The sequence below is a fragment of the Polypterus senegalus genome, chromosome 1, assembly GCF_016835505.1.
Source record: "Polypterus senegalus isolate Bchr_013 chromosome 1, ASM1683550v1, whole genome shotgun sequence".
Classification (NCBI taxonomy): Eukaryota; Metazoa; Chordata; class Cladistia; order Polypteriformes; family Polypteridae; genus Polypterus; species Polypterus senegalus.
In genome coordinates, this window is record NC_053154.1 from 268,241,119 (window position 1) to 268,529,476 (window position 288,358).

The following is a 288,358-nucleotide window of genomic DNA, read 5'->3' on the forward strand; positions in this document are numbered from 1 at the left end:
GAGCCTCCATTGACTCCGCGAAGATCACAGCATCATCAGCAAAGTCAAGATCCGTGAATCTTTCTTCACCAACAGATACCCCACAGCCACTGGACCCCATGACCTTGCCCAGCACCCAGTCCATACAAGCATTGAACAGAGAAGGAGCAAGAACATACCCCTGACGAACCCCAGAATCAAATGGGAAAAACACAGAGGTCCGGCCTCCACTCTGCACTGCACTCACAGTACCAGTGTACAGGCCAGACATGATATCCAGCAACCTCGAGGGCATCCTGCGAACCCTCAGGATGTCCCACAGGGAAGCTCGATCAACTGAGTCGAATGCTTTGAGAAAATCGACAAAGGCTGCAAAGAAACTCTGCCGATATTTACGTTTCCGCTCTATGAGAACCCTCAGTGCCAGGATTCAGTCGATGGTAGACTTCTTAGGTTTAAAACCAGACTGTTCCGGTCACTGGTAGGTGAGCAAGTGATAACGGATCTTATTGAGGACGACCCTAGCAAGGACCTTACCTGGCACCGAGAGCAGTGTTATCCCCCTGTAGTTGCTGCAATCCAGGCGATCACCCTTTCCTTTCTAGATAGGGACCACAAGTCCCGTTTTCCACTCAGTTGGGATGATGCCAGTTCTGATGGGTATAAAATAAAATGGTGTGCCTTTACCAACAGTGTAAATGAAATGCTCTCTTTTCTTAAAAACCTGAGACTTTTGTCTTTTTTCCCTCTAAATGTTTATTTTAAACCCATTTATGTCAACTTTCCTTTGGACAAAAAATTTACCTCTATTGCAAGATTGGCACATATAGGTTATCTGTGCTAAACTGTTAGGTAAATAAGTCTTTGTATAACTCACAGCAAACTGTGAAAAAAATTCATAAAACAGACAAATAAAACAATCAAAATGTCACAACACTTTCCAAAAAAATGTTCTCATATGTGAATGAACCAATCATTAGAGACCCGGATGATGACACACATATGTCTATAATAGCCCTCCCTTTCTATTCTCAGATGACTTCCATTATGATAATAAATGCCGGCTTTCAGTCTAACAAATCCTTTGGTATTCATCTCAGGAGTCATCTTCTGATGTGAGAATGGAAAAAAGAAGGAGAAGCTTTTGTGCCTTGTAACACCTGGATTTAAATACCATGCCCTGTCATGGCCTGTGTGGAGGCTGCACCTTTCACCATGTATATGCATAGGTTTTTTATCCACTCTGGTTTTTCTGCCACATCCATAAAGAACTGACTCTGTGAATGTGTGCAGTAGTACTGTAGATGCTTCTATTAGAGCCAAGGTGGAAAACAGCAGGTCAAAAGACCTGAAAAAGTAGCAAATGGAGATGAAGGGGGAAACCAAGAGTAGTTGAAAATTCAGGCTGATGTCTGTCACCTAAAATAAAAACAATACACTAGATATAAATCATAGTCAAAAAATGTCTGAGTAAAGTGGTCTAAATTCTAAACTATCCGCCAGGGCCTCGTGTATAAAACCTTGTTTAGAATCCACACAAAAAAATGCTGCCTATGTAAGAAAGGCAAAAATGGCATATGCACAAAAAATGCATTCATAAAACCAAACATATGCCAGGTTCCATGCCAAGTTCATTTATAAATCTCAAATCAACTTAAAAATATGCGCTTTTGCATGAGCTTTTAGCCACTCTACGTCATCTTCCGCCAGTACTGTGTTCTTGAATATTTATGACCTAATCACAATATAATTTTGGCCATGTTCCTGAGTAATGTCTTAAACCAATGAAGAATATGAAAATTTAAACTTCAGTGAATATGAGTCTGCTCCTGCTAAATGGAATGCACTAGGTTTCTAAAATTAGTATCAAATAAAGAATATTTTTTTCTCAATTTATAATGCCACAATTAATTCTTATACTGTATATACTGCTCAAAAAAATTAAAGGAACACTTTTTAATGAGAGTATAGCATCAAGTCAATGAAATTTCTGGGATACTGATCTGGGCAGTTAAGTAGCAGAGGGGGTTGTTAATCAGTTTCAGCTGCTTTGGTGTTAATGAAATTAACAACAGATGCACTAGAGGGTCAACAATGAGATGGACCCCCAAAACAGGAATGGTTTAACAGGTGGAGGCCACTGACATTTTTCCCTCCTCATCTTTTCTGACTGTTTCTTCACTAGTTTCACATTTGGCTACAGTCAGTGTCACTACTGGTACCATGAGGTGATACCTGGACCCTACAGAAGTTGCACAGGTAGTCCAACTTCTCCAGAATGGCACATCACCATTGCCAGAAGGTTTGCTGTGTCTTCTAGGACAGTCTCAATGGCATGGAGGAGATTCCAGGAGACAAGCAGTTACTCTAGGAGAGCTAGACAGGGCCATAGAAGGTTCTTAACCCATTAGCAGGACCGGTATCTGCTCCTTTGGGAAAAGCAGAACAAGATGAGCACTGTCAGAGCCCTACAAAATGACCTCCAACAAGCCACTGGTGTGAATGTCTCTGACCAAACAACCAGAAAGACTTCATGAGGGTGACCCAAGGGCCCCATGTCCTCTAATGTGCCCTGAGCTCACTGCCCAGCAGCATGCAGCTCGATTGGCATTCGCCATAGAATACCAGAATTGGCAGATGCACCACTGGTGCCCTGTGCTTTTCACAGATGAGAGAAGGTTCACCCTGAGCATGTGACAGAAGTGAAAGGGTCTGGAGAAGCCATGGAGAACATTATGCTGCCTGTAACATCATTCAGCATGAGCACTTTGGTGGTAGGTTAATGATTGTCTGGGGAGGCATATCCATAGAGGGTCACAGAGACCGCTACAGGCTTGACAAAGGCACCTTGGCTGCCATTAGGTATCAGGATGAAATCCTTGGACCCATTGTCAGACCCTAGGCTGGTACAGTGGCTCCTGGTGCACGACAATTCCTGGCCTCATGTGGTGAGAGTATGCAGGCAGTTCCTGGAGGATGAAGGAATTGATACCATTGACTGGCCACCACACTTTCCTGACCTAAATCCAATAGAACACCTCTGGGACATTATGTTTTGGTCCATCCAATGCCACCAGGTTGCACCTCAGACTGTCCAGGAGCTCAGTGATGCCCTGGTCCAGATCTGGGAGGGCCATACAAAGTGCTGCGTACAATTTTGAGTTGCTGCAATTTAATTTTGGCAAAATGGACTAGCCTGCCACATAATTTTTCACTTTGATTTTTGGGGCGTCTTTGAATTCAGGGCTCTGTAGGTTGATCATTTTCATTTCCATCAAACGATGTGGCATCCTTTCGTTCCTAACACATTACCCAGTCTATATCAGTATAGATATCCAGGAGGATTTCTTTTTCCCATTGAGATCTGATGTGTTTTCAAAGTGTTCCTTTAATTTTTTTGAGCAGTTTATATATATATATATATATATATATATATATATATATATATATATATATATATATATATATGTGGACGCTGGCCCGGACACAGACAGACGGACAACATAGTTCACCCAACACACTGTTTATTTACACTATATGCAAATTTACCGTGCACTCCAATCCCCAGTGTCTCCAGCACCGATCCCCCAAAGTCCAGGCCTTACAGTCAAACAATGCCTTTCTGGTCGCCTCCAGTCCTCTCTCCAGCTCCGTCCTTCTTCCACCCGACTTCCACCTTGACTGGAGGGAGGCGGCCCCTTTTATGGGAACCCGGATGGGCTCCAGCTGCTTCCTGGCAATCAGTCCTAGCCACACCCCAGTGTGGCGGAAGTGCCGGCTGCGCACCCGTCCCCTGTCGTCTTCCCCCCAGCACTTCCTGGTGTGGCGGAAGTGCTGGGCTCCAGGGTTCCTCAGGCACCTGGCCGCCGTCTGGCGGTGGCCACGGGCCCCTACAGGGCCCCCAGCATAACCAGGACGGACGCCCCCTCGCGGTCTGGAGGAGGCACAAGCCCTCCTCTGGTCCTCCCTGGGCCTGCCGGCCGGGAACCACGGGATATTCCGGCATTGGGGTGCTGCCTGGCGGTGGCCACGGGTCCCTGCAGGGCTGGGCTTCCAAGCCCTGTCCCCGAGGCCCCCAATATAACCAGGACGGACGCCTCCTCGCGGTCTGGAGGAGGCACAATATATATATATATATATATATACAGTATATATACTGTATATTAGTCAGCTCATGAGACACACAGTCACAAAGCAGTTGCCCTGCTGCCATATAGTAAAGAGTCTGGGGGTCACACCCCTGGGGTTCCTTGCAAGGAGTTTGCACGTAATTGCCCGAGGGTTTCATGCAATTTCTTCTCTCAGTCCAAAGATGTGCAGGTTATGTGAACTGGCGGTGCGAAGGCATCCCCGGATGTACTTAATGTGTACATGTATGCGTTAATGTATTTATTCAGAAGTTGTTCTTGCCTGCACCTGTTTATTGCTAGAATATGCTCCAGCTACCCTCGAACCTGACCTGGGTAAGCAGGCTTAGACAATGGATGGATCAACAAATACTTTAATCTGTTTTGCCCAAAGCAACTCTCACTTGTACATTGCCAATCCTTAAAACAGATAGATAAATACTCTGTACAATTTCAATTACAAATTACTTCACTATTTCGGATTTAGTCTGAGAGAGGTTATTTCAAATTGAACATGTATTTAAAAGACACTCCAGTTGGCCAACAGATCCTCAGTAGTCAGCACAAGAGATTAAATAGTAGAACAAGTGGCTGTAGCTTATGCCTGCCTGTAGAAACAGCGGTGTGGCAGTTAGAACAATAGTTGTGTTGCACCCGAATGTTATGCGATGCGTACATTTTCTACGTACTTAAAATAAGAAAGTGTTTATTTTGTCACAATTAAAATATGAAGATAAATAAACTTAGAAACACAATGTTTCGTGCCACTTAAATATCGTATCTCTGTCCGTTTTTGTGATGATGACTGACATATAAGTAGGTTTAGATGTCTTAGAGCCATCTTCTTGGACTTGCATACTAAACAAGAACCTACATTACAGAGATCATCATGCAGGTATCATGTGATCCCTGCTTCATTACAGGTTTAGAAGAACCGGGTTTAAAAAATGGATGTATAGATGGATGGCTGAACCGATATCAGAATGTGACTTACATGTTATTGAAATGTGCAATGAAATGAGATTTTCTGTTAACTTCATTGTCCTGTCTGGATTTTCAAAGTGTCAACACCAAATAATGTTTCTGTAAGACTTACGAATGGTTGAAACTTTCCATTACCTTATGTCAATTTTCACAGCAAGTTTGTTTTATATAAATCCTGGATTTTGTGTGAGAAATTTCTTTTGCACATTTCTGAATGCATATAAGTTTTATGCATAAGGCCCCAGGTTCCTTGTAAAGAAAACTACAAATGTTAGTTCTCTTTGCATGTATCCAAAACATTGGATGCCTGCAGTAGCACACACCACCATTTTATACAGCATAGGTAATATGCTAAGATGTCATGAGTGTGATTGCAATCGATCATGTACATTGCAATGAAAGCTATAACTAAAAATAACATAGCGGCACTGGCAAAAAAACATCGTAAAATTTCAATAACAAAAATATGTCACAACAGGAAATAAGACATTCATAAATCGGTTCACCGTTCCTCTGTTCATAGCTAGCTTCCTGCCTTGTGCCCACACTGCCAGGTTTGGCTCTGATCCCTGTTGACCCTGAAATGGATTCAGCAGACATCAGAATGATATATCATTTACAAACTCATTTCATGTAGTACTTATTATTATTAAAATAAGAATTTTTTTATTATTGTTCAAAATAACAATATTCTTAGCTCAAAGAGACTGTGGACTTTATTACTATAACTCAATGGTTCGGTTTAATCAGAAATGGAGGAATGAATATCTAATTTTCTGGTCTCCTACTGGATCCCTCAGTCTCACCTCTTATATTTTATATCCAACGGGTATCTTAAATTTACAGTGACTTTCATCATACTATACTTTTTATTCTTATTCCTAATAAAAGTACAAATGTTGCCTGATTTAATGCACATAGCACCAAATTATCACTCTATCAAATTATGAAATGATTTATTAAATAAATGAATTAATCAATCAATCATTTAGTTATTGTATTTTACATAGCATTTTAACAGCACTTACAGTATAATAACAGCGTCAAATAGAGTATAGGGTTAGAGTGCATTTAAAAGGCTCCAGCGTTAGCTTACTTATTGAGGAGTATGACGATCTTTTAATAATGACATGGGCCTAAATAATCAACAAAAGTGGGCCTGATAGCCATAATTATTGATGGAATTTTATATTTAGAACTTTAATGACCCATCAAAATGAATCATCATGCTCCTCTATGTTACATGGTCTGTAAAGTTTTGTACATTAAAAACAGCATTTCAAAGCATCCGGATCAAAGCGACTTATCATGGTTTCCAGCTGCTTGGTCCTTTCACCTTATTTCTCAGCAGTCACAGCCAATAGATAAAAGATTAAAGCTTCTTCTTTATCTCATTTTTTTTTCTGTTTTCTTTTCATATTGTGCAGCCATATGAACGCCAGATATGTAAATATTTAAAAGCATTCAGAGATCCAGAAATTATGTCATCAATTACAGCTTTTGAGTTCAAAGACAAAATAAAAATGACACAATAGATTTGAAATTTGTAGTTAAAAGCACACATGCTGTAGACACACTTTACCTGCAACACATACTGTACCATTATGCTGTACATTTTGTTTACCTTACAGAAAACAAGGATTTACCCAAATAAATATTGTGTTAAGTTCAGTGCCAGATTTAGACTTGGTGAGGCCCTAATCTATATAAAGTTTGCAGGCCCCCTTAATAACATGTTACACCAGAACGTCTCACAAAGGTGCCTACAGCAAACCAAAAAACAATTTAGATGTTGTATATCCTAAAATCATACAAGGAATGCCTCAATGAGCTTTAACAGGCCCTGCGTTTTGACAACCCTCCAGCCTTGACTACCTAAGAAGACAAGAAAAAACTACAAAAAAAGTTTTAGGGGAAAAAGAAATGAAAGGAATCTTGGAAAAGGCAATTCAGAGGTAGGTTGGACGTGCAATGGGTATCAAAAAATGGGGTATCTACATCACAGAACTATCACATGTAAGGATACAGATTTGTTCAAATACATCAGAATCAAAGTAGAAACTAATTAACACAACTCCATCAGCTAACTGCAGAATTACAGAACCACTGCCTACGAAAACAAGTTATTCAAAGTGAAAAATACACATTATTTACAAATGAATGCATTTATTACATATTTAAAACAACAGTACACATAAAAAGCCACATAAAATTTTAAAGTTAAAAAAAAGAATTCTACGCAGACCCTGTGGATTGTGAGGCCCTAAGATGAAGTTTGTTTAGCTTATGCTTCGGTCTAGCCCTGGTTGATGCTATTAATGAGTAGATAGTCAATAATCATAAATATAGTATACTTTTATATAATATAATATTCTAAACTATTATATTTTTCTTTATCTTTTAAAATTTTGGGTGGCACATGTTAATAATCAGCAATGCAAAATTCTGGGCGAAGACAATATGTTTGTGGAGTCTACAAGTTCCTTTTGTATTTGTGTATGCTTGTCTCCAGATATTCCAGTTTTTTCTCCAATCTTCAAGCTATGTGCAAATAATAATAATAATAATAATAATAATAAATTAAATTACATTTGCATAGAACTTTTCTTTTAAAATGTTGGGTGGCACATGTTAATAATCAGCAATCCCCAAATCCTGGGTGAAGACACTATGTTTGTGGAGTCTACATGTTCCTTTTGTATTTGTGTGTGTTTGTCTCCAGATATTCCAGTTTTTTTTCTCCAATATTCAAGCTATGTGCAAATAATAATAATAATAATAAATTTATTACATTTATATAGCACTTTTCTTGCTACTCAAAGCACTTTGACAAAGGGGAATCACTTCAAACCAAACACACCACCAGTGTGTAGCACCCACCTGGATGATGCGACGGCAGCCATTATTGTGCCAGTACGCTCCACACATTAGCTATTAGGTGGTGAAGGGGTGACAGAGATAGACAATTAGAGCCAGGGGATGATTAGGGGGCCAGAATGGACAAGTTAGCCAAGGCATCGGGATAAGCCCCACTCTTTTCGCAAGATACTGAGGCATCCTTAATGACCACAGCGAGTCAGGACCTTGGTTTTACGTCTCACCTGAAGGATGGCGCCATATTTACAACACAGTGTCTCCATCAATGCACTGGGTCATTGAGATCCACACATGGACCACATGATAAGTGTTCCCTGCTAGTGTCACCATCAATTTTCTAAGCAGCAACCCAAACTTTTAACCTAGATGGTCTCCCATCCAAGTAATAGCTGGGCCCAAACAAGCTTAGCTTCAGGTGGATGCCCATGTGGTATGGCTGTTGGCTATGTATATATAAAGTTACTTGGAAACTCAAAACTGGCAGTGTATGAGTGGATGTTGGGGTATACCATACTCTGAAGCTGTCAAATAAAATTTAAAAGGTTACACATTGCTGTGCTGATGACCTTTGCATTCTCAAAAACTGTGCCAAAAATGACAATGCACATTGGCTTCATATTTTTATTGCTACATAGTGATTTTCACTCAAAACAGACTTACAGCACTTACATACTGTAGATTTACAAGTAAAAAGCAGTAAAAGAAATCACCAAGAAGTCGGTGAATGCATTGGCATATGCCGTAAACATCTCATCAACTAGCAGTGAGTGTGCAAACCCAGATAGTAAGCACAGAGAGCAAACTGGATTAACTCATAGTGAGTGTACCAAAAGGATGGCAAAATCACTGGTAAAGGTGGTAAAGGTCAGGTAACAAGAAATATTGTGACCCTGCTGTGATAATATGAGAAAAACTATTTTAGCAATTTGGTTTACTTTATTGATCAGTTATGTTTTATGTTATTAGAAATAATGTCACTTCAGTTATTCATGGCTGCTAGATAAGGTCCGTTTAGGGTGCATTTTGTTTCTAAATGTTCCCTCACTAATTATTTTCTTCACATCCAGGTATTTCTTTCTTTCTTCTCTCCACTCTAATCCCTATTAAGAAGTCTATCTACACTGCCTCCTGTGGAGTCAAACTGCCACATACATCTTTTTGATGTTCTTTTGAGAGGTGCTATGGAGGCCAGGCTTCCAGGTGACCTGCAAGGCAACGTCTAGCAAAACTGGACAGTCTAAGATTGATAGAGAAGCCAAAATGTTTGTCTTTATCAACAGGAAAGGTTTCCATACTCCCAGTATATCACCTAAATTGGAAACTATAAATTATATTAGGCTGCATTTGAGATTATCTACATTATCAAATTATAGATTGCAAAGGGAATTAAACAATACATGTTAAGGAAAAAAAGTGTAACAAAAATAATGAATTTACTGTTTTTTTGTTAAAACGATTCTGACCTGCAATGTCATTCATTAAATTGTAAAAATGCTAACATGCAAATGATAGAAATTCAAGCAAAACAAAGGTTTAAAACAGAAAAGAGTGCAGACATTTCAGCCACTGAGACATTCAGCTTTGAATTAGAGTTTCAGTAATATTGTCTCTCAACAGATTTTCAGTAGGGATCATTTTTATATTTAACACACAATAACAAAAAAAGGAACAGACCCCATGCTGGCCTTTCTTATTCTTTATAGCTCTGTGTGTAAAACTGAGCAGGTTTCAGGATCAATAATTTGTTGTTTTATGCACCTGTACTTTGTCTTTCTATTTACTGTATGAAATAATTTAAATAGACAGCATTCATTCAGTTGTAGCTGCAAGAAGTTAGCACATTTAATACAAACTCCTCCTTTAAACAAGACTGAGCAGTGCAGGACTGAGCTCATTGCACTTCTGAGACTTCTCAGTTTATAACACCTTATATACAGTCCACTTCATTTTCCTCCTAGTGTTGTCCTAATGAGATATGAGACTGTTGCCACCTCTTTGTGTCATCAAAGGTGGTAAACTGAATTAAATTCCAAGCCACTGACATTATTAATGCAATAAAGGAAAGTAAATTATTAAATGTAATACAATACCTGCAGTGCATCATCTCTGCGACGAGGTGTTTGACAAACACTGGGGTGTCTAAAGCAGAATGAGATTAAGATTGCAGTATGTTGGTTAGCAGCTCGGAGCAGCCCAAGGATTAGTCGGCGCACATAACTGCAAAGGAATTAACACATTAAAAAGAGGAATTTCCTTTAGGAATAAGAATTCAAAGTGAACGGGAGACTGCTAGGAAGAAGGGAAGCTCAGTAATTCAAGGTGGGATCATCAAACCATTTCAAAAATGACCCTTGATGAATGCTGCTATATTTTAAATATTTTTACTAATAAAAAGAAGGCAGCTCCAAAGTGTCACGATGGGTGTTCGAAACCCTAGGAGGTTTTTGTTATTTACTGGTGGAATTGGCACTGAATGAACAGATGCTGGATGAGAAAGGCATGCTTACGCTTGTAACCAGTAATGCTATTAAAACTATAATAAATGATGCAAAGGTGAGACTTCTTTTAAATAATTTGCTAAAAGAATTTACAACAGCTAATTGCAACCATCTATTGGCATCAGAGTCTGGTCACATACTTTTATGATGAATGCCACAATGGTGAGGAAAACCATTAAAGCCTGAACAAATGATAAAGACTACACACATTTTTAATCATTAAATTTTTTGAATAATTGGAAAAAGGCAGGTTCAAAGCTTAGACACAGAAACATCCAAAATGCATAATCTAAAAAACTTAAAAAATTGAAAAATAAAATTAAAAAATACAACATACTAAATGTAAAATAGAACATTCAAATTCCAAAAGAAAACTACATCTAATTATTCCAAATTTAAAAGTTCAACTACATTTTTTTTCTTGTTGCCGCCATGTTTTTGGCAAACACATCATTCTGTCACCAGTGTTGCAATGCATGCCTTTATTATGCTTACCTTTAAAAAGTTGTTGACTTGTTTATTTTTCCTCCACATATTGTAGAATAGATAAACTGTTTTTTTTTTTTATCAAGTAATTTTTGTATTATGTATCACAGAAAGGCACAGACTAAGTACTGAATATTCTGATTGTGATATTATGGTCAAACTTTGTAATTTTGTGCTTAGTTTTTGTAAGCCTAGATTTAATTTTTCACTGTTCTTTGATTATATTCTTTGCCATTCCCATTCCCCTGTCCATCTAATTAAATTGTTTTTCGGCTGTACTTTTACCAATAGTCAAAACACCAAAAACCAAAATACTTTCCTAACACAGAAGAGACCGTATATAAAGAATGAAAATGACCAGGACATGCTAAAGTTAAAACTTAAACTGAAACAACAAAAAGCAGAGGTAGAATTCTTAAGCCAGGATGTCAAAAACAAAAAGATTTTACTTTGCATTCAACGTTAAGACTCATCCACAATCTCAAATAGCCCTGAAATGGAAGCACCAACCTTTATACAGTTGCTGGAATAATGTCACCGGTGTCGTGAATTCCTGGTAAGATTGTTATGGAAGTAGAAAATGCATTTGCTTTGAAATAAGAGCACAAACATGACATTGCATCATAAAACTGAAAATAGTTAACTTGGTAATTTCATCATTAAACCAAAAAATATTAAATTCTTAATACGTTGCAAATATTCAGTCAGAACAACTCACAAAATATTAGTAAAAAGTGCTGATCATAACAAACTAGGCCAAAATCCTAAACAGAAAAAAAGCCAAAACTGAATATGAGAAGATAGGAGTACAAAAGGAAGCATAGTGTGTGTTTTACAGTATGTTAACTAATATCACTGCATCAAAGCAGTGACCGCAGGTGTCATCCATCCATTATCCAACCCGCTATATCCTAACTACAGGGTCACAGGGGTCTGCTGGAGCCAATCCCAGCCAACACAGGGCGCAAGCCCACTGCAGGGCACACATACATAAACCAAGCACACACTAGGGACAATTTGTTGTCACCTAACCTGCATGTCTTTGGACTGTGGAAGGAAACTGGAGACACACCCACGCAGACAACATGCAAACTCCACGCAGGGAGGAACTGGGAAGTGAACCCAGGTCTCCTAACTGCGAGGCAGCAGCACTACCCACTAGGCCACCATGCTGTGCCTAGAGAACCTGAGAACCTTAATTGACAATTAGTTTTCATTTCCTCAGGCAAGGCATATCACTGAGTTTAGAGGACCGAGACAAAATTACAAATACAAGTAAAAAACAGAAACAAAGGAATGAAAATGGAGTGTGGAAAAACAAACACACAAAAAGAACTAAATGAAGGGTGAGACAAAGCACAGGCCTGAAAACATACAAGATGAAATGCGCAAAAAATAACTACTGGCCAGAAAAATATTTGAGATTGTTTTAAATATTATTGTGCGCATTAGTACAGAATATTACTAAACTTGCTAAATCTTGGTGTTGTAAACTGAGTTTCATTTTGTAACGTTTTCAATTTTTCTCGTGAGGTCCTTTTCTTAAGATTTACTTGTTACAGGCTTTTCATTTTTTCAGCTAGGATTCTGTTTTATTATAGTTATTTTTTCAGGGTGCTAATATTTTGAGGGGTGTTTGCTTCAGCATCACTAGGGAAATCTTCCGACATGTGCAGTGCTGATATCATAAACTCAATGGTATAATGGTCAGCATTTGGCACATTCTGATCATACACATTTGCAGATAAAAGCAGACAAAACTTCTTGCAGATGCAGCATTACAGTTTATCTTCTCAGTATTTAGACTAAGGACTTTTTTATGACTACAAGTGTGGGTTAGTGTTTTGCACCTGGTTAGGACTGTTACAATAAACTTTTGGTAACTGAATTTCTGGCTTCTTTATTTCTCCTCCAGGCCACTTCCATAGTGCCTTACTACCAGTCACTATGGTGGTCATAACACCATGGCTGAGGGAAATCAAGTCTCTCCTGGCAGCCTTGGGTATCAAGTATGAATTTGTCCTGAGCAAAAATTTAATTCAATTTAAAAAAAAATTAAAAAACAATAAAAATAGTAAATTATAACTTTAGCATCACTGATCACAAGACGCTTGTGCAGAATTCAGTGACAGAACAAGAATCACCATGTCTTGCACTTTATGAAGACAGCTTAACGTTAGTAATTCGGTGTCACTAAAAGCTAATTCATATTTGTTGTGCTAAGTAAAAGAACTAACACTAAACGGGAAGCAGTGACCATTTGACAACATAAAGTTATAAAATGAAACCCAGAAATTAAATCGTAATCAGAAATTGTAGTAAAAAGAAAAAACAAATTAACAGGAGTTTTTCAATTAACAATCACACACAAAGCGAAAGTTTTATCTGTAATCCCGAATGGGGACCTTTTCACTTGTCATCATGCGCCACTCTCTTCTGACTCGTTTCCCAGACATCAATGAGACAAATGCTTTGAAAGGGTGAAGCAAAATGGTTAAGACTAAAATACGTATTTCACTTTAAAGAAATTACAAGATTACAAAACTCAATACAGAATTTAAATTCTAGTTGCTGAAACCACAACAGGGCACACAAAATTGTGGCTCAACCAATTAAAAGTCACAAAAAAAATATATATTTATATATAACCTTTTACATGATAAAATTAGGCATCAGTTTCATTTTAGTTTCATTCTGTTGTTTTCTGCCATATAGCATATATTCCAAGCATACCTGTAGACTACATATTTCTGCCTTTGCAATGCTTCAAAACTCTTCTTATTTTGTGATGTTGCTGCAAGTGCAGCCATAAAATACATTTTTCTACAATTTTATTTTGTGGACAAAATTGGAACAAATATACAAGGTGTGACAATTTAATTCCCCACATGGCTATGTAGTGTCACCCATGCTACAAAGTGCTACTGACAAGTGGGAGCTATTGAGTGTGGCTTATGGTGAGGATGCTATTAAAAAGTCAAGTGTCTTTGAGTGGCACAAGAGGTTTAAGGACAGATGAGAAGGTGTGAGCAATGACACCAGAAGTGGATCATCCATCATGACAATGCCCCAAGCCATGAACCATTTATCCTGTTCTCCTGACTTTGCCCCTTGTGATTTCTAGCTCTTCCCAAAAATAAACATGTAAACAAAAATGGTACCCTAACTTGTTTTATACATTGAATATTTCTTTTTATTTCATATTGTAGTGGAGTGGCAAAATTTGCAAATTCTTTCCCTCACAAATTTGTATACAACATTAAACAGTTGACATTTCATTGCACATGCTTTGAGTATGTCATGTTTGTTACATAATCAGTGTTGATAATACCCAATTTTATTTCTACAAAACGTTCCTGCTCTTAATAACAACATGCAGTGGTGTCAGAAAATAACTTCATGGTGCCATCCCCTCCAAAAAAAAAATCTTTCCATGTCTCTGATTTAGAAAAACATATGGTATCAGGTTTAAGTATTCATTTAAAGCACGAGTTTACAAAGTTAGATCACTGTTTGCCTTTTAGTTTTCATGATATGACTCAATGCCATATGAAAAAGCTAATTAATAAATCTATAAATAATTTAAACAAAAAGACATCCAATACTTCATGCATATCAAAAGATTCTTGAGCACTTATTTAATAAAGCAAGGACACAATAAAGACAACATTTCATAGTTCAGAATGAGCTGGACGACATAGTTACACAACCAGATTATTATTATTATTATTTAATTGTAATTAAGTTATATCTTTATTAATTAATTTATACTGTTACTGGCACAAAACAGAATGAGACAACTGAATTAAGCAGGTTGGCAGGCTATGAAGAATCTAATAAATACTTTTTAACACTTCTTGAAATTCCATGCCCAAGGCCAATTCTTTGTAAAATCTGTCAGTCAGTGACTCCTGCCAAAACTCACCACTTACATCAATGCTGATTTAATTACCACGTGCTGTGAAACATGGAGGCTGGTTTTGAAATGGAGAAGCCTGATTCAGAGTATAAAGATGAATTTCATTTAGGTGCAAAACAAATATTCTATTGTAATTCCTTTACACCACGGGTTTGATGTTAGTGAAAGCGCCCCTTGAGACACTTGCTGTTTTTATTTATCTAAAGCTGTTGCTTTAAATTACCATACGGCTTGCACTAAAAACAACAAACTAGAGGCATGCATCGTTCTTATCTTTTCATTGAAAAAGCTAAATATCAGCATTAATTGGCTTCTTTCCTGCTGAAAAAAACATTGAAGTCCATGAATAGCACATACAGAGCAATCATAACATATCAGATATTGGATACATATCTATTACCTTAGAAAAAGCTGTTATTGGTCTTTTGTACCTTGGCCACAGTTCATTCTCAAAGGTACAATAATTTCTTAATAAAGAAAAAACATATGGAATGTATATAATTTTATTCAAAGCAGATGAGGCTTTTGGTTATGCATACTGCATTCTGCATAAATATTGCAATAAATATGAACGGTCTAAATATGTACCATACATATTGGAGTATCTGCCCATTTACTTCCACATTCATGTTTTCTATTCATACTAGGAGTCAGCTATGGAATGGACAAAGCTTTATTAAGAACATACACAATCAAAGCAATGTGCAGTACAAGGAAGCCACAGCCCCCAAACAAAACCGGTATAAGCATATGGTGAAAAAACAGAAGCCATTCTAGTTTATAAATTAATTATAACAATTGTATTGTTTCCCAGAAACTGTTTTTTTATTAATATGATGATTCTGAAAAATGGTATTTCTTTAATTTGTAGTTGATGCCTTTTGGGCAAATGTGTAAAATAAATTTATGAAATGGAAATAGAATACAAATGCGTAGGATGGGCACCAAGTAATTATTTTCTATTTTAGGGGAGATGGTGGTGACAATTATGTTGTTTTTTTTTTTTATCCTTATCGTTGTGTTTCTTTATTAATCTTAGATTGTTATTCTGTGTTTGATTCAACAAAAATTGTCACACTCATAAAAAAAAAATCTGCCATTCTGTTTGCTGGATAGCATGAAGGCCTGAAAGGTAGTGCTCCTGATTGGGTTTGAATCCTGGCCTGCTGACTGGCTGTTTGGAGTTTTCACATTCTCTACATATCTGCATTTACATTTCTTCTGCGTCTCTGGTTTTTCATGTACACTGCTAAGATTTGAAGGACAGATTAAGTGAAGACTTTAAATTGTCCCAATATGAGTTACTGTGTATGAGTGTATGACTGTGCTCTGGCCATGCCCCTGAATGGGATTAAGCAAGTTCAATCTATATCTAGATGTATATTCATATCTATATATACAGTATATATATATTGTGACAAGTGGCGGGGGGTGGTACCCAGCCGGGATGCCCAGAAGGACTGGAAGAAGGGCTAGCCTCCTCCAGACCATGACAGGGCAGCCGCCCTGGATGGTATGGGGACCACGGGAACACGGCTTGGAAGCTCAACCCTATATGGGCCCTTGGTCTCCGTCAGGGGACACCGGATGCCTGAAGAGCCCTGGCCCTCAGCACTTCCGCCACACCCAGAAGTGCTGGAGGGAAGAAGACCAGGGACACTCAGAATGCTTCCGGGTGCACAGCCGGCACTTCCGCCACACCAGGGAGTGCCAGCAGTCTTTTATTGGGAGGCACCTGGAGCACCTCCGGGTGATTATAAAAGTGGCCTCCTCCCTCCATTTGATGGCTGGAGTTGGGAGGAAGAGAGACAGAGCTCAGGAGGAGAGGAGAGGAGAGGAGAGGAGTGGAGGTGGACCTCAGAAAGAGAGGCATTGGAAGGACCTGGACTTTGGGGAAGTACTTGGGTTGTGTGTGCACTTTGTAAACAGTATATTGTAAATAAACGTGTGTTGGGTGATTTAAAACCATTTATATATATATATATAAAATCCAGCGTGTGTCTGTCTGTATGCATGTCAGCTTGTCATGAGAGAACTACTTAGCGGCTTTAGATCGTTTTTTTTTTCTATAAATAGATTGAACATTCTGGTTGATTTTGTGACTTCTCTCATCATGCTAAGTATCATAGTTTGCTTGTGGTGCCGATTTATCTATGCAAATTCCAGAGAGAGGCTGCGGGCTAAGGGGAGATACCTGTTTGTTCAACAGACATTATCATCTTCAGATTGTTAAGGGGTAAGGTTTGACATTTTTGAGAGACAGATCACAACTACTGTATGTGTGTTTCAGAGGGTAGCTGCTGATTGCCAGAGTTATCACAGCCATGTGCTTTTCTCTCAAAGCAGGGGACACTCTTCCATCAGAGTTGAACACAATAAGATTCATTGCCAATGTTTGACGTTGGAGCATACCTACCTTCTGCCTCGATAGAATTCCATTTTTTTAAATTTTTTTATTGATTTTTAAAGTTTTGTCCTGTTTCACTACTATGTGGGCAGAGGCGAGAGGGACAGCTAGTGCAGGATATATGAAAGAACGAATGCAACTGCCTACAAGCCAATCAGTGACATTTTTTGTAGCAGATGCTAGAAAACCCATACATTTTTATTATTTGGGGAATATAGGAAAATATAGCACCTAAATTTTTAGATTGCACTTAAGTGATCTTATTAGTAGATGATCAATCCATTTGGCTTTTACAATAAGCTGAAAAGGAGAAACAGTAAAAATATAATTTAATTATGTTAGTTTGAGAATGTTGACATGTTAAGAGGCTAGCATTCAACAGCAGAAAACATGCCTTTAATAAAAACAACTTGGCAACAATTTGATGACAAAGTTAAACATTCATTTATTTGTTTTATGAAAGCAGATGGTCACAACATTCATTTTGGCACTTAGTACTGTACACAGAAAGTGTTTGCTGCATCGGGAAAAGATTGCCATCTTTAATAAAATGAAAGTGAGTAAGTGCTGATCAACATAAACCAAGTGCATCACACTGTAACAGTGAAGAGCCGACTTAAGTATAGTGAAAAGTAGAGTGCCATTTTGGTTTAATACAAACAAACAATTTATCAAGTGATAGAGTGCATCTACTAAAGCACCTGAAACTGCAAAATTGGATATGCCATGAAAAAACTATACAAACACACCTAAACAATTGGAATAACAGAGCACAGGGAGAATGAAAAAATACAGTATACTAGAACTCTTAGTATCAAACCATGCTGAATGACTTTGCCCCAAAGCGACTGCCATTCCCTACTAGTTAATATTTTGATGTTTTATTTCCATCATAGATAGATAGACAGAAAGATGAGAGATGATATAGAATATATTCTATTATTGCAGAAAATCTGTTGAAATGTATGTTGCTACAGAATGATTCTTATCAACAATTCAGGCTTTTTTCTCTTTTCCGTTAGTTTTCATGTTCTCAAATTTGGTTTAAGGAAAATATATTTCATATCCTTGTTTTATTCCTTTTCAGCCCCTAACTGAAAGTTTCTGTTTTGGAGCCTTATGACATATTTAAGGTGCCATCTCGTTTAATAACAAACACCCTGCCAGGTATGAATTTTCCAAAATTAGCAAAATGTCTTTTCCTGAGTAAGTTCATTTGTGTATTATTGGAGCAAGCCAAAATTGATTAATGAGGTCATTTACTTCACTTAAAAACTATACCAATGTAAAAAAATGAACACATTACATATTATCATACTTTACCTGGCATTTCAAGAAGTACTGCATGCTATGCTTTAAATAAAAGCTGATCTTTGAGTAGTTTTAAAACCCTACATCAGCAGCAGAAAATCTATTAATTTATAATCTGCCTGTTACTGTCATCTGTTGCCAGGTTCTTCCATAATTTTGCTCCTTCTTTACACAGTCCTAGTTTCTTCTGATTTTGTGTTCCTGTCTGAAGTCTCTGGTAAGTACTATGCCTATACCATTTCATAATGCATTTTCTGCTATTTGATAATTCTGGTAGATTCCTAAAACTACACCAAAAAAATTACAATTAAAAGCAAACGTATTAGAAAGCTAAATGGTAAATGGGTAGGGCTGAAGAGATATGCCAAAAGTGACCAGCAAAAGCTGATGAAGTAATGGACATATCTAAAGATATGAATATCATAATGTACACCTATACTGTATTCATAAATTTAAATAAATTTACTTGAACTAGAAAACAATAAAGAACAAGTACAGAACATATTTTTTTTATATTTTTAAATAAATCTAACCAGCTTAACATGAAGTGGATATACACTGCTGCATGTTTAATGATTTCAGCTTTCAGATGAACATCAGCTTGACATCCATGAAAGTGAAATGAGTGAGAGTGGAATATTTGTGTTTTTGTCTTTGCTATGATATAAAGTAAGATTGTATGCCTAAAGCCAGAAAGAAAATACTCACTAATTAATATTATGGCACTGCTCAAAAGCAACACATTAACTAATATAATATAGGCTACACCGTTGTGATACTTCCAATAAATACAATAAAAAGAAGATACTGTGGCCCTGCAAGCACTAGCACTAAGTAGGTGGTGATAACATGGAACTTTGAATTAAACACTTCACAGATTAACAATGTGAAAGATAATAGCAAACATAGAAGGACAAATTATATAGAGTATCATTTACTTGGTAGGTTTGTCTAAAATATTTTCACTAACTTTATTAATAGAGTCAGGGGTAAAAGCCTATCATAGCAAATCAGAAGCAAATGCAACTTTTTCAATTTAAAACAAAATGAAATGTTGAAATGTGAATATATTTCCCCTGATTCAAGCATGTAACAAAGTATTTTAGTTTTAGAACAAACAAATAAGACCAACAAATAACATTTAACATAGCGCAAATGGAAAACTCTGCATTGTAGTATTAATATTTGAACATCTTTAGTATAACCAAACTTTCTACCACTTGCCAAGAGACCATATTTTTCGCTGATAATAAAAAAATCCTTTTAAACTTTCACATTCCTTTCAAACTTAATGCTTAATGTCTTGTGTTTAAATATTAAATTTTTAAAAATCAGAAGTATGATCCACCAAAGATCTCTGATTCATATTACGTAATTCAACTTCTTTTTTTGATATTCATCACTCAGATTAGTGTATTTTTGATTTATTATCGAAGTTCCTGTTGTCCTGAAATCAGGTCTAATTCTTGTTTCAATTTCATCATTATAGTCTATTATTTACCTTTAAAATTTTTTTTTTCCTTGTACTGCTCTTGACTTATTAACACCTTAGCATTTAATTGTAAGAGGTCATTGAAATCTGTTATATTTATTAATTCTTAAATGCATCCATATTTAATATGTATGTATGTATGAATGGATAGATGGATGGGTGTATGGATGAATGAATGTATTGATTGATTGCTATTAAACCAGCACAGCTTGACCAGCTGTATCTTGTACAATATTTATTTGTCTACATGCTAAAAAAGTAAATGTGTTAATTCACACTGAAAACATAAATTAATTTATCCTTTTAGTAATGTTATGTTTAAATGTGCTAACATTACCTGATTATATTAAGAATATGTATATACACATATTATTAATGCTTACCACAAAACGTCAAAGCACTTCTTCATTGCTGGTATCGTGTCCTCAAATATTACTTGCCATTAGTTGAACTCGTGCATTTGTTAATTCTGTTCTGAAAACGAAAAAACTTTTTGTCCATTTGACTCAGTATACTATGTACAGCTATCCACCCTTTTTTCACAATTATGAATAATTATCTTAAATTTGGATCCTCCTTACTAAACATGTTTACTCCATTGAAAGTGTCATAGTTGTAAATATATATATATATATATATATATATATATATATATAATGGAATTAATACAGCTGAATAGTCTTATCTTCTATACCTCTTTATACTGGTGCAAGTCAGAGTTTCATCTGATATTCCAGTATTACTAACTAAAATCTTAGCATTTCCAAGAAAAGTATGCCACTGGTATGTACAGTATACTTGACAGACATAAAGCTCTGCTCGCTAGTAGCAACATTGAACAACTGATTTATTTTCCTCTCTGTAGTCCTCACACCTCATGTTATCTTCCAATTCTTTACATGAGTACAGTTTATGATTTATGTTTACAACTCCTAGTCTCACTCAACAATAAAACAAATGATCAATTCAGTCCTTATTTTTTACATTCTACGCATTGGTTTAAGTAATTTTACTGGTATTGTAGGGTTACTGTACAATGACTAATATCATATGAAGCACCATTTGCATTGACAAAAACATCCTTTTTAGTTTGTCAACAAGACTGAAAACAATCCAGTGGTAAGTGGTTATTTCTGGAATATGAGGAAAAATATGTAATATTTCTACTTGTTTTCTTAACACAAGGCTAAGCAAAGTTAACACAATACTCGTACATTTTCCTAATAGAAAGCAAATAGACTGGCTAAGTTATATTATTCTTCAATTGATTTTTGTTTGTTGTTTTAAAGTAACATTTTTCGCATGAGCATGTATAAGGTTTCTGAAATTAGCACAGAAAATGAACGATAGGCCCCTTACAGTTGCGCTGAGAGACAGTATTTATTTACAAATCTTTTCCTGTTTTCATACTGTGTGGAACCCTGACTAAACAGACTTTTTTACCAGCATTAAGACAGATATTTATACTTTTAATTTATCACAGAATTTTGGTTCCTCTCATTTAATTTTGAATCAATAAACAGACAGTACAGAACTCTTAAAATTGGTGGCACCTTTTGACTAAAAAGCCAAGGGCTTAACATATTTCATTCAGACAAATGTGTCCTGGATCAGCTAAATTCCTTCAACAGTTTAATTTTATTTTCCTTTAAATGTTAATTAAAAGTACAATACATTTGTTGGATATAATACAGTAGCATCCATTGTTCCTTTTTACTGGACTCGGCTTGATTCTTCTTTTGCTTTTTCTGCCTCTTTCAAAGCATTGATTACAGGAAGCCATGGTGATGGCAGCTCTGGCAGAGTTTTCTTTGCCTGGTTCAAGTGACTGATGGCTGTATACAGGCTTCCACGTGGGCCTGTCTCCTGTTCAGAGTAATACATCTCCAAGGCAGCAGGAGTGCAGTGCTTGTGCTGTGGAAAAAGAAAGCACAACTTGTTAAGAATCACGCATTATTCAATGCATTGCATTCTCAGCAACAAAAAATATTATACTGTAAAATATATTATATTGTAAGGCACTGCGGTGGGCTGGTGCCCTGCCCGGGATTTATTCCTGCCTTGCACCTTGTGCTGGCTAGGATTGGCTCCAGCAGTTAGGATATATGTTGTTGGAAATGAAATTGTAAGGCAGCATTTCTTAACCCTTAGGTTAACAACTGCTACTGCCAATGGGTCACTAGTTGCTATTGTTTCTAATTGTAGTGGGTCGCAGTGGGTCATGAGTGGCTTGCGATCACACTCGAACTCATCTTTGATGATCATGCTTGATTCACCATGGTGCAGACTAACACACCTAGCCGATGATTCAAGCTCAACTCACTAAGAGACAATCCCATCCTGTTTGGGTAACAAAGGCACTTACATGGAAAAGGTGGGTCAAAACACCAAAAAGGTAGAGAAACACAGTTTGTAAGGTGCATAGTTATCATCCAAAGTATGATATTCATCATATTCTCCATCTATCCAGTCCTCCCATCCATCCATCGATTTTCTTAACCCTCTTATCTCACATGAGGATCACAAGGAGTCATCCCAACAGTATCAAAGCTGATGCTAAACTGCGACAGGCCTGCTTCAGTACTCAGCTGCCAAGATACTCCGACTCCACTTCCACTTGTCCGAGCCTCCGCTGACTGGGCTGTATCTCCAACCAGTATTCTTCCCCCACGGGTCCTGCCAGAGTATCCAAGGTGACAGTTCGAAAATAATAAACTCCATCTGATCCAGTTCTCAACATCCTCCACGTCATTTTTGCAGAGTCGCTGACCACAGTGTGCTAGCCAGCCTAGCCCAGTTGGCTAACACCATTGCTAAATGTGATAACGCCATTATCAACTTCGGTCTGCTGAACATCTGCTCACTCATGAGCAAGGGGCCTCTCATCCACGAACTCCTCACTGATCATAAGTTTGACTTTTTCTGTCTAACCGAAACATGGCAACAACCTCACGACTTTTCCCAACTTAACAAATCCACTCCCCCGGCGTTTATTTACATCTCTCAACCCTGTGGCTCTGGCCGCGGTGGAGGTCTCGCATTAATGTATCATCAGAAGTGGAAAGTCTTGCCGTTGTCTGTTCCTGCCTTCAGTTCTTTTGAATCTCTTGTGTGTCAATTAAATGGACTTATTCCTACTATTATTGCAACTGTTTACCGGCCCCCTATACCAAATAATGACTTTCTGAACGACTTTGCTGTTTTCCTTACACACTTATCTACTGTTTCATCAACAATACTTCTGGGGGATTTCAATATACATATGGATAATATCAATGTCCCTATTACTAGAGACTTTACCTCCTGCCTTGAGAGTTTGGGATTCCAGCAACATAATGATGTTCCCACTCATTCCAAAGGACATATTTTCTGCTCCCTGGTTCATGCCTCAACTTCGGCTTTTGAAAGCCAAAGGCCGGCAACTTGAGCAATTATATAAAAAAACTGGACTCTTTGTTCACAAAGAGATGTACAAAAACCATATAATTCAATACAAGGACTGTATTGCCCAAACTAAATCTAACTATACTCACATTATTTTTTCCAGTGAAGGCAACACCAAGTCATTGTTTTCACTACTTAATAATATAACACAACCCCCGAATTCTTTACCTTCTCACCTTTACTCAACTGAATTTTGCAATTCCCTCATGTCCTTTTTTAATGAAAAAATCCAGAAGATTCATCAGTTTCTCTGTACGGATTCCTCCAGTACTTCATTTGAATTTCACCCACCAACTCACTCATTTTCCTCTTTCCAGCTTCCTACTTTCTCAGAAATATCAGATCTTGTCTGTAAGTCTAAGCCATCCATCCACCTGTCAACTGGACCCCCTCCCTACAGTTCTGGTCAAAGCCTGCCTCCCCTCTCTTGTCCCTCTTATTTCTGCTATAATCCACTCTTCTCTCACTACTGGTATTGTTCCTTCATCTTATAAAACTGCTGCAATAACCCCAATATTGAAAAAAACGACTAATTTCAGTAATTTTCGTCCTATTTCAAATCTACCCTTCATTTCCAAAATTCTTAAATAAATAGTGGCTATTCAACTTCATTCTCATTTATCTCAAAATAATCTGTATGAACAGTTCCAGTCTGGTTTTTGTCCCCTCCACAGTACAGAAATGGCACTTATAAAAATGACTAATGACTTCCTTATGGCAGCTGATTCTGGTTTAATTACTATTCTCATCCTCCTTGATCTGAGTGCAGCCTTTGACACTATTTGTCACACTAGTCTTCTCAAAAGATTATCTTCGATTTGTATTACCCACACTCCACTAGATTGGTTCAAATCCTACCTCTCAGGCCGCACTCAGTTTATTCAGCTTAAAACTTTCACATCCCAACCAACCGCTGTTACATCAGGTATGCCCCAGGGCTCTGTTCTGGGGCTTCTCCTTTGCATTATTTACCTCCTTCCCCTTGGTAATATATTTCATAAACATAACATTAGCTTCCACTGTTATGCTGATGACACCCAGCTCTGTCTCACTAGCAAACCTACTGCTTCCTTCCCACCCTCCTCGCTTATTGATTGCATAGCAGAAATCAAATCCTGGTTTTCTTCAAATTTTCTTAAATTAAATAGTGACAAAGCTGAGGTTCTCCTCATTGGTACAAAATCAACATTATCCAAAACTGATCATTTTTCATTTGTTATTGATAATTCCTCTGTCTCCCCTTCCCCACAGGCTAAGAGTCTGGGTGTCTTCCTTGACAGTACTCTGTCCTTTCAGTCCAACATCAATAACATCTCCCAGTCTGCATATTTCCACTTGCATAACATTAATTGTATTCGCCCCTCCCTCACTCCCCACACCACTGCTATCTTTGTTCATGTTTATATTGCACTGTCAAACAAACATTTCATATCTAAACGTGACACAAGAAATTAAAAAAAAAAATCAATGCCACTGCCAGCTATGAGTGATAGCATTTACGTTAATCAATAAATCCACCTCTTTTGATTGCCTTCAATTATGAACTGGTTTCAAGACAAAATTCCCACAGGAATTTAGGAAAATATATGCTAGTAATCTAGAAAATTAGATTTTGTTTGGAGAGTAGACATGACAACAAGTCAACAGCAAATTAATTTTTTGATGTTGCAGGACATTGTTATGTTGTCATTGTAACCACACAATAATAAGAAATCATGTAACAGCATTCTGTTAATTCATTAATATGTTTTTGAGCCTGTCTAATTGAATTCAGGGTTACAGTGGTTTTTCCTTGCAGTACAGGGAGCAAGGTAGAAATCAATCCTATATTGGCCAAAGATATGTTATTTTAAACTTCTTTAATTTATGAACCTGGGCACAATGAAATTAAGAATATAATTTTATTCCCTTCATGCGTCCATATTTGTACTGTACAAAAAATATTTACTACAGTCAAAAAAGCAACCTGACAATTTTGAACTGCTAGCAAATGAGATAACTAAAAAACTACTTCTGCCTCCCACATTAATGCAAATAGAAAGTTATAAATTATACAATGTTTTAATACAAGCAATTTCAGGTTAATAAAAAATAACTATTTGCTGCATAACTATTCATGGTATCAAAACTTTTTTACAGTTTAGTTTCACACACTAGGAAAGAAAAATGCACCTAATTAAAAACCATTTTAATACAGGATTATTACAGATTAAAGTCTTCCAGTTTAAAATCAAATGAACATAAATTCCAAACATTCCCAAAAGTACAAAAGCTGTAGTAAATGTGTGCAAGCTAACTTAGCTCCACGTAAAAGATTGGCATCTCTCAGGAAAAAAGCAAATAAACTGAAGGTCATGCAGATAACAGAAAGTTAGTACTTAGCAATTCTGTTTGCAATAATACAGATAATGTCAATTGTTAATAATGAGAATGAGTTTTTTCCTTTTCATGTTTGAAACCCAAATGTCAGAATATGCTAATCACCATTGCTGCCACCAACATCAAAGGCCTAAGTAAACCTGCAGGGCTTTAATTACAGTTTAGTCACAGTGAGTCTAATTAAAGGCACCCATGGCCATATTTACATGCCGTAGATTTTTTTGTAAGAAAAATTTGACTCTCCTGAGAAAACTTGGAGCCAATCTTCTATTGCTGTAGGGATAAAGCTGTCTTTCTACTTGAATACACGAACAACATCTTTACTGAGATGTGACGAGATCAAAAGGCATACAATGAACAAGACTGAAATGCCAATAAATTGTTAATTTTATTCAAGAATTTTAAAAATGTATAGTTTTATGGGCCTTCACTGAAAATATATTGGGAATAAGAAGTCCTGCTTTTCAGAGAGATAATTTCAATCCATATCTTCAAAAGAAACAAGGGGAATTTCTTGTAGAGAAAAAGGTATTTCTTGGAGTAATATGAAGAAAGTGACCCAAAGCAAAAATAATTTCAATTCTATTTAGTAAACATGTACAACTACTAAATTTGATTTCTGTTTCTATTTATTTAACATTTACACCAGCCCTTTTGAATGAACGATTGCAATTCCAAAATTCTCATCAGGTAGCCTGGCAGCTATTGGCTAAAAAAGATATATATATATATATACACACACATATACAAATGGTTTTAACAACTGTCCACAACAGCTGTTTAAAGTGGAAAAAACTCTGCATATCACACAGTTTGGTGTAATGTACATTTTAAATAAAATGTCAGTTAAACCAGTCTATGAGCTCTGTTAATTCCTTCAGCATTTATTCAACTTTCAATATTACTTATCCTAGCATGACATCAAAAATAAACAACCGGCATATCTGAATTGCAGTGAAAGAGGTCTCTAGAGAAAACTGTTTAAATTACATTACATGTATGGAAAGTATTTTATTCACACAAGAATGTAATCAAAGCCTCTGTCACAAAATATAGAGCTGCAGAGATAATAAGGGCTTGGTTTAGTGATAATCGGTTAGACAGCTAGCCCCAGATACGTATTAAATTTATTAAATGTGATTTTTTCTTAAATGTCTAAAGGACAACACAAATTCACTGATATATCAATTAAGTCTTTAAAATATCTGAGAATAGTCATGGTAATACAAATTAGGAGAGAGCAAAATACCTGTAAGACCTGTAAGTTTTGACAAAAAAGTTTTGATTGAAACTATGCATAATAGTACAAACAGCAACAGAAACTGGAAATATTTTTATGAACGTGGCTTGGCCAGAAAAAAACAGATTATTTTAAATCAATAGTCATCTCAAACTCATATTTATGTTGAATATGATCCTGGAGGAGCGGCTGATTGTTTTTTTTTAAATAAACAATTAGCTATTGATGTATGCAGTAAAAAATGAAGCAAAGGTGTAATCTAGAGATAACCTCTCAATAATAGGGGACACGGGTATTGGGAGTAGTACTGAATGGTTCACTAAATTTAGGTGGCACTTTTCCGCTTATACTTTTGGTGGACAGCCAAACTTTTTAACAAATTATAAAAAAATAAGTTTTCCATTCACATATTTCCTGTAATTTCATTTGTCAGTATTGGACTAACCACAAACTGCAAATATCTTTCTTATGAGAAACTGAAGTTTACTAAAGTTTAAATTCATTTAAATTTTAAATAAAGGGATTTCGAAAGAGTGAATTATGAAAAATTCTACCAATGTCAAAATGTGCACCACAGTAATTTTTATTGGCGTCTTAAATCTTTCAGTTGGGCAGCTGAGGAAAATTCTACAATAGAGAGAAACAGAATTACTATCTTTAGAATAAATAATTTTCAAAGCTTTTAAAAAATTATTGACTTGTAACTCAGATAGCAAACTATGTAAAGAAAAACTTTTCAGCTAATCCTAAAAGGGAGGGTTGTTTTTCTCAGTGGCATAAACGCCATGCTTTAGAAAAGCATTTCACATGCATAAAATCATAGTATACGCATTAGAGAAAGACACATCTATAACAATTTATGGACATGCCAAATCACTGTGAAGAATAGTTAAAATAATAATTGATATACTTGTTCTAATGTGATCATAGTAAAGGAACGTTTATAATTCTTCATGTATTATTTGTGTGTGTAATCAAAGAAATTAGGTAAAGAACAATTCTTTGTTTAAAGTAAAAAGAGCCCTTACTGCCAAAGTTAAACACCTAATAAGATATTGTTTAGATTATGTCCTCAATGTATTTCTCATAGTTATATTCTCAGAAGCAAAAAATCAATACAAAACAAAGCAATATGATAATGTCAATATGAAAGTAAAGTACTCGGATAAACAGGGAATATTTCCAAAAGCAAATATATGGATTTAGGAAAACACTCTTTACCATAACATTAAATATTACCTGACTTCCAACTAATTACTAAATTATGTTTAAACCACAATGAACATCTAGGATGACTGGATTCCTACAGTAACTGATTTTGCAAGAACCTGTTACAATTTAGCTGCCTAAAAATGTCTGATCTGGCAGTTCAATCAGGAATAAAAGGGGATGTTTGCCTTTTCTCCAGTTCTGCTCAGTATAATCCTCACTGCACACAAAAATGAGTACTGTATTTCAAATTATTTTGGCAACTCTTGTTGTGCAGAAAGATAAATGTTGATAAGATTTTTTCACTATGAATTATCTTAAAAGTTACAAATAACACATATTTTCAATGTTATTTATATTGAAATGTTAATGTTCTAGTTCTGATATAAAACCTGCTGTGATGTCTTCTAATTATCTTCTCCTTATTTTCCATCTTGATGTACAATAGTAAAAGATGCTGCATCATGCTACCTCTTACAGTATAAAAGAAAAATAATTACAAAATATAACAGGCTTGCATAGCATAGGCAAGAAAAGGATTTTGTTTGACATTTAGAAAACCTTGTGTGCAAATATCAACATTGGATCCATTATTAATAGCCTGGTATATTATAAAGATTTTGGCACCTTTCAGATCACTTTAAATATGACCATTTTGTAGAGAAATATGCAAATTACTAACAATTCCAGCAAAGAAAACAAACAAGCCTTGGGGTAAGCAAACAAGAGCTGATAAATGTTAGTTACAAGGTGTCAAAAATTCTGAGTTTCCATGTCAAGCCCATGTTTAATTTTTTTATCTAGCTGCTATTAAATCAGGTTTCTTTGCATTTGGATAAAATGAAAGAAACTAAGGTTTACACCCAGATTTTACTAAGGAGACACAATATGGAACCACAGAATAGACTTGTCTCTTGCTTATCTTGTTTAAATTTTCCAAATTAAAATCATCTGTTCTAACACAGTAGGGACTTTTTGATGTAAATGCTTCAATGAAATGTTTCTTCTTTTACTAGATAAACAATTGAGACCAATTTTCATGGATTCTTCTGAAAAATATTTGACAAAGTGAGCTAAATACTTGAAACAGAATCTGAAGACTTATTTTCCTATGAATCAATACATTGCTCTCATCAACTTTCAAGTAGCAACAAGCTAATTTGTTTGTTAAAATCATTTTTCAAAAAGCTGCAATAATAAGTTCCACCACTTTTAACTCTGTTATCAAAAAACATTCAGCTCATTTAATTCTTTGTTTGAAACTGAGTACTTGTCTAATGTCACTACTGTCTTTTCTAATGTCCAAATATCCATCATTGTTATTCCATAAAGTAAATGTCTAATCAGAATCCAAACAGAAACTAATATACAATGTTTCAGATACTTTAGTGTAACTGAACACTGCAAGAAATAACAGTAGCTTTCCAGATCATCATTCTTGCATCAAAGGATTGGTTGAGTATTAAGACGTACCACATCAAGACAAAATTGACATGTCTATAGACAAAAAATATGAAATACTATGAACAACAGGGTAAAGAATTCCAGGTTTTTCACTTGCTTTTGATGAATATGATTAATTAAACTGGCCCCTGCACACAAATTCTGGATGTGCTCATCACTGCTATTGAAGGGAGAGATTAGAATCATAGATAAAAAAGTGGGCTTGCCAGGTCAGTCAAAGTTGGTAGCAACAAGTCTCACGATAATGAGGATTATGGAAATTCAAAATACGTACAAAATACTAGAATAAATAGTTAATAAACAATGAAATATGTGCAAAAAATCATCGAAGAAATGTAAATGAGCTCAGTTTGAAACAGCTGCCTTGTAAAATCCTCCACAGATTATGTTTACAAGACCAGGCGGAGATCAGATTAGATTATTGCATTAGTTTAAATGAAGATTTGGATTAAGTTATTGAAAATACAGCAAAAAAAAAATGAGTTAAATGTCTTGGCAATGAAGAAGGAAATTTATCCATTAAATACAACATTAAATATAAGAGCTCTTTATACTTTTTAATGGACAAACAACATATACTACTAGAGAGATGCATGATGAAATTTAAATTAAGTATCATGAAAGTCAAATGGGGAGACCTCACTTGGGGAGTAACATCAGATTCTACTAAAATGGAGCAAGCCTTAATGATAATGAACAGGTTCTTTGTGCAAAAGGTTAATTCAACATGGGAGGGAACCTACAACTGGACCGTCACAACTGAAATGGATCGAATTCTCATTTCTATCTTTAAAATTTCTAGAACACTAGAGATTCATTCATTAGAATGGTGTGTAATTTAGAGAGTAAAACACAGCTCACAAGGTTTTGGTGTCATACAAAGAGAAGAGTAGTAAGCAGCAAGGCAACCCAGAAAACTGAAAACATTTAACACTGTTTCGTCAACATCAGAAGAGGATTGATGTGGTTGAGTGTCCAAAGCCCTTAAAAGAAGTGAACATTGATTTATTAAAATGGTTGTTTTATCCAAGTACTGTATAATAATGTATTATCCAAAAATCCAAAAAGAGAAAATAAATTTGTTATAGTTCAAGTCAGTCCATTTACTGCATTTTCCACAGAAAGAAAATGATGGTGGTGGAACTATACAAGCCAACAGAAATATCAAGGCATGTTATCAAGGCAGGATTGAGCAACCAAAATGAGAATGCATTTAAGAGATTTAATTAATGGGCCTCAAAATGTCAATATTAGTTCTTGGAGTACAGAGCAGTCAAGACCTTGCCTGCTATTTCATCCACTTGCAATGATACTGGCACCATAATTATACATCCTATTCCTTTACAGACAATTTTTCTTTATGTTTTAATTACAATTATATGCATGTATGTATATATGTGTATTTTTTTTCATAGGGGACTGTTTAACATCATACCCTTGGTTTATTGTATTAGGGCTTACTATCAAACATTATCTGATTATCCAGGGCTACAGCTACTGTTTAACCTCATTCCCTGTTTTTACTCTCTCAGGACTGTTTAAGATTATATTTTATGTTTATAGTGTTTCGACTGTACTGTCAATAGATATCTCTGTTTTAATCCTTATACACTGCTGCTGGGGGGCTTGTTTTGTTTTGGACATGCTTTGTCTTTAGGTATGTCAGAAGAATGGGACTTTGTGAAGCGTGGTCTAGCCTCACATGGGGAGTCAAATAAGGTAGGGGAGGGATGGGAGGGAGAGAAACAGAGCAAGCGAATTCTAATATATCCTTTAAATCCTTATACTGTAATTGTAAGAGCCAATGTAACAATAGGCTTTATAGCAATAACTCCTAGAAAAACTGGAAATTAAGGTCAAAGCTATCTTATGTAAAAATGTACTATCTTAAATTAAGACTACAAAATGTCAACAAAAGTTCAGAAGCAATGTCTCCATGACCAAACAGTTAACTTTGTGAGCTGGAATGTTAAAGGTCTCAATCACAAGTTAAACCACAAATTAAAGAGAAAGAAAGTATTCTCTCATCTAACAGGTAAATGGTAAAATAGTGTTTTTACAGGAGACCCACTTATTAAGGATAAGGAGTAAAACACAGCTCACAAGGTTTTGGTGTCATACAAAGAGAAGAGTAGTAAGCAGCAAGGCAACCCAGAAAACTGAAAACATTTAACACTGTTTCGTCAACATCAGAAGAGGATTGATGTGGTTGAGTGTCCAAAGCCCTTAAAAGAAGTGAACATTGATTTATTAAAATGGTTGTTTTATCCAAGTACTGTATAATAATGTATTATCCAAAAATCCAAAAAGAGAAAATAAATTTGTTATAGTTCAAGTCAGTCCATTTACTGCATTTTCCACAGAAATAAAATGATGGTGGTGGAACTATACAAGCCAACAGAAATATCAAGGCATGTTATCAAGGCAGGATTGAGCAACCAAAATGAGAATGCATTTAAGAGATTTAATTAATGGGCCTCAAAATGTCAATATTAGTTCTTGGAGTACAGAGCAGTCAAGACAGATAGATTACATGATTGTAAGGATAGATAGATAGATAGATAGATAGATAGATAGATAGATAGATAGATAGATAGATAGATAGATAGATAGATAGGACGGGAGCAGTTCTGTCCCCCATATGACAGGAGGCAGTGGTTCTCCTGTGCTGTACCAGTTTGGACACCTACTGGGGTACTTGGGAATTAGAGTCCAGAAATACAACCCTGTTGGGGTTCCTGGATGTTGTTAGAGGACTCTGTCAGGGTAGAAACTCCCTGGTTCCCCTATGGATATTGATTAAAATTCTCACGCCTGTACTACAAAACTGAAAATATGTGGTATAATTTATGACACATTTGACTTTCAACAAAAAAAGTCAATATCTCTTCTATATCGGTTTTTAAAATAGGTGAAATCCTATGCCACTGGAACATGAACAGTATGGAACACCATTTTGTTTTACTGATCCCAATATAATTCATAAGGAGTTAATTTTTCATAATATATCATATGAAAAAAATAACATCAGAATGCAAATGTGCCATAGAAACTCAATTAGTAAAAAAAAGATACAGATCATAAAAACAAAATATATATATATATATATATATATATATATATATATATATATATATATATATATATAATTATACATTAATGCTATCAGTGTGGAATGTCTTCATTTAGTACTTTCAAGTATAGTCCAACACATGCCACACAGTAATTTATGACTTAAGTTTTGGTTGCTGGATAACACACATTTCCTAATTTGGAAAGCTGCACTACTCATGTGGAAGAAGTACTTAATGTCTGGCAGAAAACACTCCTGGATAAGAGGGAACATGCCAGCCAAAGAGCACCACTATCATCCCCTAAACCATGTCCAAGGCTTCTGCTTTAGAGATGATGATTGGACTGGAGAACTGAATGTAGGAAATACAAACATATGTGAAGTGTTTTTGCCAGGCTTAAATAGTTGAGGTTTAATTGGTCGTCTGATTGGTTGTTTTTCCTCTTCAATCTCTCTTAAGAAGACTCTAAAATTAAGCACTGTTTGTACCTAAAGTAAAACAACATTATACAATGGATAAACTAAACATTTTTATGCAATTATTAAGATTTTAATTATGGCAATTAAATGTCAATGTTAAGTGTATTTATATAGCACATTTAAAACAACAATTAAAATATTGTTTAATATTAGGAACTAATGGCATTGATATCAAATTCTTTCATTCTAAACAGCAGCACTTTTACAAGAGCTCATTTCTGCCAAAAAGCTTATAAACATTGCGTCAAATGCCCATAATTTTAAGATGCATAAGTCAAGATTCAACTCAATCTTGAAAAGTAATCAAAATTCTTAATTCTTCAACAGAAAGGGTTTAAATGGATCTTGTCTGGTACATTACAGGGAAGTAGTAAGAATGATACAGAGTCAGTAACTTTTTCCATTTCTACCTTTAAAGTGGAGGAGGAATCCCAGGAATCCACAACTTTTACCCTTCCTCCACAAGATCCAGCATATTCAGTATTTAAAGCATACCACTGTCGGACATCATCATTGATTTTGGGACACCTTTGAAAAACTCCAACAGGATACGAAACTCCACGTTTGGAGCACAGAAAAGATGGAAACAATCTGTCTGAGCTGAAGGTATTGATTACTTCACTCAGGGTAAAAATAAATGATGCATAGGAGGATATTAAAGAGGACATAAAGAAGGATATAGTATGAATACACAACAGAATAGACAAGCTGCTTCTGGATATCAAAGACTGAGAGTTACATTTATGCAATAACTGTGAATCAAATCTTAAAAAAATCTAGTATACAGGAAAATATGAGCAAAACCGAGAATAAAAATGCACCTGTGCTCAATTTGGAACTTCATGGCAAAGGCTTTGAATACTTATGTACATATGCTTTCTCAATTTTTTTATTTTTAATACATTTGCAAAAACCTCAAGTAAACTTTTTTCACGTTGTCATTATGGGGTGTTGTGTGTAGAATTCGGAGGAAAAAAATGAATTGAATCCATTTTGGAATAAGGCTGTAACATAACAAAATGTGGAAAAGTGATGCGCTGTGAATACTTTCCGGATGCACTGTAAATGATATATAGAAAAGAAATAAACGACATACACAAGACAAACTAATAGCTGCTTGAGGATATTAAAGACCAGGAAAAAGAAATTTAAGAAATTGCTTTGAGGCAACCTTTAAAGGTATGCTAGAAAAAATTGAGGAAAAAATACAGGAAAATGCATCTAAGTTTGAGAATAAACTTAGAGCACTTGGTGCTCAGTTTGAAGATGTTAAGCAAATGTTCATGACTTGTACTGAAATAGCTGAACAACTGGCATCTACCGCTGATGGAAAAGCAACAGCTGCAAATTCCAAATGCAAAGTGTTTGGAAAATCGTGAAGTTTCGAAACTAGTGAAATTCATAGCTAAACTATTCTCTAAAATATTTGGAGAGGACTTCAAATCAGACACTGTGTTGGCAGCAACTTACCACATACATGGCTTGAATACCTCAAAACCCAGGACTGTCATTGTGCGCTTTGAAAACTTACTATTTAAATTACATATAATGTTACTTCTCAGACAGAAAAAAGAAATTATATTTGAAAATAACCACATTCGTATTTTCCCTGATTTCTCACCTTCAACAGCTGCTAAACGAGACACATTTTACAGCATCAAACAATGCTTATGGAAAGCTGAGATCAGATACAGCCTCTTTAATCCTGCCAAACTGAAAGTGGTCATTCAAGGCAAGTTATACATTTTTACTTCTATGGAGGAAGCAGAAAAAGAGCTAAGAAAACTGATCCCGACACTTTTTGAAACACAAGCTTGAGTTGCATTGGGTCCTTGCATGGAAAAGAAGAGCTTACCTGCTATTTCATCCACTTGCAATGATACTGGCACCATAATTATACATCCTATTCCTTTACAGACAATTTTTCTTTATGTTTTAATTACAATTATATGCATGTATGTATATATGTGTATTTTTTTTCATAGGGGACTGTTTAACATCATACCCTTGGTTTATTGTATTAGGGCTTACTATCAAACATTATCTGATTATCCAGGGCTACAGCTACTGTTTAACAGCATTCCCTGTTTTTACTCTCTCAGGACTGTTTAAGATTATATTTTATGTTTATAGTGTTTCGACTGTACTGTCAATAGATATCTCTGTTTTAATCCTTATACACTGCTGCTGGGGGGCTTGTTTTGTTTTGGACATGCTTTGTCTTTAGGTATGTCAGAAGAATGGGACTTTGTGAAGCGTGGTCTAGCCTCACATGGGGAGTCAAAATAAGGTAGGGGAGGGATGGGAGGGAGAGAAACAGAGCAAGCGAATTCTAATATATCCTTTAAATCCTTATACTGTAATTGTAAGAGCCAATGTAACAATAGGCTTTATAGCAATAACTCCTAGAAAAACTGGAAATTAAGGTCAAAGCTATCTTATGTAAAAATGTACTATCTTAAATTAAGACTACAAAATGTCAACAAAAGTTCAGAAGCAATGTCTTCATGACCAAACAGTTAACTTTATGAGCTGGAATGTTAAAGGTCTCAATCACAAGTTAAACCACAAATTAAAGAGAAAGAAAGTATTCTCTCATCTAACAGGTAAATGGTAAAATAGTATTTTTACAGGAGACCCACTTATTAAGGATAAGTTTTGGCTGCACAGGGACTGGACTGACCAAATATTCCATTCTAGCTTTACAAAGAAAACTAGAGGTGTGGGAATTTTTATACATAGAACAATCTCATTTATAGTATCAAATGTAGTATCTGATTCTAAGGGGCAATATGTGATCGTCATGGGTAATTTATTTAACTGTGATTCTGATAAATATTTATGCACCCAATGTGGATAATAAGGACTTCATTCAAAACATATTTGCATCCATTCCCAATGTGAATGCTCATAAAATTGTAATAGCTGGTGACTTGTTTTTTAAATCTAGATCTAGACAGGTCTCCTGCTACGGGGCGATGACAATTAACACTGCTTAAAACAATTACACAATTTGTAACCGATCACAATTTATCAGACCCATGGAGATTTATAAGCCCAAACTCAAGAGCACATTCCGTCTACTCACCGCTGCATCACTGTTACTCAAGAATTGATTATTTCTTTATAGATAACAATTTTTTGCATACTATTAAATCTTGCAAGTACGACACTATTGTTATCTCCAACCATGCCCTTTTGATCAGCTCAAATCACTATGCCACACATACTCATCTCACACCTGGCGTCTTAACTTACTTTTATTAGTAGACAAGAAATGTGTTGCATTTTATAAAAGATTCTCAAATACGTTAGCTCCCCTTTCATTAGCAACATATACAGAAGTCAGAGACAATAAAATTCTACCTCATACTTTTCACCAAACATTAATTACCTTTTTTCCTTATCAAAATAAGGACTTATTACAATGTGCATCATATAGACCAATTTCACTTCTGAATAATGATGTTAAGATACTCTCCAAAGTCCTAGCTTGAAGAATTGACAAACTGTTTCCTTTGATAATATCACAAGACCAAACAGGATTTATTAAAGGCAGACACTTAGCTTCCAATCTTCAGTGCCTGTTTAATGTAATGTGTTCACCCACAAAATCTAACACCCCAGAGATATTATTACTGTTGGATGCAGAAAAAGCATGTGATATGGTTGAACGGAATTATATCTTCACTCCATTGGAGAAATTTGGGTTTGGCTCAAACATATGTGCATGGATCAAACTACTGTATACTAGTCTAGGAATCTACAGCTTGTATTAACATTATTTCACACTACTTTAAACTAGATTGTGGAATTAGACAAGGATGCCCCTTGTCACCACTGCTTTTTGCAATTGCCGTTGAGCCACTGGCAGTTCACTGTCAAAATGCTTATGGGATAAAGGGGATTATTAGAGAAGGACTTGAAAAGAAATTTTCACTATATGCAGATGATATACTATATATACAGTATATCAGATCCACAAAATACTGTGCCTGCAGTCCTAACAGCACTAACAGAATATCAAAAGATTTCTGGTCTCAGAATTAATTTGAATGAAATTGTGCTCATTCCAGTGAACTCTCTTGTACACAATATTAGACACATTCCCTTTAATCATCACAGATCACTTTAAATACTTAGGGGTAAACATCACAAGTAAACATAAAGCTCTTTATCAACAATATTTTGCTGTCTGTATATAAAAACTTAAGCAAGACTTGTATAAATGGTCTACCCTTCATCTCAATTTAGCTGGAAGAATTAACACTGTCAAGATGAATACCCTTCCTAAGCTTCTTTTCCTAAGCATTCCAATATACATCAATAAATACTTTTTTAAGAAGTTAGATTCAATCATAACCTAATTTATTTGGAATTCAAAACATCCACGTATCCAAAGGGCGACCCTACAAAGACCTAAGGCAGAAGGTGGCATGTTTCTACTTTCAATTTTATTACTGGGTGGCAAATGTACAAGCTGTAAAAACATGGACATTGACACAAATAGAACATGCACAGGCTTGGTCCGCAAGAAAAATAAAATCCTGCCGTACTTCTTTACATTCCTTCCTTTGTACCCCAGTAAATACAATTTATCGCGAATATATTAACAACTCAATTGTGCTTCATTCACTCACAATATGGAACCATATGTAGGAAGTACTTCAAGATAGAGAAGCTTTTTTCTGTGGCACCTCTGCATGATAACCACCTTTTTCCACCCTCTCAAACGTTAGCAGTTTTTAATGTTTGGAAAACATTAGGGATTAAATCACTTACAGATTTTATATAGACAAATTCTTCACATCCTATGAACAATTACACTTCAAATTTAACTTTCCAGCAACACATTTCTTTCACTACCTCAAAATTAGAAACTTTGCTAAACAAAACCTGCCCAATTTTCCTTACCTCCCACCTACTTCTATTCTGGAAAAATAGTCTTGAGGAGTCAGACAGCATTTCTGTAATATATAAAAATATTTTAAAGTTCCTCCCTTTCAAAGATCCCAGAGTACAGTGGAAAAAGGATCTCTCACTTCACATTTCAGAACAGGACAGAAAGGCAGCAATGCACAGAAGTTACTCTAGCTCCATATGCGCAAATCATACAATTATTCAACATAAAATCATCTATTGAGCACACCTGTCTCGTTTAAAATTTCCAGTGCAAGATCCAGCCTGCAAATATTGCAATCAAGTTCCAGCCTCATTGGGCCACATGTTTTGAGCGTGCAACAAATGAACATCTTTTTGGACAAAAATCTTTAAATGCCTTGGTGTAACAATCTCTTCCAAACCATTAACAGCTGTGTTTGGTGTACTTCCAGATGGCCTTAAGTTGGAGAAGGACAAACAAACTGTAATTGCCTTTACTTCACTACTGGCACTGAGACTGATCTTGCTCAACTGGAAGAATCCTAACTCGCCTCTTTTAAGTCAGTGGGTAACCAATGTTATATCTTCTTCTTTCGGCTGCTTCCATTAGGTGTTGCCACAGTGGATCATCTTGTTCCATATCTTCCTGTCCTTTACATTTTGCTCTGTCACACCCATCACCTGCATGTCTTCTCTCACCACATCTAAAAAACTTCTCTTTGGCCTTCCTCTTTTCCTCCTGCCTGGCAGCTCTATCTTTAATATCCTTTTCCCAATATACTGTACCCAGCATCTCTTCTCTGCACATGTCCAAACCAATGCAATCTCGCCTCTCTGACTTTGTCTCCCAACCGTCCAACCTGCGCTGACCCTCTAATGTACTCATTTCTAATCCTGTACTTTCTCGTCACACCCAATGCAAACCTAAGCATTTTAACTCTATCAACTCCTGCTCTGTATCGTGCTTTCTGGTCAGTGCCACTGTCTCCAACCTATATAACGAAGCTGGTCTCACTACCATCCTGTAGATCTTCCGTTTCACTCTTGCTGATAATCGTCTGTCACAAATTACTCCTGACACTCTTCTCTACCCATTCCACCCTGCTCTTCCACAATCCCCATTACTCTGTACTGTTGGTCTTATATATTATTTGAAATTGTGCAAAACTTTTTAAAAACCTGGCAGGATCTAATTAATAAAATTTTAGAATAAGCATTTAAATTGAGGAAGTAGATTCTCTTTTCTTTTATTTATTTATTTATTTATCCATCCTACTATTAAAGTTTTACTCTGTTGGCCTAGCTGTCTTTCTCACAGGTGGGGGTTTATTTAACTTGAAAGTAGTTCTGTAAAATTTGACATGCTTGTATGGAATGTTACTTGCTTTTAATAAATAGCAATACCAAGTGAGGCAAGGAAAGACTTACTATTTGTTGGTTTAAGCAGTGGTATAAACAACAAAAGGAAGTTGATCGAATGACATAGAGTGTCGGAGAAACTTGAAAGTTCAAGTTTACAAAGTCACACAGTGCCCGAAATAAAAAAGATGTTGTCAGATATCAAAGTCGCCGTGAAAAGGCAAGTTGTAGCCCACCATCTGAGAGTCATATGGAAGTTAATTAGGGTACAGAGAAAAGACAAAAAAAAGGCACACAGTGGCAAAAAAGCTAGAAATGTTCATTTTAATCTCGGAGAAAGTAGAGTAAAAGGACACCTTTTATTGGCTAACTAAATAGATTACAAATGGAAGCTTTCAAGGCAGCTAAGGCCCTCGAAAGGACACCTTGCCTGATGAAGGGGCCTTAGAAATGCCTCGAAAGCTTGCATTTGTAATCTATTTAGTTAGCCAATAAAAGGTGTCATTTCACTCTACTATCTGCTGTATTAATCTATGGCTAACATGTTACAACACTCTAACTTTAATCTCGAAATTTCCTCTTTAATCACATAGTTTATTTTGTCATCAAATTAGAACATCATAAACTTCAACTTAAAATCATTTAATTTACTACTTTCTCAAATACCATCGTAACTAAAGTAGTACGTTAAATGATTTTTATTGTATGTATTCTTCTATGTGCTCTATGTGTGTGAATCACTACGTGCCTTTTAAACGGGCTTTCTCTTCCTCCAACATAACACAGAATCCATTACATTCATGATATTACAGCTCTCTGAATAAATTAAATACTGAGATGTATACTTGATATCATTTTCATGATGATAGGAATTAAAGCATGTTATTAAACATGGGAACATGGTGGCACAGTGATAGTGATGAACTGGCGCCCCGTCCAGAGATTTTTCCTGCCTCACACAAGATGCTTGCTGCGCGACCTTCGATTAAATAATTTATTGCAGCAGTACTGTCTCTTTCAAACATACTAACCTCCTATTCCTGTCCTTCCTTTTGTTTCTCCAAGTACCCAATTGCCACACAATCAGATCTGTAGATGTCAAGCCATCTGTAAGCTTAGAACGTTGATTCTTCAAAACTTTTATGGAACATTGAAATATCATCGTAATACATATTTAGTTATTCTATCCATCTATCCATCCGGTGTTGTGCCAGCCCCAACAAAAATACAGCATGAGGCAGGACCGATCCCTGAACAGGGTGCAAGCTCGTCGCTAGCGCTGCGACACGGTGTCCTCACATGTTTAATTATTAACAAAATAGATTATTTAAATGATGTTAAAATTGTGTCTGTAGAATGTAAAAACATATTTTGCTGCATTTCATATTAAAAATGATATCATCATATGTAAATAGGTGCTTTATTAAGTGGCTCAGGTTGTGCAATATTATAACAGAATCGTAAGTTTACAGTGAGGTAATTGTACTTATAGGTACAAACAGTTCTACAAGGAGCACTTGATGGACTGATTGAGTGCGTTTAGAGCTCTTGGGATGAAACTGTTTCTAAACCACGAGGTCCCTACAGGAAAGGCTTTGAAGTGTTTGTCATATGGGAGCAGTTCAAATAGAGCATGGCTGAAGAAGCATGTTCTTGATGCTGTATACCGATAATTCTCTTTCTGATCAGCTGCTTGAAAGCTGTGATTCCACACTCAGATACAGTGGGATAAATACTTGAGAGTAACAATGCTAAAGCAGCTGTGGTATTTGGAGTAGTTTGTCCATTCCGTGGACCATTATATTGTTACAGGTTAATTACAATCGGATGCCTTAAACTAATAAAACAACATGCGGTTAATTTCAGTGTATTTGATAAAGCCGCATCAGGGATGTGGATCAAAAAAAGAAAAGGAAGCCACACTGGAACAAAAGCATTGCTTTGATGCTGGGTGCCGCCAGTTTGCAAAACCGAGTGGAAAACTTGTGTACTCCAGGGGTTGAGCTGGCGTGAAAATGTGCGTGGCTTTACGGCAAATTTAGTTTTTATACATCACTATGTGAGCGTGAAAATGAGTGTACACAACATTTTTGTACGTATGCACTATTTATACATGAGGCCCCAGGTCTCCAAATGAGGCACTTTATAGAAAAAGACAGGTTCTTCAATCAGAATTTAACTTCTTGATAACAAGAGAAACAGAACAGCTTATGTTTAAACAGCAACATCATCACTATGAACATGAAGAGAAGGATAATATGATCCACAAGCAGGAAGTTCTCAATAACAGAAATTACCAACACAGTTAAACTATTGACGATACACACACTGTATGACCCACATGTTTAGGGAGTACTATAAGTCCTTATACTCTACTCAGTTTAAAGAAGACAAGACATAATTTAATGTGATTTCTGATGCAATAAAAATATCACAGCTGGATGCGCTTACTGCAGAGGAACTGGACAAACCTCTGACACCCAGAAATTGGATAGTACAAATTCACTCCAAAGTTGGAAAGCAGCAGGTCTGATGGTTATGCAGTGGAATTTAAAAAAAAAAAAAATTTCACATAACTTAGCTCCACTATTATTACCAATGTTTATGGATGAAACTACTTTATACCATTTCAGAAGCCTCTGTTATTATTAACAACATTCTCTCAAATTACTTAAAACAAGAATACGGTACTCGACAAGGATGACCACTATAATCATTACCTTTTGTAATCGCCATTAAAACTTTGCCAATTTTTTTTGAAAATGCATTAGAAATAAAGGAGATTATCAGAGAAGTACTTGAACAGAAAATACCACTATTCTTAGATAATACGGCAAAGTACATATCCGACTCACAAACTTTCTCACCAGTAGTACTTAATGCACTAGCAGGATTTCAAAAGAAACCTGGACTCAAAATCAATTTGAGTATAAGTTTTCCAGTGAGCTCGCTAGCATACAACACTAGACTGGGCATCTCTCCGTTTATTTTATCAGAATAGTTGAAATACCTTGGGGTAAGCAAATATAAAAATCTTTTTCTTCAATACAATTTTTATATCAGCATGGAGAAAATCAGAACAGATGGTTTACCCTTCATCTCACATTAGCAGAGAGAATCAATAGTGTCATGGTGGACATCATTCCCAAGCTTCTTTTTCTATTTCAGAACATCCCTATATATATTAACAAATGTTTCTTTAAGAAATTAGACTCAATTATAACATAATTTATTTTGAATTCAAAACATCCACATACTCAAAATGTGACTCTATAAAAGTGTAATGCAGAAGGTGACATGGCATTATCTAACTTCAGTTTTATTCCTGGTTAGTAAACATACACACTTTAAAGACCTAGGCATTGACACAGATTGATGAATATACACAAGCCTTGTCTGCAATAGAAAAAAAAATCTTGCTGTACTTCTTTATAAGTTCTGCATGTTTTGCTCCCCAAATTTTCATCAAACAGTCAAGCAAGTAAACTAATAATTCAATTGTCCTCCAATCACCCAGAGTATGGAAACAAAGCAGGTTCACTTTAAGGCAAAGAAGCTTTTATCTGTTGCACCTGTACATGACAATCACCTTTTGCTACCCTCTCAGTATTTAATCTTTGGAAAATGTCTGGAATTAAAACAAACACTTTGTGAACCGCACATATATAATATTTTTGCATCTTATGAGCCATAATGCTTTTTAGTTCACAGCAACACAATTTTCCCCTACAATCAAATAAGAAATTTTTCTAAAGGGAACCTACCCAAATTTCCACTCCTTCAAACCTATTTCTATTTCAAAAGAAATGCTGATCAGTCTTGAAGACTCAGAGAGAACCTCAACAATTTATAAAAAACATATTAAAGTCTATTTAACATTTCTTTCACTTATTTCTTTCTAACACATTTCTTTCACTTTCTCCAAATTAGAAACTTTGCTAAACAAAACCTGCCCAATTTTCCTCACCTCCCATCTACTTCTGTTCTGGAAACATTATTGATCAGTCTTGAGGACTCAGACAGCATTTCTGTAATATATAAAAACATTTTAAAGTCCCTCCCTTTCAAAGATCCTACGGTATGGGGGAGAAAGGATCTTTCACTTAACATCTCAGAAAAGGAGTGGAAGACAGCAATGCATAGAACACACTCTAGCTCCATATATACAAAGCATTCAATCATCCATCCATCCATCCATCCATTATCCAACCCGCTATATCCTAACTACAGAGTCATGGGGGTCTGCCAGAGCCAATCTCAGCCAACACAGGGCGCAAGGCAGGAAACAAACCCTGGGCAGGGCGCCAGCACACAGCAGGGCAAGCATTCAATCATTCAATTTAAAATATTTCATCAATCACATTTATTTGTTTAAAATTGTCTTGTTTATCTAGGGCAAGATACAACCTGCGAATGTTGCAATCTGTCTCTAGCCACGCTGGGCCACATGATTTGGAAGTGCATCAAATTAACATCATGCTAGACAAAAATCTTTGAATGCCTATCAAACAGCCTTGGTGTCACAATCAGTCCAAACCCATTAACAGCTATGTTTGGTGTACCCCCAGATGGGCATAAAATGGAGCAGGACAAATTGATTGTAATTGCCTTCACCACACTACTAGCATATAGGCTTGTCTTGCTCAACTGGAAGAACTCTAACCCACCTTTTATAAGTCACTGGGTAACTGATGTAATATGCTATTTGAAATTAGAAAAAAATCAAATTCACACTCAGAAGATTCAATCACAACTTTTTAAAAATATGGCAAGATCTAATTAAGAAAATTTTTGAGTAAGCATTCATATAAGGAAAAAGGAAATTCTTCCTTCTTTGTTGTTTTTAAATTGTTACCCTTGCTGTTGGCTATCCTCTCTTTCTCTTGTGGGGGTTGAATTTTGTTTTGTTAAGTTTGACTTGATTGTATGTAATGCTATTTTCTTCATTGTATAAATTAGACATTATTGTATGGAATGTTTTTTTCTTCAAATAAAAAAAAAAGACTAAGGATGGACCTTTCTGAGTAAGCCTTCTTACATGCCAGTCTTATGTACCTGATAAAACAGTATTTAGTCAAATACTTTTTTATTTTTTTGGTATTTTTTTCCCTTAAATGGGGCATACTATTGGAATCTCATCTTATCTTTACGCCATCAATTTGTATTGGTAGCTTGTGTTTTCCATTATAGGACCAAAATGCTCAAAATTGAGTACTGAGGGTAGACAAAAACATTACAGGATACAATCATCACTCAGTCACTCATATAATTTCAACTCATATTTAAAATAACATGTATGGATTTGGAGAGAAAACGCAAGAAGAGCCATGAAGAAAAAGAAGTATGTGCAAACTATATACACTGAATACATGGCCAATGAATAATATCCAGATCAGTAGCACTAACATAATGCTGCTCTTAGAATACATTGTACTTACTTTGTATGCTTACTAAATAAAAATGAAGATTCCCTTCTTAAAACAAATTAATATTTCTTAAGATGTGGTTTACTAAGATAATGATAACAGTTCTAAACCTCCAAAAAAAGTTTTGAAGAGGTAAAATCTGAAACAATGTGTTTTATTGTTGTCACACACTTGCGCATGGGAGGCAGCTAAAGGGCTTGAGTGAACACCGTTCGGAGGCATGCCGAGATGTGGCAGAGTGCACTGACTCTTTTTCTCTCTTGCCTGTAGACCATTCCCGGAGGATTCCACCTGGCTCTCTTGATGTCACTTCCGGGACTGAGCCAATGGCGGTAGACCTTACCAGCTCCGGCCCCTCTGATGTCACGTCCAGGTGTGATCCAATGATCGAAGACCACGTGCCCGATCCTTATGACCTCACTTCCTGTCTTCTCCTTTAAAAGCCTGCCCCTTTTCCCTTTTCCCTCAGTCTTGTGTTGGACTCGTTGTATGCACTTCAGTGCTGTATCTCTATAAAAAGAATGACTTATACGGGTGGCTGCCCCAAACTTTTTTCTTGAGTATGTCTCATCTTTGTGACAGTGTATAACACATTAAAGACAAATGCATTCATTATACCTTTGAATGGGTTAATTTACGTAGAATTAATTGACATTAATCCATGCTTTAAGTGAAAACAAAATTAGAAAATATTATTTACATGAAAAAACTTCAATATGAATATGATTTTGCTATTAAAATATTTAAGGTTAACCATTTAAATTTACCTTTTACATGGCTAAATTATATTCTTTTACAATAACTTATTCATGTTCAAGTTTTTGTAGTTTAAGAATAATTTATAATAATATAAACCCTTCATTTTCTGAGTCCACTTATCCAGTTAATCAGAAGTCAAACCCTATCCTGTCTATCCCCCAAAAACACTTGCGCATACATTCATACTCACTTATATCAGGCCAAATCAGAGTTGCCAATCAACACAGTATGCATATTTTTGGGATGTGGCAGGAAACCAAACTGCCAGAGACGAAAAAGGCAAACACGGGGAGAATGTCCTAATATATACAAAAAGTAGCTGGGCTGGAAACCAAGCCAGGGTTTTTGGAGTTGTGCACAGTAGCACTAACCACTGTGCCTGCATATAATCATATATTTATAGTTTATTTCATGGAAAGTAGTAATCTACATATTGTGAAATTAATCGGCCCTTGTGCTGGCCTCTGTAACCAGAAGAAATTTAGAGGCCAAAAATAACCAAAAATGGTGCCTTTACTAACAAAATCAACTAAAGGCAGGATGAACCAAGGGAGATTACAATATACAAAGAAAAAATAGAAGATAATACAATGATTCTTTAGCTACTTCAAGCCTTCCTTTACACAAATGGTTTCCTATCTATCTGATGTTGCTTATCTACAAAGTACACTTAAGTAACTCCATTTATTATCTCTCACCTCTTCTCTCTCTCTCTGTCCTTTTCCACCATCCACCTGGGCCTTGACCCCAGCAAACATTCAGACTCTAGACACAATATGCTTCAGTGCAGAAGGTGAATTTATACTTCTTCCTGGGGTCACTTTCAGGTAATTTCCCAAAATCATTGCTGAAATTGAGCTGGTTCTTATTTTACTGCAGGGACACTAAGTTAGATCTCAGTCTTTAAGTGCCTGGTGTCATATGTACTGTCAAACCCCATGTTGCCCTTAGAGGACCAAGCAGCATCTCTTCTTTTTAAAAGACTTATTAAATGATGCATCATTATGTTGATGAGAATCTACTGACAACAGGGTGAAATAGTGTTTCTGGTTTAGATTTTATAAAGAAAAATATACCCAGGTCAGCTGCCTGATATGCTGGTAACTATCACATTGCCTAAATGCCTAACAATGCCAAATCATTACATTTTACAAATATACACTGTTTAACCAGGACTCTATGTAATTAATTTCATAACTACACCTAAGTGGCATATTCATGAGCCTTCTTAGTATAGCAATGATGCTATAGCTAACCCCACACACCCTTCATCCTGCCATCTACTTTCTGAAGCAATGAATTCTTTTATAGAGCTGTGAGTAGGCAAAGACAGTGCAGACTCCAGCTGTGAATGAGATACCACTCTATCATTGGGCACATAACCACATTCATGCCACACTACAATACATTTATTGTTGAAGAATGATAAAGATATCTAATTGCAGCATGTTGTATTTCCTTACTGTAATATGGCAATCTTCTTAGGGAAAAAAATCAACTAAGGCAGGTATGCTGCTGACTTGATCAGAGGTTGATACAACAGTACACAATGTTTTGGACAGAGACCATGTTAATATTGAAAGAAATATATAAAATAATGTCTCATGTATTATGTCATATTTAGTGTGTAAAACTTTAACAAAAACATTTTTTATAGAAAAATGTACTGTAGAATTTAAGCTGAAAAATAATAATAAAATACATGGGAGTAAATATATCATACAGGGAACTAAGCCATATGAGAATTGTTACAATCATTTTTATTTTTTAAATGTGAACATTTTTGTAAATAAATAGTAATAAGGTTTGATCACCTTAAATGTGTGATTTCTCACTTGATATCTTTCTTCTTCAGAGGGGATTATCTTCATAGATTTAATCAAAATATGATACATTCACAAACTCACTTATTAGGGTACTGGGTTTAGTAGACCCCTTCAGGCAGAATTAAGTTTTATGCTTGAGCCAACTCTGGCTGGCATGCCAGTGTATCACAGTGCCTACTCACGCAGACACCCATAGGTACAATTAAACTAACAGGTTATGTCTTCAGGATGTGGGTAGGAATCTAAAATATGCAAAGAAAAATGCATCTGACATGGCAATGACAGGCTGTGGGATTGAGATACAAGACACTTGATCTGTGAGCCTGCAACACCAATCAGACTGCCACCTTAATAACAGTAATATTATTCATCTTGTTTATGACATTTTCATTGCAGTTTTCACATCCCTTAAACTGGTAATGGGGTAAAGTCTTAAAGTACTGTGATTTCTGTGAATTATACTATCATGCATTAGGCATCTGTCTATCTGTTTTATAATTAACATAGAGCAAAAATGCCAGTACTAATTATCTGATTTGATTCCACTGCTTCACAGCATGCGGAAATAACTTGTTAAAGTACATTTACAATAAACTAAACATTATGATCATCGGTTCCTTGAATGGCAGATGGTACACAGTCTTAACTATGACATTTGCCACCTTTCTGTGCTTCAAATGCTTCTATTTTTTAGAATGCCCCTTTCATGGTTTGCCACATCCAGTAATGGAAATAGGATATAGAGGTTTCTAAGGGTACGGTGAGTTGTAGATGAAAGACAAAGCCAAAATAATCTCAGTTTTTACACTTGATGCGGAAATGAGTGGGGGACAAAACTGAATCTAGCATACCCGAACATCCTGATTCTTAAACTGTATAGGAAATATTCCTGACCACTGCTTTCAGTTAGGCATGAAGAATTGGATGAGAGGTTGCAAAAAGAATGTTAAGTAGAGTACTTTCTTACCCAGAGGGAAACAAAACAGTGGATAGTTTTCCAGGTTAAATCACATTAGCTGGAACACTTTCAAGGGACAGTGGATTTCTTTCCTAGGGCAATTATTGTGTTAAGGAAAAGCCTTTAGGAAACAAGATCTTCTTGGACACATACTTTAATGTTCCAGGTTTTTTGAAGTTTCATAAGATACACAGTGGAAATATACATGGGGAGCATGTGATGAACTTCAGTGCTTTAGATAAAACAGTATTTAAACACTGTTTCTGAAGCCTAGCCAAAAAAGGTCTGAGATCCTCAAGTCCAAGAAATATAATCATGGCATAAACATTCAGAGAAAAAATAACAAAAAGTTATCATATTAATACATGTATTTGTCAAAGGATCTGACAGAATCATGAAATAATATGCTTTGTATTGGTTAACCAATGAATAGGAACACTGTTAATATTTGGCATAAATTACACCTCCCAAAAAAGAAAACAAACCCACAAAAATACATAAAGATAACGTTCGAATAGTAATGTGTTTCTCCAAGAAGAAGTTGAAAAACATACTACAGGGATTAGATTTATAATCTAACTAATGATAAATCTTACCTGAAGTAAGATGAAAAAACTCCAGTGGTAGACAGTCAAGGCCTTTGAAGACTATATATTAAAGCCCTCAGAAAAAAAAAAACTACTAAATCAAATTTCTATGTATAAACCCAGCTGACTGTCCTTTTTGATCATTAAAGTGACAGTGAAGAAATCCATAGGTTTCATATACAGTTATCTACATACTTTGTTTCAGAAAAGTACCAGTTAGTTTCAAATTGGAATGAAAAAATATTGGTGTCGCCGATCTCTGAATATCAATCACTCTGATTCTTAAGGCCTTGCTATCTATAGTGGGATTAAAAGCCTTTAACTTTAAAAGTGTGTTTAAACAGATTTTTATTTATTAATATGGGTGAGTCTTTTTATATTTCTTAACCTTCTGGGCCTTTGTGACAATTCTGGGCCTCTAGTTTACATTACTATTATGATACTGATGCTACTAAAAAAAGGAATATGTCTGTAGAAAAAAACAAACAAAAAACTTGAACATTTTCTTTGTATAATATCTTCCTCCAATGAAAATTCCAGGATACTATACAATTAAAGAAATTATGTACAATCGTTTGAATGTCTATTTAGAACACAGGTAGGCCATATGACTTCACTCACAAATAGTGACACTATCCATCCATCTATTATCCAACCCACTACATCCTAGCACAGGGTCATGGGGGTCTGTTGGAGCCAATCCCAGCCAACACAGGGTGCAAGGCAGAAACATATCCCCAGGTAGGGCACCAGCCCATCACAGACATAGTGAGTCACAAACAGAAATTCACTTAGCAACCTCTTTTTGCCTACAATCTGCATCAAGCTCCTCCCATTGGAATATATATATTTTAAATGTAGAGCATTATCTGTTCAAGGCAGCACTGTGATGCAGTGGGTTACACTGCTGGCTCTCTGCCTCAGGGAGCAGGATTTAGGTGTTAGTCAGGTTACTGTTTGCAAGGTGTTTACACGTTCTTCAGGTGTTCTCTCTCTGGGTACTCCTGTTCCATCCCATACTTAAAGGACTTACTGTATATGTTAAGTTAATTTGTATGACTTGTGATGAACTAGCATACTATACATGATTGTCTTGTGATGAACTAGCATACTATACATGATTGTATTCAAGGGTTGCATGTGTTAATACTGAGGGAGGCAATGGATGTGCATAACCTAAAACAAAAAATAGCAGGTTTTTAAAAATGGATGGAAGGATTTGCTATAGACTATTAGCCATGTGTTTGTCAATAATATGTTGTAAGGTCAAAATATTTGTCTTCTTTATGATAAAAGATATTTGTGTTATGGGAGAAGCAATTATTATGTCTTTTCAGGCCTTGTCCCTAGATTCCAAATTAAACATATAAACGTGGTTAAGAGAAACAAAATTAAAAAGTTATTTTACTAACTAACATAAGTGCAGGTAAAGCCACAAATGTTTAGAAAATTCCATGGTGAATACAATTTCTGGATCAAATAGGGGATTACTTGGTTATAATGAGAAACAGCATAAAGAGGGGCAGGTTCAAATATATAATATGAAACAGCATATCCAACGCAGTTTTGTAAAATAAATTATTAAAACATATTAAAACATTAAACATATTAACAACCTTAATGTCAATTTTTTTACAAAATTTAAGGAGAATTATTAACCACAGAGAAAAGCTTCAGTAAAGTATCGTTGGTGAAGTGACTGAAAACGTTCTGTATGGTTGTGATAAATGAGTGAATGACAGCAACAAATATGTCCATATATTGCCTGCCAGATGCTCTATGTCTGCACTCCAAATTAAGTGTACTGAGTTTGCCACATTCTAAGTAACATGTCAGCAGTTCTGGAAAAGTGTACAAGTGGCCATGTACATGAGATATTTATTAATGACTGCTGAAAACTTGCAGGGCTGATTATCATTTCTCAAAATATAAATATTAATTGCTTAAAAAATTAAATAATTTCTTGAGAAATAAAACATGATAGAATTTAACTGTAACAAATGTTTGATACAGAAATAAGTAAATATTCAAGTTTTCCTTTTTGACACTTAAATATCCACATGAGTGGAAGGATAGTGATGCAATGCTTAGCCTTACAACTTCATATTTCTAAAGTTCTGTGTTTAAAACCATGTCTGCAAAAGTTTTCTCAAAAGATGTGTATATTAGATTATTGAAAGTGGCTTAAGTATGTTCAACAGTGGATTGATAAACATTTATACAACTTGAAGCATGTATTTGGAACAAGTGATATACAAAGATATTTTATTGTCTAACAATAGATGTTAAAGCTAGCATAAGCTGCAACAAACAACTGTTATGACTGCTTTCTTTATTTGAGGATGTGGACAAAAATAGCTTAAGTTACATTTAATGTTGTTTTAGGCTGTAATTTTCATAGAAATATATTTCTGTATTAACCCTAGGCCACAAAAAATCACAAAATAATGCATATTACTAAGTCCAGGAATAAATTTAGGAAATTATGTAAGACAATGGGGCACAGCTATAGTATTGTCAGTTAATGTCAGTTAAGTACTATGTAACTAAGTCATTTTCTATATACAATATTTGTCCATTTTTACCAGGGGAACATATCATTGGCAGGCAATGTAGTGTTAAAGCTTTGGACCAATGATTTCAAACCCTAATGTTGTGGGTTCAGATCCCTCTACTGATACTGTATGACCATGAACAAGTCACTTCACCTGCCTGTGGTCCAATTTGAGAATCAAAAGAAATGTAACCAATTATATATCAGATGGTAAAGGTGTCACTCAAATAATAATTAATAATATTATTAGGCCACTGGAGTGGCTTACTTCAGAATATGCCATTCATAATTGTCCATGAGTAAAGCAATCCTGCATTAGATCCTGCCTTTTCTAGTGACTTGGCTTTTGTTGATGGTCATTGCAAAACACAATTTTAAAGGAAAATGTACTCTTTTGAATAGAACAATAGAACAGTATTTCTTTTCGTGTTTTTAATCAATTGTATAGGGCCCCCTTAAAATTCTTTAGGTACAAATGTATATGCAAAGCATTATTTAAAGTGGATATATGTAAGTGCCACTACCCTAAACGTTATACTGATGTATTAACGTGAAGCTCAAGGAGATCTTAGCAGTTGTTTTGAGCAAAGAGACATAATATCTGCAGTTTCCCCATTAGAAATTCAAGTGCCATGATCAAAGATTGGCTCCAGGGTATTGCACGATTTATGCACACCAAAAGGGCATTGGAGGTGTTTGTAGGGGAAGTCTCCTTTGGATTTACCAGAACCATGTTATGGGTCTGGAGGTAGAGGGAGCAGGATGTATAACAATGCTAGAAAACACTGCTGGATTGCATCTAAGAGTGCCGGTAATTAAAACCAAAACAAATTGATAACTGCTGGACCACTTCAATCACAGATGCAAAAATTTTCATACAACTAGGGTTACATCCCTGTTCAAAATAAGCAAATGAGCATGTAAATGTAAATGATTTTGGAGGTTGGGGATGGGGGTCCCCTTTCAAAATCCATAGATACAAATAAATATTACAGCGGAGTAGCTTGTGGTGGACTCATCTAGACCAGGGGTGGGCAAAGTCGGTCCTGGAGAGGTGCAGTTTCTTAATGAGAAGTCAGTTATTGCTGATGAAGCACTTATTGTTTAAGTGACATTTTGATGCTTCATTTTAGTGGTCCTTCTTGTTAAGGTTCCCCACCCTTAATTGCTTATTTCAGTCTTAAACAGCTGCATTCAGTGTTTTTAATGGCTCCTTATTTAGTAATAAGATGTAAATGACAAAGCAGCCAGTCGTTCTCCATCTAGCTTGTTTCGATTTACATCTGTGTGTGTTCATCATGAACCTTAACAAGCGAGACCACTAAAATGAAGCATCAAAATGTCACTTAAGCAATAAGTGCTTCACGGCAATAATTGACTTCTCATTAAGAAACTGGGTTGGAACAAAAATCTGCAGCCACTGCAGCTCTCCAGCACAGACATTGCCCACCCCATGTATATAAAATTGAAGAGCAAGGGGAGCTGGGGGATTCCTTTTGGCTTTCACATATGTTTATACTATATCATAGTGTAACATTGATCAGGGGTATATTGTAAATGACGGACAAAAGGATCAGGGGCGTACTGCTATTGTCATGTATATTATCAAAACAAGGTCAGGAGCTGGACACAATAGATCAAGGGCTTAAGCCTCTGAAACTCCTATGCCCCCAAATGATACTATACTACATCTGGCTGATATTGGATCAGATGACACTACTTCTCTCTCGGTCCCTTTGTGCATCTAGAGAAGCAACATGTATTCACAGCCACAGCACCTGGCACCAGCACTTGAGAATTAAAGCATACTTGCTATCCATTGACCTTTGCTCTCTTCATGAGATGAGGGTGAGACCTTTTCCAGGCAAGCAAAGGTGGCCTGGTCTAGCCAGTAAATGAAGCATTTTGGTGGCCTAATATTCCTTATTTATGTCAGTCTCTCCAAATCACAACACTTTTTCTATTAGTTAGTGCTGTTATTTAGCACTTCAATCTGTTCTGCTCCATCCTTCAGTCTCAGAGCAGTGCAGAGCATGCAAGTTAGAATAATATTAATAAACATCAGCAAACAAAAAATGTACGTTCATTTTCTTATTTCAATAATGTAACCAAGTTTTAATCAACTCCATCAATGCATTTTTGACATTTTGGAGTATTTAGTTTTTGTATTGTGGGAGGGGTTTAACCTATAAATATTTATATAAGGAAATGTCCTTTCTTAGTAGATACTTACTGTCCTAGATATACCATCTTGCCAAATTTCAGCTTTGTAACTGAAAAAGAAATAGTGTTTCGTTGATGAGTGAGTGAGTCAGTTAATCTTTGCATTATGTTCATTGAGAACACCATCCCAAAATGGTGTACCAAGACAGCCCTTTCAACTATCTTTAATCAGTAAATCTTTCCAACACTAATGCAGCATTTTTCAAATTTAAGTTCGGCATGATTCATTTATTTATTTGAAATGCACCACCATAACTAAAATTCCCACTGGACTGCTTTCTATGTATTTTGGTTTACACAGAAACTCAGAAAAGTGATGGATTCATTTCTCATATATTTATTTCATCATTCTATTTATTGAGGCCACACTTTAGGTGTTAAAGTGGTTTAAGTTTCAAGTCAGTCTCCAGTTAACTTCTTGCTGATAGGCTGAAATACTGAAGATGAACTGAAGATATCTATTCTAGTGAAGTGTTTGAACATAATATAACTTGTTGAACTAATTACAAATGAAAATGTTAAACATGAACAGACAGCAATTACGTATGTGCATTAATTCAAACGTGCAATTATATTCTTAAATAGCTTGTAGTATAAAAGGGTTGTGTTTCCGAGAAACATAAAATAAGTGGTTTCAAATGATAATTTAGTCTGCTTAGTTACATGACTGTACAGGAAATGCAAAATTACACAATAAATCTTTAAACTGAAATAATTACACCATAGCCTGAGTGGAATTAAAACATATAATATTCTCTGTAATAGAGGCCACAAATAAATGGTATTGAGAAAAAGAACTTACTTAAGCTGATTGAATTTATCATAGTTTTAGCTTTTATCTGTCTTAAAAATGTGCAGCATGTGATTTAAACTAGAGCCAAGTCATCAATTTGTAAAACTAGCTTAAATAACTTTTCTATCTCTTTTGATCAAGCACATCTAAAGAAAGAAGTAGACCCTGAAGAACCTCACTTATAATGATATTTACTCTAGGTCCCTACTTAATTACACGGATTACTCAGCTTATTCAAGTGCGTAGAAAAACAGTGATACAGAAGCAATTCAAATTCTTTGAACTGCCTAAAGTCCCTTAAAATTTTCTTAAAAGGAAACTGAGCAAATGCTTTTGCCTTTAGCCCGTGGCATACATATTTGACATATTCTCAAGTATTCTAGACATATTGACTAATTGTACAGCACCTGTCATGTATCAGATCAAAAAAGGAAAAAGCATTAGACAATTATAAAATTTTCCAGTAATCTTTCAACATAAATTAAATTTGGTGGCTTAAAAAAATCACAAAATTGCTTTGTATTCTTTTGTACATGTTTCAAATTTGTATTTGGTCCAATATTACAGTGGCTCTAGGTACAGTTTATTTGCTGCTAAGAGATTGAGTATTTTTGGTTATTTCAGCAAGTCCCATGGCACAACAATAACAATATACAAATAATATTGAGATTTAATACCTGTGTATTTTTGTTCTTTTGTGCGTTGCTCTTTTCAAAGCTTCAGGAGATTGGTTTAAATTCTGGTCTGTAGGGAGCTTGCATGTTTTCCCTGTAAATGCACCACCCCACCCCACCCAAATCCCAAAGAAAACTGTATTAGCTTAATTGGCCCAAAGTGTGGGTATGTACAGTAGATAAGTGTGCTGACTAATGTATTGCAATCTTATCCAGGGTTAATTCTTGACTTACACCTGATACTGTAATCCCATTAATCTGGGTTTTGCAGGTTTAGGAAATGGAGAGATGGATAAATTATTACCTATACTTTATTTGACAGTACACAAAATACACAGTATAAAAGCATCAAGATATGTAGGTATTCTTTTTGAAGTGCTCTTCTCAAATCTGGTACTAAATTTCAATTACATTTTGCATAATTTTATTGTGCTAATAACTACTATGGAGTGTCAGCTCTCTATCTTACCTTAAACACAAAACCCTCTGGGCAGCTAAGCTGGTCATACCACAGAGCCTTGTACATGACCAGCATCAGAAGGCAGGCCAAGAATATCATAATAATGAGGATCAGTCCAGTAAGCTAAAAAAGCAGAAAAAAAACAGTCACTTAAAGCAAACAACCCACTCAGCAGGCAAGGTCTTACATAAAAAGAAACAGTTTAAGTGCAAAGGCTTTCAATCACTTCCTTACCCTTTGACTTGTTAAAGCTAAGCAATCATTTTGTACTGGAATAATATTTTTTGTATGTTTATTTGAATTATCAACCTGTTTTTAATGACCCAGTTTGCATCTTCATGCATTTATCAAGTTACTTTACCTTGACTTTCTCTGAAAGTTCATCATATAGGTTTATGTTCAGTTTTTTAATCCCAGGAACATGCAGCTTTCTTTTCTTTTGCTGGAGCTGATATTCTGTTGTGGTCTTTACAATTACCTAGGAAGAGGAAATTCAGTTTATTTTAGAACTTGCAAGGATTGTCAAAGGTCAGTCAGTCATTTGCTAACCCAGTATATCCACAGGGTCACGAGGGTTTGCTGGAGCCAATCCCAGCCAGCACAGGGCTCAAGGCAGGAACAAACCCAGGGCAGGGCTCCAGCCCACCACAGGGCATACACACACACCCACACACCAAGTAAACATTGCATGTCTTTGGACTGTGGGAGGAAACTGGAGCACCCGGAAGAAACCCACGCAGACACGGGGAGAACATGCAAACTCCATGCAAGGAGGACCTGGTCTCCTTACTGTGAGGCAGCAGCGCAATCACTATGCCACTGTGCCGCCCTTGTCAAAGGTGAGAAAATCAATTTTATATGATTTCTTTTAAAGTCAATATGAGTCCTTTGGATAAAGGCTATGTCACCAAAGATGCAGTATGTTAGGATGCAAATGCAATAATACTATTGATTCTAAAATAACACACACATTTTCCTTGAGGGCCAGTTTAAATTGTCTCCCTACATATGAACTCATCTCTCTATTATAAAAAAAAAAATCTTGGGGAGGCAGACTAGGGAGACAAGACGTGGTCTTCTCGGAAGAAAATTTGAAGTCCCGTGAGAGACACTTTAACTTGCTCACAGCTCTTTAAACAACAACAAGCAACAAGCAAAACACACAGCTCGCCAGCAGTAGAAAGCCAGCAGATGATCCAACCGCTTCTCCTTGTGTGCGTTCAGCTACCTTAACCCCCCTCTTCACAATGCAAGCGGCAGAGCCACGAAGTGGCAAAAAGGACAGTGGGTATACAGGCTTTAAAATGATCGATAGGCAGCACAACAGCAGCAGCAGCAACAGATAGAGAGCAGATGATCCGACGGCATCTCCTTTGCGTGTGTTCAGCCGCACCACTTCACAACGCGAGCAGTGTTATAAATCCTGCGAGAAAGAGATTTAACCACACCTGGGGCCAGAAATAAAGGACAAGTATTGTTTTTACAACGTTACGTGAGACAAGGCAGTGAGCCATCATTTAAAACAAGTCCACGGACATCTAAACTACCTGGTAGATTAACTATTCTCAATTAATTTAGGAAGATAAATCCACCCATGTTTTGGTGAGGTTCACACAGCAAGCCAATATGAAGACAAAAAGTGTTAATAACAAGTCAAAGATATAATTATAGAAATAAAAAATGAACAATCTGGGGAAGGGTACAAGACACTGGAAACACCTCAGAGCTCAGTGCAGTCCATCATACAGAAGAGGGAAAAATACTAAACTACAGCCACACTGCCTAGGTCAGGCTGTACATCTAAATTGAATTGTACTTGACACAGAGGCTAATGTGATGCCAATTGTCATTCAGAAGTCAGTACCTGAAGTTGGAGAGGGGCAAGGAATTGCACAAAAATGGGTCTTTGGAAGAGTGGGAATGAAGAAGACCCAGCTAAAAAATATATCCTTGACTGTAAGGAATATGCAAAGTTACTGCAATGATGTGACAAAAAAAAATTGTGGTCTGATCATACTAAAGTAAAATGTATTGACTTGAACTCTAAGCTGTATATGTGACGTCAGTCTAAAACTGCATATTAGCCAGGTAACGCTAACCCCATTGTAAAATGTGCCAGAGGGCACATCATGTTGTGTAGGTACTTCTCACCAACAGGGACTGGAGATCTGATCATTACAGAGAGGAAGATGAAGGCTGCCCAGACAGATCCTGAAGGAAAATCTGCTTCCATCTGGCAGAAAGATTAAACTGGGGAGAAGGTTTGTCTTTTAAACCTTTAAACCAAAGCACACTGCCAGTGCTCAAATGTCCTTGAGTGGACAAGTCAAAGTTCTGAACTTAATCCCACCAAACATCTTTGGCGAGACCTAAAAATTACTGTAAACTACTGCACAGCAACTAACGTGGCACAGTTTAAGCAATGGGCAAATCTTGCTCCACCACATTGTGTAAAATTAATTGAGACTTATCCAAATTGACTACTTGCTATAATAGTGGCAAAAGTGTTCATATAACCATGTGTTGCATGGAAGGATCAATACTTATACATTTCTGACATTTCAGCTTTTAGAATAACATTTTTAATGGTTTATAATCAAAAGCATTTGATTTACAAATAATATCCCCAGACTGATCCTAATTGCAGGTTTGTCAAACATTTGTGTGAAAAAATCGACAGGGGCTGAAAACTTTTTTAAGGCACTCTATATTTCACTCTAAGATGACTTCAATGTCTGAATGGAAATGATTGATGTCATCAATGCTTCCATTTTTAAAAAGTAAATAAATTCTGCCTTTCACTTCAACTATGTACTACTACTTTTGTTAGCAAAAGTAGTTCTGGTCTCCTTTCAGTCCTCCATGGTTTCACTCTGTCCTTGAAATCAGGCACCTCAAATATCTGTTGGGTAGGCTGCTTTCTAGTGTTCTGAAGTAACATGGCCACTAGTCTTTCTCTTTCTCCAGTAGGTTTTCCTGCCGGTTAACCTACTGAGACACCTGCTACTCTTAGAGAGCTTACTGCCTTCTGACTGTGTCCTTCATTACCTACAGGTGCACATTTTCCACTCTCCCTCAGACCTCTAACCAATATATTAAATATAGCTATTAAAGGGTACACTTCTGTATGTGCTATTTATTTAATCATATTCACAATCTTTTTCTCACAAGTGTATATATTACCTTGTCAGGAAATGGCTGCTGTAGCTGATTCACATCCAGGGGAGTTATCAGTGGAATATTATCAAAGCCATCTTCCCCTGCTTGCTCCTTCTCTGCTTTCTCCACGAGATTGCTTCCCAACTTTACCATCTCTGACTGGCAAGTCTGTAGAAAAATGAAAAGGAAAATAATAGGCTGTGTTTAGTTCTTCTGCAAGTTCCGGAAAGCTCTTAACAATTTGAAAACCCTGTAATTATCTACAGCTGCCTGCAGCTTTATATTATCATTCGTTGTGGTGACTAGGCTGGAGGTGGCATTTAAAGTGGAAAACCTTAATTTGGCAGCGGGGTCAATTTTCATTGATAGATCATTTTCTGATTGGTGTTTATTATGGTTCTAGCAGAGAAGAACATTGATTTAAAATAAGACTTGGCAAAAAATATAAAACCACAAAGCTCTTATACCTGCCTTCATGGTTGTAAATTGTGAAAACAACACATAATAATTGAATCAGAAGTTTGAAAAGATCTATTTAAAAGCAGAAATATTTTATTCAGTATATATGCAGTTTTTCTTTTGAGTGGAATGGTGGTGCAGTTACTTGCATTGCTGCCTCAAAGCTTAAGACTACTAGGTTCAATGACACGACCTCCCTGCCACCTTGAACTAACTTTATTATTATTTGGCTGACACCTTTACACATGGTCACTTACAACATCAGAGGTAGAATTGGTTACTTTTTTTTTGTTTTTTCAAATTGATGGACAGGTGAAGTGACTTGCCCATGGGCTGAACTGGATAACAGTTGAAACAAATGAATATATGGATGTTATTTCTTTTAGCTAGTCTTATATCATCCATCTATTCGTTTTCCAAACCCACTTATTCTGAGAAGGGTCGCTGGAGCCTCTGAATTGGGTGCAAAACAGGAACAATCCCTGGATGGTGCATCAGTCCATCACAGGGAAAACACACTATTGCACACTATGGCCAATTTAGCAATGCCACTTCACCTAACCTACATGCTTTTGGAGGAAACCAGAGCACCCAGTAGAATCAAACTAGTTTTTAATTATCAAATCCTAAATCCAAAAGACTGCCAAAAACCACATACATAAAAGAAGTTTCAAAATGACTTTGCCAAAAGTCTCAGAAGTGCCAAATAGCTCAAAAAGGTGATTACACTGGAAGAGGCAGTAGCACCTGAATAGTTATCAGTAATTTAAGTTTCTGACCCCTTAAGCAAGCTCAAATAACTGACAAAAATTTAAACGCCTAACTGAAAAAACAAGGAGGAGTCAAGAGAGAGAAGGCAGGATAGGAGCTTATGCTGAAACATTGGCATTGCTGGATCAGGGTTTCCTAGCCTCAGTAACAATTTACAACCCTCCTTGGTGAATACACAGATGCTCCCATGATAGTTATTACATGTAATTCTTCCTTTGCTCCTCTGTCCAAAGGGAGGTGTTCAGGAAGTATCCTAATTACAAATTAAAGCCATGTCAACTTATTCCTTTCATATTTCCAAACTCTTCAACTCTGTCATTGAAACCCTGTGCATAAGCCTCATTTGGGCCACTTGTACTTACAATTTCTTTCTTTCTTAAATTTTCCTTGGGGTCAATAATCTATCTATCTATCTATCTATCTATCTATCTATCTATCTATCTATCTATCTATCTATCTATCTATCTATCTATCTATCTATCTATCTATCTAGCAGTCACTTTAAGTACTGTAATTGTAGTCATAAATGAAGATGGGTATGTAGACTTGGTAGAAAATTGAAAGCTTCTCTACTATATAAAACTGCTGCAGCTGTCTTTAGTCAATCTCACACTCATGAATAAGACTCCATGGTAACTGAACTCCACCACTTGGGAAAGCTGCTCACCCCAAGCCTGCTGGGAACAAACCAGTCTTTTCCAGGAGAGGGTTATGACCTCAGACTTGGAGGTGTTAATTCTTATCCTGAATGCATCATTCTCAACTACAAATTAAAATGCTCTGCTTAGCAGAAGAATTAGAAATGTAATTTTTCCTGATTTCAATTAGTTTTTTCTTATATATTACAACTTCAGTACATGTCATGAACCAAGAAATATCAGGTACAGTAAAATAAAAGTGCAGAGCAAACTGGCTGAAAAGGCTCCTGGGCAATATTAAAGGAAGTAGAAAGGAATACACTGAAGACTTTCAGTATAAACCTCGAATGGTAATTGGAAAAGGAAATGCTAGAATTGAAAGAAACACACTAGAAGCAAAAATAATAACAACAAATATGGAGTTGAAAATTGATATGACAAAAGAACTAGGATGCATTCTGGCAGAAGTCATAAAAGAGAAAAAAGTTACATGGACAAAAGGAAATCATTAAAGGAAGACAGAATACAAACTGTAGCTGTCGGAAAAACAAGAAAATACTAAAATTGAAAGATACATAAAGAGATACACTAGAAGCAAAAATAGTGTCAAAATAAATTAAGTTAAAGATGAATATGTTTGGAGGTACAGATGGTGTTCTGATAGAATTCATCAACTTGATTAGAGCAAAATGTAGAAAGTAGCTGGTAAGTGTACACAGACTAATAGGCTTAAAGGGGTCTGACACATAAACTTAACCAAGCCAGCAAAAAAAAAAAAACAAGTGAAAAGAAAATCAATGTGATGCAACGTGCTGATAATTGGACAGTCACCTTTATTTAACACAGTGCCGGTATGTGGAATAATGCTGCCTGAGGCAAAGTTCATTTTTGCCACCCATTAACCGCCAACACCTGTCACGCCATTGAACCCCAACATGTGACAAACCCCGAGATTCATCCTTACTAGGCATGAGAAGATACTCTTAGTTCACATACATTATGTTTTAGTATACAGGCTTCACTATACAGTGCATTCTCTGAACCACAGACAAAAAGTAAATATTTAACTTTTGAGGAAAACTTGGTAACATGTAAATTTATTTTAACAATTAAAGAAGATTAGCTTTAAAAAATAAAATCCAAAATAGGCATTAAAAACAACGCTAATAATTCATTTGAAACTCGTCTTGTACACGTCTCTAAACACATTTGTTTGTTTCAAGCTCCATCCTCCATGCTAAAAGGCACTTTGCAAGCTTATGAGACTTTTAGCAGACATTGGTTGTGACTGACACGTTAAACTGATCCCAGAAATTAACAAAATTTTACAAAATGACATAATCAGAATATATTTAATATGATCTATATATGCTCCGACCTGTCACAAACACTTGGGGGAAGGAAAAAAGCCAAAATTATAGGCTACAGCATGTAGATAATAATTCAGCAATAATAATAAAATAATAATGCTTAAACTGGCATAGAATAGGAGACAACTGCAACTGTAGGGTTAGGTTTGATTTAATTAAAGTATAACCATCTGTCAGATGAGCTTACTTTTAAATATTGCTAAATGTTAAAACTCCAAAAATCTTCTGTTGTTCAGCACCATCAATGACTTGATGATTATACTCCTTCTCCTGCCTCACTAAAATAGCTCCATAACTAGGAAATCTGATGCCATTCTTTCATCTCTACTAATAAAAGGCAAAGCCCTCACTCACTCACTCACTCACTCACTCACTCACTCACTCACTCACTCATCACTAATTCTCCAACTTCCCGTGTAGGTGGAAGGCTGAAATTTGGCATGCTCATTCCTTACAGCTTACTTACAAAAGTTAAGCAGGTTTCATTTCGAAATTCTACACGTAACGGTCATAACGGTCGATAACGGTCGACAATGTCCGCCATGTTGAACTTTCTTATTTATGGCCCCATCTTCACGATATTTGGTAGGCGGCTTCCCTGCGCTAACCGAAACCGATGTATGTACTTATTTCGATGGTATGACGCCACTGTCGGCCGCCATATTGAACTTTCCAACGTCACTAATTCTCCAACTTCCCATGTAGGTAGAAGCCTGAAATTTGGCAGGCTCATTCCTTACAGCTTACTTACAAAAGTTAAGCAGGTTTCATTTTGAAATTCTACACGTAACGGTCATAACGGTCAACAACGTCCACCATGTTGAACTTTCTTATTTATGGCCCCATATTCACGAAATTTGGTAGGCGGCTTCCCTGCGCTAACTGAAACCAATGTACGTACTTATTTCAGTGGTATGACAGTCAGCCGCCATATTGAACTTTTCAGTGGTCTTTGTTACTTATGGGCCCATCTTCAAGAAACTTGGTACGCGGGTTCCCAACGCTAACTGAATCCTACTTACGTACATATATATGTCCATAGCCTGCAGCTCGATCCCCGTGTGAAGCGGCGTTGGGTCCCCCATCCCAACGCCTCCCACGTTGCTGGCTGCCTGCCTATATAAGGCCGTCCGTCGCTCCAGTCTCTACATTCCCTTCCTTGCTTCGCCACGGGATTCACATCTCCCTGCTGATAACTACAGCCTTTTTATTTAATCCACAGCTTCTCCGCTGTTTTATTGTTCATTTATTACGATTATAGTTATTGTGTAGGTATTTTAGACTTACTTTACATTGTTCAGGTACCCATTTCCTTTATCATTCCAACCGTACCCCATTAACAAGTGATCACCATCGATCAAAGAACTGTCACTTACTGAGTGGTTTCCATGCCCGGAGATGGCACCTACCTTTTCCATTCTCTTTGTTATATATTGCACAGCCATATCAGGCTCACTCTTGATATCCGGAGGAACATTGTGTCTTATGTATTGAATGACTGGGACAGGTTCAAGGTGTGGACTGATGACGGTACAGGAGATAATTATACTACACAGGAGCACTATAAGAGTGAAATGCTTAAGCCCTTCACCTATGCATCTGCATGTGAGTTGATGGCTGCCGCTGAATTGTTCGGTTGTCGCTTTCAAGTGTACCGAAATGGCCAAATATTTTACACCTTTTGACAACCGCCAATGCCTCTTAAACATCTTAGATTGACAGGTGACGATTTCAGTAGTGGACACTTTGATGTTTATGAATGTTTAAACTCTCAAAAGCTGGATGTAAAGTTATCGATGAAACCGGCTGTATACTTACAACGCTTGACAGATGTCGAATGTCTCTTCAACACAAGTCCTACAAATACTGTTGTAATTGAAACAAACCATGAAACTCAAACCGATTATGACAGCAGCAATACAAGCTGTGAGATTTGAAACAAGATTACTTTTCATATGGCTAACTGTACGTTGCATGTTCAAGAGTAAGCTCAGCGCACAGCTTGGTCATATTACAACCGGAGTGCCGAACTCACAATGTGGTATACAAAGAGATCCTTAACAAATAATTATTGGCATATTTTCCCTCAGTTTACAAAGGTTTAATTTTCTTCTTAATAAAAATTTTAAGGCAGTACTTCACCGCTGCAAAGCGCGGGTATTTTGCAATAAAATTACAATTATTTTGTAATAATATTGTATTATTTGCATACAATATCAATGACTGAGTAAAGCAGAATCATGGGTAAATGTTACAGATAATCATTATACTTCAATATCACTGAATTTTTGATGATGTTAAACTAGACAGTTTAGTTAAAGTGCCTAAATATAATTCACATGGTTACAATTTATGGGTCTGCAAAGTTAAAAAAAAAATGAAATTACAATGGTTACTGTGACTGATATTGTAAGCCACCTTGCAGACTGAGTTACCAGTACATGTATTGCTAATTAGCTTTGATGTCATTTTTTTCATTAGTGAGATAAATTCTATTATTTTTACAGAAATGTGAAATGCAAATAACGAAAAAAAATATTTTATATGTGTTTTCTAAAATGTCACGCTTCAAATGTGTTATTTTCTGAGAGACACATTCAGCAGTGATGGTTCCATTGAAAACATCTTTGAGAACAGGCCATCATTTGCTGACCAATTTGTAGATGTCCTGGACTATAAAGAATCTGAAGCCCGCATGTTGTTGCCATTCATGTTTATAAGGTCAAGTCAAGTCAATTTTATTTATACAGCAAATTTAAAACAACAGCATTTGACCAAAGTACTGTACACTTTCCATAAATACACCAATAAGTACAGCGATAAATAAATACACCAAAAGATATATAAAATTAAAAACATTATTCTCATGCAATTTTAAAAAGTTAAGGGAAAAAGATTGGATTTAAAAGTGACCAAATTAGGTGCTGACTACTGACATAGGTACTGACTGCTCAAAAAAATGAAAGGAACATTTTTTAATCAGAGTATAGCATCAGGTCAGTGAAACTTCTGGGATATTGATCTGGTCAGTTAAGTACCAGAGGGGGTTGTTAACCAGTTTCAGTTGCTTTGGTGTCAATGAAATTACCAACAGGTGCCCTAGAGGGGCAACAATGAGACGATCCCAAAAACAGAAATGGTTTAAAAGGTGAAGGCCACTGACATTTTTCCCTCATCTTTTCTGAATGTTTTTTCACTAATTCTGCATTTGGCTGCAGTCAGTGTTACTACGGGTAGCATGAGGCGATATCTGGACCCTACAGAGGTTGCACAGGTAGTCCAACTTCTCCAGGATGGCACATAAATCTTCCTCCAAAGTGCACTGCATTAATACTGTAATAACTAACCTCAATTCATGTAAAAAAAAACTAGACAGTGCAGCATAAATACCAATAACTTAATTACAATTACACATCTTGATGAACAATATATTAAAACTATAAAAACAGATTATAGATTAAATAAAAAATATGCACAGAGAGGCGCTAATAAAAATAACTTAATTTCCATCTCGAATACCCATAACGCACATACAATTCAGTTCTGCTCTTCTGAAACATTAAAAATGGCTTTATTAAACGTTAGAGCATTAACCAACAAGACGTTTACCATCAACGATCTTAATAGTGATTGGAAAATTGATTTTATTGCACTAAGTAAAACGTGGCTTAGCTCTGATGGTGCAGCTGTTTTTAATCGAATTTGCGCCTCCGAATTACAGCTTTGCTCATGCGGATCTCCAAGGTAAGAAAGGCGGCTGTTAAACGAACATTTACTCTACCCAGTTAATTTGTAAAGATGTCGACTTTGGCAAATTCAAGTCCTTTGAGAATCTTGCCGTTGTTGTTCATGGAATTTCTCAGTTTCTAGTATTATCCGTGTATTGACCTCCTAAATATAATGTGTCTTTCTTTGAGGAATTCTCAGACATGGTGTCATTTGTAATTACGAACTATGACACGTTCCTAATAGTCGGTGACTTTAACTTTCATATCGACAATCAGTGTGACCCAAAAGTAAAAGAATTCATGAACCTCCCGGACTCTTGATTTGAGCCAGCACATTAGTCAGCCTACACACAAAGCAGGTCATACGTTAGACTTAGTAATTACAAAAGGACTAAACATTGATTTGAAGCAGATCATTGATATTGGTCTATCAGACCATTTTCTCTTATTTAATATAGAAATAATGATAGAAAATATTCACAAGAAGCATATTGTTAAAAAAACACTTCTTCGATTCATCAGCAGCTTCAAAATTTACAAACATTCTAAGCATCTAATCCGTTTGTAGTGCTTACTACAATAGTGAGAATAATGCAAATAGTAAGGTGGAAAATTTTAGTACTAAGGTGAGAGCTGCTGCTGACATAGTTGCACCTGAAAAGATAGTTAAAAAATCTTCTAGCACTGTTACACCATGGAAGACCCAAGCAGTGTATAATCTAAAGAGAACATGCCGGAAAGCTGAGCGTAAATGGATAAAAACTAAACTGATTCTTCACTATGACATATTGAAGGTTAAAATAATAGAATACAACAACATAGTCCATCTTGAGAGGCAGTGTTATTTCTCTACAATTATAAATAACAATGCTAGTAACCCCAGAGTCTTATTCTCTACAATTGATCATCTGCTAAATCCAAGTCACTCAAAGGAATGCCTCCAAAATACTTTGAGTGAAACCTGTGAGGCTTTTGCTGTATTTTGTAATCAAAAAATTAATGATATTAGAAATAATATAGTACATCTCCCCAATACTGATCCTCTTAAACCCCAGTACTCTATTATAAAAAAATGAAATTCTTTCACCAGGATAGATTTACCTGATTTATATAAAATAATTTCTCAACTGAGACCCTCCACCTGTGTCCTTGACCCAATACCAACAAATGTTTTCAAAGAAGTATCGGGTGTGCTAATTGATAGTATTCTTGACATAGTAAACTCGTCATAAGATACAGGGGTCTTCACAGACTGTCTTACTACTGCTGTAGTAAAAACCCCTGCTGAAGAAAAATAATCTTGACTCTTCTGCTTTTGAAAATTTTAGACCTATTTCTAACCTGCCTTTCTTAAGTAAAATTCTAGAGAAGGCAGTCATTATGCAGCTTAATGATCACCTCAATAAACATGCCATTCTTGAGTTTCAGTTGGGTTTCAGAACAAATCACAGTACAGAAACTGCACTCGTTAAAATAGTAAATGACTTGCAGGTAAATGCAGACAGAGGCCGTTTATCTGTTCTCATCCTCTTAGATCTGAGTGCCGCATTTGATACCATTGATCACAATATTCTTCGAACAATCTCACTTGTGTTTCCGATTGGATAAGTAGTAATTTACTCAAACTAAATAAAGAGAAAACAGAAATTTTAGTGCTTGGCAATAATAAATATAATGAGGTTATTAGAAATAAACTTGATGCATTAGGATTAAAAGTCAAGATGGAGGTAAAGAATTTAGGGGTAAATATTGACTCTGACCTGAATTTTAAATTACATATTAATCAGATTACTAGGACAGTATTTTTTCACTTAAGAAATATAGCAAAAGTTAGACCTCCTATAACATTGCAAGATGCTGAAAAATTAGTCCATGCTTTTGTTTTCAGTCTGCTAGATTACTGTAACACACTCCTCTCAGGACTACCCGAAAAAGACATCAATCAATTGCAACTAGTGCAGAATGCAACTGCTAGAATCTTAACTCTAAGCGAAAATCCAAGCACATCACCACAGTTTTGATGTCACTACACTGGTTACCTGGTTAGAATTGACTTTAAAATACTGCTTATGGTTTACAAAGCCTTAATTAAATAATCTCACTCCATCTTATATTTCGGAATGTCTTACACCTTACACTCCAAATCGTAACCTTAGATCTTCAAATGAGTGTCTTCTTAGAATTCCAAGAGCTAAACTTAAAAGAAGTGGTGAGGCGGCCCTCTGCTGTTATGCACCTAAAATCTGGAATAGCCTGCCAATAGGAATTTGCCAGGCTAATACAGTGGAGCACTTTAAAAAACTGCTAAAAACACATTACTTTAACATGGCTTTCTCATAGCTTCATTTTAGTTTAATCCTGATGCTCTGTATAGTCAATTAATTATCATTACTATTCATGGTGGCTCCAAAATTCCTACTAACCCCTACTTTCTCTTCTGTTCTTTTTCCGGTTTTCTGTGGTGGCGATCTGTGCCACCACCACCTAATCAAAGCACTGTGATGTCCCTACATTGATGGATTAAAGGCCAGAGGTCCACATGACCATCATCATCAGATTCTTCCCTGAGAACCCTGAACACAGTACGGACTGATTAAGGTCATTTATGTTAGGTAGAATGCCTAGAGGGGGCTGGGCGTTCTCGTGGCCTGGAACCCCTGCAGATTTTTTTTTTTCTCCAGCCATCTGGAGTTTTTTTTGTGTTTTCTGTCCTCCCTGGCCATCAGACCTTACTTTTATCCTATGTTAATTAGTGTTCCCTAATTTTAATTATTTATTTTGTGATTTTTCTCTTTCTTCATCATGTAAAGCACTTTGAGCTATATTGTTTGTAAGAGGGGACCGGGCGGTCTCTTGGTCTGGAATCCCTACAGATTTTATTTTTTTTCTCCAGCTTTTGGAGTTTTTTTTTGCTTTTTCTGTCCACCCTGGCCATCGGACCTTACTTATTCTATGTTAATTAATGTTGACTTATGTTTATTTTTTATTGTGTCTTCTATTACTCTATTCATTTTGTAAAGCACTTTGAGCTACATTTTTTGTATGAAAATGTGCTATATAAATAAATGTTGATTGATTGATATATAAATAAATATTTTTGTTGCCATTGCCAGAAGGTTTGCTGTGTCTCCCAGCACAGTCTCAAGAGCATGGAGGAGAGTCCAGGAGACAGGCAGTTACTCTAGGAGAGCTGGACAGGGCTGTAGAAGGTCCTTAACCCATCAGCAGGACCAAGCAAGGAGGAACAGAATGAGCACTGAAAGAGTCCTACAGAATGACCTCCAGCAGGCCACTGGTGTGAATGTCTCTGACCAAACAATCAGAAACAGACTTCATTAAGGGTGGCTTGAGGGCCCAAAGTCCTCTAGTAGGCTCTGTGCTCACTGCCCGGCACTGTGAAGCTCGGTTGGCATTTGCCATAGAATAACCGGAATTAGCAGGTCCACCTCTGGTGTCCTGTGCTTTTCACAGATGAGAGCAGCATCACCCTGAGCAAATGTGACAGACGTGAAAGGGTCTGGAGAAGCCAAGAAGAACGTTATGCTGCCAATAACATCGTTTATCATTATCGGTTTGGTGGTGGGTCACTGATGGTCTGGGGAGGCATATTCATATCTACAGTCTAGACAACGGTGCCTTGACTGCCATTTGGTATCGGGATGAAATCCTTGGACCCATTGTCAGACCCTATGCTGGTGCATAGGGTCCTGGGTTCCTCCTGGCACACGACAATGACAATGCCTGGCTTCATGTGGTGAGAGTATACAGGAAGTTCCTGGAGGATGAAGGAATTGATACCATTGACTGGCCCCCATACTCACCTGACCTAAATCCAATAGAACACCTGTGGTACATTATGTTTTGGTTAATCTGATGCCACCAGGTTGATCCTCAGACTGTCCAGGAGCTCAGTGATGCCAGGATCTTCCAGGGCACCATCCGTCATCTCATTTGGAGCATGCCCCAAAATTGTCAGGCATACATACAACCACGTGGGGGCCATACAAACTACCGAGTACAATTTTTAGTTGCTTTAATTCAGCCCGCTGTAGGCTGATAATTTTCATTTCATTCAAACAATGTGGCATCCTTTCATTCCTAACACATTACCCTGTCCATATCAGTATAGATATCCAGCATGATTTTTTTCCCATTGAGATCTGATGTGTTTTCAAAGTGTTCCTTTAATTTATTTGAGCAGTTTAGAAGTTTAGTCTGTTTCAAAGCTTAGGGGCAGCTGCTGCAAAGGCACAGTCCACTGTAAGCTTAAGTCTAGATATCAGCATGACAGGTTTGCGAGGGAGTGCAAGAGGAGCTAAACCACCCAGAGACTTAAAAATAATACCATTTTAAACTCAGCCGTGTAGTGAACAGGAAGTCAGTGAAGAGAAGCTAAAATTGGTGTGATGTTATTATGTTTTTGTGTGCCTGTTAGGAACCTGGCTACACCATTCTGGACTAGTTAAAGACGATCAAGGGAGGACTTATTAATTACAGTGTAAAGTGAGTTGCAATAGTCAAACTGAGAAGATTCAAAAGCAAAAATTAGCTTTTGAAAATCATTTACAGGCAGAAAAGGCTTGACTTTAGCTAATACCCTGAGCTGATAGAAACAATGGAGTTAATTTGTTCGTCAAATCTGAGGGCACTATCAAAAATAATGCCACGATTTTTCCAAAAGGTTTACAGTAGTTTGTAAAAAGGCCAAGGTTACTTGCTGGAACACAGGTATGATCAGAAGGTCCAAAAGACACAATCTCTTTTTTTTTCATCTGTACTAACACAGTTTAGTGACATCCATATTTTAATGTCTATCAGACATTCCAGTAAGCGTTTAATAGAATTTGTTTTGCTTTCCTTCAGTCAAAGATGTATCTTTGTATCATCTACGTAGCAATGAAAAAAAATGTTATGTTTTTTAAAAATGGTCCTAAAGGCAATTTGTACAGTAAAATAAGAATAGACCCGATGATAGTTCCTTGAAGGATCACACAGATGAGAGTAGCCAAGGAAGAGGAGAAATTGCCAAGACTGACTGAAAAACTACTGCCTGTTAGGTGTGACCGGAATCATTACAAATCAATGTCTTGGATGCCCACATATTGCTCAAGATGAGCGACAAGGATGTCATGATCAACTATATCATATTCTGCAGTATCCCCAGTGTCACTAATTAATAAGAACTGACTCTGTGCTGTGGTGTGGATGAGTATGGTGTAGAACACCATCTATCTGATGAATTAATTTTTATTCATTTTTTTAGATCCATTACAGACATCAGGAAGATGAACACCAATACTATCAGTCTGTCATGTGGCTTCAAAGTATTGTTATTTCATACAGTTAAAAAAAATTAATAAATTACATGAAAATGCCACCCTGATTCAAGTTCGACCTGAGGTGGTTGCCTCATTGCCTCACCCTGTGTGGCCCTGATTCAAAATATTTTGAAGATAAAGCACAAGCTGCTGCTTTAAATGTTAAATAATATGAATGCAAACACAGTGTTTCAATGGCAAAAAACAATTTGATGATAGAAAAATAATGTGATTTTGTTTGGGATAGTGTTCAATAAGGAATTCCTCAATTGCTTTGGGATTTTAGAAACCAGTAAAATGGAAGCAGCTAAGAGAAATGTTATCCAAAATAAAATAGGTATTCATTCCAGAGAAATAAAGCTTTCAGCTAAATTATAAAATATATAAATAGTGCTAAGGACAGTTTGAGACAGAAGTGCTAGCATTCTCTGATTCTCTTACTGATATATTCTGAGATTTTGAAGATACATTTGATAAAAAAAATTATAAAAGTCAAGCAAATTTTCAGGGAGATAAGCAAAATATGAAGGAGGACATTAAACATCATAGATTACCACACATGGGCCTTGGTAATACATTAACATGTCTTTATTAAAAGCCTACTCAAATAAGCAGAGAAGGGGTTAAACAGACAAATACAATTTAAGCTTTCATTACATATAAATAGCTACATCATAATCATAGTGAAATAAGTGATGGTGCCAATTTTTCAACTTGTATATCAGTACTTGGCAACTGGTAATTTACATAGGCTTGCCAAAAGCTATATACTGTAAAGAGGTCAAAATATTATAAGCCATGTCATGTTTAATATATATAGTGTACACTACTGGTCAAAATTTTTAGAACACCTCTGTTTTACAAATTTTTCTTCAAATGTAATCAGTTGGCATGAAATGCAATGAATGACCTAAAATTATGAAAAGATAAACAATAAACTGTCAAGATTTTTTAATTTAAAGGTTATGGTAGCAAAAACGGAAAAAAAGAAATATCAGAATATTACAAATGTGCCTTCTTCAGGAAACAACTAATACATTATAACTTGCAGATGTTCTGCAGTAATTAAAGTAAGTTAAGCCTTGCTTAAGGTGTCCCAACTTCTGTGAATTACTTGAAATTTGTGTTACTACACCCTTTGAAGTACTACTTGGACAATATTCCAGTGATAAATTTAAGAAAATGACAATTAACAAACAAAATGAGATTATTATTACAAAATTAGATTGTTAATTAAATTATTATTACCCTTAGATGTGCATGTCTTTCATTTAAAGAAACTGCAAAAAAAAAAAAAAATCAAAATGTCAGTGAGTACTGTGTCCTACACAATCCAAAGGCAATTGGAAACTGGAAGAAACCTCTAATATGAAGAGATGTGGCCGATCCAAAGTCACACACACACACACACACATATACCTGTATATATATATATATATATATATATATAACCTTTTAAGAACCATTACCGGAAGGAAGTGGAGGCAAGTAAATGAGGAAGAAGGATGGTAGGAGGTAGGAAAGGCATAGAGCCCACTATATTTTATAGTTCCTAATTAGACTGTTTGTGCAGTTAGTGAGATGAGCATAGTCTTTATTGTTCTGTCTATCCTCTATGTTCTGCTGTATGTTCTATGCATGCCATGCCTTTTAAAACTTAATTGGAGAGACAAATTATCCTTCCAACATTTATAGAACAGGTCCTGTGTTTCCTTGGTATGGGGATGCCTTCAGATCATTCCCATCTTTTCACACTGTACACACCCACACATGCACAACAGTATACAGTTAGGAGACATGGTAACACACTGGTAAGAACTTGTCCTTCGCAACTCCAAGTACATGGTTTTCAATACCAGCATATACTGTATATTGTTGATATAGGGTCAATATCTTTGTTCCAATATGCGTTTTCAACAGAAATTCCTGTTTACTCATACAGTTCAAAGACTTGCATATTAACTTAACTGATGATTCTAAATTAACTCTTCAGGTGTGAGTATGTCTGATGTGACACTGCCACCAAAGCAATTTACATTTTTTGTAAAGTGAAGGAGGGCTATTGATGTAACCTCCTCTCCAAACAGTGATAGCTACTCCCCTTCTGCTTTCTCCACTGTATAAGCCACATGACACACAACGTCCGCATCATTTAGGATCTAGCTTTCAATTGAAACAAATCTCCATAAAAAAGCTACCTACAGGCTAAAACGTCAACACTGTCACAATGTCAACATTGACATATACAGTAACTTTCTAAATTCACAATTTTCTGCACCTATTCTTTTCATTATAAATGAAAAGTGCCCCAACCCTTGTCTTTTTTCAGTTCTCTATATTTAATTATATGTTCTCTGTATTTATTTTATATATCTTGTCACACACGTGCGATTAGGAGACAACTAAAGGGCATGACTAAACTAAATAAACTAACTAACTAAATAGTAGTAATTCCATGCCTGACCAGGGGGCGGCGAGGTGCACTAATTGTCTCTCTCAATCCCTTACAGACCATTCTCGGGAAATCCTAAGGTACAACCAATAACGTCACTTCCGGTCCTGGTGCTGCTGATGATGTCACTTCTGGTTCCGGCTCTGATGACATCAATTCCTGAACTTGTCTTTATAAGCCACCATCTCAATGCAACTATTCCGTTCTACTGTATTTTGGACTTGCGTGAGTAAACAACTCTTGAAAAAAGTACTTCTTTGCAGCCAGGATATAATATACTGGTAGCTGCCCCAAACCTTTTCATGTCTCATCGTGCTTTTTGTGACAATATATTAAGTACGTATAGGGTGGTCCAGATCTAATTATGCAATTTTCATTGCGCTATAACAACGTGCTACACAGGATGTTGGAGGGATTTGGACCACCTGCAGTGCATAGGAGCACGATCTCCCAAATCAACAAAATGTTTGACCGGACTGGTAGCGCCAATCCCCGAAATTGTATTGTTTTCCTGCATTGCATTAAGAGTTGCATAATTAAATCTGCACCATCCTGTATATATATATATAGTATATATATATATATATATATACATATATATATATATATACACATATATATATATATATATATATATATAGTATATATATATGGGAAAATAAACACATTAATTTTTGTAATTAATGTGGCCCGTTTAATGTATTAAAAAATATTGTTGCATTCTGGACCAGCAATGAGGCGATCAGGCAGTGCTTTGGTCAGGGCAGCATTTTCATGTCATTTTTTTTTTCCATTACGAAATAATAATACAAGAAAGTGTGAACCTAAAGAATTACACACACAAGTACCATATTTATAAACTACCTTTAAACATTTAGAGAAATAAAATTTTATATAAAAGTTTCAAATTGCACTTTTCACAATGCCTTGCCACATGTCAGTACATGGTACTGGTATTCATTTTCTTGATTTATACATACCGACATAGGTGCAGGCGAAGGGAAAGAAGTGGGGTTTATAGTAGTCCTGGAGCAATAGTAATGAAAAGTAGCAAAGGTAAAAATGACACTCTCTACTTTTTGTCATGTCATGTTTCAGTAAGAAGGTCAAATCAGTGTCATATCGTATATGCGCAAAATACATTTTCTTTGAGTAGCATTAAAACCAAAATAAGTCTCTAGTAAAGTGTGAGTCCATTGCAGGGCAAACAAACACACACAATCCAATCCAATCACACATTATTGGCAATTTAGGACCAAAAATTCACCTAACCTACATGTGTTAGGACTGTGGGAGGAAACCCATGTAGACAAAGGGCGCACATGCAAACTCCATGCAGGGAGGACCTGTAATGTGAACCCTGGTTCCCTTAGTTGTGAGGCAGCAATGCTACCACTGAACCACCGTGAAGTTGATGAAGTTTGTTTTAAATCACAAAAGTTTTGATATCACATTTAAATGGTTATTAAAACGCATCTGTTTCATTTCATTGCTTTACAGTTCTAATAGGTGTTTTGGAATGGAGACCATTACGAAAGGCAGTACTGTATATAAAATTAATTGACTTAACAATAGATTATAAAACCAAAAATTTTTTAAATTTTAGTTGGCACTAAAAGGTACACAGCTGACACATTAAATTTGTGCATGTTAAAAATGAAAGAGTAGTGCTGATTTTTATATTACTGACCATATAATTCCATTGCCATATTCTTGAGAATTTTGTTGGACTATTACATGTTCATAGTTGGTTTACTTCATGTTCATCAAATCATTTTCAAAAGGAACCAAAATCTGCTGACAGTATTCCCTCATTCCTGTTTGCAGTCTGTGTCTCAAGTGACCATTTCATATTTCTTTATCTACTGTATGTTGCCATTAGGAGATGCAATTTGGAAATACAATGTAACAAAACACTATATAGGTTGATTACACTTAGATTTGTTTATTATTTAAACCATTTAATACTTCTTCAATTACATCTTTAATTAACAGCTTTATTAATGTGAAACTGTGGATGAGAAATAACTATGTGTTTTTAATTCCGAAAAAACAAGTTTTTTTTAGTTGGTGGTAACTCTGAATACTAAAGCAATGCTGAACACTATCATCTTAAGAGGATTTAAATTTATGTTTGTCTGAAACCATCTGACATATAGGTATTATCTTTAACATAGATTTATTCTTGCAAAACATATTTATCCACTTTCTAAAACCTGCTTTCTACAACAGAAGTAAAATAAAATCAGGGCAGGTTCTTAAGCAGCAGAAGTTTGAAATGCTTGTTGATTAATTTGTTTCAAGCAGAACTGACTATGACTTTATTTTCAGGCTGTTTGAAACATTCACTTACTACTTAACAGTTGATTCAAAACATTGCAGCAATTATAATAACTAGGACTAAGGAGAATGGCCATGTAAGTTTAATTCTTCTACTACTTCACTGAAGACTTCCAGTCAAATTTGGAGATAACTTTAAAATCCTCATCCTGATATTGATAGTTATAAATGGTTTAGTCCCCCATTAAATTGCTGAACTTATTAGTGTGTTGGAAGCAGAGCCTTTAGTGTCAGAGCTTCCAAACTCTGGATCTACCTCCCAGTCTCTCTTGGGAACCCTTCACCAGAAAGCCAAGTTATACTTTTTCAGTATTTCTGTCTTTCTGTTAGAGGATTTGGATTGGAGTTGCACTGCTGGCCTGCCTTTACTACTTAACCAATCCTTTACCATTTTTAATCTCTCTGTATAAAAACTGAATATTTGTAACCAAAGCTCACTAGCAACATCGAAACCCCATACTGTATACTGAATCTACATCCGAAAAAACTGAGAAGTGTGCATGCGCCATCGAAGAGAGAAAATGAAAAGCACACCACAGGCAGTCGTGTTTCAGATGTTAATAGGACTGTGTTTTGTGCTCTTATTGTTTAAAAGTGTTGTGCCTTTGCTTTTTTGTTATTAAATGAAAATAGAGACTGGGCAAGAAGAGTATAACTACCAGTGCACCACCCTCTCCCTATACCACCCTGTACTACTAGTTGTTGTAAACATGCTATCAAAAATCTGATCTAAAAATTATAAGATATCATTTGATCAGTCATAAGAAGGCATCACAAAATCGCATTGAACAGCAAAATGAATTTACAAATTGTGGTATTAGACGTCACTGTCATAAAGATAATATAAAATAAATAATGCACATAATTAATATTAATAACAGAAAATACACTAAGAAAGAAAGAAAGAAAGACAATTCATCAAAGAGGAAGAAACTTCACTTCTGAAGAAGCTAAAAGTCAGTTTCCAGAGATTTTCCCTGGTAACTAGTGCACAGGTTGGTAGCAAGCCTTATAAAAATAAATGGAAACACTGAAACAAGAAAGACTGAAAATCTGCACTATAGAAAAGGTAAACTGTGCCAAATGGGCATTTTGTTCTCCGTGTCTGGTATGGAAACACAATTTAGAATCTTTATGATTTAATCAGCTCAGTACCTCCCCAAACCCCTGGGGGTGATATATTCACATTTTCATATATACTTCACTATGTTTTAAAGTTATGATTTGAGTTTGTGAGGCACCACTAGAAACATTTTATAAAATCTGGTATAACACTTTCTAAATTTATTTTAATCAAGTAAGCTTTATTTAAAAGGCTGTAGCCCTCTGTGACCCACCCTGAACTGGATTAGGAAGGTTTGGGATTTTTATTATTCTACTGTACATTTGTTTAATGTCCTTTTTAATTGCAACTGAAACCTGTGCTGCATTTGAGTGAAAGTGTATCACAAAACTGAAACTATAAAAGCTAATAAGTGAAACTAAACACATTCTTGCTCACAGCTTGTTTTTCTACTGCTTTATGTAATCAATTATCAAAAGTGTATTCAAATGCTTGAGATCTTATGTTGCTTTAAAGGAATTCAGTGATTGTGCAGATTTTTTTTTACCAGACTGACAAAAACGTTTGCCCTAAGTAAAATAAGTAACTCATTACATTAATTATAAATTAAATTAACTGCTTTATATTCAGAAACATCACTCTACCATCCTGCGCTACTTTTATTAATTTGCAGTTCATTAAAATTACACTGCAACTCTCATATATGCAGAGAGGAAGAAAATTGATAGAAAGCTTTTGCAAATTTCATAAATGAAATTAATTTGTATTTTAACTATAAATGTGTTATAGTGCATTGAGTGTGCACTCAATCAAGAACATTATACAAAAATAAGTTGACTTGACCTGACTTGACATATGGCCCATGATTATTACTTGCTTGAAATAAACTGAATTCAAATGCATTTGGGCTCCTGTGGCAAGATCAAACAAATGTGTGAACTTGAAAAGGTCACAATGATAAGAGTTTACCAGGGCTTTAGTAGCTCAAAGAAAATTTCACAAGTACTTTAAAGAGATGAGACAAAAGATATTAAGTTTATGTCCATCTATAAATCATACAGTCATGCTCTTTGTTAGATAATTCTCTTCCTGTGGCTGAGTTTTTCTTATTTTAAATTATGACTATTTTAAATTATTTTTAAAGTGGAATGAATTCACATATATCAATCAACCCTGCAGATTTATCTGTTAATACAAATGTTAAAACTTCAAAAAAAACTGATGCATTTCATGGATCTTTACTGTTGATTCAGCAGTGCTTTTTACTGTTCCTGCATCCTGCAAGAGAGATTTTAAAAGTCACATCTGATAAAAACATGTTAACCGCATTATAGTCCTAACCCAGGAACTATGATCTGTGAGAGAGGCACTTTCTTTCAGTCCACAACGATGTCTTCATAATGACTGAATACTATGGTTCCTAGACAGGATTTGCTTTTATACAGAGCTCTTTATCTTTGTTATTTCAAATTGTTTTCTTTTTTTAATGTTAATTTTCTCTTGAGGATTAAGTTTCAATCAAGATTTATTCTAATGTTTATTCAATGACCAAATGCTTATAGGAATCAATTTATTCTGCCTGATCATTAGAACTCTATCTATCTACAGAGAACCTGTTATTTTGCATTTACATTATTATATCACAAGTAGCAGTGCTTTATAAAACCCATTTACATGGAAATAATTTGTCAGCTATTTTAACTGACTACTTGAACACAAGTTAACTTTTATTTTGCATACATATCTTTGAAGAAATTACATTCTTTCCAGTTATGTACAGCAGCTAATGGTGTGATGCAAAATTTAAAAATTACTAGGCAAACACGATATATGAGTTTATCTTAGAAGGTAAGATGTTTCATACAGGAGAGAAAATCATTCTCTCTTTCAGGTTTGTTTTATTAGCTAATTTATATGCCTATTAAAATTATCAAAGAAACAGAGAAATGTTATTTCTTTTTTATCCCTTCTACCCAAATAACTGTAATTGACAATATTACACTAGGTTCCATAGCTATAACACCTGGCAATAATGTGAAATCAATGTCAAAGCTATTATATGCAACAATATACTACCTTAACCTAAGACTACAAAATGCTGACAAAATTTCAAATGCAATATTTCTATGACCAAATAGTGAACTTAGAAAATAGTGAGCTGGAATGTCAAGAGTCTCAATCATGAATTAAAGAGAAAGGAAATACTCCCTCACTTAACATGTCTAAATGCCAAGATTGTATTTTTACAGAAGACTTACTTATTAAGCAAGGATCAGTTTTGCTTGCAAAAAGAGGGGTCCAGCCAAATTTTTCAATCCAGCTATACAAAGATAAATAGTGGTGTGGGAATGTTAATACATAGAACTGTTCCGTTTGTAGTGTGGAAAGTAATATCTGATTTTGAATGGCGATATGTCATGGTGACAGGCAATTTATCTAATACAGTACTAAAGTGATTTTGATTGATATCTATGCACTTAATGTGGATAATGGAAATTTCTTTCAAAATGTATTTGCATCTATTCCTAATGCAAACATTCACAAAATTATTATTTAAAGCCAGACCTGGATAAATCCTCAGGTACAACAGCCATAACATCTAATTTTGCAAAGATAATTTAACAGTTTGTATAGATCATAATTTATCTATGATGGGCCAAACAGGCCATAAATCATATATTTCTGTGTGTAATCTATTGGTTTACGAGGGAACACTATTGGTTTATGAATATTTACTATCGGTTTGCGTGCATACTTAATTGGTTTGCCTGCGTACAATACTGGTTTCATTCATATGAACTACATTGGTTCGTGTCCGTATATTATCAGTTTGTGCGTGAACTATATACGTTTGTACGTGCATACCACTGGTTTGCATATGAACTATATTGATTTGCGTGTGTATATCACTGGTTCCAGTACGTTTGTTATTGGTTTGTGAGTGAACTGCATTGATTTTCGGTTGAATGTTATCGGTTTGCGTATGAACTATATTGGCTTGCGTTCTGTGACGGTCTAACAATGGATTTGCGTATGCACTATATTGGTTTCATGCACGTCTTATACTGGTTTCATGTGGGTAACCTGTCGATTTTGCGCTTGAACTCTGTTGGTTGTATGTGTGCATTATGTTGGTTTCGCGTGTAAAACATATTGGTTATGTGTACGCACCCTATTGCAACTCTGTGTATGAACTATATCGGTTCTGCGTGTGAACTATATTGATTGTTCACGTGATCTTCAGAGGAAATGGACCCGGCAAGAAACAGGAACTCAAGGGCCGGTAGAGTCATGGAGTGTAAAGAGATGTATGTGTCTAGGAGACGCATCTGCGTTTAAATGGCACTATATGTTTTTTCCGCACCATACTTTTGCGAAAGGACTTGGTGGTAATTATTACTATTTAACAGAATGTACCCTTGAGTCTGTAATGAACGCAAGGCTGAAGTTAGGTATGTATTCGGCCGTCTTCTTATTCGGTCCCATCTACATGCTTGCTTGCAACCCGCAGCTGTACTTGTTCACACAGTATTTGCAAAACTGTTACTTATTCTAAAGGCAAAATATTCAACATTTACGATTGACGTCTTTATGCAACATAACATTTAGTTACTACTAGTTAGATTTATTATGCCCGCGACCCGCACGCACAGACAGGTGAAGTGACTTGCTCAGGGTCACACAATGTCAGTCTCAGGACTTGAACCCACGAACAAAGGGTTGAAAGTGCAAAGCCCTAACCGCAATGCTTGCACATCTATAACGTGTATATTAATTGACTAAACGTGTCAATTCTGAAGCTAAACATTTAACATTTAGGACCTGCATGGGTCAGTTACATCATATTGGGCCACCTTACCTTTCACAGTTTTGTGAAAAGACAGATGCGTTTTTTTAAGATGCAGTGGAGTTGTGCTCTGCCCAGTGCTAGTATCAGGGTGAAACTGACAATGTATTCCTACTTCAATATCAGAAAAATGGGATTTACTGTGATATTTAATGGGCACTGTAAAGTGTTAAATGACGTTGGGCCACCTTAATTTTCATAGTTTTGTGACATTGGCATATATAAACTTGTCCAGGACAGATTCATTTGTTAAATTAGAGTTTAACAATTTTGACCCGTGCAGGACCAAAATGTGGAATATTTATTTTTTCAAATAATGGATCAGTCTGTAATGATGCCGATTAATGTACACGCTGTAGAATATTTTACCTTGCTGTTATAATAGAATAAGAAGCTGCTTTGCAAAAGCTGTGTGAATAAGTAGCTGACTGCAAGCTTATACTGGGAGTAGCTGGGAGTGAATAAAATGCCAGCCGAATGCGTACCTAACTTCAGCCCTGTGATCATTTCAGAATTAAGGGAAAATACTGGTAAAAAGAATTACCACCAAGCCCTTTCACAAACATACAGTGACGTGCAAAAGTATTCAATCCCTTTAAAAGTCATCCTAATTTTCTGCATGACAAAAGATTTGTCCACATATTTATCCATTTGGTATTTTTAATGTGAACTCTTGTGCTGTAACAAAACGTTATCAAACTCCAAATAACTAAAGAAAAACTCCAAAGTGATTGTTTGCCTAAGTATTCAAGCCCAACACTTTGTCAAGAACCTTTTTGCTGCAGTAACAGCCTTCATTCTTTTGGGGTATGTAAATATGCCCCAGTTCTGCACATTGCTCAGGCGTGATTCTTCCCTATTCTTCTTGGCATGATTTCTAGGTACCCTCTATGTTGGTGGGATGGTATCTCTGAACAGCAGTTTTCAAACAGTGCCCCAGATTCTCAACAGGGTTAAGATCAGGGCTTTGACTTGGCCATTCCGAAACATTCACCTGTCTGTTTTTGAGCCATCCCAGTGTCACTTTGGTCTAAAGCTTAGGGTCATTGTCATCTTGAAAGATGAATCTTCTCCCAAGCTTTAAATTCATAGCAGACTGGAATGAGTTCTCCTGCAATATTGTGTGGTATTTGGGCCCATCTATTGTCCCTTCAACTCTGACAAGATTCTCAGTCCCAGCACATGAAAAACATCCCTATAGCAAGATGCTGCCACCACCATATTCCACTGTAGGTCTGGTGTTTCTTGTGGCATGGGCAGTGTTTGTTTTACGCCACACATTCTGTACCTCTTTGAAGTCTGAGAAAAAAGTTCTATTTTGGTTTCATTTGACCATAAACCCTTCTCCCCACATTTAACTGGAAAACACCATATGTGCTTTTATGTGGACCATCTTAAGGAATGGCTTCTTTCTTGCCACCCTCCTGTAGAGGCCTGTTTAATGGAGAGCTCTTGAAATTGTGGACCCCTGCACCTTCACTCCAGTTTCAGCCAAAAAGCATTGCAAACATCTGAGAGTGACGGTTGGATTTCTAGTTTCCTCTCTCTCCAGTTGATGTCTAACTCTGATGTTCAGTCTTGAGGGACGGCCTGTTCTAGTAAGAGTCAGGGTGCTGTGATGAACCTTCCACTTTCTGATGATGGATCCAGCAGTGCGCAATGGGACATTCAAACTCTTGATATTTTTATAGTATTTCCTGCTGCCTTGTGCATTTCAATAACTTTGTTTCTCACATCAGCAGAATGCTCCTCTCTCTTCATTTTTTCAGTGACTGTCCACCAAAGACTACGGCCCCTATGAAGGGGGCTTTTTATATCCAGAGAGAAAGTAGCACCTCATTATGTTTAATATGACTGTCAAATGTCTGCCACCTTTGTAATTAATTTGTCATTGGTGTAAACCTGGAGCTTCCAAAGCACAGAGAGGTTTAAACACTTATGTAAACACTAACTTTGGAGATTTTCTTCTTCAATTAAATGTCTACATAAAATAGTTTATTTTGACTTTGGAAATGTTTTGTTACAGCATAAGAAAAAATACAGAATGAATAAATATGTGTACAAATATTTTGTCTTGCATATAATTATGACAACTTTCAAGGGGATTGAATACTTTTGCACGTCACAGTATGTTTGTGAAAGGCTTTGGTGGTAATTATTTTTAAGTTAGGTGCGCATTCAGATATCTTTTTATTCACTTCTAGCTACATCCAGTATAAGCTTGCAGTCAGCTACTTATTCACAAACCAGCTTCTTCTTCTATATTAACAGCAAGGCAAAATATTCTACAGTGTGTACATTAATCCAAACTGATCCATTATTTGAAAAATAAATATTCCAGATTTTCAACTAAAACTTGAACGGGCTGAAAATGTTAAACTCAACTTTAACAAAGGAATCTGTCCTGGACAAGTTTATATTATACCCATTAATATACACGTTGTAGATGTGCAAGCATTGTGGCGTAGTGTTTAAGACTGCACTTTTAAACTGAGTTCATGGGTTCAAGTCATGATAATGACACTATGTGACCATAAACAAGTCACTTCACCTGTCTGTGCAGCGTGGGGGGCACAGGGCGAATGTAACCAGTAGTATCTAAATGTTGTATGTTGGATAAAGGTTTTAGTAAATGTAGAATATTTTGCCTTCAGAATGAATAACTGGTTTCAAAAGTTGTGTGAAAAAGTACTGTGGCTGGGTGCGAGCAAACATGATCCTGGAAGCAAATAAGAAGACGGCCCAATACGTACCTAACTTCAGCCTTGTGTTCATTACAGACTCAAGGGTAGATTCTGTTAAATAGTAATAATTACCACCAAGTCCTTTCGCAAACATATTGTGAAAAAAAAATATATAGTGCCGTTTAAACGCAGATGCGTCTCCTAGCCACTTGTCTTTACACTCTATGACTCTACCGGCCCTTGAGTTCCTGTTTCTTGCCCCGCCCATTTCCTCTGAAGATCACGTGAACAACCAATATAGTTCACACGCAGAACCGATATAGTTCATACACAGAGTTGCGATAGGGTGCGCATTCATAACCATTATGTTTCATACACGAAACGGACATAGTGCGCACATACAACCAATAGAGTTCAAGCGCAAAATCGACAGGTTACCCACATGAAGCCAGTATAAGACGTGCATGAAACCAATATAGTGCATACGCAAATCCATTGTTAGACCGACACAGAACACAAGCCAATATAGTTCATACGCAAACCAATAACATGCAAGCGTAAACCAATGCAGTTCACTCACAAACCAATAACAAATCATACTGGAACCAGTGATATACACACGCAAATCAATATAGTTCATATGCAAACCAGTGGTATGCACGTGCAAACGTATATAGTTCACGCACAAACCGATAATATATGAACACGAACCAGTATAGTTCATATGAATGAAACCAGTATTGTATGCATGCAAACCAATTAAGTATGCATGCAAACCGATAGTAAATATTCATAAACCAGTAGTGTTCGCACGTAAACCAATAGATAACACACAGAAATATATGATTTATGGCCTGTTTGGCCCCTCATACTTATCAGACTCATGGAGGTTCTTCTTCTCACTTGTACATCATTGTTACTAAATAATTGATAATTTCCTCATAGGCAATAGTTTTTTTGCTCACTATCAGATCTTGTAAGTACAATGCTATTGTTATCTCTGACCACACCCTTCTGATCGTGGAACTTAAATTACTGCATCCTACACACTCATGTCGTAGCTGGCAGTTTAACCACCTGTCATTAGCTGATGAGAACTACACAGAATTCACATCCACGCAAACTGATTCTTTTCTTAAGACAAATGCATCCTCAGGTGCCTCAGCAGGTATATTCTAGGAAACTCTGAGGCATTTTTAACAGGACAGATTATATCATATCTTTCTCACAAAACAAAATGGAAACCAAGAAGGCATCTGAGTTAATCAGCGGAATTACCAGAACAGATCTAGAATACACCAGGTCTCCAAATGAGGCACTTTACAGGACCTCTTGACTACTAAAGAAACGGAACAGCTCATCTATAAATTGTGACATCATTATTATGAACATGGAGAGAAGGCTAAAAAGATCTTAGCCCAAAAAATCCATAAGCAGGACGTCCACAATGCAATAACAGCAATTACCAACAGGCACAGATAAAATTACTGACCATAAAAAATATATCTTACAAATTTGGAGAATACTATAAGTCTTTATATTCCACTCAGTTTTAAAAAAAAAAAAAAGACTAATTCGTTTTTTTGATTCTTTGTAATGGAGTTGAGCTCGATGGCCGTGGGGGGCGGAGTTTCGTGTGACATCATCACGCCTCCCACGTAATCACGTGAACTGACTGTCAACGCAGTAAGTAGAAAACAAGGAAGAGCTCCAAAAAGCGCTGAAGAAAACATGCATTATACAATTGAGAAGGCAGCGAAACAATAAGAAGCGATCGAGTGACACATACAAGCATATTCATGAATGCAGCTACTTCGGAAACAAAGCACGGTGTAAACATAAAGTTTAAATCAAGTTCATAGACAGGCTGCCGCTGGCGTTTGTCATGCCCACGGCTAATGCGGGATACAAGTTTAATGAGAGGACGCAGGATATAAACAAGAGTTTTGACCACTTTGTAACTAAGTTACAATTGCTGGTGAAGGGCTGTGCTTATGCAAATTCTGAGAGACTGTGTTTGTGGGGGGATTGACAGTTAAGGTGGGTGGGGGAGTGACGTCATCATCTCCCCTCCCATTCACCTCATTTTGCTCTGAGCTGAGCTCCGCGGCTAACGCGGTCTTGCGGAAGCAACTTCGTCACGCTGCCACCAAATACTCACAGAAAAATCCACAAGTTAATACACACGCTGTCTCTAGAGTTTCTCCACACTCAATATGTTCCTTGCGTCCCGTTTATACCCTCTGATCTCCCATTTCAATTCAGATGCCTCCAGTTTCCAGTAAGGCTCTGCTGCATGATGACAAGTAATAAGTCTCAGGGACAGACCCTACAAAACGATGCCATTGATTTCAGGCAAGATTGCTTTTCTCCTGGACAACTATACGTTGCATTCTCAAGAATGAGCTCGCGCAGCTTCGTCATATTACAACCGGAGTGCACCAAGAAACTTTTAAGTGCCGGGTCTTAGCTAACATTAAATTAAGCCGTGGACATTGCAACATCACACAAGAGAGCAGCTCACGTGAACTTACTGAACGCAGTACGAGTGATCACTTCCATGCATCAAACCTGTTCAAAAAACGCATTACACAATTGACAAGGTGATGGCTTTATATGTCGTTCGTTTATAAAAGAGCGGAGAAGCTGTGTAAAGGCTGTTTCACAAAAAACCAGCGGAGCGTCTTATATGAGCAGGCAGTCAGCTAAACAAGGGAATCGATAAATATCTATATAATCGTAATAAACGAGCAAAAAATAACGTATAAGCCGCGGATTAAATAAAGGAAATGGGTAGCTGAACAGTAAAGTAAGCCTCGAATAGCTACACAATAACTATAACAATCGTAATAAACGAACAATAAAACAGTACAGAACCACAAAGCAATGAGAAACGATGGCCTTATATGGCGTTCTTTTATAAAGCAGCGGAGAAGATGTGTGAAGGCAGCTACACAAAAAAACAGCAGAGCGCCCCACTCTGAATGTATTCCTGGCATCACCGTTATACCATCTGATCTCCCATTTCAATTGAAATGCCTCAAATTTCCAGTAAGGCTCAGCTTCGCGATGACAATTAATAAGTCTCAGGGACACACTCTACAAAAGGTTGCCATTGATTTGAGGCAACATTGCTTTCCTCCTGGACAAAACTATACGTTGCATTCTCAAAAGTAAAATATATATATATATATATATATATATATATATATATATATATATATCTATACTAATAAAAGGCAAAGCCCTCACTCACTCACTCACTCACTCATTCACTCACTCACTCATTCACTCACTCACTCACTCACTCATCACTAATTCTCCAACTTCCCGTGTAGGTAGAAGGCTGAAATTTGGCAGGCTCATTCCTTACAGCTTACTTACAAAAGTTGGACAGGTTTCATTTCGAAATTCTACGCCTAATGGTCATAACTGGAAGGTATTTTCTCCATTAACTGTAATGGAGTAGAGCTGCAAAGACTTAGGGCGGAGTTTAGTGTGACATCATCACGCCTCCCACGTAATCACGTGAACTGACTGTCAACGCAGTAAGTAGAAAACCAGGAAGACCTACAAAAAGCGCTTAAGAAAACATGCATTATATAATTGAGAAGGCAGCGAAACAATAAGAAGCGAGCGAGTGGCATATACTACCATATTCATGAGTGCTGCTACCTCGGAAAGAAAGCAAGGTGTACACCTAAACTTTAAATTAAGTTCATAGACAGGCTACCGCTGGCGTTTCACATGCCCACAGGTAATGCGGGATACAAGTTTAATGAAAGGACGCGGGATATAAGCGAGAGTTTTGATCACTTTGTAACTAAGTTAAAATTGTAGGTGAAGGGGTGTGCTTATGCAAATTCCGAGAGACTGTGTTTGTGGGGGATTGACAGTTAAGGCGGGTGGGGGATCATCTCCCCTCCCATTTACCTCAAGTTAATACACACGCTATCTCTCGAGTTTCTCCACACTGAATCCTCCAGGCACTACTTACAAAAGGTCACATTGACAAGCGTGTTACGCTATTTTTAAAATCTTTCCTTTTCTTAGCACAAGCACAGCTGAGAAGCTTCGATGCATGTGCTCCATAATGCGTTAAAAAATAATGCATTTAATCACACTTTGCATTACAAGCAAAGGGGAGCTTTTGTCAATGCATGATTTCCTGGTACACCGATTACATTGATCAGCGCATCCTGATTCATTTTACCCTTGCACCACCTTAGTTTGAGAAGAAGTATGAAAAAATATGAGGTTAACACAGAAAAACAGATCACCAATTCAAGCTTTATGAATAATCGATTCGCCATCAATAATTGTTTTGGTAAAGCCATCCCCCCTCCATTTTATAATTTTTCCGCCACTAGCCATGATTAAATGAGCGGTAAAAAGTAAGAGCGGCGAGGGTGACTTATTTAGGCAGGAATATATATGATAGCAACACTCATGACAATGTCAATCATGTTACGTTATTATTAAAATGTTTCCTTTTCTTTTCATTACTTCTTTAACAGACTACTTCTCCGCTCGTAGGCGGGTATTTTGCTATATATATAATATATGAATTACCTCCAAAGAGCGCTGAGACTTTTGATATCATGAGCGTGTGTACAAAGGGGTCTCCTGCCCAGCAAAAGTCGAGCAGCCAGCGTGCATAGCTGTGCCGGCCTTTGAGACGCTGACTGCGCTTCTGCCTTAAGTCAAAGTGAGCACTTTTAATTTTTTTCATCCGCCCCTGAGCTATAGCCCAGACAAGTGCAAACACGGGACCCCTTTTCTACACCACGGCAAAATAATATTAAGGCGATTCACACTTTCTTTTGCACGCATACGATTATCAGGTCCTCAGCTCGGATTATGAACACACGCATACGAGTGGAGGACTCACAGTGCCATCACAGCCGATTAATGGCGGGGCGTCTCACCAGTCTACACAAGACCCACGCGACTGTCGCCAAAAGGCGATCATAACGTCAGCGAACACATCTCTCTATACTATATAAAAGAAAAAGGCAACTTTCCTTTCTTTACACCTTTTTCCTTTTATCCCAAACCAAAGCCTTTCTCTCTTAACACGGCAGAGGACACAAAAATAATTTTCTTTAATTGCCGGTAAGGCACATTACCAGAGGCACAAATTTGAACGTTCACATAGAAAATGTAATTTCTATACCACAGCCGTCGTGTAGCGCCTTTCAAAAGGGATCTACTGCCGAGAGATGATCCATATACATTTTAGCTGCTGTTAGTTACTTACCTGTTTTGTTACACAGTCTTTAAAATGTAGTTTAACCGCAACCACTCCAGTAGGGCTCAATGTACCTGTACTTCTTAAAACGTTAATGTTTTACTGTTTAATAACTTATAGACTATATTTCATTATTTTTCCCTTGCACTCAGTGACCAAAGCTATACACACACATATAGACACATACAAACATACACACAAGTATATGTATGTGTATATATATGTATGTATGTGTATATATATATATATATACACACACACACCCCTATCTAGATTTTATATATATATATACTGTATACACACACACACACACACACACATACATACATACATACATACATACACACATATATATAATTTGTGTGTGTGTATATATGATTTAGATAGGTATGTATATATATATATATGTATATGTAGATATGTATATAGATATGTAGATATGAAGATATGTATGTGTATATATGTGTATATATGTATATATATGTATGTATGTGTATGTGTGTGTGTGTGTGTGTATATATATGACAGCAGCAATCCAAGCTGTGAGAAAACAGTTAAAAGAAGGTGTCAGGCGCGTGGTACATTTTCTGATGCAACTACCGAAAACAACTTTGTGACGCTGCCGCCAAATACACAAAACAATTACTTTGACAATCATGTTACATTATTTTTAAAATGTTTCCTTTTCTTTTCATAACTTCTTTAACACACTACTTCTCGCTGCCAAGCGGGTATATATATATATATATATATATATATATATAGATAGATAGATATGAGAACAACACTCATATCAATGACAAAACAATTACATTAACAATCATGTTACGTTATTTTTAAAATTTTTCCTTTTCTTTTTCGTACCTTCTTTAACACACTACTTCTCCGCTGCGAAGCGCGGGTATTCTGCTAGTATATATATATATATATATATATATATATATATATATATATATATATATATATATATATATATATATATATATATATATATACACACCCCGATCTACATACTGTGAAATAAACGAACCACACACCCTGGCGCTGACGTCCGAGGTTTGATTCCCGAGAGGGGGTGCAGTGAGTGTGTACTGCAGTGAGTGTACTACTGAATTAGGGTGAAACACGTGCCACATACTGTTTGCATTATTTGACAGTAATACTATTTCAATATATTCAATATATATATATCAGCGCTTCCTGATTCATTTTACCCTCGCACCCCCTTGGTTTGAGAAGAAGTATGAAAAAATATGAGGTTAACGCAGAAAAACAGATCACCAATTGAAGCTTTATGAATAATGGATACTTTATTCGCTATCAATAATTGTTTTGGTAAGGCCATACTCAGTGTAATCCTCCTTCCATGTTATAATTTTTCCGCGACCAGCCATGATTAAATGAACGGTAAAAAAGTAAGAGCGGCGAGGTGACTTATTCAGGCAGGCAGGCGACAGCTCAATAGCTCGAATTTGGATATAAGTAGGTTCTATTTAGTCGCCAGAAATATCTTTGGTAGGAATGGAAGTTGAATTTAGTCTTTAAATTTCTATGGTTAAGAAAAATTTATGCAATGATGACTAAATTTAACTTACATTCCTACTAAACATATTTCTGTTGACCAAATAAAAATTACTTATATTGAACATTTAAATAGAACTTGAACAGATACGATAGTTCATAATACCCACGCAGCACTAAGTGCACGTAAGAGCGGGAGTCATCTGTTTTAACAAGCAGCGTATTGCACTGATACGAAATAGCCTGCCCATTTAATTATTTAGGAATGGATAGATAAATTAAGATTTTGTACAAATGTTTTAAATTTTTCTTCCTCGATGGATTCTGGCACCCCCAGCAACAGCTGCTCGCACCCCAAAGGAGATATATATATATATATACAGATAGATATAGATATAGATATACATATATAGATAGATAGATATAGATATATAGATTATATAGATAGATAGATAGATAGATAGATGTGTATGTATATGTGTGTGTATATATGTAGATATGTATGTATATATATATATGCCAGCAACACTCATGACAATGACAAAACAATTACATTGTCAATCATGTTACGTTATTATTAAAATGTTTCCTTTTTTTTTTCATTACTTCTTTAACACACTACTTCTCCGCTGCAAAGCGTGGGTATTTTGCTATATATGTATATGTGTATATGTATATATGTGTATATGTATATATATATGTTAATGTATATATATGCATATATATTGTCAGGGATGCCAAGGGCAATGACCCGGCAGGGACGCCGTGAGGGACCGGAAGAGGGTCAAAGCCCAGCCTGGATCACATGGGGGCCACCTTCCTGGTTGCTCTGGGGGCCACAGGTACGAGGCATGGAAGCTTCACCCTGTAGGGGCCCGTGGTCACCGCCAGGAGGCGCCCTAATGCCTTGGGGACCTGTTACCCCAGCACTTCCGCCACACCAGGAAGTGCTGGGGGGAAGATTTAGGACGGCACCCGGAGAGCAGCCGGCACTTCTGCCACGCTGGGGCGTGGCCAAGGGAGGAATGCCGGGAACACCTGGTGCTCACCCGGGACTGTATAAAAGGGGCCGTCTCCATTCATTCAGCGCTAGAGTCGGGTGGAAGAAGGACAAGGCACGAGAGAGGTGTGGAGGCGGCCCGAGAAGGACCCACGGCCAGGGAGGCTGCCCCCAGGCGCCCCGGGGGAGGCATTGCACTGTCCATGGTGGCTCCCCTGGGACGTATGTAGCAGAGGCGTCCCGGCCGGGGCATGGGACCCGGCTGTCCGTCACAATATATATATATATGTGTGTGTGTGTGTATATATATATATATATATATTTTATATATATATATATATTTTTATATATATATATATATATATATATATATATATATATATATATATATATATATATATATATATATGTCAGCAACACTCATGACAATAACAAAACAATTACATTGTCAATCATGTTACGTTATTATTAAAATGTTTCCTTTTCTTTTTCATTACTTCTTTAACACACTACTTCTCCGCTGCGAATCGCGGGTATTTTGCTAGTTTAACACAAAAAGAAAAGCCTGAACAAATAACATCATTTGTAATATAATACACACACACACACACACAAATTATCCTGAGCATCTGGACAAAGGGATAAATTGAAAGAAAGGGCAGAAGGTTAAGTTAAAAGCCTTCCTCAACAGATGAGTTTTATGTTGTTTCTTAAAGGAATGTCTGGGTGCTATACAGTTAAAGGCCCTGTCACCCATAGAGTGCAGGTTAGTGTAGGGCACAACAAGATTGCCAGAATCAGAGGACTTTAGTGGGCAAACAGGAGTATAGCAGTGGAGAAGGTCATTGATGTAGTCTGGTGCAAGGTCAACTAAAGGTTTGTAGGTTAATAATAGAATTTTATATTCAATTCTGTAAGACACAGGAAGCCAGTCAAGGCGAAGCAGTATGGGTGTTATGCGCTGTCTGTTTCTGGTTTGTGTTAGGAATCTTGCAGCAGAGTTTTGAATCAACTGGAGCTGTGATGTAAGATTAGAAGGGACACCTGCAAGTAGGGAGTTACAATAATTGATGTGGGATGTGACAAAAGCATAGGCAGATTTCTCAGCACTTGAAAAAGAAAGGAGTGAGCGAACACTGGATATGTTATGGAGGTGAAAGTAGGAAACTTTCTTAATGTGGATTATGCGAGTAAAATAAGAAAGGGAGTAATCATAAAATGACACCAAGATTTCATGAATTAGAACAAGGTCTGATGAGATCACCATCAAGAGTGACAAAAAAGGAGCTTGTTTTCTTAAGTTGCGCTTTAGTGCCAATTTGCAGGAGTTCAGCTTTGTTGCAGTTTAATTTTAAGAGTTCTACATCATCCAGGTTTTAATTTCACTGAGGCGAGTTGTGAGCTCTAGAAAGCTCTGATGAAGTTTATCTTTTAACACTGAAATGCAGTTGAGCATCACCTGCATAAAAATGAAAATCCAGTCCAAAGCTACGAATAATATTGCCATGGATAAGTATATAGATACGGAAGAGCAAAGGGCTGATACGGAACCCCTCGTGTGACCGGCTTTGACCTGGACTTGCTGTTGCCACTCTTGCCCATCAGTTAGATAGGGCTTAAACCACTGGAGGGCAGTAGCAGAGATACCCAGCATGTTCTCCATTCTGGACAGTAGAATGTCATGTCTAACGATGTCAAATGCTGCACTAAGATCTAACAAAATTAATATGCTGGTGTGTCCAGAGTCTCCTGTCATAACTAAATCATTAGTTACCCAAAACAGAGCAGTATCACAGCTGTGCTGCTCTCTGAAACCAGATTGAAAGGGTTCCATCAAATTATTAGAAGTTCAAAAGACAGTCAATCTTGAGAAGAGCCTGATTCATTGTTTTTATGGTGGGGGGGGGATAATGGGTGGGGGCTTCTTAAAATCTCTGTTGGGCCAAATATCATCTGTGTATTGCACTTTCTGGAAATTCTGATCCCAGAAAACAAAATACATTTCCCATCTCAACTTGTTTTTATTTTTATTTATTTTTTTTCTCAATTGTAGTATTGCAGTTTATTCAGAAATAAGTGGAGGCCATTCAGCAAATATTGATCGTGATCCATTTTTCAACTTGTTTCAACGTTCTGAGCACCCATGTGGTCTCCAAGAGTGATGTGCCACATCCTGAAAGTAACGCAGATTTCTTCCTTGGATCACACCCTACTGAATTCTGAATCTAGGCTCTTACTGAAGCAGAGGGTGCACTGTAGAGAGAAGGCCAAAAAGGGACATATAGTCAAAGAAGGACAGTGGGAAGAAATGGTGGGGGCTGGACAAATGGGGGTGGCTGCTTATGAGCAGAAGACAAGGAAAAGAAATATTAGGGAGAAAGATAGAGAAGGAAAGAGAGAATGTGAACTTGGGGTCTAAGCATTGCAATGGTTTACAAGCCATTGAAGAACATTGTCACCTTAATAGCCACCATACCTTTGAGCCAACAAGTGGTTGTTTAACCAGCTCAGGAGACTGAAATTGGTGTAGAGATTGTGATCAGCGAAGTTGTCAGAAGTAGCAAGAGTTTCCATTTCAGTGATTCAAGTCTTCATCTTTCACTTGGTCTTCTTCTCATTTTAATACGGGAATATGCCCTCCCATAATATCCTGTAAATTACCACTAGGCTGTGAGTTTAACTGGAGGCAAACACCCAACAACTTCTCCTTCTTCTCCCCCTATCCCCCAGCATGCTGCCAACTGTCTTATTAGCTGTTGGTACTATTTCTTCACTTGCCAAACAGCAGCAAGTCCAGTGCAAAATATATGAGTGTGGACAAGCAATTTTCTTGGAGAAGTGGAAGAGGATGAACAGGTGAGTGGACAGTTAAAAAGACAGGAAGGGGAGGAAGGGTGATGGTACTGGTGACATCTGAGGCCACAACTTTGCATTCCACGTTCATCATAGTGTTTAGTGTCGGATTCAAAAATTTGATGACAACCAGGAGCTGGGAGTAGTTTACTTATGTAATCTTTCCATACTGTAGTAGGGGAACTATATCTTATTGAAGATGCCACCAGCAGGGTAGTAAGCGATGCTTTCAACTTTTACAGAGTCATCATTCATTCCTGTGCAGGATTAATATGCAGGATTTATATCAATTCTTGGTTTAAATCCAATGATCCAGTTCATTTTTGATGATGACACACGGATTAACTTCTGCATACCAGTAGGTGGAATCCACTGTCCCTGAGCAGTTTTCCAGAATTGTCTGTTTAAATTGGCATGACTCCTTGCAGTTGTTTCATACATCATAATTGTTGTCCTGCAAGAAGTACTGATCATGTGTAAGTTGTCATTATTGGTGAGCTGTATGGAGTCACTGTAACGTCCTAAGAGTGTATCCGGTGAGTTGGTGTAGCCATCCCAGCTTTTGGTGTTGCCGGTGGTGAAGATGGTGCAGAGGGAATGTGATTGTGGGCAAATCATCATTCCTGGAATGGACAGTCTGTCCTGATATGTAGGTTTATATGGATCTAATGTCTGTAACATGACACACATTGCAAGACCGAAGAGACCAGTCGGGAAACTGTAGAAGAAAATGTAGAAGAGCAAGATTGAGGTTCAGCTAGTTGCCATCATGCCCATAAATTCATGGGTGGTAGGATTCCACATAAATGCTTTCCATTCATCCATAAGATGGCTGCATGATTTATTCTCTTTGACACCTGACATTTTACTTTATATGGATATGGAGGCATTCGACCACAGAAAAGCTGTGTTTAAAATGACAGGTGCTGAAAATGAGGAGAGGTTTTGATGTGGAAGAATTCTATATATGAATATAATTTGGCAGGTCTAATGTTAAATTTTAAAAAACTTGGAGTACCTCTCCTTATGCTGATCATCTCCTCTTATGATTTGGCAGCTGCTCAGGGTGGTAGCTGTCGCTCTATGGTGCTCCAGGCAGGGAGAGGTGCGCACTCAGATGACCATTGGCTGTATACTTTCAAAATGCATCACAGATAAAGAGGATTTTCAGAAAAGGACTTGAATAGAAAATATTACTATATGCAGATGATGTGTTACTGCATATATCTGACCCACAAAGTTCGGTGCCAGCAGTCTTAAAGGGATTAACAGCTTTTCAAGGCATATCCGGCTTTTTCTAGTGAAATATCGGACTGGACACCTTCCCATTTATCTTAGCAGGTAAGTTTGAATATCTAGAAGTAAATATCACAAGTAAATATGAAGCTCTTTTTCAACAAAATGTTGCTGTCTACATCGAAAATATTAAACAAGATGTAATCAGATGGCTTACCCTCCGTCTTACATTAGCAGAGAGCACCAACATTGCTAAGATGACCATCTATCCCAAGCTTCTTTTCCTGTTTCAAAGCCATATACATTAACAAATAATTGTTTAGGAAATTAGACTCAATCATAACCTAAGCAGAATTTTTTGTACTGGGCAGTAAATATACAAGCTATAATGACCTGGACATTGACACAAATCAATGAATATACACAAGCCTGGTCTGCAATATAAACAAAATCTTGCAGTACTTCTTTATATTCTCTGCTCTGTGCCACAGTTAATACAAATTACTATCAATACACTAATAATCAAATTGCCGTTAATTCTCTCAGAATATGGAACAAATGTAGAATGCACTTTAGGAAAGAGAAGCTTTTATCTGTTGCACCTCTACATGACAAACACCTTTTTCCACCTTTTCAAACATATAGGCCTACAGTACTTAATGTTTGGAAAATGTCCAGGATTAAAACAATTCAAGACTTGTACATAGATAATGTCTTTGCATCCTACAAACAATTACGCTTCAAATTTAACTTTCATCAATACAATTCTTCTACTACTTTCAAGCTAGAAGCCCAATTTTTCTCACCTAACCACCTATTCCAGAATGAATATTGAAGACTCACATAGCATTTCTACAATTTATAAAAATATGTTAAAGTCCCTTCCTTTAAAAGATCCCAGAGTACATTAGGGAAAGGATCTGTCACTTAATATTTCAGAAAAAGAGTGGAAGGCAGCCATGCACAAAATACATTCTAGCTCCATATGTGCAAACCATTCAATCATTCAACTTAAAATGCTTTATCGAGCACACTTATCTCATTTAAAATTGTCTAAAATGTTTCCAGGGCAAGATTCAACCTTCAAATGTTGTAATCTAGCTCAAGTTTCACGGGCTACATATTGTGGGTGTGCACCAAATTAACTTCATTTTGGATAAAAAATCTTTGAATGCCTCTCAGACAGCCTTGGTGTCACAGTCACTCCTAATCCATTAACAGCTGTGTTTAGTGCACTCCCAGACAGGCTTAGAGTGGAGAAGGACAAACAAACTGTAATTGCCTTTACCTCACTACTACTATGTAGACTTATCTTACTCAACTGGAAGAATCCCACCCCATCACTTTTAAGTTAGTGGGTAACTGATGTTTTATACTATTTTAAATTGGAAAAAACCAAATGCTCACATACTGGATTTGTTCAAAACTTTTTTAAAATATGGCAGGATCTAATCAATATCATTTTAATGTAAGTTTCCATTTCAGGGAAAAGGATACTCTTTCTTTTTTGTTGCTTTATAGAGTAGATTTGGTTATTGGTTCTCCTCTCTTTCTCTTGGGAGAGGGTTAAATTTTGCTTTGCTTTGTTAAGATTGACTTGATTGTATGGAATGTTATCTTCTAATTAAATCAATAAAAAATAACAAAGGATTGTACTTTAAATACATGGCTGTATACAAGTACAGTATATAAGGAGAGTTACTGATTGATTTATTAATCAGAGTGGCATACTGATAATAGAAGTTGAAGGCCATTGTTGACCAGATACAGTAAAAAAAAAAGAGTACTCTACTTCCTGGGCTCAGTATATTCTCACTGTATAAACTAGTTAACATAGCACATTTTTATTAATAATTTGTGCACAACTGTAAATTTGCCTTTAATTTTGAATATCTTCTCTTTAAATCTTTTAGATTCCTAATATAGAATGCATACAAATATATAAAGGTGCACCTGGGAGGAGTACTTTCATAATGAGGCCAAAAACACGTAATAGGAAATAGCAGGTTAACAGAGTCTAGTGTAGTTGGCTCAGGCTCAGAAAACAAAATCTAAACTTCTTGCAGCATTAAATGATGGACTGTTGAAATATATGGGGTATATATTGCATGCTTGTCTTTGAAATGTAATTGTTCTGACATTATCTTCTGTTCTGCTCCACTGCTACATTCCATAGAGCAAGAACATTCTGATGAAAATTAAGCAAGGCAGAGAACATTTAAAGTCACAGCAAATAGGACTGCCAAGGGAAAGGGAATAACTTGTTTTTTGTGCTATTATTTTTCTGTTTTAAGAAAAAGAAGTGGGATTACAGTTGGATTCCTAAAACTAGCATTGCTAACTGATGGCATACAAATCAAAAATAATCAATATATTTAGGTGGCCAAATATGACATAAAAAATTAATAATAAAAAGATTTTTTTGAGTTTATAAATTAGCAAAAAACTATAATATGCTAAATAACATTTTGCTGCTGTACACTCCATACCTTTTGAATAATTATTCATTGGAAACACTAGCTGAAGCGAAAAAGGAATGATGACAACATAACATAAGCTAAGTGTAGTAAAATGTTTTGTAAATAGAAAAAAGTCTTTAACGTACAACACTGAACGTATGGACAGGTCATTACACTTGAAAAACAGGGAAAAACAAGTGCTCAGTAAGGCCATGTGATACAGTTACAAGTGGAGTGAGGAAGTAACACTGAGCCACCACAATGCTGTAACTGTGATACCCATTCAAAAGCTTAGTTATTTGAATTTTGCTTTTGCAGAAAGCTAGAGTCCAACCTGCCAGCTTCAGGTAATGAACCCTGTACAGGGTGCCAGTCCGTTACAGGGCACACTGTCTAATATTAGGTCAGTTAAGAGACACCAATTCTCCTAAGCTGCATTTCTTTTCCATGTGGGAGAAAATATGAGAACCCAGAGAAAAACACACAGAAGCATGGAGAGAAGTACTGCACACAGATAGTGACTAGGCTAGAATTAGATCACTAGAATCTGGATCTATGAGGTAGAAGTGGTAACCAATGAGTCACAATGCTGTCCCTTAAACAATAAAGTACTTTATAAAGCATAAGGACCTTTCATAAGGAGAATCACTTTACAAGTACAGCAGAATTGTTTGAACAGTTCTGCAATGAACATACATGCTCAGTAATTAGAAGAGTAATTATTGATCATTATCATTGTATAATTAATTTGCATTGTTTCCCTGTAAACAATGAGTTGTGATAATTAGATACTGCTTTGTTTTAGCTTTAAAGAATATTATTTTTAAAATATTGATAGTGTAGTAATTTGTTTCAGTATACAGCCAAGTAACATACTTGATAATCTTTAAAAATGTATTTTCATTCAGTACTTCTTTTCTATGACCTTCTGCCAATATTAAAGCACAAAGCTGAATTATTGGTGTGATCAATCACCTCCTGAAAATTTCTCACACCAGCTGTTAAATCTTTGGATTAATAAGGATCAGCTTTCAAAATTATATTTTTTTAAATTATAGAAATTCTATAGTCAATACTAATACTGTCCAATAAGCTCAACATAAACATTTATAAACGGACAGGTAATATTTGTTGTAATATACCTCTAGGATTGAGCAATCAATTGTAGCCAACAGCCAGAACTGGAAGTCATGTGACAGCCACCCATCACATGCCACTGTTTGTGATATTTCGTTTTCCAAGTAAAGGGATGCCTAGAATCAAGATCTGGTTACACTCTGCTATACAAATAGAGTATAACGTTCATTAAAAATTTGTTTTTGTGATGTACATCAGAGGAGCATATAAAGCATAAGTCCCTGTATGACCTTCTGAAGCATTCCTTGAGCTTTTTGCTTGGTGAGCTTTCCTTTTTGCTGATTTCAAGCAGTTTGTTTGATTATGAGGTTTCTTGGGCCCCATCAGTCAGATTTTAATTCACGATCATCTTCTTCTCCATTTCTTTGAAAAACTGCACAGTCATTTTTCTGCTTCTGTATTATACATGACAATTGCCTCTTTTCCAGATTGACTTACAAGAGCAGAACACATTACATTACAGCAGGTGCAAAAGTAGGTTAAGTCATTTCTCAGGGTCACATAGTAAACCAGAGATAGTAGCCACTTTAGAGTGTAATGTAATGTGTGTGTTAATGCAGGCAATGTTTACATGAACAGCAGCAACAATAAAAGAAAATCTTTTTAAGGTAACTGGTCACAACTTTTATCTCCTCCTGCAAAACCAGCTGATTATGGGTATGTGTATTAGTCCGACATGGGGGGAACTGGCACCTTATCAAAGAATGGATGTGATGAATACGTCAGTGATTACATTCAACACTGGATGCTAGATAAATGAATGTCATGTGTATTTAAGTCTCCTTTTTTTGCTAATTCTGTTGGAAGCCAGTTTCCAGGAGTATGTTGAGATATTTTGCTTCACTGAGAGATAGGAGATTGGGCACTTTTTGACAGATTTATTAATACACTTCATCTAAGCAGAAGCTTATTGTCATTTTTGAGTCCATCTATGTTATATTAACTGTTGCTGTACATCATGAACAATGCTGTGAAAGATGTAGACAGTGCCCCAAAGCATAATTTCCTAAGATGAGATGTCCATCAATCTGTAATCTTTTGCAAATTTGCTTCATACCCACAGGGAGAGCCTTAGAACAGGTGTTCTATTTGCAGTTAGCAGATGTGGTTAGGCTTTTGGGAATAGGATTTCCTTAGAGCTACTTGCAAAGCACTGTTCATCATGTGACAGATAAGCCCTTCCTGTCAGCCTATTACAGATAACTATTTTAATTCTCACTAATCTGTTTAACATTGTCCAAAACTGTATTTAAAAAAATGAATTAAATTGATTAAAAGTTTTCCACTGGATTCAAATAGCCTTCAATCTGTGGTGAATTTGTCCAGGTTTTAGCAGTTATTGTGGTGAATTTCATTGTGCTACGTGGGTCAATCCCTATTTTTTTAAAACCAGAGTACAGAGTAGCATAAAATGTAACAGACACTTTCTCTGAAGGGCACCACACAAATAATACTTTGTGTGCTCATATTCAGCCCACCCCAAAATTCAAGATCAACCAACTTCAGCCAACAAATGAATTCATTAATTGTGAACAAAACAAATTATTACCAAGTCAGTCATTATCCAACCCACTATATCCTAACACAGGGTCACGGGGGTCTGCTGGAGCCAATCCCAGCCAGCACAGGGTGCAAGGCAGGAACAAACCCTGGGCAGGGCACCTGCCCACTGCAGTATTACCAAGTCTTTCTTTCAAAAAATAAAATCTTTTTGGTTATTGCTGTTGAGTTACAACAAACAAGCTCTTAAAATCCAACAGATTATCTTCTGTCAATAATTTTATGCATTCTGCAGTTTGTAGATGTTTTGCTCAAAGTTTTAGAAGACAGTTTCTACTGACCTATCACAAGCCTTTAAAATGACTGGTCTCATTCATAGCCAGAAACCGAAGTTATTTTGCAACAACAGCAAAAAGAAAAAAATTCAAGGGGCAAGTTTATTTACTGAAGACAAGTCAAGTTTGCTTACATCATATGCATTCATTGTTTTATTTTGCACTTTAGGTAAGTCTGTACTTCAAATTTTAAAATGATATTTTTGTAGAGTGCATAAAAAAGAGAAAAAGCCTAATCTGCTGACAGCATGCCAGGCTTTAATGACGCATTCATCACAGGTGAAGTGCAATTAAGACTTGGCACCTCCAGAACTAATAGCACCTCCTTTTGCACAAATAAACTGCATGTTACAGAACTAAGGGAACTATACAGAACTGTAATTCACCTCCAGCTCTTACTTGAGTCATAGACATCTCACTTTCCAGTAGTAAAGACAGTTGTAACATTTTAATAGGTAGTACTGTATATGGAGTCCATTGTTATCCTTTATTAATAATGTTTACAGGATACTCACAAATTCAATAGATTGAAGTATGCACGTAATCTTCACATATGCACAGTGAAAATATTCTTATCTGTTAGTGACCCAACTCTGCTATTTTTTATTTCTAATATCCCACTGTTTGTTATCTTGCACAAACAGATTGCCAAGCTACTACACCTGCCTATAGAATGTGATAATAGAGATATCAGGAATTTTGGTTATTCATCATTAATCTGCTTCTGACCAGCACACACTTACAAATAAAGACCTAAAGAATGATTGAGAACAACTGTCCAAAGTCATCTGACCTTTGACTTTGTCTAATTTTATTGTGGCTTTGTCTTTTTCTAACAAACCATGGACCTTAACTTCCACACACCATTCATTATATTGGAGCATAGGTAGCCCATTTTGTTAGGGTTTTGTTGTCACTAATGGTAATGTTATTTTTAGTGCACAACTCACTAGGCTGCCTATTCTGAACAATGTTACCTTACAGACTTAAGTGGTCCTTCCATTACAAAATAAATATTGTTTGGTTTGTAATTTTACTGTTTATACATTACTAGCTGTCCCCCATGGCTCTGCCCATGCAGTAGTGAAACACGACAAACTTTAAAAATCAATAATAAAAAAAATCGTAATTCTGGCCAAGCAGAAGGTAGGTACGCTCTAATGTCAAATGTTGGCACTGTATCTGAATGTGTTCAGTTCTGATGGGAGAGCATCCCCCGCATGGATAGAAAAACATGTGGCTGTAATATTTCTGGCAATCAGCAGCTACGCTCCAACATGTGGTTAGAGGTAGGCCAACTTGAATGGAGGCTGGCGCATGAGCGAGGAGGGAGTCCTCCCCTCGACCCGCAGCCACTCTCTTGGATTCACGCAAATAAATCGGTACCGCAAGCAAATTATGATACTTAGTGTAATGAGAGAAATCACAAAATCAATCGGAATGTTCCGATTATAGAAAAAAAACAAATTATAGAAAAAAACCTGATCTAAATCTGTTAAGTAGTTTCTTGTGAAAAGCGGACAGACATCTAGGCAGACCAGACAGTCTTTAGATTTATATATATTGTCAGGGATGCCAGGGGCGACGACCCGGCCGGGACACCTTGAAGGACTGGAAGAGAGTCTATGCCCGCCCTGGATCACGTGGGGGCCGCCACCCTGGTTGCTTTGGGGGCCACAGGTAGAGGGCTTGGAAGCCCAACCCTGTAGGGGCCCGTGGTCACTGCCAGGGGGTGCCAAAATGCCTTGGGAACCCTGGACCTCAGCACTTCCGCCACACCAGGAAGTGCTAGGGGGAAGAGAAGCAGGTACACCCGGAGAGCTTCCGGGAGCTCATCCGGGTGCGGATAAAAGGGGCCGCCTCCCTTCATTCGAGGCTGGACTCGGGTGGAAGCAGGACTAAGCAGAGGAGAGTGTGGAGGCGGCCGAAGAAAGGTGTTGTGTGGCCAGGACTTTGGGAGGTTTGTGCACTTGTAAATATTGTACATAGTTGTGAATAAAGTGTGGTGGTGGATTACAACATGTCTGCCTGTCTGTGTTCGGGCCCCGTCCACAATATATATACAGACAGACAGATAGATAGATAGATATCTATGGAAGCATACTACGCCTATACATAGATATCTATGGAAGCATACTAAGCCTATACTTAGTGAAGATAGCTATATAAAGTAGATTCCAAGCAAGTGAAGAAAGGCAGTTGCTGCAAAAATATTTAAAATAAAATTGAATTGCTGTGCTGGCTACATATAGTCACTGGGGGATACAGTACCTGCCATTTACTGCATAGTGGCAGGCTGCCCACTAGTGAATAGGCAGACTGTCTGCTTTGCTGAAATGTGAGATCCCAGTGACAGTTCACACATTATTTTTCATTTGCTTTGCATTCCAGGTTATACTAAAGATGATGGAATTAAGTTTTTTAGTCAACAGCATTAGAGACATAGAATAATGAATAAAAACATTTGTTGTACTACTCACTAAATATAACACCAAAAAAACAGAGGCAGTGGTTTGTAACTGACAGAAGTGCTTGATGGATCCAGTTTAATTGGTGACTTACTTGATTTCAGGATTTACAGTTTGCAGGCAGATAAATATGCTAAGTGTGTTTTTCAGAGGAAAATGTGAACATCTTTCAGAAAAAATAGACTTAATGCATATAATAAAACATTAATGTATGTGTTTGTGTGTGCGTGTGTGTGTGTCTGGCCCCTCTGAGCAGTCTGATCGGTCAGTTTCATTGTGGTTGCTCAGTCAAATGCAGACAGGAAACACCAGGCAAGGCAGGTGGACACATATGAGGATACCAAGGAAAGTTCCCTTTAAACATTGGAAGTATTCACAAAAATATAAATGAGAGAGGAAGTGCACAGGGTACGCATAAGGTAAGTTTATTTTTAGGTAACATGGCTAGTAAAAAATAAAAGTGCTTTTCAATGCAGAACTATGGGAATGTTCTTTGGGTTTAGAGTTGGATACGAATGATTGATTTATTGATAACCTTTATTGTCCACAAGTGGAAATTAATTTTGTTCCAGTCAACAAACGTGAAAGATCCAAACATAGTTAGGAAGACAATGTGATCTTTATGGGAAACCAACAGTGCAGCATCTGACTTAATATACAATCCAAAACAAAGTAGAGAGAAAATTAAAATATAAAAAATGCACAACAGTGAGAAAAGGTGTGTTTCCACAAAGCACACATTACAGTATGTTTTTTAATATAAGTGGCTAGCAGACTCAGACTGTCTTCCAAGCTAACTTTCTCTTTGTTTTGTACATGCTGACTGTCTTTCTACAAGAATCCTGGGCTACCGATTGCCATGAATTAGGTACTAATACAGATCATTTTACAGCCTACACCTTTGAATCTGAAAGCTATCTTACAAACTGGACAGTTAGGAAACATCACATTGAGCACTGAGGACAAATGAGAAAATGTACACTTGATTTTAATTAGTTATTTTTATATGGTGCATTTACTTTTTTATCTCTTTTTCGTGTTTCGCCACTGATCCTCAAACCCAGACAAAGCAGATTTTCTAAAGATACATTATGCTTATATATAAAAATGTAACTGCCATATCTGCTGAATCAATGTAGGGCCTGTTGTTTTTTATATTTGTGGAGTGTTCCTGAAGGTGTGCAGACTGAATCATATGTAGGCAGTGTGCCAAAAGTTCATAATAGTGGGCCCCAAAATTGCTGCACTGTAGAGCAATGAAAAACAATGGTAACTAGAATTTAAAGTACCCATTACTTTACATGTTAAACTAATGAGAAATATGGGATATGTGAGTGTCTTACTGTAATCATATCCTATTATATACCATAAATGAGACAGCCAGTGTGTTGTTTAAAGAAAGATGATATCACATCATATCTGTGAGGATAACCTCTGTATTTGTTTTCTAAATATAATACTTATAAACACCTGAAATGACAGATTATTATTTATTATTTATATCATTTAAAGTAAGTGATGCAGTGGTTAGTGCTGCTGCCTCACACGTCCAGCATCATGAGTCCCTAGTTGTTGTCTGTTTAAAGTTTGCACATTTCCCCAGTGTCTGCCCAAGTGTGTTTACTACATCCATAAGGACAGGTAATTCACAGTTTAGGTTAATTTGTGATTCTAAACTGCCCCTATGTGTGAGATGCCCTGCAATAGGCCGTTACTCTGCCCAGGGCTGTTTCCTGTATTGAAGTGGCACAGCGCTGCTGAGATTGACTCCATCACCATTTTACTGTGGTCTGGGCTGAGCACATTTAAAGTCATTTTGCTTGCATAGGTCAGTAGATTATTAAGATATATCCTTGGTTAAGAGCATTTCCAGTGCTTTGTTTAGGACATAGCATAATTTAGTTTTTAATCTGCTGAGCAAACTTTTATTTTTGATTTTAGACCTCTTTTTCAGTGCATTGATTTTAATAATAATTGTTTGTTAATTTGTTTACTTTATTTAATTATATGTGGCAAAAGTGGAAAATTGTGATTCATATTAATAATATAATGTATTACTGGAAACCCAGTAAAGAGATTTCTAGACAAAAAAGAAATATATATGGTGTGGATCTAAAGAAGCAGAAGCACATACACCTTTTATAAAAATGTCTCAGCTTTTCCACGCGAGTGCCTGTTTTTTCTTGTGTATTAAAACCAATGACCTCTCTGTTCACTTTATGTTCTAGCAGTCTTCAATCTTTTCAACCAAAAAGAGTGATGCATGGCTGTTCCAGTTTCACACTTTTTACTCTCACAAGCTGATTATTTTGTTTTTCCACTTGCCTGTGCTGCAATTTTTATATTCAGCTTTAGTGCCAGTGCAGGTTGTCTTTCTCTTTATATGTATTTTGTTTTTTCAATTTCAAGCCCCACAGCATTATATGTGTCTGACTTTTTATTATTCATGATTTTCATTTTTTATTTGTATATTTCTTATTCACTACCAATCCTATTTAAAAATTTGTTCACTTGCCATTCAGATTAAGTACTTTAAGCTTGTATTTACAAACAGAGCCAACCTGCAGTTTGACTCACATAATAGCCCCCTCTCATGCCCCAAAAACCAGAAAGGCGCTCACCCATCCCTTAGGACCGACTGACCCATGTTCAACTGCTGTTCACATGGAACTCTGCTCCACTTCGGCCTTCAAAGCGCTCGTTTGAATATTTGCTACTACCACCAAGATCTGCACCTGCGGCGGCCCTCCTACTCAACGCGGCTTAGCCCTCACGGCCACCAGTCCCGGCGATGGCCGGGTATGGGCCCGACGCTCCAGCGCCATCCATTTTCAGGGCTGGTTGATTCGGCAGGTGAGTTGTTACACATTCCTTAGCAGGTTCCAACTTCCATGGCCACCGTCCTGCTGGCCGTATCAACCAACCTTTTCTGGGATTTGAGGAACGTCGACATCAGGCACCTTAACCCAGCGTTCGGCTCATCCCATAGCGCCAGTTCAGTTTACCAAAAGTGGTCCACTAGACACTCGGCATTCCACACCAGCAAGCTGGGCTTCTTACCCATTTAAAGTTTGAGAATAGGTTGAGATTGTTTCGGCCCCAAGGCCTCTTATCATTCGCTTTACCAGATAAAATTTTTGATAAAAGATTTGATACTACCAAAAGAAAAATGTAAGAGATTCTGATTTTACTTATTTATTAATACAGCTTGGGTGTGGAATATTACCAGTTACAAGAAGGAAATTTCTTGACTACATATCTGATGTAAAGATTTAGTCCTTGTCTATATCAAGTTATTACTCTTCTCAGCCTGATCTGCCCATCAAAGTATTTATCCAAAGCTTACCAATTGTGACTTCAATTCATCAAGTGATTCTGGAGCTGTAACACAAATCAAACCATTCTTTGGAACTGGAAGCAAAAGAATATATCCAAAGAATATCTCAATTTTCACACATGTTCCAAATAGCCAACAATGAGGGTACTGTATGTTATGGTGTCTTTATTAACACAAAGAATTTCTTTAGGTACTCATGTTTTCTTCCCACATCCCAAAGATTTGTGTGTGAGGTAAACTTGCAACCCTAAATTCTTCTTATAATGGTGAGTGTCCACATGAGTGTAGCCAGCAATACTAAACTAATCCTGGTACCCTGTCCTGATGCTGGCAGGATTGACTTTGAACTGCTAAACCCAAAACTGAATAACATTCAATAATAGATAAATGAAAGGTTTCCATATTTTATTCTGTTTACTCTTTTTCATGCTTGTTTATATTTTATCAAACTCGGGGCATGCTGTGGTACTCTGGTATGCTATGTGGTGTGAGTCTGATAAAGAAGGCAAATTAAGCAGGAATGCAATGTCAGATACAAGCTTACTGATTTAACTTTTAAAAAAATCTTACAGTGTAATGTTATCTCATATTGATTAACATCACACAAACAAGGTGGCTTGGCTGGTAATCAGATCCAGTGCTCAGGAACTGAAGCAATATAGCTAACCACAATACCATAATATCATTGAAAATGAGGAAAGCTACGGTTACAATAATAGTAACAATAAGTGAAACAAAAATGATCTTTTTTGGCTCGTAATATGAAACAGACGTCAACAGTCGCAAAATGCAAAAAGCAGACTTTGGTGATACTTACGAGTTACTAAGTCTGTTGGTAAAATGCTCCATCTAAACTAGTGAATATACTTATATCAATAAACAAGTACTACATATGGTAACTTTCCGATGTGAAATGCCATTCTTTTCCTTTAAACTTTGAAATACATTATAACAGCAGGTATTCTTCATATTGGGTAAGAGGCAGAAGAAGAAAACAACAATCAGATGAACTCTGACAGAATAAAGCTTAAACTTCAGTTTATCAGCGAAACTATCTCAATCCTGCAGTGTGTTATTTATTATCAGCCTTTTATGATCCTATTTGAAAAGGACTGCTATAGACGTCTGTGGTGGGCTGGTGCCCTGCCTGGGGATTTGTTCCTGCCTTGCACCCTATGTTGGCTGGGATTTGCTTCAGCAGACCCCCATGACCCTGTGTTAAGATATAGCGGGTTGGATAATGACTGACTGACTGACTGCTATAGACGTTGAGTCTGGTATGTCTTTAAAACCCCTATAATATTCAAGAGGACAGGTTTATTCAGTATCACATGAAAATACTATTTTTAGTTTCTCTAATAACTGTTTACATAGTCTACATTTACTAGTGACAAGGACATATTCTAGAAAATAAGATGCTTTGATTACATAAACTATGAAATAATTTTATATTGTACAAGAAATGAATGGCATTACCTATTTAATTTACTGTTAATGAAAAGCATACTTAATAAATAGGTTATGTGTTCTTTTTATCAGGGCATCACATTAAAATAGCTTACACAGTGTGAGGGAACATGGCAGATGTAGTATTATAGTACATGTTGTACACATGCTGATAGGGAGCATCCAAATGACAGTTCTAAGATAAGGACTTTCACACCAGTGTCTAGGGAAGTGCAGTCACTAGCAACCTTTTCTCTTTCACCCAGCGCTGAAATGATGGAGTCCACTGACGTCACTTCCAGTTCAGCCTGAGAGGTCCTGCCTCTTCCTCCATGTGCACTATTTAAGATCAGTCACACAAATTGGCATTTATTGACAAACCTGATTCCGGAGAGCCTGGAAGCTCAGAGAAATCCTGAATAAAAAGCCCAAGAGCGACACCATCACATGAGCAACATCCCTGATTATTTTCTGTTATTTAAACTTTATTTTTCTACAGTTTGCATGCATTAAACAGAATACTGGTCAGTCACCAACCCTTTACCATCTCCCTTTTAGTACAGGCTGCTTAATGTGGTTGTAATTGCAGAATCAGATTTACAATTCCTTGTCCATCTATTAGATATCTATATATGTCAATTAATTTATATAGCACATTTAAAACAACATAGTAATGCTGCGGCCAAAGTGCTTTACAATAATAGAATAAAAGAAAAATAAAAAAACAAAAACAATAAACAATAAAACATAAATAGTAATAAAATATATGAACATAAAATAAGATAGATAATAAATAGAAATAATGTTATATGATCACAAAGAGGAAACCATCAGTATTACTGAATGATCACTGAATGCAAGTGAAAAGAAGTGAGTTTTTAATCTTGTTTTGAACGGTTCAATTGTAGACGACTCCTTAATATGATGAGGTAAAGAGTTCCACAGGCGAGGGGCAGCAGCTGCAAAGGCCCTGTCCCCCTTGGTTTTACATTTGGTACCAAATATATATTTGGTATTTGCAAACTATATAAATCAAACATGGTTGACACTAGTTCCTCCACATTTCAGAGATCAGGGTTGAAATCCAAACTCAGTACCACTCTTCACAGAGTCTGCATATTGAGCACTGCAAAGAACTGCTTGTTGCACTAAAACTGGTGTTTTGAACGGGCCCAGCATGGCTGAGTATGTGTGTGCCTCATTATGCCCTGGAGTAGACTGCTAGTTCCTCCAGAGTTAAGTTTTGCCTTGCACACAATGCTGCCAGGATAGGCTGTAGGAGCAAGCAACCAGTAATTTTGTGATCACCAGTAATGGCTGCTTTGTGTTGTTCTGATTCCAAGAAAGGAATACAGGTTATCAATAGCATATTAATAATAAGGTATAGGAATCATGCAGGAATTTTAAAAATGATAATGTATAATTCAGAGTAATGCATGCAGCATGGTATGTTCCCACAGCTTACATACAGTATAAGGATTTATAACTTTTGAATAAAGGAAGAAAGGAATACAAATAAAATGTATAACCACAATATATATTTTTTATCAGAGCATCTTCTGTGTGGTGTAATATACTAAAATAATATTAATACAGTATGTGTCTTAATATTATGTTATTATTTTTCCATGAGTTTGATATAGTACACTGGTTATTATTATTAGTTGTAGGGTTCAAGAAGTGTTTAGTCTGTTATAGGACATTAATCAGTTGGGAGAGAAGCAGAAGTAAAAGAGGAACAGCTTTACACCTGATGTTCACTGCTTTTATTTGCATTTTCATAAGAAATAAATATGCTGAATGAACAACACAAAGGCTGTCACTTTCAGTTCAATTATCAGCACCTTGTATTACTTTACAAAATGAACCTGCTTTTGAGTTTCCTACTTGGAATCAAACACTTGAGAATAATTTCCTTATCATTTATACTACATGAATGAAGTGGACAGACAGCAGAAAATGTGTATTTTTTTTCCGCAAGTGCCATAAGTGCTGGTTTTCTAGTTTATTGGATGCTAGATGTACATATATATGGTAAGTGTGTCATTAAATTTATACTGAACAAGGTTGTTCAGGCTCAGAAATGTAGAATCTGAGAAGGAAAAAATGATAAGAATTTGAATCAGTTTATAGCTGTCTTAAAAGACCTGTCAACACTGAGTGAGGATCAAGTGCTCTGTGAGCACATAATGGGGTATGTTTTTATTATTCAGCAGATCATTAGAATACTCATATCTTACTGTAGGTAAATGCTGTCTTTGCTTGTAAAAATTCAAAACAGCACTAAAGAAAAATAACTTTCTAGTGCCTCTGTTTCTGTCAATGCAGCTTATAAAAATAAAATGAACACAACAGTGAGAGGAAAAGCTCCATTTGTTGATTTTATAATTGGGACAAAAAGAATGAGAAACAGCCGTATCTGCATTAACCATCTTGCCAACAAGACGAATGGCACAGTGGACACCCCTATGGCCCTTCCAATGCTAAGTGTGGCCTCTAGAGTCAAACTAAACAGACCTCCACAAATTCAGTCACAAAAACATATTTAGTTTTTGCAAAAAGAGGAACAATAGTTTGTATATTTTTAGGGTAAATAAAAGAGTGAAAAACTGCTGTGTCATGTCATGCAGCAGCCAGGCAAACGTGAGAAAATCTGCATAAGTTAGCTTGTAGATATTAATAAGAAAAAGAAAACAGCTAAGCACAACTCAAATCAAACTACCGGCACAACATGACATTGCCTAACTACCAAAGACAATATCTATCATTAGAGCATCGGTGGAAGAGGAAACTGGCGAATTGCTGCCCATGTCATAAACAGAGTAGATAGCACAATTGAGCATTGCTTCTGCTTGTCCTCCTTGCTCACCGCTTGCCATTGCAGAAAACCATAACCTTAATTATAACAATGTGCCGAACTACCTGACTGCCCCAGATGCTAGGCAGAAATAGTGATATGGAGAATTTGAAAAGAAATAAGATAAATATTGGCATTAGGTCTCAAAGTATTTTATTATTATATGTTAATGCCACAGGATTTATTTTCTGAACTGCAACAAATTGGCCAGGCATAATACGGGTTTAATTTAATTTAGGGTCAAACAATTTTAACACCCAGGTAGTGTTTTTTTAGGTATTGACAGTAAAACAAAAGTGTTAAATGCAAGAGATGGTCAAGGTATTCTTAGGATCCAGTTGGTCTGGGTTTGCTGCGCTAATGGTATTTTCTATACATTTTTGATGCAGTAATTTTTAGGATTAATAGTTATCATCCAGCCTGAAGTGCCCTAACTTGGCCTTTTATTCTGTTGCATTATTATTGTCATTTTTGTTGTTTCTAACAGTTTTTTTTCATAAATGCTGCCATGTTGTTGAAAGTGACTGTGCTGTTGTTATAAACTACCATGTATAATATAACCTTGCATTTTACAATTGAAAGATATAACGGTTTCATTCATGCTGCAGCTCAATTGTCATTTTTTTCACTCATACTGTATGTGACTAAGATCTGATATGTTAGAAAAGCACAATTAGAGAAAAGTCACACAATCAAAACTTTTTATGAAGTATCTACACTACTCTTGTAAAGTCTGTTTCCCATCTAAACTGTGCTTTGAGCCACTTGCTTCAATGTGCAGAATACCAGTATGGATAAACCAACAGCTCTGACTTTTCGTTACCTCATTCTCTTCATTGCCATCATGAACTGACAGATTTATGTTTGTCCTGAGCAGAAATGATGTGAAGTAGGGCAGCAACCAACATCTTTAAATTTGCATCTTTTTCACAAAATTATTTAATTCATTTTATTCATGTGTAGCACATTAAGGATAAACATATTGGTATCAGATGAAATTTTTTTCTGAGCATTCAGAAAAAAACAAAACAAAAAAAAACATGCAAGGCAAAAATCAGAATAGAGAGAATCTGGACAGAGCCATTTTTGGTTACAGTGTAAACATTGTCTTAAAAGATGTGTGCTTCTTCATATAAGAGCTATCTATGTCAACAGCAGTATCCAAAAAAACATTACATTTTTAAAAATGCTAAATATGAGAACATTAAATATGGCTTTTCTTGTAAAAGTGAGGGGCCCCACCTCTGTTATTGTGGTGGAGGGAGCAAATTCTGTGTTACGCCACTGTAAACATGTCATGCCCAGCAAAGGATGCTACATGTAATAAATCAATGAATGTTACCCACTAAAAGACATGGTGAATGAAATAATTATACCAGACATTAGAATATAGCGGGTTGGATAATGGATGGATGGATAATTACAACGCATACTAATAATGAAGAAGCCTCAAAGGATCAAATGCAGTAAAATACACAAATAGAACACTTTGTTTAATTAGAATTATTTCAAAACCAGGTTTCAACATTTATGCTGGCAGAATACTTATGTAAAAAACATTTTTAGTAAGGCACTGCCTTTTGATGAGTGGAAATAATAGCCCCTTTCAAACATTCAGTCTATCACAGGAATAGGCTCCAAGAGTTAATACTATCACATATGCATAATACAGTGAAATACATGCAATATATTAGTATATTTCCAAGTCAACTGTATGTTTGAGCAAAGTTGTCTTAAGAATTTCAGGTAAATTGTCCCAGCAAATTCCACAATCCATACTTAGTATAATTCAGAGAAATTCCCGAAAGTTTGTGTGAATAAAATCAGAAAATTGCCAAGCAAAATATACAATGCACTATTTGGTAACATTTATGCAAGTAAATCAAACATAAGAGATTTGTGTAATGATAGTTTTTCTACATTTATTAGGACTTTGTTTTCTTAGGTAAACTATTTGAAAAGTGTCTGGAAACTGAGTAGATTTTGAAAAACAGTGGCTCTGACTCATCCAATGTGAAATCAAAAATTGTTAGGCCCATTCACAACAACACACAGTTTGGCACCTTCTATACATACAGTATGCTATTTGCTACTAGCAAAGGACCTGATTCTGCTATTATAAAGCAATGGTGAAGATGTGAAATGCAGAGAGTTGCTGTTATAATGTTAGTTAAATATTAAACTGATATTAAACTGATGCTCAGTTTTATAATGGTATGCACATAACATATAATAAAATAATAAAACCAAAGGATTATTTTATTTGTAAATGTGTTTGCTTAACTGATTCACTAAACAAAACAAATACAATGCAGATAGTACTATAGGTATTAGACTCTTCACAAGAATGTTGGCCATTATATTTAAAAAAGCATCTATGGTATTTACTTTAAAAGAAGGCTCTTTCCGAATAATTTCTTTCAGAAGTACATTTTTCGGAACATACTGTTCTTCTTCTGTGTTAAAAACAATGAATGCTTACAGATAACATAAAGCAAAAAAGACACGGTCAGGTAGTTTTGTCTCTCATCTATATCTATGGGCCATGCTTTTTCCAAGTACCTTTGCAAATCATTTGGATTCAGCAGTGGAAAACTGAAATAACTAGCAGTAAGACGTTAATGCATAATGCACTTGAGCTCTACCCACTATCACCTTTTAGCTGTACTTAGGTTTTAAATTACATTCAGGTTTTAAGGATTACTTACACGTACTATAACATCATTTTCTGCATTGTATCCTTTGTCATGCTAGAAACTGAAGCAGATGTTTCTCGTTGCATTCGGCCTTCATATTATGGTTTATACTGTTTTGCTGGATATGGTCAATTGAAACTATTTAAAGCCTTTGGGTTATGATATTCAAAGAAGTGTCATTTAATTTGTTGACAAACATTTGTAATTGATTATCTTCTTTTGGTGCAATTTAGATAGTGCTAGGAATAGGATGGTAGGGCAATTGTTGAAATGGATTAGAAAGGGTCTTTTATTATGAAATTCCATCCGGTTACACCAGTGTTCTTTGCACATCCCAAAGACATGGAAATTACTGTAGGCTAGTTTGTGATTTTACTGTACAATTTTTACTTCCGAGCACTATGCATGCAGCAGCCTTTTAAAAGAAGCTTTGTATTTCTCAGTGTTTTTCTTTTTTTTTAACTTATTACTCGTTACTAGTTTTGTTAAAAATTAGAATTGATCTGGCTTCTGGTTTGTCACTGATAGTAGCCACTAGAAATCAGATAAATAGATTTTAAATCCATTTACTGACTAACTGCAATGCACGCAAACCCAGGTGCTGGCTTGTCATGACTGCACTTCAAATGGGCTGCGAACCTGGATGGTGTTGCGAAGAGGACCTGAAGGCTGCCTTATGTCTGCAACATCTGAAACAGTAAGAGATATTGAGAAAACCAAAGTTGGGTGTATTAAATACTGACATAGTCCGCTAGTTGCACTGCGGTCATGAGCGCCTAAGAAGCTCAGTTACACTTTACCACAGGAGCTATTTGGTGGCATGGATCGTGGACTATCTTAAAGACAGACCTCAGTATGTGTGTCTTGAGAACTGCAGGTCTGACATTGCAGTCAGCAACACAGGAGCGCCGCAGGGGACTGTACTTTCTTTGGTCTTGTTCAGTCTATATACATCAGACTTCCAATACAACTCGGAGTCCTGCCACATGCAAAAGTTCGCTGACGACACTGCTATCATGGGCTGCAGGAGGAGGAGTATAGGAAACTAAGCAAGGACTTTGTTAAATGGTGCGACTCAAACCACTTACACCTGAACACCAGCAAAACCAAGGAGTTGGTGGTGGATTTTAGGAGACCCAGGTCCCTTCTGGACCCCATGATCATCAGAGGCGACTGTGTGCAGAGGGTGTAGACCTATAAATACCTAGGAATGCAGCTGGATGATAAATTGGACTGGACTGCCAATACTGATGCTCTGTGCAAGAGAGGACAGAGCCGACTATACTTCCTTAGAAGACTGGCGTCTTTCAACATCTGCAATAAGATGCTGCAGATTTTCTATCAGACGGTTATAGCGAGTGCCCTCTTCTATGCGATGGTGTGCTAGGGAGACAGCATAAAGAAGGAGGACGCCTCACGCCTGGACAAACTAGTGAGGAAGGCAGGCTCTATTGTAGGCACGGAGCTGGACAGTTTGACATCTGTGGCAGAGCAACAGGCACTGAGCAGGCTCCTGTTCGTCATGGAGAATCCACTGCGTCCACTGAACAGCATCATCTCCAGACAGAGGAGCAGCTTCAGTGACAGACTGCTGTCACTGTCCTGCTCCACTGACAGACTGAGTAGATCGTTCCTCCCCAACACTATGCGACTCTTCAATTCCACCCGGGGGGGTAAACATTAACATTATACAAAGTTATTGTCTGTTATACCTGAATTTTTATCACTCTTTTAATTTAACATTGTTAATTTTTATCAGTATGCTACTGTGAATTTCCCCTTGGGATTAATAAAGTATCTATCTATCTATTTGTCCATAGACATGCCAGTGCAATAAAAGTAAGCCGAAAAGGGTTTAGAACTGGTCTTCCACCTATTGTAATGGGAAATGTTTGATTGCTATCAAATAAGATCGATGAACAATCTGTGCTTTCAGCGAGCCATTGAGCATACAAGTGCGGTGGCATTTTGTGCTTTATGGAGACCTGGCTTAAACCTGATACACCGCATTGCATTGTGGAATAAAGATAGAATTGGGACTTGTCATTTATTTGAACGAAGAATGGTTTAAAATGGAGCATATTACAGTTAAAATTTGAGTTTGTAATTCAGAAATTGAAATCCTGGCTGTCAGAAGTCATACACGTTATTTGCCCAGGGAGATAAATTGCATTCTCCTTATTAATGTTTATATTCCTCTCTCCACTTTAACATGGCTTTCTCATAACTTCATTTTAGTTTAATCCTGATGCTCTGTATATTCAATTAATTATCATTACTATTCATGGTGGCTCCAAAATCCATACTAACCCCTACTCTCTCTTCTGTTCTTTTTCCGGTTTTCTAGGGTGGCGATCTGCGCCACCATCATCTAGTCAAAGCACTGTGATGTCCCTACATTGATGGATTAAAGGCCAGAAGTCCACATGACCTTCATCATCAAGTCCTTCCATGAGAACCCTGAATACAATGAGGACTGATCATTTACGTTAGGTAGAATGCCTAGAGGGGGCTGGAACTCCTGCAGATTTTACTTTTTTCTCCAGCCATCTGGAGTTTTTTTGTTTTTTCTGTCCTCCCTGGCCATCAGACCTTACTTTTATTCTATGTTAATTAGTGTTCTCTTATTTTAATTCTTACTTTGTCCTTTTTTCTCTTTCTTCATCATGTAAAGCACTTCTGAGCTACATGATTTGTATGAAAATGTGCTATATAAATAAGTGTTGTTGTTGTTGTTTTCCACAAATGGGAACTTAGCAATAGAATTGATTCATTTTGTCACAAACACTTTAGTGATGACCCACTTTGCCCCTGCAGTTATTATATGTGATGACTTCAACCATGTGACTTTAGAACAAACAATGACAGATTTCCATCAGTTTCTTTCCACTTGGGGAAATAGCAAGGTGGACCTGCTGTATTCAAATGTTAAAGATGCCTTTAAGTGTAATCCACTGGCTCCTTTAGGCAAATCTGACCTCAACTTGATTCATCTTATTCCCAGCTACAAGCCTGTTATTATATGGTAGCCTGTTACCTCCAGAATAATGAAGAAATTGAGCCTGGAGACTGAAATGGCTCTGAATGATTGCTTCCAAAAGACAGAGTAGATAAATGATGAATGAGTCACATGGGAGCAATATCGAGGGACTTTGTCACTGCATCACAGACTATATTAACTTCTGTGTCAACACAATGGCACCCACAAAGATAGTGTGTTGCTTTCCAAATAGCAAGCCTTGGATTACTAAGGAGCTAGTTTTTAGGGATTTTAAAGCAAGCTTCAAGAAATTTTAGCCCACAACGTAGTCTTACAATTCACTGTACTTAAGCAGACTAATGTATACTTTTAGCACTTGCAATGACAGCAATTACAATATTAATCTGACTTTTTGGTTTAAAATCCTGGTTTTAAAAAGGATTTAAACATAATTGCAATCTGCAAGAGGATGCGTTCACTCGGTTTATATATACCAGAATGGTTTATTCTTGAGAGGTCTACTGTATAGCTATGGAGGCATAAATTCTAATTAGCTTGTATTTCTCCTTTTTTTAAGAAAATGAAAGTTCCTTGTGGGGAATAATTAACATGCCCAGTGTCATTATTTGATCAAACATAGCAGAACCTAAATTTAATTTAGTCTCAGTTTGTTTACATACAGTACATATATTTTTAATTTTCCTAAATAAGCATCTTGTCTTGTAAAGTGAACATCATAATGCCTTTTCTTCTGTGTATTATTAGTTTTCAGTAAAAATGCTTTTGCTATGCTTTCTCCAAACAATGACATCGATGTATGCTGTTTTTGTTTAACCGAGCGTTAATTTTGAAGGACATTTCTGAATATAAGTACATGAATGTGATTGCATCATGCGACAAATACCTCTTGCCATGTCCTAGATTTGAGAATGCATATTTGGAATGCTGGAAAACAGTACTGCATTTCAATTTCTGTCTGTTTGTCCAAATTGCTGAATCAGTTTTCCTAGAACCCAGCATAAAAACCAACATTACACTTATCTCTCTTTGAAACATTCCCATTACAGTAGAAAAAAATATAAATGAATGGTAGAAAGTTTTGGAAAGGGCATAGATTGAGATGGTATGGCAACTCAAAGAGTCTGAAAAAGGCCTGTCACAGGGAAAAGGTCAAAGGGGAGAAGAAGGCTCAGGTAGGGAGGACTATGTGATGAGGGAAAATGAGGGAGAGGGGACTGAGGGAGAAAGATGTGGAGGATTGACAAAGATAGGTGACATCTGCCCACTCCTAGCAAAGGCTGTAGTACACAGTTATAGCAGCATCAGCAACAAGATAAAAAACATCCAGAACATATGCATCACTCTATTATTATGCGCTACTCTTGGCTGCCTTACATCACATGCATTATTTCCCAGCACTGATATTTCCAATGGTCCAAAGACATGCTGTTAATTGGTGATGAATAACTGATCTCCTCTATGTGTGAAACTGTGACATTCTAATAAGACTAGTGTCACAGCCAGGGCTGATTCCTTCCTTGTATCTGAGTTGTCACGGTAGGCCCCAACTATCCACATCAAGCTAAGAAAGAAGATTTTCTCTTATTGAATTCCATTCATGCTGTTTTAACACAGAAGTTCTGAAAATACATGAAGTAACTTTATTATACAGTAAACAACAAAACAGACTGGCAGAATGTAAAGGAGAATACAGTACACCAGTCTTTTGGTACTCAAACAATGAAAAAATTAATGAAAAATTAATTGGGGATTCTAGAAGTCAAAATGCTAAGCGTCTTACTGCAAGTATAGTTTCACACTTGCAACTTTTTACATTTGCCATTATGTTAAGTCACTTTTCTATTAACTGTTGTTATTGTACAAACATTACCATCATCAGAAAATTAATATGGAGTCTTTTTCTTCTTCCATAGCTATTCCCATTTTTTTATGTGATGTCACTATTTTTTTATTAGACTTCTGAAGTAGAGGTAGGCATGACTTTTAGCACTTGATGTTTTTCCTGACACCAGTACCATCCATTTATGAAAATGACATTTTATAGGAAATATTATATTATTCAGCCAAATTATTATATGGATTAAAAAATGAAATGTATAGTATGTGGCACATACTAGTCAGAGGAGCTACAAGTCAGTTCTGCTTCATAATTTTGTAACGCACTTATGATTATAAAGAAAAAAAATGTAATAATTGTCATCAATTAGGGTGATGTTCCATTTATTTTTCTCCATGATTTGAATAGTAATAACATTTAAAAATCAGTTAGTTTTTGATAAATATGTTAATTTTGTCTGGAACTCTGCACTGGGTCCAACACTACAAATAGAGGAAAAAATGAACAGTGCCAATATATTCTGTTAAGCAGGTTAATCATGTGAGGATTAAATAATTTAGAAGCAGAGGTTATAATAATTATAATGTTATGTATCCTATACTTGTAAGTACTATAAATTTCACCATAGGTTCAAATAACACTTTCTAGTGTTTAATTATGAAATGGTCATGGCAATCTCCTGCTGGTACATTTGTAAGGCAAATGTAATAATTATGATAATGCAAAATTTATTACTTCGGTAAATTTGAGAACTGCAATGCAGATGTTTTTTGCAAGCTACCATTGCACTATTGTTACATTCTTTGGATATGTTACATATTCATTACTTAAATGCAGACTTTCTAGCATAGCTTTTAATATTCTTTCATATCAGAGCAAAATGCTAATGGGTTTCTCTGCATTAGTATGATGGTTGAGGAAATATGCTTGTCAAACAGGAGCCATTTAAAACGTGTGTCTTTAACAAATCCATTGTCAGTTGTCGTAATTGCTGTCTCACTTTTATGTGATAAAAGCATATTCGCAGAACCACTACTGAGTAGCATTCAAAATATATCTTAATAAAAGCATCAGATGCTTTTCATTCCTTTTTTCATACCCCTTATCCCATTCAAGTTTGCTGTATAGTAATGGGCCTGAGTCATAAACTCACCCCAGATGGCATTCCAAAAAGCCTGACCACATTACAAAAATAAGTCAATCTAATATTACATAGGTTCGGATAATGTTCATATTTGTTAGACATATTTCAACAAATGAATGCTTATGGATTTCCTTCTTTGGCCAAAATCCCTTTTGGCCAATGGTACAACAGCCTGGCTTTCAGCTAAGCCTTTCCTTTTTCATAAGATGGTTTTGTGTCATAGAAGGCAAACATATAAGACAAAGGGATGGAGGCTGGAATGGAGCTGGAGGAGGTATTATAGAAAATGAAAGGGATCTATCAGGTTTAATTAATTTAACAGGCTTAACTTACTGTGACTTGATATCCTTCTTGAAAACACCTCTTAATAGTCAAATAAAAAAGAGCTATGTTAAAAAAATTCACAGTGCCAAATGACACAAGCAACTTAAAATTTACAGTTAAAGAAAATTGTTTTGAGCTCAATGCTAGTTCACCTACTGCCTCCCTCTAAGCCATTTTGCTTGTTATCACCTGGAATTCAGTATTCACATTAAAGGAGAAGGTAGAGAAATAAAGTGAGGTAAAATAGGGTGTTTTTTGAGTTTTGCATTTCACATAATATTTATACTCAGCAAAAAAAGAAACGTTCCTTTTTCCAGGACTGTGTATTTCAACAATAATGTTTTAAAAATCCAAATAACTTTACAGATCTTCATTGTAAACGGTTTAAACAATGTTTTCCATGCATGTTCAATTAACAATAATCAATTAATTAACATGCACCTGTGGAATGGTCGTTAAGACCTTAACAGCTTACAGAAAGTAGGCATTTAAGGTCACAGTTCTAAAAACACAGGACACTAAAGAGACTTGTCTACCGACTGTGAAAAACAACCCAAAGAAAGATGCCCAGGGTCCCTGCTCATCTGCGTGAACGTGCATTAGGCATGCTGCAGGGAGGCATGAGGACTGCTGATGTGGCTAGGGTAATAAATTGCCATGTCCGCACTGTGAGGCGCCTAAGACAGCGCTACAGGGAGACAGGAAGGACAGTTGATCATCCTCGCAGTGGAAGAGCCCGGATCTCAATCCCATTGATCACGTCTGGGACCTGTTGGATCGCAGGGCGAGGGCTAGGGCCATTCCCCCCAGAAATGTCCAGGAACTTGCAGGTGCCTTGGTGGAAGAGTGGGGTAACATCTCACAGCAAGAACTGACAAATCTGGTCCAGTCCATGAGGAGGAGATGCGCTGCAGTACTTCAAGCAGCTGGTGGCCACACCAAATACTGACTGGTACTTTTGATTTTGAGCCTCCCTTCATTCAGGGACACATTGTGAAACATTTTTAGTTCATGTCTTATGGTGTTGACTCTTTTAGGGTTCATACAAATATTTACACATTAAGTTTACTGAAAGTAAAAACAGTTGAAAGTCAGAGGACGTTTCTTTTTTTGCTGAGTATATATATGATGAACAAATGTATAGTTAATGTACATTAAAATAGTTGAAAATGTTATTAAATGATAATTCATCTATTGGATGGACTTTATAATAAAGGAAAATGGAAGGACAGGGTAAGAGAAAAAGAAGGAGGCCAGAGCAGAGGTGGATGGATATAGTAAAAGAAGATCTGAAGAAAAAGGGCTTCATTGGTGAGGAGCTGTAGGAATAAGCTGTTTAGGGAAGGTTGACCAAACAAATCGACCCCACATAAAAGTGAGAAAAGATGACGAGGAAGAAGAAAAGGAAGAATATGTCATTAAAAAATATTATATAATACTTCTTTACACTTTTGCAAATCATTTATTAAATACAGCAGTTGTGTGTAGTACCTATTTTAAAGTTGAAAGTGTTTGTTCATCATAAGGGTTTGCAAATGTTTGTTAATGAAAGTAATGAAATTAAATAAATCCTTTTATCAGAAATTTTTACTTTTTGCCAGTATGCCTGTGTTTTGTACTTCACTGCCTGCCTTTGACTATGGTATTCCTTTGAGGTAAATAAAATCTTTATCTTTGCATTTTTATTGCAGTACTCTGCCTTTGTTATGGCTCCTATTCCATTGTTGTCCAAATGGTTTACACAAATCATAACATCTGTATTATTAATGATTCTTCACTTGCTACTGAAATATTCTTGCACTAATTAAATCTTACCATTTTTGAAAGCCATTTTCCTTGGTCAAGAACAGCAAATGAATGGCATTGCATGGCAATTTAAAGTAACCAAGTGACTAAAGACAGATTTGAAAAATAACTGAACACTTTAAAAGATGTAAACAACCAGACACAAGCCAAGCAACAACATGTATATAGGGTTGGAGTGTCTCCTTGACTTTAAGCTGTTTGGTCTACTACTACAACTACTTTTTAAAACTTTTTTCATTTTGATTTTTTGATATTTCTAAAAAGAAGTTTGTTGCCAAGAGTAGACCAAACCTCTCGATGTTATGCAATAATTTGTTTTCCTTTTCCAAACGTCTAGGTTTTTTCATCCGGTGTTAAGTTTAGGAAAAGGAGACAATAGTCTGACACAACATTCTGTAGGTCAGTGGTTCTCAACCTGTGGGGTGGGCCCCTCTAGGGGGGCTCAAAGTAACATAAAGGGGGACGCGAAGATGTGAAAAAAAGAAAACAAGAATCAAAAATATAAAAAAATATATCTGTTGAAACTAAAACAAATTAACTTAAACTACATTCTGATACTAGAACAATAAATATAGAGTTGGATAAATGTCGATAAAAGTTAAGTAGGTATAATAAAATATGCATCTACATTTCAAAAAAATGTTAGGGGGGTCGCGATTAAAACTGTTATGAAAACTTGGGTCGCAAATAAGGTTGAGAAACGCTGCTGTAGGTCTTGTGGGCAATCCAAAACGCTGGAAGCTTATAATATTGAGAATATAGTTCTTATTTTTGAAGACATGCACTTATAGGTGCTCAAATGTACAGGTCACAATTAGCACATCAGCTGGGCTATCCATATACATAATGGAGTGTTAAATGGTTTTCATTGATATATTTTTAATCATAGCAACCTAAAATGTGAACAGCTATAATATCTATATATGCTGTCTTTTCCTTATGTACAGTATCTTTAATGTTTTTTAATTATTCTATTCACTAGGTATAAATGAGAGGTCACAACAAAGTTGCTGACTTCTAACATTAAAAAATCAACTGAGTGAAACATCTGAATTGTAAGAACAATTAGTATAATCCTGTACTGTTTTTTAGAATCCTCTGATACTTTGTATGACTTCTATGTAGACCTGAAGTCGGTACTTATATCCACAGAACAGACTTTGGGCCAAAATACTGAATTAAGTAAAATATATCACCATACTTCATGTTAATTGCACTTCTGCAGAAAGGTAAGAGTGTTTAATTAATGCTTTAGTACCTGAACTGTGCAGATTGACACTTAGTGTGGAGCTCCCTAATATAGACATGTATACATTTTTTAATCTTCCTTTATTTGACACAAAGTTTTTGGATTTTTTTTACTTCCTAATGAATGGATGGATGGATGGATGCTTTTAAAGCAGTTTTTTTGAATGTTGAAATCTATGCAAAATACTAGAAGGGTGGTGACTGTCTCTACAGTCAGTCTGAAAAGTGTAATGTATATTATAAGTTGCAGAATAAAAGCATGAAGGAAGTGTGGGATGGGATGAAGAATTATGTTTCTGGACTTCTCTAGTGCCTTCAACACCATCCAACCTCTGCTCCTTAGGGACAAACTGACAGAGATGGGAGTAGATTCATACCTGGTAGCGTGGATCATGGATTATCTTAAAGACAGACCTCAGTATGTGCGTCTGGGGAACTGCAGGTCTGACATTGTGGTCAGCAACACAGGAGCGCTGCAGGGGACTGTACTTTCTCCAGTCCTGTTCAGCCTATATACTGTACATCGGACTTCCAATACAACTCAGAGTCCTGCCACGTGCAAAAGTTTGCAGACAACACTGCTATCGTGGGCTGCATCAAGAGTGGGCAGGAGGAGGAGGAGTATAGGAACCTAATCAAGGACTTTGTTAAATGGTGTGACTCAAACCATCTACAATTGAACACCAGCAAAACCAAGGAGCTGGTGGTGGATTTTAGGAGGCCCAGGCCCTTCATGGACCTCGTGATCATCAGAGGTGACTGTGCAGAGGGTACAGACCTATAAATACCTGGGAGTGCAGCTGGATGATAAATTGGACTGGACTGTTAATACTGATGCTCTGTGTAAGAAAGGACAGAGCCGACTATACTTCCTTAGAAGGCTGGCGTCCTTCAACATCTGCAATAAGATGCTGCAGATGTTTAACCAGACGGTTGTGGTGAGCACCCTCTTCTACGTGGTGGTGTGCTGGGGAGGCAGCATAAAGAAGAGGGATGCCTCACGCCTGGACAAACTGGTGAGGAAGTCAGGCTCTATTATAGACACGGAGCTGGACAGTTTCACATCCGTGGCAGAGCGACGGGCACTGAGCAGGCTCCTGTCAATCATGGAGAATCCACTGCATCCACTGAACAGTATTATCTCCAGACAGGGGAGCAGCTTCAGCGACCGACTGCTGTTACTGTCCTGCTCCACTGACAGACTGAGGAGATCGTTCCTCCCCCACACCATGCGACTCTTCAATTCCATCCAGGGGGGCTAAACGTTAATATTATACAAAATTATTGTCTGTCTGTTATAGAAAGAGAACAAAGCTTTCATCAAAACTGGGGCACTGTAAAATATGAAGAGACAATACTGTGTATATAAGCAATGGCGAGACACACATGCATATAAAAGTGAAGGATAATTATCATTGCTAACACAGATAGTGTAAATCTCACAGTATAGTTGCTAAATATGCAGATGGTATTTGATAAAAGTATTCCCATGCTTATTTTTATCAACAGAGAGAAAAAGGAAATGTTTAATTGCTTAAGTAAACTTATTTGGAGGAAAATGGCAAATGAAAATAAAAACTATGCTGTGCAAATACCGTACATATATTTTGAGTTGCTGGTAAGAGTTTTCCAGGTGTGAGAAAGTGGTCACTGGATAGAAAAAATGGGGCCAGCCTGTTGTCTCTGGATGGGCTCATGAACAGTTGGCAAGAGGTCCATTCTGTTCTGCTCTTATGCTAAAGTGCATATGTTTTGAAATTACTGCGCAACTGAGAAATCCTACACTTTAAGGGTAACAGGAGTGTCAGGGTTGCAGATACATCAGGAATCTGGAATCCCTAAAGTAAATGCCATTAACCCTAAAAATGATCCTCAGGCTTGGCTAAAAATTACCTTGGGAAATGTTTTAAAGTTACCAAACAGTCAGTAAAATGAGTCTGAAGTTGAGAAGGGAATTGGTAACACAGGCTCCAGTGTGAGGAAATAGAAAAGTCAGGGTCAAGAAGATAGAAGATACATGAGTGAAGAAGTATAGTTTTTCTGTGTGGTAATCAAACAGGCAAGACACGCCACCAAACAGAAAGTCCATAGGTAGTGTTTCATATGAAAGTTAATCAGTGCTACAGGTGAAATATAAATATGTACACACATGCCCACACACCACTATACTGATAATGGTCAGGGCCTCCTTTTCCTTTCAGAAACAGCCTCAATTCTTCATGGCATCAATTCCACAAGATGTTGAAAATATTGCTTTGATATTCTATTCCATGTTGATATGGTTGCATCACACAGTTTCTATAGATTTGTCAGCTGCAAATTCATGATGTGAATCTCCCATTGTACCACATGCCAAAGGTGTTCTATCGTATTTAGATTCAGTATCTATTGTATTCCTGCTGACTGGGAAGGTGACTGAATACCTTGTCATGCTCATGAAACCACATGCAGTGGTAGCGCTACTGCCTGTACTGTAAAGAGATTATGAGTTTGTGTCCCAGGTCCTCCCTGTGTGGTAATGCTTTGAATAGTGAGAAGGGTGCTATACAGTATAAATGTAATGAATTATTTGAGATGACTTTTGTTTTGTGACATGGTGCATCATCATGCTGGTAATGGCCATTGGGAGATGAGACAACTATGGCCATGAAGGAATGCACATGGTAAGTTGCAGTACTCAAATAGGCTGTAGCATTCAAGCAATGATTGATTAGTACGTATTAACAGGACCAAATTAGCTAAGAAAACGGTCCCCAGAACATTACACCACCACAACCAGCCTGGACTATTGACACAAGGCAGGTTGGGTGCTTGGATTCATACTGTCATTGCCAAATCCTGACCCTATTATCCGTGTGCCTCTACAAAAATAGAGACCCATCAGAACAGGCTTCAACAGTCCAGATTTGATGAGCCTGTGCTCACTTAAGCCACAGATTTCTGTTTTTGACTGACAGGAGTGGAGCCCAACATGGTCGTCTTCTTCTGTTGTAGCTTATCTGCCTCCAGGTCTAACATATTTTGCATTCTGAGATGCTTTTCAGCTCATCGCAGCTGTATAGAGTGGTTAATTGAACTACTATAGTCTGTCTGTCAGCTTGATCCAGTCTGGCCATTCTCCTCTGACCTCTCTCATTATCAAAGAGTTTCTGTCCACAGAACTGCTGCTCACTGGATGTTTTTTGTTTTTCGCACTATTCTAAGTGAACTCTAGAGACTGTTGTGGGTGAAAAAACCAGGTGATCACAAATTACAGAAATACTCCAACTAGCACCAATAGTCATGCCACAAACAAAAACAATGAGAGGACATTTTTTTTCCATTGTAGTATTTCATCTGAAAATTAACTGAAACCCCAGACCTGTATCTGCATGATTTTATGCATTACGGTACTGACACTTGTTTGGCTCATTAGATAATTTCACGGATAAGCAGTTGCTCCTAAAAATTTGCTTGTGATTGTGCTTATATGTAGACCGAGCAAAATATGCAAAAGTAACATCTGAAGTGTGTTTATGACACAAAGAACGATAGACACTTGGAATGAGCTACCAAGTAGTGTGGTAGACAGTAAGACGTTAGCGACTTTCAAAACTCGACTTGATGTTTTCTTGGAGGAAACAAGTGGATAGGACTGGCGAGCTTTGTTGGGCTGAATGGCCTGTTCTCGTCTAGATTGTTCTAATGTTCTAATGTTCTAATGAAACCAATGGAAACAGAAATTTAAGGGGTGCTTTAGCACTATAGCAGCTAATCCATAAAAATATTGTTACAACACACTAAAACCTTATGAAAAGCATTGGGGAACTCTGGATGCCTCAAAGTGTATTCTGCTTTCCTTCAGGAAATGACTAGAAGTTAATGGATGTGATGTGTACAGCTAGGAAGGTCTTTAAAAGCAGAGAAGATGTGGTGGGTAACAGAAACCATAGCATATCAGAACGTGCATCAGATCATGTGGGACCAGATAAAAGGGAATAGACAGGGATGACAATTGACAGTGCACTTTTGGCCAGAAAACCTGGATGAACTCTGGTATCACAGCAACATATGTCACCAGGTTTTGAGGGTCCCTATACCTTTTCAATAAGATTTACAAACCTAAGTGTTAAAAGAAAGAGAATTTATTGAATGTGTTGAATTGTGGAGAATGAAAAGAGTCCATCTCTGATAACCTGACATATCATTATTGTTTATTGACAATTGCAAATGCATTCCTTTGTCCTGGGATGCACAAATTTATATCTAAGTGGTTATCTTGGCTTCTTGATGTGTTTCTCTCGGTGACTATGAAAAAGTAAAGGACGCTCACAAAATCATGTTAGTTAAACTTTATCCGACACCTCCACTATTTTCCTTGTTCTTCTAGATATCTTCTTCCATAAAGTTGGATGTCATTAAAGTCGTCTCTAGGAGCTGTTATTAGATCACCAATTGTCATTAGTTGAATTAGTTTTAAAAGCAGTATCTTGAACTCATCATTATGTTAAAAAGTTTACAAGTGTCTTACATTGAACTGATAAAATGATTTCCTACTTCTCCTTTACAATACTGTTTCAGCTTATCAATGCTTGATACAGATCTCTTAAGGATCCAGCTCAGCATCTTAATGGGATTTAGGTCTGGACTTTGACGTGGGCTTTGACAATTTTCTTTCTTTAGTTAATGAACTGTTTATTAGTGTCCTTAGCATCATTATCCGTGACTTTTTGTGGGATTGGTGAACCTAAACCAATCCACAGAACTATTTCAACATGTCTGCTTAACTCTCAAAATTCTCCACTATTAGATACAAGTATTTAGATACATTCATCTGTTTGTAAGCAGCATGAACTGTATTATATCTATTTTGTTCTTGGTAATTCACAACCTGTACTCTTTTCTCCATTGTTTTCACTAGCAAGTATTTACAGATTTAAGGTGTACTTTGTGTCTGGCATTCAAACTCCGATTGATACTTTTCTCAGTGGAGTTCTTGAAAGACCACACATTTGCAACTCAGGGATCTTCTAACAACAACTACCCTTTACTCATGCAGTCTTTAATTCTGAATTCCAAGGAACCAGCTTGGACACTGGTTCATGTAAAATATGAGCAAAATAAGCTATATTTGGCACTGAACTTTTTCACAAATGTGTCCTCAATTTTGCAAAATTATTGAGTTGCCTCAATTTCTAATTAAGCAGGCGTATTAAGTATGGTTATTAAGGATAGTCCAACATTTTGATACATAACTCTGATTTTGACAGAATACTAGCTGTATTCTATACTAGTGAATACTAGTGACTAACCAATAAAGTAGACTCCTTTTAAATGCTTTTTCTATTCATTTATCAAGGTGATTGAACTTTTTCAGCCATTACATATACAGTACCAGTCAAATATATGGACACACCTGCTTGTAGAGATTTTTTTCCTTGTTTTTACTATTCTGTATAATAATATTTAGAGCATCAAAATTATTAAATGACACATGGAATTATGCAGTTCCCAAAAAACAAATTTAAAACTAAATTATATTTCACATTAATGAAAATCAACCTTTTGCTTTAATGATCTGATTTTTACCTAGTCAACTTCATGCAGTAACCCTATGATGATTTTCCCTAGTCTTGAAGACGTTCCCACACAGGCTGAGCACTTGTGAGATGCTTTTCCTTCTCTGGACACAACTTATCCCAAACAATTTCTTTTGGGTTTAGGTTGGGTGAATGTAGAAGCCGCAGCACTCCATCACTTTCTTTCTTTGCCAAATAGTTCTTACACAGCCCAGAGGTGTATTTGGGTCATTCCACAGTTGAAAAACAAATGACGGCCAACTAAATGAAAAACAGATGTGATGGTGTGTCACTGCAGAATGCTGTGGTAGCCATGTTCACTCAGTGCGCTGTCAATCCAAAATAAATCACCAAGAGTTTTTTTTTTTTTGCTTGTACCAAGTTTTCTGCCAATTCTGAACAGTTGATGCTGAGATGTGTCTGCTGCTTGAACTCTGTTAAGCATTTAGTTGGGCTGTAATCTGAGGTTCAGGTAATTGGAAATTTCTGAGGCAAGGGATTCTAATAAATCTAGCTTTGCAGAAGAGGTAACTCTTTGTCTGCCTTTCCTGTAGTGGTCTACACAAGTACCAATTTCACCAAAGAGTTAGAAGGTTTTTACCAATGCATGTAAAGAAACTTTCAAAGTTATTGAAATTGTCTAGTCTACGTTATCTGCATTTCTTAAAATAATGATGGATTGTCATTTCTTCTTGCTTTTGAGATGTTTTTGCCATATAATGGACTTCTAGAACCAGAAATAATAGACTTCTATTAAATATGGACATTTATACCTACATTATGTTTGCAAAACACAACACAATTTGTGCAAATTAACCTTTAATAAGGAATGAAATTCCACAAATTATCTTCTTAACATGTACTTAAAGTAACTAGAATGAAATAATGATCGTGATTCAACATTTACCAACTCTAAATTTTACTTGTAAACAAATTGAGGAGTAATTAGATTGTTTTTCTGAAAGAAATAAATACACTGTTTATTTGTGTCTTACAAACAAATATGAAGCATTAAAGCATAAACTTTCAGCATTTTGCATTCAACCTGATTTGTTCTAACTTTTTAACTGGTACTATATATTATTCTACTACAGTCTTACCCATACCAGGCAAGTTTTTACCCACCATTTCCCCTAATGTTTACAGCTCTGGGATGTTGAACAAAACTTGAGTACCTAATGAAAATCTACACAGACATCAAGAGAATATGTAAACTTTTTTGTGTGACATTCTCATTACACATCACTTCAGGATGTTTTAACATTTTCCCAGAAACGAAAGAATTCATACATTCATTCCAAGTAAGTGTTTACTATCCAGTAAAATGTACAAATGTTTCACTAAGGTGTGCAGCAAAGGCTGAGGGCTGTGTTACTCCAAACTATTTACTTAGCTCTCGTATTAAACAAAGTCCTATCTGAAATATGAATAATATTATACAGTAGATGGGAAATGGTGAGAAAGAGAGTGACTCTGCACGACTATGTCTGGTGGTAATTGGCCTTAGTGACTTCCTACTAGGCTTGGATGAACAATAGTTACTTTATTAGAAAGAGATTTAAAAAAAATCTTAAAAAGAAAATAAACTAATAGGAAATAGGTGAGGTAAACAGACTGTTACTTGTGATCAGCTCTGATGAGTGGTTCTCTCATATTAGCATCAGTGTCTCTTAAGTATGCCCAACATGATATTTTGCATACTTATTCTGGCATTTTGTCAGCTTTGTTCACACATAATTAAACCTAAACACATTAAAACATTATACTTGGCCTTGACCCAAGAAATCTAGTTTGCCAAGGATCCTGAATCGCCTTTGTTCGCACAAGCTTCCTGGGGTAACATACCTGTGTATGAAAGAGTGCTGGTGAGATATTTGAACCCAAGGTCATGAAGTTCTGAGCCAAAAGGTAACTACTGAACCACTCTGACAACCCTGCTCATATATACAGTATATGATTTTATTTATTGTATTCAATCATAGTGTGGCCTTTAAAATACCGTTACTATGCTAGCTTATTAAAAAATAATACTGTAGTTTGAAAGGATAAGAAATGTGAAGTGGTATACTGTAAAGTGCATGAGTGAATAAAGTATACAAGTGTAAAGAGACTAAGGGACACAGGAACAGCCAGGAAAAAAACAACAGTCAGGCTTTTATAGGACATGTCATTAGGTAAGTATCAGATACAAGAGCAACGAAGGGTGCATGAATAAAAGCAAGAACGGCTAGCATATAATATTTGGATTTTATACCAGATAATTTTCTATGGTAGCAGTTGTTCATTTACAGTGTGGTATACTGACGATTTGCCATGACAATAACAAAAACAGTTAGTAGTTTGCTAAAAGCCTCTTTATGTTTAACATGTCCTGAGGAGATGATTATTTACATTATCACATCTCTGATAATGAGGCTAGTGTTGATTCTTTTCTTTTCTTCAGAAGGTTTTCACAACTTTAAAAGACCTTATTAAAAGATTTGTGAAAGAAATTGGAAACATACTATTTGAAGAGGAGTATGTCATTGGGCTGAATGGAGAATTAATGGGACTCATTGTAAATTTGATAATATACAGTATATGAAATTTTCACTAGCCACATTCTTCAATATAGGTCAATTTGTTAAGCCATTATAGTAAATGATCAGAAAAAAATCTTCTTTTAAAAAGGAGAAGAATGAATGGCTCCTACCTAAGGGTAACTACATAGCGAATTTAGTGTTCTGTACCTTTACAAATTGGGCCATTTTTTTTTCCAGGAAATGACCCAGTATATGGTTTATAGTCCATTAAATTCAGACAGAAATAGAATTGTCATCTCGTCATGATAAGTGTGTGAAAACTGAGTAAATATCATAAAACATTAGCAACATAACATTTTCACACTGTCATATTCCTTTCCAGGGTTGCTAAAGTCTAAAACATATCCTAGTAGCATAGGGCACAAGGCAGCAGCTGAACTTGGACAGGGGACAATTTATCTCAAAGCTCACACGTATACCCACCTTAATGCCAATTTAGAATCACCAATTAACCTAATACACACATTTCTGTAGATGTTGGAGGGAAAGCAATATACATAACGAAAAGCCCACACGGAGAAAGGGAATGCATGTAAAAATCCACCCAGGGATTCAAACCCAGAACACTGGATTCACAAGGGATCACATACCATCATGCTACCCATCAGAGATAACTTTGAATGGATTTCAGAAATAGCACAGAGAATCTCAAATTGCTGCAACTTTAAAAATCTTTAAATTTTTTTTTTTCTTGGCCACACACTGTTTTCTGGATATTAGTTTCCTTTCATGAAGCCACAGGGTCGATGATGACTTTTAATTTTGTCCATGATTGAGAACTCCTTCAGAGGTCCTATGGTTTTTGAAAATACCCAGGGGCTCCAAGACTGCATTTCAAAACATCAATTACCAAAATTTAAAACCGCAGGAATTAAATTAAGAATAACTAGGAGAGGAAATCATGGAATAGCAGTTTTTGGAATGAAGGAATTATAGTAAGATCATTGTAAGCCTTTCAAAGCAGTCTGTGTTTTTAAAAAATGTTAATGTTGTAAACTTTGTACTTCCTGTTCATTTCTAAATTCATAATATTTAAACTGGGGTGTGAAATCAAAACCTTTTTATGTGTACTGTATACCATATCAACCATAGCATTAAAAAATGGCAGCTAATATTTGTCATTCATTTAATGAAAACATGCCCTAATTGTGTTAAAATGTACCATAAGGCTACAGCTCTAACAGTCCTGGACTTGATTAAAGTGATTAGATAATGAATTTTTGGGAAAATACACAGATTAGTATAATAAAAGGTACCTGTTACTAATCAATAAACAATACAGATCGAATTATTACATGACAAATACATATGTATTTACATTTATAATAATTCTGAAATGCATTAATGTTTGCTCAGACATTGGGGTTAAAGCACTTCAACTCACTTATTTGAATTCATTGATAATCTATTAATTTCACTGTATTTCAAGATGACTGCAAAACTGTTCAAAATCTGACAGTATTGTGCCTAATCTCTTCAGCTGCTGCTGTGCTTGTCATCAGTTAGCTTACATTGCACTAACCACATATCACCTTCTTCTGACTGTTACATGCAATTTCAGCAAATATGTACTGTAACATTTGCAAAAAGCATCCAAATGGAAAAAGAAGACATTTTATAAATGTTCACTTTGTTTGGGTGATGGTATAGGAAAAAAACGTCTTTTTTACCTTACTTTCTCTTTTTGAATTTTTAGCAATACAAGTTATTCCAGATGGAAAGCACGTTTTGTATTCCATTAGCACTACTATTCTGAAAACTGCAACAAACTGCTAAGTAGACTTACAAAGACGCAGACTGATTTTAGATAAAAAATTACCAAATTAAATCAATGTTGTCTTTTTTTATGCTATATATGTTTAATGGGCCAGTTCACATAACTAACACTACGTTTTTCACACCTGTGCTAAATTTAAACCTAAATACCTATTACTGTCATCTTGGTTTTCTTATGGTAACAGCTTTTTTAGATGTGTTTGCATATGATGCAAAAAGAACCCACTGCGACAGCCATACATGTCTGCCAGTCTGGCTGCATGAAATAGCTTCAATCCCAAATTTTTGTTGAAATCTGGCACATAGACTCCAAGAGAATTTATTGTGACAGTTACATTTTTGTTGAGACATCTGGACTCCAGTGCACTGTACACATTTTTTAAGTTTTAAAATCTCCCACTGAAAAGCATTAGTGAATTTGTCAACTCATCTATTTTAAAACAGAGAAAAATTCAGCTACAGCTATGAATTCATTTACTATTTTAATTTTAGTCTGAAAGTAGTTACTTCAGCTTAATTTTTTTTTCTTTCACTTGTTTGACAGCTGGACCTGATGGCAAAGCACTGATCCATCTGCAGTTTAACACACTAAAGCTGAAGCAAGCACACCTCACAGCAGAACACGAGATGGAGGGTGGGGCTGGGTTTGGGGGCAGGATGCAATCGCCATTAAGAAGTGTTACTGTATAACAAAGGTGAGATTTATATATTCAAATCCCTTATAATGATATTCTTTATTTATTCAATATGGTAGAGACATTATTATTCATTTGTTCATCACAGTACAAGGCGACTGCCCTCCTTTACTGTATGAATGCAAGGGGAGCTTTCATTATATGCTAACAATCTGACTTCTGCCTCCACCCTATTCTGTGCTCATCTCTGCATTTAATGTGTTAAAAAAAATGGAACTACAGTTAGCTACTGATCCTTCATATCCAATAACTAGAAGTGGCACATGAATGTTTTAATCTGTTGAGTTGGAATTTGCTGTCTAGGAAGGCACATCCAGACAGGTGATATTGTAAAATGATATTTAAAAACTTTTACGATGTACACTATTAATACACATAATTACATTTTGTTATTAATAACATTTTTCAATATGGCACACTGTTACAAAAATATGCAACAGACCAAATTGTACTAAACAACTTTTTGAATAAGTGATTAAAACCTCTAGTTTCTTGGTTCCTCTTACTTTATTATTGAAAAAAATTTGAGTTTTCAAAATATCAACAAGTTAATTACAATATAGTGTCATGGGGTTGAGCCTATTAAATATGATAAGCATTACCATGTACCTTTTTCCCTTTATTTTGGAAGATAAATACAACACAGTCAAATCCATATACATTAGGACAGTGACTCAGTTTCTATATATATGATATTTCTGGTAAACCGCTAAAAATTAAAACTGAAAGTTTACATTTCAATCACATAATGATTGCTTTATTTCAAATCCACCGTGGTGGCCTAAATTAAGTAACCTGTGTCACTGTCCAAATATTTATACACCTGACTGTATGTTAATTCCTCCATTAAATTTTCGAGACCAAATCTTTTGCATGCTACTTTGAATTGCCAAATTTGTAAGATCAACAAGAAAATTCTGAAACCATACCAAGACTGAACATGGAATCAGTTGGAGTATGAATGGGTTATAGCAAAACCCTAAACTTACAGTTTATTTTTGTTGCCAGTCCTTGGGAACAATTCCCCTGATTTTTAATTTATCAATACACCTAATATATATCTAGTTTTATTTCTCCATTTTGCTATACCAAAAATATATACCAAAACATTCTGAAACTTGAGTCATGGGACCTGGAGCACTGAGTGCTTGTCTGTGCCAGTCCGTCACAAAGACCCCCTCACTAACACACCTACACTTTCATAGGGCTAATTAAGGACCTCATATCAATTTAATTCATATGTCATATGATATAGGAAGAAACATGCAGATTCTACAAACAGTAATCCTTTAAGGGATTCAAACCCGGAATACTTAATCTTATTCAAAGAAACAAAAGAATGTGCATTTAAATTATCATTTAGTTTTATTTAAAATTCAGACATCAGCATAATAAAATACAATTTGTGACCTAATCATCTGTACAATAACAGCAATTCAGCAGGTATTCTGCTTGTTTTTGAAGATATATATAATATTATATATATTACTTTTGGACTTCTGGGTGCTGTGTTATGCAGAAGTCTACAGAAGCTCTTTCTCCTTCTTCTTTTTTTTTTCTTAGATTTCATTTTTAATGAATGTTATTAATTAATAATGTTAAGATTTGGCCGCTGGTTTGTTATTTGTTACTATAATTTTTAAATTTAATTAAAGATATACTGCTGTTATCGCAGGCCCAAGTTTCAGCATGTCTCAACTGCCTTTTCTGATGAGCTGCAGATTTGAGAGATGTTACAGCATGAGCTGGATTGAAGGGCTCTTTACGTCTACAACTTCTTATTATGTAAGAGACTCTGGGATGCAAAAACTGGGATATATTAAATATTCCTGTACTCAGCTGATAGCACTGCGATCACTACTGCCAACTAAGCTATCTCATACCTAATCAGTGGAGTACCTCCTCTGATGATTGAAAGGGTGAAGATATGGAGAGAGGGTAAAAGTAAAATGGAAAGGATTCAAAACTGCTCAGCCTCCATATAACAAGTAATATTCAATTGCTTTTTAAATTGAAAGAACAGTCACATCTCATGGCGACTTGCAGTGAGTTCAAGTACTGTGGCATTTTTGTTACTGTAGCTAACTGGCTTAAACTTCCTATTTTAAACGCCACTGGTTTCATCTGATATGATCAGATGGAGTGTTAAAAACATTAGTGGGTCTGGAGACTTATGTGAATGAGATACATAAAATGCAAGCACATTACAAATAAAGTCGATTTGTGTGATCCACATCCACACTCACTCACACCACATCAATTTAGAATTACTTACATGCATTTGGTAAAATTCCACATAGACAAAGGGCAAAAATGTAAACACAACACATAAATTAACAATGAATCAATTACTTTCTCCTGGAGATGTAAGGCACTATTCAAAACCTCTAATCATCATAATAACCACATAATAATACAATAAAACACATTATTACTTATTATATGATAAAAAACATAACTTACTGTACATCAATTCACTAAGGTATACAGTTTAAAATAAAATCAAACTAACCACATGCAGTGATTAACATCATGATAATGTTAGTTTTAGTATTGCATTGTTTTATCGTCTAAAGTAGAATGTCAAATATTATATCATCTACCCACCTTTCTACAAACATTTTACATAAATTGCTGGTAAGTGAATAATCCACTATGATCTCTGTAAAACAGTTTATGCTAAGATTATAAATGTATTTTTCTTATCTTTATCCTTGAAAGTAAACATTTATGTAATACATGTGAAAATCTGGAGCCTGCAAAATATAACAAGCCTACTTGTAAACCAATACTGCTAGAAGGAATTAAGAATGTAAACTGGAAAGATTCAAGTGCTTTATCATACAGTATTTAATTCTTTTACAAAGCACTTATTTTTATGTAAACAATCAATGCCATCATTTTCTTATATTTTATCTCTTGTTTGTGATATGCAGTATACTGCATATTGCAGATTACTTTGCAGTATTATTATTCATGTTTCCATTTAGTAAATGAGAATTATACAGAAACAATCTGGATGTGAAGTAAGTTTATGATTTAAAATGGACTATTTAATTAAACTTAAAAAAATTGACAGATGAATAGGAAATACAATATATAATAATGTACTGTATGTATTAAGTATTAAGATACAATTCATGCTTGACTCCGGTGTTAGACCCCATGTTGGATGGATGGATGGATGAGTACATGGATGAATAGAATATATGCATCAATAATATGCATATATAAATCCTTGCAAACAAAGGGTGATCAGTGCACTTTAGTTGTCACCAAACCATGAACAAATTCCAAGTGACCAAAGCCACAAAATAGGCATTGTATAACAAATGTAGATCCAAGTAAGAATAAACACAAAGATTACGAAAAAGTACAAAATAAAGCTGAAAAATTCCAAACATCTGTATCTCCAAAGACTGTTCCCCTAAGTGACAGTGGGGTAGCTTTTTCACAATACTGCTTTTTCTTACCTCCCATACTTCTCATTCAGATCTCTAGCCTCGTTTCGTGTCACCTTTTTGGACTTTTAAACTCCAGCCAGAGACCACTTACAGGTAAAATTCCCAACTAATTCTAGAGTCTGAAATTCCATCCTGGAGCATTCCTTCTTAGAACTCAATGTATGAAGCATAGGTGTTCCTACATCCCTAGGCCCAGCTTTCCCTCAAAGGGTTAGGCCACCCCTGGAATGCCTTGTCCACCATAAGGTTTTACAGGGGTCCATAAAATATAGTCTTTCTGCAGCCACCTATTGGACTGGGGAGCTAAAATGTACTCTGTCATATATTGCTACAATTGTTCTATGGGATTCCTAGAATAAATATTTACTGCGTGTTTTCAAAACCTATGTATTTTACCATCTCCTGGCTGTTCTTTTTCAATGCTTTGAAAAAGTGATATATATTATTTAAAGTAGACATTTTCTTAAGGTCAAGATCTTGCCAGATCCTGTTGCTCTACTATAGTGGACCCTGCTGCCTACACTCCAGTACTTACCAAGTCACCTTCTACAAACCCAACTAATAATTAAACTTAGTTTCATCCACAGTCGGGTGGACATAGTACTATGTGTGCCAAGGTGCGTTATACATGCGTGTTTAACTTACTCGATCCAATATATGGATGTATACAGCTTTTGCTATAATTAAAATAAAGTGCCTCAGTTCACGTGCCAGTGTGAATATGGCTTATCAGACGTAGGTTTGTAAGACTACTGATCCGTCTTGGAACAAGTCCTTAATGTTTCAGAAAAGATCAGGCATTTCCAGAAAAACAAAATATTTCAGTCAGAACTTCTCATGTAAGATGATGCTAAAAGATGTCTAGTGCTGCAGAAAGAAAAATACAGTGTTTTCAACTTCTGAAAATAATTTCCTTGACAATGCACTATTGTGAAACAGCTCAAAAGCAGTTGTTTCCCATTGTTGTCTGGGCATGAAATGAAAGGAGAAAGAACTTTGACAAATGAATAAGCTCGTTCAAAAATATGCCCACGTAATGACAGTATGCTTGTTTTCTCTTTATCCTGCTCTATTTTATTTTTAAAGTCACTTTCATTACAGCCAGTTTATTATAATGTACAAATTATTTTTGTTGAGAAAAACAGAATTCAGTGGGTAGGACAAAATTACTAAATGGATATTCTAAGCATACTGTATAGATATCCAAAGATTAGCCTCTGGAACTGAAAATCACATTAAACCAGCTGTTCAATGTTCATGCATGAATTAACTTTAATTATGTTAATTATTAATTCTAATAATAAAAATGAATCTGCACACAAGGCTGGGACTTTACAGCAACTTGCTCTCAGTGCAGCTGGGCCTCAAGCATTAAGCATCTGTGCATTTTCCACAAATGAATAAATGATTGAAGAATGTGAACCAAAAGCAGAAAATGCTGCATTCCCTGTTTATGTGTTTAATCATCTTACATTATAACACCAGCACACTCTTTAATCCAAGCTACAGCTAATGGTTTATTTACATAATAACAATTAGAAATGCAAAATGAAATTACTGTCATTACCACACTCCGTCCATTATAACTTTAGCTGGTATTTATTTCTTCTTTATTGTTTCTGACCTTGTAAAAAATTTAAGTTTTGATAAAGGTGGAACAGCTCTCTTTTTTTGCATGTTTTTCACTACAACAAAAAAAATTACAACTTACAGCTTACAGTTTCACTGGGCATTGGGCACTGCTTACTAAACTCTGTGACATTTACTATGAACACAAATCAATCAATCTTAATCTCCCTGTGTGAACCTCACAGTGACAGCCATTGCAAAACATTTGACACTTACAATAAACAATCACAACATAATTTTAATGAGGTTAATGCAAACAAAAGCCTACATTGTCAAATGATTGTGTCATTCAAGTAAAGCAGCTCATAGAAACATTTTAAAAAATTATAAAAATTACAAAGAGGTAAATTACATCAAGGCCAGTGCAGTGGAACAGTAATTAGTCCTGCCTGTTGTCATATATCTCGAGGAGATATTCATGTGTTTGGGAGGTAGGAGGAAAATTACAGAGTCTGAACATGCATAATCTGTACAGAAAGCAGGATCCTGGAGCTGTGAAGCAGCAGCACTGTGCCACCCTAATTTAACCAAGTTACATACTGTGTAATTTCTTAATACATTAGGATTGTGAAATAAAGCTATCTATAGTAACACAGCTTGCCCATAAATTGAAGAACAGTTCGTACAGTAATTATCAGGGATCTTTCAGGCCATTACATACTAAATGAAGCTGAATGTTCAGTTTTGAAATGTGAATAACTCAAAAATACCAAAATATAAAATTTTATCTTTTCAGTGTGAATTTAGAACACACACACACGTATACATACAGTATGGATTTTGTAATGAAACAGGCATGTGGGAGATGGAGGAATGGATTTAGCACACTGTGAAAAACTGTGGATTAGTTAGTCCTGAAAAGAGACATTGGTTTCTTCACCAGATGAAATCCACCACCGCCTTACTTGGCCAATCCTCCTCAGCACCCAGGAATTCAATGGCTCCATGCACTTCCAACTGCTTTGTCCCAGTTCCATGCCTACACATACCACCTGTATCACCTCCCTCAGCTCTATGAGATGACCCAAGGCCAGGGCTCACATTTGAGGGTCACTGGCGGCCATGTACCCAGGCTCTTTAAGTGCTGTATCTGCGTCACTCCTTTCATGATGAAAGGAACTGCAATTATGGCCATCTTCTGTATGTGGCCACCTGAGGAGTGTGTCTTTGTCAGGTCTGCACCCAGAGGCACAACTATATTTATATACATTGGTATTTATATATATATTCTTCCTGTTTTTCTTATTTTATGTCCCAATAAATGGTTTGTTGAAGATTTTGATTTATTTAGTTAAGTTTTGATTTTGAAGCTGGTATTGAGTACCCCAAGAAGGTTTACTATAATTAGATATATACTATTTAAATATATACATTTGTTTTTTATTAAAACCTTGTATTTCACCTCTTTCTGCATTAAGCTGCCTCTTACTGGAGAATTACTACTGTTCGGATTTACTATGATAGAAAGTAGATTGTCTAATTTGGTTATACTAAGCATTGAGTCCAAACGCAGTAAATCTTTGAATTTGGATGACTTTGTAAAAAGATTTGCTGGACAACATAGTAATTGTTTTTGTTTTAGAGTTGAATTTTCTGTAGTTGTAATTGTCAGATGAAAAGAAACACTGTTTTTGGGACAGGTCCTTTGCTGCTGATACTTTCTATCTGAATAATTTCAAAAACAAAATGAAACTTCATTTTACAAAGGTACATCAACATTGTAGAACATATTTGCCTGTATTTTCTTTTAGGGTGAGAACTATAAAATATGCTAATCAAACAATAAACTGCTGATTGCTACCCTGAGGCTGGGCTTATATTTGTAATTATTGATTTTATTTTCCCCATAAGTACGCCTACTTTGAACATGTATGCCATATATGTGCATCAGAAAGAATAATACTGTTGTATTACAACCCTCTTAAAAATCTTCCTGCCACCCTCTTGCCATTCCATGTAAAATTCTCTAAATAAGCCATTGAGGAGAAAATATAAATAAAAAAAAAATCCCCTAAGCAGTATTAGTTTTTCCAAAATGCTAAGCAGATTAGAAACAGTTTGTGTCATTTGCCATTTGCTTCTTTTTGTATCATATTTCAAAGCCAATAGTCATATCAAACATTTTTAAAGAACAAAAATATAAAAGTCATATAAAACTGTGTGATGCTTTTGGCCATTGTATAGGTTCACTCCACATGTAAACTAAGCTGATTTAAGTACATTCTTATAATAACGGATGTAGTGCACAGTATACTATAGTTAAGGATTGCTCAAAACAAAATCAATAAATCACACATAACAAAAATAGGTAAACACTAAGGAACAAAGTACTGCTTATGTTTTTCAATTAAAGTCATTATGTTAACAGAGTCAAAGGTAGCTACTTTACATGTAAAACAATGAGATTATAAGTGTTTACAGAGAGGTCTGAAGTGATGTTAAACCTATTATGTGCTTTTCACTAGTGGCCTTACTAGCTCATTCAAACAGACTGAACACAGTACTACAGCATCTGCACTGAACACTTTAGACATTTTTTTATACCTGAGTTGTCTGGGTAAATGCTACAGTAGGTTAGGCATTTTCAATCTCTATTCTGTCCTCACAAAATCTGCGGTTACAAATACAAAACTAGCTGTACAGCTTTGTTCCATTGCAAATCTTCTTAGTTTTTATATTCATATTCAATAGTAAAGGCATGGAAAAATGTATAAATACTTGTAAAGGTTATAAAAGTTATGGTTCAATTTTACCATAATTTTTAAGTTTAACACATTAAGTAAATTGTTTCCTAGGGGCCTGCGTTAGAAAGCAAAGTTGGATTGATTAATTACAAGTTTTATATATTACTTCAAAAGTACATTAAAAATGAATACATTTGTTTAAAAAATTAAATGTAATTTATGTTGTAAAATCTGCAGTGGGCTGGTGCCCTGCCTGGAGTTTGTTTCTTGCCTTGCACCCTGTGTTGGCTGGGATTGGCTCCAGCAGACCCCTTGTGACCCTGTAGTTAGGATGTAGCAGGTTGGATAATGAATGGATGGATGTTTTAAAGTATATTTACAGCAGTGCTACATAAAGTTGCGCCCAAGATACAGTGTGGCTACTGATTTCATTTCAATTAGTTCTCAATTGGAGGTTAGTTTCTGCCCAGGATCATTATCACTTTTGTTGTTCACCACATTAGTTTCCTGTTTATTTCTCCAATATCTCAATTTCTGAAATGTGCAGTGATGCGCGTTTTGAAAATGTAATAATATACTCTTTTTGACCAACTATGAAGACTCTACTTCCTTGTTCCTTTCCAAATATTTTGGGAAATAATCATAGTGAGAAGTCAAGCAAAATGACACCTTTTATTGTCTAACTAAAAAGATTACAATATGCAAGCTTTTGAGGCAACTCAGGCCACTTCTTTAGGCAAGAAGTAATCTTCGTGTCAAAAAGGTGTCATTTTGCTTGACTTCTCCTACATCCATAATGGCTAACATGGTACAACACCCTAGTACTAGGGAAATAATCATGTAATGGTAATAACACAACCACAGGGCACTATACATTCAGGTTGTTTCACTTTAATACAGTAGATTGATTTGTGTAGCAGTGCTTTAACTTAATAAATAATCAAATATGGGATTAAAAAACTGAATTCAAGTCAAGTACAAAAGTATAATGGGATAAAATATAGAGAAAAACAAGATCTTTAGTGATGCCATTTAATATTTTTAAAATCTTCTCAAATTCTTACTTAGGTTCATCAATAAAAATGTGACTCTATTACTCATAAACTTTGCAAATGTGGATACGGAAAACTCAGTCAGTCAGTCTCTTTTCAACCCGCTATATCCTAACACAGGGTCACAGGGGTCTGCTGAAGCCAATCCCAGCCACCACAGGGTGCAAAGCAGGAACAAACCCCGGGAAGGATGCCAGCCCACCACAGGGTTGGCATCCTCACACACCAAACACAATTTAGGATCACCAATGCTCTTAACCTGCATGTCTTTGGACTATGGGAGGAAACCCACGCAGACACAGGGAGAACATGCAAACTTCACACAGGGAGGACCCGGGAAGCGAACCTAGGTCTCCTTGCTGCGAGGCAGCAGCGCTGCCACTGCCCCACAATGCCACCCTACTGGAGAACTGTTTCTCTCAAATGCTTATTAATTTGTCAATTTTTTCAAGCTCTGCAAATGGGTTGATGACCTGTTCATGTGTTGTTCCTCTTTTATACCCAGTGATTGCTGGGGTAGACTCCAGATGCCCAGTGGTTAGCAATATAGATGGATGGATGGATGAATGGATGAATTTTTCATTTTATATGAATCTGTATATCTTCCTGCTAAAATAAATATGTATGCACTACACATGTAAAGTTCATGTTAACATATTCTGCTCCAACACATTACACTGTAATAAAACACTAATATGTCCATCTCTCCATCCATGTTCAATCCTGCTTATGCAGCCCAGGATTTCAGCTGGTGCTTGTTCCTCCAACAGTACGTCATGCATTCTGAAGCCATATTTAACATACAAATATTTTAATTTACAAAAAAAGTGTGTTATTAAGTTATAAATTAATACTGTTTGTCAAGTCTTTTACTGTTATAGACATATTCTGTTGACTATATTGATCTAAACATCAGTAAGATAAAGATTTTCATATGTTTGTATAAAAAATAGTAAAACTGAAAAGTGATTTTTCACATTTACATATTTTTTAACTGCAATGTGGAAATGATCACTCTAGAAATTTTAAAATATTTTTAGCTAAACATGGAATGTGAATGAACTGATGTGGTCACCCCTTTCCCTCTTTAAATCCTTATAAAAGATTGATAGTTCTGATGAGCAGAAATTAAGACAATAGAGAATGTATAGAGTTCAAGAATAGATAATGCAAAGACAAACTGCCTATAGCAGGAAGTCAAGAAAAAATATAGCATAGCAAATGCAAGTTAGAAAGTGATTTCACTTTGTGAGGCAAAAATCAGTGCAATATTGCACCATTTTGTTTAAAATCTATACAGCAAAATCAGAACAGCACAAAGTCAAAGTTGTGCTAATCAAAACATCACTATCACTATTAATATTTAATATCACTATTAAAAAGAGTCATGTTGTGATCATTATTAAAATAGTATGTGTATAATACATCTAAAAACACAGAAGCCCTGCTTTTTAAATTTCAATGTGTCAAATTGATATCATATGTTATCTCGCCTGTATGATGTTAAAGGATCTATGGACAAAGATGATTTATTGATTACCTGACATACTTGAACACCACTTTCCAAAAATGTAACTCATGTATTGTAATGTATTAAAAATGCACGGAGAACTAAAAGGAAATTAGGCTCTGGCCTGTTTTAAACTTTGGAAGTGAAGAGTTGCACTCTTGTTAAAAGACAATGCTAATTGTTTCTGTTTTCCAGTTTCCTTTGATTGGCTACTCTGTACACCATGAAATCCCATCATCCTGGAACCAATTAGTTTTGTTTGAAATGCAGACGAAAATGGACACCAATCCTTTAAAGATCGTAAGTATTATGGCTGCAGGTATCTGTTACAGCAGTTTTTCATATTATCTGACGTAATGTTTTCAGAGGTACACATACTTTATAAGGGGTGCTGTATATTTTATGGTCTCATTACTTGGTAGAACACAACACACTATAGTACTACAATACATTTTATAAAAGATGCTATGAACTTAAAAAATTAAAAATACGCATAGAATATGTATGTATATGAGTATATACATATATGATATAAACATATATACAAAATTGTATACAAATATGTCTACATGCACATACATGCAGTTTTACATACATATATATGTAAATATAATAAGGCATGTGATGAGCAATTTGAAAAAATAAAAATAAAACTTGTCTTAAGTCCTCAAATATTTTGCCGTTCAAATGATATTTAAAATAACTTCAGTAAAATATCATATAATTACAACTGAATGGGCCAATATTCAAAACAAACGGATATCCAATATTTTAAATTACATCAAAAGTTAAATGTAAAAATGCCATGCACACTACGGGTGTTGGAGTGAAACATGCGCAGCTGGCTGCATGGTTCGCTTCGATGTTGTGTTTAAACTGGAAGAGAAATCATTTTGGTACAGAAAGCCAGGATTCCGCACTGGTTGTCTGCAGATGAAGCTCTCCAGCCGCAGTCCGAATGCGATGACTGTAACTGTGCCTACATGGACTGCGAATCTTACAGCGAATACGAAATGTCTTATTGAACTGGAGTCACTATTGACAATGTCCGAGGTTTCATATACTGTGTAACATTCCGTATTTCACCCCCAGTGGCTCTACAGCTCTTTGTCTCCGAGAGATCCGCATGGGCGGAGGCTACAACACAGTACCAGGTTTCTCCTGTCCCTTGTTACGCCTGAATGGCTGGTTAGTAAAATACGTTTCCCAGTGTGGGTCCCCCAAACCCCGTAAAACTCCAGAGCAGGATTTTGAAATAATAATAAAGATATAATAACAATGGTGTTAAAACAAAATTCCAGCAATAACACTAGCGAAATTGCAATTACACCAACTATTTTTGCTAAACAGTGAACCCTCTTCAAATCACAAGATGCTGGTCACATAATCGCTGTGCAGAGTACTTTGTGTCGCACATATTTTTTATCTCATTCCAAATAGAAATATTAGAGTGCGGTCTAGCAGCCCGACGTCCTGACAAACCATTGATAAAATCATATAGCATATTAAATTCTGGGCTTTAAATATGCCGTGAGCACTAAATATCAGATTAAAAAATGATAGAAACAAAAAACAGTGACATCCACATCGTACAAATAAGAAGGAATAACAGAAACAAACTTACTAGCGCTGCTTGCTGATGATGAGAGGTGAGGAGATGCGGCTCGGATGCTGCGCGCGACTGGTTGCCGAGGTGACGCGGTCTTTTGCACTGGCGCGCTTAGGACCCCCAACAACCCCCCTCCCTCTCTCTTTCTCGCTCTCTCTGTTTCTCTCTCTCGCTTGCTGGCTCTCGCTCGCTCTCTCTCTGCTCAGAATAAAGTGTACAGTGGCACTGGGATTCTGGTACATCCTTCCGCAAGCTGTTACCTTCGTACACTGCCTGCTGCTTGCACTCAACAGGCCCATCTACATCCACCGGGATATAGTGGGGGGTGCCAATAAAACCAGAGGTGGAGACAGCATGAGACTACACTCGCAGCAATTAGCCTCATCTTCACTACCAGAACACATCGCAAAATCCATACTTTTTGAGAGTAAAATATTTGCAGTGGGAAGCTGTGAATGCAATTACTTGTGGCTGCTGAGTGTTCTCAGAGATATATGACCAAATAGAACTTAAGTCACTTACACTGCCAGTAGTTTCAATGTGCAAGTAGACATTGCTGCTATGTAAACATTCTGTTCCTGTCATTCCCAATGGACAGTCTTTTAGGTAGGGACCTACTAAATTCAAGTGCTGGTTTGGTTAATTTATAATGCAGTTTTGGTTATTAATCTAAATATACATGTATATTAACATTCAAGGTTTTGATTTCTACAAAATGGTGCACAATTTAGTAAAAGGTATAAAAAGAATTACTATTGGGAAGGACCAAATTATAAATAGTTAGTATGAGTCTGGCTGTGGGGTTCAGCATTAATCCTTTAAACTCATCGAAGAAAGTGGTATTTCTGTTATATTAATATAACTCCAGGTCATGTCACTTACAGAACTTCTTCGATGATTCTGCACCTATAGGGTGTATTGATAAAGGAGATGAGACAGATTATAGTAGTCAGGTGCAAAGAGAATTGTCTGCATCTTAACATCAACAAAACCAAGAAATTGGTAATTGATTTTTGTCGCACCGGAGAGCCTTTATATCCAGTCACTATTCAAGGAGTGAATGCAGAGGTGGTCCAGTCCTACAACTACTTGGTGGTCCACATTAATGACAGGTTGGACTGATTTCGGAACACTGAGGAACTACAGAGCAGGCTCTGTTTTCTTCGTAGACTGTATTCCTTTAATGTGGAATAACTCTGTGATGGCCAGGGTGAGTTTCTAAGCTGTGGTGTGCTGAGCTGGTAACATCACTTCAAGAGTGGACCACTGAACCAACAAGCTAATTAAAAGGGCAAGCTCAGTTATGGGTTGTACTCTGGACCCCCTAGAAGCAATACCTCGTTATTTTGTGCCCTAGACCAAGATTATTAGTGTGCCAACTGACTGTTCAATAGCTAACCCATGCAGCTTATTATGATCTGTGCCCTAGGTCAATGCTTAATTTACCTTAATGGGGGCACCAGCCCTGTCTGGAGGTAGTAGCAATGGAGAGAATTAAAACAAAACTGAGTGCCATTATGAACAATGTTCTACATCATCTCTCCGACACACTAAAACTGAGGACTTTAAGCCAAAAAATTATTCAGCAGAAGTGTGTTAAGAAATGCTATGTGGGCTCCTTAATGCCAACAGCAACATGTCTGTTTAGCACTTAACTGGGACTGTGACAGCTAAGTCAAATCTTTTCTTTCCTTTTAATTTTCTTGCTTTACACTCATCCACTGTGTGTTCAGAATAAAGTTTATTTATTTATGTATGTATGTATGTATGTATGTATGTATGTATGTATGTATGTACTGTATGTATGTATGTATGTATGTGTTTAAAGAACTTCTTTAAAAAGCCAAGTTTCCCCTTGGGGACAGATAAAGTTTGTCCTATCTATCTATCTATCTATCTATCTATCTATCTATCTATCTATCTATCTATCTATCTATCTATCTATCTATCTATCTATCTATCCCTCATTGGTGACCTCTTTACATAAACCGTTTTGTTGTGATTTTAACCAGTAACACAACTGCCACTAGTTATGTAAAGTGAGTATAAATAAATGCATTTGAAATAAACATAATGAATCATGGAGCCTAAATATTTATGTAGTCACTAGGTCATCAGTAGGATAAGTAATACACTACTGCTGTTTATGTTTGTGTTAAAGGGCATATTCAGCTGAATGTGCATCACTACAAATCACTTATAAAACTATTTATCATCTTCTACATCAATTATCATAAAATCTGTTAAACATACTTAAAAGAAGGTTTGAATTAAATTATACAGAGGCAGGGATCTGAATAGCAAAAAGAATACTGCAATTGTGAAGTTTGCGCATTTTCATGTCTAGATGGGATTTCCATCCAAAAAGAGATGCAAGATGGATTAAATGTCAGCTGTAAACTTGCCCATTGTGAGTAAGAGTTTGTGGTCTATATGTGTTTGCCCAACAATTGAATACCATACCATTCAAGATTATTTCCTGTTTTTCACTTAATGCTTCCAGGATATAAACTTCCTAGAAATGGCATAGTAGAACTATTTCCATTAGGAAAAAACATGGGAATGGACATCAGCATTTCAGGATCTTGCATTCTGTCATTCTGTAAATGACATCAAAAAATGAAAATGCATTTTTCAGAAAGCTCGGTAAAGGAATGTTGTCAGTGAAGATATGATTAATAGGACTTGAATTTAACAATGTAACAATAAATGGGCTGCGGTGGACTGGCGCCCTGCCCGGGGTTTGTTTCCTGCCTTGCGCACTGTGTTGGCTGGGATTGGCTCCAGCAGACCCCAGTGACCTGACTCTGTAGTTAGGATATAGCGGAATGGATAATGAATGGATGGATGGAAAACAAATGGGCTGGATTCTGTTTCTTTGGGGAATATTTTACTGGATTGGGGGAATTCAGCATAGGGTTTGTAAAGAATGATGTCATTGTCATAGAGTACATGATTTATCTGAAAATGTGTACATACTAGATCTATTCAAAAAATAAATACTGTTTAAAGCCAATACTTAAAATAAAACTTCAAAAATTATATCATTGTCATATGAGGTACTGAATGAAGATAAGTCCTTTACACAATATATTTTGTTATAAAACACTATTATACCAGGCCTGTCAGAAAAATCGCTGTCAGGTTTATGACATTTCCCATTTTGTGGTTTATGCTTACATTTATATATGAAGAAGACATTAGCTAGTTAGTAGCACTTATAAAGAGTAATATTTAATAATCAAAATTAATTTCAAACGTCACCTACTTGATGTTTTAATTTTCCAAACATTTCGCACCTTTTTTTTAGATTTGTCAAGACTTCAAGGCTAACTTTGTGAAATTTAATCTTGTTAATTTAAGATTATTAATTGAGAATTCCTAAAAAAACAGCCCGTGTACTGTTGTTTTATGGTAAATCACAAATGTGAGACTTTACTGTTATTAATGCCTGTGTATTAATGCAGAATTAGTCATTGAACTGGACTTGCATTCATTCTACTACCATTCAAATAAGTTGTATGTGCTTTAGTCTAATTTTAGTTGATATGTTAATAAACCAACAAACTATTCAAAGTTAGTGTTTGCTGATTCATTTAAGGAAGTAAGTATGCGTGTCTTTGAGATTGTCCATTTCCCTTTTCTATGATAGTGAGATTTGCTTTGTTCTTCAAATCATTAATGAATGTCTAGACAATGTGGAAGTTTCGAAACACTAACTTAATACAGTTTACTTTAGAATTATGTTTAGTCAAATATTTGCAAGACTGGAACTCCATTAAAGGTTGGATCCTGTTAAGCACCCGCTCAAGATACCCAGTATAGGCACCAACTCCCAACAGTTCTGAACTGGACACATGTCAGAAAATGGATTGTTGGATGAACAGCTGTAGCCATGTTCATAACAACCCATAGATAAATGCAAAACTTTGTTTACTTTATTGCAGCTGTGTGTGGTGCTGTATTAAAAAGGGAATAGTCTTGCCACTCTCTTAACTCACTCAACTGACAGCTTAAAGCACGGCAGGATTTTCCCATTTTATTAAGAATTTTTAAAAAGTAGATGCAGGGCCATCTTAACAGCATTATAGGCCCCCAGGCAAAGCAGTGCACTGGGACCCCTACCAACACAACCACTCAGCAAGTCATAACATTCATAGATTAGCATGGGGCCCCTATGCTCGTGGGGCTCCAGGGCAACTACCCAGCGTGCCCATGCGTTAAGATGGCCCTGAGTAGATGGGATACCTGCAGTCCTATGCCAAAATTCAGACCATGGATTAAAATTAGATATAATAAGGTGATGTGGGATGTTAAAGGAATGTAGAGCTGTAAGTGCTACTCATTGACAAGATTTTAACCAAGCATATTCAACAAGTATTTTGTAGCATGCAGAAAATGTAAGCAATAATAAGTACATTACTTTAATTTATACTTTAAATCACAGGCAGACATAAGTGCCATATTTCTACGTTTCACTAATTGATTTGACTTGCAGTAAAATGCACTTATAAAAGCATTTAAACTTAAAGTGAGAATATCAGATATCGTATGGCCTGCAGAACAAGGTCTCTTTTGACATATAAACATCCAAGAAGTAACTACTGTTGAAAACAAGATTACAACTGCACACCTACAAAGTGGTTAGGGTGAGAAAAAAGAGACATTTTTAAAATTTTATTCCATTTTGGAAAAATGTTAGAAAACATACTTGAATAAGACAATAATTGGATCATTTAATGTATGCTATTGATTTTTTTTTTAATTTCTCATCATGAGACAACATCTGTGGTCTGTCCTGTTGAAAAGTCATCATTTCCATTCAGCCTCTGAACATTTTCCTTGAACCAAACTGGAGAGATAAAACCTGAGTTTCTTCCTACAGTAACTGACACTCTTGTTTAGTGAAGCTGATGTGGTGCCCTTATGGCTGATTGTGTTTTAAAGTGAAAGTGGCATTAAAAGCTAAGGAAAGTACTAGTTTTCTTGAACATTAGAGTATTTTGTACTCCGTTGGCTGTTGTGAGATGTGCGTGGGTGTTTTTGAACTAGCATTAGGCTTGAGGTACTATACAAGAACCAATTTTGTGGGGAGTATGGGCCCTCTTCAAAATATAATTTTATTTTAGCATTCCACAAGGTATTTTAAAATTAATATAACTGTTTTAGAGGTGTTAATAGGACTTTAGTTGTCAAACTTGCAAGACTGACCTTCATTTAAATCCTTTAGCTACAGAGCAGAAATCCCATTACAAATGCTCTTGACCTCCAGGCTGCAATAGCTTTCTGATTTGCTGCCCAGCACTTGGTGAATCCAAATGGACTGGCTCCAGCACCCAATTGCAATTTTTATTTTAAGCCTTCTGCAGCTGTGTATTTGTAGCAGATCTTACCCTAAGGGCTTATTTATTCAGTTACAGCTCTATGCACAGAGCATTTAAGAGTAACAATATATCAGTGAAAAAAGGATATCTAATTTTACGTAAAATTTTAAAAAATTGAATTCCCTTATGAGGAACTAAAACCTCCTCAGAATATAGCAGTGTTTTATCAATGTTGCTTATACAGTATATAATTAAGCATGTTGAACCTCTGCTAATCCCTATCTCCAATATATGTGAGTGGCTACCCAACAATGAATGCTTGCATCTTTTGTAGTCTGGGTGGGCAGGGAAGATTAATGGCATAGTTAGGAATTAATCCCAGGTACATGAAAGTACACGAATCATGATTCTGTCTATGATCGATCAGTTGAAACTGTCATAAGACAGGGGAAGGGGGTCAAACGGTCAAACACAAAATCCTCCCCAGTTACACCTCTATACCAATATGCCACAACATTAAAACCACAGACATATGAAATGAATAACATTGATTATCTCATTTCAATGCCACCTGCCAAGGGGTGGGATATATTAGGCAGCAAGTGAAAGGTCAGCTCTTGATGATGATGTGTTGAAAGCAAGAAAAATGTGCAGGTGTATGGATCTAAGTGACTTTGACAACAGCCATATTGTAATGGCCAGATGACTGGATCAGAATATCTCCAAAACAGCAGGTCTTGTGGAGAGTTTCCAGTATGTAGTGCTTACTACCTGGTCCAAGAAAGTACAACTTGTGAACTGACGACAAGGTATTGGGAGCCCAAGAATCTTTGATGTGCATACAGAGTAAAGGCTAGCTCATCCAGTCTGATCCCACAGAAGAGCTACTGTAGCACAAAATGCAGAAAAGATTCACCATTGCCATGACAAAAGGGTGTGAGCTTCCTGCGAATTTGCCTGGGTAGCCACAGACTGGTCAGAGTAATCATGTTTACTCCTGTCCACTGCCAAAAGCACCTACAATGGGCATATGAGTGTCAGAAGTGGACTACGGAGCAAGGGAAGAAGGTGTCCTGGTCTGATGAATCATATTTTCATTTAGATCATGTGGAATGCCAAGTGTCTGTGTGTCATTTGCTTGGGGAAGAGATAGCAGCAGGATGCAAGATATGAATTTGGCGAGCTTGCAGAAGCAGTGTGATTATCTGGGCAGTGTTTTGCTGAGAAACCTTGGGTCCTGGCATTAATGTGGATGTTACTTTGACACATACCATCTACGTAAAGATTGCTTCAGACCACATACTTCGCTTCATGGCAACAGCATTGTCAGGGAGGGAGTGACCTTTTTCAGCAGAATAACATAGCCAGCCACACTACAGAATTTCTTCAGGAATGGTGTGGGGAGCATAACAAAGAGTTCAAGGTGTTGACTTTGTCTCCAAATTCTCCATACCTTACTCGGATTAAGTATCTGTGGGATGTGCTAGAAAAACAAATTCAATTAGTAGATGCCCTACTTTGTAGCTTACAAAACTTAAAGGATCTGCTGCTAACATTTTGGTGCCAGATGCCACATGACACTTTCAGAAGTCTTGTGAAGTGCATCATGCCTCAGACCAGTTTTGGCTGCATGAGATGAACCTATACAATATTAGGCAGGTGTGTTTTAATGCAGTTGCTAATCAGCATAGCACCTTGGGTCTAGACTTGCGAAAGTCTAGAAGGGGCAGGACTACCTGGAGAAGCCAGTCATAAAATCAGTTTTGTGAGTGGCACAGATGATGAGCAAAGACACTCCACCTAGAAAGCACTTTAACCACATGTCCTTACTGCTAAAACCCATCAGCCTGAGTGCATGTCTGTCAGAGAGCCTGAGGTGCACACCTTGACCTTTGGTTAGCACACAGGGGTGGAGGAAAGTGTGACATATGGGTTGCCTATGATGCCAGGTGAGCAAGGTGTGGCTGGTGGCATGTATCCACAGGCACAGGGATGAAGCAGTTCAGGGCATGTGGAATATCAGACACATGGGAATAGTAAGGTTTCTTAGCGCTGATTCAATACAACTCGATATGCGAGGTGGTGCTTTCGGTAAATTTTTTTTTCCTCTTTTGACCATAGAAATGAGAACGTTTGGCAAGGAAACCGATGTCACTTCTGCTTCACACATTACACAACATCCAACAGAATTGGTAGCCAGCATTCAGACTTGGACCCGTGCCTGGGAGTGATGGAGTTTCTCATCAGAAGCACTAAACACCAGTAAACTTTATTTTTAATATATTTAACATTGTTTTATTTTGCTTCTTTTGGCTCAGCTGGCAATGTATTAAACTGCTGTAAGATGCTTTCAATCTTTTACACTTCTTATATATAAATCCACCGTCCACTTTATTAGGTACACCTGTTCAACTGTTAATGCAAATGTCTAATCAGCTAATCACATGGCAGCAACTCAATTCATTTAGACATGTAGACATGGTCAAGATGACCTGCTGAAGTTCAAACTGAGCATCATAATGGGCAATAAAGGTAATTTTAAGTGAATTTGAATGACATGGTTGTTGGTACCCAAACTGTTGATCTACTAGGATTTTCACATGCAACAATCTCTAGGGTTTTCAGAGAATGGTCCGAAAAAGGGAAAATAGCTTGTGAGGGGCAGTTCTTTGGGTGAAAATGCCTCGTTGATGCCAGAAGTCAGAGGAGAATAGCCAGACTGGTTTGAGCTGATAGAAAGGCAACAGTAAGTCATATAACCACTCATTACAACCAAAGCATGCAGAAGAGCATCTCTGAATGCAGACCATGTTGAACCTTGAAGCAGATGGACACCACACCGGGTGCCACTCCTGTCAGCTAAGAGCAGGCAACTGAGGCTACAATTCACACAGGCTCACCTAATTTGTACAACAGAAGATTGGAAAATCGTTACCTGGTCTGATGAGTCTTGATTTCTGCTGGGACATTCATTAGAACATTAGAACACTCTAGACAATAACAGGCCATTCAGCCCAACAAAGCTCACCAGTCCTATCCACTTATTTCCTCCAAGAAAACATCAAGTCAAGTTTTGAAAGTCCCTAACGTCTTACTGTCTACCACACTACTTGGTCACTTATTCCAAGGGTCTATCGTTCTTTGTGTAAAGAAAAACTTCCTAATGTTTGTGCGAAATTTACGCTTAACAAGTTTCCAACAGTGTCCCCATGTTCTTGATGAACTTATTTTAAAATAACAGTCTCGATCCACTGTACTAATTCCCTTCATAATTTTAAACACTTCAATCATGTCACCTCTTAATCTTCTTTTGCTTAAACTGTATAGGATCAGCTCTTTTAATCTTTCCTCATAACTCAACCCCTGTAGCCCTGGAATCAGCCTAGTCGCACTTCTCTGGACCTTTTCTAGCGCTGTCCTTTTTGTAGCCTGGAGACCAAAACTGCACACAGTACTCAAGATGAGGTCTCACCAGTGCATTATAAAGGTTGAGCATAACCTCCATGGACTTGTACTCCACATATCGTGCTATATAACCTAACATTCTTTTAGCCTTCTTAATGGCTTCTGAACACTGTCGGGAAGTTGATAGCGTAGAGACCTCTATGACTCCTAAATCCTTCTCATAAGGTGTACTCTTGATTTCCGACCGCCCCTAGTGTATTCAAACCTAACATTTTTACTTCCTATGTGTAATACTTTACATTTACTGACATTAAATTTCATCTGCCACAAATCTGCCCAAGCCTGTATGCTATCCAAGTCCTTCTGTAATGATATAATGGATTCCAAATTATCTGCTAATCCACCTATCTTGGTATCATCTGCAAACTTAACCAGCTTGTTACTTATATTCCTATCTAAATCATTTATATATATTAAAAATAGCAACGGCCCTAACACTGACCCCTGTGGAACACCACTCTTAACATCGGCCAGTTTTGATGAGGTTCCTCGCACAAACACCCTCTGCTTCCAGTGTCCATCACCCTGAACTCCCATTTCTTTTAATTTGATGCCCAACCTCTCATGTGGCACCTTATCAAATGCTTTCTGAAAGTCCAGATAAATAATATCATAAGCTCCACTTTGATCATATCCTTTTGTTGCCTCCTCATAGAATTCCAGCATGTTAGTAAAACACGACCTCCCTCTTCTGAACCCATGCTGACTGTTCAGAATAACTCCTGTCCTTGCCATGTGTTGCTCAATCTTATTCTTAATAATTCCTTCCATTAATTTTCCTGTGATGCATGTTAAGCTTACTGGCCTATAGTTGCTTGCATCTGCCCTGTCACCCTTTTTATATAATGGGATGATATTTGCCATTTTCCAGTCCTTCGGAATCTCTCCAGTGCTCAGTGACTTCCTAAAAATATGTGTCAAGGGTTTATATAGGTACTCACTCTTATTTAATCTCAGCAGCACTTCTCCCTCTACAATTTCCAAATCCCTCAGTACCTCCTTAGTAGTCACGTTTACCGCTGGCAGGTTATCCACTTGTTCACTTGTAAATACCTCAGAAAAATGTAAGTTTAGGGCATCTGCTATTTCACTGTTTGTATCTTTTAATTCCCCTTTACTGTTCCAGATGCACTAGACCTCGTTCAATACTGAAAGAATCTCTTAGGGTCTTCTTTCGCCTTATCTGCTATATTCCTCTCCAACTGTCTTTTAGCCTCCCTGATATCCTTCTTAATGGTTGCCCTCATGCTCTCATATTTCACAATTCACTTTGCAGTCATTAGTCTTATATACCTTATACAGCAGTTTTTTCCTTTGCAACTTCTTTTTTAAATCTTTATTAATCCACTGTGGAGTTTTTTTAGTTTCCTATTAATTCCAAATTTAGGTATGTATCTGTCCTGCATTACATGTAAAACATTTTTAAACCTGTTCCACTGCTCCTCGACTGTCTCCACATTTAAAAGCTTATCCCAGTGTATCCTACTTATACTTTGTCGCATCTGTTTAAAATTAGCCCTACCAAAGTTCAACTTAACAATTTTAGTCTTTGCATCTGCACTCTTACAAAATACTGAGAACTGTATTACATTCTGGTCACTTGACCCAAATGGTTCAATCACCTCTACACCCTCAATTCTATCCTGATTATTACAAAATACTAAATCAAGACAGGCTTCACCCCATGTTGGTGCTTTAACATCCTGTGTTAAAAACCAGTCACTGATTACTTCTAAAAATTCCTGCTCTTGTACTCTTCCATCTGCAAGGTTATCCCAGTTAATATTTGCATAATTAAAGTCCACCGTGACTATAATATCTCCCTGTAAACTTGCCTTTTTGATATTACTAAAAAGATGTGTGTTGAAATTACTGTCTGAATTGATTGGTCTATAACACACTCCTAACAGAACACCTGTTTCCCTAATATTTTCCAGGTAAAGCCACACGTCCTCACTAAGATGGGGTTCATCATCCAACTGAAGAGGTCTTACATTTAAACCCTGTTTCCTCAGTTTGTTTGCCCAGTTGATTTCATACAAGAGACGCTATTGGCGGATGGCTTAGAAGCTACCCAATCAGAGCATGTATTACGTATTAAATAAAACTCCTCAATGATATACGATATGCTTCCCGTGCGGTGCTTGATTGTTTGCTTTTCTCTGTCTCTCTCTGACATTCTCTGCGCCTGACGGAGGGGGTATGAGCAGAGGGGCTGTTTGCACAGACACGTATTGATTTTTTTAATTGTTTGCTTTTCTCTCGCTCTCTCTCTCTGACATTCTCTGCTCCTGACACGCATTCTTTGAAGAGGAAGATATGTTTGCATTCTTTTAATTGTGAGAAAGAACTGTCATCTCTGTCTTGTCATGGAGCACAGTTTAAACTTTTGACTAAAGGGTGTTATTTCATGTCTAGAGGGCTCTAATAATGTTAACAGTGTGGGAGAGTTTATAAGGGCTTAAAATATATAAAAATAACCATACAAACATATGGTTTCTACTTTGCAGATTTTCACCTATCGCGGGGGGTTCTGGAACGCAACCCCCGTGATCGAGGAGGGATTACTGTATATATATATATATATATATATATATATATATATATATATATATATATATATACATACACTATATCATGCTGCACTTTACAAATGATGTTTTTCTGGTTTGAATGGAGGACAGGTTAAATAAAACTCATAATGTCACATGGTGGGTTGGAGGCAGACACTGAACCAGCATTCTTGTGGTTTTGGGTCTCGCCTGTCTCATTATATCTTACCTGAGTGTAGATGTAGGAGTGTGCCATATAATAAACTGTGCTGTGGTACCTTTTTGGACCCTGATGTTGCTGGGTTAGGGTTCACCTCTTTGACCCTGTATATAAAAAATGGGTTTGAAAAATTAATAACTGCTGTGACACAATAAGACACCAGACACAATAAAGGTTTGGGGCAACTATCCGTATAAAATGCCCTGGCTGCAAAAAGGATGAATTCTCAAAGAGATCTGTTCACAAGACTGAGTCCAACAAAGGCAAAATGGTGGCTTTAAAGGCCCGTATAGGAAGTGACATCATCCTGGGGGCCGGAACCAGAAGTGACATTATCATAGGGGCCAGAACCAGAAGTTATGTCTTCGGAGCCAGAAGTGACGTCATCTAATGCGCCAGAACCGGACGTGACATTATTTAATACGCTGGAACCAGAAGTGACGTCATCGGGACTGACAGTGAAGTCATCAAAGGCATCGGAATTCTGCGGGATTTCCTGGGAAGGGCTATGCAAGGAACTGAGAAAGACAGCCAGTGCACCCCACCACCCCCTGGTCTGATGTGGTATTACAATTACTTGAGCACTTTGGCTGCCTCCTACTCGCACGTGTGTGACACTGCAATATAATTTTTGAATATCCTTAATAGTGACAGCTTTCCAAAGACTGTTATTATTGTTTTTTGGAAAAAATGGTTTAGTTCTGTTATAAAATAGCATAATAGTTTTGGTTGCTGCTCACCCCTTTGGATTTTAGGCCTACTTGTTTAACACTTCTGAGCCTCCTAACCCATCTACACCCTGCAGTGTAAGAATTACATGGACAGGAAAGGGAGGCATGTTATTAAAGAGGTGTACAGAATAAGCACGAAGTGAGTCAAGGTCAAGGGAATAAACTGAGATAAAGGAATTTAAGGAATCATCTGCGTTTATCCAGAGAGATCTTGTAGAAGTATATTGATTCTGAGGAAAGAAAGCAGACAGAATTAAATGAGGTCACTGGTGCTCTGTCCGTGGCTATTTCATGCCTGAAGCTGATGGTACTGATAGCTTCAATCTCCCAACCATGATTTTTATTAATTGCCTGCACAGTATATTAGTACAGTACCTGGTTTTTAATTTGGCACCTTGTGCAGTTTGAAAGAAAGAGAAACATATTAAATTTATGACACAAGAAAATGGCTGACCCAGTATCAGATAAAAGTTCCTCTTCACTGAGAAAGGCTTCTTCACTAATATAAATTACACTTAATGTTTTATATGTTTTTATGGTTGAGGAGGGAGTGAATGTAAGATCAAATTAAGGGAGAACATTACATAAAGCATGGTGTCTAATTCAGGCAGTTTTTTCTCAGGAAAAATATTTTTCATGAAGTATGTACAATCAAGGAAAGAAAAAATGATCAGGACATGATGGTTAGATTAGTTATGCTGAAGAAAGAGATTCATGATGCTATACAATGAACAACAGATATTACAGAAATCGATCGAAATAAATTGCAATAATGCAACATTCTCCCAGTGTCTGTGATGGCTTTCCTTCCAGTATTCTGTTTTTTCTCAGACATTCAAAAGACTTGCTGAGTATATTAATGGTCTACTAAATTGTGTCTCTGGACTCTGCAATGGGTTGATGTCCCATCTAGAGTTACTTCCTGCCTTGTCCCCAATGGTGCTGGAATAGGCAGACACTCACGCTCAACTGAATAAGTGGTAAGAGGCAGATTGTTATTTCTTATGTTTGTTCTGATCCATTTATTTATTCATAATACTTTTGCTGCCACCTGAGGCCTATTTGACTGTTAATCACCAATATATTTATCATAGTACTTTGTATTCAGTTTTTATGTTAAAATCTGCAATTTTTTGTCTTCTGGATATTTTGTGTTTTTTTCTCATGGTGTTTGATTTTTTATTTTCAACAGTAATTTTAACAGATTTTTTTTCATTCAGTTTTTGCCCATTTGTGCTTTGAAATGTTTCTGATGTAGACTATATACTCCTTTCTGTGGTGAGCATATTTTGCATTTGCTATTGTCAAAATCTGTAGTTCCTTGTCTCCCTGAAACCTTGTTGAGGTTTAGACATTGTGATTCAGATTTTTTCATGACAATTCCATTGTGTTCTTTTGTCTTTATTTTGGCCAAATCTGTGCTATTACTTTTGCCTTATATGCAGTATGTCTTCTTCAACTACTTCCTGTGATGGATATACTGATATTTTACCAGTTGATCATGTCTCTATGTTCTTCAACATTTTCTGCACTCAGTTTTCCTCTGTAATGTTGTTGACTGCAGGATTCCACAAATATTGCTTTTTAATACATCAAAATCTATGATGCCTTCATTCTTTCATGCCATGTAAGCCATTATTGTTCAAATAAAGACAAAAGGTGAATATCCCAGAGGAGAAAACTGGACAGCTGTTTATTTGTGATGGTTGTCATAGAAATGTAAGTTTTTCATGAGGTTATATTTTCACAAGAGTAATAATAAATAATTCTCAGTCTTCTAGAATTTGGTGGATATATAACCATAAAATACATCTGTCTATAAATTGAAGAAAGATTCTGTGGACAAATGGTTAAGGGACAGTAAACCAAGAATCATAAAACCATAAACATAAATATACTAGAGTACTCTGTCTTTAAATTTAAAACAAAATTATTATTTTTATAAGAAAATTAAAAAATAACAATACAAATGGACCAATAATTATGTACCAAGAGTAAAATGATTATTTCCTTTATTCAGTATTGTTTTGTCTTGGTAGAGTAATATTTAACTCTACATTCCACTTTTGTATTATTAATATGTAGCCTTTGTCAAAATGCCTCAATCTCATAGACTTACCACTGTTTATAAGGTACTGTACCATATAATGTCTCCCCACCTTCCCTTCTACATCTATAACCTCAGGCAATTAGGTGTAGTAAAAGACAAGCAGAAGTTAAGTTACAATTTAAACAATGTATTATTGATAATATTCATAAATAATAACAATATGCAAAGTACATTTGAATACTGGAAACCATACAACCTGATGAATGGGGATGTGTAGTTTCAGGCGGCACACAGACTTGTTTGTTAAAAAAATGTCTCTAGTTGAGGCATCATTTGTGGTCAGCAGGCCGCATGCCTGTCTCAATATGGCTGCCAAGCTGTGCCCTCATTGTGTTGTCCTTTTCATTTCATGGTGTGAGATGGTCTTTCTTAGTAAGAGAGAGAGAGTTAGGTAAAGCAAGCAAATTTATAGGTTTTCTGTCCAACCCCTAGAGCCAATAGGATGTCATGGTACTTAAAGGCTTCTGATACAAGCCAGTTCCAAACAGACACACTTCAGTCCAATGGGGGAATACACCTTCTCACCTACCCTCCAAACCATGTGTTAAGGTAAAGCTTGGCAGTTTGGCAGCCTGGCTTTCCTGTGGGGGTTGATTGAGAGTCCTGCAGTGAATCACTTACCAAACTTGTTTTAGGCACTTCCCCCAACCCTGTCGTAAAATTCCTTTCCTGACTTAGTCCAGGTGAGGAAAAACATGAATGCTTCTCACTAATGTAATACTAATATTACATTGCTTTGCCTAAGTTACAGATAAAGACATACAAAATATTTATCAACTTGTATGCAAAATTTCACATCACAACAAGTATAAAGTTCGGTTTAAAGGGAATGGCAATCAGTCACCATTAAATAAAATAAATCCCATCTATGTCACAAATTGACATGTGTGCCACATCCTTTAGGTTATGAGAAGGCAACCCTAACCACCCACTGAGAGACAACGCTATCAGACTATAATTATATGAAAAGACCAAAGAAAAATCAAACTAAATTAATTACCAAAAGTAGAACTGGCAGTAAGTACAGGCAAACCTAACAATAATGAGACTGAAGCCAGGAACCAACTCTGGAAGAGGTGTGGAAAATGTTTAACTCGCATAAATCTAAGTAAGGGATGTAAGGATGGCGGTGTAGGTGTTCATAATGAGATATAGGGAGGCAATAAGGAAAGTTAAGTAAAGTCAAGATGTAACTCCTGATACGTTTCAAAGAAAGCAATTAGAAAAATATTTTTTATCTATATGACAAAGATTTTGCTTTTGAAAAGTTAATAGGAATTTTTGTCAGATTCACTAGCCCAACCTTGATCTAAATCCTTTAACTAAAGAGTTTAAATCCTTATTGACCTTCAGGCTGGGATTGTTTTCACATTTCCTGCTGGGTACTTGGTGAATCCGAACTGAATGACTCCAGCACCCAATTGCCTTTTTATTTTGAATTTTCTGCAGCTCTGTATTTACAGCAGATTTTAGCCAGAATGCTTATTTAGCTTAGTCCTCACATGGTGCAACATACGCTGAATTTTATGCAACAGTTTTGAGCAAAACACAAAGAGCCTTCTTGATCCTAGAGTGGGATTACCGCCAGTGTATGTTGTGCTTTGCATATTGATATGTCATGGCTGCCTGCACCAGGCTGCAATCTGTTAGGCGCTCACATCAATACCGGGAGTGAAATGAATGCACTCATCTCACAGTAGCTTACCCAGGCTTGCAGAAGCTGTAAATTCAACTGTTAGGCGACTGGAAAAAATCAGGACAGGCTGGATTTATATAACACTGAGCAAGGTGTCAGGCAGTGGTCAGTGTTCTTGTAAATTGTGCTCTTGAAACAAATGCAAAGCAAAGATCTATTATGAATGATCTCACACATCATTAAAAAATGTAATGTGTTGCATTGTGAATGTTTATTGTGTACTGCCAAGGCTGTAAAGCAAAATGGCAAAAGTGCACAGGGTGGAACGGGGAAGAAAGAAAGAAAGTTCACACAGCATTAAACACATGTATGTTCTTAAGAACAATCAGATGGATGTGAAGGTGGTTAAAAAGAACTTGTTAATATGTCTGGAATCCACTTTTGTAGGACACACCTAGATCACATTGTTCTAGAATTTCCTTGTAATTGCCACATTTTGAAAGTAAAACTATAATATAAATTATTAATAATTTCTGTTGGATTGATTTTTGAATCTTTCTTTGAATTGTCACACATGTGCGATTAGGAGGCAGTCAAAGAGCCTAAAGGTGAATGAAACATTGCGAGATAAGGGGTTGTCACATGGTGCTTACCTGAACTTCTTTTCATCAACAGAAATCAAGAAGAAAAATAATCCCCGCAACTTCAGGGTTTCAAAATGGTCACGATGACGTCACTTCCGGCCAACCTTGATGACGTCACTTCCGGCCCCCACAAATCACCTCACTTCTGGCCCATCAGGATGACATTTCCGGTTCCTGCTGCAGCGTCACTCCATGCCAACCATTTCCTGTCACATGTTATCATTCTGTTATATAACTGGCATTTTGTCCCAGTAAATTTGTTCATTGTTTTCAAGACTGTGAATCGCTCCGTTTTTTTTCTTATTGTCTGGACAACAATATATGGGGACGGTCCCCAAAACTTTGTTTTGATTTTGTGACGGATTATTTTCTGCCACACAATCTAATAAAATAAATCGTGCAGACATTTATTAGCCCTGTTCTTTTTCCTTATTGATTATGTATTCACTAAATAATGAATCAATTTATCCATTTTAAGAACCATAAATTTTGTTGGAAAAATCCAGAACATGTCCCAACACTGGGCTCAAGCCTTTAAGCAGTACTAGATGGGGTGTCAGTCACAGGTAGGGTTGCCAGACGTCCTTTATATACGGAACATGTCCCATATTTGATCATTTTCTCCCCTGTCCCGTACTGACCTTTCAGGGACACCCAAATGTCCCGTATTTAGTTCATTTTCAAATTTCGTAATAAAAATATATTTTTACTACCTTCTTATGGTACTTAGTTGTAACTTTCTAAGTAATTATACTTTCTTTTCTCAGATTCTCTTGATGAAAATAACCCAAATGTAACAAGGAAAGTAGTGTTTGCTGCCTGTTTGCAACTTCTTCAGTTGCTATGGTTGGCTGAGGACAGTGACACTGTTGTCGTTTTGCTCTCCAGCTGTGCTGCTGTGCAGTTCTGTATCAGCTTTGCAACATACAGTGTCAACAAAGTGTGCTGTTACTACTTGCCATGGCCCACTTTTTTCTAACTGCCTGTATTAAATAATAATAATATTTCTCTATTGTCTGTATTAAATAAATATTTTCAAATGATTTCACTTTTACAGAATTTGTTTTTAGCTTGTATTAAATAATTAAAGTTCCTCATAACCCATTAAAATCCTTGCTTTATGTTTTCAACTTATGTCTCTACTTTTATATCATATATTGGTCTGGGTGCGTAAGGGGTAAGTATAAATGTATATATATAGTAATATAGAGAGAGATTTTAAGAGTGTCCCGTATTTCTAATTTTCTAATCTGGCAACTGTAGTCACACTCACACTGGGTTGATTCACAGTTATCAGCTATCTTAACCTTCACACCTGAACTCAAAGCATCAGGAGCAAGCACAGTGCTGATACTGAGAAGATGTGCCTACTGTTCCAGGCTCAAGAGTCAAAATAAGTCCCTGGAAATGTACGGCTGCAATGCGGATACAAGCAAACAAAATATAATGGGAAAAATGTAAGAATCTTATTATCTATAGAAGAGTTCTTCATCTGTTGATGAGAATTCTTTATCTTTCTCCCTTATAAGGAACTAAATTTTACACCAACACAAGGCACTTTAAAGACTAGCCTACAATTTTAGACTGACTATCTTAAGTGGAACACAATTTTTAAATATTGTTACAAGAACTTCAGCAAGAAATTGCGTGGTACACTCTGTACCATGGAAAAGAGAAATCATTTGAAAATTAAGATATACTGTGACTGAATAAAACCAGTAACAAGACTGTAAAGCATTGCAGAGTCCATTTTAGAGAGTTTAGGGGAAAAGACATGTTCTTTATTCAACCCCACCCCCATCTTTCTTTTACTGTCCTCCATTTAAAAATATATATACTTGATCATTATTTCTTAGAGGCCTTGAACACAACCAACAAGGAAATGTCACACACATTGCATTTGTACTGCAGATGAAAGGTTCATCAGGGAAACAGAATGTTCCTTCATCCATCTTATAATGAAAACATTCATTACTCAACTGAATATTAAGAAAGGAGACGGCTGGCTCTGTAATAGCAGCAGAGTATGCTAATAACATTTTTAAATGGAATGAAACTGATGCAGAAGGGGAGGAAGGGAACTGCACAAGAAGAGAAAGTGTGGATGCTGGCAAATTGTAGTAATTAAACCCTTCATCAATTAAACTGCGAAAAAAGACAAAGACGTGGAAGTAAATCTGAAATATTTAAAAGATTTGGTCATTTATGTTGTTATTGTGTACTGACATCTATGATTTATGAAGCACCTTGATATGGTGCTCACTATACATGTTGCTATATAAAGAAAGTGCTGATTAATTGATTAGAACACCAAGGAGTGAAGACTTTGGCTACTAAACTAATGCATATGTGTGGTCCTGAGTGTGGCCTTTGTAAAGAGCTGACAGCAGCAGATTCTGAAGTGATTTAGTTGGCTGTGACACTAGAAGTCATACACAATATTTTTCTGAGTTTACATGAATATTCCATTTGGACTTTTCAGAGAGTACTCTGCCTCTCTCCATCCACCTCTTCTGGGAACACAAATTTAAAAGAAAGTGACCAACAGTCCTGGGTAGTTCAACTGTGGCTTTTACAGAGATAACACCTATGTGTTTAAATACAATTATACTCCTGTGATTGCAATATACTGTACCTTTTGATATACAGTTGTCAGAATGACCTTCAACCTATCATCCTATATAAAGTATACTGTACATTGTCACACAAGTACGTTTGGGAGACAACTTCATGATTTGTCAACTGCTAATACCACTCCATGTTGAGGGTTGGTGCTGTCACCTAATTTCTCTCCTCTACTTTTACCTGCAGATCCAGCAATTGGTGGTGGGCTGCTAAGTGACGTCACTTCCATTAACCACACACCTGGATCATAAACGGGGCTGCCTCTATCATGGAGTTAGTCTAGTTTAGGACTTGTGTCTGGAAAGACATCATTGTGTTTTTTTTTCAGTAAATCGCTTTTGTTTTCAATTATACAGGTATCACTGGAAGGTGATATATGATGGATAGCATGTATTTTTGGCAACTCTGCTGGGTTGGGTTCCAATCTCTTACATGGCCAAGAGGCTGTGGCATTGAGTGGGCATAAAGAAGGGTAAGATTTTTCCTGCCCTAGCCAGAAGACTGATAAAGCTTGCCAATTTGCATGTGGGCATGTTGGCTTCCAGGCAGGGAAGGACTGAAGACCCTTACTTGGCCAGGAAGCCTGTAGGTAGGAAAGACAGGAGGAGACAGCCTTGCAAGGGTACAGACTTACTTAACCAACAAGCTAAGTGGCTGTCTACCTGGAAAATGCTACCTATGTGGGCACCCACAAGGCATGCTGGGATTTGGAGTGTGCTAGGGCAGCCTTGTCGGGTTCCATAGGTGCTATGGGGGGTGGGGGGCTGCTGCAGGTATACATAATGCCTATTTTCCAGAACTTTTGACTTGGAAGTTCTTCCAACAGGCTATGCCCTGGCACCGGAAGTACTCCCGGGTCTAGCATAAAACCTCATCCAGCCGAGTTGGAGTCAGGAGTGGAGGATGGACAAAGCTCGCCTGGGAGCAGTGAAGAAGCAAGAAAGAGAGAGAGAGAGAATAATTTGGATTGGATGATTGTGTTAATTGAACAATCCTTTTGTAAGGTAATTTATAATAATAAACCTTGCATTTGCACCTGGGACTTGTGTCTGTGAGGTTGTATCTGGGTTTTGGGGTGCTGCAATGCTCCCTACTGGTCACCGTTAGCCCTTGAGTGGAGGAAGGCAATTGGAAGTATCATTTACAATAGTTCTACCATTTCAATCTGCCCCTTCCAAATTCACTCCCCTATTTAAAGCCTCTGACTACAGATAGACCTTGTTATTCTAAACCTAGCCTTCAAGGAGTTTGGTTTTCTGAAGAGTTCTATCAATTTTTGAAAGCATGGCAATATTGACATATTCCTTCTTGTCTTTTTGAAAATTTCACTTTGGATAATAAACAGGATTATTTGCTATTAACGCAACTCTTTATCGTGTACTGTCATTATTTTTATATTTATGTACAGTATACAGACCAAGGAGCTGGTGGTGGATTTTAGGAGGCCTAGGCCCCTCATGGACCCTGTGATCATCAGAGGTGACTGTGTGCAGAGGGTGCAGACCTTTAAATATCTGGGAGTGCAGCTGGATGACAAATTGGACTGGACTGCCAATACTGATGCTCTATGTAAGAAAGGTCAGAGCAGACTTTACTTTCTGAGAAGGTTGGCGTCCTTCAACATCTGCAGTAAGATGCTGCGGATGTTCTACCAGACGGTTGTGGCCAGTGCCCTCTTCTACGCGGTGGTGTGCTGGGGAGGCAGCATAAAGATGAAAGACGCCTCACGTCTGAACAAACTTGTTAAGAAGGCAGGCTCTATTGTAGGAGTAAAGTTGGACAGTTTAACATCTGTGGTAGAGCGACGGGCACTAAGCAAACTCCTGTCAATCATGAATAATCCACTGCATCCACTTAACAGTGTCATCTCCAGGCAGAGGAGTAGCTTCAGTGACAGACTGAGGAGATCGTTCCTCCCCCACACTATGCGACTCTTCAATTCCACCCGGGGGAGTAAATGCGAACATTAATTTTATTTTAATTTTTTTTCATTTTTATTACTATTTAATTTAATATTGTTTCTTTGTATCAGTATACTGCTGCTGGATTATGTGAATTTCCCCTTGGGATTAATAAAGTATCTATCTATCTATCTATCTATCTACAGTAAAACATGATCCGTCAGATACTTTTATGGGGACCAGTTTAAAGAAGACAATGGAAGATAGTGTTTCAATATGTACAGGAAGTTACGTCCGTATCCTCTCCACACTCAAGCTGATGAGTGCACCATCATACTGTATGTATATAAATATATTGTGATGGAAGGCCACAACCATTTTCCAGCTAGGAGGACAATATATGGGAAAGAAGGGCTGGGAAAGCAGATGTGCAAAGAACACTGTCTCCCCTGGGGTACTAGAGTGCATCCTCCTGGGTTGCTGTGGCTCCACAGAAGCTTGCAGGGCATGCTGGGAGTTGGAGTTCACTGCAGCCCTGTTGGGTTCCAGGGGAGCTGCAGAGCTCTACTTTGGGTTTCCATCACACCTGGGAGTAGTTCCACATAACACTGATGAGCCACTTGAAGTGTTCCCAGGTGCAGCATAAAGGGAGATGCTTCACTTCAGTCAGAGAGCCAGAGTTGGGAGGAAGAGGGATGAAGCTTGCCAGTGGAGGAGTGGAGGTGGAAAGGAGCGGAAGAAGAAAGAGAAAAGAAAAGAAAGGAAAGGAAAAGAAACTGCTGTGTGCTTTTTATGGTTTTCTAATTTTCCTGAAGTGTATATCATTGATTTAAATCAGAAAAAGTAGTGGACCCAAAACAAACCCCTAGAAACTCCACTGCTGACCTTACTCCACACGGAGCATTCTCCTCTTATCTATAATCTTTGTCTCCTGCCAGTTAACCAATTTGAAATACAGTTTTTAGGTTACCTCTGATCTGTGCAACTTCTACTTTTAGAATTAATCTTTGGCGTGGGACTGTATCAAAGGTCTTTTGAAAGTCTAAGTAAATTATGTCATATGCTTTGCCTTTCTTAACGATTACAGTCGCCTGCTCAAAAAATATGAAAGATTGCTTTGGCAAGATCTTCCTCTCATAAAGCCATACTGGCTGTAATTGTATATATATTTTTCTTATAGATATTTTTTTGGTTTATTTCTTATTATAGTTTCCATAATTTTGCCTGGGACAAAAATAAGATTTATTGGTGTGTAATTTCCAGAATCCATGAAAATGCATGTCTTTGTCATATAATGTAGGTCTAAAATAGACTAACCCAAGAAAACTTAGGTGACATGAGGAGAACATGCCAACTCTATAGAGAAAGTGACTTACCTGGCAATTGAACCCAGTGCCTTACCAACAGCACTACTAACAACCGTTGCTCCCAAACGTAAAAAAAAATACAACAGATTTTTGCAGATATATCCTTAGGATTTATGACGATTAGATTTTGTGCATCAGGTAAAGCTACAACATAAAATAGTTGGGATTTAAATAATTTACCAGGGAGGCTTCGAGAACAATCAGATAGAGATAATATTAAACATTTTCACGTTATAGACTAAGAGAGGATGAAAACAAAAATGAAGACAGCATATTATTTTCTACAGATTTCAATGTCATTCTGAAGTAGTTGTAAATATTATAAACCACTGTTCACAATGACACCTGCCATAAAATACAGGATGACCCATTTGAGAAGTGCACTAAAGAATGACACTGAACAGTACAATTGAACAAATGAAAGTGGTTAAGACTGCTTTTAAACTGCCAGCTGCAGACACTTGAGAAATAAGCCTCAGAGGCGTGGGATTTATTTAATGCAAGTGGTGGGTGGAAAAATACTGCCTTAAAGGAAGGAAAAAAGGCAAAATGCCACAAAAGAGACATAGTATAAGTCAGAGTTCTTCAAACACACAGTGTCCATGGCTATAGCCACAACATTATACCCTATGCAGTGACCATGTTGTGCAAAGTGATTCACAACAAATGTCATTTGACATGCTAGACAGCTTGCCCTGCTTGCCACAGTGACAGGCAGTGACTAACTATGAATTCCAAAGTTGCCGGTTCAATCCCGAAATCTAATTCACTAAATGAATCCAAATGAGTCACCTCACCTGCCATTACTCAACTGTACAACACGTAATATCAGGTATTTAACTGTCATATATCATGCTACTGTGTGGTGTTTTCTATCCACAGGTACAGTAAAAATCATAGTTTGCTGTTATTTGTTTAAATATGTCCACTTAGTTGAATGTCAGAGATTTGCATACCATAATGAACTATTCAAATGACTCAAGTTTTTGATGACAGAGGTGAACGTTGGTGAAGTTAATTAGCAACTCTAAATTTGCCCTGGACAAATGAGCATTCCAGTCAATTCAGTTCATTCATATTAGACTCAGTCCCACTTGTGAGCAGTGCATGCTATATTAGAATTTTAATTAAAAAGACAAACATAAACACAAAATATAATGATGAAATATAAACACAAGTTCATCATGCAACATATTCAAAGATACACATAATTCACACAAGGTTTTTAAGATCAATTTCTGTCTTAGGTCAACCACATTCTTAAAAAGATAATTCTGAAGGCAAATTACAACAGTTTAATTTGGATAGAAGGCATCTGCAAACAGATCAATCATGTCTGAAAACACACCCGATCAATGGCAGTCCATCAAAGGAAAAAGAGGCTTGTAAAGAGAGTATGCATGTGTTCAGTCTGCTTGCCCTGTCCAGGGTTGTTTCTGGCCTTGTGCTCAGTGCTGCTGAGATAAATGTTACCTGCCCACAACCCTGAAATAGATTAGATGGGTTTAATACTAACTGAATGAACTGAAAAACAATGAACATGAAAATGATGAAGTTTAAGCAGAGGCCCTGTTGTGTTTTAGAGGTAGCAGGATGCACCAAATACTTTCCTCTTGTTCAGTACAGAATTTTTATCTATATATTAAAATGATAAGGAGTGTAATTTCAATGTTTATTTTCCCTACTTATACTCAATCAGAGTTCAAGATACTAATATTGTAAAAACCTGTTTTTCTAAAATCATGCAGAAAAGTATAAGAATTTGAATTGAGTTAATATCATTAAGTTAATTAATAAAATAAAAAACAGGACTCTTTTCATATCTACGCTCCATCTATAGGTGAATGTGAAAATGGCAATATTTAAAAAAAACTTGACAGTTAAATAAGGGCAAGGTACATACCAGGACAAACTTAGCATGGAGGCGCTGGCTTTTAATGTAGGGGAAGGGCAGATACATTATTACAATATACTGTATATAATGCTGCCCACTTTATTTTTGAATTACAACAAATATGCCTGAGGGGTGCATAAGCAACAGATTATAGAAAACAGAATGCAATGCGCAGAATTGCACTGCAATAAACCAAACACCAGTTCTATCAATCAAGCATGTGTAAGATGGTTTGGTATTGTGATAGTGAAGAGATGATTATGGTGAGAAACTCTTGTTCCCAATAGTATTTTCAAATTACTTTAAATATATATATATATATACACTCACCTAAAGGATTATTAGGAACACCATACTAATACGGTGTTTGACCCCCTTTCGCCTTCAGAATTGCCTTAATTCTATGTGGCATTGATTCAACAAGGTGCTGAAAACATTCTTTAGAAATGTTGGCCCATATTGATAGGATAGCATCTTGCAGTTGATGGAGATTTGTGGGATGCACATCCAGGGCACGAATCTCCCATTCCACCACATCCCAAAGATGCTCTATTGGGTTCAGATCTGGTGACTGTGGGGGCCATTTTAGTACAGTGAACTCATTGTCATGTTCAAGAAACCAATTTGAAATGATTCGAGCTTTGTGACATGGTTCATTATCCTGCTGGAAGTAGCCATGGTGGTCATGAAGGGATGGACATGGTCAGAAACAATGCTCAGGTAGCCCATGGCATTTAAATGATGCCCAATTGGCACTAAGGGGCCTAAAGTCTGCCAAGAAAACATCCCCCACACCATTACACCACCACCACCAGCCTGCACAGTGGTAACAAGGCATGATGGATCCATGTTCTCATTCTGTTTACGCCAAATTCTGACTCTTCCATTTGAATGTCTCAAGAGAAATCGAGACTCATCAGACCGGGCAACATTTTTCCAGTCTTCAACTGTCCAATTTTGGTGAGCTCGTGCAAATTGTAGCTCTTTTTCCTATTTGTAGTGGAAATGAGTGGTACCCGGTGGGGTCTTCTGCTGTTGTAGCCCATCCGCCTCAAATTGTGCGTGTTGTGGCTTCACAAATGCTTATTTCAGTCAAAGTTGCTCTTCTATCAGCTTGAATCAGTCGGCCCATTCTCCTCTGACCTCTAGCATCAACAAGGCATTTTCGCCCACAGGACTGCCGCATACTGGATGTTTTTCCCTTTTCACACCATCCTTTGTAAACCCTAGAAATGGTTGTGCGTGAAAATCCCAGTAACTGAGCAGATTGTGAAATACTCAGACCAGCCCGTCTGGCACCAACAACCATGCCACGCTCAAAATTGCTTAAATCACCTTTCTTTCCCATTCTGACATTCAGTTTGGAGTTCAGGAGATTGTCTTGACCAGGACCACACCCCTAAATGCATTGAAGCAACTGCCATGTGATTGGTTGATTAGATAATTGCATTAATGAGAAATTGAACAGGTGTTCCTAATAATCCTTTAGGTGAGTATATATATATATATATATATATATATATATATATATATACTATGTATATATATATATGTATATATATATATATATATATATATATATATATATACTGTATATATTTAAAATTTTTCATTAAATTTCAGTTTCCAGCATAGTTGCCTGCTCTGATTCATCATTCTGTAGTTAGGTTGCTGGAAGTATTTGGTTCAAATATATTTGGTATTAGGATATTTATTGTTGGATTTTTGTAATTTTTTTCTATTCTTATATTTACTGATTTGTGTCTGTCTTGGTGAACTTGTATTGTTAAGACATGTGTAATGTTTTGTATCAAAACAAATACATTGAATTATACTCTACTCAAGTATATTTACAACACATTGAACTAAACTGGACTTACTATAAACAGAAATAATAGAAATGAAATTTCAGTATATGATGGGTAGCACCTCTGTGTGTCACCCAAACCCCTATCAAACAAAACACAAGTGTATATCACAAATAATTTATTACACCAAATAAACCACAAGGGAGTGGTGGTCACAGGAAGTAGATTACAAAAATAATAATAAACAGAAAGCAAACCATATTTCCTTGCCATGTCTGACTAAAAAGGATTCTCATCTTTAACTGTTTAGTTATTATGTATCTGTCTAAATGAATGTATGTTATTGTTATGTTTGAGTTATTATGTGTCATATTTTGATATATTTTCTATTATGTCTATTATCATATATTGCCCTTTTAAATGTGCTTATGTTCCTTGTTCTTTGTGAGTGGAGCCACAGGAGGTGAGGCCACCCTGAAATCACAGCTGTTGGGTTCTCCTTCTGGCTTTATATTCCAGCCAGAAAAAGGATTCAGCAGTCGAGCATTTGTTTTATAGTTGGAGTTTGCAAGTATTTTTACTGTTTGAATTTATTGGTTTTATGATTATTTTTTGTTTTGTGTTAATAATTCTGATTTCTACTTTTGTTTTGAGACTTTGTTTAGGATTGCCTTTTCGGTAGTTCTTGTGTGCTACTGCTTGCTCTTTTGATCCTTTCTTTGTTTTGTGCTAATTTCTGTAAAATAAATCTTTAAATTATAAAGATTCCTTGTTTGCCATATTAATTCAATCTGAGGGGTGACATTAACCCTTTCTCTTGTGGTTATTTTGCTCTGTTTTTGTAAAACTCTCCACCTCCCTATTTTTGGGCCTGCTCTAGTTGAAACCAGCAGGTAGCATCTGGGGATTAGCTGGTTTAAGATAAGGCTCTGCAGGGAATACCAGTGAAGATCTTGGCCAGCTGTATGGGTCTTTTGCAGGCCATCCACATCCTTTTTCCATGTTTGGAATTCTAAATCATTACAATAGTAGATTACTGTTCTACCATAAAGAGAATTAAAATAGATTTTTGTGAAAAAAAGATCAGAAGAGGAAACATTGTCAAAAGTCATGCAAAGTATGTTAACCAAAAATGAAAACCAATCTGTTTCCAAGCCTAAAAGTAGTTCCAAACATCAATGTCATGACCAAAGCACAGGGATCAATAAACAAAAATGCACTTGTAACAGTCAAGGTTTAACTCCACAAACAAGGATACCAGGAAGACTTTGATATGACCTATATACCACCTCACCCATGACATCAAAAGTCTTGACCTCCTGTAGTCGTGCATAGCAACATGGCTTGAAACAGTACACAAATTAAGCCTAAAATGGTGGAGCCCATGAAAAACAAAATGGCTTCACGAAAATGTCTTTGAATAACATTTTTTTGTAAAGCCTGTAATCAAAATAAGATGCAACAACCTTTAAAACCCAACGTCAAACATGTTAGCATCAGGAGCATTTTATGGGTTTGTGCTGGACAAATACAAGAAATAAATTACTTTTCATCTATATGTCTGTTGCATCTGTTTCCTTAAATTGAACGAAGAGAAAAGCCCAATGGACTACTGAGAACACATCTGTTACCCACTAAGCCCCACCTATTTACCTTTAGTGGAAATATTTAAACCAAACGACAACTGGAAGTTGGCATTCAGACTGTCTTTGAAGACATTGGAGCTCCACCCTTCTGATAAAGTTTCATTTTGAAATGGTAACCAATGATTGTTTTTGCGTGATCATCTCCTGATGATGCACAGGTTTCCCTGCATTCCCTAAACCCAAAACACAATTAAAATGCATTAATTTAGTGGCTCAAATACTACCTGCTCAACCTAATATAAAAGCATGAACTCAGCTGTTCCATGTAGGAATCCTCTGTTGCCTTTTTAATGTTCTGAGGGAGTTCTTCTGTAATATTTTCCAGCTGTTCACAGTCTTTCATGCAGAGGTGGGTAGTAACGAGTTACATTTATTCCGTTACATTTCCTTGAGTAACTTTTTTAAAAAATGTACTTCTAAGAGTAGTTTTACTGCACCATACATTTTACTTTTACTTGAGTACATTTGTGAAGAAGAAATGCTACTCTTGCTCCACTACATTGGGCAACACTCAACTCGTTACGTTTTTCCATTTATACATTAAACTATATTTTTGCAAGAGAGAAGTTGCCAGTGGATCTACTGCATGACTGTTTCACCAATCAGACGTAGTCATGCAGTCACATGACCACACACAAACTTCCTGCATCTTGCAGCCTGTGAGAGACTTTTTAGTCATGCGGGGCTCCTGCTCACTGCTAAACAGTCACAGCTTCACTGCAAGAAACAGATCGTCATTCCCAAGCCTGCCTTTCATGTCTTTTAACCTCATGTTTTTTCTCCTTTTCTTTGATTTCTACTTCTTTTTTGTGCTGACTCCCATCTCGGTGGGCCTTAATCACACGCTGCAGGAAGCCAATGAATCAATTGAGAATGATCGGACCCACTACACCACAAAGTGCATATGCAGTGTTATACTGTCAGCGTACAGGATATCTCATCACTGTAAGCAGTTTGCACTGTTCAGACATACGTTACCTACTGTAGGTATCCACTTCAAAAGCTTTGTTGTGATAAACAGATTTGGAACTTGTTGAATGTTTTATTTGTGCATCTTTATTTTGTAAAGATGTGATTTATTTTTACTCATTTTTTTATTTTATTATTTGGAAATAGCAGAATTTGTACATTATTTTATATTTTAGTCTGTCTTGTTACATTTCTAAAAAATAAATAATTTATTATGTTCAAACAGTTACTCAGTACTTGAGTAGTCTTTTCACCAAGTACTTTTTTACTCTTACTTGAGTAAGTTTATGGTGGAATACTTCTTACTTCTACTTAAGTAATATTATTTTGAAGTAACTCTACTCTTACTTGAGTACAATTTTTGGATACTCTACCCACCTCTGCTTTCATGTATATTTGCTGTCCCACTTAAACAGGTATGACATCTGCCCCATTGGCTGTTTACCCTAACTGGCAGTTGGAAATGGTCTCCTGGTACTAGTGTAAGCTTCTCTATTTGAAGTATGAACATTTCTGGGTCCATTACTTTTATTAACCTGTTCTTTCTTTGGTAACTTGGCAATCTATCCAAGGTAAAGTAATACCACCTTAGGTAAGGCTGCTGATTGACAGTTTCAGGACCCTGGGTTTAAATCCTGGTTCCATCATTCTCAGTCTCCCAGTGTCTGTGTGGGCTTTAATTCATGTACTTTAGTTTTTCTTTCATATCACAAATATGTAGGTGTTAGGTTAATTGTTAATGCTGAATAGGGATGGTGTGTGCATATGAGTGGAACAATTTTGAATTGGCAGTTAACCTAACATCCATATGTTAGGGATGTGGAAATAAAGTCAGGGTCTGATTCGTTGGGCACTAATATTGTAATGTACACTAAGATGAGCTGGAACCCTGTTCAAAGCTGGCTTCTGCAAGCACCTGATACTGCCAGGAAGCTTTCTATCGCCATATAACCCTTTCCCTATTTTTAGATATTTGGGCTAAGCATATTATCACTGACTTTTATCCTTCTGACTGCTTTTCTTGAACAGATACCAAGTATATTGTTAACACGGAACATGTTTCTTTGCTCAGATCATGATGCAGAATACATTCATTTTGTTTTAAAGAAAGGTTCAGGAGTAGGACCACACTATGTTAGCAGCTTTAACTATTTTGAAAGAATAGTCATGTCTACAGTACCAAACCTATTGGATGAGGTTGAGGAATGGAAAAAAGTTCAGAAGAATGTAAATCTCCATTTGTTCTCCTTTTACATTTTTCCTTCCAAGAGAGGTTTTGCCAAATTCTATCTAATTTCATGCTCAACGGATGTCTGAAACAATCCCAAAAAAGGCTTACATGTGGAAAATAGCAGACTTTCCTTATGCAGAGTTTATTAATCTTCAAATACTCCAGTCTGATCTTGTTTGCATTTTACATTCTTCTTTTATATGTCCAAGAAAATTTTACTTCAGTTAAATGGAATAGATCAATGTGGGTGTTCACCACAATTTCTCAAGATCTCACATCTTGCTTAGTAAAATGCTTTGGTGTTTCAATTTTCTTAAGTTTACAGAAATGTCAGTGAGGACCTCAATCCTTTTTCAACACAATAGGGCATGGCAGAAATAAACTCTGGACAAACTACAAGTCTCTCTTAAATCACATGAAATTTACTGACACAAAGCCTGTACAGGATAATGAATGAATCCATCAGCACGTGTCAGGTGAACAACGAATTTTCTAGAGGACATCCATACAAATATGGGAAGAAAAAGCATACAGTACATACAGTAGGGGGTAATTCATTCACAAATGCAGTCAATTAGTGAATAGGAAAGCAGTAATGCTACTTTTTATGCCATCATGTCACTGTACTAAAAATATTCAGTAAAATATTAACCAAGTTTCATCAAAGGACATATATCAGTATTTTGGATAGATTGATACCAGTAAGCACTTACTGCCCATGCAATTCAATTACATGTCATGGGAAATTAAATCCAAATCCATTAGCAACATACTCAAGGGAATTTCCAATTCATCACATGTAATATAGAAACACAACCAAACACTCGCTGAAATAAACCTGGTAATTGTTATTCTCATACAGTTAGACCTCTCAAAAACATTCTAGGGTGGAAACTTTAAAAGTAATTTGAAGCACAACTTCCCTATTAAAGCCATAAAATGGTAGGCGGTACATCTGGGTTATCAGGTGTTAAAGTCCCAGAAGTTATATTCCATATGAACTTTACTCTTATTTATAACACTTATGCCACAAGACAGCTACTTCACAATTAGTCCACCCTGCCGTCACTGGTGATTTAAATAATCTACAAAAGAACTATGAACAGGTAAGATTGTATAAGAAACATACTTTTCTATGAAATGTGATGATTTTTAATTGTTTACTTCTTGTTTAGTAGCATTAAAAAATTCCTTTATGATAGAAAATTGTAGATTAGAAAATTATGTTTTTATTTGGTGCTAAAATACTGATTTGCATTATTGTGAATATTGAATGAACGAATGAATGATGATAAAATATATTCATATATACAAATCTGAAAGTCAGCCTTTTGCTTGTCAGTCTATGTAGTATATAAAAAAATAAAATTAGCCTAAATAAAGATCACTTTGAGAGCTCTAAACTCAGAAGATGTATGAAAGCGGCAATATCATTGACAAACATTAAACTCCAAATGAGGTATTTAGGGTTCATTTTGGAGGGGGGAGAAGAGAAAGTCCCAGCCTAGTAACAAAATGCGAGCCTTGGGGATGTGAGCTCTACTTATAAACAAAATGTGATCATTGTGAAATGCAGATAAGCCATACAATGAGTCAGTGAGTTCTTTAACCACAGCCAGTCATGTGACTTGATTATGTAGTAGTGCAGGTAGAAAGGCACATCACTGGCATTCTGTCTTGTGTCTTACATTTCAATGCGCACACTTGTTACTACCATTCTACTCTGCTACACATCCCCCATTTCTTGGGAAGCTGCCATGTACAAATATACGGAAATAGCTCTGAAATGTCATTATGGTATCTTCTGTATAAGAAGGCTGGACATCTGCCAGAGGAGCTTGTAACAGTAGACTGCTTCATGAAATGTTTGATCCCATAAAGTTGTTTTTCTTCTCACCTTCTGTCTCTACATCATTTGTCACAACATAAACCCTAATAGTTTTGTCAACGTATTGCTTTTGAGTAGGCCACTACTGTCATACAGTATCTGTAAACTATAAAGTTTCTGTAGTACAATGGATGACACCTCAGCACCACATTGGAATGATGTAAGGTTTTGTTTTTTACGGTGGCTGGAATGCCAATCCTGCCACCAACTCCCAAGTTTTCCCTGTAAGCTGGAGGACCTGGTTGCAGGGCTGGATGCAGATTAACATCATACCCAGGATGAACCAATTACAGGTTCAGGTCCTTGCTCAAGGACCCAATGGAGTAGAGTCACTTCTGAGGTGCACCCACTGGTCCTAATTTGGGATCCTGAGGTGATACATGCAGGCAAAAGGAATATTAATTATAAAACATGGACAATACTGAACTATATGCAGCAACTTCTGAAATGGATCTATATTGATGCAATATTCCTATTGTCTAGGCAATATGCATAAGCAATTAATAAAAGACAAATAAAATGTTAGGTTTTATTGCAAAAACTGTTGAGCATAAATCAAGAGACATTATTCTCAAAATGTATTATTCCCTAGTGAGACCACATCTAGACTGCTGTGTGCAGTTCATACAAGAAAGACAAAGCAGCACTTGAAGCTTTGCAGAAAAGAGCAACCAAGTATATCCTCTAACCAAAGGGTATTGTCTACTCTAATAGACTAGGGGAATTAGGAGAAGGCTGCTTCCAGGACTTAATCCAGGGCATCATAACTCTCAAAAGCATCAATAAAGTTGATTTTTAGTGAGACTTGATGAAATGCATTTAAGAAGATGTGAAGTACTTTTTTACACAGAGTCTTAGAAACAGACTAGCTAGCCATTTAGTTGAATCAAAAACCTTGGCATCTTTTAAAAAGTATCTGGGTGAGATACTAAGACAGCCTATCTTCCACCTAACTAAATGAGCTTCATGGGTTGAATAATGTGCACATCTGCAACACTTCTTATGTTCTCATTTTTTTCAGTAGACTATTCACTTAGATAATCCAAATGTTGTTTTTCATGTCTTCTAAACCACTTTTTTTTTACTGGAGAAGCAGAACAATGATATCACCCCCAAAAATTGATTTGGTGCGAACAGTAGGTGATTACTTTAGATAGATATCAGTAGTGCCTTAACATATCCTTTATGCAAGGCTTTTAAAAGCTGACACAAATGGTTTTCACCTCCTCTGTGTGAGCTCACTTATATCTATTACACTTACGACAGCTGCTAATGTATTATTCACACAGAAGCCACTGAATAAATTTTTGGAATATTTTTGATTGTAAAATAAGCAACATATTTCTTAGTTTAATTACTTTATCAGCTTATACAAAACTACAGGAAAAAAGCAAAAAAGCTGTCTGGTGGTGTGTTTCTGATGCCAAATATACAGTATATTATGTGTGAATGAATGCACTTTTACATGCTTTTTCAGGTTCTTGGTCTTTGTGGCTGCTATAATTCTGATTAAGGACGCAAATGGGAAGCCTTTCATCCCTTGGGTATGTAGAATGCTGATAACATAATTAAGAATTAGTAAAGATATTTATAAAATGGCTATGTGATGGACCCTGTCTAATGACCAATTCTACAGGAATAGCCTCTGGCCCCTGATGGCCTTTTAAGGGAAATTTAAAACAAATAATGATAAAACTTGTACATTTTCTGCCCTAAGATATATGTAAATTAATGAAAACAATTAATGTTATTAGTTATAGATAACAACATTTTAAAGAATAATCTGACTAGTGTAGGGCAGGATTGGGAGGTAGATGTCCTCTGGCTCCTGAATTTAAATCCTGGACTGGTGTTTCTTCACACCTTACAGTGACTACCATGGCTGATTAGCAATGACAATAAAAATGTCAATTCTGAATCATAGAAACAGAAAATTAGTTTTCATTCAGTGTGGTCTGGTAGCTAAGACCTTGTACATGAAAACTCAAGACTGCCAATGACACACTGGATGGCCCTGAGCAAGTTGTTTCATCTGCCAGTGCACCAATTGTAAAACTTCAGATAGTGCTTACAATACAAAATTAATATATAAAACAAAGGATGTTTGTGTGCACATGGTTAAGTGTTTGTGTATACCTGCCTACTAGTGAGTCTTCATGCCTCATTGCACACTGCCACCCCATCTTGTGATTTTTTGCTGTTCAGACAGGATTAGCCACAAATATCCCACATTTAGAGTAAAATGATAAGCAAATAAAGAAATTTATTTAAAACCTGAGTTTTAAGTGTAGAAAGAGATTGGGTGGTTTCAAATAAAGCCAACATATAAGTATGCAGTGCAGGAAAATATAGAAAACATGCTGGTGTTTTGTTGGTTACATTGGACAGTTAGATTTGAGCAAGAGAAATTGCAGAAAAAGGTGTAGTGGTGTCTGTGAGAGAGAATTGTGAATTCAACAGTTACATTTTAATTTATATGGCATGCAGCACAGTAAGCTCTACATCAAAGATTAATTAAGTTCCAATTAAACAGAAAATGAAGAAAGCTGTGAAACACTAAAAATAGGAAGTTATGTGATATATTACAATTCGGCTAACTTTCTGAAAGTTGGATTTACATATGTGTAAATGAATATAAATACATTAGTCCAATGTATGAATTAAACAGATTCAAAAATGAGGGTTGGAGTTAAAACCCAATTTATAGACTTAACAGATTCATAAATGTATAAAAGGGTGGATGCAAAGAATAATTCAGTTCATTCAATCATTATTACAGCTTTTTGCACAAAAGAACTTGTCTGCTTATATGATAGCCACACAAAAGTTCTGATTAATGTTAACGAATAATACAACATGTGTGAATAACCATGAATCTTTTTTTCTGACTAGAAAAACAATCAAGTCTCACCCATCAAAGATGTGCAGCTTTATTTAGAGCAACAAGTCATGAAGTAAGTATTGAAATTTATATCTCATGCATAGATTACTGAATTGTGGAGACCACCAAGGCTATGGCTACATTTAGCCTATCATTTGTGATGAAGCCAGAGATTCCAACTAAACTGAATTTGCCGCAAAACTGCTTTGCAGAAAGAATTGGGAAATTATGAAGTTAAGAAGTTCATTTGCTTCTTTGACACAGGAAGGAAGGAAGGTGTTTATATATATATATATATATATATATATATATATATATTGTATATAAAATGAGACAAAGACAGAAAAAGGTTTGGGGCAGCCACCCATGTAATTTGGTATCCTGGCTGCAAAAGTCGTTTTTCTTTTCAAAATACCAGCACTGAAGTGCTTACACCAGAGTCCAAAACAAGACTGTCAGAGAAGGGAAAAGGGAAGGCTTTTAAAAGGGGAGGCAGGAAGTGAGGTCATAAGGATCGGGCACGTGTTCATCATTCATTGGATTAGGCCCGGATGTGACATCAGGGAGGCCGGAGCTGGCAAGGTCTGTCTCCATTGGCTCGGTCCCAGAAGTGACGTCAAGAGAGACAGATGGAACCTCCCGGGTTTGGTCTACAGGGAAGTGAGAAAGAGAGTTAGTGCACTCTGCCACATCCCGGCATGCCTCAGAACTGCCTTCACTCGAGCCCTTTAGCTGCCTCCCATGCGCGCGTGTGACAAAATATATATATATATAGTGACAGATCAGATAGAGGGCGCTATCGTCCTCTTGAACCCTCGTACAATACGTCAGAGACCAGGTAAAGTCCAATTATTATTTATGTTTCAACTATATAGTGCACAAAGCACCCTCCACTCCACAATACTCATCCATTACAATAAACCATTAATCAATAACAATACAATCCACCACTCCCAGTCATGTTGCCACACTTCCACCCAGCTCAGCTCAACGCTCTGGTGTTTTTATCAGTCTTTAATAGTCCGTGACCCAGAAGTGTTTCCCATCCTTCAGTCCATGTGACTCTTTATCACTTCCAGGTCAGATAAAAATCCTCTTCTTCATCCCGGAAGTACGTCAACTCACCTGTCGCTGTGACTAAGATGCACTTCCAGGTTATAGATGAAACTAAAGTCTCTGTGCCTTCCTGCAGCGTCCCCTGGAGGTCCCCATGGAATCTAGCAGGGCTGTGATGAAAACCTCCACTGTCCATGATACCGTGCTGGAACTTGGAGTACCTCTATGTTGCATGCAGGGCTCCACCTGGTGGTCTGGGGGTATTGGCCGAGATAAAAGGCTGGCCATATCCCACTATATATATATATATATATATATATATATATATATATATATAATGCCTAGAACTTGACACCAAAAAATGGTTTAGGGCCACCCCTATACTTGAATAAGGCTGCAATAATCGAGCTTTGGCAAAACAGAAGTGTACAAGTTGAGTTCCAAATCAAAACTGAGTAACAATGAAAGATGACTAGCTTTTAAAACAAGTAACCAAAAGTGACATCATCTGGAATCGGAGCCGGAAGTAACGTTCTTGGAGCCGGAACTGGAAGTGATGTTCTTGGAGCCAGAACTGGAAGTGATGTTCTTGGAACCTGAGCCAGAAGTGACATCATCGGCCCGGAACTGGAAGTGGCGTCCTTTGAATCAGGCAGAATTTCCCGTGTCTGGTCTACAGAGATAGAAGAGAAAGGTTTATTGCACCCTGCCACCCTCTGGCATGGCATAGAATTACCTTCTTTTGATCCTTCTAGCTGCCTCCCATACATTTTTACTGCCATACTTTCATCTCATCTAAAACCCTGTGACAGTGCCGGTGCAGGGACTACAATTCCTATCAGGCCTGAAGAAGTTTGCAGTGGCTGATGGAGAGATGCCTTCATTAACACGCACAAAGGTTAAATAGCAGGCTCTCATCTATGACTGCAACTACAGTGTGTTTTTTCTCAGCCAGTCTGAATAACACTTTCATTACATCACTGGATTACAGAGTATATTTTTTTGTCTCATGTATGGGTTATGTTTAGCCATGTATTTACAGAAGAGACCTATTTTCCATTTATTTTCATCTGAATATTTTTTGTTGTGAGTCCAAAAGAAAGGGAAGGTGTTACCAAACCCTTGGAGAGAAACCAAACAGCCCAGAAAAAAATCATTTTAGTGAGTTTAGCTATTGTGAAACTGTATTCCAAAGGAAACTGTTTCCCTCATCACTACCAATTCAATTTTGCCAAATTTGATGCCAGATTTTATATAACCTGTAGACTGAGATTCAGGCTGCCAGTCAAGGACAGGGGGAATGCATTGCATGTTGATCAAGCCTGCAAATAGGAATGTTATTAAATTGTGTACACGTAACAATGAACTGGTTACATTTTTTATCAAAGCAAACCCCTTTATTTTTGAATGCTAATACTATTGTCCGCCTGCATATGGATACTAAGTTTGCAAGGCCAATCAGCAGTTGATGTTGATGAATTTTGGGACGTATTGTGTTGTGCATGCATGCATGATGAGGAAAATTAAACAAAAAAGCGTAAATAATGCAATGGAGTCAAGTCACACACCACCCACCAAATCTCTGATACACAAAACATCCTGGAACCACCATGCCTTCCTTCTGGAGGTTCTTTCCACATTCCATGTTCTCTTCTGTAATGTTAGTATCATAATAATCAAATATAAATTGACCTTTATTGTGAGGAAAAAAAAAACACAACCATGATGACAAATTCAATGTCAATTTATTTATATAGCACATTTAAAACAACATAGGAATGCTGTGGCCAAAGTGCTTTATAATAATAGAATAAAAGAAAACAAACAAATAACATAAATAGAAATAAAATATAAGAACATAAATAAAATATATAATAAATACAAGTAATGTTATATAATCACAATGAGGAAACCATCAGTATTACTGAAGGTCATGAAATGCAAGTGAATAGAAATGAGTCTTTAATCTCGTTTTAAACAGTTCAATTGTAGACAACTTCTTTATGTGATGAGGTAAAAAGTTCCACAGGCGAGGGGCAGCAGCCGCAAAGGCCCTGTCCCCCTTAGTTTTACACTTAGTACGAAGGACAACAAGAGACATGTGACCAGAAGATCTAAACGCTCTGGATGGCTGGTGTAAAGCACACACTTCAGATAAATAGGCAGGAGCAAGCCCATGTAAAGATTTAAAAACAAGCAACAAGATTTTAAAATCAATTCGAAAACTGACAGGCAGCCAGTGTAAAGAAGCTAAAATAGGAGAAACAGAGTCATACTTTCTTGCCCAAACCAGAAAGCGAGCGGCAGCATTCTGGACCAACTGTAACCTGCATATTAGGGATTTGTTAATCCCAGAATACAGCAAGTTGCAGTAATCGAGGCGAGAAAAAATAAAAGCATGAGTTGCTTTCTTAAGATCCCTAGAAGATAAAAAAAGGCTTGATCTTACCTAATAGACAAAGCTGGAAAAAGCAACTCGACTACAGAATTTACTTGTTTCTCAAAAGAGAGGTTACTGTCAAAGATAACACCAAGATTGGGGACTTGAGGTTTGCAGAAGACAGAGAAAGAGCCGAGAAGTCCAGGACTAATTTGGGCTTTAGCTGATGGACCCACTATAAGCTCCTCCATTTTATTTTGATTCAGATCAAGAAAATTATTAGCCATCCAGATTCTTAGTTCAGAAAGACAGTTGTGGAGTTGATTCATTGCAGAGTTGCAGACAAGAATATAAACTTGAGTATCATTAGCATAGCAGGGAAAAGAAATGTTAAATTTCCTAAAAAATAGCTCCAATAGGATGAAGGTATATAGAGAATTAAATAGGACCCAAAATGGATCCCTGAGGAACACCATATTTAAGAGGAGCAGTAGACAAAAAAGGGGAATTTAAAGTAACTGAAAAGTGTCTACCAGTTAAATATGATCTGAACCAGTTAAGAGCAGCCCCTTTAAGCCCAAGAAGATGTTCAAGCTGCATTAGCAATATCTCATGGTCAATAGTGTCAAATGCAGCGGACAGGTCAAGGAAGATAACGCCTAAAGCTAGATTGGTAGATCTCAAATAAATTCAGAGAGGTTTAATATTTCTCATTTTTAGGAACTGAGACTCCTCTTACTTCCTCTCAGCCACCTGTCATTTTATCAACTGTAGACTCTTGTCAGTTCAGTAGAGTGTTAATCAGAAAGAGGTTCCTTGACCTATTCTGATTTCTCCTTATTTTTGTCCTGCAAATCTGACCTGGAATTTAGGATCTTGGTTTTCTGCATTTCTAAGTATCTAATCTTTCTACAGCCTGTCAAGCAGAGGATATTAACTAACTGTAAAAAATATAAATGTGTATAGAAAGACAATAGCCTTTCAAAATTAATCAACTTGTTATTTTTAAATGATATAAAAACAAATATCATTTCCCAAACAAATTTGCACATTGTTCTGTACTTCTCTACAAAATAACCATTCCAATATATACATTTTTGTCACTATTACAGAATTCTGAAGATCCCCTTCTGGTGGAACACTGTTCCAGCCAAGCATAAACACCGACACGCTGCTACCTGGTCAATCTAACTTCTATGATTTTTGCAAGTTGATTATTCCTATTAGCTCAAAGATTTTTTTTACTGTGCTCTTCACATTAGGGGGAGATTGTAAGTGACCAATATGAGGGTAATTGGTAAAATCTAAGTGCTTGCCATGTGGATTTTTCCATATGTACAATGAGGGCATGCATGAACATTCACAACTGCAATTTCCTTCATCGTAAAAAATTCACTCATTGCACAATTCTGAAATAAAATTTCCTTATGAGCCATCTTATTGCACTGAACCATAAATACATAAATGAGACTAGAGACATAAGCTTTCATGAACGGATTAGGATAGAAATGTAACTACTAGTTACTGGCATTTCAGAATTTCAAGGCATTTCATAGTAACTCCAAAATATTATATTATTTTGGCATGAGCCCTGTGTGTATGTGTGTCTATCTATATATGACCCTCAGAAGGACACAAGGGGACAAGGGTAATACAGTGCTCAATAAAGGAAAGAATATAACAGAAGAAATATGAAAACATTGTTGCTAATGGTGCTATGAGTGCTGCCTAGGCATTTTTCAAAACATGCTTTTACCATTGCAGGGTTTCAAGCCAGAGCCTTTCCCATCAATAAAAGGAATAACTTTCAAATTTAACCTGAATGGGATGTTAGTCTGCTGTAAAATACCCTCATGCACACACCCATAGTGGATAAATTTAGTTGTAAATTAACCTAACATGCACATATTTGGGATGTGGCAGGAAACTGGAGTATTTAAAGAATCATTTACTGTAAACCTCAGTCATGAGTCACATCTTAGACAAGGCCAGAATAATATCTGTGGTCGTATGTCATCTTTAAACTGCCATAGCTCCCATCTCCACCTTGAGTATATCCCCCCACTGTTCAAAATTTACAGTAACACACAGACATCCAGAGAGACTTCCAGGCCAGCCTTCATTTTATACTGATATTATAACAGGCTCCCTATTGTCAAGAAGCATGACATAAACACTTTTCCACCTTTTTCAGGGGTTAAAAACCTCCTGACCCTCTTAATGCTTATCAGTGTGCTTACAAATGGACCCTAGCAATTGCATGATTATAGGGGCATCCTCTTTCATTAAATATAGGATCAAAGTCCTTGTAATTTTAAAATGATTCTGTCTCCAGTGTCTACTGCAGTTTCACGATATATTAAAAGGCTACTGACCTCTGGCCATGGGCCAGGCATCAACATCCCTTCTTTGGCTTGCAAGCTGTTTTCTCTCTGTTTTTGGTCTGGCTTTGTAGTTCCACAATATTAACCCACTTCATGAATTTTCAGGCATGTTCTTGCTAAACGTCTATGAAGCCCTTTATTTTATAAACCGTATTTGGTCCAGTCCATAAAGTTCTATTTTATATAGAATCTTATATATAAACGTCTATGCATGGAAGTGTGTATGTCTGTTTGACCGGCCCGGAAGTGCAAGGCTACAGCATTAAGCTCAAAGAGCTGGCAAGGCAGCCCCAAGTTAATAAGTTGGAAGAAGAAAGAAGTACGAGGCTACAGCATGAAGCTGAAAGAAAGTTACTCCATCGCCAAAGTCAAACCACAGAGGAAAGACAAACTCGCTTAGCCACCAATACACAAGTGAGGTGAACACATTGGCAAAAGGAAACCTCAGAAAAGAGAGAAACTTGCTTAGTTGCTGATAGACAAGGGGGATGTGCACGTCCGCAAAATGAAACCGCCGACTCTGCATTTCAATTTTTTTTCTGACGATTTCAGTTGTTTCTAGGAGCCCAGGCCTTTACAGCTAGTCATTCATATTGAGGCAGGTACTGTGAGGCAGTAGTCAATGATGCTGCCTGACATTTTCAAAAGACTGGGTTCCAATTCTTGAAAGGTTCCTGTGAAACAGCATAATCTCCCAGAATTTGCTTCAGCTTTTTCTAGGTTTTCGCATTTCCTCTAACATTGCGAAGAGGGGTTGTTTGGACACACTGGCAACTGATGTGTGATTGAGTGAGTGAATGTGCTTTGTGATTAATTCATGCTGCTCTCAGTAATACTGCCAATATAGGCTCTAGTTCTCCATGTTTCAGTATTGTACATGGCAGATTTGAAAAATAAATGAATAAATAAATTTAATTCAGAATACTGACTTGCACTTCAATGTGGGGAATCTCTATATATAATCTTCATTTGGATCTTGATCTTTGTTTGTCCGCAAATCAATTAGAAGAAGCACTAGATGGCAGTAGAGAGACAGCTAAAACATAGGCATTGCATTAAGAATCTCCTCTAGGCTTATACTACTGAAGACTGTAGTACTCCAGTCACACCTCAGACACAGACATTCAAACTAAACAAATTGTTGTGCTTTAAATCAACTAAAGAGATCTTCATTTAGATCTTGATCTTTGTTTGTCCGTGAATTCCACGCATGCGTAGACCACCTTCCAGTTTAGTACGTTGTTGTTACTCACGGATGTCAACAATGTGCCGGAATAACGAAAGGGGTGGTGGACAGTGTTACACTGGTTAGCTCCCGAGGCCCGGTTAGAGAATGAGATTGCCAAAGATAAAAGGTACGTGCCTACGTAACATATGAATGAAAGAAAGACAGTGGGTAAAATGAATGACAACGTAACAGCACGCTCCGGAAAATATTATTGTTACGTTGTAGCCAGCGAGTGCTGCGTGTCTCACATGCTTTAAAGAGCCTAGATACCTATGTGTCCCCCTTTTATAAGCATTTCTCCGTGTATATTGCCTTACTCTTTGGATTGCCACAAAGCAACCTGCGAGATTGGAGAAAGGTTGAGAAGAGATCGTGAGAGGAAACAATAGCGTTGTGAAAACAAGACGGACTGTGAACGGACAGAAGTAGAAATGCTGCTACACCACCACATAATTATGATTCGGACAGTGATTCCGACTAGGCCGTTCCTATCGAATCAATATCCAAGGGTTTTCTTTTGTAATTTTGTTTCCCTTATAAAAAATCATAATGCTGTGCGACGAAGGGCCCAGTTCACGACTGGCAGCCGCGTTTAAACAGGGAGCCCTTCACAGACAACTTTAACACGCGCAACGTAGTTGGGCGCACATGGCTAGTATACTAGTAATTTAAAAAATGGTTACTTGTAATCAAATAAAGTTCTAATTTTAAATTTAATTTGAGAACCAACCATTATATTATTTAAGTAATTTAAAAATTATCTGTCATTCTTTGGCATCAAAAACTCACTAAAATATACAAATCAAAAAGAGAGGACAAAACAACAGAATGAGACACCGAATGTGAGACACGTCTTTGATGGAAGAGGAGCTCTCTGCATCTCCTGAGGGGCTTATTAATATCTAAACTCTGATAATATCTGCAGCTGGCACAACAAGTTAGCTACACTCCAAGCCAACAGTCCATAGACAAGCTGAGCTCTCTTCTATACAGTTTACATATTAGTGACTATCATCTTTTAAGTCTTCTAGACACTTACCATGCAGCCTTATAAATGCACTGCATATGCTGTGCCGGCTTCTTAATTACCAGTTTATTGAAAATTAAACTAATGGTGCATAAACATCTTAAAGTAAGGTGATTTGGAGAAACCTTGCTCTTATAAAGAATGCTCAGCTGCTCCAGAATTTATTCCAATGCAGCTAACATATTAGTTATTTTTGTTATGGTGTGCCAAGGCACTTTTCTGCTAAAGATTTTCACCATCTAGTGTGACTTTATACCTGACAACTAAAATAAACTGAGATTGTGGCGTATTCTCCATGTATTGATATGGGCTTTCTTTAAGTACTCTGGATTGACCACTGGCATCAGCTCTGAGGTTTATTTCTGCTGGCACTGGCATCCAGGCCCATTGAAATGGAGAAAGCAGGATCAGAAAATAAATAAATGACAGATTGTATGGCCTAGTGCTTTAGAAACTAAACCTCTTCTTCTTGGTGGGAGACCTTGACTCATTTATGCTGTTGGTACTCCCACTATAGAAATATCAAAATGGCTTTATTAATGCTTGCATAATTCATAAATTGCTTTGGATAAAATCATTAAATATATTTTAATACTAGCTGAGTTACCCATCAATGAGGGGTATACTTCAAAACTGTAGACGAATAAACAGAATTTCATTTTATTTTGTTAAATAAATAAAGAAATACTCCATTTTATATAGCAAATCAATGTTATATTTATGCAAATATTGCAGCTAAATTGAAATAACAAATATACTGTTACGTAAACGTTATATGAGGTAAATAAAAGTCAGATATCAAGCAATTGTTTTTTTAGAAATAACATATTTTCTTGTCTATTTCATGGAGTGTATATAAGCAAAGGCCTGGTTGGAGCCATTCATGAGCAAACAACATAAAGATGCACAGAGAAACAATCTGATCTTAAATCTATGCCTGCAATTCTCAGTTCTGGACCTTGCGATTCGTTTACAGTCATAGCAAAGCAGATACAGATAGGAAACTGTAGATGTTTAAAAGAAAACAAAAATAATTGGGAATCACAGGAATTTTTGGGATGAAAATAATTTGACACGCTCTGTCACCTGTCAATATTTCAGTCTGTATTATGTGGCTGTGAGAGCTGCTATAACTTTCAATGTTTCAAATGGTTGTTTTGCTATTCTTGGCTTTGAGAATCTCATGTCAGATACTTTCTTACGGCATTGGCAGATCTTGTATTTAAATTGGTTCTTGTTCTAGAAGCCATATTATTTCAAAATTAATATTAAAAAAGGAAACAGAAGTAGAAGAACACTCTGACTATTCCACACAACATGAATGCCTTTATCTTACAGGGTGTATATGTGCAATGATAATGTTTAATTTCAAAGTTTGTGAGTTCACCCCAGGGGACAGCACCAAGGTAATGCGTGAACTGCGGTTCTACCTTTAATTTATCTCTAAGCATTCAAGACAATTTGTGTGCATACATCCTTAATTTGAGCCTAAAAGTTTTAAAAAAATAATGTGTCACATAGCAAGGTTTCTAATTTTTTGTCCTCAGGCCATCCCCCAGTAGACTGGGGGCAAGCAAAAGTAGCCTATACTGTTACAGAGGCCAAAACAAATATACATACCGAATTTCACGTAAATCGGTTGAGCCCAGGGCCATCTTAACGTATGGGCTGTTCTGCTATCAAAACAGGGGCCCCATCACACTACTTTCCCTGGGTGCTTATGATGCTGTTAAGAAGGCCTGAGTGAGTGATGCCCACACAGACCTTCTTAACTTTATGTATACAGATAGATTAGACACATTTAATGTTCCATTCATACTTTATATAATTAGACATATGATTCAGAGTCAAATATATGAAAAAATAAATAAGAATCATCTTAGTGCTTCAGTCATTGCCCTCAAATTCTTTTCTTCTCAGTTATTATTTAAATTGAATGTGTAAATGTCAGAAGAAAAGGGACATTATTGTAACATTATCTGAGGTATTTTGCACAGTGACTTGTAACATCTCATTTACTTGATTTACTGACATATATGTTTGCACTGTTATATTTGTGGGTATTTTCTCTTAACACTGTTTTTCTTTGGTTAGGATTCATAACTGCATGCAATGTCCTTTATTTTCTTATAAAATAAGAAAGTCAGGTACAGATAAAAATAGATTACTGACAATCATCAAGACATGATTTTAAAAACTAAGGTAGCTCATTCTCATCCACATACAGTACACATATATGATTTAGTGTACTCACCCATGGTGCTCTTTCCGGTGGTCTGGATCAAAGCACTGCCAAAAGGTTCTAAGCTTAAATATACAGTGGAACCTCGGTTCACGACCATAATTCGTTCCAAAACTCTGGATGTAAACCGAGTTGGTCGTGAACCAAAGCAATTTCTCAATTAATCCATTCCAGACCGTACGAACTGTATGTAAATATATCTTTTTTAAAGATTTTTAAGCACAAATATAGTTAATTATACGATAGAATGCACATCTAATAGTAAACTAAATGTAAAAACATTGAATAACACCGAGAAAACCTTGAACAACAGAGAAAACTAACATTGCAAGAGTTCGCGTTATAGCCTTATGACCCAATCACTGTAAACACTTTTTTTTAATGAGTTTTAAGCACAGGGAAAAAATGAACATTTGAAAAAGACGTATTTTAATAAACCACCAAGAAAAGTAACATTGCCACAAGTTTATGCTATGAACCGACCGCTGTAAACAGAACTGAAAACAAAAACAAGCCTTTTCTACCTTCTGCTTTCAGCCTTCCTTCTCTCGCTTGCTCGCTCGCTCTCTCTCTCTTTGGTGTGTGCGGCATGTGTCTCTTTCACGAGTCTGGAGCGCCCCGCACTGTGTGTGTGTGCCTCTGTCTTGCGCGCCTATGTGTGTGTGTGCCTCTGTCTCGTGCGCCTGTGTGTGTGTGTGCCTTTGTCTCACGCGCCTGTGTGTGTGTGTGTATGTGTTGCGCGTGCCTGTGTGTGTGTCACGCTCTCTCTCTCTCTTGCTCGCTCGCTCACTGCACAGGAAATGCACAGGGAGAGACTGAACATATACAAACCGAAAGGGAAACTGGCTTGTTCGTATACTGAGTGTGTGGTCGTGAACCAAAGCAAAAGTTTGGCAAACTTTTTGGTCATAAACCAAGTTGTATGTGTACCGAGACATATATACACATAATCTATATACATATAAATACAGTGAGTGACCACTAGGGAGATGATAGACAAGTTAGACCAGACATCATGGCTCCTTTACTTTTCATTTTGGTGACTCATTTGTGTTTCAGTCCTAAAATATCTAATGCATCTCTCTTTCAATTTAAATTTTGCAATATGGTAGAAGTTTGTTGTTCTCTCACACCCATACTTCCTTGGTATCTGCTTCTCTCTGATGACATACAGGATATTTAGTGGCTGTGTGCTTTTGGGTATGCTCTCCAAATGGTCTTTACCCACCACCTTTGCTTAATTTCCCCTTAAATGTCATTTTTGTTTCTGATCACACCTCTTGTTTACTGTTTCCTGAAGGAATACATTATTTTACCAGTCATTTTACTTAGCCAACCTATTTAATTTGGCTATTCAGATAACACAAAGTTCTTGTGTACCTTGAGCTTTATCTTAGAAATCACTCCCCAAATGAATGAGAAAAGATTAAGTCATTAATACATAATTGTCAATATAGCCTATAACCTTTTCCGAGGTATTTTGCACAGTGACGTGCAACATATCATTCAATTAATTTATTGACATATATGTTTGCACTGCTACATATATGGTCAAAACAAATAAAGAGTCAGAACCAAAATTCAAAGCTCTCAGACAAACTAAATTTCTCAAGCTAAGCAGAAAGGTCTTGGACAAATACTCTAGTCAAGGGTGGTGTCATAGTAATCAAAGCTATAATGGTGACAATGATTATAACACAAACAGACCACTAAATAAAGATAAACTAATACAATCAGAACAAAAAAACATTCAAATGATGTCATATGTTCATTTGCGCTTTGTTAAGCTCTCACATATGTTTTCCTGCACTCTTGTTTCCAGTTTTTGACAGCAGAGCATATTTTCCTCAGTGAAACTGACTGTTTATATCTCGTCCTCAGGCTGCCCATCTTACATACACAATGTACACCGAAATAAATGTGGCTATTGCCCTTTGCAGGTCACTCCATTTTAAAAAGTCAAATCCATAATGTACAGCTAACTGTTAACAAAATGAATCAACCTGGGGAGAAAGACCAAAAGATTCCAAGTCCGGAGATGTTCTTCCTTCTACAATAATAAATACGATGCGCACCAGCCTTCCAGGGCTGTGTCAGATCCAGAGGCACTTCTAGAAAAGTTGATTCTGAGTGGCCTTTATAGATACCTTTGATAAGGACAAGGAGCTGGAAGATGAGACTGGCATAAAAAAAACTGTAGGTTGACATGAGCAAAAATTTTCAAATACATTACTCTGTGAGAACTAATTAATATCGTGCAACATAACTATGTACCTCTTTATATCTCGCAATTTTATGAATTACAGAAAACACTTTAGCAAATGTATTATTTTTATATTATTTTATTGTAGCATATTAAGGATATGTTTACATAACTATGCAATTAATTAATTAATTTATTTATTTATTTATTAATTTATTTATTAATTCCTTCATGAAGATAAAGAGATATGGTGTATGTTGCTTGTGGTTTAAAAAATGCATGGGTAACTTTATTTAAATAGCACAAAAAATAGCATAAAACTAAAGTATTACTAATTAATTTAATGTTGATTCAGGATTGTTAAAAGTTACAACTTTGCATGGGCATCTGTGTCCAAAAGCAGAATTGCCTGCCTCATTACATTCTGGACTTGCAAAATGGATTTCCAGTCAGAAACAAATAATTTTTTCTTTTATTTTTACAAATTATGTTTTCCATTTATCAATTCATTCATTTATTCATCCATTCATTCATTTACTCACTCACTCGTTCATTATTTCAATTGTCTAACCAGAGCCGAACTCGACAGCCTCAAGTGCAAGTGAGAAATCAAATACAGATACAAAGTTCTCACAAAAGACAACAATACTAGAAGAAAATGAAGAAAGTAAGCTGCACCCCCAATGAAAAGTATGTTCACAAACACTAGTGACAGACAGCAGAGATTAAAAAAAAATGTTAAGTCTTATAAGGGCATATTTAATCCAATCCAATGCTGCCAAAAATGAAGTCAGTCACTGAGCACTTAAAAGATTGTCCACTGGCTGCATGTTTTTAAAATACAGTAGCTATTAAAAAGAAAAAAATATTGTGTTTAATGTGTTTGAGCTATCAACAGAGATTTTATCTCCTTTGTCATTTTCATTAATGGGCTGCAGTCCAGAATATCCCTGTTCTGATTTGCATTTTTTTTTGTTAACAAGAAAGGCAGTAATAGTTTTACAAAATGACTGGGAGATAAGATGTACAGTATAGAGTGAGACAGATGAGATTCCTGTTGAGGAAATCAGCAAAATGATCATCAAAACCAAAACAAAAATGCTATTCAAAATCAAAAAGTCATAGCACAGAATTTGTTGACCATGAAAGCTCTCACAAAATAAACACACATTCTTTGTTTTTCCTTCACAAACTCAGATAAACAGGAAGCACTTGTTATGACCTTTACACCCACAACTTCGTGATGCCAGAGCTGCTATACCAGGTCATCTCCCTAGAAACAAGACAACAACAACTCCACAAAATGTTTGTGCCATTTTTTGCAATAAGCACCTTTTTGGAAAGGATGATAAAATTAATCAAATTTCAAATAAATGTGAACTAAGGTCATATTCAGAATCCTTAAGTTAAAAAACCCTCAACTATCTTTAAATATTTTCAGGAAACACTTTGGAAAAATTACAAAGAATGAATGAAAAATACAAATCATAACAGTACCTCATTCTGCATTTTTTATCATGTCATTTTGCACACCCAGAGAATTCCATTTTTTGTGAAATGTTGTGTTTTTTAAGTGTCACATTCATTTGAAAGATGCAGTTGAGTTTTCACCCACCTTATACAGGTATATGCAGCAGTGCATAAGTCATATAAACTTCACTCTTTGCTGGTACATTTTTAATCAAAAAAGTAAAATATCTCTCTATTAAAAAAAATATATCCTGGAGAGAAACACTAGGGCGACGCGACGTGATCTTCATGTGAAGATCACGGAAGACACTTAAAAGAAACCGTGAGACTAAAGAGATTGGCCACGGAGCATCTCGGAGCATCTTAAACATGAGACTTTGTGCTAAGAGACTGACCCAGGACCATCTCGCGATGACGTAGAACATGAGATTCCTGCAAGACACGCCCTATTTACAAATAATATCAAATAAGAGCACGGGCAGCAACACACTCAGTCGTGTTTTGGCTTTGAGCACACACAGATCCAGGGCTCTCAGTGCATATAAAGCGTATGAGGACAATACAATACAATTTATTTTTGTATTGCCCAAAATCACACAAGGAGTGCCACGATGGGTTTTAACAGGCCCTGCCTCTTGACAGCCCCCCAGCCTTGACTCTCTAAGAAGACAAGGAAAAACTCCCAAAAAAACCCTTGTAGGGAAAAAATGGAAGAAACCTCAGGAAAAGTAGTTCAAAGAGAGACCCCTTTCCAGGTAGGTTGGGCGTGCAGTGGGTGTCAAAAAGAAGGAGGTCAATACAATACAATACAATACAATACACAGAACAGAACAAATCCTCAATACAGTATACAAATAAAAATTTTAGAAGTACGTAGCAGAATTTAACAGTAGATGATCTATACTAATAAAAGGCAAAGCCCTCACTCACTCACTCACTCACTCACTCACTCACTGACTCATCACTAATTCTCCAACTTCCCGTGTGGGTGGAAGGCTGAAATTTGGCAGGTTCATTCCTTACAGCTTCCTTACAAAAGTTGGGCAGGTTTTATATCGAAATTCTACGCGTAATGGTCATAACTGGAAGCTGTTTTTCTCCATTTACTGTAATGAAGATGAGCTTGAAGCCGTGGGGCGGAGTTTCGTGTGACATCATCACGCCTCCCACGTAATCACGCAGTACATAGAAAACCAGGAAGACCTCCAAAAAGCGCTGAAGAAAACATGCATTATATAATTGAGAAGGCAGCGAAACAATAAGAAGCGAAGCGAAAGTGACATATACAACCATATTCATGAGTTCTGCTACTTCGGAAACAAAGCACGATGTAAACCTACACTTTAAATTAAGTTCATAGACAGGCTGCGCTGGCGTTTGTAATTTAGTGCCTGCCCATATAAGGCCGTCCACAGCGGCAATCCAATAGCAAACTCCCACTAAATATTCACGGGTGAAGGACTGTGCTTATGGAGAGGAAGATGAGATGGTCAGGGTGGTGTTTGACACAAACTCAGCGAAACTGCGAGAGAAAGTTTTAAGTGCCAGGACTAAGGTAACATTAAATACAGCCATGGACATAGCACGAGATGGCACCAGCACAGCTGGGAACCTTCGATGCATGTACACCGAGCGGCTCACGTGAACTGGCGCAGTGCACAGATAAAAGCAACAGTTCCAAAAGGCTGAACAAAACCGAATTACACAATTGAAAAGGCAGCAAAAATATGAAGCGTCTGATACATACAAGCATATTCATAAATCCAGCTACTGCGGAAACAAAGCACACGGTGGAAAAAGTCAATGTCCGCTAAAGGAAGACAGTGTAAAAAAACCGTGCATGCAGTGTGTCAGGTCTCAGATAAAGAAGAAGACGAGCTGTTTATTGATGCAGTAAGAAACGAATCGATGAAAGAAACCTGTCATCTTTACAACGATTGACAAACACGGAATGTAACTTGAACACATCCTACAAATACGAACCTGATTGAAAGAAATAATGATAATCAAATCCTTGATGACAGCAACACTCAGTAACACTCACAAAACAAATACTGTATATTGACAGTCATGTTACGTTATTTTTAAAATGTTCCCTTTTCTTTTCTAGCTTTTTAACACACTACTTCTCGCTGCGATACGGGTATATATATATGTATATATATATCCGATCTACATACTCGAATAATGGATACTTTATTAGCCATCAATGATTGTTTTGGTAAAGCCATACTCAGTGTATTCATTAGATGAGCGGTAAAAAGTAAGAGCGAGGGAGGATGCAGGCTGTAGTGGCGTCAACTCTATCTGAATTGCGCGATCACATTTCAAAAATATATCTTTTCAAGTTCTATTTAGTCCATATTTGTCAAACTCAAGGGCCACGGGCCACATCCGGCCGGCGTAATTATATCCGGCCCGAGATCATTTTATATACTGTATTATTGTTATTAATGGCCCAGGTATATGAAGCGCTGGTAACACAATAAACTACAGATCCCATAATGCAGCGCTTCAGCTGCCTTGCCTAACACTTACGCGTTAATCAAGTCTAGCTTATGATGCTGCAAGTTATTGCGAAGCTAGCTCACGCGATGCTGAGAGAAAAGTTGATTCTGAAAATAGAGCCTTTAAAACCGATGGGAGGCTGAGTATATGTTTACTGAACCCGTGTGTCTCATTTGTGGAGCTAATGTGGCTGTAATTACAGAATTTAATCTAAGACGGCACTATGAGACAAAACATCAGGGTAACCTGAATGCAATGCAGAAGATACAGAAAGCAGAATAATTAAATAAGAATCTGACACTTCAGCGGACGTTTTACCCGTGCACAATCACAAAGTGATTTCAAGTGAAGCTGCTTTTATGGGAGACACAAATGCACCAGTGCAACTTGCCCCACTTTCCCTGTTGCCAAGTAATGTTAAACCAAGTCGTCACTACGGTGTTCCCAAATCGCACTTTGCTGATAAACTGAGCGCACTGAGTTTGCACGGCGCTTTGGTGACTTTGAAGAACAAAAAGTCCGTCTACATGCGGCTCGAACCTTGTGCATGTTTGGTAGCACATATCTGTGTGAGAAGCTCTTCTCAGTGATAAAGACTAACAAAACAGCACACAGGAGTCGCCTCACTGATGAGCACCTGCAATCCATCCTGAGAATCTCCACAACACAGAACCTCACACCAAACAGAAACGAACCTGTTGCCAAAAAAAGATGCCAGGCGTCCAGCTCTAAAATGACATATGAGCAAAGACAACTGAATGATTTGATTTGTTATTGCTGAAAGGAACACATTTTATTTATATTTCCAGGTTTTGTTATGCAGCATGTTCATATTTGAATTTGTATAATTTTGACAGGATATATTTTTATGGAGAGCAAAATCTTTTGGGATATTTAAAATCTAAGTTTATTTTTATATAAAATTACATAAGAGTAAAGAAATTTGAATGTTTGTTCTTTTAATGTTTACTTTATTTCTAACTTGTATAATTTAGACAGGATATATTTTTATGGAGAGCAAAATATTATAAGTTGTTTAAGGTTTGAGTTGATTTATTCAGGAATAATATTCCTGTCTGTTTTTACCATTCCTACCAAAGATATTTCTGTCGACTAAATAAAAATTCCTTCTATTTAAAATTTAAATAGAACTTGAACAAATACGATAGTTCGTAATATCCACGCAGACTTGCACGTAAGAGCGGGAGTTATCCGTTTTAACAAGCAGCGTATTGCACTGATCTGAAATAGCTGTGTGTGTATATATGTAGATATGTATGTATATGTATATATATGTTTATATATGTGTGTGTGTATGTATATATATATATGTATTTGTGTGTATATATGTGTGTGTATGTATGTATGTGTGTATGTATATGTATGTGTATATATGTAGATATATATGTATGTATATATGTGTATATGTATAGATATGTATATATATATATGTTTATATGTGTGTGTGTAAATATATATATATGACAACAACACTCATCACTCACAACAGTGACAAAACAATTACATTGACAATCATGTTACGTTATTTTCAAAATGTTTCCTTTTCTTTTTCATTGCTTCTTTAACACACTACTTCTCCGCTGCGAAGCGTGGGTATTTTGCTAGTATCACATAATATGATTTGGATTTGTTTAGAGTCCTGGAGAACTCAGCTGTCAAGCTGCCTCCCCCTATTAGCCATTCCATGGCTAAAAACAGTGCTGGGCCAGCTAATCCAATGAAAGGACCCCTCTTTCCCATGACTTCTGTGATCCTCCATCAGGGATGACTTTACCTTAGGCAGGTAAAACAACTTGGCAGGTGGGCCGTGGCACCAAGCACCACATTTGAGTACCGAGAAGAGAAACAGAATAGGTGAGGGTTAGTATCAAATTATAACTATCATGTTACTTATGTAATACATAATAAATGAAACGTAGACGACTAAGCGAAGAAGAAAGCAACGCGGAGAAAAGAGACAAAGAGACAAAAAGAAAAAGAATAATCTATGTGTAAATTCAGAAAATAAGGAAAGTAATTATCAGCCCGGAACAAGTGGAATTGAAAAAAAAGCACGTCCAATCCGGACATTGGCACTATACACATGCAGAGCAGATTAGAGATTATGAAAGCAGTGGAATTCGAAAGGCTAAAAAAAAAAAAAAAGTTGTCGCAATACACATGTGTAGAAAGTATATGAAAGAATATGAAAGTAGGAAAATTAGAAAGTATAAAAAGAAAGTAAAGATCACAGTAGCGCAAACAAACGAAAATCATAACTCGAAAAAGGGAAAATAATCACCACGGACCAGGGGACTCATGTTTAACGCTGTGCGTAGAATTCGCACTATAACATGACATAAGCACAAAAGCCGAAATGTGCTTATGCACAGTAAAATCCAAATGCAGGAATCTGTGCGTACTCTAATTTCCGCGTTCTTCCGCTACATAAATCCCGATCAGCGTGAAAACTAATGCACGTGCACGTGCCTTCTGTCCCGCCCCAACTCCTCCCAGTATTACGCCTCTTTGAATATGCAAATCAATATAAATCACCCTTAAGCTTAGCCTTCTGTGAAAAGACAATGGGAAAAGCACAGGGGAAAATATAAGAATTTCAGCGAATACCAAGTGGAGGCAAAGGAAAAACATACTATTTGTTTATTTAAACCGTGGTATAATCAACAAAAGGAAGTTGATCGAGTGACATAGCGTGTTGGAGAAACTTGAAAGCTCACGTTCACAAAGTCGCACAGTGCCGGAAATAAAAAAGAACTTGTCAGATATCAAAGTCACCGTGAAAAGGTGAGTCGTAGCCCACTGTCTGAGTGTCATATGAAAGCTTATTAGGGTACAGAGAAAAAAAAAGGCACACAGTGGGAAAAAGCACAAAATGTCAACTTCAATCTCGAAATTTCCACTTTAATCATGTAGTTTATTTTGTCATTAAAGTAGAACATCATAAACTTCATCTTAAAATTGTTTAATTAATCAGTTTCTTAAAGTAGCACGTTAAATGCTTTGTTTTGTATGTGATCTTCTATGTGCTCTATGTGTGTGAATCACTACTTGCTTCTTAAACCGGTTCTCTTCCTCTGACTGGACACAGAATCCATTACATTCGTGATATTACAGCTCTGAATAACTAAAATACTGAGATGTATACGTGATATCATTTTCATGATGATAGGAGTTAAAGCACATTATTAAACATGGGTTTCACGGCGCAGTGATCATGCGCAACCTTCAATGAAATAATTTATTGCAGCAGTACTCAGGGGCGGCTCTAGGCTTGTGGCGGCCCTGGGCAGAGAAATAATTGGTGGCCCCTTCGCCGCCAATGTCAATATGGTATCTTATGCACGGTGGATAGCCACGTCCGTTGCGGACATTGCATAGCCGCCTCGTGCTCATGACACAAGTGTTTAACTTAAGTCAAAATTTACTGCTCCATTTTTAGCTGTGTTGTTATTTTCTCTTTCTGTTTTATATTCAATATATATTGGTGTGGCTGTCCCTGCAGTCCTTACTTTTCTTTCTCCAAGTAACCGATCGCCACACAATCACCTCTGTAATAGACATTAAGCCATCTGTATGCCTAGAGCGCCAATTCTTCAAAACGTTTAAGGAAAATTTAAACATTTTCGTAGTACGTTTAATTATTCTATCCTTCATGCCAGTCCCAGTGAAGAATATAGATTATTTAAATGAAGTTAAAGTTTTATCTGTTGTAAAAGACAAATCAGGACACAACATAAAGGTTTGGGGTTTTCGGCCCCGTATACTGTACAATTCTCCACAGTACAAAACAAAATGGTCAAAATACATAAACAAAAATCTCTGTGTATGCTCGACATTGATTCATGGCGTCGGTGGCCATTTTATGAAGGAGGAGCCGGAAGTGGAGGAATGCTGGGAAGGAACCGTGGGGGAAGATGGGATCAATGACGTCAGGAAAATGGAGGAGGAAGGGCGGAAGTAACGTACTGCGGGCAAACCCGGCTTATGGTGGCGGAGCGTCTTTTCTTCTGTAAGAAAGCAAAGGAAAAAGGTTAGTACCCCGCCATTCCCTGCCGGCAAATGTCTTCCCAGGTGTGTTAAGATCCTTCCGCGGTCTCCTACTCGCGCGTGCATGACACTGTATAATATAATAAACATATTTTGCTGCATTTCATCTTAAAAATGATATTGTCATCATATGTAAATATGCGCTTTATAAAGTGGCTCAGGTTGTGTAATATTATAACCGTAGTGCAAGTTTACAGTGGGGTGATTGTACTTATAAGTACAAACAGTTCTACAAGGAGCACTTGATTAAGTGCGTTTAAAGTTCTTGGGATGAAACTGTTTCTGAACCGAGAGGTCCGTACAGGAAAGGCTTTGAAAGGTTTTGCCATGGCTGAGACAGCGTGTGCTTGATACTATATACTGATAATTTTCTTTCCGATCAGCTGCTGCTGTGATCCCCCACTCAGATACAGTGATATAAAAACTCTGAGTGGTGCAGTGAGAGTAATATGGAGAAAGATGATCCGCTGTGGCAACTCCTAATGGGAGCAGCTGAAAGAAGAAGAAGAAGAAGGTGCAGTGAGAGTAACAACGCTAAAGCAATTATGGTATTTGGAATACTATGGCTATTCCCTGGACCATTATATTATTACAAGTTAATTATAATCAGATGCATTACACTAATAAACAATATGCGGTTAGTTTCAGTGTATTTATAAAGCCGCGTCAGGAAAGTAAAAAAGTAACCACACAGGAACAGTAGCACTGCTTTGACACTGGGTGCTGCCAGTCTGCAAAACCGAGTGGAGAACTTGCGTACGACAAGGTATGAGGTACTGTGGAAAAGTGCATGGCTACGCCAAGTGTAGGTTTTATACATCGCAATTTGAACATGGAAAAGTTCTTACGCAACATTTCTGTGCGTACGCACCGTTTATACATGAGGCCCCAGGTGTCATTAAAACAAAAACAGGATAAAGCAAGGTCAGAAATAAAACACAGTAGAAAACAAAATAAAACGTCATAAAGAGTTTAAAAAACAAGGGGGCCAAACACATGCAGAGCAGGTTAGAGATAATGAACACTGGAATTCAAAAGACTCAAAAAAAACGTAGGTGCAAAACGCATGCAGAACAAGATGCAGAATATGAAAGCAGAAAAAAACAACAGTGTCAAAACAAAGAAAGTAAATATCACATTAGCACAAAGAAAGAGAAATTCTTACTCAGAGAAATAACGAAAAGGCGAATAGAGATTGAATATTTGGACATAGGTGATATGTCAGAAGTATGTAACATACAGTAATCAAGCGCTATATCGTGGATGTTAAATGTAAGCACATCTAAATATACAGTATATCACAGATTTTTCGCTGGTTCGCGGATTTCTGCGGACAATGGGTCTTTTAATTTATGCTACACGCTTCCTCAGTTTGGTTGCCCTGTTGATTTCATACAAGGGACGCTATTGGTGGATGGCTTAGTACATATTAACAAAAATTCCTCAATGCTATAAGATATGCTTCCCGAGCGGTGCTCGATTGTTTGCTTGTCTCTGCCTCTATCTCACCCTCTCTGACATTCTCTGCGCCTGACGGAGGGGCTGTGAGCAGAGGCGCTGTTTGCACAGAAGCTGTTTGCCTAGTGGATTTTTTTTTGGTTTGCTTTAATCTCTCTCTCTCTCTCTCTCTCTCTGACGTTCTCTGCACCTGACAGAGGAGATGTGAGCAGAGGGGCTGTTTGCTTAGAAGATACTGACGCTCCTCTAAAAAATGCTGCGGCAAACTTAAAAGCACACATATTGATTTTTTGATTGTTTGCTTTTCTTTTGCGAGCGCTCTCTCTCTCTCACTCTGAAATTCTCTGCTCCTGAAGAGAAGAAGATCTATTTGCATTCTTTTAATTGTGAGAAAGAACTGTCATCTCTGTCTTGTCATGGAGCACAGTTTAAACTTTTGACTAAAGGGTGTTATTTCATGTCTAGAGGGCTCTAATAATGTTAACAGTGTGGGAGAGTTTATAAGGGCTTAAATATATAAAAATAACCATACAAACATATGGTTTCTACTTTGCGGATTTTCATCTATCGCGGGGGGTTCTGGAACGCAACCCCCGCGATCGAGGAGGGATTACTGTATTGTAAGGCTTTGAAGTTAGAGTCAAGAGAATTTCAAAAACTGAGTTTAACTCACATACATTTATTGGTTACTTTGCAAAAAAAAATTATTAACTGCTGATGATGTTGATCGTTTTGTCTGTGCTGAAATTCCAAACAGAGAAACCTATCCTGAATTATGGGACAAAGTCATTAAATATGTCTCACTGACTTCATTAAAAAGATTCAGCACATTGAGACTTGAAAGATTCCAAATACAGTATTGTTTTTACAGAAGTTCTGAAATAAAAGTGAAACTAATAAAAAAGCAAAAATTCGAAGAAAAAAAAATCTTAAAAGTGTGACTTGCATAGATGGTCAACCCTTCATCTCACACTAGCTGGAAGAATTAACACTGTTAAGATGAATATTCTTCCTAAACTCCTTTTTTTATTTCAAAACATCCCAATATACATTAATAAATCATTCTTTAGGCAATTAGATTCAACAATAACCTAATTTATTTGGAATTCAAAACATCCACGCATCAAAAGAGCGACCCTACAAAGACAAAAGGCAGAAGGTGGCATGGCTCTACCTAACTTCCAGTTTTATTACTGGGCAGCAAATATACAGGCGATAAGAACCTGGACACAAATAGAAGAACATACACAGGCTTGGACCACAATAAAAGTAAAATCCTGCAGTACTTCTTTGTATTCCCTGCTCTGCGCTCCAATAAACACACGTTATCGGCAATATACAAATAACCCAATTGTGCTCCACTCACTTAGAATCTGGAACCAATGTAGAAAGCATTTTAAGACGGAGAAGCTTCTATCTGTGGCACCTCTGCAAGAGAACCATCTCTTTCAACCTTCACAAACATATGCAGTTTTAATATCTGGAAAAAATTTGGAATTAACTTGCTTAGAGATCTTTATATAGACAACGTCTTTGCTTCCTATGAACAATTCAATCTTCAAATCAGGAACTTTGTTAAACAGAACCTTCCAGATTTTCCTCATCTTGCACCCTCATACATGCTGGAAAAAATATTGCTCAATCTCAAGGACTTAGACTCCATCTCTGCAATATATAAAATCATTTTACAATCCCCTCCTTTCAAAGATCCAAGAGGACACTGAGAAAAAGATCTCTCAATTAATATATCAGAAGAGGAGTGGAAAGTAGCAATGCAGAGAATTCACTCGAGCTCCATATGCGCAAAGCATACAATTATACAACTTAAAATTATATATCGAGCACATCTGTCTCAACTAAAACTCTCCAAAATGTTTCCAGGGCATGATCCAACTTACGAACGTTGCAACCAAGCCCCAGCATCACTGGGTCACATGTTCTGGGCCTGCACCAAATTAACATTATTCAGGACAAAAATTTTTAATTACCTCTCAGACAGCCTTGGACTCACAATCCCTCCTAACCCATTAACAGCGGTGTTTGGGGTTCTTCCAGAGGGTCTTAAAGTGGAGAAAGACAAACAAATTGTGATTGCATTCACTACACTGTTGGCACGCAGACTTATTCTGATAAACTGGAAGAACCCAAACTCTCCTCTTTTAAGTCAGTGGGAAACCGATGTGTTATACTATTTGAAATTGGAAAAAATCAAATACTCAGTTAGAGGATCCGTACAGACGTTTTTCAAAACATGGCAGGATCTAATCAGTAATATTTTAAAATAAGTTCATGAAGCATAGAGAATTTATTAATTTAGGTATGTTTAAAAGCTGTAAAATTTTTATGCCGTTTGGCTTGCTCTCTCTCTCAAGGGTGGGGATCGATCTGTTCTTAACTCTATTTTTCTTTTTGTAAAAACTTGATTGCTTTGTATGGAGTGCAATAAAATTAATAAAAATAATAAAAAAAAAAAAAAAGTGTGTATCCGGAAAACCAAAAATGTGGGTTGGCAAGCGAAGCAAGCACGGGGCAAAGCCCCCTAGTCAACAATAATAATGAAACCTATATTTGAATACATTTTAATATATACAGTACCTATCTTTAATATGAGTTTTTTTTTTTTTTTTGGATAGCCTTATTTCTAAACAAATAGCGAGGAGTGGATGTAAGAAAAATTGGGTCACTTTAAAGTCAACTTTCAAAGAATTCATCTAGGGGTTTTCCAGACATCCCAAGTTTGAATAATTGTTATCCAGATAAGTGAATATCTCAAGATTTTAGACATAAATATCTTTGATTCTTAGCCATTCTGGGCAATCCAGGTGACTGAGTCATGGTAAATGACAACACATATATTGATCATACTGTATGAAATGTAAAATGTAAATGACTGGTGAATTATTTGACAGTCAATCATGTATTCTGATGGCAGATCTAAGCACGATCAGATTTTTATTATAGACAATTAGCAAGATCAAAATGTAACTCACATAAACTCATAGTTAGTAGGGCAGCCATTCTGGCAAAATCTTGATCTGTAGGCACATTCAGTATATATTACATTAGTCCTAGTCCAACTATTAGATGAGAATGTGAAGAAAGAAGGCATAAACATTGCTAGACATTGTTGTGATTTTCACAACATTAGATCAACATATTTTAAGTACTGAAGTTCTTTTACTTGTCTACTTTTTTCTAATATAATTACATTAATACTTGCAATTAGAAAATGTTATGCTGTTTATATTTCAGAGAAGATCATAAATTTAATACAGTACTTCAATATTAAGGCATTTCTTAAATGAGTGATATGTGATTAATAACCACTTTCTTCAAACTGCATAATGTTTTGAATGTGGATGTACTGAAACAAAGTACAAGAACATAACACGGAAATAGTGCATCTACAAGTATCTAGGCATACCCAACACATCATTAATTCATAAAACGGTGAAAACTGACCCATACACTTTTCAAAGGGATAATGAACAGTCCAAGTGCCTCACAAACCTCAACAGATCTTCATGTGAAAGAAAAAGTTGTATTGGTATGTCATATAGTATGCACTCTTAATATCTATATATATAATTCACTAAGGCAAGACATCCATGGAAAGCATGCCGGAAGGGGCGTGGATTCACTAAGCCGCTAAGTGAGACACCTATGGCGCACGCAGGAAGGAGTCACGCCCACCAACTCCAAGACCATTGGATACGACGACAACTCACAGAGCCACGCCGACCAACTCGGACGCGACGACACAGATATTTGTCTGTCATTGAGGTCACATGCAGCTCCGACCCACGTTGACTGTTAATAGAGGCATGTTTCTTGCGGAGGTGAATCGCCATATGCGGCGTGTAAAACTGTTTTGAGGGTATCCCATGGGATCCTTAAAACGTTCCTTTACAACTGAGGTTAAAACACAATGAAGTGAGCAGTCTTTAAAAAACGAGTTTTCGGATACGACACACAACCGCGCGCACTATAGCAAACTGTTTTACACGCTACATACAGCAATTCGCATCCGCGACAAACATGCGTCTTCTTAGATACTCCTGCACTTTGTACACACCCCCCTCCCACCGTGGTCGGGTGTCTTGGTGGATTATATATAGAAAGGCAGCCAAAAACGGCACAGAGCAATGAAAAGTCTACGTGAGTCACAGGTGCATCTGGACTGTACAAAGACGACAACGACTCGAGTGACGAGTTGGAGGTGGGCACATGAGCAGGCAGTGTATACTGAACGAGAAATCAGCAGACTAGCATGACGGAGGGAGCGGAATGGATGTCCTTCTCCTCTCCTCCCGTTCCACCCTGAGCGCCGCACGGACGATTGTGTGTTGGTTCGTTCCATGCATTGGTTAAAATCCAATGAAGGAAGCAGTCTTTAAAAACCAACAAGCCCTGTGCCTCTGTTTCATTACCGTCTCACCTGCTTCACCAATGCAGGCCCCGCAACAGGCGTTCCCTGTTCCCCATTCCCATGACCCGCCAGGCAGCCAACTGGGTAACCAAAGTCTTTGGGTTCAGGGGGGAGTATGGTTACAAAGCTGAAACTTTAAAGGAATTGACGGAAGGGCACCACCAGGTGTGGAGCCTTTCGCTTCATTTGACTCAACACAGGAAACCTCACCCGGCTCAGACACGGACAGGATTGACAGATTGATAGCTCTTTCTCGATTCTGTGGGTGGTGGTGCATGGCAGTTCATAGTTGGTGGAGCGATTTGGCTGGTTATTTTCGAAAACGAATGAGACTGCCGCCTGCTAAATAGTAACACGACCCAACAGCGGTCGGCGTCCAAATTCTTAGAGGGAAAAGTGGCTTTCAGCCACGTGAGATTGAGCATTAACTGGTCTGTGATGCACTTGTATGTCCGGTACTGCACGCGCGGTACACTGAATGGATCAACGTGTGTCTACCCGGCGTGAGTAAGCCGTTGAACCCCATTCGTGATGGAGACCGTGCCTTCCAATTGTTCCCCACGAACAAGAAATTCCCAGTACGTGCGGGTCATACGCTCGCACTGATTACGTCCCTGCCCTTTGTAAAGCCCCCCATGGTCGGGTGACTTGGTGGATTATATATAAAATAAAGCAGCCGGAACCGCAAAGAACAATGAAAAATCAACGTGGAAAACGACTGAGGCGGTGTTTGGAAAATTAACAGTCAACGTGACTCACAGGTGCATGTGGACAGTACACAGACGAAAGCGACTCAGGTAGGGAGTTGGGGGCGGGCAGATAAGCGGGCAGTGCGTACTGAACGAGCGCCGTTCAACCGCATCCTTCGCTTTGGAAGGAGAAAGCGCGACGGCACTCCTCCGGTTTTCAGTCACGTACAATTGTATGTTGGTTCGTAGCGTGCATTGTTGCAATGTTACTTTTTTTGGTGGTTTATTAAATTACGGATTTTTCAAATGTTTATTTTTTCCTCTGTGCTTAAAAATCATTTAAAAGCGGCCTGATTATGCAACGTATGCTACACCGCGGGTTGGCTAGTAGGTTCTTATTTGTGGATGCATGTTTTATCCCTCGCAACTTTTTGATTCTGTTTTGTGTCCATAAAATTGGTTTAGATATTGAGCACTTAACATAAAATTTTGATCGATTAAATTTATGGACATTATGATTAAAGACATTGCTTTGGTTGGCTGGAGCCACTCTTTACTTTTCTTTTTGCAGGAAGTACCAATTAACTTACAGAAACAGCTGCTTCTTCAAGCGTGAGAAGACCATCTTTGTTACAATTCTTGGATGTTCCCATAAAAATGATAAATATTGATTTTATGCAAGTAGTTACATGAAAATAAATAGATAAACTGAAACTTTATTCTGCCATAATGTCACAAAATAAACAGCATATTACTACACTGTTTTGAGCCTATGCATATACAGGTACTGTATATACACATACACAACTGTGTAAACTTTTCAAAAATGAGATATGCAGAACATGTACTCAAAAACAAAAATCAAACCCTGACCCATAGTTTGTTTAAACATGTCAAGGAAATGACTTTCATATAAAGTAATTAATACGGTCCAACATTTTAAACATTTATTAGTCACAAGGTTGGTCCAACTGAAATACAAAGCTGGTCCAAAGTTGTGCTCACTAATTGTTTCTACTTCAAATGAATAGGAGCAGATGGTAAAATATATTATATTTACACATTGTATTGAGATTTCAGCATAATCACAATTTAACCCCTGTTGGTCTAAGAATATATGGTTTTACAGACAGCAATTACACATGTTTGCGTCATGATCTCTCTCTTTGCACTGAAATAATAAAGCAATTCCATATTTGGTATTAAGCAGTAACCCAAGACTACTTACCACAAAAAATGAATTGAATTCTTTAGCTTCAAACTTTGAAATTACTGACTTAATTATGGGAATATTTTATAAGTCAGGGAGGTATATTCTTTGAAAATTTTAAATTATAGGATTATGCTGACATAAAGGCTATAAAATGCCTCTAGCAAAAGAAGTTTTATTTTATTTTAAAAATGTATGCTTTTGATCTGATTTCTAAAGAAATAGTTTCCATATTCAAAAGCATTTTTAGCAGGTTACAGTTACAGTTGGTTGTCAAATACAGACAAAAATAATGTTGACCAGTCAAATTTAAAGAAAGGTTTAGCTGAGTAAGAAGGAAAAAATTGTAAAGTTTAGCTTATGCAGACATTAGCTAAGGACGAACAAGAAGGGGACTGAGGGAAAATGACAAAAAGAAGCAACACAGCTCCCTCACCCACTGTGAAGAAACACCTACTGTATATCCTCAGCATTACATACACTGTTTTTATTACTGAAGAATTCATTCAAAAGAGTCAAATGTGAGGGACTGTAAACCACACATTACAAGAGGAAAGATCAACAGGGATCTGTTTTAAAAATATTACTTGATTTTGTGCTGTTTGTAAGAAATACTCCATTGTTAAGTTGTCACAATGCCTCAAACACATGCATTTTCACTAACATGTTGCTAAACAAACCACTTCAGGAAAACACTCTAGGTAACAATGTTGTTGTGTACAACTTGATGTGTGGATTATATGATGCCAGTAATGTGAATTATTTTTCATAGGCTGTTTGAAGTTGCCTAAAGTTGGTCACAATAGATGGTTACTACTGTATATCGAAAACGTTGTTATCTCCTTTCTGCATGAAAACATATTTTACTTTTTTCTTGGTTATCACTACAAATTACATAGGTAAGTTTCATATTGAAAATATAATTTTTCAGTAAAGTATTCCTTAAAATTTGCTTAAAACCTTTTTTTTTTGTTAGCAGAGCAAGGCAGGAGTCAACCATAGATAGGATGGAAGTTGATCATAGCATAAGATCAAACACATACTCACACTCATTATTTCTGGATCAATTCAGGATTAATCTGACATGCATATTGTGTTCACGAAATAAATCTGTCATTTAAGTTATGTTTGGTAAAAGAAGTAATCCGTGTGGAAAAGGTAAATCCTAATATTTAATGTCTTAACACTAGGGAAGTCCAGAGAGATTGTGGTGGACTTCAGGCAGAAAAAGAAAGCCGTCCTTAGTCCATTGATCGTAAATGTTGAACCTGTGGAGAGTGTATTTCAGTTTCAAACCCGTAGGGGTGAACATTAAAGGGGACTTCTCTTCGGCCACCACCAAGAATGCAGAACAAAGCTTCTTCATCCTTAGAAGACGGAAAAGAATGTGTCTGCTCCAAGTCCTTCTTTTGAACTCCTGTTACTGCAGAGTGGAAAGTGTTTTGATGTACTGCATCACCTCATAGTATACCAGTCGCATGAGGGAAAAACAGAAGTCCCTGAAATGGGTCAAGTGGACTGCACAAAGCATCATTATCACACAGTTGCTGGCAGTCAAGGACATTTACTTGTCCAGGTGTCAAAGAAACTCCTCCAACATTAGTGGAGAAATGACCCATCCTGTACATCATTTCTTTAAACTGCTTCCTCTGGGATATGATGCAGGACTATCCATGAACACAGTACCAGACTGAAAAACAGCTTCAATCAGAGAGCTATTAAACTACTGAATGCTGCACCATTATGCACAATATTTATGGAAATCTCTGGGAATGCCATTGTAATATTGCTGTTTGATGCCCTTCAGTGATACATTGACATAAAGTTTTCTTGTCTTATCTTACCTTAGATGAGCTATGAGATATGAATCAAAAGCTATGTGCACACTACCACATTTTCGTTTTAAATACAATCTCTGGATACACTGTAGTTACTCATCATTTACAAAAGTATCCCTGTCCATACTGAAACACCAGAAAATGCATATCATGTTGACCTTCACCTACATTGTGCACGTATGCGTCAGCAGCAAACTCCATGAAGGGACTGGGTAATGAAAAATTCAAAGACTCGTAAAAGTCAGATTCTCATGTACTTTGTGTGCTTTCAAAACTATCAGAGCAAGCAAAATTCTAATAGAACATTCACAGCAAGGGAAAAACAAAGAAATTCCTTAAGGAGGCACATCGAATTACCCCATGTCACAATCATGTGCTGATTACAGTTGAAAGTACAATACCAGTCTTCAGGATTAGTGATGGTCATCTTGTAATTAAATAATAACTTAGCAAATGCTAAAGTGGCACTTAAAAAATGCATTTACCTCTATGTTCAATCAAGAAGTGGAGTGCATCTTGTACCAAACATTCGTAAAACAAACTCAATGTAGTGAATACATAAATGAATGTGTGCATGCGTCTATATCGTTGCCTTATTGCATTGTGCTTCCGCGTCTGTCTCTGTTCTGTAATTTTGTGAGCTCGGCTGCATTGCCTTGTTATGAATTTTGATATGAAATGTGCTTTTCCTTACTGAACAGATTAGGTTTAACTAATAAACGTTGACTAGAGGCTGTTTTTTAAAATATGATTTTCACAGGGCTCTGAATTTTTTCACTATAACAGTAACGCCGCCAGCCATGGGATTTACATAAATAATTTGCCTTTCAGCATTCAAAATGTACAGAGTGTATATTAGATACACACAGGTAAACAGCATAACACACGCCATGGAAAACAATTCTTCTATGCCCGCTATGCTGGAAAATGTTTTTCTTCTGTGAAGGGTTACCTATCAGTACATGATATGTTGTAAGGCACATAATTCAATCAGGCAAGGGTCGTGAAGTCAGTATGAACCAATCAGAGAACAATTAGTGCATTGGTTTCTTAAAACTGTTTTCATTTGTCCACAATACAATTCTAATGATACGTTTAAGAAAGTATCTGGCTTTGGACAGCATTTTTAAAAATCATCATTTTCAGGTGTCTAAAACAAAGGGGTTGTGTGGATAAAAAATGCAAAAATAGAAAAATGTATGCTTTTTTAAAATAAAAATGTAGTAGGGTGGACAGGGCTAAAAAACAGGCAACGGTCAGTGGTCAATGTTCTGTTCTGTGTATTGTATTGTATTGACCCCCTACTTTTGACACCCACTGCACGCCCAACCTACCTGGAAAGGGGTCTCTCGTTGAACTGCCTTTCCCGAGGTTTCTTCCATTTTTCCCTACAAGGTTTTATTGGGAGTTTTTCCTTGTCTTCTCAGAGAGTCAAGGCTGGGGGGCTGTCAAAAGGCAGGGCCTGTTAAAGCCCATTGCGGCACTTCCTGTGTGATTTTGGGCTATACAAAAATAAACTGTATTGTATTGCATTGTAAGTGATAGCCTTTTATGTAAATTATTAAAAGGGTCAAAGCAAATCTCAAATTTGCAAAGCAGGTAAAGCTGAAATAATTTTTAAAAACTAGAACTGACATGAAAGGTCTTTATTATTTTATAGTGCAGATGAGTTCATAAATCAGCCCTATTATTTTATAAGACATCATCACAAGCTATCACATGTGTAGCATCCCTAAGCAATGATAATGACAATAGTCAGTCAGTCAGTCAGTCAGTCATTATCCAACCCGCTATATTCTAACTACAGGGTCATGGGGGTATGCTGGAGCCTATCCCAAACAACACAGGGTGCAAGGCAGGAACAAACCCCAGGCAGGGCGCCAGCCTATCGCAGGGCGCACACACACACACATCCACACACCAAGCACACACTAGAGACAATTTAGGATCGCCGATGCACCTAACCTGCATGTGTTTGGACTGTGGGAGGATACCGGAGCACCCAGAGGAATCCCACGCAGACATGAAGAGAACATGCAAACTCCACGAAGGGAGGACCCGGGAAGCGAGCCCAGACAATGACAATAGGAATCATAATAACCAGTACAAAATCTGAAAGAATGAGATGTAATAATTTTTGACCAAAAGAAAGATGAATGAAGTAATCACAACAAAGTCAATATCTTCCAAACAAAAAAGACAAAAATAATACCAACACAGTACTACTGATGTTCAGAATATGACAAATGTCTTTGAGATGCGGGAAATTACCAGAGCACCCAGACATGACACAAGCCACTGGCTGGCTGCTCTGGGAATCAAATCCAAGTGGCTAGGGCTGTGACTTAGCAATGATAACCACTGTAGTACCAGGAGTTAACAACAAAATCTTTTGTTTAAATCAGGAACCTCACTATTACTATCCAGCAAATATTTCAGTTCATTTCTTAAATAGATGAAGCCATTGAGAATCCCATGTAAAAATCTAGAAGCTGTTTTGCTATGATAACAACAACTTCTGTCAGAATATAATTTCTATGAATGCAACCTGTAATTTTTACTTTTGTTTTCTATTTTCATAGATTACATGAATTTAATGCAAAAACCCCTTTAGAGTCAATTGAAATTGAACCACCAGAAGAAACAGACAGAAACAGCATTGACTCTGAGCTGAGAAACTGGGGCCCTTCTAAAATATCAAAACCAAGAAAGTATCAGACTGCCGAATTGGACTTAGATGGTATTTTTCATAATTTTCCCAAAGAACAGCAAGAGGAAGAACTGCAAATTACTGAAGAATTCATCATCACTAAAAACAGAAACCAAATGAGAGATACCAAGGCAGAGGAAGACCAAGACCAAATATATCACTCCTTTCCCAATAGCCCTAAAGCAGTTCAAGTGATCTCTGCCATCATCTCTGAGCAGTCTGAACGCTTGATTCCTCAGCAGATTGGAAGACTGCTTGCCAAGGAAATGATGGAACCAGAGGAGGACCGGGATTATTTGTACCACTCATCCATTGACGATGCCAAAATGAATCCTCCTTACCGGATGATAGAACCCCAGTATGAAATTATGGAGGGCCCAGAGGAAGACAGAGATCATATTTATCATCAGTTCTAAAATGACTTGCTAGTTATTATTTTCTTAGAACAAAAAAAAAATAACAGCATATGAAAAAGTAATAATTTCCCAGGTTTACACCCAATGGTTACACAATAATATTTCCCACAGACACACACATTTCAAGAATTTGGCATTAATTAGTTTTTGCTATATGATTTCTTTAATTATATTTTTAGAAAATAATGTATAGAGAAATTACTAATCTTATTTTCCAATGTACTGTATGTTGCATTTTGCAACCTGAAATCAAGAATTACTTCTTGTGGAAAAATACTGTAGCTATATAATGAAAAATGTACTGGTACACAATTGCAAGAGAAAAAGCAAAATTATAAATAATAAAATGAATTTATATAAATTACTTATATTATAATAGGAGATTCAAAAACTCTAGTTTGATAAATGTCATTATATTATACATGGATATGACTAAAGAGATGGCTTATAATGAAATTTTGCATTAATAAAGTAGTCAAAACTGATTACAAAAGAAACAACAGTAAGTGAATTTGTATGGCTTCCACACATTAGTGGACAGATGTATTGTAGGTAATTTATCATTAAATAACTTAATTTCACACATACTACAGTATAATACTGAGAATAGAAGCATAAACCTTCACTAGTGTCAGTCATTGGCAGACCATATTCTTGCTACTAGTATTCCGCAATTTATACAATTAAAGACAAGGTTTTGTAATGTTTACTTTATTAAAAAAGTGAAAATGATATAATGTTGTAACCAGCCATCCATTTTTAAAACCCACTTTAATATATCTATAATGTAAGCACAGTTATCGGGATCAAAAGCCCTCTTATTAATGACCAAGTACTCGATAACTTCTATAAATTGCACAATTTGAACAGTTTACTGTATAATTGGGTACACTGATTGAAACTGTTCTTGCCAGTTCAGAGCTAAATCGGCTCTAGAATAAATAAAATAATAAAAAAGTGAGATTGATTTCAGGACATTGTCATTAAATATATATTTGTTTAGAAACCTTATATGCTCTTGGTTGTCTGTTCTATTGGTAGATAGTAACAGGAAGCAGAGATTCATCTTTGCAAGTACTTCTTAACAGTTTCCACATGTAAGGCCTTTATTAATCTGAGATGTCCTGGAATGGACACTTGTTTAATGTGAGTACTTATATTTGAAACTGCATCTTCACTGGTTTTAGAATGGTACATACAGTTAACACACCTTATAATGTTTTTAAATGCATATTTATTTATTTATTTTATTAGAACTCCTTTGCCTCTTTATCACTTCTGGTCTTCAACAGTAATCACACCTTTCCTTATAATCAGGCTTCCATACAGCGACATCTCTCTAAAAATAACAAAGTGCAATGATTAAAAATAAACAAAACAACTTGTCAGAGCTTTTAATAGCAGTATCTGAAAACAGAAGGTCATATAAAAGAGCAAGTAAAAACTACCTGAATTTTATTTTTATTAAAAAGAACACACCAGCAATACAGAACTCAAGAAGCAGGCTGGTGCAGCAGATGAGACCTAAACCTGCAGACTTTGTTCATTCTCACCATGTCTGTAGGGTTTTTTTTGCAACTTTCCCAAGAATGTGTGAATGTGTGTGTGGAGAGTGTAAGTGACTGAGTCCTGCTATGAATTGTTGCCCTATCCAAGGCTGTTTCCTCCCTTGCACCCACTGCTACTAAGATAGCCTAAAGCCCCCCACAGCACTGAAATGGATTATGCAGGGCTGAAAAATGCTATGCAACACAGAGGATGCATGCACATCAAGTAGAAAGACATTCTTAATAAATAAAACTGCTGTTTTTCAAGCCATCAACACATTTTAGCAGTATTCATGGCAGGAAGCACATCCTCTTTGCTGTCTCTGGTGAATTTCTACACTACTTTAATCATTCACCCTATTGAAAAGCTGAACTGAGAACAGGTATTCTTCTTTCTAATTGTAGTAACTGACACAGTATAGTTATTCCATCAATGGAGAAAACATTTTAATGTATACGATATAATGTATTTTGTGGTTATCCTGTTACCTACTGCAACAACATCATATATGCAGAGACTGATACTGAAAGCCAGCATTCAGGGGTGAGTACATTTCATAGGGAGCATAGGGAAGAGTGAAGAGTATGTGTGCATCAGAAACCTAACTCTATGCATGACCATCATGAAAGCAGCTGGTCCAGATGACATCTGTGGGTACATGCTTCACTGTTGTGCTAATCAGCTGACTAGGGTTTTTATTGCAATCCTTAATTGACCCTGGCTCAGTCCATGGCCCTAACATATTTTTAAAAATCTATTATGGTCCAGATACCAAAGAATAACAAACCCCACTGCCTGAATGACTAACAGCCTATTGCTCTAACATCTTCAGACATGAAGGTGTTCGAAAGGTTGAGGTAAAAACTCTATATGCTCCTCCATCTTCATCACCATCAACCAGCTGCAGTTTGCCTACTGCCCTAATAGGTCAACTGAAGATACAGTCACCCACATTGTACACAGCACCTTCACCCATGTGGACAGCATCAACAGGAACTGTGTAATATTATTTATCAGAGATTATACTTTAACTGAGATTTCAGTGCTAGAGTTCCCTACAGACTGTTCACCAAACTAAGGTATTTGGGACTGAAAACACACCTCAGTGAGTGGGTGTTAAATTTTCTTACAGGCAAATCCCAAGAGCCCCTCAAGGATGTGTTCTGTGCCTCCTGATGCATTCTCTTTACATCTATGAGTGGCATGGCCACACACAACTCCAACTTCATTGGTACATTTGCTGATGACACAATGGTGTTTGGCTTCATCTCCAACAGTGATGAGATGGCCTATCTGGAGGAGGTGGAGAACATGGTGTCATGGTGGTAGGCAAATTGACTTCAAATGAATGTCAGCAAAACTAAGCATAAGGTTGTGGATTTAAGCGGCAAGCAGCATCAGTCCTTCTTACCAGCCAACATTAAAAGGGTTACAGTGGAAACGGTGAGTGCCTTCAAGTTCATATCTCTGAGGACCTTGCATGGACTCAGCAAATACAAGCTCAGGTCAAATAGGCAAGGCAGACCCATCTGAGACAACTGGGTAATTTTAGAGTGTCCCAAGTGATTCTAAAAACTTTCCACATAGGCACTTTAGAAACTATCCTAACAATGAGAATTACTTCCTAGTTTGGCAACTTCTCAGCCCAAGGCTGAAAAGCCCTGCAAAGGGTGGTGCAAGCAGCATAGGGCACCATAAGAACAGCTGTCCCCGCCCTGCAGATTGCTTTTATCAAGTAGTGTAGGGTCAGGACAACCGAAATCATCTAGGACTCATTCCAGTAACTGACTGATCCACCTGCTGAAACCAGGCAAAGGCAAAAACAGAGAGGCTCAGGGGGCACTTCTATCATCACGCAATAAAGCTTCTCAATCAGGACATGACTCACATCTTTTGAGCATTACCTACAGAGTGGTTTCATTTGATCACACTTCTGCCACATATTTGTCACTTTTTCATTGTTTTTTTAGAATATAGAGATAAATTATTCAATACTCTATTTAATGATTTGTGCCCTACAAAATTTGTTTTTCCCCACACGTGTGATTTTCTGTAATGAAATGTCTGTCTTAGCTAGAGTACTCTTTGGTTTTGTTGTTATTTTCTTGAGAAATTACTAAGAGAGATGTTATAGGGAGCTAGGACTATACTCATGGCAAATGGTGATTGTGAGGAGGATCCAGCCCTCAAAGTGGCAACTGTCACTACATAGCACACCCTCAACCACACACTTATAATCACATCAGGCAATTACAGTACCCAATCAATTCATCAGCATAAATCTGGACTGTGGCAAAAAGGCTACATGACCAGTGGAAGACAACACAGACTTCAGAAAAAGGGTAATCCAGCAGCAGCAACAGATCTGCCATTAGGGCATTCTGAGTGCGTGCCCAGAGGCCATGACGGCAAGGGGCCTTTTCACTAAGATGCTCAATGAAATAATGGAGTATCTTGGAGTCAAAATGGGGGCCCCCGCCTCCTCTAGGGGCAATGAAGCGATCAAGACTTGTGCCAAAATCAAAGTGAGAAATACCATGCTGCATTGAACAACACAATGTTTATGTGCTTCATTGTAAAAAGTATCAACAGCTCTCTGTTAAGTCACCCAGGGGCCTGTAGCAGTCTTAATCTGGCCAAAATAGAGCTCAAACTCTATCTTCTCCTTGGCAGGGCAGAGGTATTCTAAGAAAAAAAAACACTGTTCAAAGTGTATTACATACTATTAAATAATAAGTTACAAATACTGCCAACATGGAAATTCTGTAATTATGTAGTGTAACAGTCAGCTTACCCAGTGGCTACAACAGCAGCTGCTTTTTTTGCTCGCTCATAAAATGCAGACCTTTTTATATAATCCATACTTGTATATTCCTAAAAAACAAAGAGAAAACATTTTTGACATTGTTATAAACATCTAGCTATGTGATTTTTCTTTTAAAGATATTTTAGATACTCAAAAAATTCACATTACAGTGTTACTCATCTACCCATTTATTAATTGTTTGAACTGACCATGAAGAGGGTCATAGGGAGCCAAAACCTTTTTCAGGAACAAGAACACTGGCGCCCTGCCTGGGGTTTGTTTCCTGCCTTGCGCCCTGTGTTGCCTGGGATTGGTTCCAGCAGACCCCCGTGACCCTGTAGTTAGGATATAGCAGATTGGATAATGGATGGATAGATGGAACAAGAACAAGAAATGAACATCAGCAACTGGCCATGAAATTACATGGTGCACACATGGATACTCACTAGGCCAATTTAGAATTGTTAGAATCGCCAATTTAATTTGATATGCAAGTCATTGGGAGGAGCAAACATAACTAATAAATTGTCATGCTTGGGTCACAGAGTTGCACAGAAACACACAGGAGATTGTAGAGACAGGAACTTTATTCAAACACTTCAAACAAACATAAGTCTCTTTCAGGAGTAAATCGAACTCCATGTGTAGTCGGAGGGGAAAGATCTGTCTCTCAACTAAAAAAATAGAAAATCGTCCTCTTCATTGGGGCGCGCCTTGGGAGCAGGGCCCCCAACAGGAGCAGAGGATGTGTGGGAGAGAAGGGAGACAAGGCAGTGAGATAAAAGGACAGCTGCTGTACAGGCTTTTAAATGTTCAAAGCGCTGCACGAGATGCAGATCATGCGACATGGCAGCAGCAGCAGCAAGCCAGCAGCTAATGGAGCAAAGAAGAGACAAAAAACTGTATTTGTTCCCATTGTATCACCGTTTAAGAGAGGGTTTCGGAGGAGCAACCATGTCTTCTAGGGGTGCGTTCAGCCCCCCCTTCACAAAATATATGGGTGTTAAAAACAGAGCAAATATTTCAAAACTTAATCTTTATTAATTACAACCTGATTGTAACTGGTTCTGGTATAATTTTCTTTGACAGATCTGATTTTTTTTGAATAGAAAAAATGTGATGTGCTTTATTTACATTTTGTAATTAAATGTCAGATACATTCATCATCACGGTTTGCTCTTTTTAGTGTTACCATTGTAATGATACAGAGTTATTTCCAGATCCACATGTGTATGCAAGGCAGCATTTGATGACAAGTAAAGCATCTTTATAACAGAGGGATACCTTTAAAGAAGGCTGTCTGCACTTCATTCTAATAAAATACATAACCAAAAAAATATCTATTTGCTCTTCTATTTTTAAGGAAGTTATTGGTTTTGATCTTTCATCCAGTTTTTCTAACTAAGTTTGGATTGACCGTTTAATCATACTCATTTTGTCATTCTAATGAACCCACTGTAGAATTCTCTTAATGTCTTTTTTCCTTTACAAGTAATCTCTGCCACTTACAGCTTAAAACCATGTTCACTGTCTTGCTTGTGTAGAAAGAACAAAACTGTCATAACAATAACAACCAGTAATTTAAGGATGTTTTACAGACTTAATTTGTGACAATTAAGTTGTGTATTTAAACAAGCGCTGCTATATATGATTAAGCTGTATTTTACTCTGTCATTGTTACTGTGTTATGATTTTTGTGTTTACTTGCCCATCATGTGCGGTTTTGTTACATAGGTTTTAAACTTGTTTTTAATATTTACAGCTAGGTTTCAGTGACGTCATTGCAACACTATTTTATGTCGCCACTTTGTTCTTTTTCAAGTGGCCATGTGGTTATTAGCGACAATGTCCTGTCACTACCATATAACAATTAGCGGCGTTATGACACTAGTGCTTCACCACTATTAAAGAATTCAAATTTTGGATTTTTGTTATTACAAAAAGATCCTTGAGTGCAGTTAGATTAGTGTTAGTATTTGCTTCTCTTTTTATTTCTACAAATTTTGGCTTTTTAAATTGGTATTGCCTGCCTTTTTTGGTATCCAGAAGCCAAGCCTGCTTAACAGCCATTCTGTTGCTTTTGGCCTTTGGCCTCTTTTTCATTTCTTGGTTCTCCTTTAAATATTTTCATGGCTTTTGCCATCCAAAACAAGAATAAATAACATAGTGGTGCATGGGCTAAGTGAATAATGCTGGCACCTCACAGATTCAGCATTGTAGGTTTGATTCTCCGTCTGGTTGATGTTGTGGTGAGTCTGTAGGTTCTCCCCATGTTAAATTGGTTTTCCTGCAGGTTCTGTAGTTCTCCTCATATATGTCCAAAGACACGCTGGTTAGATTAACTGGTAGTTCCAAACTGGCCCCATGTGAGCATGACTGTGAATGTGAGTAGGCCCTACGATGGACTGGAAATCTGCCCCAAGGCTCCTTCTTGTTTTGTGTCAAGTGCTCCTTGGATAGGCTTCAGTCCTAGATGACTCTGACCTGTACAAAGCTAGTTTAAGCAGCGAAGTGGAGATAATGAAAATCTCTATTAATGGCCTGAAAAAAGGAGCTTATTTCAAAAGCCGCTCTACAGTGCTTATAAGGACAAATTTGAATGCATGCTTCCCTTCATTCAGTAAGCTAGTCCATAAACTACAAATTAAATGTGAAATAAAAAAAAAGCCCAAGATAAAGTAAAATAAGACATAAAGAGAACCAACCAGAGCCCATAAATGTGCTCAGGAACAAGAAGCAAAATGGATGCAATACACAAGCTTAGAAAGAAAAAAAGACCTCAAAATTTCAGAGTGTTGAATATAAAAAACAGCATGGCAAATCCACAAAAAACTCTGTGTACCAATGAATTTGCACCCTTTATAGGTCATAAGTGAACAAGATGCCATCACAAGATAACACAAATGGCTCTGCTCCCCGTGTGTGTGCTTTAAAAAAATCATTGTTGCCTTCCTGGATCCCAAAATATAAGGAAAACAACACAAATAAAAAGCAAACTAAAAAATGGAAAAACATATTCGTATGTATGCAGTGATTCAAAGGTGGGAATTGAATTGTTTAAAGGCCACTCCTGCAATACACCAAGTTGTCTGCTTAATGGCCTGTATTGGTCATCACACCTGAAAGTATCTGAGACTATCTGAAACAATTTTAATATTCAAATTTGTCAAGTCAAAAGAATTCAGAATATAGTCTGCTCTTAATAACTAACCTCGAAGGTAATTGTAATTTTAAATGAAAAATACATCCTCTCATTTGTTAAACTGATTTTTATTTAGTCAAATTGAAAACCTATCCAATCAGAAAACTGCAACTTTGACCAGAGGTCCAAACAGTTTAATGGAATATAAAAATGTAATTATACTAGATTCCATGAAATGGACTGGTGATCTGTACATGTTCATTCCTCATTTTGCTAAATATTCTGGAAAGATTGCTGGTCATTACTGAATATACTGTACATTGTGGTAACCAGGAGCACACCTGCTGCCCTGTCCCGACACAAACAGGCAGAGACACCAGTTCCATCCAACCAAATCTTTTTTATTTAGGGAAAAGAATCCCTAACAGTCTCCAAGAATTGATACCCACAGTCACAAATGCTATAATAACACTGTCCCTTTCTTCCAGAGCCTTGCAGCCCCCTTCTTTCTCCACACCTCATAGGTGAGCCTTATCCACCGCCTCCCAATTCAGGCTCTCTTCTGTGAGGTAGTTGACTCCTTTTAAGCCGCACCCGGGAGAACACAAGGTGGCTTGTTAGGGAGGTCTGGAATTACTCCCTGGTGTGACAGAAGCCCAGAAGCTCCTCCTGGAACACAACAGGACTGAACTGACCAGTACCAAGTCCCACATAGCCCTGTGGGACTCCGAGGGGCCGTTACACCCCAGGGAGAATGCCAAATAGCAGTTTTGGGGGGGATAACACCCTTTATAAGTCATTTCCCCCTGTCCTTCCGTTACGGAGATGCCGCTGTCAGGTAATGGTACCGACCGCCTTCCGTCACTGTGTACAATGAAGTAACAGTACTTCCATCATGCATGCTAGTTACAAACTTGCTATTTTATTCAACCTTTTACATAGCAGGGTGTGTCAAATCATCAGCATATTTACTTCTCTGCTGTTTCTGTTAAGAAACTGGAAAAAGACAACAGTCTTCTTGCACAATGATTTCTGTTATAAAGTAGTCATTGGAACTAAATAAAAATTCACATGCAATAGAAAATAAGTCTACAATTGCACTCAGATGTAAATGTGTTGATTTGATTCTTTGCATTAATTATTTAATAGTACTCAATCCTGAGCAATGAGCACAAGTGTCACCAGGTTTATATGTTTTAATATTTTTCATAACCTCTGCAATTTCAGTGATGCATTTAAACACATTTCAGTCACATATATTGAGGGCTCAAATATGCAGGGACTGCTAGAGGGGAAAGTGTAAAATGATCAGGATATCTTTCCTTAACAAAATAAAACATTCCCAAATCTCTTCCCTCAGTTCAGGGTTGTGAAGGGCAAGAATCCATCCTACAGCGTTGAACACGTGATAGGATCCAAATCTGGAAAGGGGCCACTCAGATGCACCCCCACCATGCACACTTACATAAAGCCAGTTTGAAAGCACTAATTAATGTAATTTGTTGCTTTTGGGGTGTGGTAGGAAAACCCATACAGACACAGGGGAATACACAAATCCCACACATTGAGCAAACTCTGGATCTATGAAGTAGCAGCACAAACCAATGTGCCACTATGCCACCTGACATTTTTTTCAGGAAATAGGAGTCATTGAAGATGGACACTGAGAGTTTTAAAGACACAGATCTCACAGATGTCTTTTGCCCAGGAGGGGAATTTACATGTTTTCCAAGAACGACGAGCTTGTCTCAAATATTGCTAAAGTTACTTCAGACCCAAGTGTATATGAAAACCTATTGGTCCTGTATGACTGAAAGAGTGAATGCTTGACTACGCTCAGCAATGGACATATGCCACATCTGGGAATGGTTCCAGACTTGTAAATGACTCTGCCAGATTAGCCTTCAAAATTGAATTTAGTGAGTTGATAAATGAAAACTATTGTGAGCCCTAAAAATATGGCTAATAATTACTTGTACAAGAGTGATTGTGCAAATTACTCAAGATATGGCAGTGCAAAGAAAGAGCTGCTGCATATATTTTGTTAATGTTGTCAAGATCCCCTTTCAACCTGCTCCAAACCAAATGCAGCAACCATACTACACTTGAGGTTGTTCGAGTACACTTGACTCCTGTGCTTCCAGGCATAGATACATGCTTGTAAAGGGCCATTTTGAAACACCATAATCTCTGTCTACTACTAATGACATTATAATTCATGCCTTTGTCCTATGGTGATTGTCTATTTCACATTCTAATCATAGTTTTTTTTTTATATAATATAATTGATTATTGCTTGTTTTATTGCTTTCAAGATAGTGCTCACAATTAAAAGGTGGTATATAAAGTAAGAGTGAATTCATTAAAATGAATTGATTGCACTGAAATGGTGGATTACTGGAAAGGCATATTTTATGAAGAAGATAAGTGGATATCAATGGTCATTTCTATTATTTTACATAGAAAAGTGATGCTTACAATAGCTTAAAAACATACATCTAATCCAGATCTCCTCAGTAAACTCTCATATATATACCACACGGGTATAGAAAGTTGTCTTCTTTGGTCAGCTTCGTCCAAATTCATCACAGCAGCCTGCAGTGAAAGATTTGAAACTTGTAATTATGACACATTGTATAAGCACAGGCATTAGTTCATATATCTTTAGTCATAATTTCCTAAGGGACACAAGGAAATATTCCTCACCACTCCTTAAAATCTTCCCACAGACATCATTAATCTGTATAAAAACAAGGCCATTTTTCCAATTAACTCATCAATGGGCTCATTTTTAAGATATCCTTCTCAATAAACCACTTTTCAAAATCTCTCTAGTAATTATTATATTTTAGCATAGAGCAACATATCACATGTTTTGCTATGAGGGGCCTTAGTGCCAGGCCTCTTCACTTAGAATAAAAACCAAGGGGGGCATAATTATACATAAAATGTTTTTATGATGAATAAAGTGTAAACAGAGAGGTGAAGAGTAAAAAAAAAATCTGCTTCTTCTGTGGGGCTTACTTTACTGGTCTTGAAACCGCTCCAACTTGAGACACTGCAAAGTATAGTCAAAAGCATTGAGTCTTTTGAGTATTATCCATAAGACCACTGCATGTGACCACTCCTTCAGCCTTCTGGAGGAGTTCAAAGGCCCAATGTCCTAGATATGTCTTTGTTTATTACTTCAAAGGACCATACAAGGACCAAATGCTGGACCAGAAAAATTGTCCTCTACTCAGTAAGTGTATCATTGTCTCATCTCTTTCTCAGTCAGGGGGATTTGTATTTCCCTGCCAACCTTTCACGGCCACACTTACCACCTTCAAGATACAAGCCAAAAGTTACCACCTCACAAGTGTCCCCATATATACAGGTGTCGGCCCATTGACTACTCTATAAGCAAGCATCAAGGATTTGAACGGAGTACGTGCCACCTCAGAAAGTCAGTGCAGTGATTTGAAAAGAGGAGTGACACATGCCAGCCTCGATTAGTTGAGCACCAGAAGTGCCACAGCACTTTGAAATCATCTGCAGGTGCTGGGTCACACATGACGGTACTCCTGCCAGCAGAGAACTGCAGTAGTCAACATAACAGATCCAAACACCCAGGTTTTAAGCAAGGCAGAAAAAGAGTGCTGCATCATGCTTATGAAAGCATCCTTCTTTGTAAAATTAAGTAAAATTAAAATATCTTTAAATTGAGTTCCTTTTTTTAAATAGAACCGTATTAATCAAAATTAAAAGAAAACAAAAAGATTTACTTTGTAAATGTTAGAGCAGTGTTTCATCAGGGAATGGCAAACATTTTCTGATTTTAATTCTCTACATAGAGAAATGCAGTAGGTCAAAATGACATTTGTGTCATTAGGCAGTTCATTTACAGTAAAATTGTGTTTAAGGATTAACTCTATGCCTGCAGAGATGACAGCAAAAATAAACAGAAGTAGCAATTTCACATTACAATGAAAATTTTAAAAATAACTGTATGTCTTTAAAGTTATAGCATTCCAGAAATTTGAAAAGCCATAATAACAACGTCATGCACTCGTTTTCTGCTGCCTATACACAAGTAAAAATGTGGAGGCATGGAAGCACCACTAAATTGTTAAGGAACAAATCAATAATAAAACACATCTGAAGGCAGGCAGTATTTTTTAATTGAGAACATTTTAAGAAGTGACCCACATTTGTCTACAGACTGAAGATGAAATGTTTAATGCCATCGTGATCATCACCTTCATCGTTTTCTTTATGATTATCCTGGTGAGAACTGCAGAAAGAACAAACTGTGCTGGGGTGACACAGTCATTCTGTTCCCAGCAGATTTACTGCAGATGTTCCAAGGGGACACTCGGATGACTCCAAGCCAATTGAGAGATAATTTCTCCAGCGTGTTCTGGTTTTACCCAAAAGCCTTCACCCAGTGAACTGTGCCTGGAGCACCTCCTCAACTGTCTCCTTGCAAACTGAAGAAGCAGATGTTCTACACTGAGGTCCTCCCTTATGGCCAAGCTTCTCCTACCCTATTCTAGTTACCCTTCTAATTTTCATGAACTTGTAGCTTAATTCATTTTGTTTGTGGCCAGGGTCCTTTGCCATAAGGATGGGGATGTAAACTGACCAATACATTGACAGTTTTGTGACTTAGTACCTCCTTCACCATTATGGTCAGGTTCAACAGCCTTGTAGCTTGTAATTCTACAACTGACCTGCAGCATGCAAGCATATCTAATACTAAAGAATATACTGTACATATTGCAGTCAACAAAATCAGATTCACATAGGAAATTAATACACTATGCTGTGATGCCATTTTGGTTTTCTTGTGGATATCACATGGCAATGGCATTTACTGTATGATTGCCAAGGTGATGGGTCCCAGAACCCTCCAGATTGTGGTATATGTGAGTTCATTGTCACATCAATGTGAATGCCAGGGTGGCCTTTATGTTGTATCTGAAATTGGATACACTTGTGAAAAATACTTGCAATCATGTTTTAATGCTTTTCTGGTTTAAGGTGTATTTTTTCTGAACTCTCAACTTTGATTCTTGTTTCACCCTTGTTCTAACAAAAGATTGGTTTGATTCCTGGTTTTTGATTCTTGAAGGTCTCTGATTTGCAGCTTTCTCCTGTTTATTTACAACAAAAACCCCCTAAATGTCTTTTAGACAGAGCAGTATGGTTGGTAAGGATTGTAACAAGGAAATACCATAGCATTTTCAAAACCCTCTTAATCCTGAACAGGGTTGTGGGGACATAGGGTGCAAGGCAGGGACAATCCCTGGACAGTGCACCAGTCCATAACAGGGTGAACACACACACAGACACACATACTAGGGCCAAATTAGCATAGCTAATCCACCTAACCTACATATCTTTGGACTGTGTGAGGAAACTAAAGCACTTGGAGGAAACCCATGCAGACACTGGAAGAACATACAAACTGCATGCAAAGAAGACTCGGGATGTGAAACTTTAACTATTTACTATGAAGCAGCAGTGCTACCACTGTGCCATTACGTAAGTAGGAAATTTACAATAAATTTGTAAAAGTCAGAGATCCTAATAGCAAAATGAAATTGTAAAATCTTGGTGTTGAAATAACAAGTATCTATGTAGAAAATGTTTTTTTGTTTGTTTGTTGGCCTCACCCTGACCAGCAAGCACCTTTCTCATTGTCGTTAGTGCTGCTACTGAATATGGAATGGTGCATTTCAAATCATGCAACATGCAGAGTCTGAAAGAGCGTTTCATATTATTGTGGCTTGAACTTTTCCAGCTCTAAGCCATTTGATTCTATACTTGAGGCACTGATGTTTCAATTTACACAGTTCATAGCCAATCTATTTTCCTGAGCAATGAGTGGTTGTGCAAGGCTTTCAGTTTACTTAATATTTAAATCTATATGACTCTATTTTGTCTGTTGAAGGTGATGATAAAGAGTAACACAATGATCTGATGCCAGTGAAGACAGACCAGGCACTAGCATTGTATTGTTTGATTGATTGTTTTTGTGACATGAAAGATGCGTGGACTAACTTATTTCACTAGTTATTAGCAAAAGAGATGGATTAGAAAAGTCTATGCATATGTAGGAAACAAAAGACAAAAATAGACCTGTATACAACAAAACATGTCTATAATTGTTTCATAAGCATTAATTAGAAAGTAGCATATATCTGTAATAATTTAAAACTGAAAACATTATTATTATTGGGAATATTATTCAACAGTACTTACTGCATTAGTGACATATGTATCAATTGGAAACAACTTTAAAATGGCCTCCAAGAGCTGTGGTCCACCTAACCCTGAAATAGAAAGAGACCACAGTGTTATTTCTGCAATGTATCATTCATGACCCTTAGACGAGAAAGGGAGTCAAATCAGCCTTAAAATGCTGATTGAGATATTCAGTTTAAACATTATTTCACTTTCTAATACTTTTTTAAAAATACAACACACATACAGTAAAACACTGCTATGTTCCCTTTATTATTAACAATTTAAACTAAGTATAGAATTGTTAAAATGCTTTAACTTAGTTAAAATGTAGTGCTGTTCATATATGATCAGACAAACACATTAAGAATACCTACTTTACCCTAATACAGCAGGATCCACTATCAAGAAAATTTTGTTTTCTCTAAGGTCAAGTGTTCTCATTATGCTTCTTTGTTCGTGCAATAAAGTCAAGCTGACTCCTTTCTCATTCTACATGAACCGTCTGTATTGCTTTTCCTCTAATAATAGTAAGCACATGAGGAACTTTAACCTGCCATCTTTTTTTTGGTACACAGTGCAGCTGCTGCTAATTCACTGCAAGCAAAGAGGCGAATTGTAAGCATTTATGTAGTAATTGGCCATTCCTTTCATGTGTATACAAATTATGAAGCAATATGGAGCTAAATGATTATTCTGCAGACAAACCACAAATTTGCAGGTTTTTTCTAATAGTCTAAGCATAGAGTTTATAATGTAAGTGTGTAAAGAGTAATTTAGTAAAATATTCATGTCTGTAAGTCAAAGAATACTTTATTTGCTAAACAGGAAGAATCTGTTTTTCTTTCACACTATGATTTGGAAAGAAGCCTGCATCTTTTAACTATGCAGTTTTTAGGTACTCACTACATCATGCCTACTGTTTTCTTAAAATCTTGAGTTCTTATTCCACTCAGGCTTATACATCTTCTTCTATCCAGAAGTGACAATGTGCCAGTGTTCATAATGTGACATTCCTGACTGCAGATATGTCACTGTCCTCCACACCAGAAGGAAGCAGCATTAGTTTCTGAGACTACATCTGTCACACATACAGTATATTTTACAGAGTTCACAAATTGATCTCCATTACATGGAAAATAGGATATGTAAAAATGACTGTTTTACTCTCACTTCTGAATTGCTTGTGATGAAGTAAAAACTCAGACAGGTGTACTTTGTGGAATGTGCGTGGTGTACCCAGTATCACTACTGCATGTTCAAGTCATTTACTTCAATCATCCTTCACTTGATGATGGGGCAGGAGACCCACTGTGACCTGTTTTATCATATTCAGCCAAAGATGAAAATAAGCTGGAAATTTTAGAAGTCCTTATTGTGAAAAATAATAAAGGTTGTAAGAATACCTAATATGTGAAATGAAAGCAAAAGTCAAAAAAGCAACACAATACTGCTGCACTTCAGTTTTTTTAATTGAGAAAAAACTGACATCTAGCAAGCTGCAAAAATGGCCAGTATAAGAGGTATAGTTTTTAAAGTAACATACAAGTGATATAGTTCTTGCTAAACACATTATTTGAACAATATTTTAAAAAGACCTCTTAAAAAACAACAGCTTGACATGGAGTTGGTACATCACAAGACATACTCACTCATATTGGATGAATATACATTCATCTTTGGAGGAACCTCACAAAATATGTAAAGGACACTCAAAATAGTTTAAGATTCTTTGCCCATTGAGAATGCCAGCAGTGCTAGAGAAAGTTTAGGGAAGGTCAACTAGAGACATGAGCTATGAGGAGAGATTGAAAGATTTCTCTGAAATCTTTTGCGCATATTTCAAGCATCAGATGTGAAATGCTGAAAATAAAATGAATTATTCTAGAATCTGCATATTAGATATGACAAACGTGTAATCTTTATATTGTTCACTTGGTAAAGACTTCTGCTCAGAGTCTTTTATTTTAATATTTCCATGTAAAGTCCAACCTTCCTTTCAACCTGTCTCTTGAAGTTGTTCAGGGATTCAAGTCAATAATTTTCAGTTCATTTGTAAACACCGAACAGATTCTCAGAGAGTCACTACTCTGGCATACGAGTACTTCAAAAGGTGACATGAAAACCCACTCATTAAACCAAAGCATGGCAAGATCTCACCCTTGTTATGATTTACTTGCGTGATAAATTTTTCTTGTCTTTAGTTTTCTTCTTTTATGTTCTTTTCCCCTGGTTTTGTGAGCTTTGTTTTATGTAAAATTAGTTTCTGTTCATTTTAATTTTATTCAAATAATAGTTAAGTATGTTGATTTCGTTTTATGTATTTTTCCTGGACATCAACACCGTCCTGAGACTTTGTTGCCTAGACCAGACATTGGACTGCTAGGCAGCTTATGCCCAAAGTTGGCCCTTGAAATACACCAGCACAACAGATTAATCTCTATCTGAGCTTGCAGAATTTAAATAACAACAGCAGCAATTCTCTGTCTCTACTTAACAATAAATAAAAAAACCATCATGAGCACATATAAGTAATAGTGTTATTTAGATTTCCTGGTTCCTGACTCTGGATTTCTGTTTCTTGTTTTGATTCTTGCCTTATGATTTTGATTAGATGTAAGACAGGCTTGACTCTTAGATTTGCCTTTCTGGCTTGTTTAATATTTTCTCTCCTGATCATTTTCTTTTATTCGGTTTGTCTTTTTTAATGGAAGGCACTCCCATTCATCTCCTTGTTGCCACAATAAAATTAGTTTGTCAGTTGTAGCAACATGACAATCTCATCTTGTGTGCTACTAAAGGAATACAAACTTCACTGGTGTTTCAGGAATGAGAAGTGTGAAATATTAGTATATAACTGTAAATTGTTAATTGGTTGAGTATAAACTTTAAATTCAACTATTAATAGTAAAGAAACCAATACAAGAGAAAAAACTCTTGTTAAGCACTAAAGTTTCTTATTTGTTGAAACCAACATATACAGAAGCTCATCTAGGTCAGAACTGATTTAATATTGTATTTCACTTACCATCTGCTCTTACTTCAGTTGGACCAAATCGGCAAATTAAAGAAACTGGAAAGTTTACATCAGCAAGAACTAAAAGAACAAAAGACAAAAGGAAGGTCAAATTAATGTTCAGCCTAACATCATTTCACATATACATTAGAATGATTTATCCAGACATGATATTAGCTGCAGTATGGATTGAACAACCCAAGAAAGACCAACTCTGCTCCTGCCTTCCGACAGTCATGGTTGTGAAAATCAAAGGACAAGTTCATTATTTTTGATATTTAAACTCAGATTTAATTTAGATGTATTGACAAGTAGAAAACAATAACCTTGTTCAACATTACAAGTTAGGAAGTTCTCCAGTTAGCTGTCTCAATAATTTACTGGGATTTGCTTCTTCAAAAATAACATTGTGTGACTTCATAACTTCCTTGGCCAATAGCATTCCTACACTTAAGTGTTATCCTTGGTAAGGGTGTAGGATTAGGTGTGCTAAAAGTCCTACTTAACACTTTTTATTATGGAAAACAGTACAGGAACATTGGTACTGTGAAGGCCATTTGAGTACAGAGAACTCATGCTCAAGAAACCAGCTTGAAATGATTTGAAATTTGTGACATGGTGGATAATTAACATTATTCAAAGTTATTGTCTGTTTTTACATGCATTTTTATTACTCTTTAATTTAATATTGTTTTTTGTATCAGTATACTGCTGCTGGTTAATGTGAATTCCCCCTTGGAATTAATAAAGTATCTATTTATATCTATCTATCTATAATCCTACTGGAAGTAGCCATCAGAAGATGGGTACACTGCGGTCATATAGGGACAGATAAGATCAGCAACAATACTCACGTAGGCTATTGCATTTAAACAATGCTAAAGGGTACAAAGGGGCCCAAAGTGTGCCAAGAAAATATTCCTCACACCATTACGCCACCACCACCAGCTTGAACCGTTGGTACAAGGCAAAATGGATGCATGCTTTCATATTGTTGACACCAAATTCTGACCCTGCCATCTGAATGTTACAGCAGAAAAGTCTCATCAAACCAGACACCATTTTTCCAGTCTTCAATTGACCAATTTGGTGAGCCTGTGATAATTGTAGCCTCACTTGCCTGCTCTTAGCTGACAGAATTGGCACCTTGTGAGGTCTACTGCTGTTGTAATCCATCTGCTTCAAGGTCCGATGTGTTGTGCATTTAGAGATGCTCTTCTGCACACCTTGGCTGTAACAAATGGTTATTTGAGTTACTGTTGCCTTTCTATCAGCTCAAACCGGCCTGTAATTTTCACCAAGACAACTGCCACTCACTGGATATTTTCCCTTTTTCAGACCATTCTCTGTAAACCTTAGTGATGGTTGTGAAAATGCCAGCAGATCAGCAGTTTCTGAAATACTCAAACCAGCTCATCTAGCACCAACAACCATGCCACGTTCAAAGTCACTTCAATCCACATTTTCATGCTCAGTTTGAACTTCAGAAAGGTTGTCTGGATAATGTCTACATGCCTAAATGCATAGAGTTTCTGTTTTGTGATTGGCTGATATTTGTGTTAACAAGCAGTTGAACAGGTGTATCTAATAAAATGGCCAGTGATTGTGTGTATATACATACACACACACACACACACATATATATATATATATATATATATATATATTGTGGTCTCCGGCCGGGGCTGGATCCTGGCGGGACGCCCAGGAGGACCGGAGGAGGGCTTGTGCCTCCTCCAGACCGTGAGGGAGCGTCCATCCTGGTTTATGTAGGGGGCCTCGGGTAAAGAGCTTGGAAGCCCAGCCCTGTAGGGACCCGTGGCCACCGCCAGGCGGCGCCCCAATGCCTGCATATCCCTGGAGCCCAGCTGGAGCCCATCCGGGTTCCCATATAAGGAGCTGTCTCCCTCCAGTCAGCAGTGGATGTCGGGTGGAAGAGGACAGAGCTGGAGAGAGGACAAGAGGCACTGGGGGTGCACGTGAGCACAATTTGTAAATATTCTTGTAAATAAACGGTGTGTGGTGGAACTATGTTGTCCGTCTGCCTGTATCCGGGTCCCAGTTCACAATATATATATATATATATATATATATATATATATATATATATATATATATATATATATATTGTCACACACGTGTGCATGGGAAGCAGCTGAAGGGCTTAGGAAATACTGTTTATACATCTGCCCAGGGGGGGGCGGGGTGCACTGACGCTCTTTCTGAGTTCTCTGCAGGTCTTACCCGGGAAATCCCACAAGGAGCCGCCATTTCCAGGAAGGACACATCACTTCGGTTCCGCCCCAAGAATGAGGTCACTTCGGTTCCGCCCCAAGGATGATGTCACTTCCAGTTCCGCCCAGAGGACGACATCATTTCCGCCCTCTGTGCTATAAAGCTCACTGCCTTTGCTTAGGCAGGCAGTTCTGTTTTGGACTCTGTTGTGTAAACAACTGTTACAATGCCTCAAAGACTTTTGCAGCCGGGAAACCGTAATAAACGGGTGGCTGCCCCAAACCTTTCCACGTCTCTGGTCTCCACTTATTACAGTGGCGTAGTCGGCAGGATGGTGTCCCCGATGAACCCGGGACACGAACTATCACGGAACCAGGTGGGTGAGTACCGGGCCGAGTTTCAGGGCGGGAGTGCCAGAGGGTCAGGAAGGACGGTGCAGGCTCTGCTCCATGAGCATAACCGGTGGGGACCACCCATCTCGTGGAGAACGTAGAGGGGACCCACAGGCGTGGGCTGGCTTCTGGGGAACACACACGAGTGGCTCAGTATGCTCTCCTTGGCAGGAAAGCCGAGCTGCCCATCGGGACCAAGGTCCCAGTTAACGATGGGTTGTCCCCAGGCCGGCAGGTGAAGGAAATCATAAACTGGGAGTTTAACCCAAGCAAAGGGCTGTCAGAGCAGGCTATGGCTCTCTGGCAACAGGTGGGTGAGTGGCTACGCCATTGAGTTAACCCCTTACAAATAGTGCAGCAAGTGGCCTGTTTTCTGCTGCTAAAAGACTACCCCAGGAATTTGCCCAGCCGCCTGGGGCGAATTCCATTCTATGGACGAGCTGCTGCAGCTCTTGCAAACCCAGAGGCCGGCTGTGAAACCTGGGAGGGCAGAACAGCCGCTCTGTGGACTACCCGGGAGCTATGTCCCACTAAAGCAGTCCCTTCCACGCATTCCAGAGCTTGTTCCGAAGTCGCCGGGCCGTCTGGCTTGCGACCTGTCGGGAACAAGGCGGACCGTAGGGGACAATGGCGGGTTGTTTGTGTGCCCTTAGCAATCCCTGGCGGATAAACATACGGGGAGCTTCTTATTAATGGACATAAGATAACAGCGCTGTTCGATTCCGCAGTAACGTGTCTGTCGTTGCTCGCCGTTTTATTCTACCGCAACAGTGGATTAAAAAGAAGACCAGTCTAAAATGTATACACGGAGATATCCGCACATACAATACCGCCCGGTGTTACGTATGTCTCGGAGGAACCCTTCGACAGCTTACCGTGGCGGTGCATCCGGATCCTCCGCTTCCGTAATCCTCGGGCGAGACTGGTCTGATAGTAACGCGGTAGTTTAGAAAGCATTCCCGAAAACTTATGGCCTCGTTATAGATGACAACGATTCATCTCAAGTTGCTTCCACACCGTGTAATCAGCCGACAGGGAGTGGGGCGGTAGGCCAAGAGAGTGACGAAGACACTCCCGGACCGTCGCGGGCTACTACGCCATCCACTAGCGCCCGGCAGCGAGGAGGAATCTCCGCCCCTTGAGGTCAGACCGACCCGCTCTCTGAGTTGCACTTTCAGTTTAGAGCGACGCCGGCTTCTTTCAAGAGAGAACAGTGGAATGACGACTCTCTGAAACACATAAAGAATGCAGTGGTTCTCGTTAACGGCCAACGCACGCATTTGCCCATGCCACAGGGACCTCACTTTGTCGTTGATAATGATTTGTTGTATCGGGTCGCTGAACATGAGGGGAAGGTCCGGAAGTTGTTGCTAATCCCGCTGACCTACCGGGCAGGTTTGCGAAGTTAGCACACTCCCACCTTCTTGGAGGCCATCTCGGCCCGATAAAACATTAGAGCGAATTAAGCTCCGTTTTTCTGGCCGGGATTAATGAGGAGGTTCGCGCTTTTGCTTTCCTGTCCGGAATGTCAACTGCGGCAAATTCCTAGGAGGACCGTGCTCCTCTGGTTCCCCTTCCCTTATTGACGTTCCTTTGATAGGATTGGGGTTGACATAGTAGGACCCCTAGAACCCTCAGCCCGAGGATATAAATATATACTCGTCCTCGTGGATTATGCTACCCGATTCCCTGAAGCCGTTCCGTTGCTCGGCTACCACAAAAAATATTGCACGGGAACTAGTAGGAGTCTTTTCGCGAGTAGGCATTCCTAGAGAAGTCCTGACGGACCAAGGAACGCCTTTTACCTCGGAAACGCTCAAGGAGACTGCCAAGTTACTGAAAATAAAGCATTTAAAGACCTCGGTGTATCATCCTCAAACCGATGGCCTAGTGGAGAGATTTAATCAAACTCTCAAGCAAATGCTACGTAAGGTAGTCAGCAAGGATGGGAGGATTGGGACCAACTCCTCCCCTTGTCCTCTTTGCATATCGGAAGTTCCTCAAGCCTCTACGGGTTCTCTCCATTTGAATTACTGTACGGAAGACAACCCCGGGTTTATTGGATATTTTAAAAGAGGGCTGGGAAGGGGAGGCACAGCCCTCCACTAATATTTTGGAATATATCGCCCAATTGCGCGGTAGATTTGATGCAATAAGACCGATTCTAAAAAGTCATATAGAGGAGGCGCAATCAGCACAGGCCCGCCTTTATGACCGGCACGACTCTCCGGGAGTTCCAACCGGGGGATCGCGTCATGGTATTGGTACCAACTTCTCACTCTAAACTGCTCGCCCATTGGCTAGGCCCCTACGAAATTAAGGAAAGGAAGGGATTGGTTGACTATTTGGTGAAACAGCCCAATCGCCGACCAGCTGAGCGTAATATATCATGTAAACCTGCTGAAACCGTGGAAGGAGAGGGTCCCGATCCCTCCTCCGACAGCCCTGCTCTCTTCGGAAGTAAGTTCCCTTAATTTCGCGAGCAGCTATCCCCCAGGCAGAAACAAGAGCTCGAAGCAGCTATCCGCTCTGTCCCCGAGGTGGTAAGTGAAAAACCCGGTCGGACCTCTCTGATTGCGCATGACATATTGACTGACCCGGGGGTGATCGTCCGTGAGCGACCCTACAGACTCCCGGAGGCAAAGAAAGTAGAAGTGGAACTGGAAATCAAGCGAATGCTGGCACTAGGAGTAATCGAGGAAAGTAGTAGTCCCTGGTCCAGTCCCATCGCCTTGATTGCTAAGCCTGACGGCAGTTGGAGGTTTTGCAATGACTTCCGCCGGCTTAACCAAGTTTCCAGATTGATGCTTATCCCATGCCTCGCGTGGATGACCTCCTCGAGACTGGGACCAGCCAAATTCTTGACTACACTTGACATGACAAAGGGGTACTGGCAGGTTCCTTTAACGGAGTCGCGAAGGAAAAACGCGTTTAGCACTCCTAGCGGACACTGGCAGTATCGTGTCCTTCCATTCGGTTACACGGGCCTGCGACTTTTCAGCGTCTGGTGGACAAAGTGCTCCGCCCCATAACTCGTTCTGTGCTGCCTATCTGGATGACGCGTCATTATTCCAGCACCTGGAAGGAACACATACAGCAGGTCACAGCAGTATTACGGACACTGGGAGAGGCCGGGCTCCGAATCAACCCCAAGAAATGTTTCTTTGGATTGAGGGAAGCCAAATATTTGGGCTACCTAGTGGGCGGGTACTGTGAGGCCACAGTGTTCCAAGTTGCAAGCCATAATGGCCTGGCCCGTCCAAACCAAGCGGCAAGTCCAATCCTTTCTCGGTTTGGCGGGTACTACCGCCGGTTTGTGCCTCGCTTCTCCGAGAGAGCGCGCCTTGACCGATTTGACAAAGAAAAGAGCTCCTAATACGGTGGTATGGTCTGATAAAGCGGGGCTGCATTCAGTGACTTAAAAGGGCTCTGACTTCAGCACCTATCTTGATCTCCCCTAACTTCTCTCTCCCTTTATCCTCCAGACGGACGCTTCGGACACAGGCTTGGGTGCCGTGTTGAGCCAAAGCGTCGACGGTGTTGAACACCCCGTTATGTACCTGAGCCGGAAACTGTTGGACAGGGAGACCAGGTACGCGGCGGTGGAGAAAGAGGCTCTGGCGATCAAATGGGCGTAACTCAGCTGCGGTACTACCTCTTGGGTCGCGTGTTCACTCTGGTGACGGATCATGCACCTCTGAAGTGGATGGCCCTTCACAGGAGTCGAATCCACGGGTCACGAGGTGGTTTCTTGACCTGCAGCAGTACAAGTATACGCTCGCTCATCGACAGGGGTCTCTTCATGCCAACGCCGATGCCCTCTCCCGGCCCACGACCTCTCGGTGCAGGTCGCCCGACCCGGGTCTGGGCTGAGGGGAGTCTTGTCACACACGTGTGCATGGGAAGCAGCTGAAGGGCTTAGGAAATACTGTTTATACATCTGCCCGGGGGGGGCGGGGTGCACTGACGCTCTTTCTGAGTTCTCTGCAGGTCTTACCCGGAAATCCCACCAGGAGCCGCCATTTCCAGGAAGGACACATCACTTCCGGTTCCGCCCCAAGAATGAGGTCACTTCGGTTCCGCCCCAAGGATGATGTCACTTCCAGTTCCGCCCAGAGGACGACATCATTTCCGCCCTCTGTGCTATAAAGCTCACTGCCTTTGCTTAGGCAGGCAGTTCTGTTTTGGACTCTGTTGTGTAAACAACTGTTACAATGCCTCAAAGACTTTTGCAGCCGGGAAACCGTAATAAACGGGTGGCTGCCCCAAACCTTTCACGCCTCTGGTCTCCACTTATTACAATATATATATATATATATATATATATATATATATATATATATATATATATATATATATATATATATATCCTTTTCATCAGCAGACCAGAGAATCAAAGAGTAGAGGATAACTGAAGACTGAAGCCCATTTTTACCCCAGACACTTCCCGTTCTGGGGTAGAACACACATAGTTGGCACTATTTCTTGAAACAACCAGTCTGATGGATGGTCTTCTGTCTGAAAAGAAAGATTTATTTATTTATTTTTGCTAATTTCAATATTTGTAAACGTTTTTTCAGAATATATTTAAACAATGCTAACAAATATACTGTAAGACACATGAGCTTGGGGTATGGTACATCCAAAAAGGATGGTAACACAATTTCCATTTTTCCTTGAGTGGAGGTTGTCTCACCAAAGGGCAATTGACATCACTTCCTGCCTCTCAACTCTCAAACTGGTGCCACTGGGAGAACTCTGTCTTTTGTGACCAGACCTCCAACTAGAGCAGAGCTTTTTCAGAAGAAAGTCTAAAAAATACCCAACCAAAGAGACACCATGTCACTAGTGACTACATCATCTATACTTTTTCATTTTTTTTCTACAGTGGACATTAAACAGGGTTGGTTATCAGTGGTACTCCAACCCTGCATTTGTTTCTGTTCTTTTTTTACATTATAAATATCCTGCATGCTATATACTTTTTTTGTGTGCAAGTCTCTTTTTGGTATTGCACCACTGTCCCGAGGAGACATGCAGATAAGAATACAATTGTACTGTAAACAAACCTAAATTGAACAAAGACATGGCACATCAAAGACACGTCAAACATCACTATGCATGGGGAGTAAAAAAAGTGCCAAATACTGTATAAAGCAGGAAGGTCCCAAGAGCACATGTTATTGCCTTATTCTATAATAAAAAAAGTACAGGCTCAGTTTCACCCTTATGTCTACACAAGCTTCACTCTTTTGTCAGTCCTGCAGGAGTGTGCCAATCTATTTGCTGGTAGATAATGCTGTCTGTGAAACAGACGGCATATGCCTGCATCTGCTGGGATCTTGGACTTAACAAAATACCTCTTGGCCAATTTGGCTAGCTCCTCCATTTCAAAATCTCTTCAATTTTCAGGCACTTTCCCATTGCTAACCTTAGAAAAGACTTACAACTTGCATTATACAAACAAGTTAGATTTAAATTTTTTGTCATTTGAATCACTTGTGGTTTCTTAACTAGAGTTAACATCAGCATCTTGCATACCCTGATGTTTTACCCAGCACTTTTTGCTTTGTTCACACATACACCAACCTGCCCCATAAATAATACAAGCAGTTCACTTTTAAAATTGCTAGGATTGACTTTCCCAAGATTCTTGAGTCAGCTTTGATATTGTATGCCCTCCACCCTGCATGTTACCAATACATTCAAGTGTGCATGTGTATGTTATAAAATGGACTCTCATACACAACAACAAGGGAAATGGGGCCTACCAAACATATCATAAAGACAGACCAGGACCTTAACTTGCCAGTTTAGAAGAGGCAGTCCAGTTTACTCCCAACTACCACCAAGAGGCTTTGGCCTGACTAGGCCCCAAAAATGGGAAAACTGGAGAAAAGTTCAAAAAATAAACTTAATATTCTAAAATGCCTCACAAGCAAAAACTCCTGCGTGTGATCTAAATGTCAACAAGGATCATTAATAAAGGAATACCCCTTACTTATATTAAAAAAGAAATAACAAGAAAAGCTGAAAAGAGCAAAAAAAGGGGTTGTCTAAAAAGACCATCCTAAAGCGAACAAATCCCAAAATACTAATACAGAAAACAGTAAAAGCAAAGGTAATGCTCACAAGATAACTGCAAATAAACTTCAGTGAAAAGCTGCCTGATCTTCGTTATTCTGGGCTTAAAAGAATACTCCATCCATTACATTTTTATGCTATTTACCCCATGTGGCTTGTAGTGATGGCTAAGAAAAATCTTTAATTGCATGTTTTCTTGCAGAAAGGAAATAACAAACTTTATGTCTTGGGGAACCACACACAAAGCACACAGAATGGAGACACATTCAAAAAGACAGTACATAATTACTGTACAACCATAGCAGAAAATACATACAAATTTTAAAAAATAGTAATTCAAAAGCTTAGAAAGATTTTATTTCTTTGTTTTCTTGTAAAACAGTTTGAGCTATATTCTTTGTATAAAAACATGCTATAGAAATACAAAGGTTGTTGTTGTCAAGAAGGAGAACAATTGTGTGACTGAGTGGAGTTCTGTGCAGCCAGAAATGACTTCAAGATGTGTGATTGGCATTGTGTGCCCAAAGACTAAATACCTGTAGACCAAATTTAGTAGTCATATTGCAATTATTCTTGTTGAAACGCCTTAGGCAGACAGTCAATTTAACACAACCCCAACTTAATTCATATTTTATTTATTTATAAAGTATATCTAATCCAATGTAAAAGGAAACACTAATATGAAAGACAGCCATCCCATGGTATCTCTGGGTGTAATCATGCACATGCCATTTTGTGTTCAGGAAAGATCAACTCATGAAGCTTCATTTTGGAAAAAAAAAACACCTAGAAAAATTATAGTCAAAGCATGATGCAGAATTAAGGTTAGCACTGTAATAATCTTATTGATCCAACCATGTTTCTAGACTTACGAGTATTTTACTGTTTAATGTATCAGCTAACATCTAGTAAAATATACTGTACATTTATTGTTTAAGCTGCTATCTTGATTTTGATATATTTCATTTATAAATATTATACTCCAGTAAAATAATACAAATTTCAGTCTCAGATCATTCTTTATCAACAATATGAAGATGTGAAAGTTTAAATAAGTGAATCCACGGGAATATTAGTTAAATTAAAAAGTCAATAGATTTAAATTGCTCATTGTCATTCTGAATCAGAAATTTAGTAAGTGGGTTAATTGATTCTGCTTGATTTTATGTCTACATTATCATTTCAATGTATTATTATCCAAGCACTCCATAAAATTTGCTGAACATGCTTTTTCATTACAGTGTCATGGGTCACCAGAACAAATCCCAGCAGCACCCTACTTCATTTGAACCGTTGTATTCATTCACACATATATTCATTTTCTGAAAACACTAATTGCAATGAATGGGCAGGAAGGCTACTTTCTTTCTTGAGAGTGGAAGGCAGGAACCAACCTCCAACACGATACCATTGCATTTCAGCTGTCATACATTTATCTATCTATTGTCTAACACCATTAATCCCTTAAGCATCAGGTACAAGGTAGATATCAACCCTACACAGGGTACCACTTCATCATAGTACACAGTTAAACGTAGGAGAAACAATTACCATAGCAAACATGAAATACCTATTTTCATGAATCTTTAACCGGAGAAAAATATAGGCACAGGAAGAATGTGCACAGGTCTGGAGTAAACCCCTGTCTCCCACAGAGCTTTAAATTTAAACAGTGCGTATCAATGAACTATCAAACATCCTTTTACTGTAGTTTCTATCTAAATGAAAATTCTTGCAACAGGCTTTAAAAGTTGAAGAATTCAACATAATTGTACAAATTGAACTTGAAAATGTTCTTGAACTTCATAATTAAAAAATTACAATGAGAATTTCAGTATGATTTTAAGTACAATTGAATGTGTATTACACTCTGAAAGTGAATTCTTGAAAAGAAAAAGAAAAAAAAAATCCAAGAAAAACATTTGAGGTGTAAAAATATAGAGTATTGTTTTTAATTATTTAGTACATCACACTGCTTAGCTGACCTTCACAGACTTACTGTATTTAATCAACCTAATCAAGTAGTGATAAATACTGTAAATATGTTTATACATCATTGGACTAAAATTTAATTCCTGGAAATCTAACAATGATTTTTACATTTTATTTTAGCCAGAGAGTGGTATGGGTGGTGCAGCGGTAGAGCTGCTGCCTCGCTGTTAGGAGACCTGGGTTCACTTCCTGGGTCCTCCCTGCATGGAGTTTGCATGTTCTCCCTGTGTCTGCGTGGGTTTCCTCCCACAGTCCAAAGACATGCTGGTTAGGTGCACTGGCGATTCTAAATTGTCCCGTGTGTGTGTGTGAATGCCCTGCAGTGAGCTGGCGCCCTGCCTGGGGTTTGTTTCCTGCCTTGCGCCCTGTGTTGGCTGGAATTGGCTCCAGCAGACCCTCGTGACCCTGTAGTTAGGATATAGCGGGTTGGATAATGGATGGATTTTAGCCAGGTTCTCAAGGAGATACTTACTATGAAGAAATTATTCTACCAGACTAAGAGAAGCACCATTGCTTCTTTATACTGAATATGTGATGAGTTAAGAGTAAGCATTGCACAATATATGTTAGCATGTACATTGTCCTTTAAATCTTGGGTCATATTTAAATAATTTTGTTCACACAATATTTTGAAGAAAAAGTAATAAATAGATAAATAAATGACTGGTATTCATACAAACATAAAGATGACAGAAATGGATATACATAATGCAAAGCTGACTGACTGACTGACTCACTCATCAACAAAAACTCTTCTTGTTTAGCTAAAAAGCTGAAATTTGACAGGACAGTATATATCCACTAAGAAAGGACATTTTGATATATCAATATTTAAGAGTAAAAACTTCCGTACTATAGAAAAACGAAATATCCCAAAATCTCAAACATACCTTGACAGATTTGATTGAAATGTAGTGACATATCTGAAAACAGAAAAGTAGCCCATATGTGGTTTTCATTTGTTGGTATTTATCGTTAGAATGTCTCATTTGCTAGAGCATTATTAATGCACCGTATCCCTCATTTCGCCCCAGCACTGAGAGCGATCGCACAAAGAAATGTGTTGGATCAATCTATTCAAATGAAGGCTGTCTGCAGAAGTGAAATGAAAGGAGCAAAGTTCAGGGAAGCTCAAAGAAGACGCGCTTAGCAGGCGCTATAAAGCACTAGTGCTTGCCAGGTGCTGTGGCAGTGAAAATGGTCAATTTCGTACAACTGATTCAGTAAGAAAGGTATTTAATATATACTGTATTTACCCACCTTTCATCTTATCTGCAACCCTGTAGAAAATGCTATTAATTCCCATTAGCCAGTGTACTGCTCCAGACAATTTCATCAGCACTCACAAAGTTTAAATAAGAGCAATGATAAAAGCAACATGTCATCAAAGGTAGCAACTGCCCTTTGGAATAACAATGTCATTGTCTTGTTGGATTACAGTGTTTACCTTGGAGTATGTCTTTTTGTCCCATTTATTTTGATCCAAGCCCTTTTCTAAAAATCGTGTTGCCAAAACCAGTGTATGCAGTTTTACCAAACCCTTAAACATCTTTCTTTCTAAACCTACATGCCCCCAAAAAACTTTAAGTAAGTTTCACTATTGCAAACTTGCACTTGAAATATAATGAAATCAAAGGAAATTCAGCTGTTTTGATAATTACATATTGTAATGTTACATATTATGATGTTAGCTGACACAATGTAAAAATTGAGATTCTGGATGCAGTGTGATGCATTTGGCCGTACGTGCATTTTACTATGTCTACCAAATGTGACAATAAATCTGAGATAAACTGATTACACTACATTTTTTAATGAATGCATAGCTTTGCATTTTTGGAAAAGCCAACACTGTTGTTCACATGCTTACCATCATTAAGTTTCCAGTACCAAAATACCAATTAAGCATCAGAGCTTTTTGAAGAGAAAGAAAGAAAGAAAGAAAGAAAGAAAGAAAGAAAGAAAGAAAGAAAGAACACACAAAAACAATGAAAACAACCAATACAGCCAAGTCACGATTAAACAGAATGAAGCCCAATTTTTTTCTATAGCTGATGCTGCTTTTCGGAATATGAGAAGAAGAGAACAAGGTAGTGATTCTGACTGAGTAAAAGTTATAACTTTTGCTTTTTTGTTGGTTGACATTCATTTACACATACTATATACTGAGGCAGTATGAATTTTAGGCTTTAGTGCTAATAGAGATTCAAAATTTTTAGCATTTTATAGCTTTAATAAATCAACTTTAAATCACCTTTGTAACCAAACTGAACGCCCCAATTTAGATATGTCCTTTAATACATGATTCTACTGCAATCTCTTACATACCAAGACCGCCAAGGACTGTATGCAGCATGTTCAACAGTAAGCTACTGAAAAGAACTAATAATATAAACCCCAGTAAAAAAAAAAAACATACATTGACATAGAACATTTTCTGGGCAAAGCCAGGTAGCACAGTTAGTTTACATAATAAATGCATAAAAATCATATCAGTGTTAATGCAGATGTGATCTGCATTAACACTGATATGATTTTTATGCATGTATTATGTAAACTAGAAATGAGTACATTAGAGGGTCAGCTCAAGTTGGACAGTTGGGAGACAACGTCAGAGAGGCGAGATTGCGTTGGTTTGGACATGTGCAGAGGAGAGATGCTGGGTATATTGGGAGAAGGATGCTAAGGATAGAGCTGCCAGGCAAGAGAAAAAGAGGAAGGCCTAAGCAAAGGTTTATGGATGTGGTGAGAGAGGACATACAGGTGATGGGTGTAACAGAACAAGATGCAGAGGACAGGAAGATATGGAAGAAGATGATCTGCTGTGGCGACCCCTAACGGGAGCAGCCAAAAGAAGAAGAAGAAGAAGAAGTTAATACAAATGTGATCTGGTTCTATAAAAGTGAAATGGAAATTGATGACTTTGTAAATGTTTTGAATATGTTGTGAGAACATTTACTTTCTTTCTGTACTGTCCAATTCTATATTGATATGTTCATTGTGATGTCATCCTGCAAAGCTTAATTAAAATGGTGGCTCACATTACCCACACTTGTTTGGATTTCAAAATATATAAATAAAGCTATGACCTTTATTAACATTTTTAGTAAAATGATTTCTGCTTTGTTAAGGCATCCTGGCACACATTTTTTGACTTAAAATTTTGGAATGCATTTTTGTTTGCCTTTTTTGCCATAGTCAGTTTCTTAGGCTTTTGACTCATGTTCACTTGATTTCCCCTTAAAGGCTCTTCACCTCTTATCCTTCAATTTTTATATTATTTGTTACTTTCAGGCACCATTTCCCACTTTGGCTACAACAGTGAACACCATAAAATTATTAAAATATTTGTAAAAATAACAAAGAAAAGCAAAAATGACTTGCAAATCTCCCAATTTCTAATTTCATAATAAATGAACATGTATGATCAAACAGGAAGTTGCTCACATACTGTCAGCACTTGAACATTTAAAGACAATAACAACAAAAACTTACACAAAATGCATAAACAATACAGAAACTAACATAATACAACTTACCTTTTGGGAATCGAGAATACAGGATGAATGTTTTTTCAGGGCCATGCACTGTAACTGAAGTATCCTCTTTTTCTATTTCTGAATTTTGTTTTTTTTTAATTTATGTATTTATTTATTTTTACATTTTTTCCAAAGTAATATTTGGTTCTTAATACCATATATAAACTTTAGTTGCACTAAAATGGAGGATCACTAATGTCTGAAATAAGAGTCAGAGACGTCTACATATATTGTATGATATGACCAGTATATATCTAACATACTGAAATTAAACAATTTTTGATTAAAAAGTGTTTGGCATTATCAAAAGTAAGTGGATAATTGCAGAGGAACCATGTTGGTTTTACATTTGCTGCATGTGTTTAATTTCAATGCAGCAAAGTATTTCCTCCAATGCTTAATATATGCCAAGATTAGCATGTTTTTAGTGCCACATGTCTGCAATAATGCATATTTTATGTGATGCTTGTGCTTTCAGTATTGTGTGTCTTGCATTTTAAGCTGTTGACACCTGAATGATTTCTGACTGAAACAACAATGGGAAAAGATCCTGTATACCAGATCAGTCAAAGGAAATACACACTACCCACCTTCATAAAATTTAGTGATCATTAGATTAATGTCTCATATTTACAAAATACTAATTCAATGGAAAGAGGTTCATTTCAGACATTTTGGAACTTTTTCCTTCAACAGGGAACATTGGTTATGGGTTTTGTGTAGTTTAAAAAAATATTACGCAGAAATACTTTTTTTTTGCTTTGTAAAAATATTGTTTGTGAATGGGCTTGGTTGTAATCATTACTGTTTAACAGCATTTACCCCTAAGTCTGATTTGAACATGAGGCAGAAGGTTAGGCATATATTCGGCTGGCACCTTATTTGCTCCTAGCTACATATTTGGATGTAGCCAGTTATTCACACATCTTTTTGCAAACCAGTTACTTATTCTATGTTAACAACAAGGAAAAATATTCTATAATAAGACTTTGGAGTGACCTAGTCAAAGTCCTGACCTGAATCCAATTGAGATGCTATGGCATGACCTTAAAAAGGCAGTTCATGTTAGAAAACCCTCAAATAAAGCTGAATTACAACAATTCTGCAAAGATGAATGGGCCAAAATGCCTCCAGAGCGCTGTAAAAGACTCATTGCAAGTTATCGCAAACGCTTGATTGCAGTTATTGCTGCTAAGGGTGGCCCAACCAGTTATTAGGTTCAGGGGGCAATTACCTTTTCACACAGGGCCATGTAGGTTTGGATTTTTTCTCCCTAAATAATAAAAACCATCATTTAAAAACTGCATTTTGTGTTTACTTTTGTTATATTTGACTAATGGTTAAATGTGTTTGATGATCAGAAACATTTTGTGTGACAAACATGCAAAAGAATAAGAAATCAGGAAGGGGGCAAATAGTTTTTCACACCACTGTATATAAATTACCATCATTACAAAATGGTCTATAATTTGAAGAATTAAATGCTCCACATTTTGCACCTGCAAAGGTGAGTTACATCATAATTGGGTCACCTTAAATTTCACTTTTGTTACAAGAGTGATGCCTTTGTTAAAATGACAAAGTATTCACATTCCAATATCTAATGGATGGGATTTACAGTAATGTTCAATGGGTAATGTAATGGGTTAAATAAAGTTTAGGCAATTTTAATTTTAACAATTTTTTGACAAGACATATTTCTTTGTTAAGTTAAAGTTGAGTTTTGCCCTGTTTTAACATTGGGTGCGTGGGTCAAATTTACTGGAACACTTGGCACATGACTGCGTTAATTAACGTGCAATGGACATACTTTTAGGGACTTTACATTATCGCCAATAAACACCATGGCTGCAATTTCAGTGACATTACTGGGCACACTTCTGTCCTGAATATATTCTCTTTGTAAATAATACTCATTTTAGAATGATGCTTATAAATCCTTGCTTCCCTGATAAGTAACTAAATTTACTTCTCAAACAACGTGGAATATGCATTTTTTCAAAAAATTGATCGGTTTGTAATCATAGTAATTAATACACAATTTGTAATATATTTGCCTTGTTGTGACCATTAAGCAAGTAACTGGCTTGCAAAACCTTTCCGAGTAAGTAGCTGCCTGCAAGTGAATAGACACGAATAAGATGCCTGCCGAATACGCACCCACCTTCAGACTCGTGTTCATTTCAGAGTTAATGGAAAATGTTATTAAACAGTAAAAATTACAACCACGCTCTTTCACAAATGTATTTTTATGAGAAAAGAAAACGCTAAAATGGTATAGTGTATAACTCCTACCCGCTCCTCTTCACGCTGTTGAAATGACCGTACCTTCCTTTTTCATGTCTCTCCCTCTCATTGCCACTGAAGATCACGTGAACAACCTAAATAGTTGGCACGGACCGATAGAATTTCCGCATGAAGGCTCACTGGCAGTCGACATAATGCAGGCATAAATCCAACAGATTGCATTATTGCAATAGTAAATAGAAATTGTGGGTAAAGATTCCTATTTAAAGATAATCGTTCTTTTCTCAATATCACTGAATGTAATTTATTTTATTAATTTAAACGATATGTAATATTCTTATAATATTACATATTTAAAAACATGTAGAATGTTACCATCATCAGAAGGCACACATTTAAGTGGAAGTTTAAATAAATAACTATAGTAATTAAAATATGTTTATAGCAATATTTAAAGGGTATTTTTCCTAACTTTCTTTAGAATAATGTTAAAAACAATAAATAAAAACTACTACAGGTCAATACCTACTTATTGGGGTGTTCTGAAAATGAACCCCAAAATAGCGTTTTTTTCTGAGACAGTGTTGTAAATAGCCGTTGTTATAACTTCTCAGATTGTGAATTTGAGGTCCCAAATACTTCGCTGTCTCCACTCCTGTCTCCAAGTCTCAATAGCAATGATTTCTCTATTCTAAGCAAAGAGGGTGGTGGAGCGCCATTTACAATTTAGCGTATTGAGCAGCAAACATCCTAGAACCGGCTCTGCATAGTTGCAAAGTAATTTTATATTAGTGGCTGTAGTTCTGCATATAGCTCTCCGATCTCCTTGGGACTGTCTCCCCATAAAGTGCTGACCTATACAGTAAGTTCAGGCAGTGCTTGGTTGGATGGGTAAACTGAATACGCATGGATTGAGTTGGTACTGTACATACTGCTCCTGTGCGAAGGACTTTTAAGTTGAGCAATGACAAAGCAGTCCAGCGATAGCAATGCATTATATTCATCGTACGAATATTCATCATCCAATGAGCCTCCTGAAAAGCCTCGAGCTAAAAGATTTTACGTCCCTTAGATGCAGTGCCCTGCTGATTACTGTCCCTAATGCTGCCTTAGCTTAAACACTTGGAAGCATGTCTACACCACGCAGTACTTAGCAGATCTTTTAATTTACAGTCAAAACATCTTAACCGATACTGTTCTGTCAATCCGCCCAAGCTACATTAATAAATTCGGTTGTGCTGAACATACATGCATCATTGGAGGTTTATACTATGAATGTAGAGCTATCATAAAAAAAAAAAACAAAATGTTAACGAAAATAACGCTTGACTAGCTTTACCGAAGTTTACTCTGAATTAGTGACCAGTGTCCTGCCTTACCCAGCTCATCTCCGTGACCCATCTTCGCCAAAGTATACAACAGTTCTGGGGAAATAATGGCAGGAATACCCTTTAGAGCAACCATCTTCCAAATTGTTTTTCTCTAAAATGGCCCAGTACAGGAAACTGCACCTTCTTCCTGATTAGCTGTTAACTTTCCTCTTGATGATGATGATAATGCACCATGGAACGTCCTGCCCCCATTTCAGCCTATCAAGAAGTCTTACAAATTTATACATGAATATATCCGAATTAAATTAACCAAATCTCCATTTACCAGCATTTACTTTCGGTTTTAATTTCCCACGTATCAACATACAAATGACAAATATCAATGTTTGCTAATCTAATAATTTATTTAAAGGCTTAAGGTAGCAAATTATTTGACTATTCATTTATTTGCAGAGCTTATGAAATCCAGCTACCTATATTAATATTAACTTAAAGGTACAATATTTTAAAATGTGCACCAACTGTAATTGAAAAATAGTTATAAAAAAAATTCCATATTTTGGTTGCATGTGGATCTTAGTACACTAATCAGATTCACTGACAATTTGGCAGAACCCCACATCTGCAGCACAGGTAGGAACAAACTATAGTAGCTGTGAATTGTGCCACATGAAATGAAAGTTCAGTTCTTTAGATATCAGAGTGTGCCAAGTTTGGCAGTGAATTTGACAGACTGGGTGCAATTTAAACTGAAAATTAAAAAATGAAACTGTCTTGTTACAGAACTGAAAATTAAGGAGGACCCAAGCTATTTAAGCCTTTAAAGTTTCAATCATATATAATTTTTAGTCCAATGTATTAAATATGGGCGGCACGGTGGTGCAGTGGGTAGTGCTGCCGCCGCACAGTGGGTAGCACGGCTGCCTCGTAGTTAGGAGACTGGAATTCACTTCCCGGGTCCTCCCTGCGTGGAGTTTGCATGTTCTCCCCGTGTCTGCGTGGGTTTCCTCCGGATGCTCTGGTTTCCTCCCACAGTCCAAAGACATGCAGGTTAGGTGGATTGGCAATCCTGCATTGTCCCTAGTGTGTGGGTGTGTGTGCCCTGCGGTGGGCTGGCGCCCTGCCCGGGGTTTGTTTCCTGCCTTGCACCCTGTGTTGACCCCCGTGACCCAGTACTTAGGATATAGCGGGTTGGATAATGGATGGATGGATGGATGTATTAGATACTGTATGTGAGTGTGCCAGGTTTGCCAGTGAGTATACTGGGCTGAGCAAACTGAACTAGTTTACCAAAGAACCTGACCATTTCACAAGACTCAATTGCAGATTAGCACAGAAATCGTTCTTCTTGCACCTAAGACACATAAAGCAACCCCTAGCAATTTAACCCTTTTAGTGTGCCTATTAAACATCATAATTTGCCTTGTGCTGAAGACATGGAGGTGTGCCAAACTTGTCAATGAATTTACTTTGTGTTCCAGTGTGTGACCAGACAAAATTCCCATCTAATAAAATTCACTGGCAGCCCTGGCGCACACCCACATCTGAAGCAGAGGATGGAAACAGCAATCATGTTTTAAATGATATTGTAAAGGGACGCCCTTTTGAGGAGAGGACTGGGGGAATGGACATATCAGCAGCAGTACCTCCCTCGGGACGCAAGAGGGCAGCCCCATTGGTTTACATCAGGGCCACAGGACTGGAGCTTAGAAGATCAACTCTGCGCAGGCCCATGGCCACCACCAGGGGGCACCTGGACAGTTCCGGAAGTGCTGCCAGAAGAAGAACCAGATTCCCATGCAGCATTTCCGCCACACTACAGGGTCACGGGAGTCTGCTGGAGCCCCAACACAGGGCGTAAGGCAGGATACAATCCCCAGGCAGGGCGCCAGCCCACCATAGGGCACGAATACACTAGGGACAATTTAGAATCGCCAATGCACCTAACATGCACACAGACACGGGGAGAACATGCAAACTAATAAATCTCCTTACTGCGAGGCAGCAGCTCTACCACTGTGCCACCGTGCCGCCCATTGCTCAACCCAGTCCTTTTTAATTTATATAAGGCTGACTTAACAGCAACAACATCTAAAAATGCATGTGAAAAGACGCAAATCTGAAAATACCACAGATGAAAGTTTAGAACCAGATCTGCAAATGGAAGTTGATTCCAGGCATTAGCAAAACTGACTGTCCATGTTTTCACCTAAACAACAAAATGGTTAGTAAAGAACTTATACTTGATTGGACTTTTTCTTATAAAAGCATTTAAACAACAATGCTGCTAAAATTCATACATTGAACAACATAATAGAAAAGCTATGCAGTGCTACGTTGTGTGTGTCTGGCTCAACATTCTGCTACTCAGAAATTGGCCTTGTTTTTAGTGCAGCAGAACATAGTCACCGTGTTACTTACATTGACATCCAGCTGAACACAACCATGTGCATTATTAGTGGATGCATTAGATTATTTTTTTCTTACCATATAATAAATGTCAGTGCTGATGTGAAAGGCTGAATTTACATTAAAACAGTTGTTTTAATCATGGGATGTTCTGAATTTTCTGTCTAATTTTAGTTCAGTATCTAGTAAGGAATTTAGTTTAATTCAGTAAGTAATTTGTTCTTGTTAATTTTCTGGTCAATAATACCTGCCTAATTATACAATATGTAAATATTAAGAAGAGTTAAAAGGCAATATAATGCTAGTAATACAATATTACATCATATCAACGATCAAGAAATAGCAGTGTTGTAATTCACTCCGCTCTTTTCTCTATCTACTTATGCTATCACGTATTATATGAAAGCCAGGGCATATCACGATGGCAACAGAATGGCACCCTTTTCAATTTTTGCCTTGCTAGTCACACATTATTTTTATCCAGTGCACTTACTTGAACTTATATGCTATCCTAGGGAAAAAAAGAGCTGAACTTCCATTTTTGGAACCAAGCAATAAATATGCTGCTTTGTCAGCAAGTACAGCAGCACTTTCAGAATATTTCCAATTTCAGAAGTAGGGATGTCACCTCATTCACTTGACATTATCAGTTCTTTTATTTAACTCCTTGAATACTTCAAATAAACAATATCTATTCAGTCCTTTCATTCATTCTTTTTCAACATATATTCAAACAGAGCATTAGAAAATGTTTGCAAGTCGTACTCTCCACCATACTACTTGGTAATGTATTCCATGTCTCTATGGTTCTTCATATGATGGAAAACATTCTAGCATTTGTGCAAAATTTACCCTTGTTCTTCTTGAACTCATTTCAAAGTAACAGCTTTTGTCCACTGCATTAATTCCTTTCAGAATTTCAAAATTTTCAATCTTGTCACCTCTTAATCTCAACCACCATTTCCTTAAAGTAAGTAACAAATGATACAAGAACTTGAATTACAGATAACCAGTAATACTGAATCTGTAGTTCAAAATGTGTGGTAATACATGTGCCTGTATAATGGGGTTATGGTCAGAGATCCAGGTAGGGATTGTATGATAGTTAAGAGTTTAATGGCCATGGAGACAAACTGTTTGTGAGTTAATAGGTGCAACATTAAATGCGATGATGTCATTTGCTGGATGGCAAGTAGGCAAAAAGATTTACTTATATATATATATATATATACTGTATATATTGTCACAGGTGGCTGGGTGTGGTCGGCAATCAGCCGCCACCCTGCAATCAAGGCTGGAGTCGGGTGAGGAGGAGGACAAGGTCGTGGCAGAGGAGGCGAGGAGTGGCGATGCACTTTGTAAATTTGTAAATAAACGTGGGGTGATAATTAAAACGGCGTCCGCCTGTGTGTGTCCGGGCCGTCCTGTTTCACACATATATATAGTGACAAGGATGAGACTTCAGACATTATAAAGGTCTGCAAGAAACTGAGACAGTCGGCACACTCTGGCACCCTCTGGTCTGGTGTAGTATTACATTTAGTCAGGCCCTTTAGCTGTCTCCTACTCGCACGTGTGTGACTATATATATATATATATATATGTAAACATATCTTGTAATATTATATATGTGGGTGCAAAGACATGCAGGTTAGGTGCATTGGCAATCCTAAATTGTCCCTAGTGCGTGTTTGGTGGGTGTATGTGTGCCCTGCCCTGCCCTGCCCAGGGTTTGTTTCCTGCCTTGCGCCCTGTGTTGGCTGGGACTGGCATCAGCAGACCCCCGTGGCCCTGTAGTTAGGATATACCGGGTTGGATAATGGATGGATGGATGGATGTAAAGGTCTGTGATGTGGTTTGCATATTTGTAGCTAGTAATCCAAAAAGGGAGAAAATTAATCACATATCTTAAAATAGTTTTTTATTCCTAAGCTTTCAACAACCTACAAGGTGTCATCATGAGAGGAAAATGATTAGACATACAGGAATCAAAGGCAGTATATAGCAAATGAGAGGTGGAGGTGCAAAGGGGTGGATCAATAAAGTGGGGTTGGAAGGGTGTTGGTCATAAAGTCTTTTTATTATTTAGATGTCCTTCTTTTTAAGCCTGCATGTGCTGGGTTCATGTCCAAATGTCTGTTAATGGCGTTTTCATTTTATAGCCGCGATTCAGCCAGCTCCGGCACTTTAAGTATTAGCCTTGAATTTTACTTGCACCCAGTTAATCGTGTGCCTGGTTGAACTTGTATGTACAGTATACAGTTTATTTTTTTTTTTTGTATAGCCCAAAATCACACAGGAAGTGCCGCAATGGGCTTTAACAGGCCCTGCCTTTTGACAGCCCCCCAGCCTTGACTCTCTGAGAAGACAAGGAAAAACTCCCAATAAAACCTTGTAGGAAAAATGGAAGAAACCTCGGAAAGGCAGTTCAAAGAGAGACCCCTTTCCAGGTAGGTTGGGCGTGCAGTGGGTGTCAAAAGTAGGGGGTCAATACAATACAATACACAAAACAGAACAAATCCTTAATACAGCATAATAATAAAAATTTTAGAAGTACGGTTTAACAGTAGATGATATGACATAATTAGGTTTGGATATTTTTAGAGTCCTGGAGACCTCATCCATAATAATGTATATATCAAAGATCTTGGGTCCTTCCATCTTACAGCATTGTGATGTTATTGTGTGTTGCAACCATTTTAGATGTTTCTCCTACACATACAGCTGGGCATGCACTGCAAGGTATACTCTATATTGCATTCTGTGTCTCTGATGCAGATTTCTTGCTTTTGGCATTAAAAAGAATAGTCCACAAAGTGTTAGCAGAATTATGGGCTATTTTGATGCATGATTTGGAGAGGATGTATGTTGTACTTTCCAATAAACCACTGTGATAGGGAAGGGTGTGCCAAGTAGGACGTGAAATTAGGTTAGAGTCAATTGTTTGCTGAGGTCTGTCTGTGTATGATCTCGCTTGATGTTATGTTGCTATATACTGTACTATAATTCCAATGTATCTGGCCACAGAGACTTTACTTTCAAAACTAAACAACAACCGCACCATAACGACAAGAATGAAGCTGACCACAAAGGACACTCAAAAACAGAAAGAAGGCATGCCAATGGGATCTCGATTATCAGGACTCCTAGTTGAACTGGTTATGCAGCGATACCTATTTATTTTATGTTAACAGAACAATTCAATGCTTTAATAATTATACATTGATTTGCATCATTAAAACTGATCAATAATTTTAAATAGAAATACAGTATTCCACGTTTTGGTTGCATGTGTGTTTTACCCAGCTGGTCCCAGTACACTGATCAAATTCACTGACGCCTTGACAATAAATTTGACTGATGTATCTACACTGGGATGAGCAAAATTCACAAACAATTGAGCACTGGTGTGCCTGCCAGGATAAATGTGTTCCAACATGATTCATCTCTTGTAGAAGATTACCCCAGCTACAGACAGACACACAGACCAACAATGTCCAGAACATACACGTTTATTGTTCTTTGGCACAGCCCAATAAAGCTCTGTCCTTTATTCTTTTCTCCGACCGCCTCTACTCCTCTTCCACAAGCTCTGCCTTCTTCCTCCCAACTCCCGCTCGCTTGCTGGAGTGAGGCGGCCTCTTTTATACCGCACCCGGAAGTGCCTCAGGTGCTCCTCAATCAAGTTCTGGCAGCACTTCCTGGTGTGGCAGAAGTGCTGCATGGGAATCCGGTTCTTCTTCTGGCAGCACTTCCGGAATTGTCCAGGCGCCCCCTGGCGCAGAGTTGAGCTTCTAAGCTCCAGTCCTGTGGCCCTGATGTAAACCAATGGGGCTGCCCTCTTGCGTCCCATGGGAGGTACTGCTGGTGATATGTTCATTCCCCCAGTCCTCTCCTCAAAAGGGCGTCCTGGCCAGGCAAAGTCCCGGACCGTCTGTCACACTCTTTACAATATCACTTAAAACATGATTGCTCTTTCCATCCTCTGCTTCAGATGTGGGTGTGCGCCATGGATGCCAGTGAATTTTATTAGATGGGAATTTTGGCCAGTCACACACTGGAACACAAAGTAAATTCATTGACAAGTTTGGCACACCTCCATGTCTTCAGCACAAGGCAAATTATGATGTTTAATAGGCACACTAAAAGGGTTAAATTGCTAGGGGTTGCTTTATGTGTCTCAGGTGCAAGAAGAACAATTTCTGTGTTAATTTGCAATTGAGTCTTGTGAAATGGTCAGGTTCTTTGGTAAACTCGACAGCACTGGACTATGAAACTTAATGGGCACTCTAAAGAGTTAAATTGTGCATGGACACTTTACTTTTCGCAGTTTTGTTATAAAAAAGATTCATTTATAACACTTTAGTTCAGTTTGCTCAGCCTAGTATACTCACTGGCAAACCTGGCACACTCACATATCTAATACTGAGCTGAGCAATGAGCATTGATAGAGCCCATTCCTTAACTTCTTTATTTGCTTGTTCATCATTTTGCCTATATTAACTTGAAAATGTTTGCCATTTATCATATTGTTTAGAACATGAGCCAGTTTTTATAATGAAGCATTGACGTTAAAATACTGCTTATGGTTTATAAAGCCTTAAATAATCGCGCTCCATCTTATATATCAGAATGCCTGACACATTATATTCCAAATCGTAACCTTAGATCTTCAAATGAGTGTCTCCTTAGAATTCCAAAAGCTAAACTTAAAAGAAGTGGTGAGGCGGCCTTCTGCTGTTATGCACCCAAAATCTGGAATAGCCTGCCAATAGGAATTTGCCAGGCAAATACAGTGGAGCACTTTAAAACACTGCTGAAAACACATTATTTTAACATGGCCTTCTCATAACTTCACTTTAACTTAATACTGATACTCTGTATGTTCAATTCATCACAATAACTATTCATAGTGGCTCTAAAATCCGTACTGACCCCTACTCTCTCTTCTGTTTCTTTTTCCGGTTTCTTCTGCGCCACCACCACCTACTCAAAGCATCATGATGCACCAACATTGATGGACTGAAAGCCAGAAGTCTACGTGACCATCATCATCAGGTCCTTCCATGAAAACCCTAAATACAAAGAGGACTGTTTGACTTATGTTAGGTAGATTGCCCAGAGGGACTGGGTGGTCTCGTGGTCTGGAACCCCTACAGATTTTATTTTTGTTTTCTCCAGCTTTTGGAGTTTTTTTTTTGTTTTTTCTGTCCACCCTGGCCATCGGACCTTACTTATTCTATGTTAATTAATGTTGACTTATGTTTATTTTTTATTGTGTTTTCTATTTTTCTATTCATTTTATAAAGCACTTTGAGCTACATTTTTTTGTATGAATATGTGCTATATAAATAAATGTTGATTGATTAATTGATTAAAAATCACATTACAATAAAAGAAAAAGGAAAAATACCAACATACATTATCTTAATAGGGAGATGGATGTCAAGAGAACATTTCTACACTATAGTATACTGTAGCTTCTGCAAGTTTCTAGATGTATATAGTGCAGCAATATATAACATTTGTTCCATGGGTAAATCGATTGTTTGCTGTGAAAATGGTGATGAAAAATGATTTCTCAGAGGTGCTCCAGAAACTCCTGAAAGTGCTCTTTTGGGTTGAGACCTGGTGACTCAAGTGGTCATAGTATTTGTTGTCCAGCTTTTCAGATCATTCACTGACCCCAATCACACTGTAGATGGAAACATTGTCATACTAGAATATCTCTCTATAAACAGAAATGCTTCACTATAGGGTGAATGTGATTACCCAGAATTGCATTACTTAGTTTACAATCTTCTGGTTATAAATCTAGTTTTGTAGCCGATGTTGTGCTATTACCCTAACACTTGCAAGAATTATGTCATTATCTTTAGTGTGACTAATTTTAGCTATGTCTGACTTTCTGTAACATCTCTAAGGAAACTGCTACCACTTAATAAATACATTATTGTTTAACCTCTTGATATTTACTGTACAACAGCAGGAGGCACTATACTAGACGTAGGTAACAGTGGAATGACTTTTACCATACATTTCTGTATTTCACATTCTTTAAGGCATTGCTAATTATTATTTAATATTTGTAAATTATTTGTTACAAAAGAAATCAAACAATTAAAAAATATACATGCTGAGTAATAACTGTAAGAAAGCAAAACAATTACAGTATATATCCTCAGCAGATGCAGGCTCAAGGAACCAGAAACTGTTCACCTCTCCAGTGACATTAATCTTGTTTTTGACCTCATCTGAACTATTTTTGATTATTTTTTTCATTAATGGTTTTGTTTTTCTCATTGTTTATTAAAAATTAAGTTATTTTAATGGTGTTATTATGGCATGATTTTGTGTCTATTGTCCTAGAGGTGGTAGGCGTTTTAACATTTAATTGCTGAGAGTGGCAAATTATGTTTCGTTACCATTTATATGGTCACAAAAAGGATAAGTATGACATAATGCTGTAGACCCTACTTAAGATGGTGGTATGCACTATTTAGTAGAAAAGCTTTTCAATAAAGTTCTCAAAAAAGAAAACATTCACGTGTGTTAGTTCAGTGGGGACATAAAATATGCTAAGTTTGGTTACAGATTTCTTGCTTGTTTTTTTTCTGGTATTTGATTTTTGGTCATGTGATTTGAAATTTTGGTGATCATTTTTTTCTGATCTTATTTGGCAAATGAACATTGACCTGTCCCTAACAGTTCTTTTTGGATTTCTCCATAGTACTTTTCATTTTTTACTCATCTAAAACTAGTGCATTTTTTAGATAATGTAATTCATCTTGTAGTACTAATAATTGTTAAGGATGCATACAGACACCCACAGGTTACTGTGAGATGACCAGGGACCTCATGTATAAACGGTGGGTACATACAAAAATGTTGTGTACTCCTGTTTCCATGCTCACATCGCAATGTATAAAAACTAAACTTGGTGTACAGCCACACACATTTTCACGCCAGCTCAATCCCTTGTGTATGCAAGTTCTCCACTCGGTTTTGCAAACTGGCAACACCCAGCGTCAAAGCAGTGCTACTGTTCCAGTGTGGGTTCCCTTTCATTTTTAGATCCACATCCCTGACGCGGCTTTATCAAATATACTGAAATTAATCGCATATCATTTATTAGTTTAAGGCATTTGATTGTAATTAACCTGTTACAATATAATGGTCTACAGAATGGCCAAACTATTCTAAATACCACAGCTGCTTTAGCGTTGTTACTCGCACTGTACTATTCGAAGTATTTATCCCACTGTATCTGAGTGTGGAATCACAGCTCTACAGCAGCTGATCGGAAAGAGCATCAAGCACACACTGCCTCAGCCATTTGCACAGTCTGTTTGAACTGCTCTCATACAGCAAACACTTCAGAGCCTTTCCTGTAGGGACTTTGCGGTTCAGAAACAGTTTCATCCCAAGAACTATAAACGCACTCAATCCGTCCATCAAGTGCTCCTGGTAGAACTGTTTATACTTATAAGTACAATTACCTCACTGTAAACTTGTGATACAGTTATAATATTGCACAACCTGAGACACTTTATAAAGTGCGAGGTCCCTACAGGAAAGGCTTTGAATCGTTTGCTGTATGGGAGAAGTTCAAATAGGGCATGGCTGAGGCAGTGTGTGGTTGATGCTGTATACTGATAATTCTTTTTCCGATCAGCTGCTTGAGAGCTGTGATTCCACACTCAGATATAGTGGGTTAAATACTCTGAGTGGTGCATTAAGAGTAACAACGGTAAAGCAACTATGATATTTGGAATAGTTTGGCCATTCTTAATAATTGTTACGGATTAATTACAATCAGATGCCTTAAACTAATAAATATGTGGTTAATTTCGGTGTATTTGATAAAGCCGTCAGGGATGTGGATCTAAAAAAGAAAGGGAAACCACACTGGAACAAAAGCACTGCTTTGACGCTGGGTGCCGCCAGTTTGCAAAACCGAGTGGAGAGCTTGCATATGCCTGGAATTGAATTACCGTGAAAATGTGTGTGGCTTTACACCAAGTTTAGTTTTTATACATTGTGATGTGAGCATGGAAATTGGCATATGTAACATCTTTGTGTATACGCACTGTTATTACATGAGGCCTCTGGTGTCAGTTGATGTACAACTTTAACTCCTTTTGCTTATTTGCTGAAGATACCTATTAATTTATTCTTTATCATAAGGGTGAAATTTCCTGTACAAAATATGGTCTATAACTGAGGGTTTAGGGGTCTACAGGGCCAAAAATAGTGGCAATTCTCAAAAAGATTGATGTCTTGCATAACTAGATATTAAGAACAGTATACCAAAGTGATTTCAAAGCATTAATAAGCAATTAATTAGTAAACAGATAATAGACATAATAAATAATACCCTTAACCTGTCGCAGCACAAGTTAGTAAAGAAAAGCTCATATTGCATGTAAATCAGTAGCTATTATGTTGCTTCTTGCCATTTGCTCTTTCCTTGTTAACATTTCAACTGCTAAAAAGCAATTCTGGTTTATATTTATTCAGATGGAAGATCTGCAGACACCTGTGTTGCTCTAGAAAGCGAAGGAGCTTCAGAAAGTATTATACCATTCTGCAGGGTTTACCAACACTGAAACAATAGATTATTGTTCATTTCATTTCTTATAGGTAGCTATAGAAAGACAGTTCACTTAACCACACTAGAATGGAGATTGCGTGACTGGGGCAGGCTCACCATTTTTATAGTCTCCCCTGTAGCTGGTGCTGAAGCTACTCTTAAAAATAGTTTAATACCAGTTCATACTACTGCTGACTCAGCTCTGATGTTACCATGCAATTTGTGAGTGCCATTATAGTATTTTTTATTTTTAAAAAACAGTACATATAGCCAAAGTATGGAGCCTGTAAAGTGTCATGAGCAAAAAAAAATACCTTATTTCTTCATTAAATAAGTGCTGGATTACAATGCTGAATGTTCAGAAGACAACACAGGAAAATTCATGCTCAGAGCTGAAAGGTATGGTCGGGATCCCAAACAATGGGAGAAACAAAGTTAAAAAAACAACAAAAAACACTGTTATGGCCAACTTAAAAAGGAAGCAAGAACTAAAGGTGAGAGTAAATCTTTGGTTTATACATACTAATCCAGAAGAAAAAACACATAGAAATATACAGCTTATTATTTTAAAGCTTTTTGTACCATTTAACACTTTAATAAGCAACAAGCCTGAAACCTTTAATTTTTGCCACCATGTTCAAAAGCAGCATTTAGCCCATACTGGGCAACAGGTAACTTGTTTAAATTGATGACTCTAGCTTAGTATAGGGCTCCAGACTGTAAGTATACATAGGAATCAAAAATCAAAAAATGGTTCTCCTTAATATCTTTTTGATTTCTCCTAAACAACAACAAGATCAGAAAGGAATAACATGGAAACATGTTCTTTTGTCTCATGCCTCTCAGATTTTTCTCTTCAGGTAAAAGTTACCCCAGAAGTCTCACAAGTAACTCCTCTTGAGTTTCATCAGAGATCTTAGCAAAGTCACACAATTTTGACATTTTTTGCAATTTAAAAGTATTTGCCAGTATGCGCAGTAATATATGGTAAAATGTATAGACAGCTGTTTGTGGTAATAAAATACTTTACCATGATTACAAAACTCTAGTCCTTGTTTCTGAATAATACTACTAGTTGGTCTAATGTTTATTGCTGTGATTGTTGTGCTATATTGCTCCAATTAGATCATAGTCATTCAGGAAAAAAGCCAAGTAATTTGACTTCAAGCCCCAAAACTGATGTGTTTAAATCCCACTTCTGACACCATTTAACGATGAGCAAGTCATTTCATCTGCCTGTGCTACAATAAGAAAAACAAAAGAAATATAACCAATTGTATCTCAGATGTAAATCACCTTAGATAAAGGTATCAGTCCAATCATAAGAAAAAAGATGAAGTTGTGAAAGAGATTAAAACAAGACCAGTAAGAGATCTCACAAAATATAAAATGCCTTTCAAAGCAAATTATCAATTTTGACTCCTTTACCTCAGTTGCATCTCATATCTCCCTTTTCTCTAAAGTTATTTCTCTGAAGAAATTTTTGGAGGAACTTCTGTGACAGAGTTGATTCCTAAATGAAACATAAATAAGAATCTCTTTTAAGTCTCATGAGCCATTACAGATCAACCTTTAAGCAGTAACATTTTCCTCTGGGTAAGAGGTTTTGTATTTGTGTTTTTACCTAGTTTAATTAAGTATGTGATTATTCTCCTTAATGGATTGTGTGCATGTACATTACTTTTTTTTTACAAATTCTCAATGACAGCAAAATAAACAGCAACTCTGTTTGGCAAGGTAAACAGAAATAAATATTTCATATATTGATTCATTTTGTTATGAACAAAAAAAAAATCAGGAGCGCCTTTTATTCAAACATTGGCCTTAATGAGGGATAAAGGACACTACATACAGTATACATAATACTGTACCTTCTTCTGATATTCAGTTCAAAAGGTTAATCCCATGAGGCTTTAGTTTTGTGTTTTTGATGTGTGCTGATTATTCTGGAAGTAATTATTTAACAATATTTTAGCAAAATAGGGTGTGTTTTGCACATTTTGAGCATATGACTCATAAACAGATATATGGATTATGTGACATGAGTAACGTGAGATTTTTTTTTTCTTTTTTTCATGAACATTTTTCACTTTGTCTTTATACAATATTGATCACTTATGCTTCAACTGTAAGTTATATACTTTTTCTCCCCATGAGGCTAATCTTTTTTCTCAGCCACCACTACAAAGTACATGGGGTAAATAACATATAAAAAACAATATTATTTTTATATAGAGTATTCCTTCAATGTATAAGAGGCAATTACAGAACCTATTCCAACACTTTCCACTGTTCATAAAGTTGTAATGCCCTCCACTCCAATTCACAGTGTAATGCTTATAACCATGGGCCACTAACTTGCAGAGGATGCCCTCCTTTCTTGGTGTGTTAAATGAAATCAGCTATCGATGGTTTACCATAATCATGTAATGCTGGACTGTGAATAAAAACACAATCTGTACAAATATTTTAATAGCACAAGCCAGAACCAAAGTGTGTCTGTTGTGAGGTCTATCACCTTATACTGTATATAAGGCAATTTAAAGTATTTGTCATAAAACGTTTGAACTTGACATAATCCTTCAAAGGGATCTCACACAATGTTTTTGTGCAGTCTCAGACCACATATAATTGGTTAAATTACTGTATATCAGTGCAAGTGTAAGATATTCTGGGACATTTATTACAGTCTGCTCCGTGTCCTTCTCCATTTATTAGCTCCCTGGAGTAGTAGCTAAATGATGTTTTAGTTCATGTGGCAGCTGTATGATTCTCATGCAATAATATGTATCTATCTATACTTCCCACTCAGGATGTTCAGGATGTTCCACCAGATACCAATGATCCCATGCAAAGTTCCAGTGAGAACTAACAAAAAATTCCTTAGCTCTGATTTGGGAATCATTTTTACTCAAGAGGCAACTGTTCTATGAAATATTTGTTGAACTGATTTAGCCCACTGTTTCCATTTTTTTTGTCACTCTTCTTCTTCTTCCTCTTCATCTATTCCAACATCTATGTAAGATTGATGTGTTGCACATACATATTAACTGTACACATTTTACTCTTGCCAAGTCTAGATGGACTTCTTTCTCTTCTTGTATTTCCATAGATCTTATATTTTGTTGTGTTCAGTTTTCACTTGGAACGCATGAAGAAGCCCATCTCCCATTAATTGCTTAATCATTTATTGAATCTGGTGCAAAGGCATCTTCAACTAATTAAACAAAGCATCACTGAAACATTAGCCTCCCACACTAGAGACCTGTCACAATAGTACTCGAGTAAGTTAAGAAGTTATACTTTCAATGGGCTTCCATTACTTAGAGAGGATGTATTGACAGCTCTTGAACTGAAATACTGTTAAATAATTAGAACGCAAGAAATAATGGCAATGGGGGGTCATCTGGGTCTTACAGCTTTGTTCAGGAATGACCACTCAAGTCAGACCACTAAGTACTAGTAATCTGTTCAGAAAACATAAAAACTTAATGAATTCCTGAGAGCCCATGACCAGTATAATCTCTCTTCCAGGTTCAAGAGGAATCACAGATTTTTTTTAAACAGGTTTATTTCGTACAGTATACCTGCTGTGAATTCCTCAGTCATATACAAACCGGATTCCAAAAAAGTTGGGACACTAAACAAATTGTGAATAAAAACTGAATGCAATGATGTGGAGATGGCAAATGTCAATATTTTATTTGTAATAGAACGTAGATGACAGATCAAAAGTTTAATCCGAGTAAATGTATCATTTTAAAGGAAAAATATGTTGATTCAAAATTTCACGGTGTCAACAAATCCCAAAAAAGTTGGGACAAGTAGCAATAAGAGGCTGGAAAAAGTAAATTTGAGCATAACGAAGAGCTGGAAGACCAATAAACACTAATTAGGTCAATTGGCAACATGATTGGGTATAAAAAGAGCTTCTCAGAGTGGCAGTGTCTCTCAGAAGCCAAGATGGGTAGAGGATCACCAATTCCCACAATGTTGCGCAGAAAGATAGTGGAGCAATATCAGAAAGGTGTTACCCAGCGAAAAATTGCAAAGACTTTGCATCTATCATCATCAACTGTGCATAACATCATCGAAGATTCAGAGAATCTGGAACAATCTCTGTGCGTAAGGGTCAAGGCCATAAAAACATACTGGATGCCCGTGATCTCCGGGCCCTTAAACGACACTGCACCACAAACAGGAATGCTACTGTAAAGGAAATCACAGAATGGGCTCAGGAATACTTCCAGAAACCATTGTCAGTGAACACAATCCACCGTGCCATCCGCCGTTGCCAGCTGAAACTCTACAGTGCAAAGAAGAAGCCATTTCTAAGCAAGATCCACAAGCTCAGGCGTTGTCACTGGGCCAGGGATCATTTAAAATGGAGTGTGGCAAAATGGAAGACTGTTCTGTGGTCAGAAAAGTCACGATTCGAAGTTCTTTTGGAAATCTGGGACACCATGTCATCCGGACCAAAGAGGACAAGGACAACCCAAGTTGTTATCAACGCTCAGTTCAGAAGCCTGCATCTCTGATGGTATGGGGTTGCATGAGTGCGTGTGGCATGGGCAGCTTGCATGTCTGGAAAGGCACCATCAATGCAGAAAAATATATTCAGGTTCTAGAACAACATATGCTCCCATCCAGACGTCATCTCTTTCAGGGAAGACCCTGCATTTTTCAACAAGATAATGCCAGACCACATTCTGCATCAATCACAACATCATGGCTGCGTAGGAGAAGGATCCGGGTACTGAAATGGCCAGTCTGCAGTCCAGATCTTTCACCTATAGAGAACATTTGGCGCATCATAAAGAGGAAGGTGCGACAAAGAAGGCCCAAGACGATTGAACAGTTAGAGGCCTGTATTAGACAAGAATGGGAGAGCATTCCTATTTCTAAACTTGAGAAACTGGTCTCCTCGGTCCCCAGACGTCTGTTGAGTGTTGTAAGAAGAAGGGGAGATGCCACACAGTGGTGAAAATGGCCTTGTCCCAACTTTTTTGGGATTCTGAATCAACATATTTTTCCCTTAAAATGATACATTTTCTCAGTTTAAACTTTTGTTCCGTGATTTATGTTCTATTCTGAATAAAATATTAGAAGTTGGCACCTCCACATCATTGCATTCAGTTTTTATTCACGATTTGTATAGTGTCCCAACTTTTTTGGAATCCGATTTGAACTACAATACAATAAATAAGCCATCTTCAAAACTCTTATTACCTCCCTACTAATGTAATAATTAGTCCTCTTTTTCTACAGTATAAATAAATCAAGCACAAGAGGTTTCTAAACTCATGGTTGAGTAATTCTCAGCACTCATCTCTAAACTCTCATTTTACTCTCCCTTAAATGTGTACAACAGGCTCCCTCATACAATTCAAATCTAGAAATCATGATACAAATCTCCCGGTCCACCACATCCCAGAGGCGCTGTATTGGATTGAGATCTGGTGACTGTGGAGGCTATTTGAGTACCGTGAACTCATTGTCATGTTCAAGAAACCAGTTTCAGATGATCTGAGCTTTGTGACATGGTTGGAAGTAGCCTTCAGAAGATGGGTACACTGCAGTCATGAAGGGATGGACATGGTCAGCAACAATACTCAGGTGGGCTGTGGCATTAAACAATGCTCAGTTGGCACTAAGGGGCCCAAAAAATATCCACCATACCATTACACCAAAACCAGCAGCCTGAACTGTTGATACAAGGCAGGATAGATCCATGTTTTCATGTTGTTGATGCCAAATTCTGACCCTACCATCCGAATTCCACAGCAGAAATCAAGACTCATCAGACCAGACAATATTTTTCAATTTTCTATTGTCCAATTTTGGTGATCCTATGAGAATTGTAGTCTTAGTTGTCTGTTCTTAGCTGACAGGAGTGATCTACTGCTGCTGTAGCCCATCTGCTTCAAGGTTCAACATGTTGTGCGTTCAGTGATGCTCTTCCGCATACCTCAGTTGTAACAAGTGGTTATTTTAGTTATTATTGCCTTCCTATCACCTCAAACAAATCAGGCCATTCTCCTCTGACTCTTGGAATCAAACATGCACTTAGACCCATAGAACTGCTGTTCACTAAATATTTTTCCTTTTTGGACCATTCTCTGTAAACCCTAGAGATGGTTGTGCCTGAAATATCTAGTAGATCAACTGTTTCTGAAATACTCAGACCAGGCCATTTGGCACCAACAGCCATGCCACATTCAAAGTCACTTAAATCACCTTTCTTCGCCATTCTGATGCTCGGTTTGAACTACAGCAGGTCATGTTGACAATGTCTACATTCCCAGATACATTGTATTCCTGCCATGTGATGGGCTGATTAGATGCTTGTGTTAACAAGAAGTTGAACAGGTGTATTTAATAAAGTGACCAGTAAGTGTACATAACACATGCTGTCTTAGGAAGGTAAACAGAATCATTAAAGACCTTACCCATCCTTCACATTCATTTGTCTCACTCATTCCTTCTAGAGGATCTTTCCTATTCACACCAGAAATAGTTTCCACGGGTCATAATGTTACCTAGCAACTAGTCATAGAAAATACTGCATGTGTCCTTGTGTGTGAGTATATTAACATACAGTGGCCTGTAGGGGACACTTCAGCTCACCAACCTGACACAAGCAGATTCAGACATAACACACAGGCTTTTATGTCCTGGGGAAACTGTTCCCATTCATTTCTGACACATTAAGCACAGTATAAAGCACCAATACAGCACGCAACAATGCTTTCTCTTCTTCCACTTTTCTCTGTCTCTGTCTCTCCTTCTGTCTCCACTCCTCCTCCAGCAATCTTCATCCCTGGTCCTCCTGAATGTGGCTCCCGGAGCATTGGAAGGCAGCTCCTTTTAAGTAATCCCTGGAAGCATTTCTGGTGTCCCGTATGCTTCATCTAGGAGCATCCTTCAGTGCATTCATGTGGGTTTCTTGTCGGACTATTCAGAGAAACACAAGGTCAATATTTATTTGTTACTTTGCAAAAAAGCAATAAAAGATAAACATTTTTTTTTTGGAAATAAAGAGCAAAATAAAAGTATTAAATGTATATCACTTCACTCCAAATGTATTTCAAACAAAAATTTCATTTGCTTTTTAACAGGTTATATGTTTTATTTTAAACAATTGACTAAAGTGAAAGGTCAGTGCTACATCAACTCAGGCAATCCGTACATATTTAGTTTTTTTTTCTGAATTTGTCCAATTTGTTGCTCTAAGTTTGTAGTGTGTTCATATGGGATTTCTGACTTGGAAATTTGTCTGAGAGCACATGAATGCAGCCTTAGACCTATAGCACTAATCCTTTCTCAGGTGGGCCTCATTCTCAGCAGTAATGAGGAAATTACATTGAAGATGGGGTCTTTTAAATATAAAATAGAGCAAAACGTAGATGCGTTGCTCTTGCACTCAGACTGTTATTTAGTACTGGCTGTTTTGGGTGTTGTGGAATTCAATACCTCTGTGAAGGGGCCCCTTTTTAAATACATGCATCCAAAACTGCATTGTTTATAACTAATACTGTATCTGAGGACAGATGTACATTGATTGCTTATTGTTTCCACCACCATCTGATGCAATCCCATATTTGTACTTTCAAAGATGTTAAATGGTTTGTCTGCCATTCCATCACAGGGCACACTCATGCACAGAGTCACTCTTGGTCACACCACACAAAGTCATCAATCAATCCTACACATAAAACTTTGACATATAAGGGAAATGGGATTACCCAGAGAAAAACACCTGCAGACATGGGGAGAGAAGGCAAACTCTGTGCAAACAGAAACCATGACAAAAGTTGAAGTAGAGGCAAACATGAAGACCCTCTGTCCAATCTTCTCTCTTTAACTGTCAAGGGACTTGAGATATTCTGATATAGGGCTAAGTGATTTTTTTTCTAACTATAAATAAAGGTAAACGGCTTACAGGAGTTCACTTGAGATGACATTAACCATGAGACTTCTGATGTTCCTATAAAGCAATATTGTCAGAAACTACACTCTTAAAAATAAAGATGCCACAGTGGTTCTTCTGAGCAATGCCATTAGGGAATCATTTTTGGTTCCCAAAAGACCTGTCCACATGAGTGGTCCACAAAGAACTGTTATTTATTTAGATCTGTCACAAAGAACTGTTATTTATGTAGATCTGTCACAGGCTCTATACAGTAAATAACCATGACTAGATGATAACAAATCTGTGAAATATCAGTGAGTCAAGATTTTAAAAGGACTCTTGCTGCATACAGTAACACAGTCTAAGCGAAGCTTTTCTTAAATTGTTTGTGTCCTGCAAGGTAGCCTACCAGACATAAAAGATTTCGTTTTTTTTTCTACATATTAGAAAGTTTTTCAAAGCACAAAGTACCTGCTTCATATGCTAAGATCCCTTCTAAGAATGAAATGGTTCTTTGTCAAGCAGCAGCTCTATGAGTAATCACACAACTCAGTAAAAAATGCTAACATGCCATTAAAGAACTGTTATTTTTAAGAGTGTACAAGCTGTGCCTTTGAAACATTCAGTAAATGACAGACAGAAATATTTGTCAACCAAAAACAGTTCTATATATGAATGCACTGATTATTTAAGATGTCTTCAGATTAGTTCAAACACTGCTGATTAAATTAGTTTTACCTAATCTTGTTAAATAACTACACTGATAAGCAGTTTGATTAGATGGGTGGAATTAGTTGACATGCTGGTCAGACAGGAGCATTGGTTAAACATACAGTATGAGACCGGTAATGCTGAGCTAGAGCAGATCCAAAAATGGTAAAGGTTTAGGGTTTTACAATACTCTTATTGTCGCAGCAATGGGCACAAATAATTTCAACAGGTACATGAAATGTTGGGATGTAATGTAATAATTGTTAAATATCAGTGAATGAGCACTCTGCTTAGACTGCATAATATGCTAAAACAGACCGTGTACAGTTCGGGCCGCCATACTAAAAAATATATCAGCACTGGAAGCAGTGCAGATGCGTTCAAGCAAGTACACCCGATGAATAAAAGGCATGCCCACCTTTGATGGGCTAAGGGGAAATAAATGTCTTTAATTCTGAGCAGAGAAGTTTGTGTGGGGACCAGATTCAGAGCTTCAAAATTCTCAAACGCATTGATAAAATGAATCCAGCAATATTTACTCAGTTCAACAGTCAAATACACAACTATACATTTAAAATGGAAGCAAAAGGCTTATGGGAGTTTGGAATAAACTATGGAGTGAAGTGGAAGCCTTGAAAACTTTTAAAATGTGTCAGGGTGATATATTAATCAAATGAACTTGATGGCCTGAGTGGAATCCTCTTTACTGTCAATTCTTTTATTTTCTGATGATCTTAATGAGGAAAAACGGTGTAAGTCAGAAATCATCATCACTCTAATTGTATAGCATTCCTTCTCACAACCTCATTAACCAATAATGGCCATTCAATAATTTGTAAAAAATCTAATAATATACTTTACTACACTACCAAAGTGGCATTCAAACTATTAGTTGTATTATTTGTGCTAAATAACCTATGTGATTAATCGGAATACCTGTGGGAATTAAATCTTGATAATGATGAGTGTAATTAGGAAATTTCGATCTGCACAGAATCTCAAGAAATTGACATTAAAATTAGTTTCACTGGATCATTAAAAGGAGTTTTTATAAAATAAGGTATATTACTCCCTAAAAATTCTTCCATGTTTACCTGTGTTTTTACAGTAACTGTGTAATTCAGGTAATCCACCTGTACACTAGTAAAACCAATCCATTTTTGTGCAGATGCGGTGCATTTTGTACAAAATGTCACATGCAACATGTTTTATGGAACACAACAGACCAAAATCCACCCTAGTTTACATTTCTATGTTTTCTTTATAGGAATACTCACCTTGACCCTTTTACAAAGCAATCATCCTTTCCTATTTTTCGATTCCAACAGATGCAGCTTTCCAACAGATGCAGTTTTATTTCTGACTCCAATGCATCTTTGGGATTGCAGTCGTCTAAATGGTTATCTGAATTGGCAAAGTGGGCATCATCTCAACAGAACAAACACATCACACACCAAGATGTCTGCATGTGAATGAAAATGAGTTTGGTGATTTTTTTTTCCCCAACTAGAGATCTTTATATAAATATCACATGATAGGAAGACACATCAGGAATTAACACATCAAAACACTTCCAAACAGGAATTAAGCACATTACATATTGTGTCAATTAAATGCAATTTGTTATGCCACAGGGGGTGCACAAGCCAGTGTGTTTCTTCATGCCGGTCCCAAGCCCAGATAAATGGGGAGGGTTACGTCAGGAAGGGCATCCAGTGTAAAATTTTGCCAAATCAATATGTGTACAACAATACAAATTTCCATCCCGGATCGGTCAAGCCCCAGGTTAACAACGACCGTCACCAGTACTGTTAGCCATCAGGGTACCGGCGGAAATTGGGCTACTGTTGTCTGAAGAAGAAGAAGAAGAAGGAAAAGAAGAGGGGTGAGACGTGTCCGGAGGCAGGAGGAAAGGAGGAAAATAAAGAGAGTGGAACTGAGGGTAAGAACTTTGAATGTTGGCAGTATAAGTGGTAAGGGGAGAGAGTTAGCAGATATGATGGAGAGAAGGAAGGTTGATATATTGCGCATGCAAGAGACTAAATGGAAGGGGAGTAAGGCCAGGTGGATTAGAGGTGGATTCAAATTGTTCTATCAAGGTGTGGATGGGAGGAAAAATGAGGTAGGAATTATTCTGAAGGAACAGTATGTCAAGAGTGTTTTGGAGGTGAAAAGAGTGTCAGACAGAGTAAGGATTATGAAGCTGGAAATTGGAGGAGTGATGATGAATGTTGTTAGTGCATATGCACCACAAGTTGGGTGTGCAATGGGTGAGAAAGAAGATTTTTGGAGTGAGCTGGATGAAGTGATGAACAGTGTACCCAAGGGAGAGAAAGTGGTGATTGGAGCGGATTTCAATGGGTATGTTGGTGAAGAGAACAGTGGAGACGAGAATGTGATGGGTAAGTATAGTATCAAGGAGAGGAATGAAGAAGGTCAGAGGATAGTGGATTTTGCCAAAAGGATGGACATGGCTGTGAAGATTACGTATTTTAAGAAGAGGGAAGAATATATGGTTAAGTACAAAAGTGGAGGAAGATGCACACAGGTAGATTACATCCTATGCAGAAGAGTTGATCTGAAGGAGATTGATGAGCCACAGCATGAAGTTATGGGAAAGAGTAGTGGAAGCTAGGTTAAGAAGTGAGGTGGTGATTAGTGAGCAGCAGTATGGTTTCATGCCAAGAAAGAGAACCACAAATGCAATGTTTGCTCTGAGGATGTTAATGGAGAAGTTTAGAGAAGGCCAGAAGAAGTTGTATTAAGTCTTTGTGGACCTGGAGAACGCATATGACAAGGTGCCTCGAGAGGAGCTGTGGTATTGTATGAGAAAGTCGGAAGTGGCAGAGAAGTACGTAACAGTTGTACAGGATATGTACAAGGGAAGTGTGACAGTGGTGAGGTCTGCGGTAGGAGTGACAGATGCATTCAAGTTGGAGATGGGATTACATCAGGGATCGGCTCTGAGCCCTTTCTTATTTGCAGTGGTGATGGTCGGGTTGACAGACGAGATTAGACAGGAGTCCCCGTGGACTATGATGTTTGCTGATTACATTGTGATCTGTAGCGATAATAGGGAGCAGGTTGAGGAGACCCTGGAGAGGTGGAGATATGCTCTAGAGATGAGAGGAAATAAGGTCAGTAGGAACAAGAGAGAATACATGTGTGTAAATGAGAGGGAGGTCAGTGGAATGGAGAGTTGGTGAAGGTGGATGAGTTTAAATACTTGGGATCAACAGTACAGAGTAATGGGGATTGTGGAAGAGAGACGGTGGCACTAACCAGAAAGCAAGAGACAGAGTTGAAGGTGGCAGAGTTAAAGATGCTAAGATTTGCATTGGGTGTGACGAGGATGGATTGGATTAGAAATGAGCACATTAGAGGGTCAGTTCAAGTTGGACAGTTGAGAGACAAAGTCAATGAGGTGAGATTGCATTGGTCTGGACATGTGCAGAGGAGAGATGCTGGGTATATTGGGAGAAGGATGCTAAGGATAGAGCTACCAGGGAAGAGGAAAAGAGGAAGATTTATGGATGTGGTGAGAGAGGACATGCAGGTGATGGGTGTAACAGAACAAGATGCAGAGGACAGAAAGATATAGAAGAAGATGATCCACTGTGGCGACCCCTAACGGAAGCAGCCAAAAGAAGAAGAAGAAGAAGATTTTTTTAATTAAATAAAACACTGAGTTTCACTATGAATTAAATTTTGCAAATAGTTGTTTTGCACATCACTAGATTATAAACTTAGTTCCAATAAAACATTACCTTGAGAAATTGCTTATAAAATACTTTAAAATAATATTAAAGTGTTCAGCTTTACATTATACAATACTTTTAACTTTCCATGAAACTATATTAGGGGTGTCTTAGTGTTTAGGCCATTTAAACAGAACTGCAGCTGAGGTTCACAGCTTATAGTTGAAACAGAACCAGAATGGGAAACACGTCTTAATCCTTCCATCCAACCATCATAAAACGTTCTTAATCCAATTTGAAGTCATGGTGATGGGAGCAAGGCAGGAGCATTTTTATGACTTATGTTAATGAATGTTTCCTCTAGAAACTTAGGATTTCTTTCACAGACCACAGTAATGTTTTAGGTTAAGTGGTGTCTGTAAACTGGGCTGGCATGGATGCATGCCTTGCAGCAGACTGGCATTCTTCTAGGGTTGCATCTTGCCTTATGCCGGCTGTTCTGCTTAAACAGAGAATAATGAAGGTGCTAACTTCAATACATCTGTTGTTCTGAATAATTCTGAAAAAGCAGTATATTTTTAAGATTACAAATAATACATTTTGTTAGGTGGACTAGACGAAAATACAAATTAATAGAATGAAATAGATCTTTATGAACTGAAGCCAGACACACTATTCAGATTTTTATCAGTAGGACAGAATACTTCATCATTGGTAGATAATGTCAAGGATTTCAGTGTGGCTGGTAATTCAATAAGGTTGTTTTTTTTATCAAATGGTGTTTTGCAATGTGAAATTCAATTGAAATGATTTACATAATCTTTTTCATTCAAAAAAGTCAAAAAGAAAGAAGCCAAATACACACTAACAAATGCAACAACTGAGGTGGTCTTCTTTAAGAACCAGCTCTGTCTGCCCATAGCACGAGATCAGAATAAACGAGAGAATGAGAATCAATGGCATCAGTGGCACAATATTATAAAGCTGTTTACATGTCCTTTCTTTCACATTATGTTTCTTGGTGTCTACTTTATGAAAATTAGACAATTATTCTATTGTATTCCTTCAGTAGGAGGACACGTTTGAAAATGTGGTTAGCTCCAAGTGAATATAGTTTAAATCCTGTCACATTCTGCCTTTTCTGCTGGTACTCTGGTTTTCCTCCTACATATACACACAAAGACTTGCGTGTTACATTAGCTGTCCTGTTCACTGCACCCTGCAATGCATTGGCAACCCACTGAGGCTCTTACCTGGCACTCAGTCTTACCAAGGCCATCCTTAACACTCAGACAGGATAAACGATTACATGTAATGAAAGGACCAGCATCTAAAGTACTTCAAGACTAAATCTGGAAATTTAATATCTAAGATAACTTGTATTAATGTGACCTTTCATGACAAATTAACACTAAGCATACTGTAGTTGGTTTCTTGCTAAACATATTTATGCAGAAATATATCAAACTATAAATGTAAAGCAGATCTTCAGAAGCACAACTGTAAACGTTTCAAACACAAACAAACTGGACAACTGCAACAGGACCATACAGTTTCTAGCTTAGCATTTTTCATTTTAGAATTATGGGTTGCTTATGGAGCAACTGGTCAAAGACAAGAGATAATAGTCTGTACTGGGACACACACATACAAACTACAGTATGTCAAAGTGGAGATGCTGAAGATCACTTTTTACAAAGTCGGGTCATGCTGTCGTTCAGTGCAGCATGAATGCCCTTAGTACAAGCCCAAAAGTAACAAAGTAAATTTAAGCATTAAAGGAATTCTCCCCTCATATAACTTATAAAAGGGTACTGTCATATACATAGGAAGATTCTGATCAGTACAGAATTCTTAAAGATAATGATCATAAATTTTTCAAGCAGGAATAAGCTACAGTGACAGGTCCATCCAATTTTTAATCCTTTTTCACTTATAAAAAACAAAGAAGCGACAGATGGAAGGATGAAAAAAAATGAGTAGTGTGCCAGTCTCTACCTGTTATTATCATACATTTCATTAAATTTGCTTTTTTTCCAGGATGGCTCAGTAGTTAGCTCTGCACCATGTTTGTGCCCTGCAGTGGGCTGGCACCATTAGCACAGCTACTTTTCTGACTTTTGTCCAGTCCTCCCAGGATGAGCTCTGGTCACCATCACTCTGAAATTATTTAAATGAGTTGAAAAATGTTCTACTTCTGTTTACTTACCATTTGTAGAAACATATAGTAGTTTGCTTAAATATATCAAAAGAATGGATTATTACATTTCAATTAAGAAGTTAATACAATTTTCATTGAAAGTAAATATATTAAAAAGAAAATTTTTACAACCAATACCTTGCATTAGAAATAATAAAAAAACACAGATTCACCTGCATGTCAGAAATGCATTTTACTATTCATGGAAAAAAAACAGATCCATTTTCTGTTTCTCTGAATGTGATTTTCAAGTGCAGAGTGGCTAGGTAATTAAAGAAAAAAAGAATGTCAGAAAATACAGATGTGAAATGCAAAGCGTCCATCCAGTCAATTACTTAAAATGCCTAATGGAATAATGTTTGGAATACATAATTAACACTAAAAAGTAAATAAAAATACATTAAAATTAAATAAAATTAAAAAGTAAATCATTAAAGTTGAAAGGATAAAATTGTAAATCTTCTACTATTCATAATTCATAAATGGGTTAGGTGAGTCTGAATAATGTCTAGAAAGACACCACATGAAAGTATTTTCCAAAGGAAAGTTATTACATTTCACGGAAGAGCATTCACAATTTAAAATACTGATAGAGACACTGATTCCGTAGATTTTTACTGTCCTTCTATTGAACGGAATTGTTAAATGAAAGGATAGGAAGTTTGGAAATCTTGCTAGAATTTTTATAAAAGGTATTTATACCGCCCTCATTTGGCAAAAGTTGGTAATAGCAGGAGATCACTTCATAACAACAAATCTCAACTGAGGACAAAAGCAGAGCATTATAAAGTATGCAGAGAATGACAGGTTTGCCTCCACTTCTTAAATAATGTCCATGTGCAGAAAAAGTAGATTAGTTAGGCTGTGATGTCTAAGTGGGAAACAAAAGGTGTATTGGAAAAATGGAATAAAATGTTAACAGTGGGCAGGCAGCTCCCCGAGGAGGTGATACAGTAAACGTATATGGAAAAAAAAAATCACAATAATTAAAAAAATGCGCAATACAAATGAAAATTAATTCATTCTTAATTACTCTTGGTCCTATTCATTGCCACAGAAATTCCGAAGCCTATTCTGCCATTACTGGGTGCCAGGCAGGAGCAAACCCTGGATAAAACATCAGTGCAACATTACATGGTGGTGATAAAAGTCCAACAACAAATTGTTCACTTTATATAACAAACTATATCTCCAGATGTATAGAACAATATATAATATTATTCATTTTGAACAGTCAAAATAGTTTAAAAGTAACACTTGGAAGTGTTTGTAAATAAAAAGCATAACATTCATTTCATCCTTGCTTTTTGCAGACAGGTTGTTTGGCTGTCTTGTCTGCGATGGACAGGTGTCCTTGTCCAGGCCCATTCCTAAGTTGCACCAGATGCTGACAGGATTAGCTTCAGCCCCTGTGACTTCAACTTGTTAAAAAGGTCTGAAGTTGTTAGATTTGGTTATGCTTTTTTTTATTTGGCTGTAAACATAAACATCAAGAAAGATTTTTTAACATATATTGATTTGTGACTCAACGACAAGGAGTACACATGGCAATTTAAATAATTTCATTCCCATAAACATTTTTATTCATTTTTTTTATTTAATATAATAAGACAATTACTATTTTTTTTTAGGTATACACTTTAAGTGGATGTCACATTATGTAACTTCTAGTCATGGGGTATGCCAAACTTGCCAACTGTATTTGCTGACCATGTTAATTTGAAATGACTGAAAGTCATTGGACATGTCACTTTTAGCGCTTGCGTGCTGACTTTTCATCATATTTGTACTCGCCCCTTTTCCTGACAGCCAATAACATGTTGCCTGACAGTGTCAGTGTCACATGATCAGGGCTGAATTTTAGGGTCTAATAGCCTTTTCCTCTATTAGAGAGAATTTTGTGTAACCATCGTTATGGTCGCATCCAGTGTTTCTAGCCGTGTGGTCTTCGGGTTTGTGACCTTTTTTACTTTTATTTTTTTAATTATGTTGTGGTACACAAACCATGAGACATCAGACAGATGAGCTTCTACATTTTTTGTAAGGTCCAAAATACTAGAGTTCCTTATTCCACATTACTGCCTTATATGCATTGTACTTCCAGATGAGCATTCGTTGGTTGTCAGCTCTCATGTACACAAAGCCTATGAGTAAAGTGAAAATCAAACCAGTTTGACTTTATTGGAGAAAATCGTAGATTAGTTGGAGCAAGTCACTAGGCATGTCACATTACGCAACTGAGCTCAAGGGAGCACGTCACATGCATTGTTCTTCTGGATGAGCATTCATTGGTTGTCAACTGCCATGCACCTAAAGCCCGCCCCTACGCAAGTCATAGACTAGTTGGAGTGACATGACAGGCTTCATTGGAGTGTGCCACAGACTGCTTCTGACTCACTGAGATTCTGGAAATAAGGTCTACAACGGAAAATCATTGGAAAAGTCATAGAGTGTGACATGGCCTTTGCCTAATGAGCACCATTGCAAAAAAATTAAAGAATTTACAATACAAGCTAAATCAACACACGTAATAAGTAGCCTGGCAGTGTGACCAAGCCGCTGGATTACCCGCATCAGAATTACTTTGCTTTCTTCAACAAATCTCTTACTACCCTTCAATTTTAAAAGTATTTGTAAGTAAAGTGCATTGGGGGCTTTAGTGCAATTGTTTGCACATATTTGCAAATGAAGTTCAAGTAGATTAGGATAAATTAAAACTATGGACTAAACCTGCAACCAACAAATGATTGACTGGTGGACTGAATTTATTCAAAGTCAGTGTTTTAGCAGTAGCATTTTGATCCACTCGCAGTTGGCTAATTCTCTGTGAAGTAAGATTTTTGGAAAAAGCCACAATACATCCAGAAGAAAGATCGAAAACTTCATAATCCAAGATGAAACATTGGGATCAGAATGTAGTTTTGAGTGCAGCCACACTGAGATTCAGATTTCAGGCTTCTGTCCAAGCTGTTCATAAAGGATAATGGAATTATTGTTGTTGGCAGGATCTCAGATTCATACAGGATTACCTGAAGTGCCCATGTTAGTGCTTCCTGCATTTAAAATGTGATTAACAAATACCAATAAAACTACGCAAAATGTCATTGTTAATACGTCTTTAGCCAAAATAAAATACTTCATAAAACAGATTATTTAAATATTTTGCTGCCTCTAACTTCCATGCCAGTAATACAGATAGCTTGTGCCTGTCCTCTAAGTGCACTGCTGGCCATTGGCAAGCCTAAGCTGCAAAATTTGCCAAACCACTAAATCGTGGAAAAGGGAAGATTGCTCTGCAGTTGTTCTGGCTGTTGCAGGGCACATATCCAAGTTTGGCTGGTAATTCACACTAATGCAATGTTCCATTTTTTGTTTTTATTGATATGCAAGTCCTTTCTCAGGATCCAAAACTGGTCGTTCTACTCTTCATACACACAATAATACTGGGCTTAGTTCTACATAATGCAGCCTAATTTTAGCAGAGATAAGAATAAAGGATAACCATGCAGCTTATTGCTGATCTTAAACATTTAGTTATGATAGCAAGAAGTATGGCAAATAAAGTAAAAATGGAAAACGTGAGGCAGTGTAAACTTTAAGTTGCAAAAACAATCGATCTTGTCTGATTTACCCAGAGTAATACTGAAATAATGGAGCACCATTTCAATAATAAAAGATACCCAGAGTGTAGTGTGAGCAGAGGAAACAATCGATGACCACCATGAATTTCGAGAGCCTGTTGAGGGTGGTGAACAGCTGAGGTATCCAATGTCACAGCCACAAATGTCTGTTTAGTGAATGCCTTACTTCTGGGCATGCTGCTGGTCTGGTTTTCTACACTGAATTCTTCAGGTAACCTCACTGGAGATCATCAAATGGAGCTGAATTAAGAAAAATACAATTTACACTAGCAATTTAAAATGATTTCTTTCTTTTGACAATCATCTTATATTTTACCATGAATGATGATTAAAGTATGTCATTTTTTCCTGCATCTAATATCATTTGCTAAAATCCCTCTCTGCAATGTGGCAAGCAATTAAGCTGTAGTTGTACCACTGTGTTGTATCAGTAGATGTTTATTATAAAATAGGAATTACTTTACACAGAAACTGCACATTTGATATAAATTAATTCAAGCCATTACTAGTATTCTGAAGTACAGGATCAGCAGGCTATTGTGTATTTCACAAGACCATCAAGAGTTCTCTTCTCAATTCTTACCTGGGAAAATGATTGTAGCTCTCTATAGTAACTATCCATCCATCATGCAAATATTTAATCCTTAATAGAGTCACGGGAAACCTGGATCTTATCCCACCAAGCGTAGGGCAAGGCAGAAACAATCCATGGACAGTGCACCAGCCATCACAGGGTGAACACACAGTGAACACACATATACATACATACATACATACATACATACATACATACATACATACATACATACATACATACATACATACATACATACATACATACATACATACATAAATACATACTCAAGGCACAATTTAGCATCACCAGTCCACCTAACCTGCATGTCTTTGGATTGTTGGAGGAAACCTAAGCACCTGGAGGACACCCATGCAGGGAGAACACGGGATGTGAACCCAAGCCACTGCGCCACAATGTCACTCTATAGCAAATTTAGGGTTACACAATATTGGGAGATGTGAGATGAGGTACAACAGTGAGAAAGTCTTGTCTGCAGTCTCAATCTTCTGCTAGGAAAAATGAATGTGTTATTTATCCTGAATGGCCTCTTTTGCATCTGGATAAACTTGCTCTTAAACTCCTTTTTGACCAGTGTAGCACCAAGCCTTCTGCAGCAGTCTTTTTCTCCTTCACTGGCATTTTAATGCTTCTTACAAAACTCATGTCTCACATTATCAAAAGCTTATCACACCATCTTAATATTTAGGTACTTTTCATACTTTTTTTCTGATGTACTCTATTTGTGAAGGTCTCTCAGCAATAGTAGTGTTATAAAACAAACACCATGCAATACTGAATACGAGCTCTCAATAGTACTTTACAAAGTATCGAACTTATTATTAACTTGAGTGCAATGTATTGCAGTGTATGAGACTCCAGCTTTCGTAAGGGATTTAAACTCCAGACCTCTCCTTCCTCTAGTTGAGCCAAAAGAACTTTCTTACAGCTCAAGTGGATATTCAGTCTCTGTCCTGCGAGTGCTTTCAATGTAACCAGTTCACTTCACTTGAGCCTTGGTACCTCACAATGGCTGCACAACTTCATGACACACCTATCACATGTCAGGTGAAATTAACTAAACATAGCCACTAAAGTACTTGAGATAAGAACAGCATCACTACTACTACCTTGGACTAACTGACTCTTATTTAACCTCGAGATTACATCAGTATAGTTTGGAGCAGTAGGACATTTGAGCTATCACACCATCTTGGTTTGGTCTAATTTGGTGGGTGATTACTCAGTCATGCTACAGTTTAACTAAGCCTCACTTCATGTAACTGTAGCTTCACTCAGTTTAGATTGTGCCAGAGTAGGTTTAACGTGACTCAATCTGTTTTCAAGTTTGTCTTTCAAGGTAAGCACTATAATATAGACCTTTAGATGTGTGTAGTGAATTAGACTAGATAAGACCGAATACTGGACAAACAGGAGTGGATATCTACAGTACCGAGTTGATATACAGGGAACATTAGTAGAGCAGAAAAGAGAGAAGAAGAGAGAACAGCACCTGATCAGCCCCCACAGATGCTGTTATTTATTTATTTGGCTGCTGGCTTAAATCATTTTCTGCCTTAACAGTTTGGATTTGTTGAATGTGTACTTGGTTTTGAGATTTGTGCACTGATTCATAACTGTTAATTACTTCAATATGCTTTGATGTAGAATCAGCCTGCTTCACATAAGCAAACTTTTAACTGGCACTTTTCTGGCATGAAAACATGAAGTGCTATTTGATTTCAACTACTGGGCAACAAAGGAAATCTTTGAAAAATGTTTAGATGTCATCTCTCTTATGTATATTGTTTTGAAAAATATAATTTTACTTTTCTATTCAGATGTAAAAGATTACATTTTTTTCATGTAAAAGGCTGTGTAATATACAGTATGCTTTCTTTTTAATAGATTGTTTCATCCCATAATTTTTATACAGTGCAACAAATCACAAGGCGTCTGTAGAAGCGTACTATAAGAATAATATAGTGAAGATGATGCTATTATAGAGCATCATTATGGCACACTGGTTAGCACAGCTCCACAATCCTGGATTCAAATTGCTGTCAAGTTCCTGTCTGTTTGGAGTTTGTACATTCACCCCATATGCATGTGGGTTTCCTGGTACTTTCATTTCTGCCCCATCACAAAATTGTGCTAGGGGGCCCTTTTTGTAGACTACTACCAAGTCTCCAGTTGGTTTCTTATATATTTCAACAAGCTAGTTTCTAATTAGCCTACTTAATTAACAGGTGTATAAATTAGAACAGATGATTAAATTATATTGCTATTTTAATTCTTGTCAACTGGCAAAACACTTTATTGGCAAGAAATTAATTATGATATTTGCCGAGATTGTTATTCAAAAACAACCAATGAAGCTTTCTTGATACTATGCTCAAAGAACAACAAAATATTAAATGTAAAGCCTACAAATTGTTAAAATTCTAAAGACTGTACAAATTATAATTGATTTGTTACTAGTAGCAGCGCACTGCATGTTACACTTGACTTGAGCATTCATGGTTTTCATACTCTTTCTCTGTCTCTGTTTAGCATTTGTTTGCTCAGAGGTTGGTGTGCTTGCTGCTTCCAGCAGCTCTTCTTTTCTCCACCTCTTCTTTCATTGGCATCTTTTCACATTAAAACTGATTAAGTCAGTGCTTGTGTTGCAATTAGTTAGTACGTTTTCCTTAATTTTTCACTTAAGCTGGCACTTAAGTTTTCAATTTGCTTCAAGAATGATTTAAGATACGAAGAGGCAGGGGAAGTGACGGCGAAGGTGATAGGGAGTGAGAACGGCGCCCATACGCATACGCCACATGGGCGTCCGCTGCTGAGAGTTGTTTCTACAAAAAAATAAAATCATTGGAGGTCAATCACCTGCTCGAAAGCGGATAGTAGACGTCACATAGTATATGTGTACCAAATTTCAGGTGAATTGGTCAAACAGTTTGCGAGCTACAGGTGATTTAAAATCCTGGACATACAAATGAACAGCCACTGTAGTGTATTATATATAAAGATGTGCATACTGTATATGCTTAAAACTGCAGCTGTAATTTGTTTTCATGAAGTCCTTATGGGCTGGTGCTGATGTTGTTTCCCAGCCTGATGTGGGCCTGACTTGGACGGATTTGTGAATGTAATGTTATAAAACTGTTATTGATTATGGCTTGTAATCTCACTGTACTTTGCACATGTCATAATAATGATCCAATAAACCTGGAATCACTACATGTGTATTTAGATAGATAGATAGATAGATAGATAGATAGATAGATAGATAGATAGATAGATAGATAGATAGATAGATAGAGCTGACAAGTAGTGAAGTGGACAAGCAGCTAACCTCAGGATGGTCTCTTCTTCCTGCCTCTGACTTACTGTGCGTCCTGCCTGAGCCCCAAAATGCGTGCATACAGTGATGTAAAGAGTTATTATCCACATACATTTTTCAAGTGCTTACGGATAAATAAAGAGATAATAAGTATTAATACATACAAATATGAAAAATTAAAGGACTTTACGCTGCATGGAATTTGCTCAAGATTTAGGTGATTTAACACGGAAAGTGGATCAAGAATATCAAATAAAGGAGAACATTTATGAATTTAAACACGGCAAAATATTGCTTTAAATTTAACAAAATCCAAGAATTACAATTAAAGATGCTATACTTGCTGCAATTTCAAAGCAAATGGTCATAAAATATGTAGTTTGATATTATTATTTACAGAAAAAAAACATTTGGTAACATATTTTGTAAAAATAAGTAATTATATTTTTAGTTAAGCATCTCTGATGGTCTTTGCGTCTGTTGTCTTTAATTCTGAAGATAGCTACACAAAAATCTTCACATGAAAGTAAATATTCGCATCGCGTTATCAGATTAAGCGAAATGAGTTGAAATGAGAAGGTGAAGAAATAAAAATGACCTGGGTGATGAATGATAAACCGTTAGATTAATACACACACATTAGTGGAAATGCCCATGATGACGAAAAAAAAGTCTTAGCAATTTCATGTGTAGCGACGTGCTAATTCAAAAGCGCTATCAAAGAATTTGGTATTGACATCAAAATACTAATCCTATGCTGTTTTTGAACTGTAACACCAGTGTTAAACTGATCATGTATATGTATCCAGATTTGAATGCACGGCGCACGATAAATTAAAGGTTTACAGATCGACCAGTATCAGATTAGTGTGAAGGAGTAATGCACATCGGAAAACTATTTACTTATATCAATATTGACTACTCGAGACGAACATAGCACAACCGCAGTGCTAAAATATGTAAAATAATAATCCCGATTGGTGAGAGTCTCCCACCGCGCTCTCTCACCGGTTTCTCGACGGCTTGCAAGAAGGTTGGTGAAAAAGCCAACTTCACACCGGCGAGACGAAGCCACGCCCCCAAACCTTCCCTTTAATAGGCGTGGCGATGTAAAGTAGTGGAAGATATGGTGACCATTTGAAATATAAATATAGAAAAAAAGTCTAATACAAGAAAAATGCACATGAAATCTAAATTGTTGGCTTTTGCAACACATTTTATTGTATATATAAATGACGATGCCAGAGAAGGAAGATCTAGCAAAGGTATCTGTACAGGAAACGTACAATGCTGGTGCTAGGGAGAGAAGTTAAAAAAGCCTTGATATACCTTAATTTGTGGTAACGGTATTAAAGCGATATAAATGAGACGGCAGCAGGGGTTAAAAACGAATCGGTAGACCGATTAGTTTGGCATCAGGCAAAAATAAAAAAAGTCAGACTACAGCAGTGATGTCGCATTTTTTTTCGCAGAACAGTAGGGCTCCACTTGACTGATGCAAAGCTCGAATGCTTCTTGTGTAGCCCCTGGCCATCACCCAACAACGTTCCATATTATAAGCTTGCTGTCATAGATGATTTGCACATTCAAGGAAGGAAATCCTTTCTACAAACATAAATTCGAGCCTAGTCGGTGGGAGATTTCATCCTAATAGGTGTGCCGTCAATAGGACTAATGTATTTGGAAACCTACAACCTTCCTTGACTTCTGCGCGCCGTATATACTATTGTAGAAAGTTGGATTCGCTACATTCTGGTTAGATGGACATACAGCAGCTGTCAGTCCTGCTTACTAGCCCACCAAAGGTTATTTTCCTTTCCCTTCTCCTTTATTCTTCCGTACACCTTATTCAGCCAATCACTATATTAAAAACTCCACTGTTACGGTAATCTAAGTGCAAACTCAAAGAACGTTTGTAATAACTAAAAACATTATTAAAATGAACAATTTATCTATAAAATATAACTGCACTATGGTGCAATTTCTGGCAGGGCAGTGTATATTATAATTGAAGTGCTTACTGAGAAACCCGTATTCACCTTCCCTAATATTGCAAAAGGAACTGCTGGCATGTTGAAGACTTGTACTTCTAGGGTAGGGGCGCACTGCAAACTTCTTTGCCCTTAAGAGGTATTTTGGGAAGTAAACGTCCTTTTTTAAAAAAAAAAAAAAAATACGCTTTATTATCTTATCCTTACTTAATTTCAGTACTTCTTAAAACTGTAATTTTTGGAGTGCCGGTACAAGGAGAATCGTATAGATTCGTGCAACCGAAAGCTTCTCATCATCAAGGTACACCGATTCTCACGTACGGGAGCCCGTATGTCACCCCTTTCGAGAAAGTCAGTGAGATTCTCGCAAGTCTTCTCATCCGATAAAACCGGCCCTTGATTTGACACTTAAAGTATAAACCCAAACGTTAATTCAGATTCAGTAAATTCTGATTCCAATCTCCTCGTAAACGCAACCAATTAAATCGAAGTCTCCGGGGTTCTAAGTGTCTCCGCATTTTTTTGTTTTTTTAAGCCCTCAGAATCAAATGCGCGATAGACTTGAGTGCGCAGGCGTGACCCGACGCCCCTCTTCTCTTGTGGGCTGCTACAGTAGGATGAGCTGCTTTTACGCGGTTTGCTGTCTCTTCAAGTTTTATTTTGGTGGTGCTGTTTCGACAGTAGCACATTTGATTACCATGTTCATGCTGTAAATCTCAAAGAGTACTGACCGGTTTTACTTCTCTAGACAACTTCTACAGACAGTGCCTTTTAGCTTTTTTAGGTTTTACTTTAGGCTAAAATGTGTCGAAGTAGTAACAAGAAACAGCACCAATGAAACACTTTCGAGACTATTTTTTTTTCTCAGTGTGGAATTTTATTTATTTTTGTACATTCTCGCGCCTACAGCCTTTCTATAATTCAAACACTTCAAATGTCAGTGTGTCAAATGGCTCTCCTCGGGGAAGGTCTGAGACAAAAGGCGATCGCTGCCCTTCCTGATCCAAGTGTTGCTATTAGCAGTTGAAGCGCGATCGTCAAGAAAGAAAACACAATTATAATTAAGTACATAGTCAAACCTTTTTATATGTAGCTCATTTATTCATAAAAGCCGCTTTCAAATAAATTGATATTACCATTACTGTTCAGTTCAGTGACTGGAAAACCAATTCCTAAAAATACTGTTTGTGAAATCTCATAGCAGTATTAAAGTGAACAAATAATTGCCGATTTCTTGTTTTTCCTAATTATAAATATTAAAATGATATACTATGGACATTTTCGTGAAATATTACAGTAAAACTAAAATGGGTGTACAATTTTATCCAGATTTAAAAAATGTTTTCCCTCAGAATGGACCCATATGGACCCCCGCTTACGGGTGACGGCCGGGGACTCGAAGTTCGGAGACGCGCTGGGCGCAGGTAACCTGCAGAGTGGCCAAAGTCCAAAAGCGCGTCAAGGCAACTCGCATCAATCCGCGTTTATCCGCGGAGAGCACAGTTAGCTAAGAACCCGAAGTAGTTTATTACGTATTTAAAAGGAAAATCCTCATTTTACCAATCATTGGAAATGTAAGAGTTTTAAAAGTTGCATCGCTGCAATCATTTGCACTAAACGTGTAATTAGGCATCAATGCTGCTTTACAGCATATTCGTATTAAACTGCTACATTTTAGTGGCTGTATTGTATCACCGTCCAAACTCAGTGTTTGTGGCTTTTTTTTTTCGTTGAATAATAATTGTATAATTCTGCTACTAATCCTACTCAAAACATTTCAGACTGTTTTCTTAAAATATAATGGCTCACGGTTCTTCCGAGTAATTCAGCACTATTTCTCATGTTGTCTCGATGGCTACAAGATCAAATATTTAGTACGCTTCTTAAAGTAATTTATTTCTGCCCCCCAACGTATATTGCGCGAAAAGGCGTCCGCAGGTTTCCATTAAACCAAAAGACGACGCCAGTAATTAGTTTCACATGTTTCGTATTGCTGAAATGACAGTTCGTTTTGCAGATATCGTATACATTTTCGTTCCAAATTAGGCCGGTGTCTTGTTCCCTGCAAATGTCGCTCAAATAACTTGCAGGGCTAGGATCAGAGGGAACTGTTTTCTACAGACTCCAAGACATTTAAAACGTCTCTTCTTGTTTTGTTGGATTAATTTGTCCCCAATAATACTAAATTAGATTAGCCTGTTTCATGTCTTGCATGCGATGCAGCTATTATCCACGATCCATGGAGTAATGACTTGTATCTGCAATTAAATCTCCAGTATTTTGTGATGAATTCAGACAAACGTTGCAGACAGATTTCGTTAACTTATCCAGCTGTGATCGTCTTATATAAAATATTTAATGTTTCATTAGCTGATAGGGCCCAAAATGCTATCTAGTTAGTAAATGTCATATTGCCAGCAACAACCTTGTATTTTCAGACGTGTTTTTATTTTCAAATGAAAGGAACATAAACGAGAACCAAAAGGTGCCCTTTGTGTGTAATCATTCGTTCTGGGAATTGAAGGATACCGAAGACATTAATTGCATGCGATGAGTTATTTATATATGTCCGTGTAAGGTCGCTGCATTCTCAAAAAATAACGCTTCTAAAATGGCACTTTACTGGGTTGTGTGGTTCCACGCAGGACCATTTCATTCTAGGAAGGGTAACTTGCACATGACTTTGATTATTTGGGCTTTGAAAAGGTTTACTGTTACGTGGACAAAAGTGAAATCTTAAATACAAAGTGGGCTACCTGGCAGAATACTGGTAGATAAAGGAAATCTGAATTAAGCCTGTATGATTGTATGCAGTATCCTTTCCATTGGGATTTCACAAATATTTTATCAACAATGGTTATTTAGGGAAGTTATTTGTGGATCTGAATAAATAAAGGTGGGAAACTTTGTGTGGATTGTTCTTTTGTGAACCAAAAATGGAATTGCTTTCAAGAACCATTTTGGCAAATTTATTTTTTAAAGTGTACGATGAAATGGAACCCAGTGGGATAGGCACCCCTGGACCCAGGCGACCTTCAATTAGAATAAGCGTTTGAGAACGTTAACTTTAGCTAAGTGACAATTACTCTTCATACACAGTAACATTAATAAAATAACCTGTATTTGAAAACACGTGAATAAACCGATTTATGTATAATCCCAGAGAACCTGCGATGCAAAAAGTGGTATCAAAAATGTTTAGATTAATAAATGCGTTATTATATGTATTTCACATAAATAAATATTACTAGAAACATAGCATTTTCAAAGAGTTAATATTATTATTGTGATATGTGAGGAGTTAATTTACCTTTGCAGAAAAAAGCAGACATACATTGACAATCGAAAGTAAATCAACAAAAATCAAATCAGTGATGTGCGTGCATTATATTCAGCCTGCCAATTCTGTGGTGACTTGTGTATTAAACTGTTTATGTATAGATCAAACAAATATGATAGGTAAATAAAAATAACGCTAGATAAGGAACATTTCTAATACTGTTAAAACCTTATAAGACAGGGTCAAATGTTACCGGAGACGTGCTTAATTTCTTCTCGTTGAGAATTTATTTAACAATACAAATTTTAGAGATGTGACATTCACCGTTGCATTGCTGAGACACTTTCCAGTTACGAAAAGAGCATTTAAGGATCCAATTCGTAATCCCTTCGCTAAACAGTGTTTTATAGCGCCCTACCCCAGTGTCCAGGCTCCGAACACTTCAAAGAGTTAATACGTGTTGGCTGCGCTTCTTCTCAGCGGTGTACGTTGATTGGTAATTTAGGTAGACGTCGCTTTCTCAAAGTATAGAGCGGCATCTTTAAAGCCGCTAGCCGTTTAATGCCTCTGCTTGAAAATTATTTCAACAATTATCCGCCCAATTTGTTATTAAAAGTACCCTTTCTCCTATACCACGGGATCCTTCTGTCGGGAAGAAGGTTCAGAGCGCATGAGGCTTAGTTTTGTTTTTTTTTTTCTTCTTCATTATTTCTTTGAAGTCAATAATTGATAAAGAGAGGTTAAATTCTTGGTTATCAATCAAAAGCGTGTTTTTCAAAACTTTGTCTGGCAGATGTGACATTTTCGTTTTGCAATCACACGCCTGACTTGCTCGACTGAAAAGACGGACAAAGGAAAATTGATTCACACTTTACTTTGATTTTAGCGAATAACGCGCTGGGTTTAGTTTCTTATTCCAATCAAGTTGTCCGTTCAGTTTCCATTTGTCTGTTGGTATGAAATTCATATTTAACAATGAAGCATAAAATTCAAAAGAGGGAAAAAAATGTCGATAGGTGCAAGAAAATAATCGCGTGCGCGTCGGCGCTTTAGTCCCCACCTGTTAGTGGGGTATAAACGGCGGCGGCTCCAACTTAATATCCCGTTAGTTAAGAGTTACCCGCTTTAGTGGCGCAGGTAAAAAGTGCGCACTGTAACCCCAGGAACTGGCATATTGTCAAACAAAACGCGAATCCGGACGGCTGGGTTGTGTTTTACTGAAAAAAGGGCGTTCAAGCACAATTCCATGTCTTAATTTTTCATTTGAAACTCAGCAATAGCCCAAAAGAAAAAAAAAAGTCAAGACGTTCCTGATATATCCAACAACATTAAAACCTGTGGGACTTTTTATTCAGCAAGCGCTGGATCTGCATGAAAAAGGTTCAGGAAACCAAATCGAGTTACATAAATAAAGCTTGCGCTTTAGCCATAGAATAATACCCGAAAACGTGCAGCTGCTGCTAATGCAAACGGACTTTTTCTCTTCTTGATGAGGTTGTAATTTAGAGGAAATTTTTCTTTTGCTGTATTC

The 288,358-nt window shown here is 37.2% G+C and overlaps 2 protein-coding genes, 1 long non-coding RNA gene and 1 pseudogene across 3 annotated transcripts; 1 reads left to right on the plus strand and 3 right to left on the minus strand.

The window, feature by feature from the left end:
• Nucleotides 1–17,697: 17,697 nt before the first annotated feature.
• caly (calcyon neuron-specific vesicular protein) lies at nucleotides 17,698–145,978 on the minus strand. The gene is made up of 5 exons (XM_039773688.1): nucleotides 145,729–145,978; nucleotides 59,053–59,196; nucleotides 56,231–56,347; nucleotides 55,879–55,992; nucleotides 17,698–21,994 (listed from the first exon to the last, which is right to left on the minus strand). The coding sequence occupies exons 2-5, from the start codon at nucleotides 59,179–59,181 to the stop codon at nucleotides 21,794–21,796; spliced, it is 561 nt and encodes a 186-aa protein (XP_039629622.1). The 5' UTR covers nucleotides 59,182–59,196; nucleotides 145,729–145,978; the 3' UTR covers nucleotides 17,698–21,793.
• LOC120514621 lies at nucleotides 94,241–95,187 on the minus strand (annotated as a pseudogene).
• Nucleotides 145,979–176,866: 30,888 nt separating the features above from the next.
• Nucleotides 176,867–213,432, plus strand: LOC120519114. The gene is made up of 4 exons (XR_005631388.1): nucleotides 176,867–176,942; nucleotides 179,202–179,268; nucleotides 180,617–180,678; nucleotides 213,378–213,432. It is a non-coding gene; the product is annotated as an uncharacterized LOC120519114 (long non-coding RNA).
• A 1,706-nt stretch (nucleotides 213,433–215,138) lies between these two features.
• Nucleotides 215,139–248,653, minus strand: fuom (fucose mutarotase). The gene is made up of 6 exons (XM_039773701.1): nucleotides 248,530–248,653; nucleotides 230,674–230,742; nucleotides 227,664–227,734; nucleotides 223,914–224,012; nucleotides 218,264–218,343; nucleotides 215,139–215,260 (listed from the first exon to the last, which is right to left on the minus strand). The coding sequence occupies exons 1-6, from the start codon at nucleotides 248,612–248,614 to the stop codon at nucleotides 215,194–215,196; spliced, it is 471 nt and encodes a 156-aa protein (XP_039629635.1). The 5' UTR covers nucleotides 248,615–248,653; the 3' UTR covers nucleotides 215,139–215,193.
• Nucleotides 248,654–288,358: the final 39,705 nt, after the last annotated feature.

Coding starts and splice junctions, on each gene's coding strand:
- caly (XM_039773688.1), bottom strand. CDS start 59,181: ATGGTAAAGTTGGGAAGCAATCTCGTGGAGAAAGCAGAGAAGGAGCAA. Junction 56,348..59,052: donor AGCAGCCATTTCCTGACAAG/GTAATATATACA, acceptor TCCTCTTCCTAG/GTAATTGTAAAGACCACAAC. Junction 55,993..56,230: donor AACTTTCAGAGAAAGTCAAG/GTAAAGTAACTT, acceptor CTGCTTTTTTAG/CTTACTGGACTGATCCTCAT.
- fuom (XM_039773701.1), bottom strand. CDS start 248,614: ATGGTTGCTCTAAAGGGTATTCCTGCCATTATTTCCCCAGAACTGTTG. Junction 227,735..230,673: donor AACTGAAGTAAGAGCAGATG/GTAAGTGAAATA, acceptor TTTCTATTTCAG/GGTTAGGTGGACCACAGCTC. Junction 215,261..218,263: donor GCTGCTGTTGTAGCCACTGG/GTAAGCTGACTG, acceptor TGTTATTTTTAG/AGAGATGTCGCTGTATGGAA.